The 213868-nt window shown below is 55.0% G+C and overlaps 5 protein-coding genes across 50 annotated transcripts; 3 read left to right on the top strand and 2 right to left on the bottom strand.

The window, feature by feature from the left end:
- Window positions 1–31219: 31219 nt before the first annotated feature.
- SUN1 (Sad1 and UNC84 domain containing 1) lies at window positions 31220–86683 on the top strand. 44 transcript variants are annotated; one of them, XM_033194470.1, is made up of 23 exons: window positions 31220–31451; window positions 45702–45798; window positions 53618–53806; window positions 55207–55391; window positions 56458–56484; window positions 56600–56779; window positions 60595–60792; window positions 61673–61756; window positions 62067–62177; window positions 63738–63836; window positions 64410–64503; window positions 65067–65125; window positions 65253–65392; window positions 65844–66053; window positions 67399–67485; window positions 68690–68733; window positions 70188–70317; window positions 72423–72677; window positions 73824–73908; window positions 78601–78716; window positions 81198–81365; window positions 84249–84341; window positions 85008–86683. In XM_033194470.1, the coding sequence occupies exons 2-23, from the start codon at window positions 45722–45724 to the stop codon at window positions 85122–85124; spliced, it is 2748 nt and encodes a 915-aa protein (XP_033050361.1). In that variant the 5' UTR covers window positions 31220–31451; window positions 45702–45721; the 3' UTR covers window positions 85125–86683. The 44 variants fall into 44 exon arrangements, with proteins under 44 accessions (XP_033050361.1, XP_033050358.1, XP_033050368.1 ...); XM_033194467.1 differs by having other exon boundaries at window positions 65250–65392; XM_033194469.1 differs by lacking the exon at window positions 31220–31451 and adding an exon at window positions 32005–32322 and having other exon boundaries at window positions 65250–65392; window positions 85008–86681.
- A 1373-nt stretch (window positions 86684–88056) lies between these two features.
- GET4 (guided entry of tail-anchored proteins factor 4) lies at window positions 88057–110870 on the top strand. 3 transcript variants are annotated; one of them, XR_004433254.1, is made up of 10 exons: window positions 88057–88317; window positions 98493–98571; window positions 99000–99081; window positions 99828–99977; window positions 103317–103455; window positions 104567–104707; window positions 107307–107382; window positions 107466–107538; window positions 109178–109324; window positions 110576–110870. XR_004433254.1 is itself a non-coding variant. In XM_033194436.1 (10 exons), the coding sequence occupies exons 3-10, from the start codon at window positions 98497–98499 to the stop codon at window positions 109264–109266; spliced, it is 825 nt and encodes a 274-aa protein (XP_033050327.1). In that variant the 5' UTR covers window positions 88180–88317; window positions 89265–89546; window positions 98493–98496; the 3' UTR covers window positions 109267–110261. The 3 variants fall into 3 exon arrangements, 2 of the variants coding, with proteins under 2 accessions (XP_033050325.1, XP_033050327.1); XM_033194436.1 differs by lacking the exon at window positions 110576–110870 and adding an exon at window positions 89265–89546 and having other exon boundaries at window positions 88180–88317; window positions 109178–110261; XM_033194434.1 differs by lacking the exon at window positions 110576–110870 and having other exon boundaries at window positions 88058–88317; window positions 109178–110261.
- Window positions 110871–111644: 774 nt separating this feature from the next.
- Window positions 111645–171717, bottom strand: ADAP1 (ArfGAP with dual PH domains 1). Its single transcript, XM_033194433.1, has 11 exons — window positions 171357–171717; window positions 152040–152170; window positions 141423–141514; window positions 135112–135194; window positions 121547–121659; window positions 119969–120115; window positions 114469–114552; window positions 113917–113979; window positions 113189–113260; window positions 112767–112995; window positions 111645–112683 (listed from the first exon to the last, which is right to left on the bottom strand). Exons 1-11 carry the CDS (start codon window positions 171436–171438, stop codon window positions 112655–112657), a joined length of 1125 nt encoding a protein of 374 aa, XP_033050324.1. The 5' UTR covers window positions 171439–171717; the 3' UTR covers window positions 111645–112654.
- Window positions 171718–188026: 16309 nt separating this feature from the next.
- Window positions 188027–194186, bottom strand: LOC117073495 (cytochrome c oxidase assembly protein COX19). Its single transcript, XM_033194437.1, has 3 exons — window positions 194019–194186; window positions 191968–192079; window positions 188027–188126 (listed from the first exon to the last, which is right to left on the bottom strand). The coding sequence occupies exons 1-3, from the start codon at window positions 194098–194100 to the stop codon at window positions 188048–188050; spliced, it is 273 nt and encodes a 90-aa protein (XP_033050328.1). The 5' UTR covers window positions 194101–194186; the 3' UTR covers window positions 188027–188047.
- Window positions 194187–202574: 8388 nt separating this feature from the next.
- LOC117073488 (cytochrome P450 2W1) lies at window positions 202575–210372 on the top strand. The gene is made up of 9 exons (XM_033194418.1): window positions 202575–202748; window positions 204048–204210; window positions 204909–205058; window positions 205125–205282; window positions 206534–206707; window positions 207008–207146; window positions 207245–207429; window positions 207956–208097; window positions 208311–210372. The coding sequence occupies exons 1-9, from the start codon at window positions 202575–202577 to the stop codon at window positions 208496–208498; spliced, it is 1473 nt and encodes a 490-aa protein (XP_033050309.1). The 3' UTR covers window positions 208499–210372.
- Window positions 210373–213868: the final 3496 nt, after the last annotated feature.

Below are 213868 nucleotides of genomic sequence, written 5' to 3'. Positions count from 1 at the left end.
GTTGGTGGTCCTCAGTGGCAACGGAGCCAGTGGCAGCAGCCTCACCTGGAAGCTGGTTAGAAATGCACATTTCAGCCGAGCACGGTGGCTCAAGCCTGTAATCCCAGCACTTTGGGAGGCCGAGACGGGCGGATCACGAGGTCAGGACATCGAAACCATCCTGGCTAACATGGTGAAACCACGTCTCTACTAAAAAATACAAAAAAACTAGCCGGGCGAGGTGGCGGGCGCCTGTAGTCCCAGCTACTCGGGAGGCTGAGGCAGGAGAATGGCGTCAACCCGGGAGGCGGAGCTTGCAGTGAGATGAGATCCGGCCACTGCACTCCAGCCTGGGCGACAGAGCGAGACTCCGTCTCAAAAAAAAAAAAAAAAAGAAATGCACATTTCAGGGCCTCAGGCCAGACCTACTGAGGCAGAGACGGGTGGGCCGCCGTGGGCCCTGCGGGTGATTCTGAGGCTGCGGACTGGGAGGTCCCCCACCTGTGCACCATGCGGCTCCCATCCAGCACAAGCCTCCGTCGTCTTTGTCATGAGAACCAGAAATGAATGGCAGGGAGTTGCCTGAGAGAACACACGTGTGAGGGGCCCCTCGACCCCTCAGACGCAGGTGCACCAACCCCTGGGCCTTCCCTCGCCCTGCATGCTGGGGCCACAGCATAGGAAGAGACATCAGCGCTCACCGATCCGTCTCTACACATCTGTCAAGGGAGCTCCCAGGGACCCAGCACATCCACAGGTGTGTGTGTTCAGAGAAAGATGGAAACCGAGCCTACAAGGGTTCACAGACACCCAAGAGGCATTACATCCCTCTCCACTTAATTCTTTGAAATTTTTATAGGCCAGGTGCGGTGGCTCACATCTATAAAATCCAGCACTTTAGGATGCTGAGTGGGGAGGATCACTTGAGCCCAGGAGTTCAAGACCAGCCTGGGGAACATAGGGAGACCCCGTCTCTACCAAAATTTTTTTTTTTTTTTTTTTTTTTGAGACGGAGTCTCGCTTTGTCGCCCAGGCTGGAGTGCAGTGGCGCAATCTCGGCTCACTGCAAGCTCCGCCTACTGGGTTCACGCCATTGTCCTGCCTCAGCCTCCAAGTAGCTGGGACTACAGGCGCCTGCCGCCACGCCCAGCTAATTTTTTGTATTTTAGTAGAGACGGGGTTTCACCGTGTTAACCAGGATGGTCTCAATCTCCTGACCTCGTGATCTGCCCACCTCGGCCTCCCAAAGTGCTGGGATTACAGGCATGAGCCACTGCTCCTGGCCACTACCAAAATTTTTTTTAAATGGGCCGGGTGTGGTGGTGGCTCACACCTGTAATCCCAGCACTTTGGGAGGCCAAGGGCAGATCTCTTGGGGCCAGGAATTCAAGACTAGCCTGGGCAACACTAGGAAACCCGGTCTCTACAAAAAAATTTTAAAAATGAGTTGGACATGGTGGTGCACACCTGTAGTCTTAGCTACTCAGGAGTCTGAGATGGGAGAATCACCTGAGCCTGAGAAATCGAAGCTGTAGTGACGCAAGATTGCACCACTGCACTCTAGCCTGCGCAAGGGGAGTGAGACTTTGTCTCAAAAAAAAAATAAATTTGTAAATCATATAAATCATACATGAATGGATTAATACAATATGTACTTTTTTTTGTCTTGCTGCTTTCACTCAGCAGTTTTGAGGTCCATCCAGGTTGTGGTGTCCATCAAGAGTTCATTCCTTTTTGCTGCTGCATAATAATACATTCTTTTTTTTGAGGCGGAGTCTCACTCTGTCGCCCGGGCTGGAGTGCAGTGGCCGGATCTCAGCTCACTGCAAGCTCTGCCTCCCGGGTTTACGCCATTCTCCTGCCTCAGCCTCCCGAGTAGCTGGGACTACAGGCGCCCGCCACCTCGCCCGGCTAGTTTTTGTATTTTTAGTAGAGACGGGGTTTCACCGTGTTAGCCAGGATGGTCTCAATCTCCTGACCTCGTGATCCACCCGTCTCGGCCTTCCAAAGTGCTGGGATTACAGGCTTGAGCCACCGCGCCCAGCCAATAATCCATTCTATAGATAAGCCACAGTGTGTTCACCCACTCAGTTGTCGACATGTGTCTGAGCTCTTTCCAGGTGTTAGCTATTACAAATAAAGCTGCTTCGAACATTTGTGTACACACGTCTTTGTATGGATAGGTACTTTCTCTTGAATAAACAGCCAGTAGAATAGCAGTCGTGGTAGATGTATACTAAATTTTTAAGAAACTACCGGCCGGGCGCGGTGGCTCAAGCCTGTAATCCCAGCACTTTGGGAGGCCGAGACGGGCGGATCACGAGGTCAGGAGATCGAGACCATCCTGGCTAACACAGTGAAACCCCGTCTCTACTAAAAATACAAAAACTAGCCGGGCGAGGTGGCGGGCGCCTGTAGTCCCAGCTACTCGGGAGGCTGAGGCAGGAGAATGGCGTAAACCCGGAGGCGGAGCTTGCAGTGAGCTGAGATCCGGCCACTGCACTCCAGTCCGGGCGACAGAGCGAGACTCCGCCTCAAAAAAAAAAAAAAAAAAAAAGAAACTACCAATCTATTTTCCAGAGTGGTAAGACAATTTCCACCAGCCCTGTGCAAGAATTCCAGTTCCTCCCGTATTTGCCAATACACTCGCTAATCAGTTTTTAATTTTAGCCATTTTAATAGGTACGTAGTTGTATCTCATTATGGTTTTAATTTGCATTTCCCTAATGTCTAATGATGCTGAGCATCTTTTCATATGCTTATTTGCCATCTGTATATCTTTTTTGGTGAAGAGTCTTTTTATTTTTTTATTTATTTTTTTTTTTTGAGAAGGAGTCTGGCTCTGTTGCCTGGGCTGGAGTGCAGTGGCCGGATCTCAGCACACTGCAAGCTCCGCCTCCCGGGTTTACGCCATTCTCCTGCCTCAGCCTCCCGAGTAGCTGGGACTACAGGCGCCCACCATCTCGCCCGGCTAGTTTTTTGTATTTTTTTTTTTAAGTAGAGACGGGGTTTCACCATGTTAGCCAGAACGGTCTCGATCTCCTGACCTCGTGATCCGCCCGTCTCAGCCTCCCAAAGTGCTGGGATTACAGGCTTGAGCCACCGCGCCCGGCCAAGAGTCTTTTTTTTTTTTTTTTTTTTTTTGTTGTTGTTGTTGTTGTGTTGTTGTTGTTGAGACGGAGTCTCGCTCTGTCGCCCAGGCTGGAGTGCAGTGGCCGGATCTCAGCTCACTGCAAGCTCCGCCTCCCGGGTTTACGCCATTCTCTCGCCTCAGCCTCCCGAGTAGCTGGGACTACAGGCGCCCGCCATCTCGCCCGGCTAATTTTTTTTTTTTTTGTATTTTTTTAGTAGAGACGGGGTTTCACCGTGTTAGCCAGGATGGTCTCGATCTCCTGACCTCGTGATCCGCCCGTCTCGGCCTCCCAAAGTGCTGGGATTACAGGCTTGAGCCACCGCGCCCGGCCCGAGTCTTTTTAAATATTGGCATGGTTTCGCTCAGTGTCCCCACCCAAGTCTCATGTTGAACTGTAATTCCCAGTGTTGGGGGAGGGACCTGGTGGGAGGTGATTGGATCATGGGGCTGGATTTCCCCCTTGCTATTCTCGTAATAGTGAGTTCTTATGAGATCTGGTTGTTTAAAAGTGTGTAGCACCTCCTCCTTTGTCCTCTCTCTCCTGTCGCCATGTGAAGATGTGCCTGCTTCCCCTTCACTCACCTTCTGCCATGATTGGAAGTTTCCTGAGGCCTCCCCACCCATGCAGAATTGTGAGTCAATTAAATCTCTTTTCTTCGTAAGCAAGCCAGTCTCAATTAGTTCTTTATGGCAACGTGAGATTGGACTAATATAAATATCTTGCCCATTTAGACACAACTGGGTTGTGTTCTTGCTGAATATTGAGCATTCTTCATGTATTCTGGTACAAGTCCTTTATTATATATGTGTGTGTGTGTATATATATACATATATGCTTTTCAAATATTTTATCTCATTCTATAGCTTGTTTTTTCATTCTTTTAACAACGTCTTTTGAAGAAGATAAGGTTTTTATTTTGAATGAAGTCTAATATATCAATTTCTTTTTTAATGGATTGTGCTTTTGGTATTGTATCTAAGAAATCTTTGCCTAACCCAAGGACACAAAGACTTCAGTTCCTGAAGCTCAAAAAGCTGTTGTTGCCAGGCACAGTGGCTCTGCCTGTAATCCCAGCACGTTGGGAGGCCGACGTCAGAGGGTCGCTTGAGTCCAGCTTGGGGATCATAAGGAGACCCTGTCTCTACAAGAAAAGAAAAGAAAAAAAAACGAAGCAGGCATGTTGGTGCATACCTGTAATCCCAGCTAGTAGGGAGGCAGAGGTGGGAGGATCTCCTGGGCCTGGGAGGTTGAGGCTGCAGTGAGCTATGATCACACCACTGCACTCCAACCTGGGCGATCGTGCAAGACCCTATCTCAAACAAACAAACAAACAAAAAGCTGTTGTCATAGGCCAGGCACAGTGGCTCATTGCCTGTAATCTCAGCACTTTGGGAAGCCGAGGCTGGTGGATCACTTGAGGTCAGGAGTTCAAGACCAGCCTGGCCAAGATAGTGAAACCACATCTATATTAAAAATACAAAAATTAGCCAGGCGTGGTGGTGGGCACCTGTATCGCAGCTACTCAGTAAGCTCAGGTGAGAGAATTGCTCGAACCCAGAAGATGGATGTTACAGTGAGCTGAGATCACCCCACTACACTCCAGCCTGGGTAACAGAGTGAGACTCCCATCTCAAAAACATAAATAAAAATAACTCATCTATTTGTTCTTACCTACACTGTGATTCAAAGGCAACTTCTACTTCCCTTTGTAATCCCCTTTCTGTGACCTAAACGAAGAGCTGAGGTTACTCGAGTGTGGGAGTTGGTTGGTTGAAGAAAAAACACTCGCCTTTTTGTAGCCAAAGATAGCCTTCTATATCAGTATGGGATGACCGCCAAAACACATTGTTAATTTTAAAAAACAAGGAGCACAGGCCAGGCGTGGTGGCTCATGCCTGTAATCCCAGCACTTTGTGAAGCCAAGGCAGGTGGATCACAAGGTCAGCAGTTCGAGACCAGCCTGGCCAACATAGTGAAACCCTGTTTCTACTAAAAATACAAAAATCAGCTGGGTGTGGTGGTGCACACCTGTAATCCCAGCTACTTGGGAGGCTGAGGCAGGAGAATCGCTTGAACCCGGGAGGCAGAGGTTGTGGTAAGCTGAGATCTCGCCACTGCATTCCAGCCTGGGTGACAAAGTGAGACTCTGTCAGAAAAAAAAAAAAAAAAAGGAGCGCAACCTTGTGAATCGAATGCCCCATCCATAAAAGGAAGCAGAAGGGAGCTGCCTATTTTGGTTATATGCATAAAAGATTTCTGGAGGGGACAGAAGAAACCAGTTAAACAGTGAGGCCTCTAGAGAATGGACCTGAGTGCCTCAGGGAGTGGAGTGGGAGTCCAGTGTTTACCTCTTGGTACCATGGAATTTACTCCTCTCAGTACCGTGGAATTTACTTTTAGTGCACGTATTTATTACCCAGTCAAAAACAGCTCAGCTGAGACTAACCTGTAATCGAAGCCTCACTAACACCTGATGCTGTTCTCCGCTCACAAGTCAGGACACTTGTTTCTTCTGTATCGCGAACCCCTGTCCCAGGGAAGGGTGTTCAGGATGTCAAAGCCAAAGCTTTATCAGAAAGTCCTCTTGGGCGGGGTGTGGTGGCCCATGCCTGTAATCGCAACACGTTGGGAGGCTGAGGCAGGAGAATTGCTTGACCTGGAAGTGGAGGCTGCGGTGAGACATGATGGCATCATTGCACTCCTGCCTGGGTAACAGAACAAGACCCCATCTCAAAGCAAACAAACAAAAGTTGTCTTATTGAGAAAGAAAAATGCAGAGACTTATAACCAAGTGCTCGTAGCAGTTTTATTCTAGCCCCAAATTGGAAAAAACCCAAATGTCCATCGACAATAACGAATATGTATAAACAAACTGCAGTCTATCCATGCGACAGAATATGATTCCGCAATCAAATGACAGGGCACACTGCAACGGAGACAACGCTCACAGATACCAGGCCAGTGAAAAAAGACTGCATCTCATATAATTTATATGGAACTCAAGAACAGGCAAAGCTGTTCTACAGTACTTTTTTTTCTGTTTTAGACAGGGTCTCACTCTATCACCAGACTGGAGGGCAGTGGAGCCACCATAGCTCACTGCAGCCCCGACCTCCCGAGCTCAAGCCATCCTCCCACCTCAGCCTCGGGAGTAACTGGGACTACAGACGCGCCACCACACCCAGCTAATTTTTTTTTATTTTTAGTAGAGTCAAGTTCTCACTATGTTGCCCAGACTGGTCTCGAACTCTTTGGCTGAAAAGATCCTCCTACCTCAGCCTCCCAAAGTGCTGGGAGGACAGGCGTGAGCTGCTGTGCCCAGCCTATAGTCCTTTTTAAATCACTGAATCGATGACTATATGGAGGCTCTTTATATTTATTATATTATTCTCTCTACTTGTGTATGTGTGAATTCTGCATGAGTTTTTTATAATGAAAAACATCAAACTTCAAAAACCATCACCTGGCTGAGTGTGGAAGACACAGGCTCAGCCTGAATGCTCTTGGAGCCTCTCCTCCAGGCAAGAGCAGACTGGGCGGTGTCCCTTTTACTGAACGTTTGACTTGCCAATACCAGGTGCCTCCTCACCAGCCTGAGAACTTCAGTTAAATTTTCTCTAGAAATAAATCTTTCATCCTAGCCAGAGCAATCAGGCAAGAGAAAGAAATAAAAGACATCTAAATTGGAAAAGAAGTCAAATTATCCCCATTTGCTGATGATATGATCATATATCTAGAAAACCTTTCACCAAAAGCTGTTAGACGTGATGATTGCAGTTAAGCTGCAGAATACAAAATCAACATGGCTGAGAAAGAAATCAAGGCAATCCCACTTATAATAGCTACAAAAAAATAAAATACCAGCTGGGCGCAGTGGCTCATGCCTGGAAGCCCAGCACTTTGGGAGGCCGAAGTGGGAGGATCATGAGGTCAGGAGATCAAGACCATCCTGGCTGACACGGTGAAACCCCGTCTCTACTAAAAATTACAAAAAAAAAAAAAAATTAGCCAGGCGTGGTGGCGGGCGCCTGTAGTCCCAGCTACTCGGGAGGCTGAGGCAGGAGAATGGCGTGAACCCGGGAGGCAGAGCTTGCAGTGAACTGAGATTGCGCCACTGCACTCCAGCCTGGGCTACAGAGCAAGACTTTATCTCAAAAAAATAATAAAATAAAAATAAAATAAAATAAAATACCAAGGAGTTAGTTTACCTAAGGAGGTGAAAGATCTATAAGAGGAAAAGCACCCAACGCACTAATGAAAGAAATTGTGGATGACACAAACAAAGGAAAAACATCCCATGCTCATGGATTAGAAGAATGAATAGTGTTAAAATGTCCATATTGGCTGGGCACGGTGCCTTGTGCCTGTAATCCCAGATACCTGAGAGGCTGAGGCAGAAGGATGACTTGAGCCTAGGAGTTTGAGACTAGCCTGGGCAACACAGCAAGACATCGTCTCTAAAAAACTTTTTTTTTAATTAGCCAGGCACTTTTGCATGCTCCTGTAGTCTCAGCTAGTCAGGAGGCTGAGGCAGGAGGATCGCTTGAGCTCAGGGGTTTGAAGCTGCAGTGATTGTGCCACTGCACCACAGCCTGGGTGACAGAACAAGGCCCTGTCTCTTTTTTTTGAGATGGAGTCTCACTGTGTCGCCCAGGCTGGAGTGCAGTGGCCGGATCTCAGCTCACTGCAAGCTCCGCCTCCTGGGTTTACGCCATTCTCCTGCCTCAGCCTCCTGAGTAGCTGGGACTACAGGTGCCCGCCACCTTGCCCGGCTAGTTTTTTTTTTTGTATTTCTTAGTAGAGACGGGGTTTCACCGTGTTAGCCAGGATGGTCTCGATCTTCTGACCTCGTGATCCGCCCGTCTCGGCCTCCCAAAGTGCTGGGATTACAGGCTTGAGCCACCGCGCCCGGCCGGCCCTGTCTCTTAAACAAAACACAACAGAACAAAACAAACTGCCCAGAGTAATTTGCATATTCAATGGAATCTGTCAAATACCAATGTCATTTTTCACAGAATTAGAAAAAAAAAGTCCCGAAATTCATGAAATCCAAAAAGAGCACAAATAGCCAGAGTGAAAAGAATGAAGAGCAAAAAAGAACAAAGCTGGAAGCATCACGTTATCTGACCTCAAATTATATAACCAGGCTATAGTAACCAAAACAGCACGGTACTGGTCTAAAGATAGACACATGTATCGACAGAACAGAATACAGACCCAGAAATAAAACCACATGTTTACGGCCAACTGATCTTTAACAAAGCCAACAAAAACATTCTTTGGGAAATGAACATCCTTCTCAGTAAATGGTGCTGGGAAAATTGGATGTCCGTACGCAGAAGAATTAAACTGGACCCCTGTCTCTCACTAGATACAAAAATCAACTCCAGAGGGACGAAAGACTTAAATGTAAGACCCGAAACTATAAAAAATACTGGAAGAAAACCTCAGGGAAAACTCTTGTGGACACTGGTCCAGACAAAGAATGTATGGCTAAGACCTCAAAAACACACACAGCAAAAACAAAAATAGACAAATGGGACTTCATTAAACTAAAAAGCTCCTGCACAGCAAAAGAAATAATCAACAGAATGAACGTTACATCCTGTGGAATGGTAGAAAATATTTGCAAACTATTCATCCCACAGGTAACTAATATCCAGAATCTACTCAACTCAACAACCACCAGCAGACACCACAAATAATCCCATTCAGAAGTGGGCAAAGGGCCAGGGGCAGTGGCTCACTCCTATAATCCCAGCACTTCAGGAGGCCTTGAAGGGTGGATCACCTGAGGTCAGGAGTTCGAGACCAGCCTGGCCAACATGGTGAAACTCAGTCTCTACTACAAATACAAAAATTAGCCGGGCGTGGTGGTCCACACCTGTAGTCCCAGCTACTTGGGAGGCTGAGGCAAGAGGATCGCTTGAACCCAAGAGGGGCAAAGTGGGCAAAGGATATGAAAACACATTTTTCAAAAGAAGGCATACAGGCCAGGCGCAATGGCTCACGCCTGTAATCCCAGCACTTTGGGAGGCCAAGGCGGGCAGACCACAAGGTCAGGAGACCAAGACCATCCAGGCTAACACGGTGAAACCCCTGTCTCTACTAAAAAATACAAAAGTTAGCCGGGCGTGGTGGCAGGTGCCTGTAGTCCCAGCTACTTGGGAGGCTGAGGCAGGTGAATGATGTGAACCCAGGAGGCGGAGGTTGCAGTGAGCCAAGATCGCACCACTGCACTCCAGCCTGGGGAACAGAGCGAGACTCCGTCTCAAAAAATAATAATAATAATAATAAAAGGAAGGCATACAAATGGCCAAAAGGTATATAAATAATGCTCAACATCACTAATCACCAGAGAAACTCAAATTAAAACCACGAGATACTATCTTACCCCAGTCAGAATGGCTATATTTGAAAGACAAAAAATAACACACTGGCAAGGATGCAGAGGGAAGGGAACTCTGTTAGTGGGAACGTAAATTAGCACAACCACCACGGAACACAGTATGGCGATGTCTCAAATAACTGTAAATAGAACTGCTGTTCAATCCCGCAGTCTCCCCACTGGGCACCTACCCACAGGAAAATAAGTCACCATATGAAGACGACACCCACACTCGTATGTTTATCATCATCACACTATACACAAAAATAAAAATCTGGAATCAACCTAAGTGTCCATCAATGGATGGATAGAGAAAATGTGGTGTGTCTGCACAATAGAGTACTGTTCAGCCATAAAAATGAACGAGATCGGGCCGGGCGCGGTGGCTCACGCCTGTAATCCCAGCACTTTGAAAGGCCGAGGCGGGCGGATCACAAGGTCAGAAGATTGAGACCATCCTGGCTAACACAGTGAAACCCCATCTCTACTAAAAAAATAAAAATAAAATCAGCTGGGCGTGGTGGCGGGCACCTGTAGTCCCAGCCACTCGGGTGGCTGAGGCAGGAGGATGGCGTGAACCCAGGAGGCGGAGCTTGCAGTGAGCTGAGATCGTGCCACAGCACTCCAGCCTGGGCGACAGAGAGAGACTCCGTCTCAAAAAAAAGAAAAAAAGAAAAAAAGAATGAGATCCTGACTTCTGCAGCAACGTGGATGGAACTGGAGGCCACGATCTTAAGTGAAACAAGCCGGGTGTGGAAAGTCAAATACCACATATTTTGACTCATGAGTGGGTGCTAGAAAATGTGAACACATGGACATACAGAATGATAGACAGTGGAGACTCGGGAAGGTGAAGGGAGAAGAGGGAGTGGATAATGAAAAACGACTTAGTGGGTATAACATATGATATTCGGGTGATGGATCCCCTGACAGCCCTGACTTGACCAGTATCCAGAATGCAGTCTATGCATGTAACAAAACTACACTGTATCCCATAAGTTTTTACAAATAGAGAATATTTCTCCCAACTTCTCCCCATTTTCCAGAATTCTTTTTTTTTTTTTTTTTTTTTTTTTTTTTTTTTTTTTTGAGACAGAGTCTTGCTCTGTCGCCTGGGCTGGAGTGCAGTGGCACAATCTCAGCTCACCGCTACCTCTGCCTCCTGGGTTTCAGCAATTCTTCTGCCTCAGCCTCCCGAGTAGCTGGGGCTACAGGCACCTGCCACCTCGCCCAACTGATTTTTGTATTTTTAGTAGAGACAGGGTTTCACCACATTGGCCAGGCTGGCCTCAAACTCCTGACCTCAAATGATTCACCCACCTGGGCCTCCCCAAAGTGCTGGGATTACGGCATGAACCACCGCTCCCCGCTGATTACCTTACCTTTTCCATTTCCAGACTTTGAGTCGTTTCTCATTTTAAAAACATTTTAACAGGTCTCAGGCAGTGCCTTTCACAGAGAGGAGGCTGCAGCCTCCATGCAGGCCTCACCCTCTCCGCCTTCTTCCTCTGACCTAGGCATGTCCTTGGCGTTGTACCCCAAGGGTCTGTGCCCCTTTCCTGTGAGCAAACGATGGCTCCAGGAGCTGGCCTGGTCCCTGAGGCCTAGAACCTACCCCAAGGGAAAAGCACCTGCTCATTTGTGTTTAGACATTCACTCAATGCTTTTCTTAATGTCTTGGAAAGTGTCATTTAGGAGACAAGGCAGTGTTCACTCTTGGCTGACAACAAGGTAACTGTAGACAGAAGAATCTATTATTAGGCGTCTGCATGTTCTCTTCCTACTCTTCCTAGCCTAGTTGCTGGCACTGTCATCCCTACGTTAGTTTCCTTATAGTTTGTTTTCTTTTTTCTTTTTTTTTTTTGAGACAAGAGTCTCGCTCTGCCACCCAGGCTGGAGTGCAGGGATCCAGGTCCAGGGGGCTTCTCTGAGCCCCCAATCCTTTATGGGGCCTTTTCCTGGGGTCCCTGTGGGCTCCATTCCGGGATGCAGGACAGAGATGCGGGATGCGGAAGGGTTCCTAGCAGGGATCTGGGTCCAGGGGGCGGGAGGAGCCCAGAGGGTGGCACCGTCACCCAAAGGCTTCCAGAGGCGTGGCTCGGGACAACCACCACACCAGGTGCCTGCGCTGCCAGGGCAGGGTCCACACCCGCAGACTCTAACCCGGACCCGGGCAGGGCGTGGTCCACGCCCGCGGACTGTAACCTGGACACGGGCAGGGCGGGGTCCACACCCGCGGACTCTAACTTGGACCCGGTCAGGGCAGGGTCCACACCCACGGACTGTAACCTGGACACGGGCAGGACGGGGTCCACACCCGCGGACTCTAACCTGGACAGGGGCAGGGCGGGGTCCACACCCGTGGACTCTAACCTGGACCCAGGCAGGGCGCGGTCCACACCCGCTGAATCTAACCTGGACAGGGGCAGGGTGGGGTCCACACCCGCAGACTCTAACCTGGACCCGGGCAGGGCGGGGTCCACACCCGCAGACTCTAACCTGGACCCGGGCAGGGCGGGGTCCACACCCGCAGACTCTAACCTGGACCCGGGCAGGGCGGGGTCCACACCCGCAGACTCTAACCTGGACCCGGGCAGGGCGGGGTCCACACCTGCGGACTCTAACCTGGACCCGGGCAGGGCGGGGTCCACACCGCAGAATCTGTCTAATCTGCAGGGGACAAGGGTGGGGTCTCCCACAGAGCCAGCCTGAGGGGTGGGCGCAGCGTTCTGACCACAGGGCAGGCCGGGCACAGTTCCCAGACCTGGTTTCTGTTGCTCACAGTCAAGCACTGGGTTCCGGGGCTTGTCGCCCTCTGCCTCGTGCTAGCAGGACCCCCGAGAGGCCTGGGAGTGCTGAGAACTGAGACACGGTGATCACCAGTTAAAAGTCGTGCTGCCTTTTATATTTTATTTTTTATTTTTATTTTTTGTATTTTTTAGTAGAGACGGGGTTTCACCGTGTTAGCCAGGATGGTCTCTATCTCCTGACCTCGTGATCTGCCCGTCTCAGCCTCCCAAAGTGCTGGGATTACAGGCTTGAGTCACCACACGTGGCCCGTGCTGCTGCCTTTTATTAACACCATGCGTCACCCTTCTATACAATATCAGTAAGAAAACACTCCCCTAAAAAAACCTTTTGTTGCTCTAAATTCTTAGCTGAACAGTTGCTGCAATTGCTGGTGAGTTTTAATACAGCTTCCGACGAGCACATTTAATTATCCTTTACAAATGTGCTCTAAGTGAAAGTAAATTCAGACAATGTCCAGTGAGGCAGTGGGATCCCATCACACGCGGACTCAGCAGCACGCACTGCTTCAACATTTAGGAACCGTTGGTGCTTGCGTTGGTGCAATCCGTGTCTCCAGCCCCTGTGGCACCTCAGATTTCTGTGTTTGAGCATTAAATGCAAAATAGACTTGACCAGGCGCAGTGGCTCACGCCTGTAATCCCAGCACTTTGGGAGGCCGAGATGGGCGGATCACAAGGTCAGGAGATCAAGACCATCCTGGCTAACACGGTGAAACCCCATCTCTACTGAAAAATACAAAAAAACTAGCCGGGCGAGGTGGCGGGCGCCTGTAGTCCCAGCTACTCGGGAGGCTGAGGCAGGAGAATGGCGTGAACCCGGGAGGCGGAGCTTGCAGTGAGCCGAGATCAAGTCACTGCACTCCAGCCTCGGCAACAGAGCAAGACTCCGTCAAAAATTAAAATTAAAATTAAAAAAAAAAATCTTATTAACATGAAGTGATTGCAAATACAAAGAAACAGAACTCGAGGTGCTTCAATTATGGTTTTTTTTTTTTTTTGGAATGGAGTCTCGCTGTCACCCAGGCTGGAGTGCAGTGATGCAATCTCGGCTCACTGTAAGCTCCGCCTCCCGGGTTCAAGCAATTCTCTGCCTCAGCCTCCCGAGTAGCAGGGATTATAGGCGCCCACCACCATGCCCGGCTAATTTTTTTGTATTTTTAGTAGAGAAAGGGTTTCACCATCTTGGCCAGGCTGGTCTTGAACTCTTGATCTCGTGATCCACCCACCTCAGCCTCCCAAACTGCTGGGATTACAGGCTTGAGCCACTGTGCCCGGCCTTTTTTTTTCTTTCTTTGAGACAGGGTCTCACTCTGTTGCCCAGGCTGGAGTGCAGTAGTATGATCTCTGTTTACTGCAACCTCTCCCTCCCGGGTTCAAGCGATTCTCATGCCTCAGCCTCTTGAGTAGCTGGAACTACAGTCATGCACTACCACGCCCTGATAATTTTTTTTTTTTTTTTTGAGACGGAGTCTCGCTCTGTTGCCCAGGCTGGAGTGCAGTGGCCGGATCTCAGCTCACTGCAAGCTCCGCCTCCCGGGTTTACGCCATTCTCCTGCCTCAGCCTCCCAAGTAGCTGGGACTACAGGCGCCCGCCACCTCACCTGGCTAGTTTTTTGTTTTTTTTTTTTTAGTAGAGACGGGGTTTCACAGTATTAGCCAGGATGGTCTCGATCTCCTGACCTCGTGATCTGCCCGTATCGGCCTCCCAAAGTGCTGGGATTACAGGCTTGAATTTTTTGTATTCCTTGTAGAAAGGAGGTTTTACTATCTTGCCCAGGCCGATCTCAAACTCATGATCACAAGTGATCCACCCGCTTCAACCTCCCAAAGTGCTAGGATTAGTGAGCCACCACATCTGGCCCAATTATGGTACTCTTTTCTTTCTTTTTTTTTTTTTTTTGGACGGAGTCTTGCTCTGTCGCCCAGGCTGGAGTGCAATGGCACAATCTCGGCTCACTGCAAGCTCTGCCTCCCGGGTTTATGCTATTCTCCTGCCTCAGCCTCCCGAGTAGCTGGCCTGCCACCGTGCCCAGCTAATTTTTGTATTTTTAGTAGAGACAAGGTTTCACCATCTTGGCCAGGCTGGTCTTGAACTCCTAACCTCATGATCCACTAGCCTCGGCCTCCCAAAGTGCTAGGATTACAGGAGTGAGCCACCGCGCTCGGCAAGGCCAGGAATTTCAAGACCAGTCTGGGTAACACAGCAAGACTCTGTCTCTACAGAAAGTTAGAAAATGAGCTGGGCATGGTGGTGCACACCTGTAGTGTTAGCTATTCAGGGGGCCAAGGTGGGAGGATCACTTAAGCCCAGAAGTTCGAGAGTTCGAGGCTGCAGTGGGTGGCAGAATGAGACTCTGCCTCAAATAATAATAATAATTTATAGTACTTAAACCTCCCTCTCTTGTCCCACCAACTTTGGATGGTATCTCTTTCTCCTGTTTCCCGGAAGATGAGGGTCCCATCCTTTCCTCTTTCTCTCCCTCCCACCCACCTCCCAACTCGTAGCAGCTGGACAGTTGCAGTTACATAGCCAAGGTTACTATTTATAGTTAGAACAGATGGAAAATATTCACCTTTTTCATGGTTTACATGTAGATTGATGCCAAAGGCTAAAAATAAATCCACAGTATTTTCTGATTATGGCTATATATATATTTTGAGACAGCGTCTGGCTCTGTCGTCCAGGCTGGAGTGCAGTGGCGCGATCTCAGCTCACTGCAACATCCGCCTCCCAGGTTCAAGCGATTCACCTGCCTCAGCCTCCCGAGTAGCTGGGATTACAGGCATGTGCCACCACGCCCGGGTAATTTTGGATTTTTGGTAGAGACAGGCTTTCACCATGTTGGCCAGGCTGGTCTTGAACTCCTGACCTCAGGTGAGCCACCTGCCTTGGCCTCCCAAAGTGCTAGGATTACAGGCGTGAGACACCACACCTGGCCTATTGTAAGTATATATTTTGACGAGTTTTAGCAAGTATATATAGTTATATCATCACAATTACCATCAAGATACAGAACATTTCTCTTACCCCTAAAAGTTTTCTTGAGCTGCTTCCAAGTCAAACCACACCCTCACTCCTGGCTCTGGCAACCCTGACCTGCCTCTGTCACTATACGTTGTCTTGTTTATGTAAGTGGAATCATACAGTATTTTTTTTTTTTTTTTGAAACAGAGTCGCTCTCTGTCACCCGGGCTGGAGTGCAGTGGTACCGTCTCCAGTCACTGCAGCCTCCGCCTCCCGGGTTCAAGCAATTCTCCTGCCTCAGCCTCCCGAGTAGCTGGGATTACAGGCACCCGCCACCACACCTGGCTAATTTTTTTGTATCTTTAATAGAGACGGGGTTTCACCATGTTGGCCAGGCTGGTCTTGAACTCCTGACCTCGTGATCCGCCCACCCACCTTGGCTTCCCAAAGTGTTGGAATTACAGGCATGAGCCACCACGCCCGGCTACAGTATGATCTTTCGTAACTTCTTTTGTTTAGCATATATATATGTAATTTTTTTTTTAGATGTAGTCTCACTCTGTTGCCCAGGCTGGAGTGCAATGGTGCAATCTTGGCTCACCGCAACCTCTGCCTCCTGGGTTCAAGTGATTCTCCTGCCTCAGCCTCCCGAGTAGCTGGGGTTACAGGCACCCGTCACCATGCCTGGCTAATTTTTGTATTTTTAGTAGAATTGGGGTTTCACCATGTTGGCCAGGCTGGTCTCAAACTCCTGACCTCAGGTGATCTGCCCGCCTCAGCCTCCCAAAGTGCTGGGATTACAGGCGTGAGCTGCTGTACCCGGCCATTCTCCGCTATTTCTGAATCTCCTTGCTCTCTCTGGAAGGGATCATTTCATCTCCTGGTCTCTGGTCCTTCTCTTCTGGGCTGCTGGTTTTCCTGGTGTCTTCCAGTTACGAATGGAGACCTTGCTTCATCTTCCAGGTAGCTCAGCTTCCTCTCCGGCCTCTCTCAGAAACAGAGAGGTTGACAGCAAGCCTCGTGTCCAAGGGGAGGGTTTCCAGGTGTCCAGCCTTATGAGGTGTGGAAAGGGAAGAGGCACTGGGAACCTTGCCAGATGCCAGACCAAGGAAGGAGTGACTTGGGAAGCCTGGCCCTCTCTGAAGCCCTCCCGAGCAGTTGCTCTGCGGATCTGGCTCCTTGACCAGGGAGGCTGGCCAGCCGCCAGTTGCCCTGTGACCTCGGTATGGAGGATCACGGCTTCCAGCCAGGAGCTTTGTTTAATCCCCACGGTGCCAGCCCCACCCCCAGACCTGCCACACTCAGCCTCAGAGGCCACCTCCACTCAGGCCCTGTAGCAGGATGAGCCGCAGACAAAACTCCTCAGACACCGGATTAAAGAAGGAAGAGGATTTTTATTCGGCCGGGAGCGTCGGCAGACTCGTGTCTTAAGAGCCGAGCTCCCCGAAAAAGAAATACTTGGCCTTTTTAAAGGCTTACAACTTTAAGGGGTCCACGTGAAAGGGTCGTGATAAATCGAGCAAGCGTGGGAAACGTGACTGGGGGCTACATGCATCAGCTGACAAAAAGTTTTAATATGCTTTTTTCATACAGTGTCTGGAATTTACAGATAACACAAGTAGTTTAGGCCAGGCGTTGATGTTATTGTTTTTTTTTTTTTTTTGAGGAGTCTCGCTCTGTCGCCCAGGCTGGAGTGCAGTGGCCAGATTCCAGCTCACTGCTGGGTTTACGCCGTTCTCCTGCCTCAGCCTCCTGAATAGCTGGGACTACAGACGCCCACCACCTCGCCCGGCTAGTTTTTTGTTTTATTTTAGTAGAGACGGGGTTTCACCATGTTAGCCAGGATGGTCTCGATCTCCTGACCTTGTGATCCGCCTGTCTCAGCCTCCCAAAGTGCTGGGATTACAGGCTTGAGCCACCGCGCCCGGCGATGTTATTATTATTACTTTGTTTAACTCCTAGGGCCGGGTTGTGGTGCCAAGGTTGTCTGGCTATTTATCTTACTTTTGTGTCTCTCTCTCTTTCCTCCTGTCTTGTGAACTAGGCAGGGTGGGGGGAGGAGGGCAGCAGGAGTGGTAGTGGTCTCCTCCCTAGGCCCAGGTGCCTATTCTTGGCTGGTGCTTCCGCCTGACCCTTTCACCCACCCCACACTCTACCGCTTCCCCATTCCTTGAATTCTCTCCCCCACCCTCCCCACCCACCAGTCAGTGCCTTGGGTGGGGAGGGGAGACGCTGCCTGGGCCCAGCTCTTCTCCCACTGAGATCTCAACTTCTGTCTGTGGACAGGGGAGACCTCCATGTGTGCTGTTAGGTAGAAAAAGCAGATTACAGGCCGGGCGAAGTGGCTCACGCCTATAATCCCAACACTGGGGGAGGCTAAGGCGGGAGGATCGCTTGAGCCTAGGACCTTTGAAACCAGCCTGGGCAACATACTGAGACCCTGTCTAAGACCAGCCTGGCCGACGTGGTGAAACCCCGTCTCTACTAAAAATACAAAAATTAGCTGGGCGTGGTGGCGGGCACCTCTAATCCCAGCTACTCGGGAGGCTGAGGCAGGAGAATCACTCGAGCCTGGGATGCGGAGGTTGCAGTGAACCGAGATCGTGCCATTGCACTCCAGCCTGGGTGACAGAACAAGACTCCGTCTCAAAAGAGAGAAAGAAAGAAAAAGAAACAGAGAGGAGAGGGGAGGGAAGGGGCAGGGAGGGGAGAGGAGGAAGGGAGAGAGAGAGGAAGGAAGGAAGGGAGGGAGGGAGGTACCTACAGCATCCACTTTTATGAAAATACATATATATGTTCATGGGAAAGTGACACAACAAACAGAAATGTTGACAGAAGTCACCCCTGGGTGATAGAATTCAAGTGATCTGTGTTTGTTTTCAACTTTTTAAATACTTGTGTGTGTTTTCTAAAACTCTTTTTGTTTCCTATCAGGAGCCAAAACATAAGCACTGTTGTTATGAATATGACAGTTTGCGTTGTGGCTGAAGCGTTGGGCTGTGGAATCCTCGGATCTGGATTGCTTGTTTGTGACACGGTTTCCCTCTGTCACCCAGGCTGGAGGGCAGTGGTGCGGTCACGGTTCGGTGCGGTCACGGTTCACTGCAGCCTTAAACTCGTGGGTTCGAGTGACCCTTTGATCTCAGCCTCCCAAATAGCTGAGATGACAGGTGCATGCCATGACGCCCGGCTAATTTTTTCACTTTTTAGTAGAGATGGGTTCTCACCATGTCGCCCAGGCTGGTCTCGAACTCCTGGGCTCAAGCAATCCTCCCACCTCGGCCTCCCAAAGCGCTGGGATTAGAGGCGTGAGCCTGCACACCTGGCTGGATCTGGATTTTGGAGAGCTATCTCCTGCTTAGGAGCAGAGGGAGCGTAGACAAATCATCTCTCCGGGCCTCAGTGTCCTCGTGTGTCACAGAGCTGTCCTGACAGTTCAGTAAGATTGCTATGCAAAGAGCCCTGAAAACTGCTGGCCCGCAATAGGAAGCCCCCAGTAAACCACGGCAATGGCGACTCTGTTCATTTTCAGACAGAAAACAAATGGGCGGCCGGGCGCAGTGGCTCATGCCCGTAATCCCAGCACTTTGGGAGGCCGAGGCAGGAGGATCGCCTGAGCCCAGGAGTTTGAGGCTGCAATGGACTGTGATCACATCCCTGCAATCCAGCCTGTGTGATAGCGAGACCCTGTCTCCAAAAAAAAAAAAGACAGTGTCCCAACAAACACCAGGCTTTATATTCAGACTTTAATATTCAAACTTGGCCGGGCGCGGTGGCTCAAGCCTGTAATCCTAGCACTTTGGGAGGCCGAGACGGGCGGATCACGAGGTCAGAAGATCAAGACCATCCTGGCTAGCACGGTGAAACCCCGTCTCTACTAAAAATACAAAAAAACTAGCCGGGCGAGGTGGCGGGCGCCTGCAGTCCCAGCTGCTCGGGAGGCTGAGGCAGGAGAATGGCAGGAACCCGGGAGGCGGAGCTTGCAGTGAGCTGAGATCCGGCCACTGCACTCCAGCCTGGGTGGCAGAGTGAGACTCCATCTCAAAAAAAAAAAAAAAAAAAAATTCAAACTTGTCCTGTAATTTCCTCCCAAATAAGCAAAATGTGAAATAAATAAGGCTGGCTAGGCTGGGTGCAGTGGCTCACACCTGTAATTTCAGCACTTTGGGAGGCCAAGGCACACAGATCACTTGAGGTCAGGAGTTCGAGACCAGACTGGTTAACATGGTGAAACTCCATCTCTACTAAAAGTACAAAAAATTAGCTGGGTGTGGCAGTGTGTGCCAGGAATTCCAACTACTCATGGGGCTGAGGCAGGAGAATCACTGGAACCCGGGAGGCGGAGGTTGCAGTGAGTTGAGATCATGCCACTGCACTCCAGCCTGGGCGACAGAGCAAGACTCCATCTCAAATAAAAATAAATAAAAGTAGCAAAATATAACAAAATAAAAAAGAAACTGTTAAAAACAAAAGAAAGGGCCGGATGTAGTGGCTTACACCTGTAATCCCAGCACTTTGGGAGGCCGAGGTGAGTGGATCACCTGAGGTCAGGAGTTCGAGACCAACCTGGATGTGAAACCCCATTTCTACTAAAAATACAAAAAAATTAGCCAGGCATGGTGGCGGGTGCCTGTAATCCCAGCTACTCGGGAGGCCGAGGCAGGAGAATTGCTTGAACCCAGGAGGCAGAGGTTGCAGTGAGCCGAGATCGCACCATTGCACTCCAGCTTGGGCGACAAGAGTGAAACTCCATCAAAAAAAAAAAGAAAGAAAAGAAAAGAAAGAAGAGAAGAAAATAAAGAAGAGAAGAAAGAAGAGGAGGGGGGAGGGGAGGGGAGAGGAGAGGAGAGAAAAGAGAAGAGGGGAGGGGAGGGGAGGGGAGGGAAGGTGAGGGAAGGGAAGGGAAGGGAAGGGAAGGGAAGGGAAGGGAAGGGAAGGGAAGGGAAGGGAAGGGAAAAACAGAGTCGGGACACTCAGAGTCAGTGGGGCTCCTGGCAGCCGCACAGCTCTGCCCGGGTTTGTTTTCCAGAAGGCATTACCTCCACTCAGGACCTTTCTGGAGAACCCAAGTCATAAAAACGTCCCAACCCTTGACCCAGCAGTTCCACTTCCAGCGATTTATTCTAAGGAAACCCCAAGACGAGAGGGCAAAGGTGAGCTCAGGGATGTTTCTCAAAGCACGATTAATGGTGAGCTGGGCGGGGCTCAGCGTGTTCATTCTGGGGAGAGCTGTCTCCTGCCACAGCGAAAGGCAGCAAGGCCAATTTACTTAGACAAATGAAAAAGCCGGGTCCCAAAAGTCCGTCTGTTGTGACTCCATTTTTGTCTGAGAAAAAGAAGGATGTTGGCCAGACGTGGTGGCTCACGCCTGTAATCCAGCACTTTGGGAGGCCAAGGGGGGCGGATCACGAGGTCAGGAGATCCAGACCATCCTGGTTAACACGGTGAAACCCCGTCTCTACTAAAAATACAAAAATAAATTAGCTGGGCGAGGTGGCGGGCGCCTGTAGTCCCAGCTACTCGGGAGGCTGAGGCAGGAGAATGGTGTGAACCTGGGAGGCAGAGCTTGCAGTGAGCTGAGATTGCACCACTGCACTCCAGACTGGGCGACAGAGCAAGACTCCGTTCCAAAATTAAAAAGTGTTATTAGGCCAGACGCAGTGATTCACGCCTGTAATCCCAGCATTTTGGGCAGATCACTTGAGGCCAGGAGTTTGAGACCAGCCTGGTCACCATGGAAAAACCCCAGCTCTACCAAAAATACATTTAAAAAGGAGCCAGGTGTGGTGGTGCATGCCTGTCATCCCAGCTCCTCCGGAGGCTGAGGCACAAGATTTGCTTGAACCCTAGAGGCAAAGGTTGCTGTGAGCCAAGATCATGCCACTGCACTCCAGCCTGGGTGACAGAGTGAGACTCTGTGATAGGGTTTGCCTGTGTCCCCACCCAAATCTCATCTTGAATTGTAGCTCCCATAATCCCCATGTGTTGTGGGAGGGACCCAGTGGGAGGGAATTGAATCATGGGAGTGGGATATTCCTGTGATGTTCTCGTGGTCTCACAAGATCTGATTTTTTTTTTTTTTTTTTTTGAGACAGAGTCTTGCTCGGTCGCCCAGGCTGGAGTGCAGTGGTCTGATCTCGGCTCACTGCAAGCTCTGCCTCCCAGGTTCATGCCATTCTCCTGCCTCAGCCTCCCGAGTAGCTGGGACTACAGGCGTCTGCTACCATGCCCAGCTAATTTTTTTTTTTTTTTTTTGAGATGGAGTCTTGCTCTGTTGCCCAGGCTGGAGTGCAGGGGCCGGATCTCAGCTCACTGCAAGCTCCGCCTCCCGGGTTTATGCCATTCTCCTGCCTCAGCCTCCGGAGTAGCTGGGACTACAGGCGGCCGCCACCTCGCCCGGCTAGTTTTTTGTATTTTTAGTAGAGACGGGTTTTCACCATGTTGACCAGGATGGTCTCAATCTACTGACCTAGTGATCCGCCCACCTCGGCCTCCCAAAGTGCTGGGATTACAGGCGTGAGCCCCCATGCCCGGCCAAGATCTGATGATTTTATAAAGGGTAGTTCCCTGCACATACTCCCTTGCTGCCGCCATGGAAGACGTCCCTTTGCTCCTCCTTCACCTTCTGTCATGATTGTGAGGCCTCCCCAGCCATGTGGAACTCTGAGTCCATTAAACTTCTTTTCATTATAAATTACCCAGTCTTGGGTATGTCTTTATTAGCAGTGTGACATCAGACTAATACAATCTGTCTCAAAAAGAGAAAAAAAAAATTCTATTTCGTTTTAGTTTTTTTCCCTTGACACTGACGGTTGTCGTTGTTGTTGTTTTCAGCAACACATATGTATTGCTTGTCAAATGGAAAAAGAATAAAATGTAAAACCAGTTGCCAGGATGACAGCTGCTTCTCTCTATAGCAAAGCTCTGCTCCAAATGCCCAGCAGTGTTGCCCTGGGACCCAGCTCTCCTGGACCCCTTTCCCGGGTCCCGGGCTCTGTCATTCGCTCTCCTCCCTCCAGCCTTATCCTGGGCAGGTTCCCAGCAGCACATTCCCAGGCGGGTCAGGGGGCCTTCCAGGCTCCCCTCCCAGAGATGCTTCTCTCATCAAGACACAGGTGTAGTTTGCCACCCTCTCTCTTCTGGCCCCTGGAGTCACTATTTTCAAATCCGCCATTTTCCCTCTGAACGGGTACATACAGCCTCAAACAGGAGGATTTTACAACAAAGTGGGAGGATTTTGCCCATAGGAAGACCTCAGAGGCGGCTGCCATCCAGATGGCTCGGGCAGCCCAGCTGACCTGCTGCAGAGGCCTTCCTGGAAGGTCTCGGGCATGGGGGTGTCCACACTGGATCCTGGACAGGAGTGAGCCTCCGTCTCGGAGAGACGCACTGAGTGGGAGCCACACGTGTACCCTGGAGGAAGGCTGTCTGTGTTACTCAGCTCTCTCGTTGCTGTAAAGGAAGACCTGAGGCTGGGTGACGTATAAAGAAAAGAGGTTTGCAGTATGGTTTGGCTCCGTGTCCCCACCCAAATCTCATCTCAATTGTAATCCTCATGTGTTGAGGGCGGGACCTGGTGGGAGGTAATTACATCGTGGAGGCGGTTTCCTCCGTGCTGTTCTCCTGATAGTGACTGAGTTCTCATGAGATCTGATGGGTTTTTTTGTTTGATTTTTTTTTTTTTTTTTTTAAGACAGAGTCTGGCTCTGTTGCCCAGGCTGGTGTGCAGTGGCACAATCTCTGCTCACTGCAACCTCTGCCTCCTGGGTTCAAGCGATTCTCCTGCCTCAGCCTCCTGATTAGCTGGGATTATAGGTGCCCACCACATCTGGCTAATTTTTGTATTTTTAGCAGAGACGGGGTTTCATCATGTTGGCCAGGCTGGTCTGAAACTCCTGACCTCGGGTGGTCCACCCGCCTCAGCCTCCCAGAGTGCTGGGATTACAGGCATGAACCACCACAACCGGCCAAGATCTGACGGTTTCAAGCCAGGCATGGTGGCTCAAGTCTGTAATCCCAGCACTCTGGCAGGCTGAGGAGGGTGGTCACCTGAGGTCAGGAGTTCGAGACCAGCCTGGCCAGCATGAGGAAACCCCATCTCTGCTAAAAATACAAAAATTAGTTGGGCATGGTGGCGGGCACCTGTAATTCCAGCTACACAGGAGGCTGAGGCAGGAGAATCGCTTGAACCTGGGAGGCGGAGGTTGCAGTGAGCCGAGATTGTGCCATTTCATTCTAGCCTGGGCAACAAGAGCGAAACTCCATCTCAAAAACAAACAAAAACAAAACAAAACAAAAAGATCTGATGGTTTCATAAGTGTTTGTCAAGCTCCTCCTTCACGCACTTCTCTCTCTCACCTGCCGCCATTTAAGACGTGCCTGCTTCCCACTCCCTCGTGACTATAAGCTTCCTGAGGCCTCCCCAGCCATGTGGAACTGTGTGAGTCGATTAAACCTCTTTTCTCTATAAATGACCCAGTCTTGGATAGTATCTTTATAGCAGTGTGAAAACGGGCTAATACAGTTTATGTGGTCCACGGTTCTGCAGGCCGTACAGGAAGCAGGGCAGCAGCATCTGCTTCTAGTAAGGCCTCAGGCTGCTTCCACTCATGGCAGAGGTGAAGGGGCTGGTGCATCACGTGATGACAACAGGAGCAAGAGAGGCGGTGAGCAGGTCCCAGATCGTTCATGAACTCACTTATCACCAAGGGAATGATGCTGGGCAATTCGTGAGGGATCCGCCCCCGTGATCCAACACCTCCCAGCAGGCCCCACCTGCAGCACTGGGGATCACGTTTCAACCTGAGATCTGTAGGGGATAAACATGCAAACCACATCCGCCTCTCTCCTGGGTCCCCCAGGTGTGGCCATGGCAGGGCAGGCCTAGCACTGCCAGATACGATGATTTTTCAAGAGAAGCTGAAAGTCCAGATTTTAAAAATATATTTTTTAAGTCCTTTAATTTTTAAATATTGGCAACTCATTTATTTTTGTTTGTTTGCTTTGTTTTGCTTTGTTTTGCTTTGCTTTTTTTGAGATGGAGTCTTGCTCTGTCACCCAGGCCAGAGTGCAGTGGCGTGATCTCAGCTCACTGCAACCTCCACCTCCCTGGTTCATGCCATTCTCCTGCCTCAGCCTCCCAAGTAGCTCTGGGACTACAGGTACCACCACCACACCCCGCTAATTTTCCTTTTTTTTTTTTTTGAGACAGAGGAGTCTCTCACTATTGCCCAGGCTGGAGTGTAGTGGTGCGATCTTGGCTCACTGCAACCTCTGGCTCCCAGGTTCAAGCAATTCTCCTGCCTCAGTCTTCCAAGTAGGTAGTATTACAGGCAGGTACCACCACCCTGCTAATTTCATTTTTCTTTTTTTGTTGCCTAGGCTGGAGTCCAATGGCAGGATCTCAGCTCACTGCAACCTCTGCCTCCCGGGTTCAAGTGATTCTCTTGCCTCAGCCTCCTGCGTAGCTGGGAATACAGCTGCGTGCCACCACGCCTGGCTAATTTTTGTGTTTTTGGTAGAGACGGGGTTTCACCATGTTGGCCAGGCTGGTCTCCAGCTCCTGACTTCAAGTGATTCTCCCACCTTGGCCACCCAAAGTGCTGGGATTACAGGCATGAGCCACTGAGCCAGGCCCCGGGAATTTCATCTCAATTGAAAAACCACAGTTGGCCGGGCGCAGTGGCTCAAGCCTGTAATCCCAGCACTTTGGGAGGCCGAGGCAGGCAGAACACGAGGTCAGGAGATCGAGACCATCCTGGCTAACACGGTGAAACCCCGTCTCTACTAAAAAGATACAAAAAATTAGCCAGTGTGGTGGCAGCGCCTGTAGTCCCAGCTACTCGGGAGGCTGAGGCAGGAGAATGGCGTGAACCCGGGAGGCGGAGCTTGCAGTGAGCTGAATCGCACCACTGCACTGCAGCCTGGGTAACAGAGGGAGACTGTCTCACAAAAAAAAAAAAAAAAAAAAGGCCGGGCGCGGTGGCTCAAGCCTGTAATCCCAGCACTTTGGGAGACCGACACGGGTGGATCACGAGGTCAGGAGATCGAGACCATCCTGGCTAACACCGTGAAACCCTGTCTCTACTAAAAAATACAAAAAACTAGCCGGGCAAGGTGGCGGGCGCCTGTAGTCCCAGCTACTCGGGAGGCTGAGGCAGGAGAATGGCGTCAACCCGGGAGGCGGAGCTTGCAGTGAGCTGAGATCCGGCCACTGCACTCCAGCCCGGGCGACAGAGCAAGACTCCGTCTCAAAAAAAAAAAAAAAAAATTAGCTGGGTGTGGTGGTGCGCACCTGTAATCCCAGCTACTCGGGAAGCTGGGGCCGGAGAATTGCTTGAACCCAGGAGACAGAGGTTGCAGTGAGCCGAGATTGCACTCCAGCCTGGGCGACAAAAGCGAGACTCTGTCAAAACAAACAAAGACAGAGCCAAAGTGACGCTGATGGGCATGGGGTGGAGAGAGGGGTCAGGGAGGGCTCCAGCGTCTTTGACAGGAGGAACAGGAAGGAATGGGTGTCTTTGACTGCCATGAGGAAGACCAGAGAAGGAGCAGGATTCAGGAGAGATCAGAAATTCCAACTTGGAGATGTTAAACTGGAGACGGCCAGGGGTGGTGGTTCATACCTGTCATCCCTGTACTTTGGGAGGCTGAGGCACCAGGGTCACTTGAGGCCAGGAGTTGGAGACCAGCCTGGGCAACATGGCGAAATCCCGCCTCTACAAAAAATGCAAACACTAGCTGGGTGTGTTGGCACGTGCCTGTAATCCCAGCTACTCAGGAGGCTGAGATGGGAGGATCACTCAAACCTGGGAGGCAGGCAGGGCACAGTGGCTCACGCCTGTAATTCCAGCACTTTGGGAGGATGAGGGGGGCGGATCATGAGGTCAGCAGTTTGAGACCAGCCTGCCTAAGATGGTGAAACCACGTCTTTACTAAAGATACAAAAAATTAGCGGGGCATGGCGGCACATGCCTGTAATCCCAGCTACTTGGGAGGCTGAGGTAGGAGAATCGTTTGAACCTGGGAGGTGGAAGTTGCAGTGAGCCGAGATCATGCCACTGCACTCCAGCCTGGGTGACAGAGCCAAACCCTGTCTCAAAAAAAAAAAAAAAGAAAGAAAAGAAAAAGGAAATCTAACCCCACTGTAACCCCAGCACTTTGGGAGGCTGAGGCAGGTGAATCACCTGACGTCAGGAATTCGAGACCAGCCTGACCAACATGGAGAAACCCTGTCTCTATGAAAAATACAAAAGTAGCTGGGTGTGTGGCGCACGCCTGAAATCCCAGCTACTCAGGAGGCTGAGGCAGGAGAATCGCTTGAAGCTGGGAGGCAGAAGTTGTGGTGAGCTGAGATCCCACCATTGAACTCCAGCCTGGGCAACAGAGCAAAACCCCACCTCAAAAAAAAAAAAAAAAAAAATTGGAGATGCCATGAGATCCCCAAGAAGAGATGGAGCATGGGCAGTCAGACGTCTGCATCTGGAGTTGAGGGGCGTTGCCGTCTAGAGATGTGAATTTAGGCATCAGCAGCTTATGGGGGTTATTGGATGTGACGAGTGTGTAGACAGCAACAAGACACACTAGGGCGAGCCCTGAACACTTCAATGTATAGAGGTCAGGAGCATAAGGAAGAAACCGTAAAGGTCAGAAGGAGCCTCAGGATGGGTGGAGAAGAGAGGGTGCCAAGCTGAGGAGGACGGTGGGGGGAGGACGCTGGGGGGATGACGTTGGGGGGAGGACAGTGTGGGGAGGACGATGGGGGACGGGAGGGTGCAGGGCTGGGGAGGACGATGTGAGGGGATGGTGTGGGGAGGACGCTGGGGGACGGGAGAGTGCAGCGCTGGGGAGAACAGTGTGGAACAGGAGAGTGCAGGGCTGGGGAGGACGATGTAGGGAGGACAGTGGGGGACGGGAGAGTGCAGGGCTGGGGAGGACGGTGTGGGGAGGACAGCGGGCACGAGAAAGTGCAGGGCTGGGGAGGACAGTGTGGGGAGGACGGCGGGGGACGGGAGAGTGCAGGGCTGGGGAGGACGGTGTGGGGAGGACGGCAGGGGATGGGAGAGTGCAGGGCTGGGGAGGACGGTGTGAGGACAGTGGGGGACAGGAGGAGGCAGTAGAGGGAGGGAGGACAGACAGCTCTTTCAAGATAAACAAGGACGTTTGGGAGGCACTTTGTTTTATTGTTTTGTTTTAGGGTACCTGCTCTTTTACTTAGCTAATCCCTGGGGGCAGGTCATCTCTCGGCAGGTCTGTTAAACAGTAGCAGGATGCATAGTGGCCCCCAGATTTGTTCACCTGCAGCCTCAGAATGAAATGTTATTTGGAATAAGGGTCTTTGCAGATATAATGAAGGTAAAGATCTAGAGATGAAACCATTCTGGCTTACAGTGGGACCTGGATCCAATACATATCCTTATAAAAGGAGGTGGCTAGGTGCAGTGGCTCATGCCTGTAATCCCAGCACTTGGGAGGCCGAGGCAGGCAGATCACGTGGTCAGGAGATCGCGACCATCCTGGCCAACATGGTGAAACCTGTCTCTACTAAAATACAAAAAATTAGCCAGGCATGGTGGTGTGCACCTGCAATCCCAGCTACTTGGGAGGCTGAGGCAGGGGAATTAATTGAACCTGGGAGGCAGAGGTTGCAGTGAGCCGAGATCACACCACTGCACTCCAGCCTGGTGACAGAGCGAGACTCTGTCTCAAAAAAAAAGGAGAAGTCCAGGTGAGGTGGCTCACACCTGTCATCCCAGCACTTTGGGAGGCCAAGGTGGGAGGATCGCTTGAGCTCAGGAGTTTGAGACCAGACTGGGTAACATGGCAAGACCCTCTCTCTACAAAAAGTTAAAAAAATAAAATTAGCTGGGCATTGTGGTGGGTGCCTGTAGTCCCAGCTACTCGAGAGGCTGAGGCAAGAGAATCACTTGAGGCCAGGAGTTTGAGGCTTCCATGAGCCGTGATTGTGCCACTGCATTCCAGCCTGGGTGACAGAGCAAGGATCTGTCTCAAAAATAAGTAAGCAAGTACATACATACATACATAAGTAAATGAAACGCTCTTCAGGGCCCAGCATGCGTGTCTGCAGTCTGTACTGAGTTCAAATCCTCTGTCAATACTGGGAGCGTCTGTGCATGGATTTTGGATTCTGTGTATTGGGAAATCTGGCTGAAATCTGTTGCAGCTCTCTGGCAAGTTCCTTTCACCACTCCCCACAGACTCACGCCCTGAAACCACACCAGAGGCCTCCCTCACTCACCGCAGGGGACAACCACCCACCAAAAACCATTTCCTCTGCGGATACTTCCTGCCCAAAGGAGGAACCAGAAGCAAGCAGGGTGGGGAAGCAGCCGGCAGAGAAGCCAAATTGTTTCCTTAAGAGAAAGGGATTTACGGGAGGAGGAGGTTGCAGTGAGCTGAGATCACGCCATTGCACTCCAGCCTGGGCGACCAGAAATTCTGTCTCAAAAAAAAGAGAGAGAGAGAGAGAGAGAGAGAGAGAGAGAGAGAGAGAGAGAGAGAGAGAGAGAGAGAGAGAGAGAGAGAGAGAGAGAGAGATTTCTTGAGCCTCCGGGAGGTCGGCTGGGTAATTTTCCTTCATCCGACTCTCTCCCTGGCCCTTGTGCAGCCACCCTCATCCAGATGGCATGAAGCCTCTGGGCTCGGGTTTCTGACTTGTCTCCCAGGAGCCGGTTTCTGTTTACCGCTGAAAGGCACAGCTGCTGCCAAATTTGAGGTGTGAGCTCACCGAGAAAGAAGCACTGCGCTCCCCCGGGAGCTTCGCAAAACGGGCCATTGCTGCCCTCAGTTCTGCAGCAGAGATGGTGGCCTTGAAGACCGTGAGCCTGCCTACAGGGTCACTGCGTCCGGTCTCACTCCAGCCAGGCTGCCGGCCCGGCCCCTGCCTCCATTTCCCTTGCTTTGAAATGTCAATGGCTGCGCGACCTGCTCCATCCTGCTCTGCAGCGCTGGGAAGATAGGAAGAGCCTTGGGGACTGAAGTCCAGCCTGCTGCCCAACGTCCTCTTCTGAAATTGAGGACGGTTGGCCAGGCCGAAGAAAACAGACCCAAGCTGTGTTTCAGGAGACACGGAAGCCCCCAGACTCTCCTACCTGCTTGTTTTTGTTCCTCCCTTAACCCACTCCATGGACCGGGGCCTTACGGGGTGGGGGGAGCCATACTGGCCCCAGGGTGGGCAGGGTGGAAGCCAGCCTTTTTGGGGACACGATCTTAGTATTAGAATGTCCATCTTTTCTAGTGACAGACCCAGGCAGTGGGTTCTGGCACAGCCATCTGCCAAAATCTTTCCTCCAAACAGATGTGCCCGTTTACAAAGGAGATCTAATGCAGGGTTTTAGCAGCAATGTAAGGGTCATCAGTAGTCAGGTGTGGGTAGCGGGTACTGGGGGACGCTGACGCACAGAATCGCTTCAGACCAAGAGTTCAAGACCGGCCTGGGCAACATAGTGAGACCTCGTCTCTACAAAAATATTTAAAAATTAGCCAGACACGGTGGTGTGTGCCTGAAGTCTCAGCTACTCAGGTGGTGTGTGGGAGGATAGCTTGAACATGGATGTCGAGGCTGCAGTGAGCTATGATCATACCACTCCAGCCTGGATGACAGAGCAAGACCCTGTCTCTAAACAACAACAACAAAAAGCAAAACAAAAGGGAAAAAACAGGAGTTCGAGACCAGCCTGGCCAATGTGGTGAAACCCCGTCTAGGCCAGGCGCGGTGGCTCACACATGTAATCCCAGCACTTTGGGAGGCCAAGGCGGGTGGATCATGAGGTCAGGAGTTCAAGACCAGCCTGGCCAACATGGTGAAACCCCGTCTCTACTAAAAACACAAAAAATTAGCGGGGCATGGTGGCGGGTTCCTGTAATCCCAACTACTGGGGAGACTGAGGCAGGAGAATCGCTTGAACCCGGGAGGCGGAGGTTGCAATGAGCAGAGATCACGCCACTGCACTCCAGCCCAAGCAACGGTGAGAGACTCCGTCTCAAAAAAAAAAAAAAAAAAAAAAAGCCACGCGCGCCTGTAGTTCCAGCCACTCGGGAGTCTGAGGTGGGAGGATCACCCGGGCCGGGGAGGTTGAGGTCACAGCGAGCTATGACTGCGCCACTGCAGTCCAGCCTGGGCAACGGGAGTGAGACCCTGTCTCAAAAAAAAAAACAAGAGCAAAAAAGGTGAACATGATTGTATGTAAATTATACTTCGTTTTAAAAATGCACAGAACAAATCAGTATTTGCAAGACGCGGTGCAGTCCCCAGCACGGAGAAGACAACTTGCGAATTCCACGACGGAAGAGCTGCATTTCCATCAGCCAGGGCCCTGCAGGTGACCGCGCCTGCAGACCCCACACATTCCCCAGAAGGGCGCCTGGGGAGGAGGGGCCAAGGGAGGAGCCCGGCCTGGGAGCGCCTGCGCACGCCCGGAGCGGCGGCGAATTGGGGTGGGGGCGGCGGCCAGCACCGGGAGACGTTCGGAAGGCCAAGGAGGCACTGGCGGAGGTGAGCCCCGTGGGAAGCGCGGGCTGCCTCCCAGAGCCGCAGGGGCCCCTCCCCAAGACCCCTCCCCCAGATCCAAACCTCTCCCCTAGATGCACACACCTTTCCGAAGATGCAGACCCCTCCCCAACGTAGACCCCATATCTGAGACGCGGACCCCTCCGCCGATGCAGACCCCTCCCCCAGGTGCGGACCCCTCCCCCAGTGCGAGCCTCTCCCCCAGGTGCGGGCCCCTCCCCCAGATGCAAACCCCCGACCAGGTGCAGACCCCTCCCCCAAATGCGGAGCCCTCCTCCAGGTGCAGACCCCTCCCTCAGAAGCAGGCCTCTCCCCCGCATGCATGCCCCCTCCTCCAGGTGCAGCCCCCCTACCGGGACGCGGCCCCGCCCCGCCCGTCTCACCCCGTGACTCCTCCAGGCCCCTCCCCCTCCCTCCCGCTCCTTCTCCCCTGCCCCCGCCTGGCGTCCCCCTCGCTCCTCCGCCCGCGGCCCGTAGCCGCCTCGTCATTGGCCAGAACGCTTCAGGTGGCGCGCTCGGGATTGGTGGAGGCCTGCGTTGCTCCCGCCCTCGGCCCGGGGCGCGGCCCGCGATTGGCTGGCGCGGGCAGAGCGTCTTCTCGGGCCTGGGCGGCGCAGACGAGGCCTGAGGCGGCGGCGCGAGGCAGGTGAGCTCAGCGGGCAGGGCCGAGGGGACCCTGGGGTGGGCGCTGGGCTGCGGGGAAGCGGGGCGGGGGCCGGGAGGACGCGGGGTCGCGGTCTGGGCGCCCTCAGCGCGGGCTGTGCTAGGGCCTCCTGGGCCTACGGCTGCCGCCCCCGCCTGTCCCGCGCCTCGCAGGTACCCCAGCCCCCGCAGGTGAAGACGCCCAGGGACCCTGGGGGTCGTGGCGCGGGGTCCTGCTCCTCCCCGGGGTGTCGCCGGCCGGGCCAGGGCGCGGGGTCGGGGGCGGAGCTGGGAGAGGCGCGGGAGGCCGCGGCGGGCGGCGCGGGCTGGGCGTGGAGGAGCGACCTCCCCGCGTTCTCAGGCCTCGGCCCGGGCTGCCCGCCTGGACCCCGCTGCAGGGTCCCAGCCACTGGAAGTAGCGGCCGGGCCGTGGGTGGGGTGGTGGGAAGACGGTTTTATTTAAGAGGTGGGGTCTCGACCTCCTGAGCGCGGGCGATCCTCCCGCCTCCGCCGCCCGAAGCGCTAGGATCACAGGCGTGAGCCACCGCGCCCGGCGGATACTCGCATTTTTTGTAGGGTTGGGGGGTTCTCTCTGTGCTCCCCAGGTCGGACTCTTAGGCTCTAGCGTTCCTCTCGCCCCCACCTGCCTGGAGGCGCGCGCGCGCGGGGTCTCCGCGCCCTGTTGCGCCTGCAAAGTGCCGGGAACGGTGTCTGGCGCAAAATAAGCAGCGGCGGGGAACACCTTGCCACTGTCACCGTCACGGGGAGGATTTCTCCCGGCCGCCCAGGACTCCCCGGGGCAGAGGGGCGGTGAGGTCCCAGGTCTCTGCTCTCGTTTTGCAGCTTGCGGTGGCTGCGCCTGGCTCTGATTCCAGGTGGGAAGCTGCTCAGAATCGTGTCTTCTAAGCTTTAGTAATAGTATTGCTCATGGAGTGCTTGCAGCTCTAATTGCTAATGCTTTCTTTGTATGAAGGCTTTTGTGTGCAATCCATTTTTACTTCCTACATCTCCACTGTAGAAACATCGTGGGTTTTGGTTTGTTCTCATCTGTTGTTGGACACAATAGTGTTTTGAACCCTTTAGTTTTCTCAAATTATTTATCTGTTTCCTCTTCTTTGTTTCCCTTTTTTTTTTTTTTCCTGAGTGTTTTGGAAATACTGCTGTTTGGGCTGGAAGGCTTGGGCTGGCTTTATAATTTTCTGATCTGTCTTCCATTTTCTATTCTACTTTCTAGATTTCCTCTTTTTCTTCCAATGTGTCTATTTAGCATTTTAGTTTGGCCATCGTATTTTAAATTTCCCAGAGCTGTTTTTTTTTCTCCTTTAAAATTTGTGATATGTTGTTCATAAATGCAGTATCTTCTCATTCACCTGCTTTTTTTTCGATTGTGCTAAAATACACGTAACATAAAACAACATTACCACCTAGTTACATAACGTTTTCATCATCCCAGATGGAAACCCTATACCTGTTAAGCAGCCACTGCCCATTCTTCCGTCTTCCCAGGCCCTGGTAATGGCTAATCTGCTTTCTGTCTCTATGAATTGGCTTGTTCTGGAGATTTCATGTAAATGGAATTATACAATATGCAGCCTCTTGTGTCTGGCCTCTTTCACTGAAGATAATATCTTCAGAGTTCATGCATGTTGTAGACTGTATCAGTATTGCATTCCTTTTTATGACTGAATAATTGTCCATTGTATAGATGTACCACATTATGTTTATGCATTAGTCTGCTGATGGTCGCCTGGGCTGTTTCCACCTGTTGGCTCTTGTGAGTAATGCAGCTATTATGAACATTTGTGTATGAGTTTTTATTTGAGCACCTGTTTTCAATTCTTTGGTTATATACCAAGGAATGGAGTTGCCAGGTCATATGGCAAGTCTGTGTTTAGCTTTTTGAGGAACTGCCAAATGATTTTTCACAGTGGCCGCACCATTTTACATTTCCATCAGCAACATGTGAGAGTTCACTTTCTGCACATTCTCCCAACACTTAGTTTCCAAAAAGGATGACCATGCTAGTGGGTCTGAAGTGGCGTCTCATTTGGCTGTGATTTGCATGTCCCTGATGACCAGTGAAGTTGAGAATTGTTTCATGTCCATGTTGGCCATTGTATATTTTTGGAGAAATTCTCATTCAGGTCCTTCCCCGTCTACCCACCCAACCCCCCTTTTTTTTTTTTTTTTTTTTTTTGAGGTGGAGTCTCACTTTGTCACCCAGGCTGGAGTGCAGTGGCGTGATCTCGGCTCACTGCAAGCTCCACCTCACAGGTTCACACCATTCTCCCGCCTCAGCCTCCCGAGTAGCTGGGACTACAGGCGCCCGCCACCACACCTGGCTAATTTTTTTGTATTTTTAGTAGAGAGGGGGTTTCACCGTGTTAGCCAGGATGGTCTCGATCTCCTGACCTTGTGATCCGCCACCCTTGGCCTTCCAAAGTGCTGGGATTACAGGCATGAGCCACGGCGCCCGGCCTTTTTTTTTTTTCCCCAGGCTGGAGTGCAGTGGCACAAACTCAGCTCACCGCAACCTCTGCTTCCCGGGTTCAAGCGATTCTCCTGCCTCAGCCTCCTGAGTAGCTGGGATTACAGGTGCCTGCCATCACACCCGGCTAATTTTGTATTTTTAGTAGAGATGGAGTTTCCCCATGTTGGTCAGGTTGGTCTCAAACTCCCAACCTTAGGTGATCCACCCGTGTCGGCCTCCCAAAATGCTGGGATCACAGGCATGAGCCACCCTGCCCGGCCTCTTTCTCCTTTTTTAAATTGGGTTACCTTTTTTTTTTTCTCTCTATTTTTTTTTTTTGAGTTGTCAGAATTCTTTATTCTGTATACTAGACCCTTATCAGATATATGATTAGTAAATACTTTCTCCCAGTCTTTGGATTGTTTCTTCACTCTCTTGTTAGTGTCCTTTGATGCACAAATTGATGAACTCTTAATTTTTCTGTTTTTTCTTTTACTGCACGTACTTTTGATGTAATACCTAAGAACTCTGAAAACTCCAAGGTCAGGAGGATTTGTCCTGTGTTTTCTTTTAAGAGTTGATCATTTTAGCTCTTGTATTTAGGTTTTTGATCCATTTTGAGTTCATTCTTGTGTATGATGTGTGGTAGGGTCTAACTTCGTTCTCTTGCATGTGGATATTCAATTGTTCAAGCATCATTTGTTGGCAAGACTGCTTTTTCCCTATTGAGTGGTCTTGGTGCCCTTGTCCAAATCAATTGACTATAGATGTGTGGGTTTATTTTTGGACCCTGTTCTGCAGGTCTGTATGTTTTTATGCCAATGCCACACTTTTTTTTTCTTTTGAGATGGAGTCTTGCCCTGTTGCCCAGGCTGGAGTGCAGTGGTATGATCTCTGCTCACTGCAGCCTCCACCTTCTGGGTTCAAACGTGTCTCCCGCCTCAGCCTCCCGAGTAGCTGGAATTACAGGTGCATGCTACCACGCCCAGCTAATTTTTGTATTTTTAGTAGAGATGGGGTTTCACCGTGTTGGCCAGGATGGTCTCGATCTCCTGACCTCGTGATCCACCCGTCTTGGCCTCCCAAAGTGCTGGGATTACAGGCTTGAGCCACCGCGCCCGGCCAGTTTCAGATTGTTTATTGCTAGTGTGTAGAAATGCAACTGACTTTTGTATTGATCTTGTATCCTGAAACTTTGCTGAGTTTGCTTATTAGTTCTGACAGCAGTTTTTTGGTTGATTCTTTAGGATTTTCTAGATATGAGATCATGTCATCTGAGAATAAAGGTAGTTTTACATCTTCCTTTCCAATTAGTATGCCGCCCCTGCCCCTGCTTTTCTTTTTTTTTTTTTTTCCTTTTTTTTTTGAGACGGAGTCTTGCTCTGTCGCCCAGGCTGGAGTGCAGTGGCGGGATCTCAGCTCACCGCAAGCTCCGCCTCCCGGGTTGACACCATTCTCCTGCCTCAGCCTCCCGAGTAGCTGGGACTACAGGTGCCCGCCACCTCGCCCGGCTAGTTTTTTATATTTTTTGGCAGAGACGGGGTTTCACCGTATTAGCCAGGATGGTCTCGATCTCCTGACCTCGTGATCCACCCGTCTCGGCCTCCCAAAGTGCAGGGATTACAGGCTTGAGCCACTGCGCCCGGCCAGCCCCTGCTTTTCTTAACGAATTGCTCTGGGGAGAACTTCCAGTATGGTGTTGAGCAGTGGTGAAAGTGGCCACCCTTGTCTTGTTGCTCATCTCAGGGGGAAAATTTGAATACGACATTCACTGAGTTTTTCTTTTTCTTTTTTTTTGAGAGGGAGTCTCGTGCCCAGGCTGGAGTGCAGTGGCCGGATCTCAGCTCACTGCAAGCTCCGCCTCCTGGGTTTACGCCATACTCCTGTCTCAGCCTCCCGAGTCGCTGGGACTACAGGCACCTGCCACCTCGCCCGGCTAGCTTTTTGTATTTTTTAGTAGAGACGGGGTTTCACCGTGTTAGCCAGGATGGTCTCGATCTCCTCACCTCGTGATCTGCCCGTCTCGGCCTCACCAAAGTGCTGGGATTACAGGCTTGAGCCACCGCACCCGGCCATCATTCACTGAGTTTTTCACAGATGCCCTTCATTGTGTGAGGAGCAAGTTCCCTTCCATTCCCGGCTTGTTGAGTGTTTTTATTATGGAAAGGTGTTGGAGTTTGTGAGGTGCTTTTTCTGCACCAATTGAGATGATCACATGGCTTTGCCTAATTGCTTCTTGAACAGATTGTGAGTATTCAGTTTCTCCTGTATTTTGGTTCCATCTTATACCCTCACTTCCAATTGTAACCTAGTGCCACTATTTTTGGAGGCTTTTGGGGGTTCCATGATCGTGTTCTCCACTGCATGCTTATGACTCAACTTTTTCTGGCCTAAGACAGTTTTTATTAATCTATCTAGCTCCCCAGAATGTATTACTATTTTCTTTTCTCCCTTTCTTTTTGTTCTCAATGAAATATGCCCTTAAAAAATAGCCCTTTCTCAAAGGGCTCCTTAGTAGCTGGAGTAGCTGGAACTACAGGTGCACGCCACCACTCCCAGCTAATGTTTCTATTTTTAGTAGAGACGAGGTTTTACCATGTTGATCAGGCTGGTCTCGATGTCTTGACCTCGTGATCTGCCCACCTCAGCCTCCCCAAGTGCTGGGATTACAGGCATGAGCCACGGCGCCCTACCTGGTGACCTGTTTTCAAAGAATGCTGATGTTTAATGGGGTGTATTGTCAGCTCATCACCATTGTTTCCTGGTCCTGAATTTATGATGATCGAATGGTCTCCTAAACAGTCTGTTTTATGATGTCTCTAGATTCTGAAAATCTAATTCAAATCTGCTTACAGTAAATGCCAGGTAGTGTTTTTTGTAGGAGAAGCTGTGATGGGATGAAACCATCCTTCAGCGTTTAACCCTTGCCCTTACCACAGCGTTTCAGGGTGAGGTGAGAGTCCCAGAATTGCATCTCCTGGAGGCAGTTGGATTGCATGTCCTAAAGCCCACTGGTGGTTCAGGTTAAGCGGTCCTGAACACAGCGGGAAAGGGAGTTCCCACATGTGGGTTTGTCAGGCAGATTGGAAACAGGACTGTCGGGGCGGTAGGCGCGGTGTCGTCGGCCTCACCTTTCCCTTTGTGTATTTGGTGGGGTGGTTGTGCTTGGGTTGCCTGCTGGAGGGTTGCAGTGTTCCGTTGATTGAAAGCCTGTCCTTGTTTTCTTCTTCCCCTTGCTTCCTAAATGTGGAGCTCGTTGCTATTTTGGACTCTGCTCACCCACTCGATTTATAGACAGAGGAGACCAGCCTGCTGCGTCCTATTTGAAGCAGTTTGCTTCCACTGGGATGAAATAAACTAGGAAGTGTTAGATGAAAAATACAGAACATGATGTTGCTTCTTACAATACACTGTTTATATATTTGTATATTGTAATTGTTTCTATTTTATTCAGCATCTTGTGTAATTTATAGTTTAAATTGTGTCTGTAATTAAGCATGCTTGTTGTGTTGGTACTTTGGTTTTCATTTAGTTGCTTAGGGGCATACAGCGAGTGGCCGTAGGTTGTGAGTTTTAGTTTAGGCGGTAATGTCTGTGACAGACACTTTACGACGTTTGTGCAGAATTAAACTGTAGGCCTCAGACAAGCAGTGTGGATGCCATCACAGCTGGGTGCTGGGTTCCCTGGGTCCCAGCGATGGAGGGGAGACGCCCCTGGGGCATGTGTAGTTTGAACACAGAGCAGCCCTTTGGTTGCTTTGTTCTTAGTCATTCTGTTTATTTTGATTTTTTTTTTTTTTTTTTTTTTTTGAGATGGAGTCTCGCTCTGCCACCCGGGCTGGAGTGCAGTGGCCAGATCTCAGCTCACTTCAGCTCACTGCAAGCTCCGCCTCCCGGGTTTATGCCATTCTCCTGCCTCAGCCTCCCGAGTAGCTGGGACTACAGGCGCCCGCCACCACGCCCGGCTAGTTTTTTGTATTTTTTAGTAGAGACGGGGTTTCACTGTGTTAGCCAGGATAGTCTCGATCTCCTGACCTCGTGATCCACCCGTCTCGGCCTCCCAAAGTGCTGGAATTACAGGCTTGAGCCACTGCGCCTGGCCTATTTTGATTTTTAATATTATTGGAAGATGTGAGCTGTATCTGCAGTATGAAAAACAGATGACTTTATTATGTCTTTACTTGCTACAAACTGAAACGTATTCACCTCGAGCCTAGTGCCTAGTGCTGGGAAGGACAGAGCGCTAGAAGGGTGATCTGGACGTGGTGTGGATGTGTATTCCAGCACGTGTAGGACCCTGAGACTGCTGTTCCCAATTACCGTGGGAATGGAGCAGCTGACACACCTGTTTGGGTTAGACGAGGAAGAATGTGAAGGCCTGAACGTGGCGGGAGGAAGAATGAGAGGCCCAAGCGCAGCACACACAGCCCTGTGGCCGCTTGCAAATTCCCACGCAGCCCCGTGGTCGCCCACGAATTCCTACACACGGCCCTGTGGCCACGCACGAATTCCCACACGAACACGGCCCTGTGGCCACGCACGAATTCCCGCAAGCACACGGCCCCATGGCCGCACATGAATTCGCACACACACACGGCCCTCTGGCCACGCATGCATTCCCACACGCACACGGCCCTCTGGCCACGCATGTATTCCCGCACGCACATGGCCCTGTGGCCACGCACAAATTCCCACACATGGCCCTGTGGTCATGCACGAATTCCGGCACACACACGGCCTGTGGCCACGCACATATTCTTACATGCACACGGCCCCATGGCCACGCACAAATTCCCACACATGGCCCTGTGGCCACCCGTGAATTCCTGCAGGCACACAGCCCTCTGGCCACGCACGAATTCCCACACGTGGTCCTGTGACCACGTACAAATTCCTGTACAGGATTTTTCCGGAGCGTAATCAGGTAAGGAGTAGAGAGTAGTGGAGACAGGAGGATTGTCAGCTTAGTGACCAAGTGAGCATGGTGCGTGGTGTGGCGAGCGCCCCCTTCCAGGCACTTGCAGCGTTCACTTGTTCTGCAAGCAGGGATTAGAGCTGAAGGTGAAGGAGGCACAGTTCCTGCCCTCACAGAGTTCAGGGGCCACTTGGAGAGAAGGACTCAGTAAGAAATAATCATTACCATTTGTGTTAGTGCTGATCACCAGTGAGCGCTGGAATTGGCAGGAACTGGGGTAGGATGAGGCCCATGGGGGCTTCCTGCTGGTGGTATCTCTGCTGAATATTAAGTGTGAGAAGAAGTTAGCTAGGCAGAGTTTGGGGTATAACTAGACCAAGGAGATGCGGAAGGGGGTCAGAAAATAGGAGGGCACCTCTGACAGGAGGACACTCATTGCAAGGAAAGAGTGGAGGAGCGGCATATAAATGGGTGGGGAGGAGAGGGCGCCCTGCAGCCACGGTGGATCCTAAGGCATGGATGGGAAGTGAGGAGGGAGAAGTAGCAGCATTTGCACCAGGGCCATGTGTGCAGGCAGCCACGGGGGGAGTCCTTGCGAACAAGGTAGGCAGATTTCTCTGTAGATGGATCATTCAGGTGGTTGTCTCAAGGATCGGCTTGAAAGGCAAGACTGGAGCCAGGGAGACGGTCAGGGCGTTTGCAGGGAGCCAGCCAGAGGTGGCATGTCAGGGCGGGAATGGAGAGGGGGCATAGGGCACGCGCCCAGGAGAGGGAGGAGCAGGCCCGGGGCATGATTTGGACCTGTGAACCTGCCTGACGTGTGGGCCATCCAGGCGGAAACGCCCAACAGGAAATAAAACGATACTTGTGTACTAACAGCATTTACAGATGAGTTACATGAATTATTAATGGCTTGCAGTGTAAAAGTCAAAACAGTAAGAGTAGGAGAGTCCACTGCAGACCATTCTTGTGTTCTTGGCTTAGGGAAAGTCTTTCTAAGAAGCAGGACGTGAGTCAGGGAAGGGAAAGACCAGACATGGTGTGGCCAAAGTCACCTGGTTGAAGTTAAGGACGGCGGGAGTATCCCTGGCATGTGTAGCGGATTCATATCCTTACGTGTATGTGGTCCTGTAAAACAGAAAAGGACAGATCTCCTCACGGGATGAGAAATACACCTGGCTGAGAAACATGAGAAGATGTTTCAAGTCCCTGATAATTAAGGAAATGAACGTGAAAGCTGTGTGAACCTCTGGGTCCAGACCCAGCACTGGCTGTGTAGGAGGAGGATGCTGAGTGTGGCTTCAGCACATCATTGCTTGAGGGCCACTGGCTGAGATGAGTTCTTCCAGGAGACTTTTCATTGGCGGTCCTGATCGTACTGGTTATAAGGACATTTTGTGCACTCTAGGTTTGAAGCAAATACAATGAAACTATTTATTTAGCCAGGCGCGGTGGCTCAAGCCTGTAATCCCAGCACTTTGGGAGGCCGAGATGGGCGGATCACAAGATCAGGAGATCAAGACCATCCTGGCTAACACGGTGAAACCCCGTCTCTATTAAAAAAAAAATACAAAAGACTAGCCAGGCGTGGTGGCGGCGCCTGTAGTCCCAGCTACTCGGGAGGCTGAGGCAGGAGAATGGCGTGAACCCAGGAGGCGGAGCTTGCAGTGAGCCCAGATCCGGCCACTGCACTCCAGCCTGGGCGACAGAGCCAGACTCCATCTCAAAAAAAAAAAAAAAAGAAACTTTATTTAATAGTTCTGTTTTCCTAGACCCTTTGCAGTAATATGTATAAACTAAATGATTTGGCCTTGGGCTTTTGCTGAAACACTGTGATGACCACCTTTTTGTAAGAGGAAATGGGGTTTTTATTGAAAAGATCCAGTGCCCTTACCATAAGGAGATGTACGCACGTGATAATCGGTCTTCTGGAAGAAGTCATTTTCTTTGACATGCAAAGCTGTTTTCTTGATGTACAGGCTAAATGGGCCTGCGTATCTTTTCCTGTTGTTTCATCATTTCCAAAACAAGTGAAGAAACATGGCATCTTGACTAGGAACTATCTGTCATATACAGCTTTGCTGCTGATGGGTGTGCTGGGAGGCAGCCTGGAGCAGGCAAGTGCTGGCCAGGTGCGTCCGCGGGCCGGGTGCGTCCGCTGGCCGGGTGCTCCGCTGGCTGGTGCGTCTGCTGGCTGGTGCGTCTGCTGGCTGGGTGCTCCGGCGGTGCTCCGAGGAGCAGGTTCTGTTTCTAGCCCCTGCGAATGTGTCCACACCACCGCTAAGGCAGTGGGAGACCTTGAGTTGGACCCCAGAGGACTGGCTGCCTGTCCTGCCTCACAAATGAAGATGAAATTTCTTTTTGAAAGTAATATTTATTACGGTAAGTATTATTTTTTTTTGAGATAGAGTCTCGCTCTGTTGCCCAGGCTGGAGTACAGTGGTGCGATCTCGCCTCACTGCAAGCTCCGCCTCCTGGGTTTACGCCATTCTCCTGCCTCAGCCTCCCGAGTAGCTGGGACTACAGGTGCCCGCCACCTCGCCTGGCTAATTTTTTGTGTTTTTAGTAGAGATGGGGTTATTCACTGTGTTAGCTAGGATGGTCTCGATCTGACCTCATGATCCACCAGTTTTAAGTAATTATTTACAGTGGACTTAAGAAACAAACCGGGCCGGGCATGGTAGCTCACACCTGTAATCCCAGCACTTTGGGAGGCTGAAGAAAATTGCTTGAGGCCAGGAGTTCAAGACCAGCCTGGACAACTCTCTAAAAAAATAAAAAGATTAACCGGGTGCCATGGCGCGCCCCTGTGGTCCCAGCACTATGGGAAGCTGAGGCAAGAGGACCACTTGAGCCCAGGAGATGGAGGCTGCAATGAGCTGTGATCTCACCCCTGGCACTATAGCCTGGGTGACAGAATGAGACCCTGTGTCTTAAAATACATATGTAAGAAAGAAAGAACAAAGAAACGAACTGCCTGATGTCAGGCTAGCTGCCGTTTGACAACCCTGGCCTGGGGTGCTTAAGGATTAGCGAGGGCAAGGATTGAGCAAGTGTGTGTGCCTGTGTGCTCATCATGCCCCCCTCAGTGTCTCTCGGGAAGGTCCCTGAGGGAAGGATCTGGTGAAAGAAACATCGCCGCCCAGCCGGGTGGAGCAGGCGTCCGCTGAGGCTGGGGGCTGCAGCTCCGGGTGTCCCTGTGGACGTCGGGCTTGTGGCAAATGGCACTCTGGGAGGAGGGGCCTGTGTGTCCCCCGGAGGATCAGTGACAGACTGACAGAGTTTTGCAGGTTTGAGTCGTAGGTGTGACTTGTTTCAGGAGGTAGGCTGCCGTTTTAAACCAGGGCTTGCAGGATCCGTGTGGGCAGGTTCCCTACCTGCAATGTTTCTGATGGGAACGCTGCGTCTCACTGGGCTCCCTCTCAGTGTTAGTCCATGTCGTCAGTGAGCAACGCTGGGGCACAGGAAATGCAGCTTACAGCATTGTGCTAATGTCTGTAAACGGTGTCTCTGCAGCAGATCCCGTTGTTTATGTCTCCTAGAAAATATCAACTCAGTGTTTACAGTTGCTGTTCCTAGGCTGAAGGGAAGTGCTGCCCGCAGGCATTCAAGTTTGCCCTTCCCAGTTTTCTTTAGAGCTGATAGTATGTCTTAAGATGGTGTGTTGATTTTATTTCAGAACTCTCAGGGTTTGTTTTTTGTTTTTGTTTTTGAGATGGAGTCTTACTCTGTCACCCAGGCTTGAGTGCAGTGGTGGATCTCAGCACAGTCCCCTCTGTGCACACCTGTGCTGAGCCGGCCAGCCTGAGAACCCACCCCCAGGGCTTTCTGATGCCCAGCTCCTATCTCAGCGTCCTGCACAAAGCTGGGTACCAGTTAGTCTGTCTCCTTCCACCAGGCCAGGGGACACACACTTGTGCAGAACACGACTCTCACAAGGCCATGCCAGGCGTGACACTCAGGGCAGGGCAGCCAGGGAGACACGGATGCCGGCAGGAGTGTTATGCCTGAAGACAGCACATCTATGCAGAATGTCAACTTCAGATTCTTTCCAGGTTCTTCTGATGCCATCAAAAACATCCTGGGTCCATTTTTCACTTACGGTGTGGTTGCAGATCAGATTATAAATGCAAAACACATCTTCCTTGAGTCTCTCAGACAGGCGACCAAGGCAGCCTCCTCTTCACATAGGAAGGCTCTAATGTTACATTTCGGTTTTAATTAGCAGTGATGTAATGGAGACTGGGAACAGTGTTGTGAAAACGCTGAGTACTCTTTGGTGGCCAGTAGAGCTGGTCTCGGAACCATGCTTTGGCCTGCAGGTGTGCCGGCGAGCTCTGCGAGGGCTGGGGGCTCCCGCCTGCTGGCTAAGTCCCAGCTGTGGGGCTCATCGGTGAACCTTTGCCTTTCATTTAGGGCAGGGTGAACAAATCTTTCGTTTCAGGAATTGATTGCCCAGTAGAAAAATAACTGTTCTTAAAGTTTAAAACATCGGCCCCATCGCTTTACTCCTCAAAATAACTGCAGCTGATGCCTGAGTGCTTGTCACCTGTCAGGCATTGCCTGAGGTGCGCAGTTTCATTTAATCCTTTTTTGACTTCATTTTATTTTATGCTATAATTTAATACTTGGTTTTGTAAAGGGCTAAGGATGAAGTTTAAAATCTTCCTGATCCATGTTGTGGTCTGTTAAGGGGGAAGGAGGGAGTGAATGAGACTGCAGGGTGGGGAGGGGAGTTGGAGAACTCTGGGAGCCTCTTACCTGGCAGCAGGCCTGTGGCGCATGTGGGAGCGCGCGGAGCACCTGCCTTGGGGACACCGGGGCACATTGTCACAGCCTCTGCTGCTGCTGCCTTGCAAGGTTCTGCTTGGCATGAGCCTGGCCTTTGGCGCTTGTCAGGGTGGGGTTATTTTCTCAGCTGAGAGATAACGGCCAGGACATTTCCCTTGATCCTGGACAGGTGTCATTAGGCCAGGACTGCATCAGGGTGGGTAAGGTGCCCTGTTTCTTCATTTCAAAGTGTAGGAAATAGAGAAAATGATAGATTCCACGTGTTTTATACATAGATGCATTTCACCGGGGAACATAAACTTAAAATTCACGTGATTATAAAAATGAAATCAGAGTGATGAAGACAGATTAAGGGTCTGTAATCACAGACTCTCCACGTCCGCACTTCCCTCACCACCTGCTGAACCTGGAGTGTGACCTCTTTTCCCTACCATCCCTGTCTTCCTTGCTTTCCTGTTCTCTGGCCTGGCTGTCCTAATGGACTTATTGCTAAATTAGCCCAACATCTGAGCAGGAGTGGGCATCCATAGCATTACTCAGCCCCATGTCCCCCCACCCAGGGCAGGAGCAGGATTGGGCATCCATAGCATTACTTAGCCTAGTGTCCCCCCACCCAGGGCAGGAATGTCCCTCCACCCGGGGCAGGAGCAGGAGTGGGCGTCTGTAGAAACACTGAGTTAGCCCAGTGTCCCCCCATGGCGGGAGCGGGAGTGGACATTCGTTGAGCCCAGCCTTGGGCTGTTGCTTGGCAGTGCAGGCAGAGCCCATTGTTGCATTGCTGCTGGGTGGGGCTGGGTTCTGCAGAGGCTGCCGGACCAGACCTGTGCGCCTCAGGAGCCCAGGCATGGTGTGTAGGGCGAGGGTAGCCTACACTGGATCCAGACCAAGGCCCTGCTCCTGTGCCGGGCTCCTCTGCACATGGATTGAATCTAGATTTAGGTGTTGGTTAAAGTGTAGACAAGTGGGGGAGAGAGAGAGTTAAACAGATATTAACTATTATGTGGATTAAGTGATCACAGTTAGTTGTATTTGCAAAAAGCTGTTGAAACATAAGTTCATAGAATGCCAAACAAGTGTGAATTATACTTGCCGAGCCTGTGTTCTGGGTTGGGTACTGGGCTGGATGTCCCTGGAAAGAACTGAAGAATTTTGAAACGTGTTTTGAAATGCAGAAGTTTCGTCATGCTTGTCGATACTTATAGGTGTAGTACAATTTTTACATGTAAACAGTGGTCTTTATTTCTGTGGTACTTTATTTCAAAGAAAGTAGTATGAATTAAAGTACTTTTGGCTTGGTTTATGGAGCTCAGTCATTTGTACAAAAGTATGTTTTGTCCAGGATGTTCTTTTAGTTATATCTTCCTCAGATATTTCAATAGCTGACTACGACTCACGTTGCTACTATGAGGACTTCTTAAAAAGGCAGGGCGTGTGCATGTGAATATTTTTAGCCAGAGGAAGGTGTGAGTCATTCCAAAGAAATCTAGATGACAGCCTGAGAAACAATACACTCACCACTGTCTAACCTAAAAAATAACCTGTTTTTTGGTGAGGAAAAAAGTGTAAATAGTGCCTTAAACTTTTTTATTACTCACCCTGCAGTTTCTTTTCTGATTCCGAGATGCTTGTGAGAGCTTCAGCCATCTAGAACATGTACGCTGCTGTTTGACTACGGAGTAGCAGGTTGTTCTATTTTAGTTAATAAAATAAAAGCTGATTTCAAAAGACCGCGAACATTTTGACACAGGATTTAAAAACATCTTGAAGAGCGCTCTGAGTTTCTCTCAGTGTTTCTTGGAAGGTGCCCCCGTTTTCATGAGTCAGTCACTTTAGGGCTCCCCAGGTCTTTTTCTCAGGCTATATTAGGGGACTAGATACTACAGAAGTGTTCCTGGGCTTGTGACTATGGAAACACTTGTCTCCTCTGTTTAGAAAACACTGCTGCTGGCTGTGTTGCCTGGGAGTTTTGATGGTGACCTGAGTTGAGTTGCATGTAGGCGGCTCAGGTTGACTAAGACAGGACTGCCCTGGATTTCCCGCTTGTTAAACACTCTGCATTTCTTTCCCGCCCTCTGCAGTATGGTTTGAAGTGGTGAACATGGATTTTTCTCGGCTTCACATGTACAGTCCTCCCCAGTGTGTGCCGGAGAACACGGGCTACACGTATGCGCTCAGGTGAGTGTGCACCTGCACGTGGGGGCCTGGCCTTGTGATGCCCACTTGCTGCCGCGGTGGTGTGGACCTTAGCAGGAACTCGATAGTACTGCTGACTGCATGCTGTATTTTGAAGGTGAAAAAAACTGGTAAACTGTATCTTACGGCTTTAGGGTGGTTTTGAAAGCTGTGTTTCCGAATCTGTTTATCCTGGTGACTGGGTGGTTAGTCATCACACATGGCGTGCTGGCTTCAACCCCACCCAGGCGGTGGTGATCTGGAGAAGTCCCTGTGGTGATGGCTGGGGTTTGTGATGTGTATCAGTGGCTTGGTATTTTTGAGTTAACAGAAGTAACCTGGAAAATTATTTCCCGTTTGAAAGGAAGCATCATAGAATAGTGTTGAAGCTCAAGGTTTCAAGAACACAACTTTTGTCTGAGGCTGAGTTTTCTGCTTTTACTCATATTCTGATCCACTCAAACCGAGAGACGTTTGAGTCTGAAGAGGTGCTGGCCCTGCCCCTTGTGTTTTCAGTTTACCAGGTAGAAAGGGTGACTGAAACGAAGCTTGCGTTTGATGAAATCAAATCAAGCACCCAGGGAAAATATACAGCGAGACAGGTCAGGATCTGATCAGCAGGTTGGAAAACCTGTGTGTGTACCAAGCAGATGTTTCAGCGCCAAAGGAAAATATACAATGAGACAGGCCAGGATTTGATGAGCAGGTTGAAAAACTTGTGTACCCAAGCAGATGTTTAAGGCACCAGGAAAATGCTTGTGTAATTTTTTCAGAGGCTTATGTTTTTTTTGGAGACAGAGTCTCACCCTGTCACCCAGGCTGGAGTACAGTGGTGCAATCTCGGCTCACTACAACATCCACCTCCTGGATTCAAGCAGTTCTCCTGCCTCAGCTTCTGGAGTAGCTGGGATTACAGACATGCGGCCACCATGCCCGGCTAATTTTTCTGTTTTTAGTAGAAATGGGGTTTCACCATGTTGGCCAGGCTGATCTCAAACTCCTGACCTCGGGTGATCTGCCCGCCTCAGCCTCCCGAAGTGCTGGGATTACAGGCATGAACCACCACGCCCGGTCTCAGTGGCTTATCTTCTAAAGAGTGAAAATGTAATTGAAACTGTAAGAAAATTAGAAAATATTTTAAGAAAAATACTTCTTACCAGCATTAGTCAGATCTCACATTTGATGATTGAGTTTTTAATTCACAATTCTAGGTCACATCACACTTCCATAGCAACACTCTTTTGTTTTTTTTTGTTTTTTTTGTTTTTGAGACAGAGTCTCGCTCTATCGCCCAGGCTGGAGTACAGTGGCCGCATCTCAGCTCACTGCAAGCTCTGCCTCCCGGGTTTATGCCATTCTCCTGCCTCAGCCTCCCGAGTAGCTGGGACTACAGGCGCCGCCACCACGCCCGGCTAGTTTTTTGTATTTTTTAGTAGAAACGGGGTTTCACGGTGTTAGCCAGGATGGAACACTCTGTTTTGTAAAAGTCCTGTAGTGGTTAGAACAGAACAGGTAGGCCAGCTCAGACTGCTTCTTCCTTCAGACCGTGCAGCATGAAACAGTGATTTATGGTCATTTATTGTTGCTTTTCTGACCTATTTTAAATAGAGTTTTAAAAATGCCTGTGTGTGTTTCTCTACCTTGGGAGAGCAACACTTAACTTCATTGAAATTCACAGCCTTCCTTCAGTGAGACCTGTGGGCAGACCTCTGTGGCAGCTGGAGTGGGAAATGCAGGGGGAAGGTGGGCAGGGGCTGGCAGGAGTGGTGTAGGCTGGGCTGGGAATTTAGATTCTTGGTGGGCAGGGGCTGGCCGGGTGGTGTAGGCTGGGCTGGGAATTTGGACTCTTGGGCACTGGGAAACCCTGAAAGGTTTTAAAGGGGGAATGCTCTCTGAGGTTGCTGCAGGATAGAGGTCGGGGGCTGTTCAGGAGATGGCCAGAGTGCTTTGGGGAGGCCCAGCTCTGGATCAGGACCAGAGGGAAGGACCAGTCGCCTCGCGTGAGTCGAGGCCTGTGGTGCACAGCCGGAGACTGGAGGCGGGGGCCTCAGGGCTGGTCTGGACATCAGTGCCTGGGTCCACCTGGTCCTGGGCTGGCGTCCCGCAACTCTTGCTGCCCCAGCTGACCAGCCTTACACTGGGTCCTTACGCTCTTCTCTTTTTCCTTTCCTTAGGCTCCTGGTAGCCCTGGCCTCTTTTCTGAAAGTTCTCCTTGTCTTTTAGCCCTCCCTGCATAGTCGGAAGGTGGAGCGGCTGTTCCTGATGGCTTTCTCTCTCGGTCACTACCCTCATCTTGATTCTTAGCAATTTCAGTAAACACTGAAAAGATCTTCCAGCATCCTGGCTACTCACTTTCTTTAATTAAATTTTTTTTCTCTTTTTGGGGGCCAGGCACAGTGGCTCATGCCTGTAATCCCAGCACTTTGGGAGGTCGAGGTGGGTGGATCACTTGAGGTCAAGAGTTTGAGACTAGCCTGACCAACGTGGTGAAACCCCGTGTCTACTAAAAATACAAAAATTAGCTGGGTGTGGTGGCACGTGCCTATAATCCCAGCTACTTGGGAGGCTGAGGCAGGAGAATCGCTTGAACCTGGGAGGTGGGGGTTGCAGTGAGCCGAGATTGCACCACTGCACTTCAGCCCGGGAGATGGTGTGGGACTCCGTCTCAAAAAAAAAAATAATTTTTTTTCTCTTTTGGAAAATGACAATATGCACGTTGAGAGAACAGTGACAAGCCTATTTGCCGGCGACTGGCTTCCACGTGATGCATGCGGGTTCAGTGCTTCAGCTCACGGGTTTCCAGCCCGCTGTCCTGCTGCACCAGTGGCCTGGCACTCTCCCTGCTGGGACAGGGTGGGCCCGAACACTTCCTCCCACGTTCCCCTGGAACTTCACTGGATTATTTGAAGCCAGTCTCTGAAAGATAATGGTATATTTGGCTGGGCATGGTGGCTCACGCCTGTAATCCCAGCACTTGGGGAGGCCGAGGCGGGCGGATCATGAGGTCAGGAGATGAGACCATCCTGGCTAACACGGTTAAACCCCATCTCTACTAAAAATACAAAAAATTAGCCGGGCGAGGTGGCAGGCGCCTTTAGTCCCAGCTGCTAGTGAGGCTGAGGCAGGAGAATGGCGTGAACCTGGGAGGTGGAGCTTGCAGTGAGCCAAGATCATGCTACTGCTCTCCAGCCTGGGCAACAGAGCGAGACTCCATCTCAAAAAAAAGATAATGATATATTTAAAATAACCCAAATACCACTATCATCCCAGTCATTTAAAGGGGTTCTTAATGTATTTAGTCAGTGTTCCAATATCCCAGATCCTTGAATTTTTTTTCACAATTAATTTTTTTAAAATTAGCCTAAACAGGATCCTCATGTTACATTGGGTGATTTTCCTCTTAAGCCTCAATCTGTAATTCTTGTCAACTGGTAGTTAAGTCTGGAAGTGCGGTCATTTTTTGGTTTATTTCTTTATTGGCGTGACTCTGTGACAGATGGTGTTACAGGATGTAGCTGCCTGTCACCATCTTGAGTCTGTGCTGTCTGGCGTGTCTCCCCTGATAGCACTGAGGCTGATGGATGTTGTCAGCTGAACCCAGCCGCAGTAAAATCCAGCCATTGGCGATGGTGGCCTTGAGCTTCAGGGTCAGAGGAGGATGCTTCCCGGAGCCCTCGGACCCGACGTGCTGCTGCCCACGCTCGGATCCAGGGGCGCTGGAGACATGAGGGTCACACCATCCAGCCGCTCATGGGGGTATTGGTTGTGGAAGCCAGAAGAAGAGAGTTTCCAGAAGGGGGGACTTGCCAGCAGGGGCAGATGCTGCTATACCGTCAGGAAGATGGGGTGACTCATCTATGGAGGTTGGGGGGCCTGGCGGAAGTTGCTTCAGAGCCTCCACCAGGCAAGGAGCGAGCGGAGACTGGCCAGCGCTACAGCCGGTCGGCTGCTGGGGGAGGTGGAGAGGTGTGGCTCTGAGTGGAAGTTGTTTTTTACCATGGGGTGAGCCAAGCGTGTGTCTAGATGCTGGTGGTCAGGAGCCAGTAGAGAGAAGCTGAAGATGAAGGAGAACGAGGAAGGGTCTCCTACAGAGAGAGGAGGGCAGGAGAAACTCCATCCAGAGCATGCAGGCTTGGCTCGGGATTCCTCTTCCATCGCAGCAGGCAAGAAGGGTGCATCAGGGTAGAACATGAGTGAACGTATGAGTACATGCATAGGAAGAGATTGAGTATGTGGAATTGGCTCATGGAGGCTGGCAAGGCCCAAGATCTTCAGGTTGAGTTGGCAATTGGAGACTCAGAGCAGCCGATGGTGTAAGTTCCAGGCCAAGTCCAGAGGCCTGAGACCCAAGAGAACCACGGTATAGTTCCAGTTTGAAGGTGGGCAGGCTCAAGACCCGGGAAGAGCTGATGTTCCGTTTTGAGTCTGAAGGCAGGAAGCAGCTGGCCTTCCAGCTCCAGGCTGTCCGGCAGGAGGAGCTCCTTCTTACTAAAGCCTTCCTGTTCTGTCCAGGCCTTCAGCTGATTGGAGGGCAGTCTGCTTTCCCAGTGTTTTGATTTTGATTTGAATGTTACTGTCCTCCAGAAACACCCTCACAGATACACTCAGAATAACGTTGGAGCAAATATCTGAGCGCCCAAGGCCCAGTCAGGTTGACACATACAGCTAAACCCTGCAGAGGGAAAGGATGGGCAGGGTCGAGGAGGAGGCAGTTTTCTGATGGCATCTGGCGTCTCTGGGAAGAAAAATGCAGTGCCTTCCCGACAGAGACCGAGAGGTGGAGGGAAGAGATGGTGACGTCAGACATGGGGCGTATGGAGGGGGTCTGAGAAGGCCACGGAGGGCTGGGCACACATGGCCCTCAACACATGGATGGCCTGAGGACCTGGGGACCACGGATCATGACGCACTTGCACCTGCAACATGGGGGAGCGTGAGAGAAAGCATTCGGGCCCACCCTGTGCCGGCAGGGAGAGTGCCAGGCCACTGGGGCAGCAGGACAGCAGACTGGGGAACCCTTGTGAGCTGAGGCCCCGGTCACAGAGGCTCTGAAGTGCCGGGGCGGACAGGGGTCCGTGGCCGGAAGTACTGGGGCGGGCAGGGGTCCGCGGCCGGAAGAGCGGGGGCCGGCAGGGGTCCGCGGCCGGAAGTGCTGGGGCGGGCAGGGGTGCGTGGCCGGAAGAGCGGGGACGGGCAGGGGTCTGCGATTGGAGTTGGTGTCAGGGCACAGCCGTCACACTCCGTGAGCAGCGGTCTGAAGCACTGAAGTCTCAGACACGTGGACTGTGCACCTTTCAGTCTGGCACACCTGAGCAGAGTTAACCTTGTGTGCCTTTGTTGGGCAGGTGCTGTGGGTCCAGGGATGTTTGGTATCTGTCTCTGGTTTTCAATTGGAGTCCATTTTTTTTCAGTCTCTTGATACAAAGTACATCTAAATAACACATTTTTGAAAGAACAGTGCATAACTAATGAGAGAAAGACATTAAAACCTGATGTTCTTACAGGTGAGATCTCCAGGTTATCTTCAGGGTTTTCATCAGTCTTGTCTCCTTGTTCTGTCACTTAATTCTCTCTCATCCTAGACTGGACACCTCCATTTGAAATTTTGTGTTCCCCCAAACATTGTCGAAAAGGTAATAAAGTGCTGTAATACCGTAGCCTACTGGGCTGCGTTGTGTCCTGGGATGGTGCTGGGCCAGCATCTGTGTCCTCCTGTCTCCACTGGACACTGGTGTTCTCCTGCAGGGCCCTGGGCACACCTGTCTGTAGGAACCGTGATACGGATGGCGGCTGGGTAGACAGCCTAGGCTGGCGAGCAGAGGTGGCTTGTGACATTCCTGAACTGCACCTGAGCTGTGATGCTGATGAAATCGTGGGTGCTGGGGTTGGAAGGGACCCTGAGCTCATCTGATGCCGTGGATGAGGGAGGGCTGGAAGGGACCCTGAGCTTATCTGATGCCGTGATGAGGGGGGCTGGAAGGGACCCTGAGCTCACCTGATGCTGTGGTTGAGTGGCTGAGACTCAGGAGCTTTCCTCACTTGGGTGCCTGCTTTCTGTTGGGACTTGAAATTTTAGTCTTTGAACTCAAAGCGGTGAAATTCCTGGTCCCTCCCGCTCTTCTTCCTTTCCCCTAGTCTCTTCCCTCCCTGACTTTTAAGCATGGCTGCCCACCTTGATGAGGAGTCTGGTGCCGTGCAGCTCAGGGTGAAGATGCTCTGACTGGCTGTGGTAGCCAGCGTGAAGATCCTCTCATGCTTTTACACGTCTGTGTGTGGATGGGTATGTGGTGGTATTTTGTCGTTTATTCTAACATAGGATGGTGCTAGGGTTTTTTTGTCGACCAGTGTACCTGGAAGTCTTTCTGTGACCGTGTGCAGGTCTCCCTGTGTTCTCATGGCCCTGCAGCGTTGTGTAGTTGGAATGTGCCCTGGTTCGCCTGCCCATTCCCCTGTGGGTGGCATCCCCATGCCTGTTCCCCTGCGGGCGGCGTCCCCGTGCCCGTTCCCCTGTGGGTGGCGTCCCCGTGTCTTGCTGCTGGGACAGCACTGCCATGAGCGTCCTTCCACACAGCTTCCTCACCAGCGCCCTTTCTACCCAAACCAGCAAGGGTTCCCAGTTTGTGTTGGAAAGCAGGGATCTCATCTCAACTTCAAACCCAGTAGTTAGATCAAGAGGCTGAGTGGTGGTGGGAGGGTAGAAGTCAAAGAGGTTAACAGATGAATTGAAAGTCGGGATTGTGTTGGTCCATACCTACATAACAAGTTCTGATTTGAAATCAGATTGTTTTCTTAAACTAGCATCACAATTGTGTAAAATATTCCGCTAGAAACAAACCCTGCTTTAGATGATACTGAAACTCTGTCTAGCTTCATACCCATCGTCAGTGTTCAGCATAGCTTAGTGCAGTCTCTCTCTCGTCCCCATCTCAGCCTCTGAATTAAAGAAGAACCTCTTTTTAAATTGTGTATGGCAACTCGAAGCAATTTGTATTAACTTACTGTTGGTCATGAACGTATGACAAGGTCTTGCTCTGCTACCCAGGCTGGAGTGCAGTGGCACAGTCATAGCTCACTGCAGCCTCAAACTCCCAGGCTCATGCAGTCCTCCTGCCTAGGCCTCCCAAAGTGCTGGGATTGCAGGCGTGAACCCCGTGCCTGGCTCATCTTTTTATTTAATTACATTAATTGAATAATTATATGGAAGGTATTGGAAGTACCTTTCTTTTGGTCACAGGCTCAAAGCAGTTTTGAATTTGTCTCAAGCCTTTAGATAAATTCTAAATTTAGAAGGGGAGCATTGACGGCTCAGTCACTTGGCCTCGTCTCCTGCGTGGATTCATTTTATATGCACTGGTGTATTGGATTAAATTTCATGTCCGCGTAGTGTTGACTAGGAAACACACTCTGATGTGTTTATAGTGAGGACATAGGTGGGGACTCAGGGCTCTAGCATATGCCCTCAAGCAGTTCTTAGGGTGAGTTGTAGACGCTAGGTCCCAGCATCTAGGAATGTGCTGTCCTACGTCTCATGTGAAGGGAAAGTGACTGGGGCAGATGTCAGGAGCCAATGCTGGCTGACCTCTGCCCCATACAGTCCTATCCTGCATCTGATGTGAAGGGAGAGTGGCTGGGGCAGGTGTCAGGAGCCGATGCTGGCTGACCTCTGCCACCATACATTTGCTTTAGAGTGAGGTTGTCACCCAGTAATAGTTGCTCTTGAAAATCCACAATGCATCGCACTCTCAGTTTTGATTTGTTCATTTTGTTTCAGAATGGGGGCTATAAGCACTGCTTTATCTCTGATTAGTTTTTTTCCTTCTAGTTCCAGTTATTCTTCAGATGCTCTGGATTTTGAGACCGAGCACAAATTGGACCCTGTATTTGATTCTCCACGGATGTCCCGCCGTAGTTTGCGCCTGGCCACGACAGCATGTACCCTAGGGGATGGTGAGGCTGTGGGTGCCGACGGCGGTGCTAGCAGTGCTGTCTTCCTCAAGAACCGAGCGGCCAGGTGAGCATTGCCCTCTTCCTCTCTGTCTGATCTCTAACACCAGTTAAAACTGAGCTTCCATATTTTTTGGTCTGTAAAGCCACATCCTGTCTCTTGAGCTTGAGGATATGTGTGTGCGCGCGTGTACAGACACACAAACCCGCCATATAAAGTGGCAGTGTTGCTGTAAATAAAGACTGAAAGGAACTCTGGAATCTACGTGGGTTGTTTAGTATTGATGTTCTGCCATTCATGTTTCAAGTTCTTTTCGCTGGTGCACTCCACGTGCAGTGCCAGCCCTCAGGTCTGGAAGCTCGTGGTCCTGTGGTGGGAGTTGAGCCACAGCTGTCCTACCACATGTTTAAGGAGGAAGGAATCTTGCGGATTACACATGGTGTTGTGGACGATCTCCATGTCCAGTTTCTTTTTTCTTTTTTTGAGATGGAGTTTCTGTCGCCCAGGCTAGAGTGCAGTGGTGCAATCTTGGCTTACTGCGAGCTCCGCCTCCCAGGTTCACGCCATTCTCCTGCCGAGTAGCTGGGACTACAGGCACCCACCACCATGCCCGGCTAATTTTTTTTTTTTGTATTTTTAGTGGAGATGGGGTTTCACTGTGTTAGCCAGGATGGTCTCGATCTCCTGACCTTGTGATCCGCCCACCTTGGCCTCCCAAAGTGCTGGGATTACAGGCATGAGCCACGGCGCCCTGCCCTTTTTTTTTTTTTTTTTTTTGAGACGGAGTTTCGCTCTTGTTGCCCAGGCTAGAGTGCAATGGTGTGATCTCGGCTCACCGCAACCTCCACCTCCCGGGTTCAAGTGATTCTCCCGCCTTGGCCTCCCGAGTAGCTAGGATTACAGGCGTCCGCCACCACACCCAGCTAATTTTGTATTTTTAGTAGAGACAGGGTTTCTCCATGTTGGTCAGGCTGGTCTTAAACTCCCAACCTCAGGTGATCCGCCTGCCCCGGCCTCCCAAAGTACTGGGATGACAGGCGTGAGCCACCACGCCCAGCCTAGGACCACCTATTCTTGCTGTACTTCACACAATTCCATCTTTACCAGCAACTTAGAAATCACTTTTAGAAAAGGGGAGGATTACATTCATAAATCACAGTTTTTTTATTTTCAGGCCTTTTTTATTTTTAGTTTATTTTAGCTTTTAACCACTTTTGGGTCATGGTGCCCAAAATAACCTGGAAACTATTTTGTGTTTACAATTTTAGAGGGAGTTCTTGGATCCCAGCTTAAAAATTCCTTTTTTTATATTAACAATTGATTCATTACAGCGGAAAAGGCATAAGAAAAGGGCTTGCCTTAAAATACTGTGTTTATTCCCAGATGAAGAGTTTGTGTTGGTCAAATGTAATCATTTTGTATTTTCTAGAAAAGATCTATGAACTTGCTGTCTTTTTTCTTCTTAGAACAGCGAAACAGCGCAGAAGCACAAACAAATCAGCTTTTAGTATCAACCACGTGTCAAGGCAGGTCACGTCCTCTGGCGTTAGCCACAGTGGCACTGACAGCCTGCAGGATGCTGTGACTCGACGGCCTCCTGTACTGGATGAGTCTTGGATTCGTGAACAGACCACAGTGGACCACTTCTGGGGTAAGTCCCTGGGAGATGCAAATTGCCCCACCTACGGTTGGAGTGTCTCTCAGTTTATGCTGGGGAGAGGGAGGCTATGGCCAGGTTGTCGGTTTGCAGGGATTATGCTGGGGAGAGGGAGGCTGCGGCCAGGTTGTCGGTTTGCTGCATGACTGGTTGGGAGGAGCATCAGTTAGGTTTCAGGCTTGTCCTCAGATTTGATCAGGACGCTCCTTGGAAGCTGCTTCCATGTGTGCCTTGTCAGGTTGTCATTGGGTTATGCTAACGTATAGGGACTAGTTGTAATGGGGAGATTAAGCAGCAGGTAGTAATCTTACAACTCTGTTTCTTATAAATGCATTACTTTTGTAGAATGTTTGAAAAAAGACAATCCAAAAACGTACCAGTGTGTTTCCAAGAAAGCTCTAAGCAATGAAGCAGCCAGGGTTAGAGAGTTGTTAGACAATGCTGCAGGGTGAGGCGTTGGCACTCAGACTTGGCTGACGTGGGGTCTGGGCAGTGGGAGCCACAGCCTGGCTGGGGAGAGCGTAGGGTCCCAAGGCTGTGCAAGGAGAGGGAAGCGTGGTAAGGGATGCCCAGCCGCTCATCTTTGTTCAGTTTATGTTCTGGTTGTCCCGTTTGAGACAATTAGAAGATCCAGATTAGTTCCAGAGATCATGTGTGCTAATTTTGAGAAGACTTGATATTCGTGTTTGTTCTGTTTTGCTCAACTAGTGAGAGTGGTTACCAGGCAACAGAGAGGCATCTGCTGCTGAGGTTTGTGCCTCACTGAGCGGGCTGTGAGAAGACGGGCATTCCTCTCCTTCCCTCATGTTCTGCTTCCCTCCGTAGGCCAGGTGCTGTGTGTGCTGCCGTCTCTCTGTATTTTCTCCAAAGACAAGTTTTCACCTTCAGTCGGAAGATGGTATCTGCATATATCTGGAGGCATTTTAGGAAATGAACCGTGGCCAGTGCCATAATGCTGATTTATTAACCATTGTAACCTTTACATTTTTTAAATGGGTTTTGTTCTTATTTGATAAGTTGAGCTCAAAAGCAAAAATGTGTGGTTTTTTTTTTTTTTTAGGTCTTGACGATGATGGTGATCTTAAAGGTAATTATTTTCATCCTTTTACTTTCATACACTTTTCAAAATAGAAGTTTTAGTTAAGTATCTGCAGACTGTGATAAACAGGTTCCATCTACCATCTACTGTTTAAAAACTTTAGGTGGAAATAAAGCTGCCATTCAGGGAAACGGGGACTTGGGAGCCGCCGCTGCCACCGCGCACAACGGCTTCTCCTGCAGCAACTGCAGCATGCTCTCCGAGCGCAAGGACGTGCTCACGGCGCACCCCGCAGCCCCCGGGCCTGTGTCGAGAGTTTATTCTAGGGACAGGAATCAAAAACGTAAGTCTCAGTCCTTTACAACTCAAAAAAAGATGTATTGTCCAAATTAAATGTTTCCTTTCTATAAGACCCAGTGTCTGCAGTATTTGTCTTGGAGACTTAAACTCAAAATTATCCCTTGAAAGTGTAGGAAGTACACCCCAAATCAGCGTCATCCTGCCTGTCCTGTTTCAGCTTACGTTTTATGTGGTTAGTAATTTTGTACCTAAAAGTATTTGAAATTCTATAAATCTGGACTTGAGGTGAGCAAAAGAAAGTTTCTATGTAAACGAAACTGTTAAACCTACAGTCAGTTTCAGATGCACACCCTGATTTTTATAAGGCAGCGTGGATGTTCATGCGTGCTGAAGGAATGGCTTTGGGACGTTGCTCTGGTCGGTCCTGTGAAGTGTTTATGCCAGTGTTCCTGTCAGGAAACCATTGCCCATGTTTGGTGCCCCGTGCTTATGGTGATGGAGGGGCCTTCGGAGAACATCTGGGTCTAGGAAGGACACGTGGCTCTGGTTTGTTCTGGGACAGCAGCAGTCATTGCAGGGAACCCCCTGACGTGGACAACCTCTGTCCTTGGGCTTCCCTCAGCGGGGACTGGGAAAGAGTGTGGGCATCCCTGTGGGGGCCCCCTCCCAGGTCTGCAGGAGAGACAGAGCCACAGGCCCCTCTCCGGCTTCCAGGCAGGACTGCAATGCCCTGAGGGGCTGGGAGTCTGTGTCCTTCGTTATTGCCTGGCCCGGGATCTCTCTCACCTGAGGCAGGAAGAGGCTGGGACCCTCGGCTGGGCAGGGTGCTGCCTCGTTCTCGAGCCCTTGGCACTTTGTCCTTTGAAGCCCTCATTCTGCTGTGCTTGGAGGTGCTGGAAGCCTCAGGAGTGCAGGGCCGGGTCTGTCTTACCCACTCCAAGCCTAGCTATGCCCAGGACATGGGACGTTCGTCCAGTATTATTCAAATGACTGGACATAATGAAGGATGGCAACAGGATGAAGGCTTCTGCCCTAAGATTTCTAGCATCTTGTTTTTACCAGCTTGTCTTCGTGGCCCTCACTTGTGGTTGTGTCTGCTGTGGTGTTGTGGACACTGCTATTGTTAATGCCACACAGTAAGAAAGTGTGAAAGGGGCCGGGAAAGGTGGCGGTAGCAGGGCGGCACGTGGGTTTCCCTCACGGCACTGTGCACGGTGCCCGCTTGGGTTCCTCCACGTGGACCAGCACCGCTGAGTGCCCACTCTGCGCCAGGCACTGTTTGTGGTGGTCATGGCAGCTCGCTTTTTACCAACAAGCAAACTGGGGCTCAGCCAGCTCAGGAAGCTCGCAGGCAGGTGGGGGAGCCTGGAGCTGAGCCCAGGTGTCTGACCCAGGTGTTCCCCCTTAGCTGCCTGCCTCTATGAGCACTTGGCACCCCACAGCCCCGTGGGGTTGCTGCACGTGAGCCCTCGCATAGCTTATGCGACATGCACAAGGATTCTCTGTATTCAGGGTTTATTGAGGCTGTGTTTTGAAGCATGCCATTGATAGGCTGAACATAACATTTTTCTTAGAATAAAAGCACATTCCATACACTCTACTGTGGCAGAATAAGGAGGTTCACAGATAATTGAGAGAAGCTACCAAACTGTGCTGTCTTCTGAAGGCCTCCCTAGGCGTGTTGTAGTAAATGTGTGTTTCTTTATGACTGACAGAATTTTGGGGATCAGGGCCCAAGCTTAGCCGTGCAGTTGAGTGTGTCTTTAGATGGAAAAGACATTGGTGTGGTGTGGATTGTAGCTTCCCGAAACTCATGGTACCTGCCCGCAGACGTCGGTCTCGTGGTGCCTCCCCACAGATGTTGGTCTTGGGTGTTTTGGGGGAGAAAACAAGCCCGATCCTTCCCGCAGGGCTTCTGGGCTTCACACCTGCCTTGCCCTCTCAGATGAAGGCCAGAACTTGTGCGGCCCACGTTAGTGTTCACCCTGTATTAGAGTAAAATATGTTTATCAAAGAACATTGGAAAATCAGGCACAAAGAAGAAAATAAAAATCACCTACAAGCTGCCACACCAGAAAAGAACCACACTTCCAGAAATTTCCTCTCTACGTACTTGCAGTCAGATTGCATGAATTGGTTGCATAATCATATTTATTTAAAATAAATACGGCTTTCCTCAAGTATAACTTTTCTCTCCATATTTTCTTTCTTTTTGTTTTCGTGTGTGTACTAATTGTAATTCTCTCTGTAAAGTCTTTCAGTAGTACAGATAAAGTAAGTCCTTTCCGCCCACCCAATCAATCCATCTCCTCCCAGGGGAACCACTGCTAATGATAATCGTTGAATGGGAATTCTTACGCTTTTTAAAATGAGGTAAAATTCAGATAACATGAAATTAACCATTAAAATGTACGGGTTAGGAGTAGTCAGCCTCCCCAGTGTTGCATGACTGTCCTGGGATTCTCTTATGCACCTGCAGAACTGTGCAGTTTTAGCTTTGTTTTTCCTTAAATGCCATCACAGTGTATGCACAGTTTAGCCTTTCTTTTCATTTTATATGTTAATTGAGATTAACTTTATTCTTTTTGATGCCTGTACAGTTTTTTGTTTTTGTTTTTGTTTTTGGGACAGAGTCTTGCCTTGTTGCCCAGGTTAGAGTACAGTGGTATGATCTCAGCTCACTGCAACCTCCATCTCCCGGTTTCAATCAGTTCCCCTGCCTCAGCCTCCCGAGTAGCTGGGACTATAGGCGCATTCCACCACGCCCGGCTAATTTTTGTATTTTTAGTAGAGTTGGGATTTCACCATGTTGGCGAGGCTGGTCTTGAACTCCTGGCCTTGTGATTCACCTGCCTCGGCCTCCCAAAGTGCTGGGATTACAGGCGTGAGCCACCGTGCCCTGCCCAACGCACATTGTATCTTCTGAAGTGAGAGGTGGCACATGGCTGTAGTCCCAGCTACTTGGGAGGCTGAGGCAGGAGGATCGCTTGAGCCCAGGAGGTCGAGGCTACAGTGAGCTGAGATCGTACCCCAGCACTTCAGCCTGGGCAAGAGTGAGACCTGTCTCAAATCAATAAATTAAAAAATAGGCTGGGTACTGTGGCTCATGCCTGTAATCCCAGATCTTTGGGAGGCAAAGGTGGGAGGATCACATGAGGCCTGGAGTTTGGGACCAGCCTGGGCTGTAACATAGCAAGACCCCATCTCTAAAAAAGCAGAAACAAATTAGCTGGGCATGATGGCATGTGCCTGTACTCCCAGCTACTCAGGAGGCTGAGGCAAGAGGATCACTTAGGCCTGGAGTTCAAGGCTGCAATGAGCTGTGATCATCCCACTGCTAGGCGACAGAGAAAGACCCTGTCTCTAAAAAAAAAATTAAGAATAAAAATAATAAATACCAAAGGAGGTGATTCTGGAGGTAATTCCGGTGCTCCGGTGTCCCATTCTTAAGCTGGCGGGTCAGAGGCCATGAAGCAAATGGCTGTTTGGCAGTATCTGAATGTGGTAGTATATGTGTAAACAGCATTGGAGTGAAGTGGCCGCGGCTTGGGTACTCTGTAGATGATTGCTAGTGCGTCAGCGGAGCTGGCGGCCTTCCCCGGGGGTTACCCCGCAGCCCCCTCTCCGGGGTCCCCTGGGGGTTACTCCTCAGCCCCCTTTCCAGGGTCCCCCGGGGGTTACCCTGCAGCCCCCTCTCCAGAGTCCCCTGTCCACCACCAGTTGGGCTCTTCCCCGAGTGATTATCTTTGGTGTCCATTCTAAAAGTGCCTGACATAAGTAATTTAGCTACTTGATTTATCAGGAAGTAGATGTTGGCTTTATGGGAAGAAATAACGCGTGTTCATGGTTTTTTAATAGGCGGTGCATCTTTCTACGTGAATAGGATTTTGTGGCTGGCCAGATACACTGCGTCATCTTTTTCATCATTTTTAGTTCAACTTTTTCAAGTGGTTTTAATGAAGCTCAATTATGAATCAGAAAATTACAAATTGAAAACTTATGAATCAAAAGATTATGAATCCGAAAGCTTTAAGTCAAAAAGCCATGAATCAAAAGGTATTTAAATATTTTTTCCCTCCTTCTTCCACCAATCGCTTTCACGGTGGAGAAAGCACTGTGCTTTTCCTCGCCAGGCGCCTCCCTCACTGCCTCCTCCTGCAGTCTTGGTGCTGGCTGTCTCCTGGCTTCCCCCTCTGGATCTTGCATCTCTGGGAGCTTGTGGAACTTTTCCTTTGTTCTGTGTGTAGTTCGGTTCTCTCAGAGCTGATCAGTGTTGAAACATCTCTAAAGTTATTTCTTAAATGAAAAGTTAATGTGCTCAACTTTTGATTTTTATTACCTTTTTAAAGCAAAAACTTTACCTGAGTGGTATTTAGAACCTATTTTTTGAGAATTTTTTTTTCTTTGAGACAGAGTTTCACTCTTGTTGCCCAGGCTGGAATGCAATGGCACGATCTCAGCTCACTGCAACCTTCGCCTCCTGGGTTCAAGCGATTCTCCTGCCTCAGTCTCCCGAGTAGCTGGGACTACAGGCGCCCGCCACCACGCCTGGCTAATTTTTTGTATTTTTAGTGGAGACGGGTTTCACCACATTAACCAAGATGGTCTTGAACTCCTGACCTCGTGATCCGTCCGCCTCAGCCTCCCACGTGCTGGGATTACAGGCATGAGCCACTGCGCCCGGCCCAGAGAGATTTTAAGCTGATGTTTGTATGTTTGGGCTGCGCACAGGATTCAGCCAGCGGGTGGGGGGTCTTTCCCATCTCTTCTCGTGGCCCGGGCCCTGTCACCTGCGTGGTAGGAGCCATCAGCTGCGTGAGCTCTGTGGAAGTGGCTAGCCTAGCACATACTCTGATCATGGCGACTTCATCAGGGTGTGAGGAGCGCTCGAGCTTGGCGTCGTGAGTTCTCTAAGCCTCTTTTGCGTGTGTTGCAGCTCATGCCAGTTACTGTGGGAGAATGAATGTGAGAGAGATTCTCAGAGAGGATGGCCACCTCAGTGTAAATGGGGAAGTGCTGTGTAAGTATGGCTTCGTTTTCCTGTGGGCGTCGGTCGTGGAGTTGGTCCCACACGCCGTCACGTTAGGCACTAGCAGAGAATGAGCAGCCCGTGTGACATGGTGGTCCTCACTGATGACGACGGGCTGGTGGAGCTGCTGCTTAAGCCCCCATCACAGAAGCTCATAGCCACCAGATTGCATTTGCTTTGATTGTTAACTGTCTTGTGTGTAATTGAGTTTCCTAGTTTTTCAGACTGCCGTTGCTGTGCACAGCTGAGATGGACAGAGTTTGCTTGTGAATCCGCCACATTCACTGCTTGTCACCCACAGGCGACGACTGTAAGGGCAAGAGGCACCTTGACGCGTACACAGCCGTCCGCTTGCAGTCGCCACGGCCGCCCAGGCGGGCAGGGACCCTCCAGCACATCTGGGCGTGTGCAGGTTGTCTCTCGCCCTGTCTCCGTCTCATCCCACCCCGTCACCACGCTATTTGTGCCTTGTGTGGTTTGTGCTTGGAATTCAAGTGCTTTAAAGTCTTGCTGTAAAAACTGACAGGAATAGTATTAACTTTGGTTTAAAACAGGGTGAATCTGTCTCGAAAAGATTCCTTGTAAATTGATTTTTTGGAGATGGAGTCTCACTCTGATGCCCAGGCTGGAGTGCAGTGGTGCAATCTTGGCTCACTGCAGCCTCCACCTCTTGAGTTCAAACAATTCTGCCACAGCCTCCTGAGTAAAGGATTCTTTTTGTATTTTTAGTAGAGACAGGATTTCGTTATGTTGGTCAGTCTGGTCTTGTACTCCTGACCTCAGGTGATCCGCCTGCCTCGGCCTCCCAAAGTTCTGGGATTACAGGTGTGAACTACCACACCTGGCCTCCTTGTAAATTTATTTAGTATGAGTTAAACATTTGAAAAGGAATTTATTTGAGGTGAGATTGAAAGTCGAGAAAAGGTGAGTCCCTGCTCACCCCGCTGTGCAGGAACTGGAACTGGGACTCACCACGGCTGCACCTCTGCCCTGTGCCGCTTTAATGGTTGCTGTCTGTGCCCCGAAGCTTACATGAGCACATTACTTGTTTCCAGTCTACACTCAAAACTTTCTGCCTTTTTTGGCATCTTAAAAAAAAGTTTCAAAAATAATTGTCTCACCTGCTAATTAATCAACATAAAGCAATTGATTTTTCTGTTAAATTCTCATAAGCCGTACTTCTTTGCATGCCAACCATGTTGTAATTACATAGTTGCAGGAATTAACATGCAAATGTTAAGTCAGTGTGAGGAGAGAACCACCCACCATGAGATCTGGAACAAAACTTACTTTGGGAGGCTGAGGCGGGTGGATCACTTGAGGCTGGGAGTTCAAGACCAGCCTGGCCAACATCGCAAAACCCTGTCTCTTAAAAAAAAAAACTGGAACAAAACGGATTTCATGAGCAGTTTCCTGCTTTTTGGAATGTGAGGTTTGATACTAAGTTGATTGTGGTGCATTCCATCATCCGGCAGTGCCATGTTACCCTTCTGAAACACTTTTTCACTAGAAAATGTTAGCCTTTAGAATAATGTAAATTTTGGTCTTTGAGTAATTATTTTCTCACCTAGAGCATGTGAACTGCAGGTGTCTATGGAATTTCAATCTGCTTTAAAATATGGTACTATCTTTCCAATATAAACTGTGCTGGCACCAATGGCCAGTATTAAAGGGTGGCTCCAGCCGCCGCCCCCGGGGTTTCGTAGGGGATATCTGCATTGTACATCTGAAGTATCTGCAGGCAGAAGTGAGTGAAAACTATTAAATATAGAACTGAGCTTTTCTTATGGTAATGTCAGTGTGGTATTGCCAACACGTACAAGAGTTATTTGGTTTTCGTGTTTCTTGAGGAGACTCGACCCACTGACGTGGGCTTTGGTGGAGTGTGTGGTGTGGGCATCCCCGCCGTGCTGTCAGTGCAGAGGCTGGTCTCTGGCATCTGTCTGCAGCCTCACACATCTTCTCTGCACAGGTTACTTCTTGCTGCAGACTCTGCGCAGGATCGGAGCTGCGGGCCGGGCTGTGTCTAGGACGGCGTGGTCGGCCCTTTGGCTGGCCGTGGTTGCTCCAGGTGGCTATTTTGGGTTTCTGTGTTGCGTTCTCTCCAGAGCTTCTGGCAGCTAAGCACCTGCACTCGATGATTTACCTAACCAAGTAAAAATCTCGTGTAGGCTCTCATGCTTTGACCCTTGGCGTCACGTGTCTCGTTCCTCATGGTGTAGCAGTGTTAACTGACTCTACTTGCTGCATGAGCGCCCTTGGTTTCTCTGGGGTTGGGTCTGGGGTGAGTCCGGCTGCTCGAGTGCCCTGTGCAGGGCACAGAATGCATGGATCTGGGGCTTCCTCTCCTGCATCCTGTCCTGCGTGTGCATCAGTGTGACACGTTACCGCCTCGCCTCTCCTGCATCCTGTCCTGCGTGTGCATCAGTGTGACACGTTACCGCCTCGCCTCTCCTGCGTCCTGTCCTGTGTGTGCATCAGCGTGACACATTACTGCCTCGCGTGGCAACTAGCATCATGGAACTTCTTCACCTCCAGCTTCATCTTCATGTGCTTCTTGCTTGGCCTTCACAGAAACAGTCCATTTAGGAGCTTGGTTTTCCTGAGAACGTTTCCTTAGAACGTTTGGTGTTTTTTCTTGTAGGGAAGGCAGCCTCCGGAGTGTTCTGGTGGCTGGGGATTGGATGGTACCAGTTTGTTACTTTGATTTCTTGGCTGAATGTGTTTCTTCTTACCAGGTAAGGAAATGGATATCATGTCAGCTTGGTGCTTTAAAGAACCAATTTTGTGCCAGTAGCAGGCTCTCATTTGATCTGTTATTTTATAAGGATTTAGCTTATGTTCACATAGTGTTTGTATGTTTTACAAAAGTGCCTTTATATTCTTATTTTTCAAACCAACCTGTGAGATAAGAAAGGCAGCTATCATTAAGGAAAACAAGTGTGCAGAGGTGAGACAGCCGGAAGGGCCTGGGCGGGGGGGGACCCAGGTCCAGGCTCCTCCCCTGCTGCAGTGCCCAGGGGCGCCAGTCACCTCGGGATACTGGTGACCTGAAGAGGCAGAGACTCAGGGCAGCTCGGGCTGTCCCCACAGCACCAGAGAGTTGGTACCATAGGTCTCGAGGACACCGCTGTACATGAAGGTTCTCCTGTAGGCATCACAGCCTTGTAGATAAAACCATAACTGCTTTTCTCATACTGGGGGGTGGATTTTGCACAAAATTATCTAGAGGGGGAAAGCAGATTGGTGAACATTGACTTTCATTTTTTTCCAAGTCAAAGGTTTTCATTTTTACCCCCAGGTGCCTTCGAAACATCTGCAAGCTTTTAGTCTTGCTCGTCCCACTCTTCCTTTTACTCGGTAAGTCAATCCGGGGGCTAAGCAATACACATACGTGTAACTTAGTGGAAAAAAATGAGCGTGTAAGTCCATGGTTTGAGAAACATGGTGTACCTGTGTGCGTGTGGTGGTTCTTCTCTTTTAGCAGGTCTCTCCTTACGGGGCCAGGGCGATTACTTTTCGTTCCTGCCTGTGTTGAACTGGGCAAGCATGCATAGAACACAGCGGGTGGATGACCCCCAGGACGTATTTAAACCCGCGACTTCTCGCCTGAACCAGCCTCTGCAGGTAAGAGGGTAGAAGGGCCCATCAGTTGGCACCACACATGTGAGGTCTTCAGGGACGCGTCCACACTGCTGTGAGCCAGGCACTTCAGTCAGGTGCCCTGTTGTAGGAAATATTTTTAAACGTCAGATAAGCAAGTCTTTGGAGCTCCTTAAGTGCTCTAAGAGTTCAAATGCACATTTAAAGTACTCTCATGATTCAGTTAGGTTTAATGTAAAAAACATTATAGTATTCATTACTGTGCAAAGTACGGAAAGTATAGAGAAGCAAATGAGAACCACCCATAGTCAGGCACGTAAGGATCGAACCTGATACTCCAGGTTTCTGTGGATTCCTCCATTCGTGTGCTGTGCACCCCAGAGCTGGCGTCTTGCTGTAGGACACTGTTTGGAGGTTTTGACTGACTCTGCTCATGGTCACTTGATTACCTGGTTTCATTCTCTTACCATTTCAGGGTGACGACGAGGCTTTTCCATGGCATTGGATGAGTGGCATGGAGCAGCAGGTGACCTCTCTGTCTGGACAGTGCCACCACCATGGCGAGAATCTCCGAGAGCTGACCACTTTGCTTCAGAAGCTGCAGGCTCGGGTGGACCAGATGGACGATGGCGCTGCTGGGGCATCAGCATCGGTCAGAGATGCTGTGGGACAGTCCCTGAGGGAGGTGGGTGCTGCCAGGCTACCGGGCTCCACGTGACACCTGCGTGCTTCTGGGTGCCGTGTTCTCTCTCTTTGGGCGACAGAGGGGACGGGAGAGGTGCCATTGTGAGAAGGGGTTGCACTTTCTGTTCTTAGTTGTTGAGAGCAGTGTGCCGGAGAGGGAGTGGGTTTCCCATCGTCTGCTGATGACCAGGAGGTGTGGCTTCCATAGCACGCGTGGAAGTGGTGGGCAGGAGATGTGTGATAACCCCAAGCGGGAAGTCTGATGGTCGTGGAGAACCGTGGCCTTTCCTGTCCTGTTCTCCAGATTGCCCTCTGGGTGACAGGTCATGGCGCTCTGTCCCTGCAGACGGGACGGCCACTGAGTGGCCCTGTAGACAGGATGACCACTGAGATGGACACACACTGTCTCACATGGGTCCCAGACGCACTTCTCCTCAGAGGCAGCCCGAGATGCTCCCGCCCACCACAGGGATTGCGTGGGGGGACCCAGGAACCTCTGCTTCAGAGTACGCCCTCTCGTAAAGAAAACAGTCGACAGCTTTTCAGAACAGTTTAGTGAAAACTAAATTGTATGTGGCCTGAGCTCATTTTAGTACAGATTGAGCCCATTCTTAAGCCATCTTCCAGCACGTGCCTATCTGGGTGTGATCATGGCAGTGATTGGAACGCAGAGCAGGGCTTCCCTCAGAAGCGGTGAGTGCAGTGTTAAACGCTCAGCCAGCTGGCAGCGGGCAGAGCCTGGTACCTGCTCCCCTGAGCCTCTAGCTCATGTTTGCATCTGCACTACCTAGTGGAGAACGCCACTACTAGCATATGGCTGTTACATTTTTGTCAGTCAACACCACGTCGAATTTTAAACGGCAGGTTCTCACTTGCATGGCCCCATTTCAGGTACCCAGTAGCCAAGAGTGACTGGTGCTGCCCTGCTGGACAGCACAGCTGCAGCACGGCCCACTGTGGCCCGAGGTGGGCATCGGGCCCTCACAGGGTTTGCTGTGTCAGTGCACTGGGCTCAGGCCTGTGGTCCCAGCTACGCAGTAGGCTGAGGCAGGAGGGTCACCTGAGCCCAGGAGGTGGAGGTTGCAGTGAACCACAGAGGGGACCCGTGGTCCAGGCTGGAGTGCAGCCTTAAAATAAATAAATATATAAATAAAGATCTCTGGAGTTAGGGATGAAGATGAGGATGTCATTATTAAGCGGATTTTTCATTTAGAGTATGTGCCACATTGCAACCATAGATTCTCTGATTGTCGACATTCCGTGTAGAAACGCCTTGGCCTAACTTGCCAGGTTTTTGTTGCTTAGCTTTATCAAACATCATTTGTTCACCCCTTTTCTTTCCTAAGACTGACTTTATGGCTTTTCACCAAGAACATGAAGTGCGCATCTCACACTTGGAAGATATTCTGGGAAAACTGAGAGAAAAATCTGAGGTATTTATTTTTGACCTTATGCTTTTTTAAAATAAAAAGAAAATCAACTATGGCTCATATTTTAAAGCCCCTGGGTCATTTAATGTTCCTCTTTTTAGGCGATTTGCTGTTGTTTTGTGTAAAATGGAAAGAAACTTGTTCTCTGGTGTGTAACTCACGCATCCCTGTGTCTCTTGAGGGCCCAGAGTAGGGCTGCACATGCCAGGAGGTGGCTCTGCCAATTCCAGGCGGCTTCTGGGTTCCCATCCAGCTTTTTCCGGCTCCAGGATGCTTCCTCGCTGCCACACACCCCCTTGCAGTGTCTTTAGAGGGGAGATAAAGGACCTGAACCTTTTGACAGACAGCACTAGCTTTGGGCGGGAGGCCGGGACCGTTAGTTGCTGAGAATGCCAGGGAAGGGGCCGGGCCTGTGTGCCGCCCTCAGCCCTGGGGAGTTAGGGGTGAGGCTCGGGTTCCGGCTCTTTGTGTCTCTGGTGCTTGACAAAGAGCCTGGCGTGTCACATGTGCGTGTGTGTATTGAACTACATTGAGAAACGTGGTGAGCCTAAGGGTTGTCTTTAGCACACCCTTTTGGGAATCATGGGACCCGCTCATGGATTATGGACCCTGTGAGATCAGGTGGGTTTACCTGGGAGGGAGAGGAGGGCTGAGAGGAGCAGGCAGAGGCGAGAATGTACCCGCCTGCGAGAGTCTGCGGGACGCCACCTCCTGTGTCCACCTGTGAAGGTCTGCGGGCCACCGTCTCCTGTGTCCACCTGCGCTGGGCCAGGCTGTGGAGATCTGCGTGGAGTGAGACTTGGGGCTGATGTCGGCGTTCAGCATGGTGCTGCTGTCAGGTTGCGCGGATGGCACAGGCCAGCATGGCTCAGCTTCATGTGTGCATCTGCCGTGTCCCTGTCCTTCACGTTTAGAACACACTCTGGAGGTGTGACAGGGAGCTGACTCCCAGCCTGGGTGCTGGTTACGGGAGCTGCATGTTCTGAGCCCGCCAGGCTGTCCCCGTGTGATTTGTGCTCCTTTCTGTGCACACGTGATGAAGGTTACTTTCAAATGTACAATGAACACTTCCTACCTGCCACCCACAGGCGGATCTGGACCTTGAATTAAAGGAGGTGTTCCAGAGAAATAATGGAGTTTTAAGTATATGGATTTATGAAAAGTTAATATATAATTATTTCAGTAGATTATTTCTTACATTTTTTAGGCCATCCAGAAGGAACTAGAACAGACCAAGCAAAAAACAATCAGGTAGGAGGATTTGGAAAACACTCACTTTTGTCTTCTATGTGTGTGTGTGTGTTATGTGGAGCGGCAGCAGAGTGATGAATGAGGGGACACGGGGCCGGCCTCCACTGTGGGTCACCTGAAGGCCCTGAGGTTTGTGCTGACAGACGCTCCTGCTGGGCTGCGTGAGGACAAAGGGGTCCTGAGGGACTTGCCACATCCCCTTCCATGTGGCATGGACCTCCATCTCAAAGGTGCCGCCCTTGCCCCTGCTGTGACTTCATCTCCAGTGTCCTTGCAGGGCCACCCTCAGGGAGTAGGTCGAGGCCCATCTTGTAGCCCATGCCATAGTGGGTGTCATGGTGGGCTCTGCGCCAGGCCTCCGCTGGCACCGTTGGCATCTAGGTGGGTGGGGTTACAGCTCAGCCTCATCCCTGCTGCTGCTCCTAGAGGGCAGCCCCTGGTGGGCAGGACACCTGCTTCCAGAACCACCCGATTTGTGCTGGACATGTCACGGTGGGCCTCTCTGCGTGGCTGTTGGCCCTGCTGCCCTTGGAATCCGTGGCACAGCCGGGTCCCTCTGCACTTCCTGGGATGCTGGCGTTTTGCTCCTGGAGGACTCCAGGCGGCTTTCTTCCACACAACTACTGATTTGCCTGAAGCCTGCTTAAGTGGAGTGCTTCCCTCTCACGGGTGTTCCCAGCACGGCAGCTTTGTCTGTCTTCCTTAGTTTTATGCACACAGCTTGCACCCCCCACAGCCCTCCCCGCTTCTAGATTGGGCAGCCTTGGCTTGGTTGTGGTTTGCCAAGGTCCCCGTGTCTGCACTCAGGAGGGTCTGTCCTCCACTGTGCCCCATGTTCCTCCTCCTTGAGGACAGGTATGAGAGCTGAAGCACAGTTTTCTCTTCTTCCAAAGCTTTTATTTCAATAAAAAGTTGCTTTAATATGTTAATATGTCAGTCCTAAAGTATTGACCCGGGAATGAGCTTTTTGAGATACAAATTGTTAGTATCTCATTAAGTATGAGTACCTATAAAGGCCTCAAGTGATCCGCCTGCTTCGGCCTCCCAAAGTGCTGAGCTTATAGGCATGAGCCACCGTGCCTAGTCCAGAAATAAAGTTTTTAGATGCTTAAATCGTTTTCAGAGAGAGCTCTCACTCGCCACTGAGAAACACCGCTAGCAGCATTTTTGTAGGTAGCCTCCTTGTGCAGTGTGGATATTTGTATGTTACAGACATAAATTGATGCAGAAGAAGACCTCTCTGGGATTTTTATTGGAAACTGGCATTCAGTTTCCACGTTAGTGTGGCACAGGGTGACATCTGCACAGTTAGGGCACCTAGGAGTGGGATCCAGTCCCCTCAGCACAGTTAGGGCACCTAGGAGTGGGATCCAGTCCCCTCAGCCTGTGTGTAGTGCGGGATGTGTGTAGGCCGGAAGGCTTGTGTGTGACCCGTTCTCACTGTTGGATTCCAGTGCGGTTGATGAGCAGCTCCTGCCCACGGTCGAGCACCTCCAGCTGGAGCTGGATCAGCTAAAGTCAGAGCTGTCCAGCTGGCGACACGTGAAGACAGGCTGTGAGACAGTGGATGCCGTACGAGAAAGAGTGAGCTGCTTGCGTGTTTACTTTTTCTTTTATAATAGAGTAAAAGAAAACTTGATGACTTAGGTTTATTAGTTGTTTAAATTTTTTTTTTTTTTTTAATTTTTTTTTGAGACCAAGTCTTGCTGTGGCGCACAGGCTAGACTGCAGTGGCACGATCTCGGCTCACTGCAGACCACCTCCACCTCTTGTGTTCAAGCTATTCTCCCACCTTAGCCTCCCGAGTAGCTGGGACTACTGGCACGTGCCACTACGCCCAGCTAATTTTTGTGTTTTCAGTAGAGACGGGGTTTCGCCACGATGGTCAGGCTGATCTCAAAATTCATGACTCCAAGTGATCTATTTGCTTCAGCCTCCCAAAGTGCTGGGATTACAGGCCTTAGCCACCCACCACGCCTGGCCTAAGTTGTTTAATTTTAACTTCCTTTAAAAACTTTTTTTGACTATATGTGAACTTTTTAAATATTTCAAAATAACTAATTCAGCGCTCTGTAGATTTTCCCATTCCCGCACCACCGCGTGTCAGCACCCACCATGTGTCTTCCCAGTCTCGTTGGTGTGCGTGCAGCCCAGGGCCAGCGCTGACTTGTGGCTGGGTTGTTGCTGTGTACCTTTCATTAAATAGACCCACCTTGAACCTGCTGCTTGCTCTGTTTCATGTCGAAACATATCATAGACATTGCTTCAAGTCCATCATCCTTAGGCAGAGGAGAAAATCTAGACATTTAGAGCTGCTTAAGAATGAAAACACAATCATTTGAATGGCAAAAGTCGTCAAAGTCAGACAGTAGATTGGTAAAGGTATTTGCAATATGTGTGCTAAAATTATCTCTGATGAGCAGAGAGCCCCTAGAATTGGTAGGAAGAGAAGCAGTGGTGACAGAGAAGGCGTGCGATAGGCTGGGCGCAGTGTCTCACACCTGTAATTCCAGCACTCTGGGAGGCCTAGGCGGGCGGATCACCTAAGGTCAGGAGTTCGAGACCAGCCTGGCCAACTTGGTGAAACCCTCTACTAAAAATACAAAATTAGCTGGGTGTGGTGGTGTGGGTCTCTAATCCCAGCTACTTGGGAGGCCGAGGCAGGAGAATTGCTTGAACCTGGGAGGCGGAGGTTGCAGTGAGCCGAGATCACGCCATTGCACTCCAGCTTGGGCAAGAGTGAGACTCCGTCTCAAAAAAAAAAAGCCAGTGTGCCATCAGGGAGCTGAGCCCTACTGATGGGACTTGCAGATTACAGCAGGCTCTCATCTTTAATCTGCAGGCCCACGAGGACATCGGCTGCTGTCAGCACTGGCCAAGGCGGTGGGCTTTCCCCTGGCCAGGAGGACTGTCACCAGCCATGGTCTCTAGGGGAAAATCTTAGGATATTCACTAGTGACAAATACATGCACTCTTTGAAACGTGCAACCATGCCCTTGGGAATCATCCTACAGAAATAAAGGCACCAGTACAGGCGGGAGGGTTAGCGCTGCGAAGTTAGTGCGGGGAGAAGTGAGGGTAGAAAGCAGCCACGTGCCACTGTTAGCGGGTGTGGGCTAGAGAAAGGTATGTCCACAGGTGGAGCGTGGGAGGGTGGCTGTGATGAACGGCCGTGTCATAGGCTTTGCCATTTCCTTCACCGTCTATTGTTATAAAGCAAGAAGAGAAACGCATTTACATATGTGTTTGTGTGCATAGAAATAACATGTATTTAGCATACATAAAGATATAATTTAGGTTCTTTTGTATGACTGTTTCCTTACCAGACCAAGTTTGTTAACGGCAGGGCCTCTCTGATGCACCTGTGCGCCTAGCTGCAGGGTGCCCAGCGGGTGCTTGCTGGATGAACACGCACCTCCGGATTGTGTGGACATGGCCCATCGCGTCCTTCAGCTCCTAGGATGCAGGTCGCACTCATCCCACGAGCTTGCCTATTTCTGTTCTTTTTAACGTGTTCCTGCATTATTGGAGGGATTCTTAAATTTAATACGAAGGAAAACACTGTCACAATGACATTCTAGATTTTGAGAGGATATATAATACTTTTGAGGTATCTAAGATAATGGACCCAAAGAGTGGAAATGATTTAGTTAAAATAGTAAATTTGTGTCTCTCTACTGCTTTACTAGGTGGATGTGCAAGTCAGAGAAACGGTGAAACTCCTGTTTTCCGAAGATCAGCAAGGCGGCTCTCTGGAACAGCTGCTACAGAGGTTCTCGTCGCAGTGTGTGAGCAGAGGCGACCTGCACACGATGCTGCGAGACCTGGAGCTGCAGATCCTGAGGAATGTCACCCACCACATTTCCATGACCAAGCGGCTCCCAGCCTCGGAAGCCGTGGTGTCTGCTGTGAGCGAGGCGGGGGCGTCTGGAATAACAGAGGCGGTGAGTCGGTGGCAAGTAAATGCTTACAGTCCATTCTGTGCTGAGACTGAAGACCACACTGTGAGGCGTGGATGTTGATGTGTTGTTTTAGGAGTGGTCTGGCTGGGGTGTGCTTAGCTGACGTAAGTGAGATGGGACGTGCCTGGGCAATGCCGTGTGTGGAGGGGCACCTGTGCGGTGAGCTTCACCTCTTGCTGTCGATGTCATTACTGAGCTGCCTCTTGGGAGTTCTTTATACTTTGTGAATCTTTTTGTCCGAAAGAGCCCATCTGCCTGTGTGGTGGCCACACCTTCTGAAGTTCCATGAAAATGTCTCCGTGTAGTAGTCTGTTCTCACCCTGCTAATAAAGACATACCCAGGACTGGGCAATTTAGAAAGGATGATTGACTCACAGTTCCACATGGCTGGGGAAGCCTCACAATCATGGGGGAAGGTGAACAAGGAGCAAAGTCATGTCTTACATGGCGGCAGGCAAGAGAGCATGTGCAAGGGAACTCCCTTTATAAAACCATCAGATCTCGTGAGACACTATCAGGAGAACAGCATGGGAGAAACCCCACCCCCAGGACTCAGTTCCACCACCTAGTCTCCACCACAATGTGGGACTTATGGGAGCTGCAATTCAAGGCCATGACTCGGTTCCGCCCACCCAGTCCCCACCACAGCGTGGGAATTAGGGGAGCTGCAATTCAAGGCCATGACTCGGTTCCCCCACCCAGTCCCCACCACAGCGTGGGAATTAGGGGAGCTGCAATTCAAGGTGAGACTTGGTCAGGGACACAGCCAAACCGTGTCACTCAGTAATACCTAAATTCCCAGAATTTCCTGTGTTCCAGGCTTGAAGTCTCATCCTTCCTTTATGTTTTATGGCGTCTGGTGGATTTTTTCTGGTTCAAAGATTGATGGCGGCCATGGCTGAGCCCTGGGGGAAGAGACCTCGTGCTGTCCCATCTCCGTCCGATGGCCTTGGCAGTTGGGTGCAGGACTGGAGTGTGGAGTTACTTCCGTCATGCCTAGGATCCCCTACATAGGTTACATTGAGAAAATGCTCTAATGTAAGTGTCTGGTCCTCATCTATGGCACTAAAACCCAAGTCTCTCCTCTCCTGTTCTGGTGTTCGGTGGTCTGTCCTCGTGTCTGTCCAGCAAGCACGTGCCATCGTGAACAACGCCTTGAAGCTGTATTCCCAAGATAAGACTGGGATGGTGGACTTTGCTCTGGAATCTGGTGGTGAGTAAACAGACGTTCGGATTACTAAGTGAGATGGTCACCTGTTAGCAGGGGTGTGCACTGGAGAGGCTGTTGCTGCCCCACTTCCAGCAGTAAAGACTCCTAACGTTTACACATCTGAGAAAAGGCGTGTGATTCTGGGCATGTCCCTGGTGTTCTTTCTTGCTGACCAGTTGTGTTTGGGGGGCACAGGTTCTCCCCTGGAAGGGCTGCTGGTGCATGCTTGTGGCTAAGTCAAGGTTCACAGCACAGAAAGTTTGGTCGACTTCACTCTCTCCTGTGCTGTGATTGGGGATTGTTCAGTGCCTTCAGGAGAGACTCAGCAGTGACCACACAGCTCTCCCCAAGGGCATCCACTCAGCAGCAAGACAGACCGGGAGCAGAAGCAGGCTAAGCAAATGGAATGATGGGGGCAGCGTTTCAGGACCTCAGAGAAACACAAAGGCCGCTGTGGTCAGGGTCTGGGAAACCCTGCAGGGGCACAAGCCTAGGCCAGGCCTCTTGGGGCAGATGCATTTGAAAATCAGAATCGCAGCTGAGGAAAGTCCTGGGGTCCCCACAGCCCCTCCGTGGGGAGTGGGCAGCCCGCCTGGATCAGACACGCACATTTCCCAAAGAACCATGAGAGGAGCTAGACCTGCTTCACGTCTGCTCAGGGAAGTTTTGTACCACACATGTTATGGAAATCGAAATCTTGGTTTTCTGAAGTTTTTTTTTTTTTTTTTTTTTTTTTTTTTCTTGAGATAGTCTCGCTCTGTTGCCCAGGCTGGAGTGCAGTGGTGTGATCTCGGCTCACCGCAAGCTCCGTGTCCGGGTTCCCGCCATTCTCCTGCCTCAACCTCCCGAGTAGCTGGGACTACAGGCGCCGCCACCACACCCTGCTATTTTTTTGTATTTTTAGTAGAGACGGGGTTTCACCGTGTTAGCCAGGATGGTCTCGATCTCCTGACCTTGTGATCTGCACACATCAGCCTCCCAAAGTGCTGGGATGACAGGCGTGAGCCACGGCGCCCGGCCTTTCTGAAGTTTTTAAGTGTAGGATTTGCAAATGTGGGCTGGGAGACTCACATTATCACTCAGAAGATGCTGAGTTCAGTACACGTTAGTGTGTGGAGGGACTGGAGAGTCTGCAGAGCAGGAGGGATTTCTAAAACCCACGATGGTGTAGGGCTGGGTAGGGACTCTGCCATGTGATGGTGCAGGAACCTGATCCCATTAGTACGGGAGCAGCTGGGTTTGAGTTCAGTTATTTGCCACCCTGCGGGTTCTTCCTGTGGTGGCTGCAGACTGAAGTCATAGTAACAATGGCCAGATTCTTCCAAATGGGAGACGTCAACAAGGCCACTGGCGTGATCAGTGTGTGTGTGTTTAAAGTGACCTTTTCAGAATATTAAGTGCTTTTAGTTATGTATTTTGAAATTCGGTGTTTTAGGAAGAAATTATTTTCCATTAAGAGGCATCAGTTGACATGAACGATACAGTTTGAGCCGGGAGATGTCATTTATTCTTAAAACCATAGTTCATCCTTACAGGTTTGTGTGTACCTCAGAACACTGGTAATTCTGAGGAGGTGCACTGAAGGTTCCGATACTGAAGAAAACATTGATTGGCACTTTGTGAGTTAGACTGAGAGCAGGATTTTTAGAAAGATAATTCAGTGGTTTGGAAATTCAGGTCTCAATCAGCCACATTAAAATCCCCTGGTTTCCTGGTGAAAGCATCAGTTTCTAGCTGGGCGCGGTGCTCACACCTGGAATCCCAGCACTTTGGGAGGCCGAGGCAGGTGGATCACGAAGTCAGGAGATCGAGACCATCCTGGCCAACACGGTGAAACCCCGTCTCTACTGAAAATGCAAAAAACTAGCCGGGCGAGGTGGCGGCGCCTGTAGTCCCAGCTACTCAGGAGGCTGAGGCAGGAGAATGGCGTAAACCCGGGAGGCGGAGCTTGCAGTGAGCCGAGATCATGTCACTGCACTCCAGCCTGGGGACAGAGCGAGAAAAAAAACAAAAACCATCAGTTTCTGCCTCTCCTGCCCGTGGTTCATCAGCACCGGGGCCCCTGGAGTGCTGCCCCCCTGAGCTGGCCCTTGCTGCCCGGGGCTGCGTGCTGCCTTCAGGCCAACTTGGTTTTTGTTTCTTGGGGATGTTTTGTCCTGCTACGACAACAACCTTCCGCCTGCCCTGTTTCCTACTGAGGGCCAAGCTGGACTTGTTTTTTATGCTTCCTCTTGTTATTGAGATGTAATTCACACAAAAAATTCACCATTTTAAAATGTACAGCTCCGTGGTTATTAGCGTATTCACAGTGCAGCCATCACCACTGTCTCACCCCAAAATCTTTCTGACCCCCGCTAGAAAACCCTGTACCTGCCAGCAGTCATCCTCACGGCCCCGGCCTTTTCTCTGTGATTGGTGATTATTGTGACGGAAGCTCTGCTCTTCCGGGCCTGAAAGCTCACCTGCCAGGTGACACCACGCTCAGTTGTGTGCTTTATTCTTCATTGAGAAAAACCAAGGAAAGTTCATTCAGAGTAGCTGTCTCTCTAGCAGTAGTGGGGGAAGGCCAGTATTGTAAGGATTTCCCAGTTTCAGTAAGTAAAAATTCTGTATCCTAAAGCACTTGTAAACTCTGAACTCTCAGTTTGAGAAAGTACAATTAAGTAAGAAAAGGACGGGTCTAAAAATAGGAGGTTCTTTCTATATGTAAAACCTTGAGAAGTTTAAAAACACTTTTTTTAACCCTAAAATATTTATTAGCTGGTATTAGATAACATCCTTTGTCGTTTTCAAACTTATGTATTTTAATGGGTTCTTAACTAATTACCTATTTTTTAGTTTTTGTGGGTACATAGGTGCATATATTTATGGGGTGTGTAAGATGTTCTGATACAGGCCTGCAATGTGAAGTAAGCACATCATGGAAAACTGGGTACCCATCCTCTCCAGCATTTATCCTTTGAGTTACCAACAATTCAGTTATACTCTAAGTTATTTAAAAATGCACAGTTAGGCCGGTGCAGTGGCTCACTGCACTTCGGGAGGCCGAGGCAGGTGGATCACCTGAGGTCGGGAGTTTGAGACCACCCTGACCAGCATGGAGAAACCCCGTCTCTACCAAAAAGATACAAAAAAAATTATCCAGGTGTGGTGGGCGCCTTTAATCCCAGCTACTGGGGAGGCTGAGGCAGGAGAATCGCATGAACCCAGGAGGCAGAGGTTGCAGTGAGCCAAGATCGTACCATTGCACTCCAGCCTGGGCAACAAGTGAAACTTCATCTCAAAAAAAAAAAAAAAAGCACAATTAAGTTACTCACTATAGTCACCCTGTTCTGCTATCATATAGTAGGTCTTACGCATTCATTTTTCTTAGAGACAAAGAGTCTCTGTTGCCCAGGCTGGAGTGCAGTGGTGCAATCTCGGCTCACCACAACCTCTGCCTCCCGACTTCAAGCAATTCTCCTGCCTAGGCCTCCTGAGTAGCTGAGACTACAGGGGCGCAGCACCACGTCTGGCTAATTTTCGTATTTTTAGTAGAGATGGGGTTTGTCCATGTTGGTCAGGCTGGTCTGGAACTTCTGACCTCAGGTGATCTGCCCGCCTCGGCCTCCCAAAGTGCTGGGATTACAGGCGTGAGCCACTGCACTCTGCCTCATTCTATTTTTTTTTGTTTTTGGACCCATTAACCATGCCCACTTTCCCCAAGCCCCAACTCCCCTTCCCAATCCCTGGTACCACCCTTCTACTGTCTCTGTCTGTGAGTTCAATGGTTTTGGTTTTTAGATCCCACAAGTAAGTGAGAACATGGGATGTTTGTCTTTCTGTGCCTGGCTTATGTCACTTAACATAAAGAGCTCTGGTATCCATCCATGTTGCAAATGACAAGCCTTTTTTTTTTTTTGAGGTGGAGTCTTGCTCTATCACCCAGGCTGGAGTCAGTGACGTGATCTTGGCTCATTCCCAGTTCAAGCGATTCTCCTGCCTCGGCCTCCCAAGTAGCTGGGATTACAGGCGCCCGTCACCACACCTGGCTAATTTGTGTATTTTTAGTATAGAGATGGGGTTTCGCCATGTTGGCCAGGCTGGTCTGGAACTCCTGACCTCAGGTGATCCGTCTGCCTCACCCTCCCAAAGTGCTGGGATTACAGGCGTGAGCCACTGCGCCTGGCCTGCTCTCATTGTTTTTTATGGCTGAGTAGTGCTCCAGTGTGTTTATGCACCTCATTCATCTGTTAGTGGACATTTAGGTTGCTTCCAGATGTTAGTCATTGTAAACAAGTAGTGATGCACCAAAGATAGAAGTGTGGATCTCCCTTCGATAGACGGCCTTCCTTTCTGTCGGGTGTGTACCCAGGAGTGGCATTGCTGGGTCATATGGTAGCTCAGTTGTGAGTTTTCTGCAGGACCTCCACACCGCTCTCCATAGTGGTTGTACTAATCTCCATTCCCAGCAACAGTGCGTGAGGGTCCTTTCTCCACGTCCTCATCAGCATTTGTTACTGCCTGTCTTTAGGATAGAAGCCATTTTAACGGCGGGGAGAAGAAATCTCATTGTAGCTTTTACTTGCATTTCTCTATCAGTGACGTTGAGCACTTTTCTTGAAAACATTCTGAATAAATCCTTAAGAGGTGCAATACTATTGCTTCCAAAATGGTGGAACTGGACCCTGAGACTGATCTGAACTTTGCTTTAAGGTGGCAGCATCCTGAGTACTCGCTGTTCTGAAACTTACGAAACCAAAACGGCCCTGATGAGTCTGTTTGGGATCCCGCTGTGGTACTTCTCGCAGTCCCCGCGCGTGGTCATCCAGGTGAGTGGCCGCCGGTGGCCGGAGCTGCTCTTCAGCATGGGCTGTTAGTGTTCACAGGCCGTACGTCCACAGCCTGGCAGAACTTCGTGAGAGGAACATGTCTGTGGAACTGGTACCACAAGCAGCAGCAGCGTTCCCACACCGAGGAGTCCCCGGCGTCCCCGTGTAGCCTCCACGCTACACGTCTGTTGGCTTGGGTTTAGCGTCGCAAAGATGGGACCGTGTGGCACATGCTGGTCCTGTTGGCCTTCCTCCCTCCCTCTTGTGGTTGGTCCAGCTGTGGTGGTGTGAGTGGCAGCTGTTCCTGCTCGGGGCTGGGGGTCTTCCATCACGAGAGTGTCCGCTGTGCTTTCTCAGGTGTTGAGAGAGAATAGGTGGGGAGGCCCTTGCTGTCTGGCCTCGGTGTGGGCCTTTACCCCCCGGCCTTCACCCCCGGTCTCCTGGACGTTCTGCTGTTGTCCTCGTTGTGTACTGCTTTTCTGTGGCTTCGTTTAATACTTTATACTATTGACTGTACAAGTTTAAAGTTGACTGTACAAGTTTAAAGCACTAAAGGATGGAGAATTTAAACAGGTAGATCTATTTTGCCTCAGTACTCAGATCTTGCCTAATATTCATGACGTTTTGAAGAAAAGTCCAGTAATTCCTTGTATGTGGAACACCAAGACAGCTTTCACTTGGAAAACACAAGTCCAGCCTGAAAGAATTCATGACGTGCCCGTGACCTGAAGTTGAAGGTCCCGTGGGACTGTGGTCATCATGATCTCATCCCCAGGCCGCCCCGGTGGAAGTGTCGGGTCAGCGGGACCGTGTGGCTTTCTGTGGCCATCAGCAGCGCACAGACTCAACAGCACTTCGCTCCCAAGGGCGCAGCCGGGAGTCTCTCCTCACTGCAGGCAGATGCAGCCTCTGCTGCTGTGAAGCCACACAGCCCTGCGCTTGGCATGCAGCTGCTTTTTCCGTGCCAGCTCGCGAGCACCACCGGCACAGTCTGTGTCACATGGCAGGGCCGACAGGTTTCCTGCATGGGGTTGCCACGGTGTTTCTGCATGGCGGTCCTGCTCCTGGCCGTAACCTCCTTCTCAGTGGGCTTGGTGGTCCTGACCCTCCCAGAGGAGCTCACTGGCCCGCAGCGTTGTCAGCGTGATGCTGGTGGGGATCTGGTGGTGAGAGCGCAGCGTGGCTTCAGTGTCTCAGAGACTGAGGGAGAGGGTGGAGCTCAGCCCTCCTTGGCACAGTTCTCTCTCAGAAGGAATTGCACGTCACTGGAAGGGCAGACTTCATATAAACCACCGTCACTGTGATGGGACTGGACCGAGAAGCTGTCGGCTCCTGGGAAGTAAAGAGAACGTTACAGAACATAGGGACAGCAGATGGAAGGGACCACAGTGGAGCCTCGCCAGAGGGTGGCTCCAGAGGGCGAGGGCATGGCCCAGCTCACTGAACGTCGGGGAAGTTGCTGTGGTGCCACACCGAGGAATGTGCCAGCATGCTGGGAAAGCCTATGCACAGCAGGGTGACTCACCAGGCATTTGGCTGCAGCACACCCAAGAGGGGTACCAGGGAACCTCAGTGTCCCTCCAGCACCCTGAGCTGGCAAGGGCTAGGCTCTGTGCTGGCAAAGGGAGAGCAGTTCAAGGCTCAGCTTCATCTTCACAACGCAGCAGAAGGGTGGCTTGGGGGCTGAGGGACAGTAAATCCACAGCTGGCATAGAGGAGAAGCTGGTAGGTATGTGCGCATCGTTCACCGTCTCGTCTAAACATGAACGAACATGTGTGTCATCCTCACACACCGAAGGCAGGCTGCCTGCACGGCAGCTTCCTCCATCACGCCCAGCAGCATGACTGCCTGGACGCAGTGTCTGCAGCTTCTCAAGCCAGTCCCTGTGTGCCTGGGGACATCGCGCTGTGAGGTGTGCTCTCAGTCGCATCTGCATCCTGCAGTTCTGTGCCTGCACCTGGAGGTGGAGGTGCGACTGCAGGCCAGAGGCAGATGTGTGCACAGCAGGCCGACCTCGCCAAGCTGCGCTTCTGGGGCTGCACGCTGCACCGTGGTCGGTGAGAACGTGCGTCTCCCCAGGGCGTCAGCGGCAGACTCTGTTAGACCCTTGATGTTGGTCGCATAGGGGGGCAGTGGTGGTTCCCTGTGATGTTGTCCCTTCTTGCTGGGCGGGGGGCATCTTCCCACGACCGAGGACCACTGACGTTCACCTTTTCTTTGAAGTATGTTGTATGTCTCACCCATTTTTCTTTAAGGTTCTGGTCATTTTAACTTTTATACAACATATGGGCTGGAGATAGTGGCCCTTTGAGGAGTGAATTACAAATGCTTTTCCCAGCTTGTCTTCGGATTTTGCTCATGGCAGTTTCTACCATGTAAAAATTATTTTTAGTTCAGTATAATCAGCCTTTCCTCTTACTGCTTCTAAGTGGGTAAGAGCATGCTCACACTCTGAGTCCTCATGTTTTTCCTTTCCCCAGCCTGACATTTACCCCGGTAACTGCTGGGCATTTAAAGGCTCCCAGGGGTACCTGGTGGTGAGGCTCTCCATGATGATCCACCCAGCCGCCTTCACTCTGGAGCACATTCCTAAGACGCTGTCGCCCACAGGCAACATCAGCAGCGCCCCCAAGGACTTCGCCGTCTATGTGAGTGCACGCGGCCGCCTCTCCTTCTCCCACACCTTCCTGGGAGTTCCCACCGATGAAAGCAAGTGACGTGAGCGCGCTGGGGACGGCTGCCTCCGGCCGCCCTCTCTCAGCAGATTCAGTGTTGAGGGGCACATTCTAGTGGTTTTCCAGGGAGGGTAACTTAGAAATGGCCTATTACCTGATGTCCACTTTACATACAGTACTACACTGACCAAGGGAGACACGCCTAAGGATTTTGCTCTTCGCCGCCTTTGCCAGGTTGCCTGTGACAGGTGTTCGGGCAACTGGGTGACATGGGAGCAGCTAACTGACAAGAGGACTGCCATGATCCCAGCCCCAGAAAAACCTACCATTAATACTATGATATTTTCTGTTTTTTTCCCCATGCCTTTTTTTTTTTTTTTTTTTTTTTTTTTGAGACGGAGTCTTGCTCTGTCGCCCGGGCTGGAGTGCAGTGGCCGGATCTCAGCTCACTGCAAGCTCCGCCTCCCGGGTTTACGCCATTCTCCTGCCTCAGCCTCCTAAGTAACTGGGACTACAGGCGCCCGCCACCTCGCCCGGCTAGTTTTTTGTATTTTTAGTAGAGACGGGGTTTCACCGTGTTAGCCAGGATGGTCTCGATCTCCTGACCTCGTGATCCACCCGTCTCGGCCTCCCAAAGTACTGGGATTACAGGCTTGAGCCACCGCGCCCGGCCTCCCATGCCTTTTAAAGAATACAGTTGAGCCTGTTATCCTAGCACTTTGGGAGGCTGAGATGGACGGATCACCTGAGGTCAGGAGTTTGAGACCAGCCTGGCCAACATGGTGAAACCCGGTCTCTACTAAAATATACAAAAAAAAAAAGCCAGACATGGTGGTGCACGCCTGTAATCCCAGATACTTGGGAGGCTGAGGCAGAAGAATCACTTGATCTAGGAGGCGGAGGTTGCCTTGAGCTGAGATCGTACCACTGCACTCCAGCCTGGGCAACAGAGTGAGACCCTGTCTTTAAAAAAAAAAAAAAAAATTAGAGTTGAGACAGTAGTGTTTATGAACCTTTAAAATTTTCATAAAATATTTCATAAAAGTATTCCTGCCTTTTAAAAAAGATTGGCCAGGCGTGGTGGCTCACGCCTGTAATCCCAGCACTTTGGGAGGCCGAGGCAGGTGGATCACCTGAGGTTGGGAGTTTGAGACCACCTTGGTCATCATGGTGAAACCCATCTCTACTAAAAATACAAAAATTAGCCGGGCGTGGTGTGTGCCTGTCATCCCAGCTACTCAGGAGGCCAAGGCATGAAAGTCACTTGAACTTAGGAGGCAGAGGCTGCAGTGAGCCAAGATTGAGCCACTGCACTCCAGCCTGGGCAAGAGAGCGAGACTGTCTCAAAAGAAAAAAAAATAAGAGGAAATTGTATTACGAGCGTTTTTCCGTCGCAGTTAGACTCTTTATGGCTGTCCTCAAGTAGCATCAATCGTCGGTGTTTATCTGGCCGGTCCTTTCACTGAGTATTTCTTTCCCATTTCTGCTTCCCTGTGTAACTGCCGCTCCTTTACACCTTCACTAATCCCCGTGGACAAGACACTCACAAGTGGCATCATGGTTTCAGAGGCCAGCAGCATGTTGTACGGCCAAGTCAGTGCACTGTGTTACTAGTGTTTTCTTTTTCTTGAGATGGACTTTCGCTCTTGTTGCCCAGGCTGAAATGCAGTGGCACGATAACTCACCACAACCTCTGCCTCCCGGGTTCAAGCGATTCTCCTGCCTCAGCCTCCCGAGTAGCTGGGACTACAGGCCACGCCACCACACCTGGCTATTTGTTTTTTTTTTTTTTTTTTTTTTTTTTTTTTTGAGATGGAGTCTCGCTCTGTCGCCCAGGCTGGAGTGCAGTGGCACGATTTCGGCTCACTGCAAGCTCTGCCTCCCGGGTTTACGCCATTCTCCTGCCTCAGCCTCCCGAGTAGCTGGGATTACAGATGCCCGCCACTATGCCCGGCTAGTTTTTTGTATTTTTAGTAGAGACGGGGTTTCACCATGTTGGCCAGGACGGCCTCGATCTCCTGACCTCGTGATCTGCCTGTCTCGGCCTCCCAAAGTGCTGGGATTACAGGTGTGAGCCACTGCGCCCAGCCCTGTATTTTTATTTCACTGGTGATTATCAGAGGCAGTAATTACATCTACTCACTCGCTGGAATTTCTTCCATAGCATTTCTTATCCCTAGAAAGTCCTTTCCCATTTCAAAACAGATATGCAAATAGTCCCCTGTATCTTCTGCGAGTTTTCTGACTCTGGTAAAATACAACATAAAGCTTACCATTTTAGTAAGTGCACAGTCCAGTCACACTGTCGTGCTGCCATCACCACTGTCGTCTCCAGAGCTGCTCCATCTTCTAGTCTGAATCTCTATCCCCACTGAGCCCTCACTCCCCACACCCCAGCTTGGCCCAGCACCCTCTTCTGCCTGCTCTCCTGCTGGAGTCGGTCTTCTGTGGCCCTTCCTCCCACTAGTGAGGCCTCGTCTCCCCAGGCTCAGCAGGTGCTCCAGAGCTTCCACTGTGCTGAGGGCAGCAGCTGAGCATGGTCTGTGCGTCGGGCGGGGTCGCTTCTCTGCCACTCATGAGTGTGTCCTGTTTTGGCCTCAGTTTTCCTAATGTGCATAATGGGGGGAATCGTGCTGACCTCAGGACATGTCGTGGGTTACATGAAGCCCTCAACAAAACACACCCCTTCCTTCCAGGGAAGGTCTCATGACTGTGCCATGGAGGAGTGACTTTATCTAACTAATGTGGAGGGAAACTTTCGGTCCTGTTTGCTCAGTGTTAGCTGTGGAGGGGAACGGTCCTCTCTGCTCAGTGTTACTTTTCCATTAGTTCATGATTGTATGGTCTTGATTTCAGGGATTGGAAAATGAGTATCAGGAAGAAGGGCAGCTTCTGGGACAGTTCACGTATGATCAGGACGGGGAGTCGCTCCAGATGTTCCAGGCCCTGGTAAGAACCGGGACTTGAACTGCCCTGGGGTCTCTCAGTCCCACAGCCTCTCGTGACAGCAGGGCCCAGCTGGCATCAACAGACTGGAAAGCAGCATGAGGACCAGCCTTTGAAAAACGTTAACCTGCGCTTCCTGGCTCTGCATTAATGAGCCTTTCCGTGGCTAATAGAGTTCTCAGTTTCACCTGTGCTTCATGCCCCGTGATACATTTACTTACAAGGATCATATTAAAGAAGTTAACTTCCGGCTGGGCATAGTGGTTTATGCCTGTAATCCCAGTACTGTGGGAGGCTGGGGCAAGCAGATCACGAGGTCAGGAGTTCGAGATCAGCCTGACCAACATGATGAAACCCCGTCTCTACTAAAAATATAAAAATTAGCCAGGCGTGGTGGCATGTGCCTGTAATCCCAGCTACTCGGGAGGCTGAGGCAGGAGAATCGTTTGAACCCGGGAGGCAGAGGTTGGCTGAGATCGCGCCATGGCACTCCAGCCTGGGTGACAGGGCAAGACTCTGTCTCAACAACAACAACAAAAAGTTAATTTCAATTTAGCTGCTTCCTGTCAGACGTCATATTTGGGGAAGTGATTGGGCTTGGGGTTATGGGCTTGGGGTTATAAATACGAAATACATGTGTTTTTTTTTTTTTCCCCTCCTTGATTTCAGAAAACACCCGACGACACAGTTTTCCAAATAGTGGAACTTCGGATTTTTTCTAACTGGGGCCATCCTGAGTACACCTGTCTGTATCGCTTCAGAGTTCATGGCGAGCCTGTCAAGTGAAGACACTACTCATTATTTTTGTATATTTTTGTATATACTGGGACAGCCTGAAACACTGGAATCCTTTGTGGACGAGGGCATAGACAATGATGGGACAGTGCCACTCCTTCAATAAACGTCGCTGCTGGCCAGGGACAGGAGCATGTGACGGGCGCCCTGGCGCCACCTGTTGGGTGCTCACTGACTGCATGTGCAGAGGGGTCAGCAGCAGGGGAAGCATGTTGAACACGTGTCTCTCAGACGCTCCTTGTTTTTAATGGGAAGTTCTTTGTATTTGCATTTCCTTGACAACAGGAGCAAAGCAGAGGAAGCTGAGAGTCTGGCGTGTTCTTGACGCTTTGCTCTTGAGCCTTGCACTGGCTCTTCTAAAGGACTTTTGGAAGGCAGATAATTTCATCTGTTAAATCCAACACACATTTCTTTCAGGGAAAAACAATGTCACCAAATTTTCAGAGTTCTAAACTCCTTTCCTTCAAGCCGGGATTTTCCTTTATTCAGCACCAGTACGTACTAAGTCTCCAGATGGGGAAGTGACTAAAATGGGTTTTTCTGCTTTGTTTGCTCTTACTTCTGAGAAAGGTTTCCAGTCTGGACTCGCTGTACCAATATCCATGGTGGAATATGGGAGCGTTTCGTTCTCCTTGTAGGCTGAAGTCAGTCTGACTTGAAGGAGGCTGGTTTGGGTCTAAGCAAACACCCAGATGGGGTTCTCTGGTCTCAGCAAGGCTTTTTCTGTTGGGAGTCACAGTAAACAGAAACCCAGAAATCTCACCTTGGGTGTTCTCAGGGCTCATTTTGAGTTTTGCTGAATAGGGAGCACGAGATACCCTGAGCCTTCCTCTCTCACTGGTGGTGATCAGAGGAGCTGTCTGGTGTGTCAGGGTCATGAACCCGTTACATTTCAGGACAATCCTTTTTCCTTCAGCAGCACTTCTTACTGGTTCTGGCTGGAATCTGCCTTTTATCACAGCTGTCACCATTCTCACGTGATTCTTGTGAGACTCTTTGGTTATAATTACTATTTAATATTTAGACTATTTTACGGAGCAGACTTTATAAATGAGATATCTGCAAGGCACTTAAAGTGTTACAGATGTTTTACCTTAAGAATTATTTAAGTTGTGTTGGCTTAAGACAGTTTTTGGTGTACCGTAAATGATGTGTTTTCAGAAAAAGATAAAACGATGGTGCTGACTGGTTTTCTGTATATTGCACAACAGTCCTCAAATCCACGAAACTATTCATACATCAAGCAGCATTTTTTTCACTCTCCTTAGAATTGGAACTATGCAGTTAAGGCGGATAAAATGTACAGATGTTTCATATATTACAGGTTACATATGTAAATCAAAATTTCCTATATAAAACTGATTTGGGATTTGGGGTGGAAATATTTTGAATATTAATTTATTTTTAAAGATGCAAGATAGGACTTTGTGCAATGTATTTTTGTAAATGCTTTTCAAAATATCTGTCTTTGGTAGTGCTTCTGCTGCTGCCACCAAATTGGTAAGATGCTATTAAGAGGTTTAAATAAAGAGTTTTAATTTTTAAAAGTTCATGGGATATAAACAGTATTTCTTTTCTCAGTTTATCTGTCTCTGCCCCTGGGATGTGGGGAGGGACTGGGTTTGCTGGCTCTTGTTGGCAAGCTCTGTGGCACAGCCTTTGAATGGTAACCTGTCCTCCAAGGCCTTGAGGCCTCAGGTGTGCTGGGCATCTTTTTCTAGAGGGCACCATTTCCACTTTGAAAATGGACTGAATTACAAGTTGCTTGATGGGCAGAACATTAGGAAATGTGATGGCTTTCCTCAGGACACAGTTTTCATCGCTGCTTCTGTAGCTGAAGGCAAGTGCTGACACCAGGTCACAGGTGATAGCACACACACCACACTGTTTCGCACCTGGCTTTTCCCCAGTTACCAAGTGTGTCCGGTAAGAACCTTTTTTTTTTTTTTAAACAGCTGTTTCTGTCCATTGTATGCACAGCTGGATCATGGTGATTCAAGCAGGGCCCAGCTTAAAGGCCTGTTTCCTCTTTTTTATTATAAACAATGCTAACCTATAAGAGTCGGAAATCCAATCCAACGGAGTCTTCAGCTTTCAAACCCCAGTGCTTACAGCCAAGCTGTTTCCAATCCCGCATGGTTAGGGGCTGGGCCCCAAGTCCCATTTCTAACTCTCTGCCTGCGGTTGGACCCCATTTCCACCGCCTGACGGGGCTGGAAGCTCTAGGCCGACCCAGTTCCCCCTTCCAGCAGGGCCCGACCCCTGGGGAGTGACTGTCCGTCAACCCAGGCACAGCCACAGGTCCCCAGCCACGGCCAGGGAAGGACCACAGGTGGCCTTTCAAAGAGGAGGAAGGCAGCTCAGCTGTCCTAAAAGGTTTTTTTGTTTGTTTGGAGACACAGTCTGGCTCTGTTACCCAGGCTGGAGGGCAGTGGTGCCATCTTGGCTCACTCCAACCTCCACCTCCTGGGATCAAGCAATTCTGCCTCAGCCTCCCAAGTAGATGGAATTACAGGCATGCGCCACCACACCCAGCTCATTTTTGTATTTTTAGTAGAGACGCGGTTTCGCCATGTTGGCCAGGCTGGTCTCCAACCCCTGACCTCAGCTGATCCGCACCTCGGCCTTCCAAAGTACTGGGATTACAGGCGTGAGCCACCGCACTCAGCCCTATAAACATTTTTGATGTAGACATTTTACACATATAGCTCAATGGCTGCTGTTAACACCAAGCGCGTGGGCAGAGCCCCACCCCAGGACGCTCCCTGCTCAAGGTCAGCCGCCGCCGCACCAGGCAGTTCCACGCTCCCCGCCTCGCCCCGGGCCACGTGTTGCCTGCGCCCCCGCCCCTGGGTCACGTGTTGCCTGCAGCCCCGCCCCAGGTCACGAGCCGCCAGCCGGCGCGCCCGCCCCCGACAGCGCGGGACTCCTCGCGGCCACCGTAGAAGGGCGTCGGGCGGTCGCCGGGACGGAAGCCGGGAGGCGCTGCCGACCGCGCCTGCGACAGCGTCAGCCCTGCGCGGAGCGCCGGCCCGATGGCGGCGGCGATGGCCGAACAGGAGAACTCCCGGAACGGCGGCCGCAACCGCGGCGGCGTCCAGCGTGTGGAGGGCAAGCTGCGCGCCAGCGTCGAGAAGGGCGACTACTACGAGGCGCACCAGATGTACCGGACCCTGTTCTTCAGGTACCCGCGCCCGGCCCTCGCCGCGGCCCGGCGCCCGCCCCCGCCGCCTCCCATTGGCCGCGGCGCCTCGCCCCGCGCCCCCATTGGCCCGCGCCGCTGCCCGTCGCGGGAGCGAGCTGAGCCAGGGGCCGCGGGTCGCCCGGCGGAGGGTCTGAGCCGCGCCTCCCGGGTTTGGCCCTGCCTGGCCCGGCGCCCCGGCCCCTCGGCCTCAGACTCCCGCCTCGGGTTCCCTCCCCTCCCCCGCGTTCTTCCCTGGCCTTCCCCTGCCCCTAGCTTCCACCTGTTCCCTCCTCCGCCCACCCACGCCCCTCAGCCTCCCTCTGTCTCCTCGGCCGCCCCCACACTCGCCCTTCGGTCTCTCTCCTCGGCCGCCCCCCGAGTCTTGGTTTCCCTCTCTCTCCCTGGCCTCCCCCTTCTTCTTCTGTCTCTCTCTCCTCGGCCTCTCCCTGCCCGCCGCCTCGCTCTCCCTGGCTTCCGACTGCTCCCTACGTCTCTCTCTCTCCTCCCCCTGCCCCCACTCCCGTCTTTCTCTCCCCGGCCTCCCCTTGACCCCACTCCTTTCTCTCCTCGGCCTCCCTCTGCCCCCCGCCTTTTTCCCTGGCATCCCCCGGCCCCCGCTTCTCTCCCTTCCTCCTGCCCCCAACCCCGGCTCGCTCTCTCCCCAGCCTCGTCCTTTTCGGCTTCCCTCTCCTAGCCTCCACCGCCCCTGGACGTCCCCCACCTCTCCCGTGGCCTCTCCCACTCCGCTTCCTTCGCCAGGCCTTCACCTGCTCCCCACCCCATAACTCCCTGTCCCAGACCTCCGTGCCCGGCCTCCCACTCAGTCCGTGTTCTCTGGCTCCACCGCTCCTCCCCCATCTCCCTCCACCTCTCCCTTGGTCTCCACCTGTTCCCCTCCCCCTGGCCTTCCCAGGTCTTCACCTCCCCCTCCCCCCTTTCTCTTTCAGGCCTCCCTGCCCGGCCTCCCCGCCCCCTTTCTCTGCCTCCACTTCTCTGGGCCTCCACTTGCCTTCCCAACCTCTCCTCTGGCCTCCACCTGTTCCGCATTCCCCCACCTCCCTGCCTTCCTCCTCCTGGCCTTCAGGTTCTCCAGCCGGGCCCTACACCGAGCTCCACAGGAAGTCGCTGGCGTTCCTCTCACCGAGGGTCCAGGCTGAGGGTGAAACCGCTTCTCTGTTGACGCTGCCTGGCCTGCCGAACCGAGTCAGCCGCCTCTGGACCTAGGCTCGGTGACACCTGCGCGGTCTGGTGCAGCCTGGAGGGCGAGCGCGGGCAGAGCTGGCTGTGCCGGATTAACTGCACGCCCCTTGGGACTGTGACCGCTTGGAAGTTCCAGGCTGCTTCGTGGCTTGGTTGATCTCTTCAGGACTGCTCTGTTACAACATTTTTGCTGTCATATAGTTACTGCAAAAATGTTTCAGTTGTTCTGTGTGTGGCATCTTGTAAATTATGCATATCAGGTTATCTCTTATGGGCTCAGGTCAGGGAACAGTTTGGCCAGTCACTGGAGGAATTGGGTCTTTTTTTTTTTTTTTTTGAGACGGAGTCTCGCTCTGTCGCCCAGGCTGGAGTGCAGTGGCCGGATCTCAGCTCACTGCAAGCTCCGCCTCTCGGGTTTACACCATTCTCCTGCCTCAGCCTCCCAAGTAGCTGGGACTACAAGCGCCCACCACCTCGCCCGGCTAGTTTTTTGTATTTTTTTAGTAGAGACGGGGTTTCACCGTGTTAGCCAGGATGGTCTCCATCTCCTGACCTCGTGATCTGCCCGTCTCGGCCTCCCAAAGTGCTGGGATTACAGGCTTGAGCCACCGCGCCCGGCCTTGGGTCTGTTTTAAAGATAATTTCAGAGGATTTAGTCATTTCCGTGGGGTACCTTTTACTTCTAAACTGCCGCAGTACAGTGCATGTTTTGATACTGTATTTAAGGGCAGTCTGGCTTTCATACAGTTTAGGCCTGGTTTTATTTGGTTTGGTATTCAGGGGTTTTTTCCTTTTAATAAAGTTTTTTTTTTTTTTTTTTTTTTTTTTGAGGCGGAGTCTCGCTCTGTCCTGTGTCCCAGGCTGGAGTTGAGTGGTGCGATCTTGGCTCACTGCAACCTCCACCTCCCGAGTTCAAGCGATTCTCCTGCCTCAGCCTCCTGAGTAGCTGGAATTACAGACACGCGCCAACACGCCCGGCTAATTTTTGTATTTTTAGTGGGGACGGGTTTTCACCATGTTGGCCAGGCTGGTCTCCATCTCCTGACCTCGTGATCCGCCCGCCTCGGCCTCCCAAAGTGCTGGGATTACAGGCGTGAGCCACCGCGTCCGGCCAGTAGACTTTACTTTTTAGAGCAGTTTTTGGTCTGCAGCAAAATGGAGTGCAGTGTGTCCTGAACCGCCCCGCTTGGACAGCCTCCCGCCCAGAGACACCCCTCCAGAGTGGAGTCCCTCAGGGACCCATCTCCCACATCGGAGTTCACGCTTAGTGTGTGTGGGGATGAGAAACCACGTCAGAGCGTCACACAGCACAACTCCATTCCCTGAATATCCTCCGCTGGGCCTAGATTTTAAATCCTCTCTCTCCATAGCAAGTCCAGTTGTCTGGAGACCTCTAGAGGTGCCACTTTGGTTGCAGTTTGTTAGTTATGTTTGAATTAAATACCGTCTGTGGTGCCTGGCCTGTGCCTGCGCCCCGCTGGCTGGAATGCAGCCTGGGTAGGCGATTGGTCCGCGCGCAGTGGTGCTGGGTGTGGTGAGCCCAAGCGAAGGTGGGCTTACCAGCCCCGGCCAGGGAGGAGATGTCATAACCCTGCTTACTCGTTTGTGCCAGGAAATGAGAAAACAGGAGTGTTTGTGTCAGTCGTCGTCAATCTTAGCTGACCCTAACGGGCTGGGATGAGACCCTGGCCTCTTGTTTGAAGAGTGTTCACGTTGTTTGTACAGCCCGGGCTGAGGACAGTGGACGTGAGTCCCTGACCGTAGGCTTATGAGGAGACATCTTACATGACCTGAAGGGCAGCCTTGTTTCCAGAATTTTCTATGAACCTCGACATACTATAAATGCACACCAGCGAGGCTACATTGCATCTTATTGTTGTATTGTAGATGCTTTTCTTTTTTGAAAACTGAGCTGTTTAATTGGTTTAGAAAGAGATTCACTTTCCTTCTTAGATGAAACTACTAATTTTATCTCTGGCAGAAACAAGTCTTTGATGCATGACGCTTATAGCGATACGTTTTTAATGCTGGTTGAATTTGTCACTGAACGTGTAGCAGTTCCCAAATGGCATGGGTTGTGATAGTGCCTTCAGCCTGATTGTTCTTCAGGGATCAAGGCGAAGGTGTCAGTAGTTACTAAACCGTAGAACGCGAGCTTTCCAGTGGGTAGAGGGGCCAGTCATAGAGCTGTGTGATGGGGAACTTTTATGTCGTTCAAGATTCACCCTGATGCCTGCCATGCCTAGGGATTTGTATATAAATATTTGCTGAATTTGCCAGGCAGTGGTGACTCACGCCTGTAATCCCAACACACTGGGAGGCTGAGGTGGGTGGATCACCTGAGGTCAGGAGTTCAAGACCAGCCTGGCCAACATGGAGAAACCCTGTCTCTACTAAAAATACAGAATTAGCTGGGTGTGGTGATGCCCACCTGTAATCCCAGCTACTCGGGAGGCTGAGGCAGGAGAATCGCTTGAACCCGGGAGGCGGAGGTTGCGGTTAGCCGAGATCACGCCACTGCATGCCAGCCTGGGTGACGAGAGAAACTCCGTCTTGATAAATAAATAAATATTTGCCCAATGATTAACCAGAAAAGTGGATCTCCCCCAAAATAAACACAGTGTTCTTTGTTTTGAGCCACTTTTACGGTGACGGAGGATTTGTCCATTTTGGTTTTCAGTGATGGTCGACGGAATATTTTCACAGTGAAACAGGGGAGGTGATGAGCGTTCTGTGCTCTTAAGCCCTCTAGACTGGGAAGCCTTCTGGCCACGTGTGACGTTGTGGGGTCACCTGGCAGGGGCATGGTGCAGCTTAGCTTAGAAAGCCTGGACTTGGCCGGGCGCGGTGGCTCAAGCCTGTAATCCCAGCACTTTGGGAGGCCGAGACGGGTGGATCACGAGGTCAGGAGATCGACACCATCCTGGCTAACACGGTGAAACCCCATCTCTACTAAAAATACAAAAAAAACTAGCTGGGCGAGGTGGCGGGCGCCTGTAGTCCCAGCTACTCGGGAGGCTGAGGCAGGAGAATGGCGTGAACCCAGGAGGCGGAGCTTGCAGTGAGCTGAGATCCGGCCACTGCACTCCAGTCTGGGAGACAGAGCGAGACTCCGCCTCCAAAAAAAAAAAAAAAGAAAGCCTGGACTTTGGGGTCACACGCCACCTCTTATGGGGCCCGGGACACGTTACTGAACCTCTCAAACCTTGGCTTGGAGCCTTTCAAGCCAGGAATGAAGACTGAGTCAGCAGCGGCAGCTGTCACCTCACTGTCACCTCACTGTCACCCGCTGAGACAGCGTCCTTGTCTTTCCAGGGTAGAATTCCGTGTGGATTCCCAGCTCTGCTTCAGAGCACTCCATGGGTGGGTCGATTCCAGAGAAGTCACATTCCCCAAGTTATGCTCTTTGTTTTTTGAGACAGGAGTCTCGCTCTGTTCCTCAGGTTGGAGAACAGTGGCGCGATCTCAGCTCACTGCAGCCTCTGCGTCTCAGGTTCAGGCAGTGCTTGTGCCTTAGCCTCATGAGCAGCTGGGACTACAGGCGCCCGCCACCATGCCTGGCCAATTTTGTAGAGATGGAGTTTCACCGTGTTGTCCAGGCTGGTCTCGACCTCCTGACGTCAGGTGATCTGCCTGCCTCAGCCTCCCAAAGTGCTGGGATTATAGGTGGGAGCCATAGCACCCAGCTGTTTTTTTAAAATGCCTTTCTGCCCATAAATATATATAATTGCACATTTACATTTGTTTTTTTTTTTTTTGAGATGGAGTCTCGCTCTGTCGCCCAGGCTGGAGTGCAGTGGCGTGATCTCGGCTCACTGCAAGCTCCGCCTCCCGGGTTCATGCCATTCTCCTGCCTCAGCCTCCTGAGTAACTGGGACTATAGGCGCCCGCCACCTCACCCGGCTAGTTTTTTTTTTTTTTTTGTATTTTTTAGTAGAGACGGGGTTTCACTGGGTTAGCCAGGATGGTCTCGATCTCCTGACCTCGTGATCCGCCCGTCTCGGCCTCCCAAAGTGCTGGGATTACAGGCGTGAGCCACCGCGCCCGGCCGCACATTTACATTTAAATATTTATGAAAAACGTGTAGTTTGGTGAGGTCTGACATGAGTGAACTATGATCAGTCAAGACATGGAATATATCACGGCTCTGTGGGGCTCTGCAACCAGGCCTCCTCGCCCCCACTCCCACCCCTCCCCATCCCTGGCACCCATGCATCTGCGGGCTGCACTTAGGTGAGGTGGCGTTTCCTGGACTTTTATGTACATGGAATCACAATGTGCGCTTTCTGTCTAACCGCTTGAATTCACGCACCACGGCGACTGGGAGACTCCTCTGGGAGAGTCCGCATTTCCTTTCATTGCTGAATGGTGTTCCCTGTGTGTCTCCAGCAGAATCGTTTATCCCTTCACCTGTCGGGTGAATCTGCCAAAAGATAGCGTTCGTTGACGTATTTTTAAATATTCTAATGTTTATTTTAGGCTCGGGTATGTGTGCAGGCTTTGTTGATTTATTTTTAAATATTCTAATGTTTATTTTAGCCTCAGGTCTGTGTGCAGGCTTGTTATATAGGTAAACTCGTGACTCGGGTTTGTGGTACAGATTATTTCAGCACTGGGTACCAAGCATGGGTACCTGACAGTTTTGTTAAAATGATTTTTGAGTCTCTCCCTCTTCCCTCAGGCAGGCCCCGGTGTGTGTTGGCCCCTTTCTGTCCCTGTGTTCTCATCGTTCAGCTTCCACTTGGAAGTGAGAACATGTGGTATCCGGGATTGTGTTCCTGCGTTAGTTTGTGAAGGATAATGGCCTCCGGCTCCTTCCAAGTTCCTGCAAAGGGCATGATCTCGTTCCTTTTTATGGCTGCATAGTACTCCGCGGTGTATATGGATCACATTCTCTTTATCCATCTGCTGCTCACGGGCCCCCAGCTTGATTCCACGTCTTGCTGTTGTGAGTGGTGCTGCAGTGAGCATGTGAGTGCATGCGTCTTTATGGCAGAACCATTTAGAGTTCTCTGGGTATATATCCAGTAGTGGGATTGCTGAGTTGAATGGTAGTTCTGTTTTTAGTTCTTTGAAGAATTGCCATACTGCTTTCCAGGATGGTTCAGCTAATTTACACTCCTACCAGCAGGGTACAAGGGTTCCCAAGAGATGCCTTTTTTTTTTTTTTTTTTTTTTTTTTTGGAGACAGAGTCTCGCACTGTCGGCCAGGCTGGAGTGCAGTGGCGCGATCTCGGCTCACTGCAAGCTCCACCTCCCGGGTTCACGCCATTCTCCTGCCTCAGCCTCCCGAGTAGCTGGGACTACAGGTGCCCGCCACCATGCCCAGCTAATTTTTTGTATTTTTAGTAGAGACGGGGTTTCATTGTGTTAGCTTGATGGTTTCAATCTCCTGACCTTGTGATCCGCCTGCCTCGGCCTCCCAAAGTGCTGGGAGTACAGGTGTGAGCCACTGCGCCCATCCAAGAGATGCTGTTTTACCTCACAGCCACAGCAGTTTAAGGTGAAGGAGAGGAAGGAATTGGGAACCCAGCAGGTTTGGTATCCCTGGGTGTGCGCCCCGCAGAAGTCGCGCAGCAGTTCCTGGTTTCGCCTGCTTATGCTAGAGAGAAGCCGACCTTGCCCAGTAGATGGCGCTGGTTATGGTCATCACTTGATTTCTTCATACTTTTCCCTGCTGGGATGAGGAGTCGGCATCCAGGCTGGTTGGATTATTAGTGCTCTTTGGAGCCACTATCCAGGCCTTGAGGGGCCTCAGCCTTGGCTGCAGTATTTGTAGATTCACTTTTAGAAACTTGATGTGGCTGAGACCGCAGCCGAGGAGGCAGTGACCTGCAGCAACCGCCCCGCACAGTGGTGGGTCTGGCTCCTCCTGCCACATGGTTGCTCCTGCGATGTGTTTGCGTGATTTTTTTTTATTGCGGCCTCTGAGCTTCTTTTGTTTCTTCAGCCATCTAAAGAGATTTTTTAAAGGAAAATGGTCCAGTGTGTGCGGTGCACACCGTAGCCCAGGGCCCAGAGGAGCGTCTTGTGAAGGAGCTGTACTTGCTGGCCCAGGTCCGTTCTCAGAGTGACTCCCGGCAGAGCAGAGCGGGCCTCACCCCTCCCTGCAGGAGGCCCTAGCCAGCCCCACATCGGGGCATGGGTGGCTTTAGCTCACGGCCGTTGGCGGAGGGGTCCTTGTGAGGTCTGTCGGGCTCCCTGTCCCTAGCACCTGCGTGTGTCTTGAGTATTTCCTCTTCATCATCCATGCGTCCCTGACGGCTGAACGCGCGAGCCAGCTTTCCTCTGCCGAGAGCGAAGGGCGGGATTCACCCCAGGAGCTTGGTCTTTCTTCATTTGACACCAACAGTTTCTGCTGCTAGTTCTCATGCTTACGTTTCTGGGTTCTAGTTTTTAATGTGTTTGTAAGAGAAGAGCAAAATCAGCTAGATTGTGTGTCCAGACATTCTGCTCTGTGGATACAGATGCTTTGACTGGCAGAGAGCACCCCCGCTCCCTGGCTCTCAGCGCCTCTGTCAGCAGGCAGAAGCCGTTTCCCTGTCTGGAAGGCATGTCTGGGTGTCCACACAGCACGGCCAACAGTGCGCAGCGTGCAGAGCCGGGCCGGGAGAAGGCCCAGCCATGCCCTGCTGCCCCCTACTCTCCCTGGCCTCGGGCCTGAGAGGGTACCCGTCCCGCCTTAGTCACCCGGAAACCAGAATCCTTTACAGCTTCCGGAATTCTCCAGTGCAAGAGGAAGCCATCCATGTTCAGAGCTGCTTTAGACGGTTTGCCCGTCACCGGCATTCCTGGACCTGGAAACGGGCACCCCCAGCCAGGCCGGGGACCACTGTGTGCCCAGAATTCTCCTCCCATTCTTTTTCCCCTCGCCTGGCTCACAGCTGCCCCGGCCACAAGGCGCAGTCCAAGCCGGGCCGGGGGCCGAGACCATCGCCAGTGCCCCCCAGAGCATGCTCCTCATGCAGGAATACGGGTCACTGCCTTCCAAGGAGTCCTTTTTCTTCTTCTGGTTTTTAAGCTGCCACCCCTTGCTTTACCTCCGATAGAAGCATCCAGAATGCTGTAGTATCAGCGTAAGCGGAAGCCGGTGTGGTGCTTGCTCAGGGTCAGTGCATGTGGTTCTGCCCATGGCCCTGCCGGCGGCAGCGTGAGGCCGGGTGTGTCTGGAAGCTTGTTTTTCCAGAGTGCCCTGTGCCAGACGGCTCCCGGCCTCCTCTGAGTCAGTCACGGCCCTGCAGGACTGGAGCTAGGATGGCCGGTCACAGAGTCAGTGGTCCTGTCAAGGCTCCTGCTGTGGTGTTGGGGTGGTTCTCCCTCCAGAACCTTCACTGTGCGGGGAGCACAGCAAAACCTGAGGCCTGTCAGTGGCCTGCGGGCTGACGGGGGGCGGGGGCACTTTCTCTCTTGGGTGCAGGCTTTTCCCTCCTGGTGCCCTGCCTCTGTGCAGCCCGACGGGGTCTCCTGTGGTGGGAAGGCATGTGTGCCAGGCTAACAAGATGCCCCAGTCATGGCGGGGCTGTCTGTGTTTGGGATCCCTGGCTGTGGTGCCTTCTGAAGAGGAACCCTTTTTCTGTGGTTAACTGAGCAGCCAGCCCTTCGCGTTCTCAGCTGGCCGTCCCATCCTGGCAACACCAAGCTTACATTCCAGCCCTCAGCGGCATTGCTGTGTCTCTTTATCACCTGCACTGCAATTGTTTTTTGTTTGTTTTTGGGGGATGGCGCCCACTCTGTCATCCAGGCTGGAGTGCAGTCGTGGCTCACTGGAGCCTCGACCACCTGGGCTCAAGAAGTCCTCCCACCTCAGCCTCCTGAGTAGCTGGGGCCACAGGTGCACGCCACCATGCCCAGCTAATTTTTGTGTTTTTTGTAGAGACAGAGTCTCACTATGTTGAGGCTGAAACTCATGGGCTTAAGTGATCCTCCCACCTCAGCCTCCCAAAGGACTGAGATTACAGGTGTGAGCCCCCGAGTCCGGTCTGCACTGCCGTTTACTTAATATTTTTCTTTAACTAGATTTATTTTTAAACAAGGCTTTGTCCAAGGATATTTGGCTTGCAGACACAGAGCTGATTAACTGGATATGTATTTTTTGATAAGGCGGTTAAGAAAAATGTGTAGCTGATGAAATAACATGTGCTGGGCCCCACCACTGGGTCTGGGAGGCGCAGCGCGTCCCAGCAGAGGCCGCCTCCTGCCCACCACGCCTGCTATTCTCACAGGCAGGGCCTCTGCTGCTTAGAGCAGTGTGGCCATCTCGGCTTCTCTCCTCATCGTCTGTCGCACACTGGTCCCCACCACCCTCTCGCCGCCCCTGCCTCTGTCCCTGTGTAGCCCGAGGAGCTCCAGCTTTCCCCGCCAACGGTGCTCTGGGAGTGGGGACGTGATGCAACGGTGCACCCCAGACCCTTCCCTGCCCTGGGGGGAGGAGTGCGGCATGCAGAGGGGCAGAGGGCAGGGACACTGGCCCCGTGGGGAAGAAGGTGCTGCTGTCACAGCCGTTACTGTCCTTGGTGGGACCGCAGCCTGGAGTCCGCTATCCTTCGGCCCCTGCCTGTGACCGCTGAGCTCTCAGGTGGCCACATGCACATCCCCGGCTCCTTTCCTGTCCACCTGCCTCGCCCAGTGGTCTTTCTGGTCCCAGCTGCTGAAACCAGTGAGCTGCGCCAGGGTGAGGCTGCTTTCTGGCTCCTGGTGTATTTGGACACAGATGGGCCCTTAGTTAGTGTCCAGAGGCGCCCCATGCCACCCTCATGGTCAGCATGACGCCCAGGACAGACCCTCTTCACACAGCACCTGGGCCTCAGGAGCTGCTGCCTGTTCTTGGTGAAAAGCATCTGTGCATATGGGGAGCACCGCTTTTAGGATGCCACCCGTTCCTGGGCGCCTTGTTTTTAGCCTCTGACCTGAAGATGATCGGGGAGTGTGGTGGTGAGAGCGTGTGGGTGCGGCTCACGATCTCCTCTCTCTGGCAGGTACATGTCCCAGAGCAAGCACGCGGAGGCCCGGGAGCTCATGTACTCTGGAGCCCTGCTGTTCTTCAGCCATGGCCAGGTAAGCCGTCTTGTTCCTCCTGCGTCCCTTCCCGCTCCGGACAGGCAAGTTGAGGTGGGAGTGACACGGGAGGGGCCTGACGGGCATACCTTGGGCTGCCCTGGGCCTTGGCCACTGGGCCTGTGGGTGCATAGGGGCCCAGAGTCCCTGACTCGGCTGCTCCACTCTCAGGGCTGAGACGCTGCGCTGCGTTTGTGCACAGTGGGGCTGAGCGGGCATTTTGGTATAAACGGCCCTGTCCATTTTTATTTGATTCTTGGCCAGGAGATCTCTTTTTTTTGGCAGCATTGCCAAGGGACGTGGTGCTCAGAATAGACTCCTCAGCAGTGGCCGCGCTCTGGCTTCTGCTGGAAACCCAGCCTTGTCTTTTCTGTCCTGAACAGGTCAGAGCTTTGTTCTTGATTTTTGTGTGTTTCTCTCTTTTGTAGCAAAACAGCGCAGCAGACTTGTCCATGCTTGTCCTGGAGTCCCTGGAGAAGGCAGAAGTGGAGGTGGCCGACGAGCTGCTGGGTGAGCATCCGGCCCTCTACCCCGGGACCCTGTGACAGCGGCCTTTGCGCCCCTCCCCGGGCCTGTGCGCTGTGTTTGGTGTCTGCGTTTGGGGGTCTTGTGTGCTCTGGGGTTCACTCTGCTGCAGAGGCCGGTCTCACCAGGTTCTGGTGAGCCAGGCCCCCCTGGCTGGCCCTGGCCCGAGCACACTGCAGGCTGAGCAGCACCTGCTGTGACTTGTAGGCAGAGTATGATCGGGGCCCTGGCCTCTCCCCTGCTCTGATGGACAGTGGCCTCCCCGCCAGCTGGCAGGGTGGGCGCTGGTTTAGGGTGGGGCACCGTTTTGTCCAGGGATTTGACTTGTTGGCATGTCCCGTCGGGTGAGCATGGGGTTGGCAAAGCCCTTCTGTGGCCGGCCTGACTACGAGTCCCGCTGCTAGTCCCTGCTGCTCTGGGAGATGCCCCCGAGCCAGAGCCAGGTACCCAGAGTGGCCACAGGTGTTCCTGGACTCCAAACTCCCCACAGCACCTTCCCCAGCCCCTGCCTCGGCCAGGGTGTCTGTCCTTCCTCACTGTGCTCTGGGGCCTGTAGTGCTGGCACCGCGGTGGGCAGGTCAGCGGGGTGGCCCACAGCTCACTCAGGGATGCCCACCAGCTTCCTCTCCCCATTAAGTAGTTGCGGATTGAAATCCACTTCCGTAAGGTGTGTGGTACAGAGAACCGGAGTTGCTGTGCGTTCCTCTGATGAGGGTCTGTGCTGTTTGCAGAAAATCTGGCTAAAGTGTTCAGTCTGATGGACCCCAACTCTCCTGAGCGCGTGGCCTTTGTGTCCAGAGCCCTGAAGTGGTCCAGTGGAGGCTCCGGGAAGCTGGGCCACCCCCGGCTACACCAGCTGCTGGCCCTCACCCTGTGGAAAGGTAGGCCTGGGGCCAGGCGGGCTTGGGCCCCTCTCTGCTCTCACGGTGTTGATGTGCACTGTGCATTCCAGTCCATCAGAGTTGCCCACTGGGGCAGGGGTGGGGTTTCACCCTGTGGTCATGTGGGTCGGTCCATGGAGGCCCGTGCACCATGCTAAGCCCCCGATCAGATCCACTGCCCCTGAGAAGCTGCGAGACGGGGGGCAGGCGACCGCCTCTCCAGGCCTTCCGGTGGGATGTTCTGACCCTCAGGGAGGCAGCCGCACCCTCACAGGGCCTACACGTGCTGCTGCTCCTTTCTGGAACGTTCTTTACAGCGCTGGGATGATGCCGTGCCTTGTTTTTCTCCTTTACACTGACCTCATCTTCTCATGAAGCCTTTGCGGGGATTAATCACCCTGTGATGGGGCCGATGAAGCCTCTGCGGGTTAATCACCTGTGGTGGGGTCTGGCTGGCTGTGTTCTGCAGCTCTGAGGCAGGAGTGGTGCTGGGTAAATCTTCATTGAGTGACTTGAATGAGGTGCTAATGGGGGTTTAGAAGCGTCCTCCCCAGGGCATTCCCTGGGAAATGGGGTGGCAAGTGGCCCCAGTACCGTGAGATGGTTTCCTTCCTGCCGTAGGGAGGCCTGCTCGGGTCTGCATGCGCCTGGGCTTGGCGGGTGGGGAGGCGGTACCCAGGGCAGCCCCGCATTGGAAGCTCTAGGAACTTGGATCTTGGCTGAAGGCCTTTGCTCCAGAGACCAGGGTTCTGAGCTTGAACAGCTCCTCCTAGACACAGCTGTGCTCCACCCGGCGTGGTGGCAGCTGCATGAGGGCCCGTGTGCTCTGCACACGTCAGCAGCCCCGAAATGCACGCCCATCCGACCTTGTCCCCGGTCATGCAGGTTCCGCCTGGGCTGTGACGGGAGGCTCAGCGCCCTCAGGCACCTGGCAGGCCTTCCTGACCTTCTCCCCAAGTGACAGGAATGGGAAGGTTGCAGATCCAAGTAGAGTTAGAAGGCTCTTCTCAGAGGAGCCTGGCAGAACCCCGCCCTGGCTGTGTGCCGAGTGGCAGGGCACCCACAGGGAGATGAGCCAGTGCCCACCTCTCACCTCAGTTTCCCCGTGGTCGTCTCTTTCCTCAGAAGGGGCTGGCCCAGGCTGCTGCCTCCTTGGTCCCTGGAGCATACCTGCTGCCGCCTTCCCTGGCCTCTGGCTACAGCAGGCCTCCCGTACTCCTGTCACCGAGCCAGCACGCCTCCACACAGAACACGGCCGCAGATGACCCTCCTCTGCCCTGCATAGTGAGCTGCCGCCTGTGTGGGTCCCACTGCCAGGTTGGGGAGGCAGGAGCTGCACCCTGCCTCGGAGCTGTCGCCTGTGTTTCGGATGAGTCAGGAACACCTGCGTCAACACTGGGTGGCCGCCCTTGCCACTCCTGCGCACGGGCCCTGTGGGAAGAGCCAGGCAGTGGGTGGCATGGGACAGGTGATGCCCAGTGCCTAGGAGACCTGCGTGGCAGTTCCTAAGACGGGCACAAGCGATCATGAGGGACGTACGTGTCTATCTCCCCACCCACCACGGGGGTTAGGTCGAGGCAGTCCAGGGAGCGCGTGGGAGGGCTGTGCTCGGGTGCGTCTGCAGAGATCCTCTGAAGAGGGGCCCTGGCTGCCTCCCATTGGGGTAGGCGCGGGCCCAGATCCCCGGCAGCATGACAGTGCTGTGAGACTTTGATGGACCTCACCCGGGGAGCCTGCTCCACGCCAAGGTAGCCACGCACGGCCTCTGCGGTCCTAAGCACAGGCCCCATACAGGACCTGAGGCTGGGGCTTCATGACACTTGGGCTGTGTGCTTCCCTGGTGCTTCCCTCCTGTGGGGATGAAATCACACCCATAGGTAAAGGTTTGGGAGTGTAGGGAGACAACAGGAGACAAAGCAAGGTGACAAGGACTCTGGCAGCCACAGAGGCAGCAGGAGGGCCCTAGAGGCTCCTGTCGGGCAACGCAGTCGGTAAAGGGCCCACTAGGTGGGAGAGGCAGGTTCCTGGTGAGTGCTGAGATCTGCACCGTGGGAAGGGCTGGGCTCCCAAGGCATGCATGGGGCCTGGGAGTGGAGTGAGTGTGAGCGGGTGTTAGGATGGGGCCTGGGAGCAGAGTGTGAGCGGGTGTTAGGGTGGGGCCTGGGAGCAGAGTGAGTGTGAGCGGGTGTTAGGATGGGGCCTGGGAGTGGAGTGTGAGTGGGTGTTAGGGTGGGGCCTGGGAGTGGAGTGAGTGTGAGCGGGTGTTAGGATGGGGCCTGGGAGCGGAGTGTGAGCGGTGTTAGGATGGGGTCTGGGAGCGGAGTGTGAGCGGGTGTTAGGGGGGGCCTGGGAGCGGAGTGTGAGCGGGTGTTAGGGTGGGGCCTGGGAGCGGAGTGTGAGCGGGTGTTAGGGTGGGGCCTGGGAGCGGAGTGTGAGCGGGTGTTAGGGTGGGGCCTGGGAGCGGGTGTGAGCGGGTGTTAGGGTGGGGCCTGGGAGCGGAGTGTGAGCGGGTGTTAGGGTGGGGCCTGGGAGCGGAGTGTGAGCGGGTGTTAGAGTGGGGCCTGGGAGCGGAATGTGCTTTTGAGATGTCGAGGGTTGATCATTGGGTCAGTGTGGTGAGCACATCAGGCTGGTTTTAACTGTTGATTACATGCTAGATGGTAGGCCCTGATTACATTGCTCCCTGTAAGTTGCTTCTGGTAGGTGGGGAGGGTCACATGGTAACACTCTGTCATTGGTCATCACAACACACGTTAATGTGACTGGATTCAGCAGCTCTGAGAGCTTGGAGGATGAAGGTGTTGCATGGCTGAGTGACTGTTTCCTGGTGATCTGTTTGTTTGGTGCTGTGTGTGAGGTGTGGGCCGGCTCTGAGTCCCTGTCGGGTACCTCTGCCTGTGGGCTCTGGCTGGGCTCTCCTCCAGGGCGGGCAGGTGGACTACAATTAACATAGAATATCTTTCCACTGACCGGGCACAGTGGCTCACGCCTGTAATCCCAGCACTTTGGGAGGCCGAGGCGGGTGGATCACGAGGTCAGGAGTTCAAGACCAGCCTGGCCAACATGGTGAAACCTCGTCTCTACTAAAAATACAAAAATTAGCTGGCCATGGTGGCATCCACCTGTAATCTCAGCTATTTGGGAGGCTGAGGCAGGAGAATTGCTTGAACCCAGGAGGCGGAGATTGCAGTGAGCCCAGGTCGTGCCACTGTACTCCAGCCTGGTTGACAGAGCAAGACTCTGTCTCAAAAAACAAACATACAAGAATATCTTTCCACCTTCCCTGTTTTATATTATATTCATGAAATGCATTCAAATTTTTCTGTGTTTCCTTTGCAGAACAAAACTATTGTGAGTCGCGGTATCATTTTCTGCACTCAGCGGACGGGGAGGGCTGTGCCAACATGCTGGTGGAATACTCCACGTCACGCGGCTTCCGCAGCGAGGTGGACATGTTCGTGGCCCAGGCGGTGCTGCAGTAGGTGTTTGTGGCTCTTTGGGTCTTGGCTTCCATCGCTGCCTTGGCCGGGCGGCCTTAGAGCAGGTCCCCTTGTCCCCTGCCCGAGCTGTGCTGCAGGATAAACTGAGTTCACTCTGGGCAGAATCCACAGTACACTTGTCAGCCAGAGTCACCCGTGATTTTTCATAAGTTTAACCAATTTCAAGAAGTATCTTAGAAACTCCCCCTTTCACAATGGGCACTGGAGCGCCCTCCACAATGCGCCTCTCGCCCGCTGCCGGGAGGCCCTGCGGCCTCTGCTCTACTCAGGCCTGCCTTGGCCTGTTCTTTCCCGCAGTATCTGGAAACGGGGAAATGCACACCCAGGTCATAGAATTGTGAGCATCTACCCCGCAGCCCCTCCTGCCAGCTCGCTGGGGCATCCTGCAGGCCGAGCTCCGGGCACTGGCCTCCGCTTCCTTTCTCATGAAAGCCTTATTCGTGTCCATCAGTTTCTTCCCACAGAACAAACATGGATTTCAAGGCGGGCGTTGGGGAGTTAACGTGGGATCTGGGGACAGACACCCTCTGACCTCAGTGCTGCCCACTGCAGAGCTCTGCCAGGAGCTGGCGTCTGTGACTTAGATGAAAAGCTGGGTCAAACCTGGAGCTCCCTGGCTCTGCGCCACCCTGCGTGCACGTTTTCTCTGGGCTGACAGTGGCCCTGCCCCTGGGACACTGAGCCCTCCCTGTGGGCCCTCCTCGAACAGGAGCCAGGGTCTGTGTGGCACCCGCCGGCTGCTGGGCCGTGGCTGAGTGTTCTGGTGCGGGCCAGCGCCTGCAGGCTGCGGGCAGCCTGAGGAGAGGAGAGCTTGCTCAGTGCATTGCGTAGACGGGGCTCAGGCTGGGGCCCAGCTCCAGAGCCTGGTGACCTTCCCAAGCTTCATTCTCTTCACCTGTGAATTGCAGGCTTCCCCGGTGTGCCCTGCACGTGAGGGGAGACACGCGTGAAGCACTGAGTGCCTCCGTGCCTGGGGCCGCGGGACCCGTGGGCACACAAGCTCGGGAAAGACGTGTCAGAGGCTGGCACCTGTGCGGGCAGAAGCCATGTCCTCCAGCCCTTCCACCACTAGCATGTTCTCATTTCCAGGTTTCTCTGTTTAAAAAACAAAAGTAGCGCATCAGTGGTCTTCACGACGTACACCCAGAAGCACCCGTCCATCGAGGACGGGCCTCCGTTTGTGGAGCCGCTGCTCAACTTCATCTGGTTCCTGCTGCTGGCTGTGGACGGGTGCGTCTTGGTGTCTTGGGGGTGGGGTGTGAATGTGTGTGTTGTGTGTAGACGTGGCATGGGTAGCTGTGTGGGTGTGTGTGCAAGTGTAGTCATGGTGGGGGTAGCTGTGTGGGTATATGTATAGGGTATGAGTGTTGGGTGTAGACGTGGTGTGGGTGTGTGTGCAGGGCTGTTGGGTGTAGACATGGTAGTGTGGGTAGCTGGGTGTATGTGCTGTAGTGTGGGTGTGTGATGTGTGCAGGTGTGAGTGCAGGTGTAGGAGTGGGTGTGTGCAGGTGAGTGGTGGGTGTAGGGGTGGGTGGGTGTAGACGTGAATGGTGTGGGGGGTTGTGTGCAGGTGAGTTGGGTGTCGATATGGTGTGGGTAGCTGTGGAGGGGATGTGCAGGTGCTGGGTGTCCATGTGGTGATGTGGGTGTGTGTTGATACGTGTGTGTGTGTGCAGGTATGGGGTGTCGGGGGTAGTTGTGTTGGGGTACGTGCAGGTATGTGTTGGATGTAGACATGGTGAGGGGTGTGTGGTGTGTAGGTGTGTTGTGTGTAGACGTGTGGGTAGCTGTGTGGGGGCGTGCAGGTGTATTGGGCATAGACGTGGCAGTATGGGTTGCTGTATGTGTGCAGGTGTTGAGTGTAGACATGGCATGGGTAGCCATGTGGGCGTTTGCAGGTGTTAGGTGTGGGTGTGGTGGTATGCACAGGTGAGTGCTGGGTGTAGGCATGGTCGTGTGCGCAGCTGTGTTGGGTGTGTAGGCGTGGTGTGTGCAGATGTGTGTTCGGTGCATGCGCAGTGGTGTGTGCAGGTGTGTGTGCAGTGCAGGCGCGGTGATGTGTGGTGAGTGGTGTGTACAGGTGTTCAGTACAGGCGTGGTGTGTGCAGTTGCGTGCGCAGGTGAGTTGGGTGTAGGCATGGTGGTGTGTGCAGGTGAGTGGTATGTAGATGCAGTGGTGTGTGCAGGTGAGTGGTGGGCGTAGGTGCAGTGGTGTGTGCAGGTGAGTGGTGGGCATAGGTGCAGTGGGGTGTATAGGTGAGTGGTGTGCGCAGATGAGTGTTGGGTGTAGGTGCGGTGGTGTGTGCAGGTGAGTGGTGTGTACAGGTGTTCGGTGCAGGCGTGGTGTGTGCAGTTGTGTGCGGTGAGTTGGGTGTAGGCGTGGTGGTGTGTGCAGTGTAGGTGTGGTGTGCAGGTGAGTGGTGTGTGCAGGTGAGTGGTGGGCGTAGGTGCGGTGGGGTGAGTGGTGTGCACAGATGAGTGGTAGGTATAGGTGCAGTGGCGTGTGCAGGTGAGTGGAGTGTACAGGTGTTCGGTGCAGGCATGGTGGTGTGTGCAGTTGTGTGCGCAGGTGAGTTGGGTGTAGGCGCGGTGGTGTGTGCAGGTGTGCAGTGTAGGCGTGGTATGCAGGTGAGTGATGTGTAGGTGCGGTGGGGTGTGCAGGTGAGTGGTGGGCGTAGGTGCGGTGGGGTGTGCAGGTGAGTGGTGGGCGTAGATGCAGTGGGGTGTGTAGGTGAGTGCACAGATGAGGGTTGGGTGTAGGTGCATGTTTGGTGTAGGCGTGGTGTGTGCCGTGAGTTGTGTGTAGGCACGGTAGTGTGTGCAGGTGTGTTGGGCGTAAGTACGGTGGTGTGTGCAGGTGAGTGATGAGTGTAGGTGTGTGTGCAGGTGAGTGGTGCACAGGTGAGTGGTGGGTTTAGGTGCGGTGGTGTGTGCAGGTGAGTGTTGGGTTTAGGCGTGGTGTGTGCAGGTGTGTTGGGCCTAGGTGTGGTGGTGTGCGCAGGTCAGCGCTGGGTGTAGGCGTGGGGGTGTAGGGGTTAATGGTGTGTGCAGGTGAGCGGTGTAGGCACGGTGGTGTGTGCGGGTAAACGGCATAGGTGTGGTGTTGTGTGCGGGTGTGCAGTGTAGGCGTGGTGTGCAAGTGTGTGTTGGGTGTAGGTACAGTGTGCAGGTGAGTGGTGTGGGCAGGTGAGTGGTGTGTGCAGGTGAGTGGTGTGTGCAGGTGAGTGCTGGGTGTAGGCGCAGTGGTGTGTGTAGGTGAGTGTTCGGCATAGGCACGGTGGTGTGTGCAGGTGAGAGTTGTGCGCAGGTGAGTTTGGCGTAGGTGCAGTGTGTGCAGGTGAGTGTTGGGTGTAGGTGTGTGTGCAGGTGTATGTTGGGTGTAGGCATAGTGGTGTGTGTAGGCGCAGTGGTGTGTGCAGGTGTGTTGGGCATAGGTGCAGTGGTGTGTGCAGATGGGTGTAGGTGTGCAGGTGAGTGGTGTGCACAGGTGAGTGGTGTAGGTGTGGTGACGTGTGCAGGTGTTGGGTTTAGGCACAGTAGTGTGTGCGGGTGAATGTTGGGCCTAGGTGCAGTGGTATGTGCAGGTAAGTGTTGGGTGTGGGCGCAGTGGTGTGTGCAGGTAAGTGTTGGGTGTAGATGTGTGCAGGTGAGTGGTTTGGGCAGGTGGGTGTAAGTTTGGTGGTATGGGCAAATGAGTGCTGGTTGTAGGCGCGGTGGTGTGAGGGTGAGTGGTGTAAGTGTGAGTGCTGGGTGTAGGCGCGGTGGTGTGTGCAGGTGAGTGTGGTCCTGTTCTCCTCACCTAGCACATCCCTATGTCTCTGTGTCCCAGTGGGAAGCTAACGGTGTTCACTGTGCTGTGTGAGCAGTACCAGCCATCCCTCCGGCGTGACCCGATGTACAACGAGGTGAGAGGTCAGGGCTGGGGAGGGAGGAGGGACCCCAGGGCCTGGGTCTGCCAGCTGCTGAGCCTGCTACCTCTGCCTTGCAGTACCTCGATCGCATAGGACAGCTGTTTTTCGGCGTCCCGCCCAAGCAGACGTCTTCCTATGGAGGCCTGCTCGGTAAGCTGGGGCGCCCTTGCCACGCCCAATGCAGCCCTGGGTCGGTGTGGGGTCGTCATCTCTGCCCAGGCAGGGCCAGTGCAATCTTTCATGTAGAAGTGATTTTCTGCTCTTTCAAATGTTTCTCAACTTTTTTTTGTTAGTAGGAAATTATATTTTAGAGTAGAGAATTCTAGCACGGTGCCTCCCAGCCCCGTCTCCACTCCAGAGCTCCTCATCCCTGAGGTTTCTCCCACTTCCTGGCAGGGGTCACGTCGTGTGGCCTGCTGCGTGCTCACCTGTTTCTCCGTGCGCCATGCCAGGTGGCCTCTGTGAGCCTGGTGTGCCCGGAACACTGCTGGCCATTGTGCTGGGGCAGGCAGTGCTGCCGTGGCTGTGGGGTCACGGCAGGGCAGGTGTCTGTGGGTGGTGTCCCATGCCACCACGGGAGAGGTCCCTCACTGAGGCGCCTGCCTTCCCAGTGTCATCAGTTTGGGTTTAGTGGGAGATGTGAGGCGGTGACCTCTCCCCACAGCTGTCTGCCCTGATGCAGCTGCATCGCGTGGCAGGCCCTGTCCTCCCGGGGTGCCCACCCACACACACTGGCCCTCACTGTGCCCCACGGCACAGGCTCCTCTACCCAACACCCGTCAGGAGCGCCCTGACTCTTCTGCATGACTGTCCTGTTGAAACCGCAGCCTGGGCTCCTGTTCCACAGAAGCGCCGTCAGGCATGTCCTGCGATTGGGGTGACATCGTGGATAAGAGAGGGTGACACCGCCACGGCCGTGTCTTTTTATTCAGAGAACCGGTGTAACGTCTCATTTGGTCCTTTCAGGAGACGTTTTGAACTTTGGCTTTGTGTGTAGAGTAGTTGATTGGGTAAAAATCGGATGACAGTGACTGCAGTTGGCCCCTGTGGGAGCAGCTGTTGAAGCTTTGGTGCATCTGGTTGATTCGTGTGTCACCATAGGGTGCGGCGCACCTGTGCTCTACGGTAGCGCTTCCCTTTGTTGAAAAGTGTCTTTCTGGCCGGGCGCGGTGGCTCACGCCTGTGATCCCAGCACTTTGGGAGGCCAAGGTGGGCGGATCATCTGAGGTCAGGAGTTCGAGACCAGCCTGACCAACATGGAGAAACCCCGTCTCTACGGGAACTACAAAATTAGTCGAGTGTGGTGGCACATGCCTGTAATTCCAGCTACTAGGGAGGCTGAAGCAGGAGAATCGCTTGAACCTGGGAGGCGGAGGTTGCGGTGAGCCGAGATCACGCCATTGCATTCCAGCCTGGGCAACAAGAGCGAACTCCGTCTCAAAAAAAAAAGTTATTTCCGTGAGGTTGTGTTGGCTCTGTAGGGCCCTCTGTGGAGGGTAGTTCTCTAGGCCCCCATGGCTGCTCCCTGGTGCCATTGGTGGATGTGGAGGGCAGCTCTGTAGAGCCCCTGTGGCTGCTGCGTGTTTTGAGTATCTCTCTATGGCCATCGGCTCCCTGTCCTCCAGAGGGTCCTGTCCTGGGGCTCCTGGGTCGCAGACAGTAGCGTTGTGAGGCTTTTGCTGGTTGCATGGGACACTGTTACACTTCATGAGACATCTGTGGGAAGGAGGGGCTTGGGGGCCTGTGGGAGGCTGCCCGGGCCTGACTGCCATGGTGTCCTTCTTTCCAGGGAACCTTCTGAGCAGCCTGATGGGCTCCTCAGAGCAGGAGGAGGGAGAGGAGAGCCCCAGCGACGGCAGCCCGATCGAGCTGGACTGAAGCGGCCAGGCCACGTGGAGACACCATGGTTGACGACGGCTCAAGGGACGTTTCAGAGGCGAGTCCTGGGTGGCTCCTCGCCTGGGGGCTCCTGGCCCTGAGGCTGGCGGTGGCCGCGTGCCGGCGCGTGTCTGTTTCTGTGCGGTGGCTCAGGGTGGCGCGGCTGCGGGTTGCTGTGCTGCTGGGGCCCGGGAGCGGGGCCTCGCCCCTGCTGGCCGCCGCGTCCCCCGAGATTGACCACAATAAAGCACAGGCCTTGCCGCGGCGTCACCCTCTCCCACTCCTTTGTTCTGGGTCCTTTCGGGAGGGCTGATGGGCACCACAGGAGGCCCGTCCTCAGCGGGGACTGGGCACATCATGCTCCTTGCCTGGCGTCCAGCATAGCTGCGGTCACCAAAGCAGGCCCCTGGCCCTCGGACATGAGCGCCCAGCCTGCAGATGTGAGCGGCTGTTTTTGAGCACGGGGTCACCCTGCAGTCACGGTGAACTGGTCCCCATCGCAGACGGAGCGCACGTGCCTGCGCCATGTTCTCACGCTCGGTGGAGGGACGCGTGTGGCAGGACGGTGCCCACGGGTACTTGCAGCTGTGTCCCATGTGGCATCCCGGAGCTGCGCCCTGCCGGTCTCTGTCAGCACCACGCTGCTGTGCTGGAAATGCCGCTTTAAAAAGGGATACCATGGGACTCTGCCCATCTCGTTCATAATGCAATATTTATTTGTATTGGGTGATTTTTTTGACCTGACATTTTAGGTTTTAACCAAATAACCGGTCCAGGAGTGAGCAGCTCCATCCTCTGTCACAGATGCTATTCCAGATGTTACCAGAACAATGACAAAAGGGGAGACGCTCTATTTTTTCACAGTTAAATGACAGTTGTAGATTGATACACAGTTGTGCATGGGAAGGGGAAATGCACAGCTTTATTTCCTGTAAAGTGGACTTTAAGGAAGGCTTGTGTGAACCGTTGCGCATAAATAAACCCTTTCTACCGGGCTGTGCGACGCTGGTCCTTTCTCGGGCGCCCACCCGTGGGCGTGGGGGCCTCTGCTCTCAGGGCTGTGCCTGGGAGCCCCCAGAGGAGGCGTGCCCTGTGGCCAGACTGCCCGTGTGTGGACGGAGCAGAGGGCTATCAGGAAGTCTCACATTCACTTGGCTGTGAGTTTAGAAGTAAAGTTGTGTCATTTCCCTGCCCCGCCGTGCAGAGCCCCTGCCCTGCCCTAGGTGCTGACAGGCCCCGTCCCTGCCATGTGGCACTTGCTTTGAATAGCGTGTGTGATCCGGAGTGACTGAGGATTTTGTATGTGCAGCGTCACTCAGGCTTACCGTGAGACGGCAGGAACAGCTGGCCAGAGCCCTGCAGGCGGCCCCCCGTGGCCTGTGCTGAGCCTGCACCGCGGCGCCCGCCTCTCCCTGCCTCAGGACTTTGCGGCAGTCACGGTCCATCCGTCTGCCTGCTGGGAATGCTGCCAGCGAGGGGAGGCCCTTCCCCACAGCTGTGTCCACACAGGGAGGTGTGGACAGACAGCGAGCAACCCTTGCCGCGACCACCTTCTGTGCCTGTGCATCTTGCCTGGTTTGAAAAATGCTTTCCCCCATTAAAAAGTTGTTCTGTGGTCTTTAAAATGTGACGGTCATCAGCGTCTTCCGCGCACACGTGGACACATGGGGACACGCACTCACACAGCATGTGCCCACACTTCCACGCTGTGGGGAGCCTGGGGGCACTGCTGGTTGCCCCTGGGGGTGTGTCCCCTGGGGGTGTGTCCAGCACAGCCCAGGGCTCTCCCTGACCCAGGCCCAGTCCTCTCACCTCTGGGGTTTGGACCATGGCGCCTGGTGAAGCTGCAGAGCACTTGCCTGGGGTCTCAGCTCCAGGTGGGGGTATCTCACCCACATCCTCACCAGCACAGCCCCCTTGGGGACCCCTAGGCTGGGGTTGGGAGACCTCCACCCTGCCCTGGGGCCCCAGCTCCTCATTGAAGAAGTGGGATTCAGCATGGGGGCGCTCTCAGGCACAGGGGACCCCCCCCACCCGGGATGCATCCCCCATTCTCTCCTTCATGCTGAGCTGGGCTTGTCTTTCAGGCTGTGGGCTCTGCCCAGGAACTGCCTGGCAGGCCTCAGATGGAGGCAGCGGGGGAAGGGGTGCTGAGGAGCACCTCGGGTGGGGGGGAGCACCTCGTGTGGGGGCCAGCTTCCGTGCACAAGGAACATGGTGCTGTGACCAGCTCAGACACCACGTCCTCCCGCCAAACCTCAGGGAGCAAAGGCCCTGTCAGGTCCCTGGGAGCAGACAAAGATTCTCCTGAAGCCAGGGGAGCAGGGCCATGTGTTCCCAGCCCAGCCTCCTCCCCACTCCATCCTCGCACACACAGCTGGAACCATGCCAGAGCCACACTTTATTCCAGGATGTGACACAGGGCAGCGGATGCCCGGCCTCAGGAACCCCCTCCCCACTATGAGGGCTTGTCCAGGGCTCCCCGGAACACAGCTCAGCCAGGCAAGGCTGGGAGAGGGCTGGGCCCCCCCAGGTGACCTGCAGACGCCTCCCCCACCTGCACGCCCCACACAAGGGGAGCCCTGGAGCCCGGCCTGCCTTGACAGGAAGGAGATAGGTGAGAAATAAATACACGGCTGGGCCACCAGCAGCAAGTGCGACAGTGCCCGGGCCCCCCAGGGCCACTTCTGCGTCTCGTGGCCTCACCGCGGCCCAGGCCATCATCCCCAAGGGTTCAAACACCACTGTCAGCGAGCACCGTGCTGGGCACACAGAGGCCACGTGTGGTGGGACAGCAGCCTGGTGACCCCTCTAGCCTGGGAACCAGGAGCACAGGCTGGGGCGACTCCCGCCCAGGGAGGACCTGTGCGGATAATCCACCCAAACACCCCCACAGCCCCCACGGTCCCGTGACACACAACAGGCGCTCAATAAATACTTGTGGAGGTGGGGAGAGGGCGGGTGGCATGCGAGCAGGGCCCAGTCCCCAGCAGCCGGCAGCTGCCCACCGTGCCGGCCCCAAACAGGGCTCTGTGCTGAGGCCTGGAAGTTCCCTCAGCCACGGTGGGCAGCTCCTGGGGCCCCCGTCTGAGCTCGGGAGCCAGACTGGGCCCTGGAGGAAGGGGGAGCCCTGGATCAGGGAGGGGCAGGTTGACTGGGTGTGGTCAGCAGCAGCGTGACGGGGTCAGAGGTCAGGGCCAGGGCTGCCTGCCTTGAGGTTCCAGAGAAGCATCCCGGAAGCTGAGGCTCGGGCCCTACCTGGCAGCGCCCGGGCTGCCCTGAGGAGCAGGTGGGGCCAGGTGGCATCAGGACGCTGGAGTCCCCCATCCACAGGTCCCCTCCGTCGGCCACAGTGAGTCCAGTGTCCGTGGGCCTCTGACCGCACTCGCTAGGGTTTATGCTTGAAGTGTGCCTCCACTGCAATGGAACAGGGTCCGGTGCTGTCACAGCCGCAGGGAACTGGGAGCCCGTCCAGGCTGCTGGCTGCCCGCCCCCCTCACCTGCGTACTCTTGGGGCAGCATGGGCCTGTCCACCGCCTTCTGGAAGGCCGCCACCCACTCTCTCTGGTCGGACTCCGTCTCGCAGGCAAACAGAAACTTGCGGTCGGGCGTGACGATGGTGATGCCATGCGGCCAGTGGTGGCCCTGGGTGGACGGCGGGAACCCGTGCAGCACCGTGTAGCCACTCTCCTTGCTGCCGATGAAAACTTCCCCTCGGGCGAAGGCGTCCTGTGGGTGGAGACCACACTGGAGGCGAGGCCATGTCCCTTCCAGCTTCACTCAGAGCCGGGGGAGGCCACAGGCCAGGACTCGGGAGGCCACCCACCCTCCTGGTCACACATCTGGTAGCCCCAGCCAGTGAGCTGCCCTCCTGTGCTGGCCGGGCAGGGCAGGGCAGGGCCAGGCCACAGCTGCTCCTTACCAGGGGATCTTTAAAGTACATGAGCCTGCGGTCGTCCATGGTGAACCAGCGCTTCCGGAAGCCTTCTGTTTGCTGTGGGTCAGAGAGGACCTGTGACTGGCAGGTCAGCTGAGGCAGAACTGCATCCAGCCAACAGCAGCACACCCCGGAGGGCAGGGTCCTGGCCAGTCCTGGCCAGTCCGGGTCAGTCACCTCCACTCACTCACGCCTGCCACGCCACACGAGGCCCCTGCACACGCCAACCCTCCAGCCTCCACACGGCACCTCCCTCTTGCTCCTCCAGGTCCCCCAGCCCTCCCTGGGCCCCAGATGGGGGTTCAGGCCTCACTTATGAGCCCTCACACCTGCACTTCTCCTCTGGGACCACCAAGACTCCCGGGACCACCAAGACTCCCGGACCACCAAGACTCCCGGGACCACCAAGACTCCCGGGATTTGTCTCTCCCTCCCACATCATGCCTCAGGGAGTGGCAAGATGTGGGCCCCTGGCCGCGCGGGTGCAGTCCTGTGGGTGAGGAAGCTGGTCGGACTGAGTGGGCAGGGAGGGTCTAACCAAAGCCTAGGACAGTGGCCCGGGTCTGCGGGGACCCCGACCAGGCACAGATAGGGGCCATGAGGACCCACCAGACACCAGTTTAAAACACGGAGGCGGCAGCTGGGAAGGTCACTGCGCTTAAGCCCGAGACCCACCATGACACACCCCAGGCCACCCCAGGCAGCACACGCACCTTGGGCCCCGTCTTCTCCATGTAGCCTTCCTTCAGGTAGTTCCTGGAGAGCTTTGGCACCAGCTGGGGCAGGACACACCGGGCGGGGGGCCTCAGAAGCGCAGCTCAGGCCGAGACCCTCCCTGACTGTGCCCCTCCATGCTCCCCTCACCCCGGGCCACCAGGGCAGGGCCCAGGCCTGGCACAGCCTCTGCAAGGTCCGCGTCTCTGCCTCTGCTTGCCACCCCCTTCCCTCCCCCTTTCCCCTTTGGCTGAGCTGAAGTTCTAGAGTGAGGCAGGAGAACTGCAGGTACTTCAGGGTGAGCCCTTGGCCAGTCCCAGGCCCACCCTAGGGCTCAATGTCATCCCAGAGTCAGGGCACAAGGGCACCCTCCACCCCACCACCGCCGTCCGCCCTGGAGCTGACCGCAGGGCACGAGGGCACCCTCCACCCCCCACCCCCCACCGCCGTCCGCCCTGGAGCTGACCGCAGGGCACGAGGGCACCCTCCACCCCCCACCCCACCACCGCCGTCCGCCCTGGAGCTGACCGCACGGCCACCACTCAACTCACATCTGCGTCGCTGGCCCCCGGGAATGCCACCTGCAGGTAGTGGAAGCGGGCAGCTCGGAGTGCATTGAACCAGTCCACAATCTCCTAGGGGCACAGGTGGGCACAGGCTTGGGCTCAGGAGGCTGCAGGGCTGGGGTCCGCACAGAGGGGCCGCTTCCCCCAGAGCCCAGCCCCTTCCTCCTCCCCGACACCTCAGCTCCCAGCAGTCCTGTGCAGACCTGGCCTCTGTGCCCACACTGAGGCCAGCGCTGCTACACAGGGGCTGCCCCTCCGCGGGAGGTGGGTACGGACTCCCCCAGCGAAGTCCTGAGAAGGGCCAAAGGGCCTAAAGGCAAGGCAGGGCTGGGCTGTGCTGGGGTAAGGGTTGGGGTAAGGGTTGGGGTAGGGTTGGGGTAAGGTTGGGGTAAGGGCTGGGCTAAGGGCTGGCTAAGGCTGGGCTAAGGGCTGGGCTAAGGGCTGGGCTAAGGGCTGGGCTAAGGCTAAGGGCTGGGCTAAGGGCTAAGGGCTGGGCTAAGGCTGGGCTAAGGGCTGGGCTAAGGGCTGGGCTAAGGGCTAAGGGCTGGGCTAAGGGCTAAAGGCTGGGCTAAGGGCTGGGCTAAGGGCTGAAGGCTGGGCTAAGGGCTGGGCTGGCTAAGGGCTGGGCTAAGGGCTGGGCTAAGGGCTGGGCTAAGGGCTGGGCTAAGGGCTGGGCTGGCGAAGGGCTGGGCTAAGGGCTGGGCTAAGGGCTGGGCTAAGGCTGGGCTAAGGGCTGGGCTGGGCTAAGGCTGGGCTGGCGAAGGGCTGGGCTGGCGAAGGGCTGGGCTAAGGCTGGGCTGGGCTAAGGGCTGGGCTGGGCTAAGGGCTGGGCTAGGCTAGGGGCTGGGCTAGGCTAGGGGCTGGGCTAGGCTAGGCTAAGGGCTGGGCTAGGCTAGGCTAAGGGCTGGGCTGGCTGGGCTGGGCTGGGCTAAGGGCTGGGCTGGGCTAAGGGCTGGGCTGGGCTGGGCTAAGGGCTGGGCTGGGCTAGGCTAAGGGCTGGGCTGGGCTGTGCTAGGCTAAGGCTGGGCTGGGCTAGGCTAGGCTAAGGGCTGGGCTAGGCTAGGCTAGGCTAAGGGCTGGGCTGGCTGGGCTGGGCTGGGCTGGGCTGGGCTGGGCTGGGCTGGGCTGGGCTGGCTGGGCTGGGCGGGCTGGGCTGGGCTGGGCTGGGCTGGGCTGGGCTGGGCTGGGCTGGGCTGGGCTAAGGGCTGGGCTGGCTAGGCTAGGCTAAGGGCTGGGCTAGGCTAAGGGCTGGGCTGGACAGTGTGGGGCTGGGCTGGACAGCGTGGGGCTGGACGGGGTCTGGGGCTGGACGGGGTCTGGGGCTGGACGGGGTCTGGGGCTGGACGGGGTCTGGGGCTGGACGGGGTCTGGGGCTGCCATCCAAGCTCACCCTGTGGCCCTGGCTCTGCTGTGGTCTGGAGCTGGACGGGGTCTGGAGCTGGACGGGGTCTGGGACTGGACGGGGTCTGGGACTGGACGGGGTCTGGCGCTGGACGGGGTCTGGGACTGGACGGGGTCTGGGACTGGATGGGGTCTAGGACTGGACGGGGTCTAGGGCTGCCATCCAAGCTCACCCTGTGGCCCTGGCTCTGCTGCGGCCTGGGCCAGCCTGCCTTCCTTTCAGATGGTGCTATTTTTATGAAGATCCTTATTTTGTAGCTCATGCAAGTCTTGGGATGACGGGGGAAGGGAGGCTCATCTGTTTATAAACACTCTTGGAGCTGTGCCCCCTACCAAGAGTGGGCAGAGGGCAGAACTGCTTTCCAGGGAGCTGCCCTGGTCCTCTGGAGACCATGGAGTGGGCCAGCACCCTAGGACAGAGGGCCCATGGACCAGGCCTGGCACCCAGCCCCACGTCGGGTGCCCTTGGGGTCCCGACCTCAGCCTGGCTGTCCCCTGCCCCCAGACCCGGCGCCCCTCCTGGGGTCTACCCAGACCCCTGGCCCCATGACCTTGTACCCTGAGCCCTGAGCCCTGAGCCCTGGGCCTCCTGTCCAGGCTATAGCCTGGAGCTGGTGACCTCAGGAAAGGTGCCCATCTCCACTCTTGGCTCCACCCTCTCCTGGCCAGGAAGGGCCAGGAAGAACCAGGAAGAACCAGGGAGGCCCATCCCTCTTCCCTTCTCTCATGCCCCCTTAGGCTTCTCCCCCAGCCCCTTTGGCCTTGAGTTTTGTCCCGCAGGCAAAGCCCCCAGCACTGGACCAATCCAGTCACAGCTTCTTCAGCTGACTCCCAGTCCAGCACCAGCTGGAGGATGGTACAGCCCCAGGCTCCTCCCACAGCCTTGGGATTGCCCTGCCCTCTCCCAGTGGCCCCACCCAGCAAAGACCCGCCCAGCCCAAGACTGCCCCTCATAGGCCTCTAGAGCCCTGCTTTCTCCTGTGGCCCTTCCTCCTAGGCCACGCCCACCTACCACACCCACACCACCCAACCAGCCTCCCCTCCTTCCCTCTTCCACCCCGTTCCTCCAGCCCGCCCCATCCCATTTGGCCCCACCCTCCCTCCGGGTAGAGGAAGCTGAACCTGTCCACACCGCACTGCCCCAGAGGCCTTGGGAATCCACCGCTCCAGGTCCCCGGAAATGGAGGGCGCTCTAAGCAGGAGAACTGGTTGGAAGCTCGTCCCTTTTCCCCCAGCAGGACATGGAGCCGACTCTCGGGGGCTCCGGGCAGACGGGACATGCCTGGTGCACTCCAGGGAGCTCTGTGACCCTGCAGGCTGCAGCCCAAACTCCCTCAGCTCCCACCGCTGGGGGCCAAGCGCGTCTGCCTGGGCGGGGGATTTATCTTTGGAGGATCTGACCTGCCCAGATTCCAGGATATCTGGGAAAGATTTCTCACAGGGAACCCAGCAGATCAGACCGGCAGCCACTTAGAAGACAAAAACATTTTTCAGGGATAAGCAAGCTTCAAAAATTAACATTAGTAAGATACCACAATCAAACCAAAAACAGCGTTTCAAAAAGGAATATTCAGCTAGGCACCGTGGCTCACCCCTGTGATCCCAGCGCTTTGGGAGGCTGAGGCGGGGGGATCACTTGAGGTCAGGAGTTGGACACCAGCCTGACCAACATGGAGAAACCCCATCTCTACAAAAAAATACAAAATTTTTGGGCGTGTCTGGGATTACATGTCTGTAATCCCAGCTGCTCGGGAGGCTGAGGCAAGAGAATCACTTGAACCTGGGAGGCAAAGGCTGCAGTGAGCCGAGACTGCACCACTGCACTCCAGCCTGGGAGACAAGAGTGAAACTCCGCCTCAAAAAAAAAAAAAAAGTTGCCTGGGCGTGGTGGCACATGCCTGTAGTCCCAGCTACTCAGGAGGCTGAGGCAGGAAAATCACTTGAACCCGAGAGGCAGAAGTTGCAGTGAGCGGAGATCGCACCATTGCCCGCCAGCCTGGTCAACACAGCAAGACTCAATCTCAAAAAAAAAAAAAAAGAAAAAGAAATACTCCAAGAACCAAAGGCTCTCTGTAAAATTAAATACATGAGAGCAGAAACAAAACGCTCAATACAGTGTTGGAGACAAAGTTGAAGAAATCTCCCAGAAAGTAGAAGCAAAATGAGCCAGCTTAAGAGTGCCAACATCGGCTGGGCGCGGTGGCTCAAGCCTGTAATCCCAGCACTTTGGGAGGCCGAGATGGGCGGATCACGAGGTCAGGAGATAGAGACCATCCTGGCTAACCCAGTGAAACCCCGTCTCTACTAAAAAATACAAAAAAACTAGCCGGGCGAGGTGGCGGCTGTAGTCCCAGCTCCTCGGAGGCTGAGGCAGGAGAATGGCGTAAACCCGGGAGGCGGAGCTTGCAGTGAGCTGAGATCCGGCCACGGCACTCCAGCCTGGGCGACAGAGCAAGACTCCATCTCAAAAAAAAAAAAAAAAAAAAAAGAGTGCCAACGTCTCCATAACAGGAGAACAAAGAAAGTGGAGGGAGGAAATTATTAGATAAGAAAGCAATCCCTGACCTCATGGAAACCGGTAACTGGACTCGAAGGGCCACCCTGGGCCTGTACCCAGCACAGCAAAAGATGAAGGGACTCTTGCCAACACACGCACGGCATTGGAGAATTTCAAAACCCCGGGACAGATGTACTGGGAGGGAGGGATCTGTGGTGCAGAGCCTTCAGCACTAGCAGGAAAATTAACTCCAACCTAGAATTCTATATCTAGCCACAGTCTAAGCCAAGCAGGAGGTAGAACGTTCCAAGATGCCAGGTGACAGGCCACTTTCCTTCCAAGCACATCGCTTCTACCAAAAGGAACAAGTAAACTAAAAAGATGTGGGGCCGGGCAGCAAGACTCCACCCGGGAAGGAGATGAGCCTGCAGGAGCGAGATCTCCAGGCCATGGGAGTCACGGGCTCCCGGTGCCCAACTGCCTCCAGAGAAAAGTCTGCAGAGAGCCTACGGCAGCACACCGTCAACTGTGGCAGAGAACACAGCCGCTTGCTGTGGGTAAAGGGATCGCAGTGTGCTCCGAGGCATCCAACGTCAGCCCCGTAACAACCCCAGGTGCAGACGCCAGGGGAGCACGGTGGGCAGGGGACGGGGACGGGCATGTGGGAGGGCATGGAAAGAGCTGGAACCTCTACTTCCTCGTGGGAAGTTGTCAGATGGTGCCTAAAATGGGTACATTTGCAGCCACACCGGCAGGTTATTTTTGGATACGGGGACAAATTCCCAATGGGGGTTAGGAGGGGCCTCAAACTTCTGTTTCTCAAGACTTGGGAACAATTTAGCGCTTTAGACCACGTGCACATAGACGGGTGATAAAAATAGAAACGAGAACCAATGCAACAAAGAGGCTGGACCCACCGCTGGGCCCCCTGCAGCCTGGCCCAAAGACAAAAGGATAGCTTTTGTGGGAGTTTTATCTGGGTTCCCCCCAAGTCCTCCAGAGATGAGGGGTGCACCCGTGCTCCCCACCGCCACGCCAAGGGCAGCCAAAGGAACACTGCCCAAACCAGCCCCAGAGCTGGCTGCTGTCCCCTTCTCCTCCCCATAGGACCCTAGTTCCCCCAAAGGCCCCCTGTGGGCATTGTGGGGGTGGTGGATCCTCTAGCCTGAGCTGGCAGCCCCCACTGATGGGAGCAGGCTGGATGGCCCCAGAGACAGCATGGTGATCCGGTTCCTGGGCAGCCCGGGCTCGGGAGGGAACCTGTCTTCCTGCACCTGCCTTCCCCTGCTGCCCACCCAGTGCCTGCCCTCCTGTGCCACCCAGTCTGAGTGCCCACCCTCCCACACGTCCAAGCACCTGCATTCTCATGCCGCCCAGCCCGAGTGCCCAACCTCCCGTGCCACTCAGCCCGAGTGCCCGCCTTCTCATGCCGCCTGGTCCGAGTGCCTGCCTTCCCACACTGTCCAAGCACCCACTGAGTGCCTGCCTTCCCACGCTGCCCAGCCCAAATGCCCGCCCTCTCATGCCACTCAGCCCGAGTGCCCGCCCTCCCGTGCCGCCCTGGCCCGAGTGCACGCCAGCACCCACCTTCCCATCCTCATGGTAGATGAAGATGTTGCGCGTGCTGTTGTCCTTCAGGTAGGTGACCTGCAGGCCATGGGGGTGGCCGATCTTGGCCGGCTGGAAGGTGGCGTTTAGGTGCTCAATCTTCATCACAGCCTTGGGTTCCTTGGCCTGGGAAGGGGTGGGGTCTGAGCACCTCACAGGGGCCACCATCCAAGCTCGGGGGAGCAGGAAGGGCAGACCCTGTGGGTGCTGGCGGCACACCTGCTGTGCTGTGTGGCTTTGGGCAAGTTACTTAACCTCTCTGAGCCTCGGCCTCCCGGTCTGTAAGCAGAAGGTACTGGCATCTCCCTCCCAGGGGTGATGGGGACTCAATGACACTGTGTGGGTGGCTTTTGACATCAGACACTGCACCTCCCTCCCCAGGGGCAGCCCCGGGCCCCACACGGCATGGCAGCTCCCACAGGGGCAGGCCCCAGCCACCAGTCCACCTCCAGGCAGCGCCTGACAGCAGTGTACCACAGCTCAGGGCGGGTGCTTCCGACCATCAGCCCACGGCCCTGAGGCCACCAGGCGGAGACCCCGCCATTCTGGCCAATGTGTTTGTCTTGTCTCGAGCCAGTCTCTCCAGGGTACCTCCAGGAAAGTTGGAGGCTTTCTGGGGTCCTGGCTGGCTCCAGCGGGGACCAGTGACTAGGTTCTCCCCCTCCCACGGCTGGGCCTGAGTTCAGGGGGCCCTGCCTGGCCACCCAGGCTCCTGGAAAGCCTCAGCTGCCCCACCCTGGGAGACACGAGGGCCGGGAGACACCAGGACCGGGAGAAACAGAGGACCGGGAGACATGAGGACCGGGAGACACGAGGATCGGGAGACACGAGGACCGGGAGACACGAGGACCGGCACACAGAGGACCGGCACACAGAGGACCGGGAGACACGAGGACCGGCACACAGAGGACCGGGAGACACGAGGACCGGCACACAGAGGACCGGGAGACACGAGGACCGGCACACAGAGGACCGGGAGACACGAGGACCGGGAGACACGAGGACCGGCACACAGAGGACCGGGAGACACGAGGACTGGGAGACACGAGGACCGGGAGACATGAGGACCGGCACACAGAGGACCGGGAGACACGAGGACCGGCACACAGAGGACCGGGAGACACAGAGGACCGGCACACAGAGGACCGGGAGACACGAGGACCGGGAGACACGAGGACCGGCACACAGAGGACCGGGAGACACGAGGACTGGGAGACACGAGGACCGGGAGACACGAGGACCGGCACACAGAGGACCGGGAGACATGAGGACCGGGAGACACAGAGGACCAGGAGACACAGGACCGGGAGACACACAGGACCGGCACACAGAGGACCGGGAGACACACAGGACCGGCACACAGAGGACCGGGAGACACACAGGACCGGCACACAGAGGCTTCACAGCCCGTCACAGGCTGGTTCTCCTGGAGTGTCCCCATCGAGGGGGCAGCAGGGAGGGCAGCTGAGGATGGACGTGGCCACCACAGGCCCCAGCGTGGGAGGCCAGGATGCTGCCCCGGGACAGGCCCCCACCCCACCCCTGTGTCTGGCTCACGTCATTTCTGTTGAAATACTTCAGGGCACCCTCTCGTTCCGTCAGCACAAACTTCCGGCTTAAAAACTGCCCATTGTCCCGGCCACGCTTCCAGAGAAAGCCCTCGCGGTACCCTGTGGGGGAGAGGGGACATGAGTCAGACAGTGACCATGGATGAGAGAGATGGGACATGGGGGAGATGGGACATGGGGGAGACAGGGAGACAGACAGGGGAGAGGGGACATGGGTCAGACGGTGGCCGTGGATGGGTGAGAGGGGACATGAGAGGGGACAGTGGATAGGGGTGACGGTGGACAGGGGAGACAGGACATGGAGATGGAGACAGGGGAGAGGGGACAGGGGAGAGGGGACAGGGGAGAGGGGATGTGGTGGGAGAGGGGACATGGTGGGAGAGGGGACACGGGGGGAGAGGGGACACGGGGGGAGAGGGGACACGGGGGGAGAGGGGACACGGGGGGAGATGGACGGGGAAGACACTGGGGGAGAGGGGACATGGAGGAGACAGAGAGATGGACAGGGGAGAGGGGACACGGGGGGAGAGGGGACACGGGGGAAGACACGGGGGGAGATGGATGGGGGAAGACACGGGGGGAGATGGATGGGGGAAGACACTGGGGGAGAGGGGACATGGGGGACGTGGTTCAGTGATGATGGATGGTTGGTGAGGGGATATGACAGTGGACCAGGGCTGATGGCTGCAACCCTGGCCCGAGCCAGCCCGAGGAGGGCCTGGATAAGTGGGACATCCAACCAGCTGTCCTTTACCGGCCCCCAGGGACCCCCTCCACCCCGGGTGGGCATGGCCAGAGCCACCATGGGCAGAGGCAGAGCTGGGTCCAACCACGTGCTGCCCAGGAGGACCAGGTTGGCCTCCTCCCTCTTCCACCCGCGACTGCTGAGTCCAGGTGGTGCTGTCCCCTCTTGTTTCAGGAAAGCTCATCTGAGGGGAGCCCAGCCCAAGCCCTCATCTCCATCTGTGGCCTCACGCACACCACACAGCCACAGAAAAGTGAACCAGGCATCCCCCGGGAGCCGAAGCACCTGAACACGCCACCTTCCATGTGTGGTTAGGACCTCACAGACGATCACGGGAGGGAGGCAGAGACATGAGGACAGGAGGGAAGGGGACATGGCCAATGGAAACTGAGGCCGGAGGGGGCCCCAGAGCCCAGGAGCATCAGGGAGAGGCCAGAGGACCCGCCCCGAGCCCAGAACCAGCTCTGCCCACCCCGAGCCTCGAGCCGGTGGGATCATCCTGGAGCTCTGACCGCCAGAGCTGTGGGAGAATAAATGCATGTGGCTTCACCTCACTGAGCTGCAGTCAGTGACCGACATGCGGCCACTCAAAGGGGCGTTCCCATCACCCCGGTCCCGCTCCCAGTCCATGGTTCCCATCGTTGCCTGTCCTTTCTCCCGCTCTAGAACTCCGTATTCTGCAGACTCAGATGCAGGTTCTTCTACGGCCCTAGCTCTCCCACACTGACAGCATGTGGCTTGCAGGGTCCGCGTCCTGGGCTCCGTCTGCCGGGCCTCGGGTCACGTGCAGGTCCCGCCATCGGCAGCAGCTCTGTGGCTGGGGTCGAATGCGTCCTCAGTGGGTGCTGCCTCTCCTGGGGTGACAGGGCCGTCTGCTGAGCATCCACAGGCCTCTCCCGGGGTGACAGGGCCCTCTGCAGCGCATCTGTGGGTCCCTCAGGGCCGCCTGCTGAGCATCCGTGGCCCCCCCCATTACTTCAGAGACCACTGGCTTGGGGACAGCATCCTGTCCTGCTGGCCACGTGGCCTGGGAGCCCCTCCAGGGGTCATCTGAGGGCGGGGGCTGCTGACCTGTGCCACAGGGAGGCGAGGAGGCTGTGGGCTCCAGGTGGGGCTAAACAGCCACCTGCAGCAGCCACCAGGCCAGACAGAGCCTCGGCCGGCTCAGATTCCAGACACCGCCCCTCAGCCCTGACCCCCAAGTCTCCTGCTCCCTGGCGTCCCCTCCCCAGCTCAGACAGCCCCATCCCGACACCAGAGACCAGGGGCTATTTTCTCTGCTGAGATGCCATAAAATGCCTGGTGTCGGGGAGGGGACAGCTGGCGCCGTCGGGGAGGGGGCCCTGGGCTGTCTTGGATGGTGCCAGACCAGGCCTGCTCCCCGCACAGCCTGGAGCTGCCTGCCTCCCAAGCCTGTACAAGGCTGACTTCCCAGCCCCGTGCACACAGCAGCAGCTGGGAGCCCCCTTCCCGTGGAGGAACCCCCTTCTCCTGCTTCTTGCTGGGAGAGCGAGGCCACCAGCGTCCCTCAGGCAGGGTCTGCTCAGAACGCCTGTTGACTGAGCCCCTGCCCCAGCACAGCTGGGCGTCCCCATGGCTCCGCCTCTGGCATCAGGACCTCTCTGGACTCAGCACTTCGTGGCTGAGGGTGGACGCCAAGAAGTGTCCTGGGCAGCTTAGCAGCAGCAAGCCCAGCAGTGCTTCCTGGCCTGCCGCTCACGGCCTTGTGTGCACCCCGGGGAGCCTCCAAGGCATGCATGTCTGTGTCACGGATGCAGACAAGTTCGGGCCACCTGGCCCACGGGGGCTGGAGCTGGCTGGGTCCAGTGTGTGTGGCTCCACAGACCCCTGCCCAAGACGCAGCGGGGCCCCTTCCAGCCACCGGGCTCTGGAGGCCACAGGGTGGGGAGGAGCCCCCGCCATGCCCGCTGCACCCAGCAGGTGGCAGCAGTGCCCCGGGAAGCGCACAGGCCCGCAGGGTCGGGGAGGCCACTGCCCCCTCTGCGCGCGGTGGGTCTGGTGTTCTCGGGGTCCAGACGCCAGTGCGAACCCCGGCCGGTCCTCCCGACAGCAGGCGCCAGGCCGCCGCATTCCAGGGGCGATGACAACGCAGGAGTGTATTTCAGGACAGCCCTAGCCACGATTCTGAACTCACCCCACGCCCAGTCCGGACCTCAGGCTGAGCCTCTGCTCGCCCCAAGCCTGGCCAGTCCCTTGGCCTCACTGGGGAGGGCCAGGACCTCGGGGTCTGCAGCCCCCTGTGGACTCCACGGGCAGCGCCGGCAACAGCCAGTGAGACGGGGCTTCTCCCCACAGCACAGCCCCTCACATGGCAGCGTCCTGGACATTCGTGTGGGCTGAGGCCAGAAACAGCCATTTTCTCTTAAAGTTTAAGACTCGTGAGTCCTGGGGCAGAGACCAGAGGAGTCAACCAGCATTTATCAAACACCTACTGTGTGCCGGGCCCTGATGTGAGCTGGTCCCACTGTGTGCCAGGTCTAGTCCCACCTATGGAGAGCGGGGTCCAGTGCACACCCCATACCCTGCTCAGAGGCCTCTCTCAGGAGTCCCCCCGCCTACCACACGGCTAAGAGCAGGAAAGATTCTCAGCGTCGCCACGACCCACGAGAACAGCAAAACCAAACCAGCGTGTACACGCACACACACGCACGCGCACACACATGCACGCACACGCACGCATGCACACACATGCACGCACACATGCACACACGATGCCCGACTGCCGGCGCGGACACCAGTCCTTCCATGCTGCCCATGGGGATGTAAGGTGCCCAGTCCCTGGAAAGCAGCCAGACCGTTTCTTCCACCACAGTGAAGCGCACACATCACATGCCTCAGAGAGAAGTGAAATCCGAGGAAACAGGAACAGCGTTCACGTAAAGCCCACGCCCGTTTACGAGGCTCAATCTGTTTTTCTCCACCCGGGCTGGAGTGCAGGGGCGCTATCATGGCTCACTGCAGCCTTGACCTTCCAGGCTCAAGTGATCCTCCAGCCTTGGCCTCCCAAGTAGCTGGGACCACAGATGCATGCCACCACACGCGGCTAAGTTTTGTATTTTTTTTTTGTAGAGATGGGAGCTCACTGCGTTACCCAGGCTGATCTCGAACTTCTGACCTCAGGTGACCCTCCTGCCTCTCCCCGCACTGTGCTGGGGTTGCAGTGTGAGCCCCACGCCTGGCCCAAGACTGCTGGGTTTTGGATTTATCAGAGCTGGAACTGCACTCTAAATAGGATATGCAAAGTAGATGTAAATCACACCTCACGTATGTGATTTATATGCTAATTTTCTTGTAAACTGGGGCAGGGAAGCACGTGGCCCTGCTCTGAGTGACAGCTCACAAGGTGGTGGTCCCTCTGGGGTGGGAACTGGGTCCTCATATCTCATGGCGCCTCTGGCCTTCCACAGGAAGGGGTGCACCATGGAGGGGTCGCCTCTGGGCACAGGGCCAAGGCCTTGATCACTGCACCCTGACCGTCCCCGTGAAGGGCCTGGACCTGGCTTCCGGCCTTTGCATCCTATCGGCTCCTGCCCTCCCCACCCAGGAGGCAAACGCTGGAGCTCACGGTGGCTTGGCAGAGCAGCGTCTCCTTGCTGGGCAAGGCCCCAGAGTCGAAGGCCTCCTCCATGAGCCTGCACAGGGCTCCACCTCTCCTGCCTGCTGCTTGGCTGCCTGGCCCATCCACCCACGCTCTCCGACCCATTAATGCACCTTCCCCAGGTTAGTGCGTCTGGGGCCAGCAGAAGCTGAAAGCCAGCAGCCATATCCTACAGAGGGCTCCAGGTCCCAGCTCCACCCTGCATGGGACTCTCTCTCCAAACAGCCAGGACAGGCAGGCTCCCCTGCTCCCGGGGATGAGGCCAGAGGGTGAGTGAGGGCTCCTGGGGTCAGCTCTCATCTGTTCCTGTTCTCATACAGCCCCCAGCACGGGTCCTGGCCCCCGACAGGCCTGGAGAGAACCCCAACTCACACACAGGCTCACAGCTTCCACAGCGCCTTCCCGCCTAGAGTGACACATGAACCCCCCCATCCCCGCCAGGCTGCCCAGGCTGCAGGAGGGGCCACCCTCAGGGCCAGGTCAGCCCCAGGGTACCTCCTCCCCAAGCCCCAAACCCTGAGGTCCCCGCACAGGGGCCCCAAAGCACAAAAGCAAACCCTGACTCCCATAAGACAAACATGGCAAGAAGGGGGCAGGGATCCCACGGAGGGCCAGGAGCCGGCACCCACCCAGGGAGGGGCAATGGGACAACCCTACCACCTCTGGCCAGGCCCCAAACACCTGTCCCCCGAGGGGCAGCCTCGTGGTCTCCAGCCAGGCCCCAAACACCCGTCCCCCCGAGGGGCAGCCCTACAGCTTCTGGCCAGGTCCCAAACACCCGTCCCCGCCAAGGGGCAGCCCCACTGCCTCCGGCTGGGCCCCAAACACCCATCCCCTCAAGGGCTGCCTGAGGCCTTCCGCTGCCTGCAAGGAATGGCTGGTGATGGTCCCAGTAACGCCCTCATCCCGCACACCATCGTCCCCACTATATGGACAGGGAAACCGAGGCCCCAGACCTCATGCACGGCCCCAGCCCCCTCCTGGGCTCCGTCTGCCCCGTGACATTTAGGGCAATGGTTGGCCCATCCCTGCCTGGCACCACCAGGAGGGGCCGTCCTGAACCACAGGAGAAACCATGGAAGCCCCGCAGGAGCACGGGGTCCGGAGCCTAGGGCAGGAAGCCCCACGTCTCAGTGAGGCCAGGGCCTGGCCCTCGGGACAACATGTGGCATTGTCCAGGCCCCTGTGAAAGGCACCATTGAGGCTGCGGCCCAAGGCGGGGCCAGCCCGGGGTGGGAGCAGCTGTCACCAAGGTCACCCCCCGGGGCAGGCGGCGGGGCAAGGCTGGCTCAGACACAAGGAGAAACCCCCACATCTGGGAGAGGGGTGCGGTGCGTCCCCACGCCATGACCTCAGCCAAGGAAGGTGGCGCAGAGGGTTGGGGAGCCTGGCTGGCCCAGTGGTCTGAGGTTCACCTGGGGCCACAGCAGCAACGTTTCCGCTATGCCCTGACACCAAGGGTTTCTCCCCCAGTCCTTTGTCATCAAAGAGCGTCTCGGGGAGACACAGTGGCCACAGAGGGGCTTCCTTGCCACAGGTTACTGCAGCATGCACCTCGGGAGCATTTCCACTTCCCTCACTTCTCCTGCATTTATTTATTTTCATACGGAGTCTTGCAGTCGCCCAGGCTGGAGTGCAATGGGTGTGATCTCGGCTCACTGCAACCTCCGCGTCCCAGGTTCAAGCGATTCTCCTGTCTCAGCCTCCTGAGTAGCTGGAGCTACCACGCCCGGCCTATTTATTTATGTTTTAAGACAAGGTCTCTGTGGCCCAGGCTGGAACGCAGTGGTACAATCACAGCTCACTGCAGTCTTGACCTCCTGGGCTCAGACCATCCTCCCACCTCAGTCTCCCGAGTAGCTGGGACCACAGGCGCCTCCATGCCCAGCTAATTAAACTTTTTCTTGAGACGGGGTCTCCCTACGTTGCCCAGGTCGTCTTGAACTCCTGGCTCAAGCAATCCTCCCACTTCAGCCTCCCAAAGTGCTGCAACGACAGGAGGGAGCCCCGGTGCCCAGCCTTCTTTTGTATTATCTGGAATTCATGTGCAAAAGCTGCTGGCCTTCTCCCCTTCCTTTTTACTGATTCCATTCTTTATGTATATGTCTGTGGTCTTGGGGGCGTGTAGCTTGCTCCCTGGGTTATAATCCCCTTATACCATCTTCCTTTTGTTGCTCAAGTTACTCCAGCTTTAGCCATTAAAAGCTCCTTCGGGCAACAGAGTGAGACTCCGTCTCAAAAAAAAAAAGCTCCTTCAGAGGCCGGGTGTGGTGGCTCACGCCTATCATCTCAGCACTCTGGAAGGCCGGGGCAGGTGGTCACCTGAGGCCAGGAGTTCGAGACCATCCTGGCCAACATGATGAAACCCCGTCTCTACTAAAAATACAAAAATTAGCAGGGCTTGGTGGCGGGCACCTATAGTCCCAGCTACTAGGGAGGCTGAGGCAGGAGAATGGCGTGAACCCGGGAGGTAGACGTTGCAGTGAGCTGAGACTGCACCACTGCACTGCAGCCTGGGCAACAGAGCAGGGGGGAAAAAAAAGAAAGAAAAAAAAACTCCTTCAGAAAAACCCAGTGGTGATCCTTCCTTTTGGGTGCCCTAACAGAGGGATGGAGTGGGGCTCCCCCTTCCTCAGCCATGGTCCCTGGGTGGCATGGCCCACATTCAGGACTTCTGGAGCCCCCGCCCTGTGAGAACAACCTGGCCATTTCCACCCACAGCCAAGGTGCAGGCTGTGGGCACCGGGCATGGTGCAGCCTCTGGGAGTTCCTGGTTCCGGCTCATTCCGGAGCAGGCCTGCAGTCACTCCTCTGTGCAGAGTGGGATCCGCCTGGCCCAGGCCTCACCTGGCCAACCCGGGGTTGGGGTGTGGCAGCCCCTTCCCAAGCCCCGAGCTTCCTCCTTCCTCCCGGGCTCTGCCGCAGGGACTTCTGTATTTCCCTGTGGTCCTGAGGTGCCGCCGCTGCCGTGAGAAAGTGCTCCTGTGGCAAACCCAGGAAGCAGGCAGGAAATGCCGCCGGGAATCCCCAGTGCACTCTGCAAGGGCTAGGGAGGCCCGGGAACTACCAACTGGCCCTGGAGCCCTGTGCAGGGGACTCTGGCCGCGGGGCCACCCCAGACAGGAGGACACGCCCTCTCCTGCTGCTGCACCCACCCAGACGTGGGCTCAGGGTGGGGGCTATGGGGAGGTTCGGGGGGTCCCCGAGGTCTAACCCTAAGCACCAGACAGACACCTGCTCCCTCATCAACCCAGCAACGGGCAGGACCTGGGATTCCAAATAACGGCGGGCAGCTAGGTCTATGAGAGGGGTGCCCTGGAGCCCCTGAACACACAAGGAGACAGGCGTCTCACCCCCGGCCCTGTGCAGCACTCAGAGACAGCAGCCTGAGGCACAGACGGTCACTGCCTGCTGGTCCCCAGGCACCTGACCATCTGAAGCGGCCAGGCCTTAATGCCTACAGACCAGGCTGCAGGGGCAGGGTAGAGGGAAGGCTGCGAGGAGCGGGAAGGCTTCGAGGAGCGGGAAGCCCTGCTCTGAGCAGGTGGGACCTGAGCACAGGGCCGTACGGCTCAGGCACCTCTGGGTCCCTGGAGAATCCCAGCAGTCTCCCTGCAGCCGGGGCTCTGGGGCCCGAGGCCCTCTGGCTGACGTGCCTGGTGCCTCCTGCGCAACCTAGAAGGTCCTGTGGCTCAAGGATGGTTGGGCGAAGGCCTCGGTGGAGGCAGGGACAGACCCACACCCCCAAGGCCTGCAGACACCTGGGATTCTGTTCCTATAACTTTCAGGGCCCTGTGGGGAAGGGTGGGAGACACAGGCAAGGAGGTGGCAGCATTAGCATCCTGGGTAGCAACGGCCTTAAAGAAACAGGATGGGGCTGGGCGCGGCGGCTCACGCCTGCAGTCCCAGCACTTTGGGAGACTGAGGCAGGCAGATCATGAGGTCAGGAGTTCGAGACCAGCCTGGCCAACATGGTGAAATCCCATCTCTATTAAAAAAATAGAAAAATTAGTTGGCTGGCCGGGCGTGGTGGCTCAAGCCTGTAATCCCAGCACTTTGGGAGGCCGAGACAGGCGGATCACGAGGTCAGGAGATCGAGACCATCCTGGTTAACACGGTGAAACCCCGTCTCTACTAAAAAATACAAAAAACTAGCCGGGCGAGGTGGCGGGCGCCTATAGTCCCAGCTGCTCGGGAGGCTGAGGCAGGAGAATGGCGTGAACCCGGGAGGCAGAGCTTGCAGTGAGCTGAGATCCGGCCACTGCACTCCAGCCTGGGCGACAGTGCGAGACTCCGTCTCAAAAAAAAAAAAAAAAAAAAAGAAAAGAAAAATTAGTTGGGTACCTGTAATCCCAGCTACACTAGAGGCTGAGGTAGGAGAATCACTCGAACCCAGGAGGTGGAGGTTGCAGTGAGCTGAGATCACGCCACTGCACTCCAGCCTGGGCGACAGAGCTAGACTCCATCTCAAAAAAAAAACAAAAAAACAAAAAACAAAAACAGGACTACAGAATAGGAATGCTGGGTTAAAGGCCTCCAGGCTACCAGTGGCTGCAGCCGCCAGCCCTTTAGTGGGAGCAGAAGTGAGGGTCTGGGGTCTTATCCACTCAACAGGGGCCTCCAGAGGCCTGGGGAGCCGGCGTTCAGAGGTAAGGAGGCCTCTGGAGACAAGGCTAGCACCGAAGGTCACCCACCCTCCTGGGAGGAAGGAGGCCGAGGAAAGGTCTGGAAGTCTCCTACTCACCCCTTTCAGTGTGAGAGAGTTTTCTCTTTTAGGGAGGGCATATCCAGACCCCACCTTCAACACCAATGACCCGGCGGTGGATGGAGGAGACCCGGTGGGACAGGTGGGACCCCGACACGCCCAGCTACCGGCCTCAGGCCTCAGCTTCCAGGACCGCCTGCAGCCTCGAAAAGTAATGCACGGGGCCCTGAGCCGGCCCTGAGGGAGCCACAGGCAGCAGCCACTCTGGAGGGATAGGAGATTTCCCCTCGCTTGGAGGGATGGGAACCTTCCCCTCGGCTTGGGCGCTCCATACCCTCCCTGCAGCTTTACACCCTTGGCCCGGTCCCACCTCCATGGCCCTCTCCTCTGAGCTCTCCAGCCTCGCCTGAGTGTTCCTGTGCTTAGGGATACAGCAGCCACACACTATGGCACAGCCGCTGTCCATGGCCCCATGCCCTCCGCAAGAGGCTGCCACACTCCTGCCAGGTAACACCTGGCCGCAGCACTCACTGCACCTTCACAAAGGGCCAGCCCTGCGCTCAAACCTGCGCACTTCACCTGTGCCACACACACCCGTGCACCTGCCCACCATCCTCACACCTGTCCAGGGGAGACAGCAGAGGGCGCAGCCCACGGGGCCTGGTCTCCACAGGCGGACCATGAGCCTGGAGCTGCAGGTGTGGCCGCCCCGCCGGGCCTGGTATGAGAAAGTGGTCATTCTCTCAGCGTGGCCTTCAGAGGCCAGCAGGCAAGACCAAGGCCCCAGCCTCCGACCCTGCAAGCCAGTGTGTGCCTGAAAATCTCTGCCCCAGGGGACCCTGCTGGGAGACCCCTCCCTCCCTCCAACCCATGCCCGAGGGCCCCGAGTCTACCCTGCTGGGTGGGAGGCCTCTCCCTTCCTCCGACCCCTGCCCGAGGGTCACACGGGAGTCTTTAGCTCATCTCAAATGCTCTCAAGGCACCGGGAATATCTCAGACAACAGCAAAGGCAGGAGCGGCATTCCAATGGGGCAGCGTCGGGCCTGGGGCGGGAGGCGTCTTGGGTCACCAGGGCTGTCACCACCTCCTGACCCTGAGCCTAACGACACCCGAATACACCTGCAGAACCCACACTTACTGCCCACGAGACGCTGTCTGCCACCTGCACCCACCCCCACTTCCGGAACCCAGACCCTGATCTTCTCTAGAAGGACGAACCCAGGGGCCAGAAGCAGGCACACGACCCAGGGTGCCACGCTCACAAGTCACATCCCGGGCCCGACCAGTCAGAGCCAATGAGACAGGGACTTTTCCCAACAGTTCTGTGAACCACACCTGACCTTTCCTGGCAGCCCAGGAGAGCGGGGATATAAAACCCAAACTCGCTGAAGGAGGTGGCCACCAGGAGGGTTGGTGCCAACCCAGAGATGCAGAACTAAGAAGAGGAGGTGCTGAAACCAGGGCCCAACACCACCAACTGAACCCCTAGATCAAGCTGTGCCTGAAGCCAGCCCTGTTATTCCAGCCAATCTATTTCCAGTTCTGCTCACACCCAGTTAAGTTGAATTTTTCATGCTTTACAACCAGAGGATTCTGATACAAGAGCAGACACAAAACTCAGTCTTGTGGTCATGCCAGCCCAGCCCACGCCTGCCTCTGAAATGAAGTCACGCGCCACCTTGCTACAAATTGCTAAGATGTTTTTGCAAAGGGAAACAGAGGGGCTCTGGGGTGACGCTTTGGGGGTTTCAGGCAGGAGCAGAGCGAGGGGTGTGCTGGGCGCGGAGCAGGCCCAGGTACCCGCGTGTTCATCCCCTGACCGTTTCTTGCTCTCTCCCTCACACACAGGGATTCTTAGGAGGAGGAAATTGCTATCTGGGTGGACAGTAATTGAAAACGCCTGCACAGGCCGGCTGTGTGCCAACTGGGGGTTGCGGGGTGGGGGTGGGGGGCAGGAGCCGCCCTGGAGGAGGGCAGAGCCAACAGGGCCGCTGCACGAGATCCCAGCCTGACCTCGGCAGGTGCCTTGCTCAGGCCTGGGGCAGCCTCCCAGTGGTCACCTCTGCTCACCTTGCATCACTCCTGGGAGAAAAATCCATGGTCGTGACAGAGCCCAGGGAGGCGCACAGGAGGGGGCAGAGTGCCAGCTCCACCAGGGAGGGCCGGGAGGGGCTGGAGCATTGGGGGTTAGGGGCTCCTCCACCAACACCGCCTACAACGCCAGGACTGCGTTCAGCCATTTCAGGGCCACCTCTCTTTCACGTATTTTGAGACAGAGTTTTACTCTGTCACCCAGGCTGGAGTGCGGAGGTGCAATCTCGACTCACTGCAACCTCCGCCTTCCAGGTTGAAGCAATTCTCCTGCCTCAGCCTCCCGAATAGCTGGGATTACAGGCACCTGCCACCATGCCCAGCTAATTTTTGTATTTTTTAGTAGAAACAGTTTTGCCACGTTGACCAGATTGGTCTCCAACTCCTGGTCTCAAGTGATCCATCCACCTGCCTCGGCCTCCCAAAGTGCCCTTTTATTCTTGGGCTGAGATTCACAAATATAATTCATCTTTTTTCTTTTCACAGACACACTCTGTCATCCAGGCTGGAGTGTAGTGGTGCAACCTTGGCTCACTGCAGCCTCTGCCTCCCAGGCTCAAGAGATCCTCCCACCTCAGTCTCCCAAGTAGCTGGAACCACAGATGTGCGCCAACCACGCCCAGCTAATTTTGCATTTTTTGGTAGAGTTCAAAAAATGAGCAACATGAGGTTTCGCCACGTTGATCAGGCTGGTCTTGAACTCCCGAGATCAGGCACTCTGCCCACCTGGACCTCCATAAAGTGCTGGGATTACAGGCATGCGCCAACCACACCCAGCTAATTTTTGTATTTTTAGTAGAGACAGGTTTCACCATGTTGGCCAGTCTGGTCTCAAACTGCTGACTGCAAGGGATCTGCCTGCCTCAGACTCCCAAAATGCTGGAACCACAGGTGTAAGCCACTGCACTGGCTTTTTTTTTTTTTTTTGAGACAATCTTACTGTCACCCGGGCTGGAGTACAGTGGTGCAAACACAGCTCACTGTAGCCTTGAACTCCTGCACGTAAGGGCTGCTCCTGCCTCAGCCTCCCAAGTAGCTGGGACTACAGGTGGTGCCACCATATCCAGCTAATTTTTTCTTTTTTCTTTTTTGAGATGGAGTCTCGCTCTGTCACCTAGGCTGGAGTGCAGTGGCACCATCTCAGCTCACTGCATGCTCTACCTCCTGGGTTCATGGCATTCTCCTGTGTTAGCCTCCCAAGTAGCTGGGACTACAGGTGCCCGCCACCATGCCCAGCTAATTTTTGTATTTTTAGTAGAGATGGGGTTTCACCGTGTTAGCCAGGATGGCGTCGATCTCCTGACCTCATAATCCACCCTGCTCAGCCTCCCAAAGTGCTGGGGTTACAGGTGTGAGGTGCCCAGCCTCATGTTCCACCATTCCAGGGCAGCCTCTCTCTCATGCAAGGGCAGTGGGGACAGTGCTGGGGTTGAAGGTCTGGGCCTTGGGGGCTGCCTCCTCCCTGTGAGGGGCTCACGTGGCCACGCCCAGCAGCACCAAACATCCCCATCCAGCCTCTGGACCCCGCCCCGCCCGTGCTGAGGTTCACAACCAGGCCCTAGGGCTAGGCTTGCGTCGGTTTCCCTGTCTGTCAACACGGTGGAGGAAGGGACACTCAGGAAGCTCCAGTGTGCAGACACCCAGCTGCCCTGGGGAGAAAACCACTCACGGCCCCCAGTCGCCGAATCCACCTCACACAGAGCAGCCGGCAGGAGGAAGCCGGCCCAGCCAGCCCACCTGCCGGCTCCAGCTCAAAGCCCCAGGGTTTAAATGAGACACAAGGAGGAGCAGGAGTTGGGGGCTCCTGGGAGATGCAGCCTGAGGCTTGGCCAGCTGAGCAGCACTGGGGAGACTGAGGCTGGGATGGGCTGGCCTCCCAGCTCCCACCTCCACAGCCCCGCCACCCCACGAAGCTCCAAGACGCTGCCTGGATGTCTCTGCCACCCCGAGGGCCCCCAGTGGCACCCAGGCAGGCCCAGGGGAGGTGGAGACCACAGGCCCGGGTTGCACCCTCCACACCTGAGCACGGTGTCACCACACAGAGGATGCCCTCACGCCCCTCACCCGGGCCCTTGGGTCCTGCCCACACTGCTTGAGAGAGGGGTCCCTGCAGGCCACCCCCGAATGGAAGCGCGTGTCAACCACCAGCAGAGAGGGCCAGTCATGGCCCCAGGGAGTCCCCATGCACCCCACTCCTTCAGGGCTGGACTGTAGACAGCTGTGAGGACCCCAAGCCCCTAGTCACCCCGCTGAGGGCAAAACAGGTCTGAGGGGGTGCGGCGACGCAGGTTCAAACCCAGAAACGTGTTTACCCAGGTTAATGACTGCACGAGAGGGAGGGAGAGAGACGGGGAGAGGGAGCCGGGAGGCCCTGCCCAACCCGGGTGGCCTCACCTGCCGAGTAGGGCTCCTGCTTCTCAGGGTAGATGAACTCCTGGCGCTCGTACTTGGCCCGGATCCACTGCTCTCGAAGGAGCCTGCAGGGAGAGGAGAGACTGAGCCACCGGGCCGAGGTGGCCTCCAACCCAGCACACGCTGGTCTCTGGCCTGGACCCCGAGCATCTCAAGAGGCTCTAGGGGCCCTTGGCAGACTCGGGCTGCCCCTCTGGGCACAAGGTCACGAAAGAACTGCAGGGTCAGCCTCCTGCACTGGACGTTTCTCACTCTCTGACTTTAATTTATTGGTTTCTTGTGCGTTCCGCCCCTGGAGCATCAGGACCCACATTCTGACCATGCGTTCCGGTGGACGGGCTGGCTCTTCCCCTCTCCTTCCACCTCGGCCTCAGCTGACGCCCCACAAGGCTGAGGTACAGGGGTCGAGCCAGGCCCCCGACCCTGAGTCAGATGTCCCTGGGCCCTCCCGACCGTCCCCACCTCGTTGGACCAGATCTGGGAAGTGGCCGCAGCACCGCCTTGCAGGTGGTTCTGAGACACAGGGCGGGGCTGTCAGGGCACCCGTCGAGGTCAGGAGGCGTCCGGGGCATCAGGAGAAACTATGGGCAAATACCCAAGAATCCAGGAAGACCCAGGATGGGAGAGGTCCCCGAGAGCAAGGCCCCCGAGGCACCCGCTGGGCCCAGACATCCCTGCCCAGAGCCACCCACCGTGGCCTCCCCATCCACCGTGACTCACTCGAGTGAGGCCAATTTCGTTGCAGAAACCACCACCCACACACAGGCCCGGCGCGGCCCTGGGGCACAGGCAGCGGCCCCAGCCTTTTCCACTCCCAGGGAATTACAACTAGGAATGCTCTGGCTTCCCCCAGCCTTTTCCACTCCCAGGGAATTACAAATAGGAACCCTCTGGCTTCCCCCAGCCTTTTCCACTCCCAGGGAATTACAAGTAGGAACCCTCTGGCTTCCCGCTGGGCCCACGTGAACAGCCTCGGGGACTGGGCGGGAATCCCCACCCACGGGATCTGGTGTCTGAGTGTCCTGTGGGATCTGATGGGTCTCTGGCCCCCGGTTCCAGGTGTCTGAGTGTCCCCCACCTGCTCCAACGGATCACCCCAAAACTCGGTCCCCGAAAGCAACACGAATGTATTGTCTTGGTCACAGAGGCCAAACATCTGAGATCAAGATGTCGGCAGAGCTGGTCCCTTCCAGATGTTCTGGGGAGAATCTGCTCCAGGGTCCCTCCCACCCCTGGAAGCCACCGGTGCCCCCACCTTGGCCGCTGTCCTCACCTGGCCTCCCTTGTGGGCCTCCCAGTCCCCCTCCCCTGTGAGGTTTGGGCCCACCCTACTCCAGGACAACCTCACGACCTTATCTTAACCTGAAGACATCTGCAAAGACCATACTTTGCTTTCTTTTAGAGACAGGGTCTCACTGTGTCTCCCAGGCTGGGGCACAGTGGTGCGATCACAGCTCACTGCGGCCTCCAACGCCTGCACTCAAGGATCCTCCTGCCTCGGCCTCTCGAGTAGCTGGGGCTAGAGGTGTGCTTGGGTAATTTCTTAATTTTTTGTAGAGATGTGAGCTCACTATGTTGCCCAGGCTGGTCTGGAACACCTGGGGCCAGTCCTCCCACCTGGGCCTCCTACAGTGCTGGGATTATAGGCATGAGCCTCGCGTCCAGACCCTATTTCCAGATAAGTTCATCTTCACAGGGGCAGCAGGTTAAGACTTTAATACGTATTTTCGGGGCACACCGTGCAGCCGCCTGAGCCGCTCCGGCTGTGTGACCGCGGAGGAGTTGCCCCCCAGCACCCAGCGTCCTGTCTGTGACCCGAGGGTCACACAGCGGCCTCTCGGAGTCACGGAAGGACCCAAGGCTGCATGTGTAGAAGCCGGGGGCCTGTGGATGAGAGACAGGTGCCAGGGACGGCTTTGACAACCACGCCTGCCAACAGCCCTCAGGGCGGGGCACCCACAGGGTCTGCAGCCCTGCCCTGGTGCGGACTGGGTCCCCAAGGCTCACACCCGCACACGAGGGCCTCCCAGGGCCTGGCACAGAAGCTTCCAGAAGCAGCAGCAGGAGGAGGAAGCCCAGGGAGTGAGCACCAGGAAGTCAGGGGCAGGACCCCATCCTGCCCAGCAGAGCCCTCCTGAAGCCCCTCATCACCTGAAAACCAGTACTGCCTGGAGCCCGCCCCACTCCCACAGCCCTGGAGGGGCGGCACTGACACCCCCATGTGGTCACAAGGAGGGGGTCTTCGGGCACCTGGCAGCCAGGACAGAAAGCCACCACGAAAGCGCCAACCACACGCACCTCACCCCATACCCCAGGATGTGTCCCAAGTTCCAGGGCTCCGGGGAGCCAGGCTTCAAGGACCCCCACAACCAGCCCTTTAAAGCCGGGGCCTGAGGGTCGGGTGGGTCCCCTCAACCCAGAGCAAAATGTGGGCTGGGGGCAGGGGGTTGGGCAGGTGCTCAGGGCGATGGCCTCCCCTAGGTGTGGACTCACAGGGGAAGAAGCTCTGAGCCCCAGAACCCACCTCCCCACAGGGCTCCCCTACCCCCAGGATGCCATGGGAGACCCTCCCCGCTTTCCCCAGGGCGGGTCCCAGTGGTCACTGTGGCCCCATAGGGGGTGCTGTTCACGCAGCTGGCAAGTCCATCCCTGAGGGTCCACTCCTGAGTGTGCCTTCTGCCCGAGTTCTGCAGGTTTCTACCGCAGGGAGTTCAGGACACGGTCAACACCCTTCCTGGAGGCTTTACCTCTTGGGAAAGTGACCCCCCAGGGCCCCGGCTTTGCTTCTACATAGTGGACCAATGGCTCACCCAGGTGGGTTTCTTCCCTTTTTATTACGGGAAAATAGCCAGGGTGGTGCTCACGACCCCGCCCACACCCCGGCCCCCTGCACCTGCCTCTCAGACCCCGCCCCCGCCCCTGCCTTTCAGACCCCGCCCCCGCCCCTCAGACTCTGACCCCGCCCCACCTCTCAGACCCCGCCCCCGAACCTGCCTCCCAGCCCCCGCCCCACCCCTCAGACCCCGCCCCCGCCCCGCCTTTCAGACCCCGCCCCCGCCCCTCAGACCCCGCCCCTGCCCCGCCTCTCAGTCCCCAGCCCCCGGCCCCGCCTCCACCGTCTATCCTGGGTGTTTCTGAGGCTGCCACCACCTGAACTGTGACCCCATCCTACTGGGAGCCCTGACCCCCGGGCCTGAGGGTGCCTTTATTTGGAAATACCGTGGTTGCAGATTCTTTGAGGCCACACAGGAGTAGGGTGGCCCCCAATCCAATGTGCCCGGTGTCCTTAGGAAGGGGAATTAGGACACAGACAAGCACACAGGGCCCACCATGTGAGGAAGCACCCCAGAGAGGCCTCGGGAGAAGCAGCCTCGAGCCTCCAGCCTCCAGAGCCAGGAGAAGGTAGATTTCTGTTGCTCCGGGCTGCCGGGCATTTGGTGCTCTGTTCCAGGAGCCCCAGACAGGGATGCAGAGCCCTGTCCAGCCCGGACACCTGCCCCACAGGGGGCTTGCTGGGGCTGGGGGCTCCAGAGCTTTGCTGGGATGGGCAGAGAGGAGCCCCCAAGCAGGTGCTGCCAGCAGCCAAGGGCTCCTCCTGCAGCTTCCCTCACTTGCCCTGACCACCCCTGGCCACACAGGAAGCAGGGAGGGGCCAGTTTCCACCCAGAAGTAAAACCAAGCAGAGCAGCCACACGACTTTCTTTCCCCCGATGTCAAGATAGAAACTGGAGAGCTCTGAGGGTGACACAGGAAGAGACAGGTCCCGGCCTCTGAGTCACAGGCCACTGCTAAAGATAATTGCACGCAGGACCCTCTGCCCTCCCCTGCGGGCTCACCCTCCCCTCTTATAGCTGAGCAAACTGAGGCCCTGAGCCTCTGCTTGGCTGGAGGTGGGCACGGTGCTCATCCTGCCTGGAGGGACCCCCAGTGTGTGCCGGGAGGCCGCAGAGCATGCCATGGGGGTCCTTCCAGGACCCTGCTCCGGGCCCTGCCTGCCACTCTTAGCTCCTGTGAAGATGCCACCCAGACATCTGTGCAGAAGCACTTTCCCGTAAAGACCTTCAACTCGGACCCGGGCTTGTCCAGGCTGCACGGAGGCTGTGGGCACCAGGGTTGCTGGGGCTGGGAGAATCTCTGTGGGGGCAGAAGTGGGAGGAAGGGGTACAAGGCCTCTGCCCACCTCGCCAGGCTGGGCGGTTGGGTCCCCCGGGCCACAGAGCTGGACCACAACATGGCAGGATGTAGGCACCTCCCGCCCTCCAGGTTACACAGCAGGTCCGCGCTGCACCCCCCAACCCTCCAGATCCACGCTGCACCCCTGCCATGCCACAGCATCCACGGCTCATACAGGGATTCACACCTCACCCCAGATGGTGGGCGTCAGCCCTGGGAGTCTCCTCACCCAGGACCCACAGCAGCAGCCCCCGAGCCCACAAGCGTGTCCCCGCAGCCCCCCGCACCCATGTCTGCCCCTGGTCCCGACTCAGAACAGCCAGGGAGTGGGAGAAACTTGGATGCAGTGACCCAGGCCACAGAGCAGTCGGGGGCGGGGTGATAAAATAATGTCTCAAAAATAGCTGTGCTGGGGCTCCGTGATTCATACCAAGAGCCCGGGGCAGGGCCAGGGCAGGGTTCCCCTGTGAGGGCTTGGCGGGGGAGGGAGCAGCTGGCACCCGGGGTCTCAGAATGAGAGTATGGGGGGCCAGGGCCCCAGGCCTGCCCAGGCGGGAAGGGAGAGGTGAGTGCCTGGGGCTGAGCTGTCAGCCTCGAGCTTCTCAGCAGCGATATGGGGATTGCAGCCGGACCTGTCTCCAGGCTCATGGGAGGCTCATCAAGAAAACGCCTGCCAAGCACCTGGACTGGGACCTGGCATCTTGGCCCTTTACCAATAACAAATCAACATGCAGTCAAAGAAACTGAGTCGCTCGTGGCCTGAACATACTTCCAGCCCCCGCTCCCCAAAGACCCCCGGAGGGCCGGTTCGCACTACAATCCCAGCTCTTTAGGAGACTGAGGCAGGAGGATCACTTGAGCCCAGGAATTTGCAGCCAGCCTGGGCAATGTAGGGAGACCCCATCTCTATATTAAAAAAAAAAAAAAAAAAGGCCCAGGGTGGTTTGTAGGGTTGCAGCCAGGAAGTCCGTCCTTCCTCCCATTTCCCTCCTCCCTCTTCCCTCTGGCTCCCCTCCACCCTACCCCCCAATCCCCACCCACCTTCCAGAGGCCTTTGGATCCAGTGAGGACCCCTGACCCCACTGCCCCCTCATGGAGCTCACTGGAGGGGACACAGACCCCAAACAGGGCCCTGGATGCGGGGGAAGGCCCCCTGGTCACTGCAGTCCCTACCAGCAGCTCCTGGGTGGGCAGAGCCCAGGCTGTCTCAGCCCCCGAGTCAGGGCAAAGCCAGCAACAGCACCTGGGCCCCTCAGGGCCTGGGAGGCCAGGCGCCCGCCTCTTTCCTTCAGCACCGTTGGGTCACACCCAAACCCTGCACCCAGCTCGTGCCCGGGGTGTCTCTGTGGGGTTGGCCCTCCACTCAGTGGGTTCACGGAGTGAGTCAACGGAGGGAGGTGCTGAGCAAACAGGAGACTGGGCGGTGCCCAGTAGGGCTAGGATTGAACCAGAGCAGGAAGCATGGGGGGCCGGGAGGGCACCCAGTGGGCCACAGGTCCTTCCCCTATGACAGGTGTGAGAGGGTCAGTGTGAACAGTGTGGTTGTCACCTGTCATTCCCACTGTCCGGGCAGATGGGGAGACTGAGGCTTGGAGGGGTGGGTTTTGGTGGAGGTGGCTGATGTGAGGCCGAGCAGGCCTCATTCCCTCCCTCTCCGCAACCTCCTGACCCCAGGACGTCCAGAGGACTGGGTCTCAGGCTTCCCCAACCGGCCACCGGTACCCACGTCTGCTCCTGCCCCAAGGAGCCAGGGCAGGCCCCGAACAACAGCAGCCCCTCCCGTCCTCCTCCCAGACGGCCAGGAGCACCTGGGAGGCCCCCTCAGATCCACCTGAGATCCCCAAGGCCCCAGTGAACCCGGGTGGGCTGCAGCTACTGATGCAGAATGACCTTTCCAGCCCCACCCCAGCGCCCACCGCCCCCCCGCCCCAGAACCAAAGCCCAGTGGTGGGCAGCAGACACAGGCAGCACCTCGGGGTCTGGGGGACTCAGCTGCGGCTGGCTTCTCCCGGACCCTGTGGGCAGCACCCAACTCCCCACCCTGCCGGGTCCTCCCGGGGCCATCTCGGAACCGCCCAGCACTGTTGACCACGGCCCTGACAAGGCCCCTTTGTACTCACTGGCAGTCGGAGGGCGTGGGCCGGTAGTAGAAGGAGGGTACTTTGGACTCGAACCTGGCTCTCGCGGCATCGTTCCCGTGGGAGGCCATGAACTGCAAGAGAGGAGCGGCCAGGTCAGAGGCCTGGGGTCCCAGGGGTAGTCCAGGAGGTGCTGGCTGCGCTCAGGGCCGTCACCGCAGGGACCCACAGACCAAGGCTCCGAGGCCTCCGCCAGCGCCAGGACGGGAACCCCCACCTCCTGCTGCCCCAGGGACACCATTTCTGAGTGATGGACCCTCCCCTGGCACAGGGAAGGAACCAGCATCCAATGGGGTCCCGGCAAAGGGGGCCCAGGGGCCAGGCCCCTCTTGAGGATGGGTCTGAGGTTTGCCCCACTGTTTCAACCCCCAAGTCCACCCACACCAGCCATCCTGAGTCCACCCACACTGCACGTCCCGTGGGAGAGAGCTGGCTGCATCCTGTGACCCCATCTCTGCCCCAGAGAGCAGGGACTTCCCCGTTCACCCAGCTCCCCAGCTCACATTTAGCAAAGAGCCAACAGGCACCAGACATGGGGGCCTGGAGATGGGCTGGTGAGTGAGAGACCCAGATGTGGCCAGGACAGTCTCCGAGAGGACTCTGCAGGGACACACTGCAGGGACCCACAACACATTTACAAAACAGGCTGATGGAGAAGAAACGGCGCCGTGAAGCAGGGGAAGAGCTCCAGGAAGCTGGAATTCCAGGAGGCTGGCACATGGACTGTGCTCCTGGCAGGTGCAAAGGCCCTGAGGGTGGACGCTGGCATTGACCCTGCCGCCAGCCAGGTGTGGTGAGCCTCGAGCGGGGCAGGAGGGGCCACCACATCCCACACCAGCCCCGAGGGCATGGGAGAGGCTCTGCTTGCTATGCTGTAAGCTCCTAAGGGAGCCACTGTTTGCACCTTCAAGCTCCTGAATGCAGCTCGCCTGAGGCCACGGCCAGGCCCAGCCAGACAGACGTCCCCTAACATCACCCTGCTCCAAGGATCACACGGCCATAAATAGGGAGGGCCCAGAGGAGTAGCTGGAGAAATCACAAGCAACAAGAGGCTGGCACCAATTTACAATTCAAAAACGAATGGCTTTTCATGGAAAACTCAAATACAAGGAGAGATCCTGTCACCAACAGCAATGGGACAAATTGTCTGAGTCGCTGGATGGGAAACATCCCAGGTATCCACGGGAAAACTGGCGTGTGCTCCCAAGGATGCAGAGGAGCCTTGACCAGAGACACAGGGAGGTGGAGAAATGTCTCCTCACGGGAGTCTACGTGTTTTTTATAACTGCCAAAAAACAGCAACAAAATTTATTATTATTATGTATTTTTTTTAAACCTAGAAATGGTTGTAAAGTTTAAAAAATTAACAAGGGCCGGCCGGGGACAATGGCTCACATCTGTAGTCCCAGCACTTGGGGAAGCGGAGGTGGGAGAACCACTTGAGACCAGGAGTTCAAGACCACTCTGGAGGCCGGGCGCGGTGGCTCAAGCCTGTAATCCCAGCACTTTGGGAGGCCGAGACGGGCGGATCACAAGGTCAGGAGATCGAGACCATCCTGGCTAACACGGTGAAACCCCGTCTCTACTAAAAAATACAAAAAACTAGCCGGGCAAGGTGGTGGGCGCCTGTAGTCCCAGCTACTCGGGAGGCTGAGGCAGGAGAATGGCGTAAACCCGGGAGGTGGAGCTTGCAGTGAGCTGAGATCCGGCCACTGCACTCTAGCCTGGGTGACAGAGCGAGACTCCGTCTCAAAAAAAAAAAAAAAAAAAAAAAAAAGACCACTCTGGGCAACATAGTGAGACCCTATCTCTCAAAAAAAAAAAAAAAAAATTAGCCAGGTGTGATGGCGCACACCTGTGGTCCCAGCTACTAGGGAGGCTGAGGTGGGAAGATGGCCTGAACCTGGGAGTTTGAGGTTGCAGTGGGCTATGATCGTGCCACTGAACTCCAGCCTGGGTGGCAGAACAAGACCCTGTCTCTACTGGACGCAGCGGCTCACACCTGTAATCCCAGCACTTTGGGACGCAGAGGCGGGAGGATCCCTTGAGCCCAGGAGGTCAAGGCTATGAGTTCTGGTTACACCACTGCACTCCAGCATGGGAAAAAGAGCAAGACCCTATCTCTGCAAAAATAAGGAAAGTAAAAATAAAAAATAAATAAATGGGTAAGGGTTTTAAAAATTACTTTTACATATATATACATATATGTATACTTTTAATTTGTTTTAATAGAGATGAGGTTCCACTCTGTTGCCCAGGCTGGTCTCAAACTCCTAGACTCAAGCCATCGTCCCACCTCAGCCTAAAAATGGGGAAGGATTTGAGGCCGGGCGCAGTGGCTCACGCCTGTAATCCCAGCACTTTGGGAGGCCGAGGTGGGCGGATCATGAGGTCAGGAGATTGAGACCATCCTGGCTAACACAGTGAAACCCCATCTCTACTAAAAATACAAAAAATTAGCCGGGCGTGGTGGTGGGTGCCTGTAGTCCCAGCTAGTCGGGAGGCTGAGGCAGGAGAATGGTGTGAACCTGGGAGGCGGAGCTTGCAGTGAGCCGAGATCACGTCACTGCACTCCAGCCTGGGTGACAGAGTGAGACTCCATCTCAAAAAATATATAAAATAAAATAAAAATAAATAAATAAATAAATAAATGGGGAAGGATTTGAATTGACATTTCTCCAAAGAAGATGCACAAATGGCCACTCGGCCACGCAAAGGCACTCAGCACTATTAGCCGTCAGGGGAACACAGATCAAAACCTCAATGAGCTACCACCTCTCCCCCCTAGGATGACAAGGTCAAAGTGGCACAGGGGAGTGCTGGAGAGGATGTGGAGAGATCAGAGCCCCTGTACGCTGCTGGTGGGAACCTCCAGCTGTGGTGACTAACAGTCCGGCAGTTCCTCAAAATGGTAAACAGAGTTACCATAGAGCCCAGCAATTCCTCTGCACCCTAAGAGATGTGAAGACCCAGAGACATGCACACCAACGTTCACGGCGCATTCTTCGTGACAGCTAAGAACAGGAACAAGCCCCAGGTCCATAAACGGAAGCACAGATAAACTAAATGTGATTGAACCACACCATGGAGGGTTCCTCGGCCATAAAGAGGAATGCCGGCCGGGCGCGGTGGCTCACGCCTGTCCTCCCAGCACTTCGGGAGGCAGAGGTGGGCAGATCATGAGGTCAGGAGTTCAAGACCAGCCTGTGCAACACGGTGAGACCTCATCTCTACCGAAAATACAAAAATTAGCCGGGCGTGGTGGAGGGTGCCTGTAATCCCAGCTACTCAGGAGGCTGAGGCAGGAGAATCACTTGAACCTGGGAGGCGGAGCTTGCAGTGAGCTGAGATCGTGCCACTGCACTCCAGCCTGGGTGACAGAGCGAGATTCCGTCTCAAAAAAAAAAAAAAAAGAGTGGCTGGGCACAGTGGCTCATGCCTGTAATCCCAGCACTTTGGGAGGCTGAGGTGGGCGGATCATGAGGTCAGGAGATCGAGACCACCCTGGCTAACATGGTGAAACCCCGTCTCTACTAAAAATACAAAAAATTAGCTGGCGTGGTGGCGGCGCCTGTAGTCCCAGCTACTCGGGAGGCTGAGGCAGAAGAATGGCATGAACCCGGGAGGCAGAGCCTGCAGTGAGTCGAGATCGCACCACTCACTCCAGTCTGGGCAACAGACCAAGACTCCGTCCCCCCGCACCCCCCCCAAAAAAAACAAAACAAAACAAAAAAAAGAGCAACGCAATTCTGACACACGCTACTACCCAGGTGATCCCTGGACACACGGTGCCCATGAAGGAAACCAGACACAAAACACCATGTGTCGGCCGCACGTGGCAGCTGATGCCTGTGATCCCAGCACTTTGGGAGGCTGAGGTGGGAGGATCGCTTGAGCCTGGGAGTTCGGGACCAGCTTAAGCAACATAGTGACACCCTGTCTCAAAAGAAAAAAAAAAAACCCACATATTGTGTGATTCCATCTGTTTGAAATGATCAGAACAAGCAAATCCACAGAGACACGAAGCAGCTCTGTCTACATTCAGGAACGGCTGGGGCGGTGGCGATAGGAGGAGGGGTGAGTACGGGCTGTGTTGGGATATTAAAATGTCCTGGAATTAGACAGTGGTGATGGTCGTGCAGCCCTGTGGCTTCACTAAAGCTACTGAACTGTACACTTTACAGGAGTGAGTTGTGTGTGAATTATACCTCAATAAAGCTGTTATCAAAAAATAACCCTCAGGGTTGGGTGCAGTGGCTCAAGCCTGTAATCCCAGCACTTGGGAGACTGAAGCGGGAGGATCACTTGAGGCCAGGAGTTCAAGACCATCCTGGGCAACACAGTGAGACCCCGTCTCTACAAAACATACAAAAATTAGCCAGGTGTGGTGGTGCACGTCTGTAGTTTCGTCTGCTCAGGAGGCTGAGGTGAGAGGATGGTTTGAGCCCAGGAGCTTGAGGGTGCAGTGAGCTGTGATTGTGCCCCCACCCTCCAGCCTGGGTGACAGAGCAAGACTGTCTCAAAAAAAACAAAAACAAAAACAAACAAAAACACAAATAAACAAACAAAAAAAAACCCTCAGGCAAAGAAGGCCTCTTTATGTATGCTATAGACCCTAAAACCACAAAATAAAAGGTTGACCACTTTGACTATGTTGAAGTAAAAATTTCCATGGCAAAAACCACCATGAGTAAATTCGAAAGACAACCTAGAAAAAAACGTTTTTGGTATCTCAAAGGATGAATTTCTCTAACATACCAGGAACCCCTAGAAGATGAAAACAGCTAACATTGCAGCAGAAAGGCAGGCAAAGGTGTGAAGAGACTTCACAGGCAAGAAAATACAGGGCTGGGTGTGGTGGCTCACGCCTGTAATCCCAGCACTTTGGGAGGCCGAGGTAGGTGGATCATGAGGTCAGGAGATCGAGACCATCCTGGCTAACACGGTGAAACCCCATCTCCAATGAAAAAAAAAATTAGCCGGGCCGGGCATGGTGGTAGGCACCTGTAGTTCCAGCTACTGGGGAGGTTGAAGTAGGAGAATAGTGTGAACCCGGGAGGTGGAGCTTGCAGTGACCTGAGATCGTGTCATTGCACTCTGGCCTAGGCAACAGAGTGAGAGACTGTCTCAAAAAAAAAACAGAAAAGAGATCCTGAGAACAACCTCTCAATCATCAGAGCAGCAAAGGAGAAGACCTGGGCAGGCAGTGTGCTGGGGAGGAGGCGGCAAACACCCCCACGGCGTGCTGGGGAGGAGGCGGCAAACACCCCCACGGCGTGCTGGGGAGGAGGCGGCAAACACCCCCACGGCGGGCTGGGGAGGAGGAGGCAAACACCCCCACGGCGTTCTGGGGAGGAGGCAGCAAACACCCCCACGGTGTGCTGGGGGCATGTGAGCAGTTGCCGTGGGGAGTTTGGCAAACATCTCTCCAAAATTACCAAGCCACGTAACTTTTGAACTTGCACTTTCACTTCTAGGAATTTAAGCCACCAATGTACTTCCATATGTGCAAAGTGACGCATCAGTGAGACTGCTTGCCAGCCCAGTGGGAACAGCAGGAACAGTCCGGAAACAACTGGCATGTGTAGCCCGAGGGTACGCGGCAAGCAGGCCGTGGTTCCCCCTAGGAGGGCGAGGGGCTCCATGTGCTCTCAACAGGCAAAGAACGTCTCTCAGAAGCACACGCTAGGCCTGGCGCCGTGGCACACACCTGTCATCCCAGCATTTCAGGAGGATCATTTGAGTCCAGGAGTTTGAGACCAGCCTGGCCAACATAGCAAGACCCCATCACTACAAAAAAAATTTTTTTTTAAAATTAGCCAGGGCTGGCGCAGTGGGTCACATCTGTAATCCCAGAACCTTGGCTCACATCTGTAATCCCAGAACTTTGGGAGGCCGAGGGGGATGGATCACCTGAGGCCAAGAGTTCAAGGCCAGCATGGCCAACATGGCAAAACCCTGTCTCTGTTAAAAATACAAAAATTAGCTGGGCATGGTGGCACGCATCTGTGATCCCAGCTACTCGGGAGGCTGAAGCAGGAGAATTGCTTGAATGTGGGAGGTGGAGGTTGCAGTGAGCTGAGATCACACCACTGCACTCCAGCCTGGGCAACAGAGTGAGACTCTGTCTTTAAAAAAAAAAAAGAATTAGCCAGGCATGGTGGTGTATGCCTGTGGTCCTAGCTACTCCTTGGGAGGCTGAGGCAGGAGGATCATTTGAGCCTAAAAGTTCAAGGCTGTAGTGAACTATGATAGCGCCACTGCACTCTAGCCTGGGCGACAGAGTGAGACCGTGTCTCAAAAAAAAAACAAGAGAGAGAGAGAGAAAGGAAGGAAGGAGGGTAGGGAGGGATGGAGGGACGGAGGGACGGAGGGAGAGAAGAAAGGAAGGCAGGAGGGAAGGAAGGAGGGAGGGAGGGAGCGAGGCCCACACAGACCCCTGGCTGCCTGACCAGGGTGGGGGCGGTGCTCAGAGGCAGGAGACAGGGAAGCAGACAGCTCCCTTCAGCAACTGCCCTTGGAACCTGCTAAATGTGTCCCTAAATTGTCGAAATACATTAAATAAGGTAGAGATGACCGACGTGTCCATCCGAGGGTGAATGAATAAAGCAAAGGTGTTCCATCCACACAGGGCACGTTCTCCGGCCTTGAAAGGGACAAAGCTGTCACACAGGCTGCAGCGTGATGGGCCTCCGGGACCTGGCACAGTGGGAAAGGAGTCAGACGCCGAAGCCCACACACCGTGCGATCCCGTTTGTAAAAGTCCAGAACCCACAAATCTACACGGAGAGAAAGTGGATTTGCAGCTGCTTCGGGCTGGGCGGGGTGAGAGCCAAAAGGCACAGACTTTCTTTCTGGGGTGATGAAAATGTCCTAATATTGGCTGCAGTGAAGTTTGCACAACTCTGTGAATTTACTAGAAAACCTTCAACTATGCACTTTACATGGTGAATCATATGGCTGTGAATTGCATCTCAATGAAGCAGTTGTTTTAAAAGGTATTATTAAGGAATAGAAAGCTGGGTGGGGGGGAAACATAAAATGTGAAGAAAAGGAAAATACAAAAAATTAGCCGGGCGTGGTGGCAGGCGCCTGTAGTCCCAGCTACTCAGGAGGCTGAGGCAGGAGAATGGCTTGAACCCAGGAGGTGGAGCTTGCAGTGAGCCGAGATCGCACCACTGCACTCCAACCTGGGGGACAGAGCGAGACTCCGTCTCAAAAAAAAAAAAAAAAAATGTGAAGAAAAGGAAAGAAGAGGAGAATCCTCAGTTCCTGGCCCTTTAACCTTGGTCCGGTTCTCAGTGATGACCACCTCGGGCCCGTTTTTCCCTTAGGGGTGGGAGCAGGCTTAGCCCCCAGATGTCCCCGCCGACCACCAGCCCAGGAATGGCCAAGGGGCCTGAGTGCAGGGAGCCATGGGGGTCCCAGTGCAGCCCCCGGCCCACAGAGTCCCCGGCAAGAAGCCGGACTGAGACCCAGCTCTGCCCGGGGGCCAGGGTGCAGATGCTCTCGGGGGCCAAGTCCCCAGGCCTGCCTGAGATTCATGTTTGATTTTCATCGCACAAGTGAACATGCAGACAACAGAACGGGGATGGAACCTCCTTGTGGTCCCCCACTCAGTGCTCTCCCAAAGTCCCCATCACACCGGACCTCTGCAGCAGGAATCAGGGGTTTCTTTTTCTTTTCTTTTTTTTTTTCTTTTTTTGAGACAGAGTCTTGCTCTGTCTCCCAGGCTGGAGTGCAGTGGCACCATCTCAGTTCACTGCAAGCTCCACCTCCCGGGTTCGCGCCATTCTCCTGCCTCAGGCTCCCGAGTGGCTGGGACTACAGGCACCTGCCACCACGCCCGGCTAGATATTTTTGTATTTTCAGTAGAGATGGGGTTTCACCGTGTTAGCCAGGATGGTCTCGATCTCCTGACCTCGTGATCCGCCCGCCTCAGCCTCCCAAAGTGCTGGGATTACAGGCATGAGCCACCGTGCCCGGCCAGGGGTTTCTTGGTAATACCCACGGTGGGCCCTCCCCAGCCTTCCTCTCCAGCCTTCCCCTCCGGCCATCACCCCAGGCAGATCAGGACGGCACCAAGGTGGCCCCTGTCCTCTCCTGCTGATTACATTTAGGGTTTTTCCAACAACAGTGAACGCCCCACCCCGGGCCTTTGCCCCATTTGCCCTGTAATTATGGGGACAACGGGCAGGTCTTCTCCCTGAGCCGAGGAGTCTGTGCCCCCGTAGACCCTCCAGGGACTCACCGCTGTTTCCTCCAGGAGAGATGGCAGAGTGACTTGAAGATGGGACAACCATCCCATCATCTTTCTGACATTGGCCATTGGTCCCCTGTTGACCAGGGAGGGGGACGGTCCAGGGGCCACCCTGCCCATTTTTTAGGGAGGGAAATAGAGGCTCAGACAAGCCCACGGCCTGGCGAAGGGACGGATATCACATCCCAGTGTCCCCCTCCGGGTCAGTGAAGGTGGGTCAAAGGCGGTGAGCCCAAGGTGGGCCGGGGTCCTGAGGGGATTCACAGGGATGCCCTCAACTCTGAGTGTGGGGGATCACGGCGTTAAATGCAGAAGCTGATTTGGGGTTGCCCTGGGTGGGTCAGGGACGCTGCTGTCCCTGGGCAGAGGTGCCATCACAACTCACTGCAGCCTCGAGTTCCTTCGTTCAGCCGGGCGCAGGGGCTTAGGCCTGTCATCCCAGCACTTTAGGAGGCTGAGGTGGGTGGATCAGGTGAGGTCAGGAGTTCAAGACCAGCCTGGCCAACATGGTGAAACCCCATCTCCATGAAAAATAAAAAAATAGGCCGGGCGCGGTGGCTCAAGCCTGTAATCCCAGCACTTTGGGAGGCCGAGACGGGTGGATCACGAGGTCAGGAGATCGAGACCATCCTGACTAACACGGTGAAACCCCGTCTCTACTAAAAAATACAAAAAAAAAAAAAAACTAGCCGGGCGAGGTGGTGGGCGCCTGTAGTCCCAGCTACTCGGGAGGCTGAGGCAGGAGAATGGCGTAAACCCGGGAGGCGGAGCTTGCAGTGAGCTGAGATCCAGCCACTGCACTCCAGCCTGGGCGACAGAACGAGACTCCGTCTCAAAAAAAAAAAAAAGAAAAAAGAAAAATAAAAAAATTAGCTGGACATGGTGGTGTGCACCTGTAATCCCAGCCACTCGGGAGGCTGAGGCATGAGAATCGCTTGAGCCCAGGAGGCGGAAGTCACAGTGAACTGAGATCACTCCGGCGTGGGTGACAAAGCCAAACTCCGTCTCAAAAAAAAAATAATAATTCCTGGGCTCAAGTAATCCTCCCGCCTCAGCCTCCTGAGTGGCTGGGATTACAGGCACCCACCCCTACGCCAGGCCGACGCACTGGGATCCCAGCTGTGATTTCTAACAAGCCCCAAGGTGTGATCCCCGCACCAAGGCTGCCTGTTAGAAGAAAATGAGCTACTTCCGACCAGGGGCTGGGGCCAGTGGTGTCGGGGAGCCGGGGGCTGGGGTCAGTGGTGGTGCACAGCTGGGGGCTGGGGTCAGTGGTACTGGAGAGCCAGGTGGCTGGGGTCAGTGGTCCTAGAGAGGGGGTGCCAGAGTCAGTGGTGTTGGAGAGTAGGGGCCCACGGTCAGTGGTGCTGGAGAGCGGGGAGACATGCACAGGAGGCCACTAGCCTCTACGACCCTCCCCATCCCCACAGCAGCCCCCAGACCACCACTCTCACCTCCATGCGGCCCCTAGGTCCCGCTCACCAGCAGCCAGGCAGATCAGTGGCTCCAAGACCCCAAGTCCCACAAGTGGGGTTGGGGGGACCCTCCCACCTGGCCCCACGCTCCATCTGAGCTGCAGGCCCCAGCCGGGATCTTGTTCCTTCTCCACCTCCCTTGGGGTCTTCCTATGGGGGCCCTTCCTGCCGCCTCCAGCATGCCTGACCTCCCCCTGCATGTCAGGGCTTCCTGATTGGCTCACACCCGTCTCCCTCCCCAGAGGGGCATCTCTAGGGCTCCACCAGGCATCTGTGGCCAGAGTCCCTGCCTGGCTCCGTGAAGCTGCTTCAGGTGCACAGGTAAGAGGTGGGCAGTGGCTGTGTCACCTCAGAGGCCACCCAGGGGACAGGTAATGGAGCTGTACATGGACGGCAGCGGCTCGGGGTGCACGGGGACTGCCGGGTAAATGCGACCCTGACTCTGGGTCGTGCGGCGCGGCCTGGGACGCTGCATTCTGTTTCCTTAGAGACAGGGTTTCTGTTACCCTGAGCCGAATGCTCCAGGAGTGGGGATTTGAGGGGAGCGCTCCCGAGCTCCCAGGGCACGGGAATCGGCGACCCGCCTTCACTCCCTGGCCCACCACACACACCTGGAGCTATTCACAGAAGGGGTTGGACCCAGCAGGGGGTGGGTGGAGCAGCCACACAGGACAGGCTGCTGGAGGGGGGCGGGGTCCTGCACCGCCCTGGCCTCGGCAGCCTCAGTCCAGCCAGCCAGGCCCCTCAGAGCAGTCCAAGGCCCCAGGGGGGCACAACCAGGCTGTGCGGCTTCTCAGGCTCCAGAGGCCTGGGCTGGGGCCACCCGGGGACTGCACGGGTCCCCCCGCCCCTCCCCTGCCGTACCTCCACTTGGGCCTCGTCCCAGGCGTCCAGGCGGACGGACTTCACCTTGCTGACCTGGGGGATGTTCCGGTGGATTCCCGAGCAGCTGAGGCAGATGAAGACTCCCAGAGTGTAGGAGGCCCAGTCGGGATCTGCAAGGGAGAGCCGGACGTTCACAGAGGCTCAGCCCAGGGACCCCGGAGGGAGGGTGGTCGGAGCCTCGGGTCAGGGTCAGGAGCCCCCGGCCATGCTGTGGAGGCTTCAGAGGAGACCCCCGGGGACACCTGGCTCTGTGCGCCCCCAGGCACCTAACCCCAGCTCCCCCTGCCCTCTGCTCGGTGCAGACGGAGCTGTCCCCGGACACCCCCCAGCATCTGAGGAAGCCGGTCTGCACAGGCTCATGCCGGGTGCCGGGAACCTCCAGCAGAGGCTGGCCCACAGGAGCCCATGCCCCGGGCTGGAGGGCACCCAGGCTGGAGGGCACCCGGCACTCCTGAGGACTGGGTCACGTGCTTTCCTGGTGTCTGCTGCCCTGGGAGACGTGTGTGGGCCCAAATCCTCCTGGGTGAGGGGACCAAGATTGGAAACTTCAGATAGGATCTGAGTGCGGGGGGTGCCCCCAAAGGACAGACCGTAGCCGCCGATGACAATGCACTGTGCGTGGGGTGACAGCGCGTGGCCGGCATTAACTTTGTGATAACCGCGCTGTGGCTTCACCCTGCATGCGGCCTGTCCAGCGATTCCACGTCTCCATGTCTGGTTTGCCTTAAACGGTCCAACAAAGCTGGGCACAGTGGCTCATGCCTGTAATCCCAGCGCTATGGGAGGCTGAGGCAGCAGAATCTTTTTTTTTTTTCTTCTTTTTTTGTTTTTTGAGACAGAATCTATTGCCCGGGCTGGAGTGTGATTGATGGTACGATCTCGGCTCGCTGCAACCTCTGCCTCCCAGGTTCAAGTGATTCTCCCGCCTCAGCCTCCCCAGCAGCGAGGCACGCCCCACCACGCCCGCCTAACTTTTGTATTTTTAGTGGAGATGGGGTTTCATCATGTTGGCCAGGCTGGCCTCAAAATTTTGACCTCAAGTAATCCACCCACTCGGCCTCCCAAAGTGATGGGATGGCAGGCGAGAGCCACTGCGCGGGGTGTGAGTGCCACAGCTCAGTCTTCCCGCTGCTGCACGCGAGAAACATCTCATTCTGAAATGGCAAAGTGAGTCGTGGGGAACGTCCAGCCCCACCCTGGGGCGATGGCTAAGAGGGCTGCTGTGTGACTCTGGTGTTTTCTTCTGGCTCCCAACGACCCTTCACATTTCAAGGGAGTGGAATGGCTGAAAGGCGCCCTAGAGAGAACAGTCTCTGGGGGAGATGAGTCATCTCTGAAATGCTTTTATTTTTAAGTGGAGGCTCTCCTGGGTGAGGCTGGTGGGAATCGAGGCACTGCCGACAAGAAGGTGCCGCTGTGGACCAAAGCCTGTTTGGGGAATCATGAGTGGAGAGGACCCAGCCCTTCAGGCCTGGCTGAGGATAGCCCCCCCTCCCCACGCTGATCGGGGCCCACCCTTGGCTGGTGGGGGACTCCCATGCCGGGCAGTGGAGGCCCAGTGGGGCTGGGCCTGGGCCCCGAGTCACTGCCAGGAGGAGAGGCACCCAAGTGAGCCCCAACCGGGGATGGTGTGCATGAGAACCAGCAGGCCAGGCCTCTGGGATCTGGGGGTCACGCCAGGTCTCTGGGATCTGGGGGTCACACCGGGCCTCTGGGATCTAGGGTTCATGCCCGGCCTCTGGGATTTGGGGATCACGCCTGGCTCTGGGATTTGGGGGTCACGCCAGGTCTCTGGGATTTGGGGGTCACACCCGGCCTCTGGGATTTGGGGGTCATGCCAGGCCTCTGGGATTTGGGGGTCACGCCGGGCCTCTAGGATTTGGGGGTTGTCTGTCACAGCTGTTAGGCTCCCTGATTAATGAAGTCTGTCTCCCCATTAACGTGGGCTTCTTGAGGACCCCAGACCCAGCACCCCCGGATCTGGCACAGAGCTCAGTCCAGAGCAGGTCTCCACGGGGGTTGTGGATGAAGGAGCCACCAACACTCCGACTTCAGCAGAGCCCCTGTCTTCAAGAGAGACCAAAGGCTTTCTCACCCCTCGGTCAGTCGGCAAACCTTTGCCAAGTGACCCTCTCGCGGGAACCGGGAGTTTTGCCTGTGCTGAGTAGGGCGGCTTTTGGGAGAAAGAATTCGGCTACAGGATCAGCAGTTGTTTGGTTTCATGGATTTTTTTTTTTTTTTTTTTTTTTTTGAGACAGGATCCTGCCCTGTTGCCCAAGGTGGAGTGCAGTGGTGCAATCACAGCTCACTGCAGCCTCCAACTCCTGGGCTCAAGCGATCCTCCTGCCTCAGCCTCCCAAGTAGCTGGGACGGCAGGCATGCACCAGCATACCCAGCTAATTTTTACAATTTTTGATAGAGATTTTTAAATTTTGGTTGCCCAGGCTGGACTTGAACTCCTGGGCTCAAGCGATCCTGTTGTCTTGGCCTCCCAAAGTGCTGGGATTACAGATGTGTGATGCCGTGTCTGGCCAGCAAAGTATTTAGTTACAGACTCCCCTGGAGAACAGGTGGGGAAGAACCACACTGAAGTCCCAGAAGAGAGAGACCTGACTCCTCCCCCCAGGCTCCGCCTTCTCCTGAAGCCTTCATGAAAGATGCCGCAAATGCTTGGTGCATGGCTGTGCATGGGGCACCTGGCAGGCATGCCAGTCTCCAGGCCTCAGCCTCCTCATCTGTGGGATGGGACAGCACAAGCCACTTACAGGGGTAGTAGGCAACGTGAGCCCAGGTGGGAACACTGATGCTCAGGGTGCAGTGGGGGCCCCCCTTCTCACAGCATGGCAATGCTGTTGGGTTCTGCTCTGACAGTGTGGACCACGGACCCAGGCTTCCTGTCTCATGGCCTTTATCTGCCCGTCTGGAAGTCCTGAGGGAGACTGAGCAACAGCCAGCAACAGCTCCCGCCCAGCCCAGGGTCCAGAATGACTGTGTCCACCTCTATCCTCACTCGTGCACTCCGGGATAGGCTGTCCCTCTCCTGGCCTGGAAGGAGGCCTGTTCGTGGAACCCGCGGCGGGAGCTGGGCCTGGAAGGAGGCCTGTTTGCAGAACCCGTAGTGGGAGCTGGACTCTATGGGCGTGGACCAGCTGCCTGTTGTTGTAAATAAGGTGTTACTGGAACTCAGCCATGCCCGTTTATGAATTGTCTACAGCTGCTTTTGTGAGCAGTTGTTGACCAGCTGCGACGGAGACTCTACGGCCCTAAAATATTTACTGTCTTTTTTGTTGTTGTTTTTTTGAGACAGTTTCGCTCTTGTTGCCCAGGCTGGAGAGCAATGGGGTGATCTTGGCTCACTGCAACCTCCGCCTCACAGGTTCAAGTGATTCTTCTGCTTCAGCCTCCTGAGTAGCTGGGATTGCAGGCATGCGCCACCATGTCCGGCTAATTTTGTATTTTTAGTAGAGATGCGATTTCACCGTGTTGGCCAGGTTGGTCTCAAAGTCCCGACCTTAGGTGATCCGCCTGCCTCAGCCTCCCAAAGTTCTGAGATTACAGGTGTGAGCCACCACGCCCGGCCTGCTACCTGTGTTTTTAAGAAAAAGTTTGCTGGGTGGCACAGTGGCTCACACCTGTAATCGCAGAACTTTGGGAGGCCAAGGCGGGTGGATCACCTGAGGTCAGGAGTGTGAGACCCGCCTGGCCAACATAGTGAAACCCCGTCTCTACTAAAAATACAAAAATTAGCCTGGCATAGTGGCAGATGCCTGTAATCCCAGCTACTTGGGAGGCTGAGGCAGGAGAATCGCTTGAACCCAGGAGATGGAGATTGCAGTGAGCTGAGATCGTGCCACTGTACTCCAGCCTAGGCCACAGAGTGAGACTTTGTCTCAAAAAAAAAAAAAAAAAAGAAAAAGTTTGCCAACCTCTGCTTAGAGGGAAAAATGGGTGTGGCACAGATGAGTGAGCCCAAGAAGGGCTTGTAAGTAGGACTGATAGCTTACAGCCATTACTAATATAGCCTGTCTTTGACAAACCAGATACAAGTGAAGCTAGGGAGTGGTTACAACCTGTTCTGACCTCTTGCAACTGGCACAAGGTCCCCCTGGTGTAAAGTTAGAGATTGTCTGATGCAAACCTGTCACATCCTCCTGGTATTCATGTGTGACGATATACATGTGTGCGTGCACACCCACAGACACAGTATGAACAGCCTACTGGGGAGGGCTCAGGGAATTTAATATGAAGAAACAGAGACACCAGCCAGGTGTGGGTGCTCACACCTGTCATCCCAGCATTTTGGGAGATTGAGGCGGGAGGATAACTTGAGCCCAGGAGGTGGAGGTTGCAGTGAGCCGAGATGGTGCCACTACACTCCAGCCTGGGTGTCACAGACCCTGTCTCTCATACACACACACACACACACACACACACACACACACTATATGGAGACATGAAGACCTTTTACATAAGAATCAAAAGACAAGAGCCAGTTAAATCAAGTGTGTTGGAAACAAGAGCAATACAAGGTTGTCACTGGAAGGGCAGGAAGTTTGTACCATTTTTAAAAAGCTTTTGTGGAGTTTTACTAGGATGACTAAAATTTAAAAGATAGATACTACCAAGTGTTGATGAGGATACAGAGCAACTGGAACTCTCATCCACTGCTGGTAGAAGTACAAATTAGTTTCTTACACAGTTAAAGATATATCTCCCATATGACACAGCCACTCTACTCCTAGGAATTTGCCCAAGGGAAATCAAAACGTAGGTCCATAAAAAGATGTACATCCAACAGTATATAAGAAGAGTAATACACCATGATCAACAGGGGTTTTTACCAGTAATGCAAGGTTGGTTTAACATTTGACCATCAATCATGTCATTCACCATATTTACAGATTAAAGAAGAAAAAACATACAATCGTTTCAACAGATGCAAAAAATGTTGGCAAAATGCAACATCCTGATAAAACTCTCAGAAAACTAAGAATAGAGGGGAATTCCCCAATCGGATATAGAGGATCTATGAAACATTTACAGCACATGTCATATTCAAGGGAGAATGACTGACTGCTTTCCCCCAAGATCAAGAACAGGACAAGAATGTCTGTTCTAACCACTCCTAGTCAACATTGAGCTAGAGATTCTAGTCAGTGCAATAAGGCAATATAAAGAAAGAAAAAGCATCTAGATTGGAAAGGAAGAGCTAAAACTGTCTTCATTAATAGACAACATGATTGTCTATGTAGAAAATACAAAGATTCTATTAAAAACAACTATGAGAACAAGTTTAGCAAGGTTGCAGGATACAATATAAATATACAAAAATCAATTGTATTTCTATACACTAGCAACAAGCATTCAGAAATTGAACATTTAAAAATACCATTTATAATAGCAAAAAATGTATGAAAGAGGGATAAATATGATGAGATATGAAACACAGGACACTGAAAACTACAAAATATTGCTCAGAGAAATTAAATAAGACCTATAGATTTGGAAAGAGATAACGTTTTCATGGGTTGGGAGACTCAACATTAATAACACATATATTCTCTCCAAATTATAGATTCAATGCAATCCCAATCAGAATTTCAACAGGATTTTAAAAATAGAAATGAACAAGCTGATTCTAAAATTCGTATGTAAATGCAAAGGACCTAGAATAGCTAAAACAACTTAGAAAAAAGACAAGGAGGGGGAACCAACACTACTTGTTTTCAGAACTCATTATAAAATTACAGTTATCAAGACAGTGTGGTGGTATTGGCACAAAAACAGATGAACAGATCAATGGAACAGAATCAGGAATCTAGAAATAAACCCACATATATGTGGACAACTAATTATCAGCAAAGATATAAAGCCAGTTCAGGAGAGAGCAAACAGTCTTTCCTACCAACAGTGCTGGAACAATCAGGTAGCATCCACAACACAGCAAACAACCCATACCTCTCACCATATCCAAAAATTATCCCAAAATGCATCATGGTGCTAAAGGTAAAATCTAAAACAATAAAATTTTAAAATAAAACAGGAGAAAAGTCTCTGTAACTTTGGGTTAGGCAAAGATTTTTTCAATTACAACAACAAAGGCAGAATCCACTGAGAGAGAGAGGAGGAGGAAGAGAGAGGAGGAGGAAGAGAAAGAGAGAAATTGACTTCATCAGAATTATTATTATTATTATTATTATTGAGACAGGGTCTTGCTCTGTTGCCCAGGCTTGAGTGCAGTGGGGCAATCATGGCTCACTGCAGCCTCGACCTCCTGGATTCAAGTGATCCTCCTGCCTCAGCCTTCTGAGTAGCTGGGACTACAGGTGTGCACCACCACACCCAGCTACTTTTTAAAATTTTCTGTAGAAACAAGGTATTGCTATATTACCAGGCTGGTCTCTAACTCCTGGGCTCAAGCAATCCTTCCACCTCAGCCTCCCAAAGTACTGGGATTACAGGCGTGAGCCACTTCACCTAACCAAGTCCCTGTTTTATTTTTCTTTCTTTTTTAGTTTTTTTTTTTTTTTTTTTTTTTTTTTCTGAGACAGAGTCTCACTCTGTCACCCAGGCTGGAGTGCAGTGGTGCGATCTTGGTTCACTGCAACCTCTGCCTCTTGGGTTCAAGCAATTCTCCTGTCTCAGCCTCCCAAGTAGCTGGGATTACAGGCACCCGCCACCATGCCTGGCTAATTTTTGTTTGTTTTTTTTTTTTTTTGAGACGGAGTCTCGCTCTGTTGCCCAGGCTGGAGTGCAGTGGCCGGATCTCAGCTCACTGCAAGCTCTGCCTCCCGGGTTCACGCCATTCTCCTGCCTCAGCCTCCCGAGTAGCTGGGACTACAGGCGCCACCACCTCGCCCGGCTAGTTTTTTTGTATTTTTTAGTAGAGACGGGGTTTCACCGTGTTCGCCAGGATGGTCTCGAACTCCTGACCTCGTGATCCGCCCGTCTCGGCCTCCCAAAGTGCTGGGATTACAGGCTTGAGCCACCGCGCCCGGCCAATTTTTGTATTTTTAATAGAGAAGTGTTCACCATGTTGGCCAGGCTGGTCTGAAACTCCTGACCTCAGGTGATCCGCCTGCCTCGGCCTCCCAGAGTGCTGGGATTATAGGCGTGAACCACCGAGCCCGGCCTATTTTTAACAATTTTTAATCTTTAATTTTTGTGGGTACATAGTAGGTGTATATATTTACAGGGTCCACGAGACATTTTGCTACAGGCATAGCAATGTGAAATAATCACATCACGGCAAACAGGGTACCCATCACCACAAGCGTGTATCATTTCTTTGTGTTACAAACAATCCAATTATACTCTTTTAGTCATTTTTACAAGTACAATAAATTATTGTTGACAATCGTCACCCTGTTGTGATATCAAATACTATCTCTTTTTTTTTTTTTTTTTGAGACGGAGTCTCACTCTGTCACCCAGGCTGGAGTGCAGTGGCCAGATCTCAGCTCACTGCAAGCTCTGCCTCCCGGGTTTATGCCATTCTCCTGCCTCAGCCTCCCGAGTAGCTGGGACTACAGGCGCCCGCCACCTCGCCCAGCTAGTTTTTTGTATTTTTTTTAGTAGAGACGGGGTTTCACCGTGTTCATCAGGATGGTCTCGATCTCCTGACCTCGTGATCCGCCCGTATCGGCCTCCCAAAAGTGCTGGGATTACAGGCTTGAGCCCCGCGCCCAGCCCAAATACTATCTCTCATCCTATTATTTGTACCCATTAACCATCCCCACTCTACCCACCCTGAGACCCTGTTTTTTTTTTTTTTTTTTTTTTTTTTGAGACAGAGTCTCGCTCTGTCACCCGGGCTGGAGTGCAGATGGGGTTTCACCGTGTTCATCAGGATGGTCTTGATCTCTTGACCTCGTGATCCACCCGTCTCGGCCTCCCAAAGTGCTGGGATTACAGGCTTGAGCCACTGCGCCCGGCTGAGACCCTGTTTATTTTTTTTATTTTTTTATTTTTTTATTTTTTTTTTGAGGCGGAGTCTCGCTCTGTCGCCCGAACTGGAGTGCAGTGGCCAGATCTCAGCTCACTGCAAGCTCCGCCTCCCGGGTTTACACCATTCTCCTGCCTCAGCCTCCGGAGTAGCTAGGACTACAGGCGCCCGCCACCTCGCCCGGCTAGTTTTTTTTTTGTATTTTTAGTAGAGACGGGGTTTCACTGTGTTAGCCAGGATGGTCTCGATCTCCTGACCTCGTGATCCGCCCGTCTCAGCCTCCCAAAGTGCTGGGATTACAGGCTTGAGCCACCGCGCCCGGCCCTGAATCTTTCTTTAAACAGGGTCTCGGCCGGGCGCGGTGGCTCAAGCCTGTAATCCCAGCACTTTGGGAGGCCGAGACGGGCGGATCACGAGGTCAGGAGATGGAGACCATCCTGGCTAACACGGTGAAACCCCGTCTCTACTAAAAAAAATACAAAAAACTAGCTGGGTGAGGTGGCGGGCGCCTGTAGTCCCAGCTACTCGGAAGGCTGAGGCAGGAGAATGGCGTAAACCAGGAGGCGGAGCTTGCAGTGAGCTGAGATCCGGCCACTGCACTCCAGCGCAGGCGACAGAGCGAGTCTCCGTCTCAAAAAAAAAAAAAAAAAAAAAAAAAGAAAGATTCAGACCCTGGGAGGGAAGAACCCGGCGGTGGCGGGGGTGACTCTGGGCAATGTCTTAAGGCCTCGGGTCACTGAGAGAGTGACCCCCACAAGCCCTTGAAGGCACTGAAAGAGAAGGTGGCCTCCTGGTTTGACTATGCTGAAGCTCTGCATGGTGGGCTCGTGTGTGTGTGTTTGTGTATGTGTGTGTATGTGCGTGCAGGGAGACAGGGAGCTAGAGCCCCCCAGCTTCCAGCAAGGAAAAAGGCTGGCTGGTTCCCGAGGCAGAAGGGACAGGCTCACTCTTCTGTTTTCCAAGTGGCCGAAGCTGGGCTGGGCAGGCCTCCTCCTCAGGCTGCTGGGCATGGCCAGGCCTGCCTGCATCTGCAAATGCCCAGAGCCCATCGGAGCGAAAAGGGGCGGGGCGCCCACTCTCAGGGACCCTCCAGGGTGGAAAGGGAGCTGGTCTGACACTCCAGCAGCAGGGCCCCCACAGGCCCACGCAGGAGGGCCTCTCCCTAAGCCTGGCTCCACTCCAGCTGCCCTCCACTCGGGGCATGGAACTGTGGGGCCGGCCCTGCTTCTGCCCAGGACCACTTCTGGGTTCCCAGGACTGTGGAATTTTCTTCCAAAATGCCTGGAGTCGGCATCCACCGCCTGTGTTCTCCCCAGGACAGGCACAAGGCCAACAGGTGCACACTGGGCCCAAGGGTGGCTGCAGCATGGCTAATGTGGTGGTGGAGATGGAAGCCCCGAGTGCCAGGTGGGGAGGGGGCAGGCCCAAGGCTCCAGCCCCCACAAACATCCAGGCTGCCAGCACCATCTCCAGGAGCTGCCTCCTCCTCGGAGACTCTGCCCACAGCCGCCAGCCTCTTTCCCTCCCTCCTCCCAGCCCTGCTCTGCCCTGCCTGCTCCCAGGCTGCCTGAGGTGACTCAGCCGCTCACCATTTCCGGAGCTGGTCTGGGGCACCTGGGCAGGTGAGCCACTTCCTTGGACTGAGCCAGGTGGGGCAGGCGTGTCCCCCAAGCCAAGGCCCAGGCTGGGGCATGGGCAGGGGGAAGGGCAGCAGCCAAGCCTGGCTCCAGAGACCTTTGCCCTCCCAAGGCTGACGCACAGCAGAGATCCCGGTGCGATCAAGGCTGAGTTGGATGCTGGCTCTGGCCAGGCAAGCAAGGGGAAGCCAAGGTGGGAGGGCGCCCTTGGGGGAGGGACTCTGGTGCCCACTGCCCTTTACAGCTACCTGAGGTGGGGCATGCGTGGCTGTCCCCCAGGCACACAGCGCCCAGCCCCACTCCGAGACCCAGGCCCCGGGCACACAGCGCCCAGCCCCACGCCCAGACCCAGGCCCCGGGCACACAGCGCCCGGCCCTACACCGAGACCCAGGCCCCGGGCACACAGCATCCGGCTCCACTCCGAGACCCAGGCCCCAGGCACACAGCGCCCAGCCCCACGCCGAGACTCAGGCCCCGGGCACACAGCGCCCGGCCCCACACCGAGACCCAGACCCTGGGCAGGCAGCGCCCAGCCCCACGCTGAGACCTAGGCCCCAGGCCCCCAGCCCCCAGCCCCCTCACACTCACGGTCGGCCCTGGTCCCACTTCACTGTGAGGATGGGGCCCACTGGTCCTAGGAACAGGCCCTCCCATGACCCAGATCCAATGGCCCCTACCTGGTTCAGGGGCACATGCCCCTCTCCTGGATCCCTCCCAGCAGCACCTGGACACAGTCTACTTTCAGAATCCCCCCAGGACCTCCCCAGGCTCTGCCCTGCCCTCTGCCTTCCCGCCCTCTCTCCCTCCTGCTGCTCCAGCCCCATAGCAGGAATCCCACGGTGAAGGCCCTCCCCAGTCCTCCCTGGACCCACCCTGACCTGGAGCCCACTCCTTGGGGCCCCCACCCCGCACCCCTCCACACTCTTCGGGGCCCTCGCACAGGGCCGACTCCTCTGCGGCCCATCTGGTCTCTCCGCTGTCAAACCCTATTTTTGGAACTCGATAGAGGTGGTGGTTGAACAGCATGGTGAATGTTCTAAATGCCACTGAATTTTCACTTTGAAATGATTAACTTGAGGCTGGGCAGGGCGGCTGACGCCTGCAATCTCAGCACCTTGAGAGGCCGAGGCGAATGGCTGGAGCCCAGGAGTTTGAGACCAGCCTGGGCAACATAGTGAGACCCCAAGACTACAATCTTTATGAAAGAACTTCCTATAAAAGGGTAACTTTTTCGTATGAATTGCACCTCGATTTGGGGTTTGGTTTTTTTCGATTTTTGCTTTTTTTGAGAGAGGGTCTCTGTCACTCAGGCTGGAGTGCAGTGGTGCGATCACAGTTCACTGCAGACTCGGCCTCCTGGGCTCAGGTAATCCTCCCACGTCAGCTTCCTGAGTAGCTGGGACCACAGGTGTGCACCACCGCATCTGGCTAATTTTTTGGGAGTTTTTATCTGTTTGTTTTAGAGATGGGGAATCTCACCATGTTGGCCAGGCTGGCCTTGAACTCCTGGGCTCAACTGATCCTCCCACATCAGCCTCCCAAAGTGCTGGGATCACAGGTGTGAGCCACCGCACCTGACCTTGATTTTTTAAAAAAGGAGAGAGAGAGACAATTCACACACTGGTGACCCCTGTCTCTACCTCGGGCCTCTTTCCTCCAGGGCTGTCCGTGCCGGCTGGTGTCCTCTCGGCAGCCACCGCGGCTTCTCACAGAGCCTCACATTGCAGGCCCCTCCCATCTCCCTGGACGCTGCTCCCATGTCTCCTTCTCAGTGAGTGAGGTGCTGGCTAAAGGCCTGGGCATCTTTATTTCTACTCTGCCCACCACACCCCGACATCCCGCTGACCAGCAAATATTTCGAGACGATCCAGGCTTTCACTCTCCCCACACTCGCTCCCTGCCCTAGGCTGAGCCATTGCCACCTGGCCTCGGTCACTGCAGCGGCGTCCCATGCACCTCCTGTCCCTGCGCTGGCTCTACTTGCCCTGGATCTTACGACGCGTCGTGGGCTGGGACCCTCCTTGGCTCACACAATTCCCATGGTTCCCATCTCACCGAGTCACAGCACAGCCCTCACGGTGTCCCCCAGTCCTGCGTGGCCCCACAGCCACCTCTGACCCGTCTCCCTGCCCTGCTCTGGGCACACTGGCCTCCTCACTTCTCCTTTGACGTGTGAGGTGCACGGCTATCCCCACCCCCCACACCACCAGCCAATTTACCTCATTCCCTCTTCTGGAGGGGCCGTCTCTCTCCTCCACTGAGGACCCAGCACTGTCAGGGACCCGCTCCTCACCCCACACCTTGGCCACCCCACAGCCTGCGCTGAACCCACTCTATTCCAGCTGGGCCTTTCCCGCTCACAACCCTGGAGCCCCAGCCCCCATCCTGAATCTGAAAGACCTGACCCAGCCACGTCCGTCCCTCCCTCCTCACCCCATGTCTACCCTGTCCCCTTGCCTGGCTGGGATCCGAGGTCCATCAGTACAATGCCCTCTGCCCCTCGCCCCTCCCTCCGTCATTCAGTACGGAGCCCATTCCTGCACCCACCAGAATACGCCCTGCAGAAGGCGCTCCATGGTGGCCCAAGTTTCGGCTTCCCTCCCCTCTAGCCATGGCCTGGCCCCGTTTTTTTTTTTTTTTTTTTTTTTTTTGAGACAGAGTCTCGCTCTGTCGCCCAGGCTGGAGTGCAGTGGCGCTATCTCGGCTCACTGCAAGCTCCACCTCCCAGGTTCACGCCATTCTCCTGCCTCAGCCTCCCGAGTAGCTGGGACTACAGGTGCCTGCCATCATGCCCGGCTAGTTTTTTGTATTTTTAGTAGAGACGGGGTTTCACTGTGTGAGCTGGGATGGGATGATCTCAATCTCCTGACCTCGTGATCCGCCCGCCTCGGCCTCCCAAAGTGCTGGCATTACAGGCATGAGCCACCGTGCCCGGCCTGGCCCCCTGTTTCTATGAGGAAAACAGTTACTTCCAAGGCCTTCTCCTGCACGCCAGGCTGAGTTCCCACTGCAGGACTCTGCCCCGGTCTTAGCAGAACTCCTCCAAATGCATCTCCAGGTGCCGCGACCCCCTCTGGCCTCTCATCCCCTGGCCAAGCTGTCACCACCACCACCTGGACAGTGACTTGGGATCAATTTGCTCCTCCTGACCCACCTCCCAGCCCGCAGGTGCCTAGCTCTCCTTCCTGAAAATGCGTTTATGTGGCATCCAAGATTCTAAGTCCTTTTTTTTTTTCTTGAGACAGAATCTCACTCTGTTGCCCAGGCTGGAGTGCAGTGGCATGATCTCGGCTCACTGCAACCTCTGCCTACCAGGTTCGAGCGATTCTCCTGCCTCAACCTCCCAAGTAGCTGGGATTATAGGTGCGCGCCACCACTACTGGCTAATTTTTGTATTTTTAGTAGAGATGGGGTTTCACCATGTTGGCCAGAATGGTCTCGATCTCCTGACCTCATGATCCTCCCGCCTTGGCCTCCCAAAGTGCTGGGATTACAGGTGTGAGCTACCACGCCCGGCCCTCACTCACAATTCTTACTCCACCCTCAGCCCTCCCTGTCCCCGAGTGCTGTCACCATCTGTCTGTCTTTGTCTCTCCTCCAAGGAACAACAGATGCTGAGAGCAAAGGCCCGGTCCGGTCTCCCTGAGTCCCGGTGACAGCGTAGGGCAAGGCACTCAGTACATGTGCACGGAGCAGGAGAAGGCGCCTTGCCCAGCTGGAGTCCAGAGGAGGGCACCGCTGGAGTTCAGCCCTTGTGGGCCTCTGCCTTCCAGGGGCGCGTGAGCACACACCTTCTGGCCACAAGACCACATGCCGCCTCAGCCACTGTGGAACCCGCCAAGTCCCTTCCTGTTTCCTCATTCTTTCATTTGCAAAATGGGACCATGCAGCCACCTGACGGGTGACGGGAGAAGCAGTCGGGAGATGCGGCTGGCTGCCAGGTACTGCCACAGAGCAAGGCTTGGCAAATGCCTCTGAGTCTAAAACGGCAGTGGCCCTAGGAGCACAGGGCCTCGGGGCAGGGGCAGCGCCACACCTCACCCGAGATGTGTCCAGAGCTGAGGTCTAACTCAGCGTCTGTGCATCAGGGGAAGCTGGCTGCGGTCACAGCCAGCCCAGCGGCTCAAGGAGTCCACAAAGAGGTAACCTTGGCCCACACCACAGCTCTGGTGCATCTGGAGAGGGGGGTTGGTCTAGGCTGAAGTCGGGGGGAGCCTGGCCAGGGCCTGGGCACCAAGCACAGGGCAGAGGGAAAAGCCTCCAGCTCCTCCCAGCCCTGAGCATCAGCTCATCGCCTGCACCAGCCCTCCACACCCGGCTGCAGGGCAGGCAGGCAGGAGGGCGGGCACGTGTGACCTGCTGGCCTGTGGCTTGAGTGCAAAACCAGGTAGGGGAGACCTGTCTAGCAGTTCCTCAACCAGTTAAACACAGAATTGCCAAAGGACCCAGCAACTCCCGTCCTGGGTACAGACCAAAACAACCTGAAGCAGGCTCTCAAAGAGACGTCTGCACCCTCGCGCTCACACAGCACGATGCACAACGGCCCAGAGTTGGGAGCAGTCCAGTGTCTGCCTGAAGACAAACGGGCACATGCAATGTGTTCCTCCACACAGGATATGATCCTGTCTTCACACACAAGGAAATCTCAGCACTTGGCACAGCATCCGTGAACCTGGAGACATTAGGCTGAGTGAAACTGGCCAGTCACAAGAGAATGAATACCACACTGTTTCACTCTTACGAGGTCCCTGGAGTCATAAGATTCATAGAGACAGAAAGTAGAGGCTGGGCACAGTGGCTCACGCCTGTCATCCCAGCCGTTTAGGAGGCCAAGGTGGAAAGATCATCTGAGGTCAGGAGTTCAAGACCAGCCTGGCCAACACGGTGAAACCCTGTCTCTACTGAAAATACAAAAATTAGCTGAGCGTGAGGGCCTGTGCCTGTAATCCCAGCTACTTGGGGGACTGAGGCAGCAGAATCGCTTGAACCCAGGAGGCAGAGGTGGCAGTGAGCTGAGATTGCCCCACTTCATTCCAGCCTGGAGAACAGAGCAAGACTCCGTCTCAAAAAGACAAAAAAGAGGCCGGGCGCGGTGGCTCAAGCCTGTAATCCCAGCACTTTGGGAGGCCGAGACGGGCGGATCACGAGGTCAGGAGATGGAGACCATCCTGGCGAACACGGTGAAACCCCGTTTCTACTAAAAAAATACAAAAAAAAACTAGCCGGGCGAGGTGGCGGGCGCCTGTAGTCCCAGCTACTCGGGAGTCTGAGGCAGGAGAATGGCGTAAACCTGGGAGGCGGAGCTTGCAGTGAGCTGAGATCCGGCCACTGCACTCCAGCCTGGGCGACAGAGCGAGACTCTGTTTCAAAAAAAAAAAAAAAAGACAAAAAAGAAAGAAAAAAGAAAGTAGAAGGGTGGGTGCCCCAGACTGCGGAGAGGAACTCTGGAGCCGTTGCTGAATGGGGACAGAGCTTCAGTTTGGGAAGATGAGGAGGTTCTGGAAATGACAGTGGTGGCAGTGGCACGGTGAGGTGAATATACTCAAGGCCCCTGAACTGTGCACTCAAAATGATGAGAAGGTAAATTATTATTTTTTAAAAATCTGGCCAGGCACAGTGGCTCATGCCTGTAATCCCAGCACTTTGGGAGGCTGAGGTGAGTGGATCACGAGGTCAGGGGATCAAGACCATCCTGGCTAACATGGTGAAACCCCTTCTCTACTAAAACTAACAAAAAATTAGCCAGGCGTGGTGGTGGGTGCCTATAGTCCCAGCTACTCGGGAGGCTGAGGCAGGAGAATGGCATGAACCCAGGAGGTGGAGCTTGCAGTGAGTCGAGATGGCGCCACTGCACTCCAGCCTGGGCGACAGAGTGAGACTCCGTCTCAAAAAAAAAAAAAAATCCAACCTAGTTTGGCTGCTGCCCTGGGGAGTGAAGGGAGTCTGCCAAGCCCCTGCCCACATTCAGCAGCCTTCTTCCCACCCTCACCCATGCCAGGCCAAATTCCTGAAACTCCTCCCCACCAAGGGAATTGCTACCAACAATTTCTGAAATGTCACCTCGGCCCTGAAGCCTTCCTGGGTTGAATGAGGAGGCTGAGCTGTGAGTCTGCCCCATCAGCCTTGCAAGCACATGCTCGGGTTCCACTGAGCCTCAAGGACTGGCCTCCAGGGTCACTTATGCCCCATTATCCCTGGGGCTGGGGCCACCCTGGAGCCTGGATCTGGCTGGGGCCTCAGGTGTGGAATGAAGGAGCAATACCTGAACCACCAGGGCCTCCACAAGAGGGTCCCAGCCATCTTTCTGCTTCGTAGGAACAGAATTCCTCCCCGAGCCAGGCCTCCAGAACTGGGGGCCATGGGTGCCCCTGGGATTGCCGGGTCCATCTGGTGCTCCAGGTGCCTCAGACACCCAGGTGACACAAAGTACCAGTCACCACCTGCTGTCCAACCCAGTTAAAGAGCCCAGACGCAGGCCAGGCGCGGTGGCTCATGCCTGTAATTCCAGCATTTTAGGAGGCCAAGGCAGGAGGACTGCCTGAGGCCAGGAGTTCGAGACCAGCCTGACCAACATGGCAAAACCCTGTCTCTACCAAAAAAAAAAAATACAAAAATTAGGCTGGGAGCAGTGGCTCACACCTGGAATCCCAGCACTTTGGGAGTCTGAGGCAGGTGGATCACTTGAGGTCAGGAGTTCAAGACCAACCTGGCCAATATGATGAAACCCCATCTCTACTAAAAACACAAAAATTAGCCGGGGGTGGTGGTGCACGCCTGAAATCCCAGCTACTTGGGAGACTGATGCAGGAGAATGAGAATCGCTTGAAGTGGGAGTTGGAGGTTGCAGTGAGCAAGATCACACCACTGCACTGCAGCTTGGGTGACATCAAGAGACTCTGTTAAAAGAAAAAAATTAGCCGGGCATGGTGGCATGGACCCTTAGTCCCAGCTACTCGAGAGACTGAGGTGGGAGGATTGTTTGAGTCCCGGAGGCAGAGGCTGCAGTGAATTGAAATTGAGCCACTGTACCCCAGCCTGGGTGATGCAGCGGGACCTTATCACAAAAGAAAAAAGAAAAAAAGAGCTCAGACACCCCAGTCCTTCCAGGGCATCAGATGGGCTGAGACACAAAGAGGAGAATATGTCTGTTTTTCTTTTTTTTTGAGACAGGGTCTCACTGTGGCCTAGGATGGAGTGTATCACGACTCACTGCAGCTTCCAACTCCTGGCCTCAAGCTATCCTCCCGCCTCAGCCTCCCAAAGCGTTGGAATTACAGGCGTGAGCCACCACACCTGGTTCCTGTCCTCTGTTGCAATTAGGCAGGCAGCTCCAAGGATGCACAGAGGCACCTCCTCCCTCCCCCAAGCCCCACCCAGGATAGACACCCCTACCCAGGTCTTGCAGGACAGTGGGTCCAAGCACGCCCCAACTCGCCCAGCTGCCAGGCCTGTGAGGAGAGGCTCTCTGGGTGGCCGCTGGGTGAGGACCTGTTCAAGGTCAGGGGAACCCACTAGTGGGACAGATCATGAGAGTTTGGAAGGAGCTTCTGTGGAGGCCTCAGAGACCCCCAGACCATGTGGCTTCCCTCACATGGCCAGTAGGTGGGGCCTGCTCAAGTCCACCCCAGCACCCACAGGCCTGGCATTCAGAGGTGGCCTGGGTCTGCCTGATGTCCTGCTGTCCAGGTCTGCACCAGCCGAGAACCAGTGCACAGGACAGTGTTCTGAGGAAAGCAGAACATGCTGGTCACCCCAGTCCCCATCAACACTGGAGTGGCTCCTTGTCACCCAGCTGGGCCACAGCAGGTACAGGAGGTCCTAGAGCAGCCACATCAGCAAAGAAGTATAGGGCCCTCGAGGGTGTGCCATGGGGTCATGGGGGGCCGGGCAGCCCCCCGCCTCCTGACACCTCCTGTTCCACCCTGTGGCCGTTCCACCCTGTGGCCACAGCCCTGGGGAGCGGGGACAAGCACAGCGGCCGGCTGTGACCCATATCCCCAGCTCCAGTTTGCAAGGCATCAGTCTCCCTGGCTGTGAAATGAGAACAACCCCTCACAGCATCCCCTCTCCATGGCGCTACCCGACAGAGGAGGCGAGTCACTGAGGTCACTGAGGACCGATTCTGAGAAGGCACAGCACGGGGTATGCGGAGGGCCAAGAACAGCTCTGTGGTGGGCCAGGCCAGAGGCTTAGCAGGTGGGCCAGGCACACCTGCACCCACTGGGAGGGGAGGGCCACTGAAGGGCCGAGCAGGCCAGGGAAGTACCCTCTTTCTTCCTCCTGCCAGGCTGGGAGGCCCAGAGGGCAGCTGGAGAGGGGCTCTGAGTTCAGAGAAGCTGCTCCCAGGCTGTGTGGCCAGGGATCAGAGGTTCAGAGACAAGCCCAGCTCCTCTGCCCGTGGGCCACAGCAACCCCAGGCCAGGCTCTTTCCCACTGACTCTCCAGGGGAGCATTCCTGAACAGGAGGAAATAAAGATCTGGGGGAAGAGAGTCTGGTGTGAGCCAGCCCAGGGGGCCGCCCCCACCGCACCATTGCACCTCCTGGCCCTGCAGCCGCCCTGCCTCAGGAGACCACGGAAAGGCCGTGGGTCCTGCCTGTCTTTCTAGAAAAGCCTGTCACTATCTCCCCTCTGGGACACCCCAGCTCCTGGTGTGGACTCTCGGGCCAAGCTGTGGCTGGCCAGCAGCCACCACGACCTGGGGCTGGCAGAGACCCCTCCATCCCGGAGGGAATCAGGTCCTATTTCCGGGGTGTCCAGAGACTGCATGCTGACCCAGGGCCTTGGGGGCAAATGCAGGGTCTTCCCCCGCTCCCTCCCTGGGGACCTCAGCCATCGCTGGTGAGTTTCGGTTTGTCCTGAGGGGCTCAAGCTATTGGCCCCCAGATTCCTGGTGTGCCTGGGGTGGCAGGACTGCCCTGGCGGGGCCCTCTCCCCACAGCGCAGCCGGCCTGGGGCTGACAGCTCCGAAGCAGGGCAGGGCTGGTCTGGGCACTGGGCCCCGTTCACAGCCAATGGCAGGACCAGTGGCCTGGAAGGGAGGGACTCCGCACCTTTGGACTCCAGTGCCTTGAAATCCCACAAACCTAGGAAGCGAGTCAGGGATGCCCGGCCGGGAGAACGAAGGGGCGGGCGGCAGGTGGACGAGGACCTGCGTCCGGCCCCACCTCTTCCAGGCCTCACCTGTCCTGGCGCCCACCCGAAGCAGCCAGGTGCAGGGAGCCGGGGGGAGGGGCGCCGCTCACACCCAGGGACCCCCGGTGCGGGGAGGGAGTGAGGCATGACGTCACCGCGAGGTGGCCCCGGAGCCGGGGGACCCCACAGTCCAGAAGAGCCCTCCAGCCGGCGGCCCACTCCCTCCCTGCAGCCAGCCCCGATTTCCTCTTTCTGTGCGGAGCCCGAGCTTTCGCAACGCGGCGGGCGGTCCGCGGTGACCGTCAGACACGCAGCCCGGCGGGGGAGGGGAGGCGGCGGCAGGGGGTTTCCGGGGGTCCTGGGGGCGCCCCCGGCTCCGCCCGGCCGGGGGAGACGTCCGGGTCCCGCAGGTGCAACCGGGGCCGGGCCCCATCCGAGCGCCGGCCCGGTGTTCAGCGCTGCCACCCCCGCGGCGTCCGCGGTCCCCCGCCCGGTCCCTGGGGCCCACCCAGGACCCACCCGGCACCCCGCGCCCACCCGGGACCCACCCGGCCCCGCGCCCACCCGGCCCACACCTACCCGGGGCGCCGCAGTCCGCGCAGCGCGCGTTTCCCGGCCGCTGCAGCAGCTCCAGGACCGCCCTGCGCCGCTCCTTGGCCATGGCCGCGATGCGCCCGCGATGCCGATGCCGGGGCCGGGGCCGGGAGCGTCCGCCGGCTCGCTAGGGCCCCGCGCAGGCCGCCCGCCGCCGCCGCCCCTGCGCCATACCGGGCGGCCTCAGCCCGCGCGCCGGTTCCGCATTCCCGCCGCCCTCCGGGCTCCGCCGCCACCGCTCGTGTCTCCGCCGCGGTCGCTGAGCGAGTGCCGGCGCGGGGCCCGGGGCGCACGCTGCGCTCTGGCCGGCAAGGCCCGCGGGCGGCCCCCAGCGGTGCAGGCGAGCGTGTGGCCTCCTCCCTCGGCCGCTCCGGCGCCCCCAGCCCGCGCGCCCCGGGGACCCGCCGGGAAGTCGCCCGCTGCCCGCCCCTCATCCGCGTGCAGCATCCCACCTGCCTGGGCGAGAGGCCGCCCCAAAACCTGGCCGGCCTGGATGGGACCCTCCTGCCGCCACGCGCGCTGGGACGGAGCCTGCACACCTACTGTGGGGGGTGCAGAGGGCACCTGCCGAGCCCCCCAAGACCATGGGCACGGGGGTGCTCGTGCAAGGCAGGCGTGTGTGTTCTGCGCTAGGGACCAGAGCGCTCACACCATCCCTGCCTGGGAGGGGCGACCAGCAAGTGACAAACGCCAGCGTCCCAGGGCACTGAGGCCGCAGAGGGCCCAGACAGAGCCTCCCCCTGAGGCCCACCCACATAGGGGACCCTCTGAGCACTCCTCCCACTCAGGCAGGCTGAGGGGCCCGGCCGGGATTTCACATGGGGGCTGACAGGTAACAAAAAGCCTGGTTTTGATGTCGCCTTCCTTCCTCTGCACACCCCAGCGTCTTTTCAAATTCTTTCCATTTTCTTCTTATATTGTTAGTGCAGTACGCCCGGCTGAAAGCAAACTGGAACATACCAGACTGAAAAAGGAAAGCCTCTCCCCACTGCCTTCCAGGCAACCACTATTAACAAACAATTCCTCAGCACCTTCTAGAATGAACGGTCTGAGGCCTGTAGCCTTTCATTTATTTAATCATTTATGGAGACAGGGTTTTGGCTAAGGGCTGTAATCCCAGCAGTTTGAGAGGCCAGGGCCGGTGGGTCGCTTGAGCTCAGGAGTTTGAGACCAACCTGGGCAATATGGCAAGACCCCATCTCTACAAATACAAAATTTAGCCAGATGTGACGGTGGAGGCCTGGAATCCCAGTTACTCAAGAGGCAGAGGCAGGAGGATCACTTGAGCCCAGAAGCTGAGGCTGCAGTGAGCTATGATGGTGTCACTGCACTCCAGCCTGGGGAAGAGAGGGGAGATCCTGTCTCTAAAAAAAAGAATTTTTTTTTTTTTTTTTTTTTGTAGAGATGGGGGTCTTCCTATGTTGCCCAGGCTGGTCTTGAAGTCCTGGGTTCAAGTGATCCTCCTGTCTCAGCCTCCCAAAGTCCTGGGATTACAGGCGTGAGCGCTGTGCCTGGACTCTTTCTTTTTGAATGGTTGCATTCTACTCAAAAGTTCGGCTGGGTGAGGTGGCTCATGCCTATAATCCTAGCACTTTGGGAGGTCAAGGCGGGTGGATCACCTGAGGTCAGGAGTTCAAGGCCAGCCTGACCAACATGGCGAAACCTTGTCTCTACTAAATACAAAGAAATTAGCTGAACGTGGTGATGCATGCCTGTAATCCCAGCTGAGGCGGAGGCAGGAGAATCGCATGAACCTGGGAGGTGGAGGTTGCAGCGAGCCGAGATTGTGCCATTGCACTCCAGCCTGGGCAACAAGAGTGAAACTCTAGCTCAAAAAAAAAAAAAAAACTCAAAAAAAGTTCAACTGGACCATGACTTGTTCACCCAGTCACTGGCGGAGGGGCATTTAGGGCGTTTTGAATGCATCAGAATCACGGTCTACACAGCCTCATCTTTGTGAGAGTTTCGTGTGGATTTGCACTCAAAGTGGCATCCCTGGGGCAATGGTATGGGATATGGAACGGCCTCCACTGAGGCCACACTGACCAGAGTGCCACCAAAGACACCTGTCTCGCTGCTCCAGCCAACGTGAAATTACGGAGCTGCTTAAGCTCTGTCCACCTGAAGCAGAATGCAGCAGCCTGTTTTGGTCTGCGTCTCTGGGATCATGCGCCCTGTGGCGTCACACGCCCTTTCCCTGTAACCGTTCACACAGGTCTTTCTCCTCCCTCAGATGGGAGCCTTTGGGGCGGGGACAAGTGGCATTTCCATCTCTGGGTCCCTGTGCCAGGCTTGGAATCCACCACACAGCATGAGCTTGGAGAATGTCACCTAATAAAGACAGATGAATGTTAATAACAACAGCAGCTCTGCACTAGGTATTAGGAGAAATAGCCTGACTTGTATTTCCCTTTTTTTTTCTTTTTTCTTTTTTTGAGACAGGTCTTGGTCTATCGCCCAGGCTGGTGTGCAGTGGCACGATCTCAGCTCACAGCAACCTCTGCTTCCTGGGGTCAGGTGATTCTCCTGCCTCAGCCTCCTGAGTAGCTGGGTCCACAAATGGGTGCCACCATGCCCAGCTAATTTTTTTTATTTTTTGGTAGAGACGGGGTTTCCCCATGTTGCTCAGGCTGGTCTCGAACTCCTGACTTCACGTGATCTGCCTGCCTTAGCCTCTGAAAGTGCTGGGATTACAGGCCTGAGCCACCACGCCCGGCTTGATATGTATTTTCTTTCTTTCCTTTTTTTTTTTTTTTGAGAGGGAGTCTGTCGCCCAGTCTCTGTCGTCCAGCCTGTCGTCCAGGCTGGAGTGCAATGGCACGATCTGGGCTCACTGCAAGCTTCACCTCCCGGGTTCATGCCATTCTCCTGCCTCAGCCTCCTGAGTAGCTGGGACTACAGGCGCCCGCCACCTCGCCCAGCTATTTTGTATTTTTAGTAGAGACAGGGTTTCACCGTGTTAGTCAGGATGGTGTTGATCTCCTGACCTCGTGATCTGCCCACCTCGGCCTCCCAAAGTGCTGGGATTACAGGCGTGAGCCACCGCGCCTGGCCTCGACACATATTCTCTTATTGAAGCCCTATTTTCAGTTGGGAAGACTGAGGCACAGGGAGGTTCAATCCTTTGCTGGAGGCCACACACCTCAGGACTGGAATACACAAAGCGACACACCCTAACAGGGCCCAGAGCCTTTACTCAAGGTCCCCAAAGAAGGAAAGGCCATCGTACGAGGAACAGAAATTGTGGCAGGGAGGCCTCAGGGGAGCAGGTGCCCAACAGGCCAGAGCTTCCAGTATGAGCCAAGACCATTGATTGCCCGCTGTTCCAGGACCTCCTCTGTGGGAGGCTCCAGCGGGTGGGTGTCTTGCCTTCTCTGTCCTTCCATCCTGCTAAGGGAACTGTGGCATCACTCGGGGGACGGGAAGGCATAAGGATGACACGGAGGTGGTGAGCCACGTCATCTAAGAGATATCGGGGCTGAGGGGGATTCTTCAAAAGAGGAGGCTGCCTGGCCGAGGTCCACAAGTACCTGCCTGGACCCCCGAGAGCACAGCCGTCCTGAGATCCGGCTGCCCCCAGTGGCTGTGGTCAGGGCTGGGCAAGGCCGGGGGAGGGGAGCCCAGGACTCAGGAAGAATCCGGAAGGTAACAGCATAGCTCAGGGCGGGCCAGACCCAGACCAGTGTCGGTCAAAGGCTGTTCTGGCCAGCAGCGGCTGGCGAGGGGACTGGACAGGTGGCCTGCCTGCTCCTGCTCACGCCCAGTGGCCCACAAGCTCTGCTGAGCCTCCTGGCCATTGTCACTGACCTGCACGGCTGCACCAGGGACCCTGACACTCATTCCTCAAGCGTCTTCCTAGTCCAGAGCTAGAGGCACCTGCCCCCTGTGACCACTCGGCCGCGCAGCAGGCCCCAGGCAGGGGGCTCCTGAGAGCAGGGCTGAGCTCCTTCAGCGTCCCCTGAGCATGGGGCCTGCACACAGTAGGTCCGCAGGTGACTTTGATTGGAAGCTAGGTCCTCCCAGGTAGAGGGGGGCTGTCCCCAGGGAAGGGGCACATGGACTGAGGCCAGGCTGGGCCCTGCTCTGGGACCATCTTGCCCAACACTCAGCCAAGCAGTTGCTCAATCCAGTAGCTGCCTCAGGGGAGGGGAAGGGAGGGGAGGGTGGGGAGGGGAGAGTGGTGAGGTTCACTTCCCTCTCCGCCCCGCACAGGGGCCAGGGCTCATTCAGTCCGATTATCTGTGCTTAGACAGCACCTCACATGATGGTGGAGAGTCAGTAGGCTGCCCTGCAGGCCAAGGAGGGGTCTTCCACGTCCAGGCTCAGCACGGGGGTGGGCCGCTCCTGGCTCTGCCTGCCTCATTTGTGGGGATGGGGGGTCGTGATGTTGGGCCCCCATGTGGCCGGCCCCCTTCTGGGTCGCCCACTGGCTGCAGCCTCCACCCTGTCCTCTGTGTCTGTGCCTTTGGCCTTGGGCAGACCCTCCTGGGCCTTCTGCCTGCTGTGGGGGCCCTGCCACCCTTCGGGCACCTGGAGTAGGAGCTCAGCAGCGCATGGATCCTAAGGAGCTCTGCTCAGGAAGGGCTTAAAGGAGACACAGGGATTCTCCAGAAACAGCCGCTGTGCCCCGAAATGCAGGGGACAGGGAAACACCACCCAGGACCAGAGGTGGTCTCGGCACCATTTTCCGGGAGTGGGGCTAGACCCGGAAACCCCTTCGGGAGCAGGGAGTCTGCAGGGACCTACTCGAGATGACAGGCCAGGGATGGGGGGTGCACAGGTTGCCTTATTGGGTTTTGGGGCATTTGAACATATCTTTTGCTTAGTTTTCCAAACAGAGATGGGGTCTGGCATGGAGAAAGGGGTCGTGGAGAGCCGTCCCCATAACCGAGGGGCTGGTGGCAGGTATGGATCTGGGCACTGCGCCTGGGGAGGGTCCTGCCATCCCCCATCCTCCCCTCCCCCGCGGGACAGCTGGGGTTGGCCTGACCGGTCCAGTCACAGCCCAGGCGTCCCCAGGTGCCATGTCTTGAAGCCTGGGACCAGCAGGGTCCTCTGGGGCCGGAATCACACACTTGGCATGGGGACGAGGCCCAGACTCGACACAGGACCCCAGGAGGCGCTCTCCTCCCCCAGCCCTGGCCCCTTTCAGTGTGACCATCGGGCAGTAAAGTTCACACCCAAATTGGTGCAACCTCAAGAAACAGTTACTTATAAAGAACTCATACAACTCAATAATAAAAAGGTGGCCGGGCGCGGTGGCTCAAGCCTGTAATCCCAGCACTTTGGGAGGCCGAGACGGGCGGATCACGAGGTCAGGCGATCGAGACCATCCTGGCTAACATGGTGAAACCCCGTCTCTACTAAAAAATACAAAAAACTAGCCGGGCGACGAGGCGGGCACCTGTAGTCCCAGCTACTCGGGAGGCTGAGGCAGGAGAATGGCGTAAACCTGGGAGGTGGAGCTTGCAGTGAGCTGAGATCCGGCCACAGCACTCCAGCCTGGGTGGCAGAGCAAGACTCCGTCTCAAAAATAATAATAATAATATAATAATAATAAAAAGGCAAGTGAACCAATTAAAAAAAAGGGCAAAGAATCTGAATACATGCTTCCCCAAGGAAGACACCCAGTCGCCGACAGGCACGGGAAATATTCAGCACCATTAGTTGTCAGGGAAACGCCAATCAAAACCACAACGAGACGCTCCACACCAGGATGCAGTGAAGACCTGGGGTGGTGGGGGGAGGCTAGGATTTACAAAGAGGAGCACTGGTGAGGATGGGGGAACCTGGGCCCTCCCACAGCCCTGCTGGGTGGAAGACGGTGCAGCCGCCCTGGAAAACAGGCTGGCATGGAGCTACCGTGGGACCCAGGAAATCCACTCCCCAGTATGCACCCGAGGACTGCAGAAAACACGTTCACACACACTCAGACACAAGTGTTCTCAGCAGCATCTTCTCCTTTTTTTTTTTTTTTGAGACGGAGTCTCGCTCTGTCATCCAGGCTGGAGTGCAATTGTGCAATTTTGGCTCACTGCAAGCTCCGCCTCCCAGGTTCACGCCATTCTCCTGCCTCAGCCTCCCGAGTAGCTGGGACTACAGATGCCCGCCACCACGCCCGGCTAATTTTTTATATTTTTAGTAGAGACGGGGTTTCACCGTGTTCGCCAGAATGGCCTCCATCTCCTGACCTTGTGATCCGCCCACCTCAGTCTCCCAAAGTGCTGGGATGACAGACGTGAGCCACCGCGCCCAGCCTTCTTTCTTTCTTTTTTTTTTTTTTTGAGACAGAGTCTTGCTCTGTCGCCCAGGCTGGAGTGCAGTGGCACAATCTTGGCTCACTGCAAGCTCCGCCTTCCGGGTTCCAGCAATTCTCTTGCCTCAGCCCCCTGAGTAGCTGGGATTACAGGTGCCTGCCACCACACATGGCTAATTTGTGTGTTTTTAATAGAGACGGGGGTTTCACCATGCTGGTCAGGCTGGTCTTGAACTCTTGACCTCGTGATCCACTCGCCTCGGCCTCCCCAAATTCTGGGATTACAGGGGTGAGCCACTGTGCCGGGCCTTATTATTTTTTCGAGATAAGGTCTTGCTCTGTCACCTAGGCTGGAGTACAGTGGTGCAATCATAGCTCACTGAAGCCTCAACCTCTTGGGCTCAAGTCAATCCTCCCTCCTGAGCCTCCTGAGTAGCTGGAGACACAGGTGTGTACCACCACGCCCAGCTAAATTTTGTGGGGGTTTTATTTGTAGAGACAGGGTCTTGCTATGTTGCCCAGGCAGGTGTTGAGCTCCTGGCTTCAGGTGATCCACATGCCTCAGCCTCTCAAAGTGCTGCGATTACAGGTGTGAGCCATCATTCCCAGCCACTGTTACTCAGGACAGTCCCAAATGCAAACAGCCCAAATGTCCACCAGCTGATGGGTGGATAAGCCAAGTGTGGTCTGTACGAGTGCGACTCAGCCATGAACACGCCACGACACAGGTGAAGCTTGAACACGCTGTGCTAAGTGACAGGAGCCAGGCACAGGGGGCAGATGGTGGGTGTGGTCACATGCAGAACGTGCCGTTTATGTGAGCCCTGTGCATGCATGTCCTCGTTCTAAAGGCTGTTTCTCTCATGTTTAAATAAGAATCAGCAGCTCCTCCTGCTTAGCTACATGGGCTGAACCCAAGAGGCCCCCTCTGCCCAGAGTGTAGGGTCCAGCCCTGTGAGGCTTAGCGGGTGTTCTCCCCGTGTGCAGAGATGAGAGATTGTAATAAATAAAGACACAAGACAAAGAGATGAAGACAAAGCAGCTGGGCCCAGGGAACCACTACCACCAAGATACGGAGACCGGCAGTGGCCCCGAACGGCTGGACACACTGATATTTACTGCATATAAGACAAGGGGGCAGGGTAAGGAGAGTGAATCTTCTAAGTGATTGACAAGGTGAAGCAAGTCACGTGATCGTGGGACAGGGGGCCCTTCTCTTTTAGGCAGCCAAAGCGGAGAGAGAAGGCAGCATACGTCAGCGTTTTCTTCTTTGCACTTATAAGAAAGATCAAAGGCTTTAAGACTTTCACTATTTCTTCTGCTGTCTTCTAAGAACTTCAAAGAGGAACCAGGAGTACGGGAGGAACATGAAAGTGGACAAGGAGCATGACCGTTGAAGCACAGCACCACAGGGAGGGGGCTAGGCCTCCAGAGGACTGTGGGCAGGCCTGGATCATATCCAGCCTTCCACAAGAAGCTGGTGGAGCAGAGCATTCCCTGACTCCTGCAAGGAAAGGAGACTCCCTTTCGTGGTCTGCTAAGTAACAGGTGCCTTCCCAGACACTGGCGTTACCGCTTGACCAAGGAGCCCTCAAGCGGCTCTTATGCGGGTGACAGAGGGCTCACCTCTTGCCTTCTAGGTCACTTCTCACCATGTCCGTTCAGCACCTGACCCTATACCCGCCGGTTAATCCTAGGTTACATCAGTAATGCAACAAAGAGTAATTCAATAATAAAATTGAATTATTAATAATGTTTATAATAGGCCGGGCGTGGTGGCTCAAGCCTGTAATCCCAGCACTTTGGGAGGCCGAGACGGGCGGATCACGAGGTCAGGAGATCAAGACCATCCTCTCTAACATGGTGAAACCCCGTCTCTACTAAAACATACAAAAAACTAGCCGGGCGAGGTGGCGACGCCTGTAGTCCCAGCTACTCGGGAGGCTGAGGCAGGAGAATGGCGTGAACCTGGGAGGCGGAGCTTGCAGTGAGCCAAGATCCAGCCACTGCACTCCAGCCTGGGCGACAGAGCGAGACTCTGTCTCAAATAAATAAATAAATAAATAATAATGTTTATAATAATGATTGATAATTGTCCATGATCATCCCTATATCTAATTTGTATTATGACTATTTTTATTCTATTTTCTTTATTATACTGAAACAGTTTGTGCCTTCAGTCTCTTGCCTCGGCACCTGGGTAATCCTCCGCCCATACCAGAGGCCACTCCAGTCCTCGGTGCCCAGGCAGGCTGATACCATATGTCTTTAGCAGACGGGGAGACTGAGGCTGAGTCACCCATCCTATGGGGGCTGTTGCAGGAATGACCCACAGGCCTGTCTGTGCCACAGTCAGGCTGGAGAAACCCCACAGCCTCACAGAGAGGGAGGCGTGGACGTGCGTCAGGAAAGGCGGACACAGCCTCAGACGGGGCTTGCCTTTCCCAGGGGCCCTGCCTGTGCCCCCTCCCTCCCTCTCACTCACCATCCCCCTCTGTCCATCCGCCCATAATCTATCTGTGCGACCTGTCATCTGTGTCTATGTGAACTGCCGTCTCTATGTTTATCTATCATCAAGCAGTCTCCCTGTCCTCTACCTCTGTCATCTGTGAATGATCCGTCACCACCATCATCTCTATCCATCATCTACACACCTATCCTCTCCCCGCACTTTCCTCCCCTCCCTGCCCCACCCCCCAGTGTGTTTAACACCCCTCTCACTCCCACCTGCAATGTGGGCCACAGCTGTCCCAGCCCATGCAGGACCCCTGTGGGCGAGGGGCTGCGGTTGTCCCAGCCCATGGAGGATGGTGGCCTGTGACCTCTGACGGGGTCACAGGAGGATGCAGCTTCTGCCTGGCCCCTCGCCCCTGCCCTGCCTCTCCATACACAGCAGGGGGCTTTGACTGTCCCAGCCCATGCAGGACCAATGTGGATGAGGGGCTGTGACTGTCCCAGGCCATGCAGGATGGTGGCCTGTGACTTCTGACACGGGGTCACAGGAGGATGCAGCTTCTGCCTGGCCTCTCACCCCTGTCCCACCTCCACGTACACAGCCGGGCCCCCCTGCAGCCTCCACACTGCAAAGGCCACGTGGACAGAGCCCAGGAACAGAGGGCAGAGCTCAGTGACTCCAGCCTCCTCACACCTGTATGTGAACCACCCGGCTGAGCCCAGCCAGCCTTAGAGCCATAGGGGTGGAAGCCGGAAGATGCTGTGTGAGTTTGGGATGGACTGTGACATAGTGACTGGTATCCGCACTGGTGGCCTCAGAGAATCCCAGCCGCCCCCCAGCCCCATGTCCAGGCCGCTCCCCTCAAAGAGAGGCCTCCATGAAGCAGGATCCCCACCCCAGCGGACGCCCATGAGGGCTGGGGCTTCCCACGTCTGCCCTGAGAAGAGCTGGGACCTCAGGGAGGGTCTGTGGCTCTGCTGCCCAAAGGGCCGCTACCTGGACCATCTTGCCTGGTCCCTATTGCAGCCTCCACAGGTGGGTAGACCCCTGCCCCGCCCAGGCTCTGGCTCAGCCCCTGCAGCCCCTCACTGAACCCCACACTTCATAGGCACCTGTCCTGTGCTGCCCTGATCTGGGCCACATCTGGAAACTGAGCTGGCAGGAGTGGTGGGGGTTAGTGGGCGGTTGAGGGTGGTGGCAGGCAGGTGGCCGTGGGGGCAGATGGTAGGAAGGGGCTGCCCAGTCAGGAAGGCCTGGGGCTTCAGGACGCACGACCCCGGCCCCAGCCTGTGGCTCCTGGAGCAGAGGTCTAGCTGCACAAACCACCATCCCTGCCCCAGCTGACAGCTATGCACCTGGCTCTGCCTCTGCAGGTGACCCTCGAGGGTGCCGTGGTGCTGCTGCTGTCCATCCATCAGGGGCCACCCCCACCACAGTGCTTCTGCTTCCTCGAAGGTCATGCAGCCCCTGCAGGCTAAGGGGGGTGGGCTCTGTCCGGCCCTGTCTGGCGGGCAGCCCCACAGACCAACCCCAGTACCCCCAGTCATGACCCCAGCTCCCCCGCTCTTCAGAGTGGACGAGTAGGCTGCCAGCCTCCCCTCCGAGCACGGACACCTGTCGAGGTGCACAACCGTCCAGAGCCAGGGGGGGCTGGGGCCCCTCCCACCAGAGGGAACTGCTGCCGCCCCAGGCCAAGCCTGAGCCACCCACATGCCTCACAACCAGGTGTGGGGGCAGAACAATGTCCCTGAAGATGTTTGTGTCCCAGTCCCTGGGACCTGTGAACATGGTGCTTGCATGGCAGATAGGGTTGTTTGGGACCAAGATGGGGATGGTCCGGGATTAGCAGGACCCCGTGCAGTTCTAAGGGTCCTGAGAGGGAGGCAGGAGGTCAGAGCTGGAGAGACAGGAGCACACAGGCAGGGGTCGGAGGGATCGGAAGGGGCTGCACTGCCCACTTCAGGTTGGACCAAGTCCCAGCCCTGACTGAGGTACTTCGAGGCCAGAGCCTGCCAAGGGAACACATCGCTGTTGGGCTTTTTTTTTTTTTGAGATAGAGTCTTGTTTTGTTGCCCAGGCTGGAGTGGAGTGCAGTGGCACGATCTCGGCTCACTGCAACCTCCACCTCCTGGGTTCAAGCGATTCTTCTGCCTCAGCCTCTGGAGTAGCTGGGACTACAGGCACCCGCCAACACACCTGGCTAATGTTCGTATTTTTAAGAGATGGGGTTTCACCATATTGACCAGGCTGGTCTTCATCTCCTGACCTCGTGATCTGCCTGCCTCGGCCTCCCAAAGTGCTGGGATTACAGGCGTGAGCCACTGTGCCTAGCCTCTGCTGAGCTATTTATAATTTGAGAGAGGGTCTTGCTCTGCCTCCCAGGCTTAAGTGCAGTGGTGCCATCATAGCGCACGGCAGCCTCTATCTCCCAGGCTCAAGCGATCCTCCTGCCTCAGCCTCCTGAGTAGCTGGGACTACAGGTGCGCACCACCACACCAGGGTAATTTAAAAACAATTTTTTTTTGGTAGAGATAGGGTTTCACTACGTTGCCAGGGCTGGCCTCAAATTTCTGGCCTCAGGCGATCATCCCACCTTGGCTTCCCAAACTGCCGGGATGACAGGCGTGGGCCACCCTGTCTGGCCTGGGCCCCTTGTAGACTCTGCTCTGGAATAGTAATGCTTGCGGTGCTTTAAGCCACTGGGCTTACAGTAATCTGTTAGTGTGGCCAGAGGAACCGACACAGGAAGCTTCAGGAAGAAGGCAGTTTGCCTTGCTCCTAGGGCCTGGGTGGAACAGGGCCAGCGATGAATTCCGGTACAAGGCCTGTGCACACGAGACCCCGCACATCAGCTCTGGGGCTGCAGCCCCGACCCTGGGGGGCTCCAGGCCTCCAGGTCATACCTCCCCTCCTGGGAAGCAACACCGGGGCGGGCCTGGGACCACGCCACCTCTGGTTTACCTCACCCCAAGGGGAACGCTTGGAAAACGTTCTGGAAATTGTCTTTGGGAGCCTTTTAATAATGTGGCCAGCTTATCATGATAAGCGTATATGAGAAGTAAAATGCATTCTGCACACGACAGATGATGAACTACCCAAAATATCTTGTGAGAAGCTCTGGCAGGAACAACAGGGTGTCTGGATTCTTAAGCACAGCACATTCAGCAGCCAGACCCAGAAAATCAGAGGCAGCATCGGGACGCTACTGCGCGTTTGTAAGGAGTCAGGCTGTCCACACAATGGCGCTATTTTGGGACTTGGGCTTCTCAGCCTGTGACCTGCTGAAACCATTCACGCCGGCATTATCCCTATTGGAAACTCTTTGAAGTTATTTCAAAATGAGAATCGACTCAATCTATTCCACTACAGTTTCATACAAAGCATATTTTTTCTCATTTCAAAATAATTTCAGACTTCCAGAAAGTTCCAAAAATAGGACAGTGTGTATACCCAGTTCCCCAAATAACATCTTACATAACACTGGGCGAGCGCTGGCAGTCACTTCGCAGAAGGCCCCTCGGTCTGGGTCTGTGTCTGATGTCTCCTTGGGATTACATTCAGGTCATGCAGTTGGGCAAGAGAAACAGAGGTGACACCAGAGGTGACACGGTGCTCTCAGTGACGTCACCAGGTCAGTGTCGCCTGTGCGGCTCGCTCCCGGCAGTGATGGCTGGGTCAGGGGGGCCTCCGCTGCTCTGCTGTGATGTGACCACTGTCTCCTTGGAGGGAGTACACATCTCAAGGGAAGGTTTCTCAAGACTCAGCAGACACCTGCTTCACACCACACCTCACCACCCTCTTCGTGTCAACTGAGGGTTCTTTTTTTTTTTTTGAGACAGTTCTGTCGCCCACGCTGGAGGGCGGTGGCACAACCTCAGCTCACTGCAACCTCCACCTCCTGGTTTAAGCGATTCTCCCACCTCAGCCTCCCAAGTAGCTGGGATTACAGACATGCGCCACCAGTCCCGGCTAATTTTTGTATTTTTAGTAGAGACAGGGTTTCTCCATGTTGGCTAGGCTGGTCTCAAACTCCTGGCCTCAAGTGATCTGCCTGCCTCGGTCTCCCAAAGTGTTGGGATTATAGATGTGAGCCACCACGCCTGGCCCACTGAGGGTTGTAATCTGCACCCGTCGCCACTGTGGTTTCTGCAATAGTGATTTCCTGTTCCCAAAATTTCTTCTACATTAGAATTAATAAGACAGACCTGGCCCTCCCCTCATTGATACCCAATTACTTACTTTGTATAGACTAGTGGATATCAATTTATTCTGTGGGCTACAGCCCATTACAATAATTAATTTTCTTTCTTTCTTCTTCTTCTTTTTTTTTTTTTTGTGAGACAGGGTCCCGCTTTGTTGCCCAGGCTGCAGAGCAGTGGTATCATCGTGGCTCAGTGCAGACTTAACCTCTGGCTCACGTGATCCTCCCACCTCAGCCTCCTGAGTATCTGGGACTACAGGCGGGTGACACCACACACAGCTGATTTTTCTTTTCTTTTTTTTTTTTGAGACGGAGTCTGGCTCTGTTGCCCAGGCTGGAGTGCAGTGGCCGGATCTCAGCTCACTGCAAGCTCTGCCTCCCGGGTTCACACCATTCTCCTGCCTCAGGCTCCCGAGTAGCTGGGACTACAGGCGCCCGCCACCTCGCCTGGCTAGTTTTTTGTATTTTTTTTATTAGAGACGGGGTTTCACCGTGTTAGCCAGGATGGTCTTGATCTCCTGACCTCATGATCCGCCCGTCTCGGCCTCCCAAAGTGGTGGGATTACAGGCATGAGCCACCGCGCCCAGCTGATTTTTCTTATGTTTTGTAGAGACAGGTTTCACCACGTCGCTCAGGCTGGTCTCGAACTCCTGGCCTCAAGTGGTGCTCCCACCTTGGCCTCCTACAGTGCAGGGATTGCAGGCGTGAGCCACTGCGCCCAGCCTGTTTATTTTCATGCTCAACTCCTGGCCTCAAGCAGTCCTCCCCCCTCGGCCTCACAGCATGCTGGAATTGCAGGCGTGAGCCGCGGGGCCCGGCCTGTTTATTTTCATGCTCAAATTGCCCCAGGTTGGCCCTCGTGTGCTCCTTCCCATCCCCCAGTATTATTTCAACAAGTCCCTTCATGTCAGCAATTCTTCACTCTCTGGCTTATCCAATACCTTCTCTGGCCTGGCCCTGGTTCCTTTGGTTAGAGAATGGTATCAGGGCCGAGACCCTGAGTGCAGGGGTCGCTGCGTTCAGGCCCTCAGGGCAGAGCCGGGAAGCATTTGTGCACAGCCCCTCACAATAGTTCCCTTTACACATGGTTTCAGTTACCCATGGTCAGCCACAATACAAAAATACTAAGTAGAAAATTCCAGAAACAAACCATTCATGAGTTTTCAATTCCGTGCTGTTCTGAGCAGCTGTCCTGCCGGGACATGAACCCTTCCTCTGTCCAGCATTCCAGGCTGTCCACGCCACCCTGCCTGCCAGGCACTCAGTAGCCATCTTGGTGATCAGACCTACCGTCACGGTGATGCGGTGCTTGGGTCCAAGAAGTCTTTATTTTACTTAATAATGGCCCCAAAGCACAAGAGTGGTGATGCAGGCGACTTGGACATACCAGAGAAGCTGCCAAGCGCTTCCTTTAAGGAAAAAGGTGGAAACTTCTGACCTAAAAGAAAAACAGCCATATGCCGAGGTTGCTGAGATCTTCCGTAAGAACACAGCTCCGACCTGTGACATTTTGAAGAGGAAGCAGAAAGTTCTGTCAGTTTTGCTGTCACACCTCTGACTTGATCACAGGTACGTACAGGAAACAACACAGGACAGGATTCGGGACTATCCGCGACTTCAGGTATCCGATGGGGTCTCAGAGAATACCCTGGGCAGGCGAGGGCGATCACTCTATTTCTCTATCCGGGTACCTCTGTATGTTAGAAAAGCAGGAGCTCAATACACCTGGCTTTTATCATCCACAATGTACTTCTACTTTTTTCCATCTCAGAATACAGCTTCGGAATCGTCCATGGAAAAAAGAAATGTACTCCCCAGAGTACAGGATCTGTCCTGTCTCTCCCAGCTTTGGTCAACAGTCTTCTCCACACTCCCGATGGGTCAGAGTGCGGCGCAAAGAGGAAGGCCCTGGCCCTGGAGCACTCATCGGCAAGTCAGAGTGTGCTGCAAGGGAAGAGGCAGGCCCCAGCCCCGGCCGAGCGCTCCCGACGGTGGGTCAGAGCGCGGTGCGAAGACGCCCCGGCCTGGGCCCAGGCGCTCCATGGGCACGGCCTGTTGTGTTCCCCTCATATCCTGGTTCATTTACTTCTTGAGCATGTGAAACCCTCTGCCATGACAGCCAGAACTCCACTCCCAGGGGTGCTCGGAGGGGCTCGCGGCCGGCCATGCCCATCAGCTCCGGCTCCTCCTTCTGGGGTTCTCCTTTGTAGCTTCCTATGTCCCTGTCTCCACTTCACAGTAAGCTCACACCACACAGCCGCACCGCGTCGGCCAGCTCATGGCACGTGGCCGCACCATGTCAGCATGGACTCCATGGTGGCTGCGTCACGGCTCCCACATGCTGTGAGGACACTGGGGTTGCCACAAACAGTGCTGGGGCAACCCTGTGCCTACACAAAATATTCTGATAACAAACAAGACTTTTCAAACTAGCGGTGATATGTTAATATGTCTGCAGCACTTAGAGGCCTGACAGAGAGCAGACACGGGATAGTGACAGCTGCAGCAGAAGCAAGTCGTAGAACCCATGGGTGCAGGGACACAGGGTTGGGTGGGCCCAGTCGCAATAGGTACTCAGTTCTGTGGGGAGGGGGGGACATGTTTAACCACAAAAGGGCCACCACTGCAGGACAGAAACAGAAGGCCTTCGCTGCAGAGAACTGGAGATGGGCTGAGCAGCCTTAGCCACCCACAGGCAGGAGGGGCGAGGGCAGCCTGTTTCCTGGAGCCCAAGGTCAGCCAGGTTGGTGGCCCCACCTGCCAGGGCTTGGAGACAGCCACTGCCAGGGTTGCCAGAGAGGACGTGACCCAGATCCTCCCACCCCATCTACTGCCACCGTCCTCCTCTGACCAGACAGGAGCCAGCCCCTTTGCAACAACGCCTGGGAAGGGGACAGGTCTGGCTGAGGCCCCAGATGTGCAAACACCTGCGTTCCATCCACAGGTTTGGGCCCCGGCTGGCTTGATGTACTGGGTGTACACGGGCTGGGTTTCCATGACCCACAGGCAACTCTGGCGTAGACGGGCTGCGAACATGTGCCAGGGATCTCAGGCAGAGCTGACTGGCACAGAAGACAGCTGGTGCGAGCCTGTAAATGGACTCAGGTTCTCTTTTTCTGTTAAAATATAGGAGTTACTGAAATTAAATACCCAGCTTTATAAATATGGTCTGATACAAATCAGAAAATGACCCTTTGATCATGAAGCTACTTGGTATTCAGGCAAAACCAGAAAGAATCGAGAAGTCAAATCCATCCAAAGCCAGAAGGTTCTCACTTCCTACTCTGTGTTCCACTTTTTTTTTTTTTCTTTCTTTAAGGAAATAAACCGGCATATACGAATACAAACACGAAAACATCCTGCTAGGGAATGGTGATTTCCTGATGATATCTGTGTTCAGAAGGGACTGAAATTTATGCACATTTACCTGTTTGAACTCAGAAAGTATGAGAGGACTGCAACATAAAATCGCCCCATACAAGAGGGCCCCGGCCTCGAAGACAAGGGCCTTGCCCCACGCTCCCCTCCCTCCCAGCCTTGCAGGCAACGCCGTCCCACTCAGGGGCTCAGTGCAGAAACACCCTCCTAACGGAAAACTGGACGCCACTTCCCTACCCAGGAGACGCCCCCACAGGGGTGGAGCCTCTATTTGAAGCCCATTTCTAAGGACACCACACGCAGACCTTCACCGACCTAAGAGGCAGGATGATGACCTCCGTCCCGAGAGACCACTGAACACGGCCTAGGGGTTTCTCATCAAAATTCATTTTTTTGCCTCTGATTTTCCACCAATCAAGTCTCCAAATCCCAGTTTCTCCAATGGTTCTTGTAGCATCAATTTTCTAAAAGAAAAAGAGAAAGCTGTCAGGGCGGGAGGTGGAGAGAGGACGAGAGGGGCCCTTGCAGGCCCTGGCTTCTCACCACAAACCGGGGGTCCTGCCACCCCTATCTACATCCTGGGAGACAGGCCCCTCGGCCTCGGCCCCCGTGCCTGGCGCCTTCCCCAGTGGGCAGAGTCAACCGGGCAATGAGGACATGACCACTTAGAGACATCCCAGGGCCTAAGGCCTGGGGCCTCCTGGGATGCCCACGAGGGGCAGCTGCGCCCGCTGCCCCCAGCACACACCACTTCCCACGTTCTGGTAAAAGATGTATCTGGGCAACAGCTTCAGGCTGACCTCTCAGACTTGCGTTTATTGGCAGAATAATGACCCCTAAAGATGTTCACGCCCTAATCCCTGGAACCTCTGCTCGCCACCTTCCATGGCACCCTGGCAGGGGAGACCTCAGGTTGCCATCCGCCCAGGCGGAACTGAGACGGAGGTCGACAGTTATCTGATTTTTTTTTTTTTTTTTTAGAGACAGGGTCTCACTTTGTCTCCTGGGCTGGGATGCAGTGGTGCAATCAGTGGTTCAAGTTCACTGCAGCCTTGAACTCCTGGGCTCAAGTGATCCTCCCGCCTCAGCCTCCTGGGTAGTTGAGACTGCAGATGTATGCCACCACGCACGGCTAAGTTTTTTTTTTTTTTTTTTTTTTCCCAGAGACAGTCTCGCTCTATTGCCCAGGCTGGAGGGCAGTGATGCAATCTCGGCTCACTGCAGCCTCTGCCTCCCAGGTCCAAGTGATTCTTGCGCCTCAGCCTCCTGAGTAGCTGAGACTACAGGTGCACATCACCACGCCCGGCTAATTCCTGTAGTTTTAGTAGAGACAGGGTCTCACCATATGGGTCAGGCTGGTCTTGAACTCCTGACCTCATGTGATCATCCACCTCAGCCTCCCAAAGTGCTGGGATTATAGGCATGAGCCATCGTGCCCGGCCAGCTTATTATTATTATTTTTTTTGAGACAGAGTCCTACTCTGTTGCCTAGGCTGGAGTACAGTGGCATGATCTCGGCTTACTACAACCTCCACCTCCCAGGTTCAGGCAATTCTCCCTGCCTCAGCCTCCCAAGTGGCTGGGATTACAGGCGCCTGCCACCATGCCTGGCTAATTTTTACATTTTTAGTAGAGATGGGGTCTCACCATTTGGTTAGGCTGGTCTTGAACCCCTGACCTCAAGTGATCTGCCCACCTTGGCCTCCCAAAGTGTTGGAATTACAGACATGAGCCACTGCACCCAGCCAGCTAATTTTTTAAGACATTTTTTGTAGATACAGGGTTTCACTATGTTGCCCAGGCTGGTCTTGAACTCCTGAGCTCAGGTGATTCTCCTGCTTGGCCTCCCAGAGTGCTGGGGCTACAGACGTCAGCCACCACACCTGGCCAAAGTAATTCCCAGCTGTTTATTGCAGTGCAGCCATCTCAGCGACGTGAAATTCACGACTCAGCATGACTTTTTATGGGCCCCACACTCTTCAGGACAATAGTAACGATCATGTGAACTCACACACACACGGTGACATGCCCCCAATCCTGCTGCGTGCTTTATAGGAATGGCCTCCTTTACCCTCCCCACAACCCAGCCAGGAGGCCCAGCCACCATCCCATGAGGCCCCCACACACTCTGTGCTGCCGGCAGCGGGTGAGGCTGCTCCACCAGGGTGTCTGTGTGACCCCCGGTGCCTAATCCCCAGGACAGGACGCGAACTTCTAAATCACTGCAGAGGCTTGAGATCTTAGACCACGGTGGTCATCTAAAACACAACTATATTTTCACATCAGGCTAACATGATCCAAGTCCTCACAAGACAACTTTTTAAAAGTTTATTTTATATAAACTTAAAGTTTAAAGTTTATATAAAATAAACTTAAAAGTTTAAAGTTTATTTTTAAAGTTTATTATTTTAAAGTTTAAAGTTTAGTTTAAAGTTTATTAAAGTGAACTTTTAAAAAATCTATAGTGGTCCATTTTCTAAAACAGACGCACACAGAGGTGGGAGTAAAGTCATGTCTGGGATTTTAGCACAGAAGGAAAAAGGAAGAAAAGAAACGGCTAAAAACAGGGTGGGTGCCAGTTACGGGAGGCAGATTATCCTCAACTTCTGTATGTTTGATGATTTTCATGAACAAATAACCAATCAAAATTCTACAGTAAAAATAACTGAACTTACAGAAGGAGCAGGATTTTTAAAAAGAAAAAGGAAAAAAAAAAGGCCAGGCGCGGTGCTCACACCTGTAATCCCAGCACTTTGGGAGGCCAAGGCAGGTGGATCACGAGGTCAGGAGATTGAGACCATCCTGGCTAACACGGTGAAACCCCATCTCTACTAAAAATAAAAAAAATTAGCTGGGCGTGGTGGCGGGAGCCTATAGTCCCAGCTACTCGGGAGGCTGAGGCAGGAGAGTGGTGGGAACCCGGAGGCGGAGCTTGCAGTGAGCTGAGATCGCGCAGCTGCACTCCAGCCTGGGCGACTGAGACTCCGTCTCAAAAAAAATAAAAATAAAAATAAAAAAACAATGAAATCAGAAACACGTGCCCTGCACATTTGCCTAAACATCGCCTGGCCAATCGCGAGGCCACCTGAGGCACTGCCCCTGGCTCCCTTCCTCCCCGCTGTCCTCAGGAGTCTCAAGGGGAAGCTGAGCATGAGGCAGGAGACCTGCTCACACCCTCACATGAACAGAGCCCAATTCACATGGTCTCTAAAGCTTGGCAGCGCCATGGAGAAATTCTCAGTTCCAGTTTTCTAAAGATGCATTAATTTCAGACTAATTTAAACATGTGGCTCCAGCCAGCGTGCTACTTATGAACAATTAGAGATGGTAAGAGACAGACTCAGTGGGGTCCTTGGACAAATGTGAGCCCTGGAAGTGCCTGAGCAACAGCCCCAAAGGCAGAATGTAGCCTCACTGGAGGTCCACACCGCTGAGAAGGCCCATCATCCTTACGGCCCCAAATGTCCACACGAATAACCCCGAACACACCTGTGTGGCCTGAAAGGCACAACGGAGTTTTGCTTTGAGGGAAATGTCTGAGTATGTGATGGGAAAATGAAAAGAACTCAAAGTGGATGGTGAATTGCCAACCTGTCTTCAGCAGAGACACAGCTGTCTCAAGACTGAAATGCTTAGTGAGCTAATCATGGCCTCGAAAAGCAAAAATAAAAGCTCCCGCCACCATCATATAATTACATGCTACGTGCTTTTTTTGCATAAGGATTAGGACAGATCTTATTTTAAGTAAAAGCTGTGGGGATCATAGCTACAAACGCGTTAGTTTTGTTTAAAAGTGAGCTTTGGTGAGTTCTGGTTACGAAAGGAAGAACCATTCATCTTTCATCATTTCTTGAATAGTCTCTTGTCCTCCCTGTCACATTCCAAACAACACTAAGTGGAGCAAAACAACCCAGTGCATATTTTTAACGTCTGAGAATGCAAAAGAAAGAAACTGTCTACCCACGACCTTCAATCTTTTGACTCGGTCAGCATTTTTATGATGCACGATTTTGAAACCTTAATGACAGGTCGGTAGCAACCAAATGTGGAAAGAAAATGCTCTCAGGAATGCAATGATGTATAACGCTATCGCTCAAGAAGAGGTTCCCAAGATTGGGAAACAGCTTTTGGTACAATTTCATCTGATAAGCCTCCATTTCAAGGACAAACAATTCTATAGTCCTGAAAAACACTAGCTGAATCCCAGGCCTGAAAAAGACACACCGTGATGCCTGAATTCAGGAAAAAAACAAGTTTTAATTGGAGTAGTGGGAGATGGAAGTCATAACGCTTAGCTGTACTTACCTCTCCATCCTGCATTCTAAATATTCTTTGGATTCATTTCTGCACAAAGCATTTTCAAAATGATTGTCATAAAGACACTTCATGAATTTCTCTTTAAAGCTTTTACATTCACCTAGAATGAGAAAGAAAACAGCATGTTCGTTTCAAAGTGAAACATGAGACAACCACACAACAGCCTTAATAAGAGCTGTGCTGCTTTTCCTTTCAAAACTTGTTTCATCAGGCTGGGCGTGGTGGCTCACACTTGTAATCCCAGCACTCTGAGGGGATCGCCTGACCCCAGGAGTTTGAGACCAGCCTGGGCAACATAGTGAGATCCCCCCATATCTCTACCGAAAAAACCTTAAAAGTTAGCTAGGTGTGGCACATGTCTGTGGTTCCAGCTACTCAGGAGGCTGAGGCAGGAGGATCGTTTGAGCAAAGGAGTTCAAGGTTGCAGTGAGCTATGACCACGGCACTGCACTCCAGCCTGGGCAGGAGATCAAGACCTTGTCTCTTAAAAATAATCCAGGCTGGGAGCAGTGGCTCACGCCTGTAATCCTAGTGCTTTGGGAGGCAGAGGTGGGTGGATCACCTGAGGTCAGGAGTTCAAGACCAGCTTGGCTGACTTGGTGAAATCCCATCTCTACTAAAAATACAAAAATTAGCCGGGCGTGGTGGCGGGTGTCTGTAGTCCCAGCTACTCGGGAGGCTGAGGCAGGAGAATCGCTTGAACCCGGGAGGCAGAGGTTGCAGTGAGTCGCGATCATGCCACTGCACTCCAGCCTGGGTGACAAGAGTGAAACTCCATTTCAAAAATAAATAAATAATCCAGCCTGGGCAACATGGGGAAACCCTATCTCTAAAATAAATAAACAATTAAATAAATAAACAAATAAATAAAATCATTAGCTGGGTGTGGTGCTGTACACCTATAGTCCCAGCCACTCTAGAGGCTGAGAAGGGAGACTCCCCTGAGCCCAGAAACGAAGGAGGCCGAGGCTTCGGTGAGCTATAATTGCACCACTGCACTCCAGCCTAAGCAACAGAGTGAGACCCTGTCTCAAAACAAAAGCAAACAAACCCAAACCTGTTTCCTTCAGAAACATGCTGAAAACAACACTGGAAAAAACTCACAATGTGGTAATCTTCAGCCCAGTACAAGGTTAAGGTGCAAGCTAGGTGATGGTCCCAGAAGGGTGCGGGGTAAAAAGTCATTTTTGCTGTGTTTGAAAATGTCACAATAAAATGTTGGGAAAAAAACAGTGATTCACAGATCGTTTTTCTTTTCTTTTCTTTTCTTTCTTTTTTTTTTTTTTGGGACGTTGTCTCACTCTGTCGGCCAGGCTGGAGTGCAGTGGCCCGAACTCGGTTCACTGCAACCTCCGCCTCCCGGTTCAATCGATTCTCCTGCCTCAGCCTTCCGAGTAGCTGGGACTACAGGAGAGCCACATCACACCCGACTAATTTTTATATTTTTAGTAGAGACGGGGTTTCCCCATGTTGGGCAGGCTGGTTTCGAACTCCTGATCTTAAGTGATCCGCCCATCTCGGCCTCCCAAAGGGCTAGGATCACAGGCGTGAGCCACCGCGCCCAGCCCACGGATCCTTTTTCGAAGCCTTCATGTCCATGGAGGCAATTTAACGGCTAACCCCACACCGGAATCCGGCCAAAACCATTGAGAGATCAGCAGCACTTTGGAGCTTTGCAGCAGACACGCCAGGCACCGTCTAAGCCTCGTTTGCAGCTGCGGGCTTCGTGGCCGCCGAATGTCCCGCTCTGCAAACCCGGGGCACAGACAGCTCACCGGGTGAAGCAGGGCGGAGCCGGGGACTCGGAACCCGACGCAAGGAGTCGGTGTCGCTGTCCTCGTCACGGCGGCCACGGTCCTGCCAGCTCCCACCTGCAGGGTCCATGCCGCAGCAGTGACCCGGGGCTGGGGCGGGGGGGGGGCTGCCTCAGTTTCCCCGCCTGCACCGTGCCAGATGCCGGCACCCCATGGAGCTCCGCGCTGGGCCGCGACCCAGATCCCCCATCCCAGACCCCTGTCCACCGACCTTCCGCCGCTCACCTAAGTGATCCAGTGGGAAGCTGCCCTTGTCCGGGGGCCGCGGCTGGAAGCTCTTGGTCCCGAAATTCATAGCGGTCGACATCTTGGCCACGCCGGAGTCTGCGTGTGCCTTGCGAGCGTACGCAGGGCGGCCGGCGGAGCGCCGAGCAGGTACCCTCGGGAGCGCCGAGCACGTCGAGCAGGCCCCGTCCCCGCCCCTTGCCCAGGCCCGGCCCACCCCCTGCCCAGGCCCGGCCCCGCCCCCTGCCCAGGCCCGGCCCCGCCCCCTCGGACTCACGAAGCTCCTGAGCCCCGGTGGGCGCTGCCCCGGCTCTCCCGTCCCCTGGGACCCTCGCAGCAGTCGGTAGCAGAATCAGCTTTTGGAATGAGGGAGAAACCGAAACCCAGAAAGGTTCAGCGAATTGCCCAAGGACACATAGCGGTGCCGGGTGTCTCTGCATCCCGGGTGTCTGCCGGGGCCTCGATTTCCCCATCGCACAGAGGCCTCATCACCAGGCCCATCCGGGGAGGAAGGCGGCACCGGAAGGACGGGAGAGCGTGTGGACTGGCTGCCTGCGACTGCTGGAGCCAGGTGCCACCACCGAGCAGCTTCAACAACAGGAAGGTGCTCTCAGTCCTGGGGCCCGGAGTCCAAGCAGTGGGCAGGGTGGGGCCCTGGGGACAGTCCCAGGCCTGCCTCCCAGCTTCTGGGGGCCGCCAGTCTCTGATGTTCCTCGGCTTGCAGAAGCACCACCTGGTCTTGGCCTCTACGTTCCCATGGTGTCCTGTGTTGTGTCCAAATTTCCTATTTTTATTTATTTCTTTGAGACAGTGTCTTGCTCTGTTGCCCAGACTGGAGTGCAGTGGCGCGATCACGACTCACTGCAGCCTCCACCTCCTGGGCTCAGCAATCCTCTCGCCCCAGCCTCCTGAGTAGCTGGGACTACAGGTACACACCACCACACCAGACTAATTTTTGTATTTTTTGTATAGATAGAGTCTCCCTATGTTGCCCAGGCTGGTCCTTAACTCCTGGGCTCAGGCAATCCTCCTGCCTCAGCCTCCCAAAATGCTGGGATTACAGACATGAGCCACCATTCCCAACTTAAATTTCCTCTTTTTACAAGGATAGCAGTCATGTTGGGTTAGGGCCTACCCCAGTAACTTCATCTTAACTAATTACATCAGCAGCAACCCTATTTCTTTGTTTTGTTTTTTTAAGATGGAGTCTCTCTCTTGTTGCCCAGGCTGGAGTACAGTGGCTCGATCTTGGCTCCCTGCAACCTCCACCTCCCAGGTTAAAGCAATTCTCCTGCCTCAGCCTCCCAAGTAGCTGGGATTACAGGCGCCACCACACCTGGCTTTTTTTTTTTTCTGAGACAGAGTCTTGCTTTGTAACCCAGACATGAGTGAAATGGCGCAATCTCTGCTCACTGCAACCTCCACTTCCCGAGTTCAAGCGATTCTCCTGCCTCAGCCTCCTGAGTAGCTGGGATTACAGGCATGCGCCACCACACTCAGCTAATTTTTTTGTATTTTTAGTAGAGATGGGGTTTCACCATGTGGCCCAGGCTGGTCTTGAACTCCCGACCTCAAGTGATCCGCCCACCTCAGCCTCCCAAAGGGCTGGGATTACAGGTGTGAGCCACCGCCTGTAAAGTGGTGAGGCACCTATTTCCAAAGCAAAGGTCACATCCTAAGGTCCTGGTGGCTAGGACTTCACCATATGAATGGGGGACGGGGTAGTTGCAACTCAACCTAGGACAGAATGAAAGTGTATTGTAAGTGGTAAGGCCCGGGCCTGGCATTTGCGTGTTGATGTTACCATGGCAACAGCACTCCTGGGAAAGGGCTCAGTGAAGACCCCAGCTTCCACCTGCGTAGTCTCTACCAGCCCCGAACCTGTCCTGGCCACGAGGAAGTCGAACACTGGCCCTTATAGAGTGCTATGGATGGCCCAAGCTCCAGCCTCCACTCACTCATCCATCCCCCCCCATTTCACAATCACTGGCCAGGCCCTGGTGGGAAGCACCCTGGGCCCCCAGCAACACTGAGTTTGCTGCCTGGGCCCCTCTGGACCGTGGTGTGACCCGAAACCACTGTTGCTTAGGATCCAGTTCCTGCAACTTCCCAGGGGTTGCTTGCAGACAAACGCTTGGTCAAGGCAGCCCAACCACCCTCACCCCGGGACCTGCCCTTCTTCAAGCCTGGCCCAGGCATCCCCTCCCCATGTGGCTTCCAGTTCTCCCCATCGCTGGGCCCTGGTGAACCTGCCCCTCTGCAATGCACACCATGAGATTCCTGCGCCCGAGGTCAGACTCTGCTCCGTGTGCCCAGAGCTGAGCCACAAGCCTGGCACTGAATGTTTCTGAACCGCACGGCAGTGGGGACCTCACACCAAGGCCCCAAGGGAGGGCCCAGGGCTGCAGATATCCAGTTGTCAGGGCCTTGATTGGCCTGGGGCTCTGGGCCCACTGAAAATGAAAAAAGGAAAATTGCACCTTGTTCCTGTCATATAAACAACTATTTTACACCAGGGGCCCACACACTGGGTTACTCATTAATACATTTCCAGGGTTGTGAACAATGGGAGCTTTTATTACCCAGCAAAGAGCTCACTCACTTGACCGGAGCAGCGGCTTAGCAGTGGAAGGACAGCCCCTCCCTTGGGGCTGCCCTAAGCCTCGCTGTCTGGGAGCCCCGAGGGACCTGTGGCCTGGAGGTGACAACTGGCTTTTAATTGACTGTCACCTGGCAAATGGTTATTGCTTTATATGAGATCTTTAGCTGGGAGAGAAGAGGAAAGAATTTTTATGAGCAGTTCACCGGTATAAAAAGTGGGGAAGGGGCTGGGGGCGGTGGCTCACACCTGTAATCGCAGCTCTCCACTCGAGCCCGGGAGTTTAAGACCAGTCTTGGCAACATGCTGAAACCCTATGTCTATAAAAAATACAAAAATTAGCAGCTGTAGTCCCAGCTACAACATGTTGAAACGCTATGTCTATAAAAAATACAAAAATTAGCCGGATGTAGGGGCACACACCTGTAGTCCCAGCTACAACATGCCGAAATCATATGTCTATAAAAAATACAAAAATTGGGCCAGGTGTGGTGGCTCACACCTGTAATCCCAGCACTTTGGGAGGCCAAAGCGGGCAGATCACGAGGTCAGGAGATCGAGACCATCCTGGCTAACACGGTGAAACCCCGTCTCTACTAAAAATACAAAAAATTAGCCGGCCATGGTGATGGGCGCCTGTAGCCCCAGCTACTCGGGAGGCTGAGGCAGGAGAATGGTGCGAACCCGGGAGGCGGAGCTTGCAGTGAGCCGAGTTCGCACCACTGCACTCCAGCCTGGGCAACAATGTGAGACTCCATCTCAAAAACAAAGCAAAACAAAACAAAATACAAAAATTAGATGGGTGTAGGGGCGCACACCTGTGGTCCCAGCTACAACATACTGAAACCCTGTCTATAAAAAATCCAAAAATTAGCCTGGTATAGGGGCGCACACCTGTAGTCCCAGCTACCCCGGAGGCTGAGGTGGGAGGATCATCTGAGCCCTGGGAGGTTGAGGCTGCAGTGAGCCAAGATTGTACCACTGCACTGCAACCTGGGCAAAAAAAGTGAGACCCTGTCTACAACAAAAAAGGAAAAGCTCAGAGGAGGGAACGAACCTTGTTTGAGCCCCAGCGATCAAGGCATTGCTAGGCATTTTCCACCCGGGATCCCCAGAGCCTGGAACAGTGCCTGGCACGCTGGACGTGCTCCGTTTATAGTTTGCAAATGAATGAACCCAGTTAAGCAGGTCTCTTATCCTCATCTGACACTGAGAAACAGACTCACAGGGGTCCCATCCCTTGCTGAAGCTTACGTGGCCGCGTTTGTGTTCTCTGCCGCCGCATAACAAAGCAGCCCACTTAGCAGCAGTCATTACCCATGAACTTCCACGTGGGCAGGTCTTGGTGGAGACACTCCACGGGGCCTCGGCTGGGTTCGCTCCACTTCCGACGGGAGGATCCACTCAGGATGGTGCACGTGGCTGGCAGGCAGGTGGGCTCAGGGTTGGGCGGAAGCGTGGCCATAGTTCTGTGGGCTTGGGTCCCCTCCATGTGGGCCCCTCTACAAGCTGCTAGGCTTCCCCACAGCATGACGCCTGGGTCCACGGCACAGGTGTCCCAGGGAACCAAGAGGAAACTGCATCACTGTTTGGGATCCAGCCTCTACCATGGTCAGAAGTGCCCACCCAGATTGAAGGAGTCAACTAGAGAAAACTTTTGCTTTTGAAGAATTAAAAGTTAGTTTTAATCAGATTCCTACTGAGCACTGCAATCCGGGACAGTGTTTCAGAGTTTCCGTCCGACTGCTCCAAAGCAATGTTTTGGGCCACGGCTTATCAATCAACCGGCGGTGGAGGCTCTGCACCTGCTCGGGGGTACCTTAGAGCTAAATCCGATCGTCAGAGTTCCAATGCAAGAGTCCATCTCGTCATAGGTTATAGCCATTGATCCTGTCAGACGATATGTTATGTATAGGAGGAGGCAAGGGCTAGGATCGTTGACCTTTTTAAAAAATGCAGTGATTTGGCCGGATGTGGTGGCTCATGCCTATAATCCCAGCACTTTGGGAGGCCAAAATGGGCGGATCACCTGAGGTCAGGAGTTCAAGACCAGCCTGGCCAACATAGTGAAACCCCGTCTCTACTAAAAATACACAAATTAGCCGGGCGTGGTGGCAGGTGCCTGTAATCCCAGCTACTCAGGAGGCTGAGTCACGAGAATCACTTGAACCCGGGAGGCGGAGGTTGCGGTGAACCAAGATGGCACCACTGTACTCCAGCCTGGGCGACAAAGAAGGAAACTCTGTCTCAAAAAAAAAAAAAAAAAATACAGGGATTCAAGCAAGAGCTGTGGGAACCTGCACCATGCCTGCTCAGTCTCCGGGGCATTCTTCCGGGGGCCACCCAGTCACTGAGGCAGGGCACACACTTCTTTCCGCACAGTTGCAAGGATGCCTTAAACTAAATTTCTGGAACCTGGGTTGCTGAGCCAAGGGACTGTTCCTTTTTGATGTGTGCTGGATCTCCAGTGCGCTGCAAAAGCCTTGGGTGAAATGCCACAGGCCAAATGAGCAAACACGGCTTCTGGCCTCTGCTACTTTGTGTCACAAAGGGGGAAGACCACAAGCCCTCCTGTGGAGGGAGAAGCGCAGTGTTACATTTAGGCAAAGACAGTGTGGTTGGGAGAATCTGGGAGGCCATCTCTGGAAGCTGCCATCTGCCACAGCCGACAGGTGCGGGGCTCAGTTTGGAACCAGGTCTGTCTGACTCCAGCCCCTCCGGGGGAGCCCACCTACCCACCCACCCCACCCACCCTGCCTCTGATGTCAGGGCCACGCAGGACCTGAGCCAGCCAGAGTGCTGCATTCCTCCTGGTCATAGGGATGGCACAGGGCTGAGTATCTGACCGGCAGGGTTGGATCAATCAGGCCTGATCTGAATAGTCCCGGGCTCCGCGCTTGGGCAGCCAGGCTGCAGGCGCACACGTCTCAGCAGGGCGCTGGAGGTCCGCTGGACATCAGAAAGCAACAATCCCTTGGCTCAGCCACCTGGTTTCTAGGAATTTATTTTAAGATATCCTTGCAACTGTGCCCATCCTTGCAGGTATGGACACATATTTTTAGCAGGATGTTCTGTGACAGCCTAAGATGGGAAACAATGTAAATATGCACGCCTAGCCATGCCCTCCAGAGCAAGCAACACCTACAGGTGGCCGTTAGAGGAGTATTGTCAATTCCCCAATAACTTTTTTTTTTTTTTTTGAGACGGAGTCTCGCTCTGTCGCCCAGGCTGGAGTGCAGTGGCGCGATCTCGGCTCACTGCAAGCTCCACCTCCCGGGTTTACGCCATTCTCCTGCCTCAGCCTCCCAAGTAGCTGGGACTACAGGCGCCAACCACCTAGCCCAGCTAGTTTTTTGTATTTTTTAATAGAGACGGGGTTTCACCGTGTTAGCCAGGATGATCTTGATCTCCTGACCTCGTGATCCGCCCGTCTTGGCTTTTGAGACGGAGTCTCGCTCTGTCATCCAGGCTGGAGTGCGATCTCAGCTCACTGCAAGTTCCACCTCCCAGGTTCACACCATTCTCTTGCCTCAGCCTCCCAAGTAGCTGGGACTACAGGCCCCCGCCACCACACCCGGCTAATTTTTTGTATTTTTAGTAGAGACGGGTTTTCACCCTGTTAACCAGGATGGTCTCCATCTCCTGACCTTGTGATCCACCCGCCTCGGCCTCCCAAAGTGCTGAGATTACAGGCGTGAGCCACTGCACCCGGCCATAACGAGTTATTTTTAAAAGAGGGCCAGGCACCGTGGCTCACGTCTGTAATCCCAACACTTTGGGAGGCCGAGGCGGGTGGATCACTTGAGGTTAGGAGCTCGAGACAAGTGTGGCCAACATGGCGAAACCCCGTCTCTACGAAAAATACAAAAATTAGCTGGGCGTGGTTGCATATGCCTGTAATCCCAGCTACCCGGGAGGCTGAGGCAGGATGATCACTTGAACACGGGAGATGGAGGTTGCAGTGAGCCGAGATAGCACCACCACACTCTAGCCTGGATGACAAGAGCGAGACTCCATCTCAAAAGAAAAAGAGGCCGGCCCAGCGTTGGCTCACGTCAGTAATCCCAGCGCTTTTGGAGGCTGCTTGAACCCAGGAGGAGTTTAAGACCAGCCTCTAGACTCCCTCTCTAAAAGAAACTTACAAAATTCCCAGCACTTTGGGAGGCTGAGGCGGGAGGATCACGAGGTCAAGAGATCAAGACCGTCCTGGCCAACATGGTGAAACCCCATCTCTACTAAAGATACAAAAATTAGCTGGGTGTGGTGACACGCGCCTATAATCCCAGCTACTCGGGAGGCTGAGGCAGGAAAATCGCTTGAACCTAGGAGGCGGAGGTTGCAGTGAGCCGAGATTGTGCCATGGCACTCCAGCCTGGCGACAGAGTGAGATTCCATCTCAAAATCAACAACAACAACAAAAACCCAAAACTTAAAAAATTAGGCCAGATGCAGTGGCTTACACCTGTAATCCCAACACTTTGGGAGGTCAGGGCAGGAGGATTGCTTGAACCCAGGAGTTTGAGACCAGCCTGAGTACCACAGTGGGATCCCCATCTCTACCAAAATAAATGAATAAATAAATAAATAAAGTTAGCTGGGCTTGGTGGTCTGTGCCTGTAGTCCCAGCTATTTGGGAGGCTAAGGTGGGAGGATGGCTTGAGCCCAGGAGGTGGAGGTTGCAGTGAGCCTGTACTCAGCACTGTATAGCAGCCTGGGCAACAGAGCGAGACCCTGCCTCAAAAACAAAACACACAAAAAAAGTGTTCCCTGAATTAATTAAGTAAGCTTTGCTAGGCAGGTAGGACCCCCAGCCTACCCAGTAGTGGCCCTGGTATAAGGCACTCCCTCCCCACTGCAGCCGCCCAGCCCTGGCCCCGAGGCTGTACTGTGGGATAGAGGTAGTGAGCTCCCCACCACAGGAGGCGTGCAACTGTGGCTGGGGCTTTCCCTCCCAGCCAATCAAAGGGGCCAACTCTGGGAGAGGTGAGGGGTGAGGGCCTCAGCCTGCTAATCAGGGGGGACCAAACCCAGGAGGGGTGAGGGCCTCAGGCTCTGCGGTTTGTACAGGGCATGGGCAACGCCCCCGAGACGGGCGGTGGGGAGGGTCCCGCCCCACTGGCGCCGGCTCCAGCTGCCTCATGTCAGGGCAGGCTGTGCAAAGCAGGCCCCACCGCTTCTGCTGCCAGCAGCCCTCCCGCCCCTCGCAGCGGTTTAGGAGACAGACAGATGGCCAGGGCTCGTAAACCCCACCACCTACCACCCGGCAGCCCTTCCATGTTCCTGTCCTAGCTCAGACAGTTGCATCCCCTGCTGGGCGGCAGCCCTTGAAAAGGAGCAGGCTGCTACCCGGGGTGAACACCCTCAGGAAACGTGTCGGGAGATGCAGGTGGCGGTTTGTGAGGGCTGTGCGATTTGAGGCCCCTCACGGGCCGTCCTGAGGTCTCACTCCTGTCCCTTGCCCAGTGGGGAACTGATCAGAGAAGAGCTGGGTGCACACGGATGGGGTTTGGGAGAGGCCTGCAAACCCAAAGCTCCACAGGGTCCCACTCAGAGCCTGTGAAAGGCAGGGAGCTCCCCTCCAAGCCAGGACCTCGGCCCCAGAGCCCTGTGAATCCCAGTTCTGAGGGGTGGCCAAGGCCGAGGGGCCTGGACTGGTGGGTTCAGCAGAACAGTCCACGGGCCGCATCCTTCTCTCCCGACAGGGGACATGGATGCTTGACCCCAGAGGGCCCCTATCCTGCGCTCCCCTACCCGGCCCCACCAGGGCCTCAGCCCCACATTCCACGCAGGCCTGCAGCTTTAAGCCGCCTGCTGGGGGCTGCCCTGCAAACTGCTCGTTCCACATTCTAGGGGTGGTGGGGTGGGTGGGGTGCGGGCACGCCTTCCTGGGGAGGCCTATAAGGGCGCGGGGAGGACGGGGCCCAGGAGGGGAGCGGGGCCTCACCAGCCACGTCCTCATGGCCCTGCTGCTCTTGCTGCTCCTGGGCCTCCTGGGGCTCTGGGGGCTGCTCCGTGCCTACGCCCGAGACACCTCCCCAGCCCCCCGGTGGCCCCCGGGGCCTCGCCCGCTGCCCCTCATTGGGAACCTGCACTTGCTGCGTCTGTCGCAACAGGACCGGTCCCTGATGGAGGTAGGTCAGGGAGCCTGGGCAGCTCTCGCCGCCCGGACAGCTGCTGTGTCCTGGCCCCACTCCTGGGGAAGCCGGGCCCCATTTCCACGGCCTGTTCCCTCATGGTTCCGGGCCCAGCGGGGGACGCAGGAGGCCGGAGGGCCCACCCTGCCTTTGGGAAGGGAAAGCCGCCCTTTCCCAGAGGGAAGCAGACACAGTGAGTAAGAAGCAGCCCTGGAAGTGCCACCCAGGGTCCAGCACGGGGGCAGGAGTCTGGAGGGCTCCCTGGGGGAGGCTGTGTCTGCTGAAAGCCTGCAGGAGACCCGGCTGAGGGACAGCAGACGGGAGGAGGGCCTGGGCGTGTCGGCTGCCCGCTCAGCCCCTCTTGGCCCTCAGGTGTTCAACAGTAAAAACATTTCACTTTTTTTTTTTTTTTTTTGAGACGGAGTCTCGCTCTGTCACCCAGGCTGGAGTGCAGTGGCGCAATCTCAGCTCACTGCAAGCTCCACCTCCCGGGTTCACGCCATTCTCCTGCCTCAGCTGGGACTACAGGTGCCCGCCACCACACCCAGCTAAATTTTTATATTTTTAGTAAAGACGGGGTTTCACCGTGGTCTCGATCTCCTGACCTCATGATTCACCCACCTCAGTCTCCCAAAGTGCTGGGATTACAGGCGTGAGCCCCTGTACCCGGCCCCACTTCCCACTTTTGAGCCTCTGTTTCCTCATCTGTGAAATGGGAAGAGGACCCGTGCCTCCTGGGCAGGGATGCTGAGGACAGAGAGTACGCGTACACAGCACGGGGCAGCCTGACCGGCCCTGTTGCTCAGTCCTCACTCAGGCAGGCAGGGTCAGCGGGACAGGACTGACCAGTCGGGCAGTTGGCTGCCCCCAACTGTGGGCTGGGGTGCTGCTGGCCGGGCTGCAGCCGAGGTCAGGGTCTCTGGGGGCCGGGCCTGTCAGGCTCTCACTCTGTGCAGACTCTGGCATTTCAGAAAGTGCCACCCTAGCAGACAGCCAGCCCCCATCCCTGCTGCCTGGACTCAGGGCTCAAAAGAGCCCCCTGGGAATTTGGGCTAAAAAGAAAAGCCCACAACAGCCATGCCAAGCACCAGATGGTGAGGGGGCTCTGTGGGCTCCAGGCTGGATGCTGCCTGCTCCACCCTGCACAGCCGGCCGTATGGCATCTGGGCGCCTCCCTCCACCTGCTCCCATTTCCCCTCTGTCCCCACCCCTGCCCAGCACAGGCCCATCCTGAGGGGGCCTAAGGGGGGCCTTGTGGGTGAGGGCTACCTGGGTTACGCCTGCCATCCCTGCCAGCTCTCGGAACGCTACGGGCCAGTGTTCACCGTGCACCTGGGGTGCCAGAAGACGGTGGTGCTGACAGGGTTCGAGGTGGTCAAAGAGGCGCTGGAAGGCCCTGGGCAGGAGCTAGCCGACCGGCCTCCCATCGCCATCTTCCAGCTCATCCAGCGAGGTGGAGGTAGGTGTGTGGCCTGCGCTGTGGGGGCTGCTGGGTGTGGCAACACCTGGATCCCAGGAGGGGTGGGGGCTCCAGCCACGGGAGAGGCTCCCAGGGTGGCCTGGGGAAGGGCAGGCAGGAGCTGGGCCTCCGGGCTGGTGCTGGGGAGAGCCAGGTGCCCACACAGCAGGTCAGGTGCTCAGGACCAGCAAGCAGGTGTCTTTTCATCCCAAGTCAAGAGGGGCCGGGTCTAGTCCAGGGGGACGGGAGTGGAGATGGGGGTGAGGGCCCAGCCAGTCTTACTACCCCTAGGTCAGCCTGCTCACTTCCTGCCCACTCACCTGGCGGGGCTGGCTAGGGTGAGAACCTGGGCTCACCGGGCACATCTGCCCACCTGGCGGGGCTGGCTGGGGTGAGAACCTGGGCTCACTGGGCACCACATCTGCCCACCTGGCGGGGCTGGCTGGAGAACCTGGGCTCGCCGGGCACATCTGCCCGCCTGGCGGGGCTGGCTGGGGTGAGAACCTGGGCTCGCCGGGCACCACATCTGCCCACCTGGTGGGACTGGCAGGGGTGAGAACCTGGGCTCGCCAGGCACATCTGCCCGCCTGGTGGGACTGGCAGGGGTGAGAACCTGGGCTCGCTGGGCACATCTGCCCGCCTGGTGGGACTGGCAGGGGTGAGAACCTGGGCTCACTGGGTGCTGCATCTGCCCACAGGCATCTTCTTCTCGTCTGGGGCGCGCTGGAGAGCTGCCCGCCAGTTCACGGTGCGTGCCCTGCACAGCCTGGGCGTGGGCCGGGAGCCGGTGGCTGACAAGATTCTGCAGGAACTGAAATGCCTTTCGGGGCAGCTGGATGGCTATGGAGGTGAGCAGGGGGCTGGGGACGCCCCTCCCCAGGCCTTGACGTGCCTGAGGCTTGTCTCCCTCGCAGGCCAGCCCTTCCCGCTGGCCCTACTGGGCTGGGCTCCCTCCAACATCACCTTCACGCTCCTCTTCGGCCGCCGGTTCGACTACTGGGACCCTGTGTTCGTGTCCCTGCTGGGTCTCATCGATGAGGTCATGGTCCTCTTGGGGTCCCCTGGCCTGCAGGTGAGGGGCTGCCTCCCGTCCTCGGAGTGGGGTGGAGCCCGGGGTGCTGGGCGTGCAGGGGAAGGACAGGGGCCCCAGCACTGTCCCCTCTCAGCTCTTGGCCCTCCCACCTTGCAAAAGGAATCAGACTCAAAGGCCTGAATCCAGACCCATCTGACGTTAGCTGGTTGTGTGGCCTCAAACCAGCCGCTGTGCTCTCCAGGAAATGGGGGATCTTGATCTCCCCGGATGCCCTCATCAGTACAGATGCACCTGCTCAAGGGCGGGGGTGGGAGGCAGGCACGGCTTCCCCAGGATTGCGGGGGGCTCCATGTCCCCTCCAGCCCTGACAGTCCAGGCACCTTCCAGCCGACACCCTTCACAGTGCCCCAAAACCACAAAAGTTGATCCCTCTGATGTTTGGAACTCATGTGCATTTCATTTTGCTTCAAAATGTAAAGTTTCCCTCTTCGGGTCCTCCCCGTATTCGATGTGTGTTTACCGAAGCCTGCATCTCAGGTGTGATACCCGCGTCACGGCTGGACCCAGAGGCCACGGGTCCTGGTCCTCCTGGCTTCCCAGTGGCAGGGCCGTGACGGGAGTGAGGGCAGCGGCAGGTTCACAAGCAAGAGCGGGGGGCACAGCTTCCACTCGTCCTAGCCAGGCGGGCCCGGAGCCCACCTGGAAGATGGAGGTTGCATGGCACTGTGTGGTCCCGGGGAGCGCCAGGGCAGCGGAGCATTCCCTGGCTTTCCCTGCTGGCGCCAGCTCCTTGCCACGGAGGAGCTGTGTGGACCTCGCTACTGGTGATCACGGACACGCCAGGAAGGCAAGTGGCATGAGGTGTGGCGGGGTGGCTATGGCAGTCACGGAGCACCCACTGGTGCCAGGCTCACCCCTCAGATACAGCCTCGTGTCCACGGCAGCCCCAACTCTCTGAGGTCTGAGGTCTGCTCTGTCTCCCATTCCATGACTCACAGGAGGTTCAAGGTTATTTCCACGGTGGCAGTCGCCTCCCTCCTCCCTCTCCAGGATGGAAGGAGGTCCTGCTGTGCAAACCTGCCTGGCTGTCCCCTTTCAGGGCACGGACGGGGGTTTCCTGGGAGTCCCTGGTCCTCCCTTGAGGGCGAAGGGTCCCTGTTCTGTGGCCGCCTCCAGCACATCCACCCAGAGTCCCTGGGTGTGAACACAGCCGCTGGGGACGATCACTGCCTGCCAGGGTGCAGCCCTGGGGCTGCGTCCTCATCTCTGCTCCTCCTGCCTCCTACCCAGCTGTTCAACGTCTACCCCTGGCTTGGGGCCCTGCTCCAACTGCACCGGCCCGTCCTGCGAAAGATTGAGGAGGTCCGCGCCATTCTGAGGACCCTCCTGGAGGCGCGGCGGCCCCACATGCGCCCGGGGGACCCCGTGTGCAGCTATGTGGATGCCCTGATCCAGCAGGGACAGGTATGCCGGGACCCAGGTCCTCCTCGAAGGCCTGTAGGAGTCCTGAGGGCCACCCCAGGGGAGCAGGGCTGGGGAGGGGTCCATACCAGTCCTGCACCAAGCTCCCCACCTCATGGCTGGCGGCCTCTCAGAGCCTCAGTCTCCTCGTCTGGGAAACGGGGCATCCACAGTGCCTGCCTGGGGGATGGCTGAGCCCAGATCACTGGGGCATCCACAGTGGAGCCCAGGGCTGGGCTGGGTCTGTGGGGTGGGGGACAGACCCCAGATCATCCCACTGAGCCCTGCCCCACGCCTCCGCAGGGGGATGACCCCGAGGGCCTGTTTGCTGAGGACAACGCAGTGGCCTGCACCCTGGACATGGTCATGGCCGGGACGGAGACGACCTCAGCCACACTGCAGTGGGCCGCACTTCTGATGGGCCGGCACCCGGACGTGCAGGGTGAGACCCTGGCGCCGGGCGAGACGACACCTGCCCCCGGGGGACCCCCAGGGCCGAAGGATGGCACTCCCACCGACGCGGCCCACCCCTCGCTCCAGGCCGGGTGCAGGAGGAGCTGGACCGCGTGCTGGGCCGTGGGCGGCCTCCCCGGCCGGAGGACCAGCAGGTGCTGCCCTACACCAGCGCCGTGCTCCACGAAGTGCAGCGGTACATCACGCTCCTGCCGCACGTGCCCCGCTGCACCGCCACCGACATGCAGCTGGGCGGCTTCCTGCTCCCCAAGGTGGGGCTGGGCCTCCCTCGCCCCTTCCATCTCCTTCGGGGTAGGCCTCGGCGGGGCTGCAGGGGAACTGGGACGGCTGAGCCTCCGGTGGGTGCCTGATGGCCCAGGGCTCCCCAACTGGAAGCAATAAAGGGCGTCCAGCCAGGAGCAGGAGGGAGGCAGCCCTCACCCCACAGCCCAGCACTTGGGGCTCTGGCCAACAGACCTGGTGCCTCCCTGCATGTCCTGGGGTCCCCTCCACGTGTCCTGTGGGCATCCCTGTCCATGTGTCCTGGGGGGTCCCCTCTGTGTGTCCTGGGGTGTCCCTCTCCGTGCATCCTGGGTGTCCTCTTTATCCTCGGGGCCCCTGGCTGTGTGCCCTGGGGTCACATGGCCTCCCTGGGTTCGGGTGCCTCACCCGAAAAGTGGGCTAACACCAGGTGTGGTGGGTGTGGCAGGAGCTACATCCTGGAATGAAACTTCCCGATCTGGGCCCCATCCCACCTTCCCCGGGGCCCCTCTCTCTGTGCCCTGGCTGCCCCCGCAGGGCACACCCGTGATTCCCCTGCTGACTTCGGTGCTGCTGGATGAGACACAGTGGCAGACCCCAGGCCAGTTCAACCCGGGCCATTTCCTGGACGCGGACGGGCACTTCGTGAAGCGGGAGGCCTTCCTGCCTTTCTCTGCAGGTCGGCAGCCCTCGTGGCTGGGGTGGGACGGCACTACCAGGGCTGCAGGGGTGGGACGTCCCCAGCTCCGCCTGCCGCCTCCACTCCCACCTCCTGATCTCAGGTTATGAAGGCGGCTGTGGCTGCTCCTCCACCCCCCTGGGGAGGTCCCCACCCCTCCCCTCCAGGAGCAGACCTGGCACAGCCCACTCTGTGCCTCAACTTCCCCTGCAGGCCGCCGTGTCTGTGTTGGGGAGCGCCTGGCCAGGACGGAGCTCTTCCTGCTGTTTGCTGGCCTCCTGCAGAAGTATTGCCTGCTGCCCCCGCCTGGCATCAGCCCGGCCTCCCTGGACACTACGCCTGCCCGGGCTTTCACCATGCGGCCGAGGGCCCAGGCCCTGTGCGCAGTGCCCAGGCCCTAGGGGCTCCCCCAGTCCCTGGGTCCTCCTGCCCACTCCCCTCCCAGCCCCCAGCTCGGACTGCTCTGGGAGGGCCCTGAGAACTCCCACCCCCACACCCACAGGGTCAGCAGCTGCTTCCGGTTACACCCAGGCCTCCCCCTGCCCGACCCGTGGGATCCCCACCCCCCGGTGCCATCTGCAGCTCAGTCCCTGCCAGCCCCCAGGAGCGCCTCCAGGGCCTTGCCCACTTTCCCACCCCTGAAGCTGCACTCCCACCCACCGAGCTCCCCTGAGGGCCCACCCAGCTGGGGCTGCAGAGAGACAGCAGGTGGCTGCATCCAGCCAGAGACAGGCGCAGACAGGTGTCCTCAGCATGTGAGCCCTGCACCCGCCAGGCCCTGGGACTCCTGCAGACCCTACTCTGTTCCTGTTCCTGGAACAGTTCCTGTGGCTGTACCTGGAGGCAGTCCGCCTGCAGTGCCAGACTGTGAGCCACACCACCAGGGCTGCCCTTGGTCCTCCATGCGCGTGATAGGTGCAGGGAGGCGAGGCCCACATTCTCCTTTGGAGACAGGAACTGGAGCCGGAGGCTCCTGGGTCTGCCCCATTTCCTGGGGACCTGAGCAGACCTATTCCACTCCGGGCTGTTTTCCCCTCTGTGAAGTGGGTGATGGTGACTGCGGGACCCGTGGCGCGTGTGCTGGTGGTGGCGTGGTCGGCGTGTGCTGGGACACCTGGTGTCTGAGACGGCCCTGGCCCCCGTCCCAGCGCAGAGCATGCATGTGAGCAGCAGGTGGCCCCCCACAAGAAAAGAGGATAAGCCGTGGTGCGTTCCAACCTGCACCCCGTGGAGCGGTGCCCCAAGGCCAGGACCCGGCAGCCAGGACACACGGGCGGGTGTACGTACGGCAGGCCTCACACTCCCTGGTGGGGCTGCAGGGTCCCTAAGTCATGGCGGGGCGGCTGCTACGGAGGCTGCTGGACCTGCTGAACCCGCTGCAAAGACCAGAAGGGGCGGAGGGAGGGGGGCTCAGCTGCGTCTGCTCACGTATTTCTGGGGAAGAGCAGGGACAAGTGCTGGCTTCACTATTCTCCTCTCAGACATTTGAAATATGACACTGAAAACTTGGAAGGGCAGAGAAAATGGGGTCCCGGCGCCAGGTGGGGCCACGCGACACCCCGTCCAGTGTGACTGGTGAGCCCCTCTGGAGCTCTGGAGGGCGTGGAACATTCCAGGGCAGGGGCTGTGGAGAGTCCCTCCCAGCTGTCGTCAGGGCCTCCTGGGTGGGGTGGAGGACTCAGGCCCCGCCCTCCCGGTCCCGCAGGGGACCCTCATGCCCCCACCTTACATTGGCCTGGGGTATTCATCTCCGCGGGCCCAGGGGAGCCCCAGGCCCAGGTGGGGAGGAAACGCTGACCCTTTCCCGCTCCACTTCATGGAGGCCCAGCCGACGTGAGGGACGCCCAGTGCAGAGGGATGAGTGACTGCTGAGCTTCCCCTCAAAGCACTGAGACAAATGTAACCCCAACCCCAACCCGAACCCTGACCCCGCCTGCCCGACTCACGCAACCTCTCACCCCATCTCACCCGGGAAGAAACAACCCGGAGAGATCACAGGGCTCCTCCATGGGGTGCAGCCAGGGCCCCCCAAGCTAGGCGGTCCAAACGCCTCATCCTCAAGTGTAAATAAGCCTAGCTCAGTGAAAACAGAGTGAGCAGGTGTCAAATCTCCTTCAACTCGTGCCCAGGGGCGTGGGCAGGGGTGTGGGGCAGGTGGGAGGGAAGGGGAGGGCCACGTGAGACCCGAACCCGGAGGTGCCACCTTCTCAACCCGGCAGACTTGGGTGCCCCCGTTTCTCACAGCTGCGCTCAGGCTGCGGCAGGGTGCGCAGGCACATCCCGGAGGCTTGCTGGGAAACGCCGCGGCTTGGCACGGACGTCTACGCCTCATTTCCAAGTGTTTTTTTGTTGCTATTTTTAAAAATTGTGATAAAATACACGTACAGAAAATTCACCATCAGCCATGTTTAAGTGCACAGTTCAGGGTGCACAGCCACATTCACGGCACTGTGCAGCCACCACCGTCACCTCCAGAGTCTCCTCATCTTCCCAGGCTGAAGCTCCACTCTCGTTAGACAGCCGCTCCGAGTCCTGCCCCAGCCCTTCTCCTTCCTGGGTCTGTGGGTGTGAGGGCTCTGGGGACCTCGGGTGAGTGGAGAGGGGGTTGGCGCTCCTTTATCCACGCACCTGCAGACGGGTCCTTTTCAAGGGTCCTAGAGAACTCGGACGGCGGGCAGCCCGTGAGCCCAGCTTCCTCGTGCGTGGATTTTGGGAGATGCCTCTGCGGACATCCACCCCACGGTGCTCAGATGTCACGGGAGAGGCAGACACCCTGAACCCCATGGCTCACGACAGGGCCGAGCTGCTCCCCAGATATCTGTCCTCAGCAGTAGGGGGGACGCTGACCCTGGCCCCTGCACCCCACCCCGCAGCTTCTAGGTCTCCACCTCCTGGGGTGGGCAGGCGGCTCTCGGCCCCAGATCTGCTTCTGGGTCTGAGGCTGGCCCTCAGCCGGGCCGCACGTGCCTCCCATTACCCTCCTAAGTCAAGACAAAACAAAACCACAGTCCCTGAGTCATCTGCAAACCTCCCACAGCAAGCTCGGAGGGTGAGGCCATCTGAGGGCCGGGGGGGCCGGGCTTACGAGGCCAAGCTTTACCCACGGAGACGCCGTTAAATAGAACCCAAGCGACCCAAGGGAGCTGCCACGCCACCGCTCACCCACACCCGCAGGGCACACACATGCAGGGGCTGGGGGCTGCGTCCAGTGTGGTGGGGCTCTTGGTTCAGATGTCCCGAAGCTCCTCCCTCGGAGGGGGCAGCCCCCATCAGGAAACTTCTGGCCGGGAACCCAGAGGCTGGACGCTCGCCTCACTCTGGGACCTGGGCTCTCCCCGTGATGGCTGGGGCTCCCTCAGAGCGGGGGTCTTCTTCCCCCCTTGGAGGGGGAGGGGAAAGAAGGCAGGATGATGGCAGGGCTGGGTGGGCTCACCGGGCTTCAGAGGGCAGCGGGACTTGGACAGCTCAGCCCAGCGCCCAGCTCTCTCGGGGCAGGTCTCACAAATGCCCTGAGGCAGGCCCATCACTGGCCAAATTCCACCCCCTCCTGCCTGGACCCAGTCCCTTGTGAAATCTAAGCAAACTCCTGGGGTGTCTGATGTCAGAGTACATCGAGTAGTTGCCGCTGCCTAACAAGTGGGTGGGTGGCCTGTGGCTCTGGACTGCTGGGCCACCGATGATGAGGTGAGGCTTGGAAGAGTCTGAAGGATCCTAACTTTGATGACTTCAGGGTTTGAGGCTGCGCTCAGCTTTATCATCTGTGAAACCCGTGCAGCCAGCAGTGGTACCAGCAGTTCTGAGGTGCCGGTGGGCAGACCGGGTGGCCTGACCCAGGCAGGGCAGGGGGGGATGGCAGCTGGAGCGCGCGGTGGAGCCTGTTCCCTGGGAGCCACTGGAGGGCGCATGGCGCACGGCATCCGGCCAGCGCGCGTGACTGTGATCGGAGCAGGAGCCGAGGAGCTGGACGGACAGCAGGTGGCGCCACCTGATCTGTGCAAGGACAGGCAGGGAGGGAAAGAGCCCAGCTGGAGGCGGCCAGCGCTCCAGGGAGAGGAGTGGGGAGCGGACAGTGCCGGCCGGGGCTGGAAGGTCAGCTTGAGGCTCTGGGATGTGAACACTGGGCACCGAGTCATCCAGAAATAAATGCCAGGCATGGTGGCTCACGCTGGAAGGAATCCCAGCGCGGTGGGAGGCCGGGGTGGGAGGATCGCTTGAGCCCGAGAGTTTGAGACCAGCCTGGGAAACAGTGAGCCCCCACTTCTACAAGAAATACAGAAAATAGCCGGGTGTAGTGGTAGCAGCTGTGGTCCCAGCTACTCGGGAGGCTGAGGGAGAATCGCATGAGCCTGGGAGGTGGAGGTGGCAGCGAGGAGAGCTCATGCCACTGCATTCCAGTCTGTACGACAGAGTGGGACCCTGTCTGTAAAATGATGCCACGGTCTTGGGGGATTGGAGGGAGGAAAGTGCTCTGAGGGTGATTCAGCGGCCGAACCTGTCATTCTTGGTGGAGGTGAGCAGGCAGCACTCGGTGCGAGCTGTTTGTCAGACATCAATCCAGCAACAAACTGCTCAGAGGCCGCTTCCTCAGAGGCTGGGTGGGCTGGGGCAGGGGACGGTTTCCTCGGGTCTCACAGTGCCGTGAGGGGTCTCCAACTTGCTCTGACAAGTGTTCACACCCCCAATGTCAGGGAGGCCCCTTTGCCCCAGAAAGCCCGTCTACATAGATCTACTCACCCCTACGGGAAATGATTCTGACTTCCAGTGTTCCTTTTATTTAAAAAAATTTTTTTATTTTTGTTTTTGAGACGGAGCCTCACTCCGTCACCCAGGGTGGAGTGTAGTGGTGCAATCTCTGCTCGCTGCAAGCTCTGCCTCCCGGGTTCAAGCGATTCTCCTGCCTCAGCCTCCCGAGTAGCTGGGATTACAGGTGCCCACCACCATGCCTGGCTAATTTTTGTATTTTTAGTAGGGATGGGGTTTCACCATGTTGGCCAGGCTGGTCTCGAACTCCTGACCTCGTGATCTGCCCACCATGGCCTCCCAAAGTGCTGAGATGACAGGCGTGAGCCGCCGCACCCAGCATGAGTTATCAGTGTGTGGTTTGGTGGTTCTGACACCTGCACACGCCTGCGTACTTAACTGCAGGGAACATTTCTCCCTGAGCTCCGCCTGGACCTGGCGTACTCACTGCAGGGGCATTTCTCCCTGAGCTCCGCCCAGACCTGTGTACTCACTGCAGGGACATTCCTCCCTGAGCTCTGCCCGGATGCTTTGTCACAGCCCATCACTTATGGCCTTGGACATATACGAAGGGAATAGCACGCATACCTGCACTGAAGTCTGGCCCCTCACTTGGCACAAATCTCAATCCGCCGCCTGGCTTGCTGCGGGTCAGCAGCTGCCCTCTCCACCGTGAGGAGCGCTTGCCCAGGGACAGACGTGAGGGACGGATGTGAGGGTCATCTCCAGGCTAAGGTGGGGGGCTTCCTTAGCTGGAGGCTTCCTGGTTCAGGAGTCCCGCACAAGCGCCAGCTGAGACAGGGACTCACAGCCCGTTCTCCGGCACACACAGTCCCAGCACAGGTGGCCCCATGTGGTTGGCCCTTGGGGTTGCATGGGTGGGTGCCCTCACTGACCTGCACGGGGGTAGGGAGACCCCAGGGCATTGCGTGGTTCTCTGAGCTGCGTCCCAGGTGACGTCTCCGCATCACCCTTTGGCACCTTTCGCCAGGGAGCCCTGAGGAGCTTGGCACCTGACGACCCACAGAGGT

The sequence above is a fragment of the Trachypithecus francoisi genome, unplaced genomic scaffold (genome assembly GCF_009764315.1).
Source record: "Trachypithecus francoisi isolate TF-2019V2 unplaced genomic scaffold, Tfra_2.0 Lachesis_group4, whole genome shotgun sequence".
Taxonomy (NCBI): Eukaryota; Metazoa; Chordata; class Mammalia; order Primates; family Cercopithecidae; genus Trachypithecus; species Trachypithecus francoisi.
The sequence above is the reverse complement of the archived record's forward strand: the minus strand, read 5'-3'. Positions and strand labels throughout refer to the sequence as shown.

Coding starts and splice junctions, on each gene's coding strand:
- LOC117073488 (XM_033194418.1), top strand. CDS start 202,575: ATGGCCCTGCTGCTCTTGCTGCTCCTGGGCCTCCTGGGGCTCTGGGGG. Junction 205,059..205,124: donor GCAGCTGGATGGCTATGGAG/GTGAGCAGGGGG, acceptor TCTCCCTCGCAG/GCCAGCCCTTCCCGCTGGCC. Junction 207,430..207,955: donor GCGGCTTCCTGCTCCCCAAG/GTGGGGCTGGGC, acceptor CTGCCCCCGCAG/GGCACACCCGTGATTCCCCT.
- SUN1 (XM_033194438.1), top strand. CDS start 41,175: ATGAAGATGAAATTTCTTTTTGAAAGTAATATTTATTACG. Junction 60,793..61,672: donor AAAAAGCCATGAATCAAAAG/GTATTTAAATAT, acceptor CGTGTGTTGCAG/CTCATGCCAGTTACTGTGGG. Junction 68,734..70,187: donor ACCAAGCAAAAAACAATCAG/GTAGGAGGATTT, acceptor GTTGGATTCCAG/TGCGGTTGATGAGCAGCTCC.
- ADAP1 (XM_033194433.1), bottom strand. CDS start 171,438: ATGGCCAAGGAGCGGCGCAGGGCGGTCCTGGAGCTGCTGCAGCGGCCG. Junction 141,515..152,039: donor GGGACGAGGCCCAAGTGGAG/GTACGGCAGGGG, acceptor CCTCTCTTGCAG/TTCATGGCCTCCCACGGGAA. Junction 114,553..119,968: donor TCTACCATGAGGATGGGAAG/GTGGGTGCTGGC, acceptor CTGTGCCCCTAG/GAGATTGTGGACTGGTTCAA.
- LOC117073495 (XM_033194437.1), bottom strand. CDS start 194,100: ATGTCGACCGCTATGAATTTCGGGACCAAGAGCTTCCAGCCGCGGCCC. Junction 192,080..194,018: donor CTTCCCACTGGATCACTTAG/GTGAGCGGCGGA, acceptor TTCTCATTCTAG/GTGAATGTAAAAGCTTTAAA. Junction 188,127..191,967: donor TTAGAATGCAGGATGGAGAG/GTAAGTACAGCT, acceptor TTTTTCTTTTAG/AAAATTGATGCTACAAGAAC.
- GET4 (XM_033194434.1), top strand. CDS start 88,169: ATGGCGGCGGCGATGGCCGAACAGGAGAACTCCCGGAACGGCGGCCGC. Junction 88,318..98,492: donor TACCGGACCCTGTTCTTCAG/GTACCCGCGCCC, acceptor TCTCTCTGGCAG/GTACATGTCCCAGAGCAAGC. Junction 107,539..109,177: donor TTCCTATGGAGGCCTGCTCG/GTAAGCTGGGGC, acceptor CCTTCTTTCCAG/GGAACCTTCTGAGCAGCCTG.